This window comes from Martes martes (assembly GCF_963455335.1).
Source record: "Martes martes genome assembly, chromosome: 1".
Taxonomy (NCBI): Eukaryota; Metazoa; Chordata; class Mammalia; order Carnivora; family Mustelidae; genus Martes; species Martes martes.
This window is the reverse complement of record NC_137888.1, coordinates 31,667,711-31,956,068: the sequence shown is the minus strand read 5'-3', so window position 1 is coordinate 31,956,068 and position 288,358 is coordinate 31,667,711. Positions and strand designations below refer to the sequence as shown.

The 288,358-nt window shown below is 37.0% G+C and overlaps 1 protein-coding gene and 1 pseudogene across 2 annotated transcripts; one reads left to right on the top strand and one right to left on the bottom strand.

Moving 5' to 3' along the window:
• Nucleotides 1-76,579: 76,579 nt before the first annotated feature.
• On the bottom strand, nt 76,580-77,641 carry LOC308337646 (B-cell CLL/lymphoma 7 protein family member C-like; annotated as a pseudogene). Its single transcript has 2 exons — nt 77,600-77,641; nt 76,580-77,214 (listed from the first exon to the last, which is right to left on the bottom strand). The product of its transcript is annotated as a B-cell CLL/lymphoma 7 protein family member C-like (transcript).
• A 187,480-nt stretch (nt 77,642-265,121) lies between these two features.
• On the top strand, nt 265,122-266,449 carry LOC308336857 (rhotekin-like; the record flags this gene model as incomplete). The annotated part of the gene is made up of 1 exon (XM_080794698.1): nt 265,122-266,449. The coding sequence occupies one exon, from the start codon at nt 265,122-265,124 to the stop codon at nt 266,094-266,096; it is 975 nt and encodes a 324-aa protein (XP_080650824.1). The 3' UTR covers nt 266,097-266,449.
• Nucleotides 266,450-288,358: the final 21,909 nt, after the last annotated feature.

The following is a 288,358-nucleotide window of genomic DNA, read 5'->3' as shown; positions in this document are numbered from 1 at the left end:
TTTATAGTATCTTAACTTTTAAACTGATTGTATGCCATGTTTTTGAAAGATCAGAACATTCAAGAACAAAATAATAATGATAATAATAACAACAGGGAAAATAAAATTTATTTTTTAAAGATTAATTATTTCTTTGAGAAAGAGAGAGAGAGGGCATGAGCTAGAGGAAGGGCAGAGGCAGAGGGAAAACCAGACTCCCTGCTGAGCAGGGAGCCAGAGTCAAGGCTTGATCCTAGGACCCAGAATCATGACCTGAGCTGAAGGCAGATGCTTAACAGACCAAGTCACCCAGGTGCCCCTGAAAAATAAAATTTAAACATACTTTGTAGATGGTGGCATTTGTTAGTTTAGATCTTTGATAATAGATTTGTATTGTTCATAGGTGTATAGTTTGTTTTGGTGTGCTTGTATTTTTTTTTTTTTTTGTAAGAGTCATTCACTTAAAAGAGAGAGAGAGAACATGTGCACAAGCAAGGGACAGGGAGGACAGAGGGAGAAGAGCAGATTCCCTGCTGAGCGCAGAGCCAGACTTGGGGCTGGATCCCACCCTGAGATCATGACCGGAGCTGAGAGCAAGACTTGGTCGCCCGAACTACTGAGCCACCCAGGTGCCACTTGGTGTGCTTATATTAATATGCATACTAAAAAATTAAGTCCTGGTTATAAAAAAATAAGTTTTATCAGTTTAAAGATTGATCGAATATATATAGATCCTCAATTCTCACAGTCTGCTCACAGCTCATTTTTCTTATAAATGCTTGGAGTTCCTTGTGAATATACTGTTATTAAACTTAACTAATGTTCACAGGACAACAGAATAAAACGTTACCTCCTTCACACATGTGAAAACAATAAAACAAAACAGAGCTTCATTCACAAAGTCTTCCTTAACAATAGTAATTTCTACAGAAAATTGAGCCACATACTGATATACTGACATACATCTATGCAATTTGTCTCTCTCTATACACACACACACACACACAAACACACACATAAATGTATTCTGCAATATACATCTATTATTTTCCTTACTGTGCAAAAGTAAACTGAGGCATAGTGTTTATCCCACTTATCCAAGGCTGCAGTGCTAAAAACTGATGGAGTTGGTCTGAGTGCAATCTGACTCTTTAAACCCAGGTTTTTACCATTAAATCAATTACTCTCCTCTAGTATCTCAAGTGGCAATTTCACTATAGAACACCGAGATGAATTAAAATGCCAACACAAGAAAGACATAGCTGAACCCAAATGGAACGGGTTGTACCACAAGAATGCACTCATTTAGTAGGTATTTATTCAGGTCCGTGAATATAAAAATAGGTAAGCTTTCTGTGAGCTCACACTCTAATGAGAAACACAGAAGTAAACAAAAACTTCTGAAACACATATCATTTTGGCAATAATATGTTGAGCATAACTATAGGATCAGAGAGAATGCTGAGTAGCCTTCAAAGAGTGATGAATGGACCTTCACAGAGGAAGAAACTTGGGGTAGAGCCAAGTAGTAAAAGTCACTGTCAAAATTACTACAGAAACAAGAGGGCAAAGGCATCAAAACTAGAGAGAACAGCAGATTGGGGTGGCACAGAAAATATGGGCAGACATGTAGGGTGAGTAAGAGGAAAGGAAGCACAGAAGATGATGCCAGACTATAGGGACAGCCTAGCATGATGGGCCAAGTCATATCAAAATGTTTGATTTCATTATACTCAACTAATTAAAATATGAACGATATCATCAGTGTGAGCTCACTGACCACAATGGCTAGCACACTGAATCCTGAGTAAACCAGAGTCACAGAGTGGATGCAGAGATGTATGGTCATTAAGAACTTAGATCCTGGATCAAAAAGTCTGGCTCTGGATCTTAGTTCCACAGCTCTGGGGATCTGGGAAAAACCTGTGATCTATCTGAGTCTGTTTCTTTTTCTGTAAAAGACAAATGAAAATTGCCACAGCAATGGTAACAACAATAATGATATATTGCTTCCTAGCATTTTATTAACACTTGCTTGATCCCCCGTAATGTTTTAAGAACTTTCATTGCATTTACTCATTTAATGCTTTAATATTCTCAACCACCTACAAGTAGATAGCACTGTTACTCTCATTTTACAGAAGAGAAAACGAAGGCCAGAAGGAGGTCAAGTGAAAACACAAGAGTTGAGCTTGTATGGGTTTAACTCAAATAGCCCCAATGCAGAACGCATACCGCTGCTAAGAGCTGGGGGGAGGGAGAGGTCCACGGCGCCTTGCTCTTATGTCTGGCAACTGGTGTAAGCCGTTGGCCATGATACCGCACTCATCTTCTCATGGACCCTCAGCCTCCAATAAGAGAGACCAGATGCCTTTCGTGGTAGTCCTCAGGCCGAGTTCCATAACAAAAGCAGAGATTCACCTCAGAAGTCAGACATGTCACTTTCACTGCATTCCATTAGTCAAAAGGAGTCCCAAGGCTAATCCCGCTTCAAGGCGGGTTGAAATAGACTCGACGTCTCCATGGGGGGCATCACCGGGGCGACATGTAGGGTTGGCAGCAGCTGCTGCATTCATCTTTGCAAACGCTACTACAGCTTTTCCAGGGGTGCCGGCAATTTTGACCGGTGGGCACATTCGCGGTTCTATGCGAGACCACTGACCACATCCAGATATCATGAGAGCCTCAGCTATTAATGGAAAAGCAAATTTGGTATGCTAGCTTAAACATTTATTGGTAAGATGTATTACAGAGAGGTTTTACTGACATGAGTTGAAGATTTTCTAGTTTATTCTCATTTAACTGGAAAATGAAATTGAATAAAGTATTCTCTTTTCTCATGAATATTCATGACTCAATATTCCTATGTATATACACCACTCAATTCTTCTGTCCGTGATAAAAATTAGAGCTTTGACTGTTACTATACTAAAAGTGCAGAATACTGTGAATTCTGAAACACCTGTTCAGGTAGGAAAATACTGATACTTTTAGACTGAGTTAAATAAAACCTGATGTCATGCAAAAAGCACATGATTTTTAGTTTGGTATTTGTGAGCATGTATTTTTAAGTTCCAGCAGAAATCTTCATTTTTCTGTCAATGCTGTCATATTTTTCAATGGTTGATTAGAAGGCCAGTAGTACATTTTATGGATGAGAACTGGAAATACTGTGTATTTGATGGATAGTCAAAGCTCTCTTTTATTTCATTCTGGAATGATACTAAGGCCGGACTCAAAAGGTTAGTCTTCCAAAAGTTAGTCTTGCTAAAAATTACTCTACTTAAGAAAAATCCTAATCAGGGATATTCAAACCTAAATGCCAGATATGCTTTGACCATGGCGTGATCAGGCCTCTGGCACAGGGATGACCTAGAATCTCCTTTTCCCAGGCATTTTCCAGAGAAGTGTCAGGACGAACATCAGTTCCCTGTCATCAATTCCCAATTAATGGACCCAGACACTCTCATAGTGTTACATTTTTTTAGTAAATCAAACCACAGACTTGGAATTCAAAATAAGCCCTTTGTACTTTCACTAAAACTCTGTGCAGGAAGGCTCCAGAGTTCTGGGAGTGGAGCTCACAAGACACAAGCAAAGTTAAAGACACTCTTTAGTTTCTTATTAGGTTCAAGTTGTAGTTTTTCATTTATACAGACAACAACCTGAGAATCTACCTGAAAACCTGACTTGTCACCCAACAGAGGGTGGAACTTTGAACACTTAGGGAAGGGAAACCTGTGATACTATGACCACGTGATTAAATACATGACAAAGGAAAAAAATTAAAACTTAAAAAAGGGGCGCCTCAGTGGCTCAGTCGATTAAAGTGTCTGACTCTTGATCTCAGCTCAGGTCTTGATCTCAGGGTTGTGAGTTGGTCGTGACAGCCTCATGTTGGGCTCCATGCTGGGCATGGAGCTTACTTAAAAAAAATTAAAAAAAATACATGACAAAGAGATCATCTTGTTTGTCTAACTAAACATTAAGGATCTATCTGTTTGCTGAGACATTACCTTTCCATTTATGACAGTAGTGGCATTCTATATTGGGACTATTTGAGTTAAATCTATACACCTAGTCTTGCTCAGAATCTGTAACAGTTTCTCCTCATTCTCAGACATAAGTCCATGCTTCTTTTTTTTTATTATGTTATGTTAATCACCATACAGTATGTCATTAGTTTTTGATGTAGTGTTCCAAGATTCATTGTTTACATATAACACCCAGTGTTCCATGCAATACATGCCCTCCTTAATACTCACCACCAGGCTCACCCATCCCTCATCCTCTTCCCCTCTAAAACCCTCAGTTTGTTTCTCGGAGTCCATAGTCTCTCATGGTTCATCTCCCCCTCCGATTTCCCCCCTTCCTTTTTCCCTTCCTTCTCCTAATGTCCTCCATGCTATTCCTTATGTTCCACAAGTAAGTGAAACCATATGATAATGACCTTCTCTGCTTGACTTGAATCAGCATTATATGTTATGTGACCCTAGCCTACCTTTCACTATGGCTTTCCTATAAATGGAATCATCCCCAGCCATAGGAGGCCCTCTTGACATGGCCTTACAAATGCACATCCAAGTCTCTTTATCTCATTTTTTCACTCCTGTACTATATATTCTAACACTGGTTATCATCTGTCCTTGGTGAATCTTTAATTTAGTCCTGCTTATGTCAAACCTTCTTGTACACATTTCCTTGATATCTATTTCCCAGATTCCTTTAGCATTAAATGTTTCTTTAATTCTTTAGAACATGATTCATTTGTGTTTTTATTTCTTTTTTCTAAGCTTTCTTGCTGCCTGATTAAATGAATCATGAGTTAATGGGCATAGGTATGTCTAATACTTGTTTAGGATTCAACACGGTATCTCTATACATCTATCAATGTATATAGACATCATTCTTGCATAGTTGTTAAAAGAATTTCACACTTGCTAGTAGCCTATTTTATGTATCCATGTGTCCAATTAAAATTTGGTGTTAATGTTATTTGCATAAAACAGTTCATTTTGTTTGTTAATTTATTCATCCAATTAAACAATTATTGAGATTATGTATAAATAGCTGGTCTAATTACTGGTAGAAAGAATGAGACACTGTCATGCCTGAGTACTTTTTTATTGATTATGGCATTAAGAACACAATGAAATCATTTTTGCAAAAGTATTTTTAGCTCACATACATCTTTATAGATCTAATTGGTGGAGTCTACTTCAAGTGATAGAAAATTAATTGTGGTTGAATTTTAAGTTCTTGTCCTTCTCTAATGTTCTGTGATACCATTGATTATTGTAATATGATACCAAAAAAAGCAGTGGGTGGAATGCTCTTAAGAAATGGGAAATCCTCTTTCACAAGATATAAAAAGAAATTCACTAGCCTTCTTCTAAAAACCAGGTACCAGGGATGGATGGATATAGGGCTTCCTGGAGAAAGTTAAAAAAAAAAAAAAAAGAACACCACCACTCACAATTTTTATTCCATGCTGATCTTCTTCCCAGGGGAAAGTCATACCACTGGATCATTTGTATGAGATATTGAGGTTCTACAATGTGTCCGATGCTGTCCTCAGGACCTGATACATAGAGATCCCTTACAAATAGGGCATTTTATCAAATTCATAGAAGCAGAGACTAGAATGATGGTTACCAGGGGCAGGAGAGGGAAAGAGAGATGTTGGCCAGAAAATGCAAACTTCTGGTTATGCGGTGCATAAGTTCTAGGGATCTAATGTAGCCCATAGTGATTATAGTTCATAATATTGTATTATAGACTTGAAATTTTCTAAGAGAGTAAATCTTACATGTTCTCAGCACACACCAAAAAATGGTATTATGTGACATTGTGCAGGTGTCGGCTAATTCAAGGGCGGTGATCTTTTTGCAATATATACATGTATCAAATCAACATATTGTCCACCTTAAACTTACACAATGTTATATGCTAGTTATATCTCAACAAATCTGGGAAAGGCAATTTTTAAAAATAGAGGATTTTATGTTAGAGAGTGACAAGTGTTTGTCATAATCCGGTTATAAAATATGTTCTGAAACTAGACCCATAGCCTAACTGTGCATGGCCATCTAGCTGGAGTGAAAAATTAGAAACAATGAGGAACTGTGACTCTATGCAAATGAAAATTTGCAATACTTTGCTAGTCAAACAAAATAAAACACAAACCCAAATCAAGTGGTGCTATTAGCCTCTAGACAAGTGTGTTATCCTGTAAAATATGGTATGGGGAAATCTCAACGTTATTGATAGTGAAAAATTAGAAACAATGAGGAACTGTGACTCTATGCAAATGAAAATTTGCAATACTTTGCTAGTCAAACAAAATAAAACACAAACCCAAATCAAGTGGTGCTATTAGCCTCTAGACAAGTGTGTTATCCTGTAAAATATGGTATGGGGAAATCTCAACGTTATTGATACTACTGTTGATTTATAGTTGAAACAACCACTAGTATTACTCATGGTTGGGCCATATTGTCTATAACTGATGGTTATGGACACAGGTTTCCAAGCCATAAAGCAATTGTATGTCTTATTGATTTTATTGCCTCAACTCTGTGCATCCGTGCGTCTCTACAGCCAGAAACCCGAGGCCATTATCATATCTTGCCTGAACTCCTACAATAGCCTTTAACTGGTTTCCCAGTAATAACGCTCCCCACTTCAGATCCAATTACCACGTTGTAGCCATTGTGATTTATTTAATTCAAATCTGCCTTATATGAGAACTAAGACTTTCATAGGTTGTGGACAAACATGCCATTTCTCACTAGAAGTAAGGTCTTATTTTTTATATTGGTGTGTGTTTTTCTTTTTCTCACACAACTTTCAGTATTCCTTCCCTACTTGGTTTGAAATCAGAGTGACGTGTTGGAAACTTATTTAACAAAAAGAAGTAGAAGGAGGGGGAAGGGATGGAGGGGGGAGAACTTCAAAGACCCTTCTCTTCACCTTTGATCCTCATGTCTGCTTAGATGGCTCCACCCCAAGAAGTCCATGCCAGAAGACAGCAGCAACCTTGGAACCCCTTTTCCCACACTCTCTATGTGCAATTCACCAGCCAAGTGTGTTGATCCTGTCTTCAGAATGTGTTTCTAATCTATTTATTTTCTACTCATTTTTCTTTATTTTTATTACTGCTATCACTCACCAAGGTGATGGTCTCCTAACCAGTCCTCCCTCTTCCATCTTGACACCGTCCAACTCATTCTCTCTATTGAAAGGAGAATAACCTTTTAATGCAAAAATCCATTTCTTCTGAAAACCTTAGAATGTTGTTCAGAATCCTTAATGTGGCTTCCAGGACCCAAACTGAAAATGTCTTCCCCTACCTCCCTAGCTATTCTTTCGTCCTAATGTGTGCCAAGCTCTTTTATGCCCGAGAGATTTTTGCATTAGCTTTCTGTCTGGCTGGACCTCTTTTCTACTTTTTCAACTTTTGCCTTGTATGTACCTATTCCTCCTTTCTCTGCTTATGCATAACTTCTTCAAAGAAGCTTTAATTTAAGTTCCCCTGTTATAATCTCTTCTTGAAATCTTCTCTTTCACTTCATTGCAGAAGCAATTTAAAGGTCTATATCTGAAAAATAAAATACAGTAAAATTACATATGTGCTGGGGGGATTGTATTACATGGTGTCTATTTCCACTTACTAGAATATCAGCTCCATGAGAACAGTGACCACATTCACTGATTTATTGTAAGTCCATAGTAATTAGCCTAGCACCTGACACATGGTGGATGCTCAGAAAACATTTGTTGAATGAATGAATGAATGAATGATAGGAGACTTTTGACTTCTCCCATTAACTTCCTTGAGTCAGGACTGATTTATTTGATTAGGTGACTGATCACTTTCACTTAGGAAGAATGAGACTGCTCAACTCCATTGGCTCAGACCAGAACATGTGTCTACACAGCCAAGTGGAGGCAGTGCTTGAAGAAGGAAGGCAGAGAAGGTGTAGAAATGCACTTTGCCTATTCGATGTCTTATGTTGAAATAGCTGCGGACATGTGGAATTTAGGATGTGACTGCCAAATAACTGGCTTTGTACCAATTTGTAATTTTAGAGCAGACTAGTCCCATCTGCTGATAATCTTTAGTGCCTTTCTGTTCAGAAGTTTGCATATTTGAAAGCTGGTTTTAGAATGCGTCTGCAGATTAGGAAGCTGGTCTTAGAATGTCACCAGGATTTCCTTGTTATCTGTGACTTCTCATAATGCTAATGGCCAAGGAAAGCAAATGATAGCCTAGAAAGCCTATAAATAAATTTGTATCACATACTCATAATTGCTCCCTTGAGATGATCTCCTGATTCTCACCACCTAAAAGTTAATACAGAATGTAAGTTTTAAGCTTTTACTGGTGCCGTGTAGATCATAGGATACTAAGATGTGATTTTATTTTATGATTAGAATTGACTTTTTTTTTACTTATTTTTTTAATTGTCAAGGTTTTTGTTTTGTTTTGTTTTGTTTCTTTTTGAGAGGGGGGCCACAGAGGGAGAGACAGAGAGAGAGAGAAACTCAAGCCAATGTGGGACTCTATCGCACAACCCTGAGATCATGACCTGAGCCAAAATCAAGAGTCAGATGCTTAAATGACTGAACCACCCAGGCACCCCCAGAATTGACTTTAACTGAAAAAGAATAAATATAAGTACACTTTCGTATTTATCTGTAATGTCTTGTAATACTAATGCCCAGGGAAAGCAAATGACAACACAGAAATAAACACATGTTCAGAGCAAGAAAGGAGTTATCCTGGCTGTTTTAAAGAGTTAAGGAGGGCATGTGCTGTGATGAGCCCTGGGTGTTACACGCAACTAATGAATCGTGGAACACTACATCAAAAACTGATGATGCACTATATGTTGGCTAGTTGAACATAATAAAAAATAAATTAAAAAAAAAGTTATGTCTCAATTTTAAAACTTACCAACTCAAATTAAAATCCGTAACATGGAAAAAATGTACCATCAATTCAAACTTTTAGTGAGTTTCTTCTGTGTACGCAATCCTTATTGAATTTAGAGATATAAAAATATAATACAATCAGGCCCACAATGAGATATACACCTAGTATTGAAAACACACACACACACACACACACACATAACCTTTAAAATAATTGTTGAGACCTCTACTTCCAGGTGAGTAAGTCATGAAAGAAATGGATAGTTGTACCTGAGAAAGTCTGAGAAATACACTTGTATTAAGCTATTAAGCATTAATAAGATTATATGAAGTAGTGATGGGAAAAGGGTTTCAAACAGAAAGATAATATGTTAAAAAAACAAAAACAAAAACCTGACAGTCTGAAAGTTCATGTTCTTTTGGAGAAGAAGGCGTTTCCTAGTATGGCTAGACTTTATGGCTCTTAACAGGAATGAGAAAAAATAAAAAGCCTTCCTTAATGCCCCCAGTCAGGAAGACTATTTTCTGTTCTGAAAGTCCACAGAAATCGCGTATGGGTTCTCACTGTATTTACCATACTTATTGCATGAAAATTTTTTCTTTTTACAATGTCTCTCCTGGAGGCCCCTGGGTGGCTCAGGTGGTTAGGCGTCTGCCTTTAGCTCAGGTCATGATCCCAGAGTCCTGGGATCAAGCCCCAGGTAGGTCTCTCTGCTTAGCGGGAAGCCTCCTTCTCCCTCTCACTCTCTCTCTGTGCTCTCTCTCAAACAAATAAATTTTTAAAAATTATTTTAAAAATATGTCCCTCCCTTTAAACTGTGATCTTAATATATGGATATTTTCTATTAATATTAATATGTTACAGAAATTCAAAGAATATTTCTTGAATTGAGGAGTCTGGAAAATATGTTAGATCCAGATTCAGAATGCTCTGTTTCTGTAACTAGTTAAAATGTTTAGAGTCGTGTCATTTTTGCTTTAAAACTGCGGGGATTCCTCATAATAATCTGAATTTCTGTCTTCTCAGTTAAAATTTGAAACACCTGGCACCCCAGGAGGGGGCAATACGCTGCTGAAGTTGAGGGGCGACCGCCATCTTTCATGGGAGTTTCTCTACGCATGCCCCAATCCCCACTTCCCCCTTTTGTCTTCCAGTCAGCCTGTTTCCTCAATTTATGTTATCTGCTTGGCTGCTGTAGACTTTTATTTTCTTCCTTCTCTTTTGCTGCAGTGCAGGGGATAACAATAAACAGCACAGTCTCAGTATGTGTTCTAGAAATATGTTTCAGCAGCTGTTGAAACTACTTCACTGCAGATGTAGGTCAAGTTGTAGAGTATTATTATGTGGTTAGCAGTATCCCAAAATAGCTTTATATGCTTGTTAAAATAAATGTATGTAGATTATTATTCTGTAATGTTTTCAGGGGTATAAAATTATTTTTATTATTTAAAAAATTAAGTTTGGCCCCAAAGTGAAGGCAAGTTTCTTATGTCATTGCAGCGTAGTTGCAAGATAATCCAGACAATATTGCAATTTTTCCAGGGGAAATAGACTTAATTGTAAAATAGAGAAGTATAATTTGTTGAAAAGTAAGTTCAGCTTTTGAGGTGATGAAAACCATTCTGCAGGAAACAGGAGAGAGAGAATTTACCAACATGTATTTACAAAGCAAACAAGTGTGTATGATACAATGCAAATGATCTTTGAATATGCGGTGCGCGTTACATTTTGCCCCGCTTCATGGATTTGGGATATTTTTGGCTGCTTGTCTCTTGACATTATTCTCTGAATTAAAAAAAAAAAAAAAAAAGAAAAGAAAAAACACACATAGTATGAGCTAAGTAGGAAAGATGATTGTTTATCACTCCCTTTTTCCAGAGGTATTTTTATCATGCCTTACCAGCAGATATTTATATATCTAATCCCTTCTCTAAGACGCTAGATAGAGTTTTGAGAACAAACCCCCCCCCTTTCCTTAACAACCACCTCTGTTTGAAATGAGGTGTGTTTGCAGTGCCAAAATTAAATATTCAGGTTCGTCAAGTACTATAATCTGCAATACAGGAATGGGTAGGTGGGAAAATGCTGAAATCTCAGCTTCTTCTTGTTCTCATGTTATGAAGAATGTTGACAAACATTTGGAAGAAGTGAGAGTTGTCAGGAGCAGGTTAGGAACTGGTAGCTGCAGAGAGACCAGAGAAAATTGTCAGCTTATCTCTCCTGACATTTTGCTTATGGATAGAGGAAGGGTTTACATCCCTTCTAATTTTTTTTAACATTCCTGCATAATTCAAATGGATGAGAACGTACCTGCTTTTTTAAAATTTATGGGGAAAACAGCATTATTGCATTTCTGCTGATGAAATGACAGGATTGGCTCCAGGTTTCCAGTCCCAGGAAAAGCCTCAGGTTCGTCTGTGACAGGACTCTCTCCATAGAGGTTATTTTTACCTGGCATGGCTGTGCTGTTACTGGTGCTGCTGCTCTCGATGGCAGAAATAACTTCTCCTGTGGCTGGCTCGGGCAGAATGAAAGCTGGGTCAAGGTGGAGAGGTGAAAAAAATCGTGAGTAACCAGGATTTCTTTTACTCTTGGTGCATTTCTTTTCTTTCTTCTTTAGATTTAAGAATGCATCAGATCTGCCTAGCTCTGCAGTTCACAGCATTTCCAGGAGGTTGTTTTAAGACTTAAAAATAATTTTACACATTAAATATGCATGCAGAATAAATGGGCTCCACCTTCCACAGGCTCCGCACATCTGCAATATTGTTCTGGATTTCATTACAAGACTTTGGCTTGGCTTTCCTCGTTAACTCTTACAGTTCCCGAGACTTGTAAAGACTGAGCAGATAGATCCAAAGGCCACGTATGTAAATGAACATCCCCTCTTCATAAAGTTCCAGTGCGTGGCTGACATTTGTGCATGTTCAGGTGCCAGCTGTTTAATAAAACCCCTGCATATCTGCATTTTGTTTTGAAGGTAACAGGAATGGAAAATGAGAAATAGCAAATGTCATAAGAGCTCGATTTGAATAACTTAGGAGTTGATGCCGCTTTTCTGTTGGGAATTGCAGGTTGATGAATGTATCGCTCTGAAGAGCCCTTTAGTTCTTTCTTCTCTCCCTAGGAAAATGCAAGACCTCCACAGTTTCGCTATTAAATTTGTTTATGTACTTAAGGCATATAGTGTTTAAATTACTGTTGTAGTTTTAGAACTGAATTTGTTTCTGGTATTTTGGGAGGAGAGAGAAATGGATTTGACATTTGTTTCCCTCTGAGCTAATTGGCCAGACCCACCGCCCTTTTTCCCTTTTAGCATCCGACTGGCCACCAGAGGTCCCACATCTATGCGTGTGCATGGGCACGCGTGCATGTGTGTGCCCGCCCGTGTGTGTGTGTGTGTATGCATGCGTGTGTGTGTGTGTGTGTGTGTGTGTGTGTGGAGAAAGCTTACACATAGATACATTCCTCTTCTCCAATTTTAGAAGTAGAAGTTTTCCTCTTCTCTAAGTCTCTTTTCAAAAAAGGAAATATAGGGGCACCTGGGTGGCTCAGTGGGTTAAGCCCCTGCCTTCAGCTCAGGTCCTGATCCCAGGGTCCTGAGATTGAGCCCCGCATCAGGCTCTCTGCTCTGCAGGAAGCCTGCTTCCCCCTCTTTCTCTGCCTGCCCTTCTGCCTACTTGTGATCTCTCTCTCTCTGTCAAATAAGTAAATAAATTCTTTAAAAAAAAAAAAAAAAGGAGATATAGAAACAGACCCAGGAATCTGTTTGGAGAAGAGGAATACTTCTTTTATATGCCACTGAATGCTCAAAGGAGGCATGCCGATGAGCTTATTTCCCTGGAACGTCCTCCAGAAGATTCTAAGTAACCTTAAAGCTAATTGCTAAGTTTATGTCTTCTGCTTCAATCCTGTCTTTGGCCAATTTATGGCTCTGTTTTACTGACTTGAGTAGGTGTTGGAATGCTCTGATGGCTAGATCAACAGGAACTTGTAGCCACACATGTTGGAAAAGTTATCAATACAACTATTCAGCTTCTGGTCAAAATTCCCAGTGATGAGTCATGACTGACATTTTGTCTTTCTTTCTCTTATTCCTTTTTCCCCTTTAATCTGTTTCTTCTTTCTGTTTCTTGTGGTTCAGAAAAGGCTTACCTATAGGTCTGATATTTACAAGTAAGTGATTGGTTTTACTGATCATTTCTCCTCTGGACATGCAGGTTGCTTTAATGTTTTCTCTCAGTGTTCTAAGGTACAACCATGGAGTCTAAATTGTGTATCCCCAGTGGAGAATGCTAAAGGAGGAATTCATTTCTTCCCAGAGTCCAAGATTCACCCATTTTACTCACATCTTAGACTTAATTCCAATCACTCTAGTCCATGATACTTGCTATAACTTTTGCCTGTCTGGCCTTATAAGTTCATAATATTTTCATATCCATTACAAGACAATATATTATAAGACATGATTAGCAAGGATAGATATAAATACTTCTATTTAATGAAGAGGAAATTGATATACCAAAAATTTGAATGACTGGCTCCAGACTATTCACCCAGTTATCTTACAGACACAAGTCTGTAACCAAAGTGTTTAAACCTCAAATTCAGGTTACTCTCCATTGTACAAAGCTCCTTCAAAGAAAAAGCTAACTGTGGAGAACCCATACACCAATTCCTGAGAAAGCTTTGGGTCCACTTTTAAAACGATATCCTCAAAATGAATCAGTTAGAAGATACTCAAGATGATACTCTTATATGTGGATGCTCTCAATGTCTTTTTTCTGGTTGGACATGAATAAATATCTTTATAGGACTACTAGCAAGCTACAAATAGCAATTTTGAGAATTTCTAAAGCTTAAAAAAAAACACTTTTAAGGGGAAAAAATGCTTGGAAAAAATTGGAGATGGAGATGGGTTCAGAAAAAAAAAAGTGGGATGGAATTATAATAAACTATTCTTACCGTAGAGGTAAAGGTTCTGTTTTTAGATTATATGACTTCTCAGGAGGTTACTACGCTGTAATTTCCTGTGTTATAATTACTATTTTTGGTCTTCACTATGGTGGTTTTCGAAAAAGGTAAGAAAGGAAGGAAGGGGGGAGAGAGAGAGAGAGAAGGAAGGGAGAGGAGAGGAGACAGAGAGAGAGAGAGAGAGAAAAGAGAGAGAAAGAACCAAAACCAAACCAAAACAAAATAAAATAAAATAAAATAACAGCAGGCAATACAACGTCCTGAACTCTTATGTTTCAACCTTTTACTTTTTAGATAAACCATTTAGAAATAAGAAATTGAATAATCTAAGCACACCCTTGTTTCACATAGTTTGGATAAGGAGAGCGGAGGCAATTTGTTGAGAATTTCTCAGCTAACAGAATACAGATCAATTAATTCCCAACAATGAGTAAAAAAGGTTATATTCAACTAAATAGATCTCTTCGGAGGGAATCTGTGACATATTACAGATACACACACACACACACACACACACACAGGGATATTACGTTTTCTGATAAACTGAGAGTTACATACTTTATATGGCAGCAATGAAAGTTAAGGTAAGAAATCTCAATCAGAATTTTTGATTTCCAGAGAGTGTCAATTCACAAGTTTGGATACAGATCTGATTGTCTAAGAACATTTATATTCATTGTTGCCTTCGTCAGAAACTATAGTTGTCTTGTCAGACTCTTTTCATGGACTTCTGAAAGCCTGAGACAACTTCAGAGACTGTTAAAACCATTCCTCTACTTTGGTATGGATTTGGTTATGTTCTTTGAGAGACTTTAGTGCCTTAAATGTTTCCTTTGGTTACATTTTTTTTCAGAAAGTAGAATTTGATGATATATTTTAGTATGTATCTAATATTCTGCATCTGTTTATAATTTCACCTATTTTTTGAAATTGTGGGTTCAAGAATGTTATTCCTAGTATCATTTTTAACATTTAGTAGATTTCTGGACACTTTGTAGAAACCCAATGGGCATTTGCTTAAATAAATAGACTCTTCAACAATACCAATCAAATTTGAGTATATAAATTAGTGTGTGTGTATGTATACACACACACACACACACACACACACACACACACATATATATAATTTAATTTAATTCTTTTAGGTACAATTATTGAAGATGGTCTTACTCTTTGACAAAAAGTATTCATGTGCAAAAATATCCATCAAACTATTATTGCAAAAAGTAAATAAATGGAAAACATAGAAAGAAAGGTAAAGAAACGTAGTAGATCCCATAAAAAAATCATTCTCAACCATTAAAAGTGAGTTTTAAGAGGGACGCCTGGCTGGTTCTGTCAATGAAGTATGCAACTCTTGATCTCACGGTTGTGGGTTTGAGCCCTATCTTGGGTGTAGAGATTACGTAAACATAAAATCTTTTTTTTTTTTTAAGTGAGTTTTAAAACATAATGCATAGAAAAAATGCTTGAATGTAACATTTGGTGAAAAAAAGCTGTACAGATTTATATACATTATGATTCAAAACAAAAACTCATGTAGGCCTTCTTAGATTAGTAAGAACTACATGCCATCTAACTCCCAGTCCTCAAGTTCTGTTTTTTATAGCACTTACTGTCTAACTTCATTTAATGTATTTATTTCTGTTTCTTTCTCTGCTAATAGAATATAACCTCCAGGGGCGCCTGGGTGGCTCAGTGGGTTAAGCCTCTGCCTTCAGCTCAGGTCATGATCTCAGGGTCCTGGGATCGAGCCCCGCATCAGGCTCTCTGCTTGGCGGGGAGCCTGCTTCTCCTCCTCTCTCTCTCTCTGCCTGCCTCTCTGCCTACTTGTGATCTCTCTCTCTCTCTCTCTCTGTCAAATAAATAAATAAAATCTTTAAAAAAAAAAAAAGAATATAACCTCCAACAAGCCAGAACTCTCTCTTTCTCTTATTATTGTTTCTTCCCTCAGCCTTAATACAGAATGTAGGAGAGGCAGTTATTCAATGAATATTTTTTGAGTGAACAATCTTTGAAAAGAAATTCAATGAAAAAGAAATTCTCCAAGTTAAGAAGAGTTTTCATTCGGTATTGTTACTATGTAAAATCTTTTCTCACTATTTTTAAAATAAACAGCAGTTTTGTTTTGTTTTGTTTTTAAGGTTTCATTTATTTATTTGAGAGAGAGAGAGAAAATGAGAGAGAGAGCACCACAGCTGGGGGGGGGTAGTAGGGGGAGGGACAGAGGGAGAGACAGACTCTCCTGCTGAGCAGGGAGCCAGGTGTGGGACTTGAACCCAGGACCCTGGAATCATGACCCAAGTGAAAGGCAAAGGCTTAACCACCTGAGCCAGCCAGATGTCTCTTGTTTTTCTTTTTTATTTTTTTTTAAATAAATTTTTTTATTTTAATAAACATATAATGTATTTTTATCCCCAGGGGTACAGGTCTATGAATCGTCAGGTTTACACATTTCACAGCACTCATCATAGCCCATACCCTCCCCAATGTCCATTTCCCCACCACCCTCTCCCATCCCCCCTCCCCCCAGCAACCCTCAGTCTGTTTCTTGAGATTGAGTCTTTTATGGTTTGTCTCCCTCCCAATCCCATCTTTTCATTTTTTCTTTTCCTACCTCCCCCCAACCCCCCCGCCTTGCATCTCCACTTCCTCATATCAAAGAGATCATATGATAGTTGTCTTTCTCCGATTGACTTATTTCGCTAAGCATGATACCCTCTAGTTCCATCCACGTCGTCGCAAATGGCAAGATTTCATGTCTTTTGATGGCTGCATAGTATTCCATTGTGTATATGTACCACCTCTTCTTTATCCATTCATCTGTTTTTCTTTTTTAAAGCAGTCATATTATCCCTGGAAAAGACTGGATCATAGTCATAGGATAGATAGATAGATAGATAGATACACAGACAGATAGACAGACAGATTTGAACCTTTACACTAATTTAACAAATATTTCTAAAAGAAAAAATAAATCTCTATGTCATAGAACTCCAACAACAATATGACAAGGAAAAGAAATAAAATGTTGTAATAGGTGTGCAATAACTTCACTGTACATTGATGGTTAATGACATATCAGTGGTTATTAACCTTATTATTAACCTTAATGGTTATTTTATTTTAGTTTATAAAATGTACTTATCTTTATCTTCCTCAGTCTTTAAAGTAGATAACAATAAGGCAAACATCATAGCAAATACCTACTTATCATTTTCCAAAAAAAAAAAAATGAATGAGTTATTAGTATGTTTATCTTTTCTAAACAAACGATATAGAAACTAAAACCACCAACAACAACCACAACTACAAAAACTTTAGTAGTAGATTCTACTAGGGAAAGAATCTGAATCTCTTAAAATAGCATGTGTTAAATAATAGTCTAAGCAGGGAAGAACCCAGAAAGGAAATCATTGCTAGAATGAAATGAAGCGTGCAACAATGACTTGGAAAGAATTTTATTAAGGAAGTGATATCTATTCTTCAGATTCATACAAGTGGAACTCAACACAATAAGTGCCATATTTGTATCATTTATTCTTTCCCCAAAATTAGAAAGGCAGGCTTTCAATGTATTATAGGGAAATAAAGTTTCTAGTATCTTTTCAACAAGATGAGGTCTGGAACTGTGAATCTATGTGTGCTATCACTTTTTTTGCCACCTCTAAGCATCCGCATAGTCTTTTCTATTCTGTAATTTCTTATTTCAAGAAATGTGCTGGTTAATCTCATGTTTCTATTCAATTTGCAGATAGATTTCTATATAACTGTAATGAAAGAAAAAAGGATTATGGATAAAACAGAGAGCGGGATCATATTATTAAATCTCTAGCTTAATCAGAACAGTTCCCAGAATCTTTATACAAATGCTCTAAGTGCGAACTTTTATTCTTACCCTTAAACTTGTAAACCTAACACATATTTTCAGGAACAACTTGCTATGGCTGAAAATCCTTAAGCTTAATTTGTTCCGTTCACTTATGGAACTCTTTGCTATACGGACACGCACACATGAGCACTGCACCTTCCCTTTAAGATTGCTGAAACTTTTGTCCTCAGGGGAAAAACAAACAAAAAAATCTTCCCCTAAATATACCACAATGCATTTCTCTCTCTCTTTTTTTAAGATTTGTATTTATTTTTTAAAAAAGATTTTTATTTATTTGAGAAAGAGTGAGCCAGCAAGAGAGACAGCATAAGCTGAAGGAGGGGCAGAGGGAGAGAGAGAAGCAGGCTTGCTCGCTGCTGGCAGAGAGCTCAAAGTGGGGCTCGATCCCAGGACCCTAGGATCATGACCTGAGGAGAAGGCAGATGCTTAACTGACTGAGCCACCCAGGCGCCCTTAACAAGGCATTTCTTATTTTGATCTTTATTTTAACCTCCCATCTGAATATTTTCAAATGAACTCTCTAGAGTTATTTTTAACCATCTTCTCCTCATCTTCTACTAGTAGCTACAGGTCCAATGTTTCTTAGAGTAAAATATTGCAATATTAGGATTATTCAGGGCAGGGTCCTTCAGAAGTGCTCTGCAATCATTTAAAATAAATTTTTAAAAACTTAACACAAAACTTCCTACCGTTACTCTTTCTCCAATTTTATGTTCATCTTTGCCACTTTATTGACAATTTCACATAAGACACAATCCCCCAAGAGCTTATTACTGCAAAAATAATTTTTAACTCTTCTTTAAGAGGACTAGTTTTGTAAAACTATGAGCTGTTTAAATAGGTTTACAATTTTTTCTCCTAAAAAACAGTGTTTCACCATTTATTCTTCATCTCACCTCTTCCCCAACTCTCTTCACATTTTAGGATTTTTGAGAAAACCCTCTTGTTAAAGAAATACCATTTCATTAAGTTAAAATAGCCTCTAGCTTTCCTCCACCATACAAAGTTACAAGAGTCTTTACTGTGTCTAGTTCCCTTTTTATACTCAAAGAGAAAATATCCTTGTAATGTTGATCAGATAATGAGGTTGATACGAAAAATCGTAGATTTACGGTGAACTAAAGTATAAGTAGTAAGTTACCTCCCGTCAAAGATTAGTATCCCAGATAAACTGCAACAGACTGGAACGGACAGGAGAATGCAGACGACTGGGAAACCTGAGAAACTGATAGGATTTTCCAGTGAACAGCCACCGGGGTGATTGGTCCCTATCAGAGAAAGCATATGTGCTTCTTTGAAGATAAAAAAAAGCAGAGCTGGATGTCATAACATATGACTGACGCTGTTCCCTCTTCTGCAGCCATGTGAGCTACCCGTTGAAGTCCGAGGGTAGAGATGACCTGCACTAGAGGTGATTTCTCAAGAGAATTGTCTTTGATCATGATGCTTTAAAAATATGCAGTGTATCACAGCGAAACTCTGGAGAGTGTACCACAGTTCATTTTATGGAGAACAATATTATATTCATGCCCATGGTCATTTGTGGTGTGACATTTTTGGGGGGACTAATGTGTTCTCTATCATTAATTCTTTGTAAATTATAGCTGAAATAGATGACCATGATTTCAGTGGGACAATTCAGGCACTTTCCATTCAACTCCAGGTGATATAGAGTAATTTGGATAGATAAGCTATTATTTTTAATAGACGAAAGATACAGCGAGCCTTCTTTAATAGTTGTGGCAAGAACAGAACTGAAATAAAATGAATTTGACGGCACAAATCTATTTTATGGCCTTGTTTGTTTAAGATACATTTGAGCTGAAGCCATTCAAAGATACACTTGAACTGCAGCTCAAATAATATTTTTAAAATAATCAACTATTTTAAAAATATTTAAAATGACAGTATTTTTTAAAACACCAAGAATTTCATTGAACTCTGGTTTACTAAATGACATGGTAAATATAGGTTTCATAGGCAATGAAATTGTTAGTATAGCCCCACAGGCCTGTTCTACCTTTGTCCCTTCCTACTTGGTCCATACTTGATTGTTTAGAAAACCAAGTTGAACTGATAGCAGGATATGAGCTTCCTTCAATGGCTGACACCAAACCATTTTATCCACTCCCAAGGACCTGGAGGACTGTGACAACATAAAAGCAACTTTGTTTCATCCCATTTCTCCAGACTGCTTGCCTGTTATCTGAGGATTGAATGCAGGATGACAGATAAGGATTTTACCCTTAGTTCAGTGTGGAAGACTGCTGTTTCAACTCGGACCTTGCCTATTCTGCATTTTGTATTACACTGAGCCTCTAACACACGGCTATGGAGGAGATAGTTGTTAATATATATGTAGAGAAGGTGGGGAAGACAAGAGTTAGAGAAGATGATTCTGCCCATAGTTGTGCCACAAAGGTCAATAACTCAAAGCGGTAGCAGATGAAGAGAAAGTAAATTCCTTGGTCGTATGCATTCCAGTGCACTTTGTCGCCTCAAGATACTTCAGTCTCAAATCTGGGGACCAGGAGAAAGTGCTCAGCTGTTCCATAGATGCTTAAGAAAACAGCTGAACTCAGCTGTCACACACACGAATAGAAAAGCAGTTTTCCAGGTAATCCATTCTCAAACAGTGCCATGTTGAAAGGTTCAAATTCTACAGAAGCAGGATTTCAAAACAATAAGCAACAACAACTTTGATTTCATTTTGATACAAGTAATAGGAATTAAATATGTACAGATATTATAAAACCGTGAGTAATGCAACAGGATGAACAGGGAGAGTAGACCCCAGTTTTGGTAAATCCAACATTCATCCTGGCCTTTGCCACAGAGAAATCACCCTAAATTGTTCTGCCATGATGATTTTAACGAACTCCTCTGTCATTATTTCAAATGTAATGTTTTGGTTCTGACATATTTATGAAGAAATTTGAAGAAAGGCTAAAAGAAAGGGAGACTAGAAGATTTTTGTTCCTTATCTTATGGTACAAACGTGAGCCAACAAATTTGGCTATGTAGCTTATTTCTGTCAGTCGATTACTATTTTCCAGCTGACTTTGCTTTTAAAATTAGAGATCTGAAGTCATAAAAATTTATCCCAAGGGTATAATAAAGCCACACCTAAGAATATAATGTCTTTGAAAAGTTACTTTCAAAAAGAAACAGGTTAAAAATTTTACTGTTCACTAGTCCTCCTTAGAAACCAACCACCCATTATTTGCCATTTGAAATTGTTCTTAGGTTACAGAAGTGTTAAAATTTTTTATGTGCTAGAGCTCAGTTAGTTTTGGACAGTGTAATGAAGTAGAACAGTGTGCCTAAGGAAATGTGGTGATGAATATATCATTGCTGTAACTTGTCCAAAATCCCTGCCAATGTAGCCACATTTTTTCTTCTATGAATCTGTTTAACACTCTCACCATTAAGCTTTTCACACTATATGTCACTTTGGTGTTGTTTAATTAATGTAAGAAAATGCTGAGCGGGCTCAAAAGTAATATGGTCTTGGTTCATCTCTTATTTTTCCCATGAAGAAAAAAATCCACTAAATGATTAGCACTGGATTCTCTAGCCTTGTTACAATCAGAGAGAAAGAGAGATGGGCAAGGAATGGGGGTTCTTTAATAAAAGACAGTATATTGAGAAGTAGATTGAGAGATGGAGAAAAAATTTGAAGACAATTATGCTGCCCACTAACCTGAACCTTTTTGTTCTTTCTCTCTCTCTTTCTCTCTCTTTTTTGAGATAGGAGAAAGAGAGATTGTTCATGTGAGAGTACAAGCAGGGGAGGGGCAGAGGGAGAAGGAGTTTTAAGCAGTCTCCATGCTTGGTGCAGAGCCCAGGGCAAGGCTCATCTCATGATCCTGAGATCATGACCTGAGCTGAAATCAAGAGTTGGACACTTAACTGACCAAGTCACCAGGCGCTCCGACCCTGAACCATTTAATGGTTAAATCATCCCAGAGTGGCAAAGTAACCTGAACAAAGTTGTTGGGCGAGAAGGCTATAAGCTCCATCTGAAATGTCATCAGTCACTGCCAAGTCACTGACTTCTTCAATAAATGAAGTCATTATGAAAATAACTATCAAAATCATTTCCCATGAGAAGTAATACACAAGTTAGAGGAAAACAAAGGTCTGTCCAAATCCAAATTTAATTTTGGGGAAAGCACTTGAGAAATCTCCAGGATGTTTCAAAATCATTATGTCGTATGGAGTCTGTAAGAGCAGACACCCTGGAGACAGACATACCAAGGTCCAAATCCCATCCTTCCACCTAAACGCTGTGTGAGAACTCACATGATATCTCTGGGTCTATCTGTTAAATGGAGGTAATTTGTTCCCTCCCACAAGCTGTGAAAGTTCACCACGCTGGTCAGAAAGTTTTGGAACATAAATATCCTGACACCAATGATCCTGATTGTGGTGATTATAGTTGTCTATTGGTGTGATCACAAATTTAATGTTTTCTGTGTCTCAAAATACCTCTCTATCTGTTGCACATTCATCTCTGTAATATTTACCAAGAGGAAGATAGCTGTTTCCTGCGAGTGTATTGCTTGGTTGATAAAGAACCCAGGTCACTATATGCAGTGGGAAAATGTAACAGAAAGATGTCAGCGAAAGAAAGGGTGATAGATGTTTATTACAGTCTGTAACGTCAAAAGGTACGTTGGCAAAAGACAAAAATAATTAGAATGTATTTTAATGCAATAAGAAATTTTCTCTAAATTGAAAAAATATAATACAAATCAAACTATAAGTTTAATGTTATTTATGTTTATTTTCTCTAATTCTCACACAAATTCATATGATACTGAAGGATAAGAGCTGAGAAAAACAATTACCTTGTATTTTGAGATGTATACTCTCAAAACTTAATACAGAACACACTGACAAATAGGTGTTATTTCATATCAAATAACTGATATGAAAAAGAAATTGATATGAAAAAGAAAAAAGTCAAGACATGATTAACAAATATAAATTGGTAATCAATTGAACAATATGTTGCATACATTGCATTCCTGCGTACACACACACACAGAAGATTTCTGAGTATTTCTCTCTGAAAAGTTACTTGAAAGATCACATAAGATTCTCATACATGGTGCCAGGATTAGATCTTGAAAAAAATTAGAAAAATTTGAATGCTTAGCCTTTGCCAAGAATTCATTTTGTTTTTATTGCTACATATTTTCATTTTATATGCTAGAAATTATTGAAGATCTCTTGGTTTTATTTGCAGAGTACTCAAATTTATTATCCCCCCTTTTTTCTGATATTCATGATTAAAAAGTATACTTTAGTTCACCGATCACTGATGCATGATAGACCTACACTTAGTTTACAAACACACATTGAAGGGGTATGAGTATGCAAAGTCACTGAAATGCCTTCAGGAACTTAACTGATTAGAATACCTCAATCATAAGGGATCCTATCTCTTCCTCTTCATTATCTAAAATGTTCATCCATGCAACATTAGCTGTTTGCCAAAGACTTTAATTTTCCCTCCTCTATTGTTAAACGTTCCTTATGAGGAACAAAGCACACTCAATTCACATTTATGATATCTACTCTCAGAAAACTCTGAGTGCTTCAATTAGGAACACGTAGAAGGAACATAAATATCAATTCTTAAACTTTTTAGCCTTTGAATTGTCGCTAACTGCATCATCTTCATAGTAAAACCCAATTTAGCAATACATTTCAGAAACTGGTTCTTAATAAGTAGATAAATAATTAATTACGGGTCCCTGGATGGTGCAGCAGTTAAGCGGCTGCTTCGGCTCAGGTCATGATCCCAGCATCCTGGGGATCGAGTCCCACATCAGGCTCCCTGCTCCATGGAAAGCCTGCTTCTCCATCTCCCACTCTCCCTGCTTGTGTTCCCTCTCTTGCTGTGTCTGTCTCTCAAATAAATAAATAAAATCTTTTTACAAAATAAATTAATAATTAGCAGATATTAGGGCACTTGGTTTTTTTTTTTTTAAATCATTGATTCTTAAAAATTAGTCACTGAATTTAAAAAGCATAATTTACAAGTGATTAACTTATAACAACAAAAAAAGAAAACCAAGTGATTAACTTTTGACTAGGAACCCATTTTGAAATTTCTTCATTACCTCAAATTTAAATATGGGTGGATCTATTCCCTCAGCTTTTAATCTGTGCTCTGGTATGGAGTCAACAATATTCAGCAAGCAATAATTGATAACAGTCCTATTTCCCCTCCTTTTGTGAAATTGTATTTATAAAATTAAAATTATTTATTACAAGATGAGTGGATTCAGAAAACTTAAGGAAAACTAAGAGGATATGTTAGAATTATCTTTACCAAATCACTGACTTACTAAATGGAACTCATCCATTTACAGACTTAGACCATAATTAGCCAAAATTTTAATACTGATTTAAAAAAAAAGTTATTGTATGTCTCCATCTAATATAAAATACTTGTTTGAGGAAACATTTACTTATACTATTTAGAATTGACATTTTTTGCCCACATGAGACCCATACTGTATAAACTGACATATAGCATTCCAATATAAATGCTTTGAAATCAAGTTCTCATTCTTAAATACTAACTTATCAAACTGGAGAAAAACTAAAAATTACTGTTCTTATGTAAGTTTGCCTTGCAGTTTGTGAAGTGAAGGCTTAAAAATAGGGGTGCAAAATTTTAGTGTGTTAGAGGGATTTGAGTAACATGTTTTCAAATAATAATTTTTATATAATCTAAAATGTGCGGGTAGTTTGGGGGATTCATATACAAAAATTTATCAGATGTTTGTCAAAAGAAATGCAATTAGAACAGATGTTTCCCTGATATTATCAGTTGTTAAATATGCAGTCTAGTGTGTGTGTGTGTGTGTGTGTGTGTGGGCGCGCACGCGTGTGTGTGCCTGTGTGTATATGTGTGTATGCATGTGTTGTGAGGGTTATTACAGATGTATTTCTTATAGAGTGACTCAGGAAATTGACAGAAAAACTTGGAAAAATATTTTAACACTTCGGTTTTTATGTATAGGAAATAATGCAAACTGTTGAATTTATTTTAACTGATTGCAGTATTTTTCTAATTTAATAGTTTGGCTGAGAACTCACATTTACCGTATTTTGACATAAATTTACATTTGGTGACATAATTTGGAGAACTGATCAGCACACACCAAGCTTTTCTGAATAAGTAATTAAATATGTAACCGGGGTAAATGTGCACCCAATAAACTTAAGTATTATGAGTTCTGCTTGGCAACACAAGGATCCAGTGTGAGTGAATCAGCAACTTGGGTCTTTAGTGTCATTTTTGGATCCTGTTTGGAAAACACCTGTAAAAAGTCTATCACAATCTCAAGAATAAAGGACAATGTCAGTGTTTCACAGTCACATTCATGTAATGTTATATAAATAGAAAATGAAAATATCTACAGGTGGGAAAATATGAAACACCTTTTCATTTATTCTCAATGCAGTGAGCCCATGTTCTTCTGTCAACCTGAAATCATCAGGGTTTTTTCCCTACTAAAAACAATCTTGATGTTTTTAAGGCAAATTTTATGGGGTGCTAGATATGTGGTCATTTTCGGTTTATAAGTATTTTAAGGTATTCTGGCAGTCCTCAGAGTAAATGTACGCATGTTAGAATGTGCATAATCAATCACCTTTGATTTCAAAAATATACATTTAATCAGTATATATTCACTCGTCAAACAAATTAACAGACCTTGAAGAAGTAAGCAAGTAAGCTCTGCTCCTGTCAGAGGGAACGATGTTCCAAAAAGAGGGCACCGTAAATGCAAAACATTGACTATTGAGAGAGTGCATGGTTTGTTCGTGGGAGTGTGCCCAGAGGTGAGAGGGAGGGTGAATGAGGAAGCCATCATGTAGGGCTGAATAGGTCAATGTCAAGGTTTGAGATTTTAACCTAAATAAAATGGAAACCCTCTGGAAGCGTTTGAGCAAAAGAGTGAAATGATCTGACGCCATTATAGAACCACTCTGATTATGTATGTGCACAAAATTATAGCATCTTATGTTTCTGTATTTAATCATGTGTCAGAGGAGCTGCAGACCTGGGAATGTGTTATTGATCAGAAGACCCCGGTGGGCAGCCCAGACTGGCAACATGGCGTACTCTCTTCCTCAGCATGAGCCATCGTTTTCTTTTTTTTCTTTTCTTTTCTTTTTTTTTTTTAAGATTTTATTCATTTATCTGACAGTCAGAAATCACAAGTAGGCAGAGAAGCAGGCAGAGAAAGAGAGAGGAGGAAGCAGGCTCCCTGCTGAGCAGAGAGACTGATGTAGGGCTCGATCCCAGGACACTGGGAACATGACCTGAGCCGAAGGCAGAGGCTTTAACCCGCTGAGCCACCCAGGCGCCCCCGAGCCATGGTTTTCAATGGGGATGTTCTAGTCCTCTTAAGACAGATCTCCTTTATGGGGAAGATTTTGACCCCAAGAGGGAGAAAATTTGGTCATATGATGTAAAAAAAAAAAAATCATACTTTTGTATGTATAAAGTACAGTATATCTATGTTATTAAAATTTCATTGAGGAACCACCAATAGGATAAAAATGTTTAAAAGTCTCTCTGGCGGGTGACAACAGGAAATAAACAAAACCAGTTTGGGAATCTGCATGGACATTTGGTTCTTGTGATTATGAAAGAGACATTGCCATCAGCGTTTAGTTGGTAGAAACCAGAAATGCTACATATCCTGCAATGCTTAGGGTGGTTCTCCCAAATAAAAAACTTTCAAATATCCCACTAAGAATTCCTATAGGCAAAGTTCTGGCTTTAATTACCCAAGTATAGACGTTAATTCTTTTTTTTTTTTTTAAGTAATTCTTACTTCAAAATTACCTTGTGAAAGGAGGTAAGGTTTACTTTATTTTGCATAGATCATCACATCACAGACAAAGTTTTCCCTTTTTGTGTTGGATTCAATAATCATCATATTCACAGTGTTTCTCTATAAATAATCAGTGCAAACATCTGATTATTTCATTATTCCTTCATTATATGACTTTAATGCATATTGAAATCCACATGATTTTACTAGAATTCATTTTTCTTTTAATTACGTGATAGCTTATTACCTACTTAGTTTATTTTAGGACAAAAAACAGTGTAATGGAAAGGGTGTACTGAACTGGAAGGAAGAAACAGAATAGGGGCGACAACTCTTGATTCTTCAAACTGCAGAAATTAAATAATTGAAGAAGAAGGTTTTTTTTAATCTTATTCTTGCACTGTCAGATAGAAATTTGGCAGAGGATAATTAATTATTGAGATCTAAAAATATACAGAAAATAAAAATTATTTCCTAAGTACTAACTGATAATTGCTAACTATGTATGATTTTTCAAAACTTATTGAATGCTCATTCTGGAGAAGTCCTGTTGTAAATACTTAATCTATTGTAATTTATTTAAATTCTTCAGTAAACCCTGGAGGTTTTTCATATTTTACAGATGGAGAATATGAAGCACAGAGAGATTAGGTAACATAGCCCAAAGCACATTGCTAGGAAGTGGTAGAGCTGGATTTAAATACAGGGTCCTTTGTTCAAGTTTTGTCATCATCCTTTGGCTTTTATTAGGCTTCCCTAGTCTCTGAATGTTTGTTGGGTTTTATGGAATAGTCAATAACACAGTATCTCCGTACTGATTGCATGGGTCACAGTTAATTTGTCCAACTCTTTGGGACAATAATTTGTCCAACTCTTTGTCTCTTTGGGTGCTTGTTTTGAATTGAAGGTGATGTTGCTCATTTTTGTTTCATAAACAAGTGAGGATTTTTTGTCAAATTGGATGTGTCTGATCACTTAATAAAGGTGGTTTTAGTGAATCTTTTCTGTCCAATTTGCCGATCCTTCTCTGATGTCTCCCCAGAACTAGAGTATACTGGGAAAGCTTTGTCCAATATCACAGATGGTGACATGTTTACCAACCGAAAAATAGTATTGATCATTGCAGCAAGACGGCTAATGAATGCGTCTAGATCCTGAAATGCAAAACTTAGCAATAGTCTTTGGAGTCTGTTGACTAATAATCATAGAAAACACAACAAATGTGTATATACTTTGAGTCTTCCAAAATGCCTCTGAAGTTTTATAAACCAGAAGTATTTTTATATGTATAATATATTTGAATAAATGGTGATTTCATTAGGTACATTTTTAGTCCATTTTTCACAGAAAATGTTTTCCCTCTTTGGTCATCAGGGAATGTTTTGAATGAATGACAGACAGATGGTCTGGTATCTAATGACAGAGGGTTAGTTAAATAAATTGGAACATAATTCTAGTAGAGCTCTACAGCAAGTAAAGTGATGTTTATGAAGATTTCTCTTAATAGTCTCAGAAAAACTCATACGATGTTATGCAAGAAAAAGGATGTAAATTTTTTTATTTAGTGAACTCCCTACCATATAAATAAAAATATATGCCTGTGCTTAGGATAGAAGAAATATTGGAAGGACCTGTGTATAGAATGTGTAGATGGTAGCAGTGGTTGGAACTGTAAGAATTTTACTTCCTACTTCATATCTTGAGACTTTATACAATGGACATATTAAATGTCATATTTGAAAAAAATTAAATACCTTTAAGGTATTTCTGCATATGTATTTCTTTTCATCTACCCTTTCACCAGATCAGAAAATTCTTATCCAGTGAGGTCCTGAAAAGAATATGAGGATCTATGATGCCAAAAATGGAAACAGTTCTGCTTTAAAACACTAATATAGGACCCTGGAGCATTGTTTCTTATTATGTTAACTATTATAAATAGAAATGATATTCTTCTGATGCAGATCCCATAAATTCTTCTAGGAATAATTAATGTAGGTAAAACCTCATCTTGTGTTACCATAAGATGTGCATTGTGCTAACAGAAGAGAATTTATATACCAGAAAATGCATACTAGAAGATGTGTTAAGATAAGTGATTAGGATTGTGATTCCAATTTTAAAATATTCTATTTTATTTTAATGCTCACTAGTACCTGCCTGTTAATATCCTTAAAGATGATGATAAGTTTAATTTTTGTGGGTGGCATTTCTGTCAAGAATAGGAGGTCCACCAATAATTTCATTTACTTCACTAAGAAAGAAGGATATTGAAGTTATTAAATTGTGTCTCATCAACAAAATTAAAATGAATAATGAATAAAACATAGCACTTTATATCTCTTCTTATATAATGCTTTCTTATTTCCCGAATATTGTAGGTAAAGAATATACTTGTATATACTTATAAGAATATATGTTTCTGTGTGCATATGGCATATATATACTATAGGAAGTATATATAGAAATATATGCATTATTTCATTTAATTCATTTGATTCTTCAAAGAGCCACCACAACTAGATATTTTGAGGGCACTTAGTGATTTGCTGAAGCTTATTTGGTTTATTTGTCGCTTTCTGTCAAAATTAACTCATCTTACTGCCATTTTTTTAATGTGAATGGGAAGATCAAATGGTGAGAGCATTTTAACTGGACATACAACACAGCCTCAGCTCCTCCTTACACACAAACTACTCTTTTCTGATATGAAATTTGCTCTTATGGCCCAGGTGTCTTCCAAAATTTTTAATTAAAACAAACAAACAACAACAACAACAAAATCCTAGGTCTTCTACCAAAACTGAGATCTTATTTGCTTCTAACCTCTTGATATGCTTCATCAAAAATCCCCAACCCCCTCCTGTCTTCCCACTGCACTGAGGGACGTGAGTTCACAGAGTCACATTCACTGCCCTTTCATTCCTTTCCCCTGCAAAGTCCTGAAGCATTCGGTTTTGCATAAGCTGCAAGGTATTGTTTTGGTTTGGGTTTTGTTTTTTCTGTTCACCTAAATCATAACCATGGCAGTGTCTTCACAGAGTTCCTCTGCTTTATCCAGATGTTCAGGTTTTAGTGAACTTCCTACAACAGAAATCAATTACCCACCGCTTCAAGGCTGACATTTGGTATTTCCCTTCCCTTTCGTGCCGATTGTATTATGTTTATCAGATGTATCTATTGCCTGTCAAAAAGATACCCTCTTTATAATAAGACTCCACTTAAGCATAGCCTCCTTGTACAGGTCCATTCCTTTCCCATCAGGTCTCCTGTGCCTACCATTTGTGATGGAAGTCTCGGCAGGTTATAATAATCACTTTCCTTAATATATGCCTACTCCATCATAATTGCCAATAATTCCCAAGATTTTAACTATGTTCTCTCTTATGAAGATTCCAAGATTTGTTTTTTAAGTTCTTACCTGTATTTAATATCAAACTAATACTTTTTTTAAGAACCAAATATGTTTAGGGGTGCCTGGGTGGTTCAGTCCGTTAAGCGTCTGTCTTGGGTTCAGGTCATGATTTCAGAGTCCTGGGATTGAGCCCTGGTCGGGGTTTCCCTTTGCATCCCCCCAACTCGTTCAAATCTCTCTCTCTCAAGAAATAAAATCTATTAAAAAAAAAAGAACCAAAATATGTTTACTTTTTATTTTCCTCCAATTTTGCGCACATATCTCTTCCATGTCAAGAGCCTCTAAGTTCATTGACTAGTGTTTGTATTATATTCTATTATAGGCACTGTTCTTATGTTCTCTTACTTAGGTTTTTGTATTTTAAAATATTCTTCTCTTGACCTACCTAAAAACTCTTTTCACATCCTTTCTTGGCCTTTGTTTCTCTTTTCTTATTAACAGCATTGCTACATGCATCATTTCCTTAGCCACAATATTTTCTGTCCTTTTCACTGTTTTCTAACTATACACAAATCCAGATTTAATCAGTTTCCCAAGTTTGCCAACAGTTCACTCCCACCTTTCCGGTTCCTCTCATCTCTCACTGCTGACATGCCCAATCCTCTGCTGTGTTCACTGCAGTCAGGTAAAATGACCCACTATGATTCTTGGGTGCTTCTGTTTGCTCCTTTTACCATGATCTTCCCTGGAAAACCTTACGTCAATTCAAATAGCATTCCCAAGTGATACTAAGACTTTTCCATCCTTTATTTCTTATTGTAAGAGTGAGAGAAAATACAAATAAGATATATTTTTATTCTATCTTAAGATCATAACTGCTGCTATGGATCATTTTATGTTGCATTTGTGTTACTATAAATTCCAAATGGCTTTCGATAGTGAAATATTAAGGAATTTCTCTGAGAAATTCTTCACAGATTAAAATTTCAAACTGCATTAGGAATTCATTGAATTGTCAACATGATTTTTAACTATTGAAACTAGAATGGCTCAGTTCTTTTGAAGATTTGACATCCTAATAAATTTTGAATGAAGTTTATTAAAATGTAACTCTTTCCTCTGTGATAAATAAATCAATCAATTCCATGATAAAACCTACAGTGGAATTTTCTCTCTTAAGTAAAATGTTAGTACAACAAGTCATTGCATTGGAATGGTGCTGTATATGTTGCACAATGAATCAAAAACCAAAATATCTTATTTTTATTTTTATTAATTACTTAAATTTCATTCAAACTTGCCATGAGTTGTAATAACTGACATCTAAAAAGAACAGATCCTTCCTCATTTTCCTTTCATGGTCTTTTGTTGCTACATAGGACATTAGCTGTGATATGAAAATAATTTTCAAAATAATTTTAATTATCAAACTGTCAATTTGATATAACTGTTTTCTCAAAGCATCAGTAGGGTTTTTTGCAAATTATAGTTCATAAAGGGTATGAGTACAATTCTTATTGGTCATTTCTTTGTCAAAGTAATAACCTTATGGATATGTGTCATTATTATCATTATTATGTCTGTCATTTTCAGATAAGGAGACTAAAGTGTAAAAGTTTAAATAACCTATCCATAATCACATACCATTTTTGCCTACAGTAAATGATTGAACTTGACCTTAAACTCATGTCCTGTAACTTTTAATTTCATGTTCTTTTCTCTAAAACTCATTGCCGAAGACACATGTAGCTACATTGTCTGATAACTGGTACTGCACGGTAGTGAGCTACGGAACCTGTATATCTATCTTAGAGCCTTCAGAGAGATGCAGCTTGATGCCAAATGTGGAATTATCAGAGGACTAAAAAATCACATACAAAGGGCTATTCAAAAAATAAGGTCCCTTCTTTGAAATTAAAAAAAAAAAAAATACTCTGAGAATTAGAACATTACTACAGAAGTCCTAGGATCTTACTCTTTAACCTCGACCCTTTAAAAATCAAACTACCTGGACACCTGGGGGGACCAGTCAATTAAGCTGCTGAATCTTGGTTTTAGGTCAGGTCACGATCTCAGGGTCATGATCTCAGGGTCTTGGGGTCCAGCCCCTCTTTGTGCTTGGCACACAGTCTGCTTGACCGTCTCCCTCTCTTTCTCCCACTCTGCCCCCTCCCTGGCTCATGCTCTCTCTCTCTCTTTCTCTCTCTCTCTCCCTCTCTCTCAAATAAATAAATAAAATCTTAAGAAAAATAAAAATAAAAATCAGACTACCTTCCTAGGCTCTGAAAGGGAAGTGCAGTATTTGCGGCGGACCCTCACAGTGATGGCAAACACTCATTGGTCAGTGCACTCTCTTGCCATGAGAGGTTTCAGTGAAATGATCCTACTCTCTGAAAAATGCAAAAGTTATTGGGTTCAATGTGACCTCAAATTGTGTGTCCGTATGATGTTATCTAAAAAGTTTGCAGTATAAGTATAAATAAAACTTTAAACCCTTTAAGCCAAGCATGGAAGGCCTATGTCCACATAAGGCCAATGGAATCAGTTAAAAAATAAATCTAGTCATTAAGAGAATTTCAGACTGAATCTGAAGAATTATTCTATTACTTTGGCATCTATTTATCTATGTATATATATACCATATTGCTAATATACCATCACTCGACCCATTGTCCTTTCAAGATCATGGTATTGTCATTTATAGTCTATCTACTACTGCATTACAGAGTACGTGCCTTATACGATCAATGATCCTGTCAATCAGTTCTGTTCTAAAAGTACTACTAGATCCAATGCAAATCAATTTTTGGCCATATAAATATGTTAGTTATCTTTTATCTTTTCCTTTTCTTTAGCTTCCTAATGACCAAATTTTTCTTTTAAGTCCTTTGTCCTCAACTTCATATATATATATATATATATATATATACACATACACACACGTATATATATGTGTGTGTGTGTGCTTGAACCACTTGTTGGGCTTGAACCACTTGTTGAGTGTTTATATCTCCTCTAGCCTAACATTTTGGGCTTGAACACTTGTTGAGTGTTTATATCTCCTCTAGCCTAACATTTTCATTCATTTCTTACTTTTTCAACTAGATATTCCACAAAATTGAGTTATACTGAATATGAAAGGAATTCCCAGTTTGTTGTCTGCGAAATGGGTCCACTTTTTTTCTTAAAAGATAACGATGCAATTGAATGTTTCAAATTATTTACTTAAGTTTAAACCTAATTTTAAATTTCAAAATGAATCATTTGAAATGCCCTCATATAACAATCTGTCCCAAGATAAACAAATGCATCAAAGATGAAATGAATATGAATTTAACATTAAGACATAAGGAAATAATACTCTGTTATATTCTCCAATTATGTATTCCCAGTTAGATATTATATTAGCTTCTTTATCCCTAAAATTGAATTCTCCTAGGTTTTTATTTTAAAGTGTACACGGGTTGTTCTAATTTGCAAATAAAAGTAGCTTATTTTTTATTGAAATATACTTGACATAAAACATTATCAGAGTTTCAGGTGTGCAACATAAAGATTTGATATTTATATATATTGCATAATGATCACAGTAAGTCCTGTTAGCATCTATCATCAAACATAGGTACAAAATCGTTTTGTGTGTGATGAGAACATTTAAGATTTACTCAGGAACTTTCAGATATGCCATACAGTATTATTAGCTATAGTCACTATGTTGCACATTATATCCCCATGACTTACTTATTTTATAACTAGAAGTTTGTACCTTTTGAGCCTTTTAACCCATTTTGCCCTACCCTTCTGCCTCTTGCCACCAATTTTCTTCTTAGGTTCCACATGTAAGTGAGGTCATGCGGCATTTCTCTTTCTTCGACTTACTTCACTTAGCATATTGCCCTCAAGATTCGTCCCTGTTGTCAGAAATGCAAGATTTCCTGCTTTTTTATGGTTGAATAATATTATAATGTGTGTATATATATATATACACAACATATACACACATACACAATGGAATTTTAAAAATGTGGGTATTTCCATCTTTTTTATCCACTCATCCATTGATGAATACTTAGGTTGCCTCCATGCCTTGGCTGTCACAAGTGAAGTTGCGGTGAACATGGCAGTGCATATATCTTTTCAAGTTAGTGATCTTGTTTCCTTTGGATAAATGCCCAGAGGTGGAATACTGGATCATATGGTAGTTCTATTTTTAATTTTTTTGAGGAACCTCCAAACTCTTTTCCACAATGGCTTTGCCAATTTACATTCCTACCAACAGTGCACAAGGCTTCCCTTTTCTCCATGTCCTTGCCAACACTTGTTAGTTCTTTTCTTTTGGACAATAGTCACTCTAAGGGGGTGAGATGACGTTTCGCTGTGGTTTTGACTTGCATTTCCCTGATGATTAGTCATGTTGGAAATCTTTTCATGTACTTGTGAACCATCTATGTTCTTTGGAAAAATGTCTATTCAGATTCTTTGCCTATTTATTTAATTGGATTGTTCTGGGGGTTTGGGGGGTTTGTTTGCTTTGTTTTGTTTTTTTGCTCTTGAGTTGTGTGAATTTTTTATGTATTTTGAACATTAATCCCTTATCAGCTTTATGATTTGCAAATATTTCTCCTGTTCTGTAGGTTGTCTTTTCTTTTTTCTTTCTTTTTTTTTTTTTTTGAAGATTTCCTTTGCTATGCAGAAGTTTCTTTGTTTGATCTCACCACACGTTTACTTTTGCTTTGTTGCCTTTCATCCAAATTTATTGCCAATATCGATGTGAAGCTTATTTATTGCTAATTTTTTTCTTCTAAAAATTTTATGGTATCAGGTTTTATGTTCAGTTCTTTAACCCATTTTGAGTTAGCTTTTACGTGTGGTATAAGAGAGCATTGCAGTTCCGTTTTTTGGCATGCGGCTGTCCGGTTTTTTCAACACCTTTTACTGAAGAGACTGCCCTTTCCTGGTTGTGTATTCCTGGCTCCTTTGTCACAAATTAACTCACTATATACGCATGAGCAAAATTATTTAAATGCTCTTAGCCAGTTCTCATTTGTGATTAAATTGAACCATAGAACACCTGATATTCAACTAACCTTTTTTAAAAAGGCAATTTTGTATAGTTAACATAATTCATATGTAAGTGCCCGGTCAGTAACCCCTAAAATCCAACTTACATATCTAAGTTATATATAACTTAGATATAAATACCTAAGAGGTACCTCAAAGGGTAAGAATAAAAGTACAAAAATATTCAGATTTATATTTTAGAGTATGGAATTAATATAATACACATACATACAGTGTACTGATTCTGTATTTTAGTGTTTTTATTGATCTTTGTATTTTCTGTTTACTTTCGTCCTTAGTCCTGTATTGTAAATGTTAGAGGGTAAGGACTGCACTTAATCTACTCCACGTGCATTGCTCTCTAGAGATAATGGTGATTAAATTTGGACATAGGTTTAATGAGATATTGGTCCACACAAATATAGTTTTAGGAACAGACTCTTAACTATGGAGAACAACTGATGGTTACCAGAGGGGAGGTGGGTAGGGGGATGGAAGACATAGGTGATGGGGATTAAGGAGGGCACTCGTTATTATGAGCACCAGGTATTGTATGGAAGTGTTGAATCACTATATTGTATGCCTGAAACTAATACTACACTATATGTTAACTGGAATCTAAATAAAAACTTTAAAAAATCAGGAGAGTAATTATACTGTCCATAAATTTGTAAAATGTAGATAATTAAAAAGGTTATATTAAATTTTACAAGCTACAGCTTTAAGATCTCAGCTGCTATTGAAAATGGAGAAAATGTAAGTCCTAAATATATAGTTTCAGATCAAAGAAAGAGAATTTCAGTAGTGGGGTTTTCACAAAATTTACTTTTGTGGGGGGGATTTTTTTTCTCCTCTGAGTAGCAGAGAAACACATTTGGGTATTTCTAGCCTTGACCAAAACATTTATTAATAGTAAATTAATTGGGTAGGAGAGAGAAAAATAGCAGTAAGAAAAACAATATGTCTATTCTTCTTTTAACTTACATTCTCTAATGTAAAATCATGACCCTGCTTTAACCTAAAAGTAGCAGGGATGGGGGATGAATAAATGGGAAATAGAAGAGTGTTGGACTCTGTATTGTAGAAAACTGGGGAAGAATGAAAATCTTTATGAAGGTGAATAACAATACGAGGCTTGTGGTTAGGAAGATCATTTTAGTAGCCATTTGTAGATCCTTAAAGAGACTGTTGATATTGTCCAGAAAGGGGGGCGGGGGGAATGCATGCACTACAGAGGACAGAATGCAATATCAAGACTGATGACAATTGTGAAGTAGATTGGATGCCTAACATGATCAGGATAATCATATAATTTATCGCCCACATCGTAACACTTTGAGAGTAAAAGAGTCTTCTATTAATAATGGAGATGACATGGCAGGTGTAAATTGGAACTGTCCCAAGCAAACGGGGACGAATTGTCATTCAAGTCATGCTGGAAGGAAGAATCAAAGAAGCCTTTGAGAATTTCAGTGGCATAGATGGAGATAAAATTTCTAAAGATAGGGAATTCAGGGAAGTTAGTTCCAGGAAAATGTAATGAGTTCTGTTTTCTGGTCTCATGCATTAAAATAAAAATATACAGCAGGCAGCTTGAAATTAGGTCTATATCTATCTCTGGAATTAGTTGAATACTAGAAATGTACATCAGAATCCCGGGCACACTGGGATGTTTGCAAGCTTTGAAATAAATTACGTCATCAGGAGAAAGGGTAGAAAGCGTAGAAAATGATGGTCTAATACATAAAGTGCTGTGGAGAGTGGGGGTTCACAGAAGTGGAAAGAGGACAGAATTTGAAGATACTCAGAGAAACAAACAGTCTCGAGTGTTTGGAGTGTTGTTTGTTTTTTTAAAATTTTATTTATTTATTTATTTATGAGAGGGAGCAGAAGCAGGGGGAGTGGCAGGCAGAGGAAGAAGCAGACTTCCCGCTGAGCAGGGAGCCTGATGGGGGACTCGATCCCAGGACCCTGGGATCATGATCTGAGCTGAAGGCAGATACTTAACAGCTGAGCCACCCAGGCACCCATATTCTGAGTGTTTTACATAAATATTTTCACATGATCCACAAATAGTGCTTATGAGGGAATAGTTGCCCAAGATCACTGCCAGTAAAATGTGGAACCTGGATTCAAACCACACAGACTATTTTAGAACCTATGCTTTTAACCACTGAATAGTGGCTATTTTCTTATCCATTAAGAGTAACCAACACACAGCAATTAAGAGACTATGCTCAAGATCCCCACTATTCCCTTGAGTTGTTAGAGAGTAATCGCCTCCTCAGAAAGTGACTGTCAAAATTCATGCATCCCTCAAAATAGGAAAACTATGCTGTTCTACACCAGCATCCCTCAGTTTCCAATTCATTATGTCAGAGAGGGGCAATGGCACTGGAAAGTCATATTAACTCTACCTGAAACATGATTTATGGGACAATGATGGAATTCAGGCTGAACATGGCAGTGACTTCTGGACAGAGAAGAAAGATCTTGAGTAATTTGTCAGAAGTAGACAGTGAAAGGGTAGGAAAGAGAAACAGTCCAGTAGGAAGAGTGGAGCAGATTATGTTTCAAAGGGAAAGGAAGAAACTTCTTCAGAATTGACTAGGTAGGCCTGATCCTGACAGCTGTTCATAATTTGTGACCTTGAGCAAGTCACTTAATATTTCAGTCTTAGGGGTTTTTTTTTGTTTGTTTGTAAAATGAGAAGTTTGATCTATAATGTGTTTTCCAATTGTAAATTTAAAAATAGTTTTAAGTGTTTGTTTAGTCTTTGTATTATTTTGTGTGATGATATACTTTCTCTGTAAAACAAAAACAAAGGTCCTATTATTATTGCCTTGGGGAAAACCACATGAAAATATTGATTGGGAAGTGAACCAGGTCATGGTGTTTGAAGTTTCATGTGAGATCTTTTATTTCCTCATGCCACACAAGCATATTTTTACATTTGATGAGCAGAAATGCCATTAGTACATTGTTCCTTTCAAAACAGTGCCACCCAATTTGGGGATATTTTTCTCCTTGAAGTTGCAACCCATTCAAATAATCTCCTGCATACGGTTCCTATCCTTCCTTCTTTAATGTCTTTCTCTTGAAGCGCTGGCCAGAGAAGTTGAAGGCAGCAACCGATTCATCTGACCTTGCAATTATGTGGCTTTTAGCATTCCCTCCAGAACTGTAATTACTTCTTACGAAGAGTATCTGGTTCTGCAAGCTTTATTCTTCTAGGAAGACACAGAATGGTTTCTTTGACCAAGATCTGCTTGTCCAACCGATGGGGCATTAAAGTTACTCATTTTGATCATTGGTAGGGGCTTATGCCAGATTTTTGGGTGCTCCTTCTGGGATGGTTTCTGTGGTATTTTCACAGAGGATCAATTCCTTGGTTGATAAACAAGAAATAGACCACTTTGGGGGGAGGGCTCTACTTTGTTTTCCCCCTTTCAGGGGAGTTCTGAAGAAAAGAAATCCGGGCTTCTGGTGCGGTGTCTTGACTGCCTTGTAGTGATTCAGCCTTAAGATAGGAGGTAGCACACCTTTGTGTGTGGACTCACCAACTAGGGAGCCGCTTTGGACAAAGATTATGGGAAAAATGATACTTGTTAGTTTGCCTTCTAGAAAACCACAGTTTGATTTTATTGTTGATTTCTCTTTCATCTTGTCATAACTTTGTGTAAACCCAAACTGAAGTATCCATTTGCAAACTTGATCGCTAAGCATACAGAACGATTACAATGATTCTTACTAAGGGATTCTCAGTTACATCTTGTGGCCATAATGACATAGGTCTCTGTCCCTTTTATGTTCCTAGGGATAACATCAGTGTTGAACTCCACTCATCAAAAGGTCATACCTCAAACTAATTTAGAAGAATGCCATATATGGTTTATATAATAAGTATCTCTGCAAATTATAGTGAAAATCTCAGTTCTCTTCAGTTCTCTCTATAGTGCTAGGAGGAGCTATTACAAAGGACTGCCACCCTGGGCTAAGAATGGGGGAGTGGGATGTTCTGGAAATTCATTGACTGAAAACACCAGTGTATGACCAAAAAGACATCATTCCCCACTTTATCACTGAATTAGGGGACAAATGTAAGATCTATGCTATGGTCTCTTGCTACTATTTTTAATAATTCAATAAGAACTATCCTCTATCCTCTATCTGTAAAGAAGTGCTTTGGGATATTCCTTAAAATGTCTTCTTTCTTTTCTATCTTTGCCTGTGTCGTATTTCTTCACAACACAGCTTCTGCGGTGTGCCCATCCCATATTATGATACTATCAACCACTGCCTGCACGTACTAGAACTAAAAGTATTGCTTTGTGAGTAGGCCAAATACGTACTGAAAATTGGCTGTCGGTCCTCCCGCATTTTGTTCTGGTTTCCTTTCCCACATTCCCACTCTTCTGTCTCTCTTCGGGCCTCCAAAACCACCCTTCACAGTTGCCCCTGCCTGAGGCATGTGCGCAATCAGGCATGTGCGCACTGTCCTACTTTGAAAAGTAATCAGTAGGAAGGATTTTCATCTTGCCGTTGCCAAATCTGCCCAAGTACCTTAATATAGATCTCAGCCGTATCCATATTTCATCCATGTTTTCTACCGTCCTTCTTTCCTAGTGCAACAGTACAATGATTTGTATTAAAAGCTGCCTTTGCTTTGGGCTGTTCATCTTTTACTTGAATAACAATATGTCATCTTCAATAATTTTTTTTCCCAACATCATTAATATCTCTCTTTCAGGGCACCTGGGTGGCTCAGTGGGTTAAGACTCTGCCTTCGGCTCGGGTCATGATCCCAGGGTCCTGGGATCAAGCCCCGCATCGGGCTCTCTGCTTGGCGGGGAGCCTGCTTTCCCTTCTCTCTCTGCCTGCCTCTTTGCCTACTTGTGATCTGTCTGTCAAATAAATAAATATATTTTTTTAAATCTCTCTCTTTCAAAAGGATTATTCTTGCCATGCTCTAGGATCCTCCCTTTAAAAAGGGGGGTGGGAGTGGAAAGTCTCTCTTAGAATGAGGTCTCTCTCCGTGGTCCCTTTCCAGCAAAACTTCTTAAGGGCTGTTTACGCATTTCCTGCCCCCTCCTCACTACAGTCTCTCCTAATCATATTTGATAGGTGCCCACACTAAGCACTGCATTGAAACCAATTCTGCTGAAAACATCAGCCACTAACATATTGTCAAATACGATCATCACGTCTCCTCTTACCGACTTCTTAGCATCATTCAGCAGTTGCCCACTTTTTAAAACATTTGCTTTTCTTGGCTGCCACTACACCATACACACTTAGTTGTCCCGCCTTCCTACCTTGTCCCCCTCTCTCTCTCAGTCTCCTTTCCATGTTTCCTCCCTTCCAGGATCTAAATGTTGGAGTGACCACATGTTTGGAGCTTGTTTCTTCTTGTTTATAGTCTTTCTCGAAAAGATCTCTTATAGTTGTCACCTGCTTGTAAGCATCATTGTACAAGTTTGTAATTCCTGGTTTTATAGCTCTGACTCTGGACTGACTTTCTTCCTTTCTTCCTCCCTTTCTGCTGTCCTTCCTTCCTTCCTTTTTATCCCGTCTTCCTTTTTTTGTTTGTTTGTTTGAGCTCCATCGTCTTATACCCAGCTACATTCCAGATATCTCCAAGTGAATGTAAAGTAGGCATCACAAACACTATGAGGCCAACATAGAGTATTTGATTCTTCGTCCAGTCCATCTCATCCCAGCCCTTCCTCTGTCTCTCCCAGCCCAAAGCTCAGCACTTCCATTCATCCAGTAGCTTACGTGAGAAGTACTGAGGTTATCCTCGATGCTTCTTACTCTCCCCCAACCAGTCTGTCAGCCGACCTTGTTTGGCTCTATTTCCTAAAGACACCCTAGTTAATCGCCCTCTCTCCCTCCCCACTGTTACCATCATAATCTGTGCTTCTCCTCTTACCATCCATTTCTCACACAAAATGACTATTTGTAAAATGAAAATAAAATCACATCACTCCCCTACTTAAAGCTGTCCAAGGGAATACTTGTTTCACTCAGAGGAAAATCCAAATTCCTCTTTTGGCCTCGGGATTCTGTATAACCTGGACCACGCCTATTGCTCTAAACCCAGCTCCCACTACCATCCTACCGAGAAACTAGACACACGGCACCCGCACACCTCACAAGGCTGATCTCCTCTCAGGCCTTCATATTTGCTATTCTCTCTGTTCTCTCTGAAACTGGATCGTGGGGGGCTCCATTCGGATGTTTAGAGCGGACCTCCACAGCTGCCTCATTTCAAGGGGACCTTTCCTGGTGGTAATATTGCCTTACTTATTACCATGTGTCTCGGGTTTTTTTCGCATTAGATTTTATTAATATTGGACATTAAATTATGTATTTCTCTTTTCTTATTTATTTCCTATGCCCCCCCAACCCTAATTCCATATTTGTAGCTCCGTCTTCCATAGTGAGAATCCTGGTTCCCGACCACACTGAGATATGCATTTGTTTGTTCTGCCCTACAGTACACACAAAACATCCCCTACTAACAATAACAAACCTACCAAGTACAGTTCTCATTTCTTTGCAGTTCTTTTTGTCCTGAGACTCTGTGCTCTGAAGGTGTCCGGTGAGGACTCTATGTTCAGAAATTCCATAAATTATTTTTCTCTGTGATTATATTACCTGCAATGTCAACTCAAGTTCAAGAGTAGCTTTTCATTCTTTTTTATTGATTACTGTTTTTGCATATGGAAAACACTTATATAGCACATAAGGCAAAAGTTATACTCAAAGACAACTTGCTCACATCCCAAATTTAGTATCTTAGAAATCACGGCAAACATATAACTACTAATCTTTTAGTTAAAACTTATCAATTCTCCTACTGTTGTACTTATAGAAGTTTCTTGCCCTTTTTCTCCTTAAATTATACTGACATTGACAAATAATGTCTTTAAAAAAATTTCTTGATACTTTTCTGATCTTTTGTTCTGTGGTACAGAATATTTGCCATTGTGAATAGTTTTCCCTATTTATTGTTTCTCTGCATCAGATATCTGCAATTATAATTAGTATGAGGATTAGTCCAAATATAGGGAAATATTAGCTATTACAGATGGTAGAGTTTCTCTCCGTATATGCACATAACAAATTCAAAGATGGAACTTAGGTTCCTTCCCTCCCGTCCCCCATTTTACCTGTGCATATGGAGCTCATTTAATTCAGTCTAAAGTGGGCTTAATAGAACCTTCTTTTTGGAGTTCTCTACACAGCCAATCATTCTCCTGACCTGAGTGATTTTTCCAGAAGTAGCTTTTACTCTAATTTGTTAATGGTCTTTTGTTTAGATTTCTTTCAAACTCACAGTCTTAGGAGATAATCTATTTTCTATCACAGAGTTGTCTTGGGAGTGAAGATGTTCTGGTCGACATGTCTTCCTCTCCACCTGCCCCTCCCACACTCCCCCCAGAGAAGCTGATTAGAGGCTGTGGGAGGGAGAGAGAGAGAGATACTAATGCACCAGGGTTCCTGGATCCGTCTGTCTCAACAGATACCTCTATCCCAATTTAACCATATGAACATATAAAGTCTCATTTAGTTAGTTATATCAATATTGTATATTCTTTTCTCAGAGTTTACATTCTAAGCTTATCTAAAACTTACTCATTTGTTACATGGCATTATAGCATAAGGCAGAATAGTACACAGACTGTAGCAGAAATATCAAATGTTCTGGAAAAGAGATCTTAATTTCGGTATAAAGGATCAGTCGGCTATCAGTTAATAGTCAGCTATTAACAGAGGTTTTTATTAAAAGGCTAACCAAGGAGCGCCTGGGTGGCTCAGTGGGTTAAAGCCTCTGCCTTCAGCTCAGGTCATGATCCCAGGGTCCTGGGATCGAGCCCCGCATGGGGCCCTCTGCTCAGCAGGGAGCCTGCTTCCTCCTCTCTCTGCCTGCCTCTCTGCCTACTTGTGATCTCTGTCTGTCAAATAAATAAATAAAATCTTTAACAACAACAACAACAAAAAAGGCTAACCAAGAGATGAGTCTGTGAATATTTCATTCAATTTAACAAACACATATCAGCCACAACAATAAGCCTAAACATAACGCATGTTGTGGCTACACGGTATTATAGGAATCACCGGGCATACAGATATCGGGCAAAAAACAGCATCTGCTTGCAAAGAAATATAAGGCTATCCACATAATAGGTCACACAGACTCTGCTTGGGCATCATCTTGCAAAGTTATTATCCTACTCCTAATTTATCCTGCACAGTGCCACCTGAATAATGTGGCTAACTCAGAGTCTTGAACATTTGGTACTTTTACTTGAAAAGTTTTAGTGGATAATAGTTTTAGTGGATTTTCTAGATAGAGTCAAAAACAAGTGTTTTAATTGCTCACGCTTATAAATACTGTTTTTTAAATTTGAGCACTTCCCATTGTACTTGCGTGTCTTATTTATAAAATACTTATATGTATCCTTGTGCTACTGAGCATAGTAAAATATACTAATATAAACAATGGAGAAAAAGAAAAATGAGATAAAGAGTGAGATCAATATAAAATAAGTCATTTAAAAACTATCTTGCCGACCATGATGACATTCTACTATAATTAGCTAATATTTGAAGGATATATAATATTTGAAGGCAATATACATATATACCTACATACAGGTAAAGTATTTTAAATAGCATTCTGAATACAATCTTCTTTTGATTTTCAGGTAGCAATTGTTTTTACTCAAAATGATCGATGAAGAACTCAGTTGAGTATTAATAACAGTAGTAACTATTAGTTAACTGTTTGTAACTATTAGTAAACTATTAGTATTAATTATCCTAATTAATAATATTACTCCTAATATTAGTATTGAAAAGTTACTACTATTATTAATACTAGAGAAGGGGATATACTATAATACTATAATAATAATAACAGTGGAAACAATACTACCATTGTTTCCTTTGCTGTTTTCTGGTTTACTTATACTAGAAAAGAAATATAAGTCCATTATTATCTTTTTTTTTTTAACCTTATTACCCCAAAACATCACCTCTCCTCCTCTGTAAGATGTGTGTGCTCCATCACACTGGAGATTTAAGCCTGAAGTCCTTTATCCGGCTTCAGAATTCTCTGTTACATGACTCTAATCTGGTCATCTTCGTCCGGGCAGTAGTTCTTTGGAAGGATTGCTCCCCATCTCCCGACCAGGCCAGCTTCTCCTGCATCTGTGCCTTGATATCTTGTTTGGCCTCTACTTGATTGCCCTGTCAGCCATAGTGGGAGCACAGAGAGCAGGTCTCAGTCGTGTTTCACTGCCTCACATCTAGCACAATCACGGACAAAGAACATAGACCTCATTAAGAACTTACTCTTGACCTCACTGTATTGGTTGATAGCAAGACCTCCATAATTTCAAATTAATGAGATTTTTACCCTCCTTATTTGCTCTTTCTTCTTCCATTCACGAATGGACCAATCTCAAGATTACCAGTATATCAGTAAAATTTATTTTTTTCTCTTCCCTTTTTAAAAAAAAATTTCTGAATTATATGGGAAGTTTGTATAAAAATAGAAAATATTTGGATAAATGAATCAGTAGGTGAACACAGTTTCTGGAATTCTGTACACACTGATGTTCATAGCAGGTTTCTTTTTTCTCATATTTTATTTTATTTTTTTAAGATTTTATTTATTTGACAGAGAGAGATCACAAGTAGGCAGAGAGGCAGGTAGAGAGAGAGGGGGAAGCAGGCTCCCTGCTGAGCAGAGAGCCCAATGCGGGGCTCAATCCCAGGACCCTGAGATCATGACCTGAGCCAAAAGCAGAGGCTTAATAACCCACTGAGCCACCCAGGTGCCCCATATTTTTAAGTAAATCACACATTCTGATGTGCTGTGTTTGTTTCCAATTAAAACCTCCTCCAGTAACTCATGTGAAAAACAATCTTAGGTACTAATTATGGGTAAAAATCACTGTAACATTATAGCGCTCAGGCATTTCAATACTGGGAATCTTCAACTATTTTCCGAAAAATGTCAGAAACAAGAAATTCACGTTGGCACATTAGATTCAATAGCATGCCTGTTCAATTATGTTACAAAAGAAAGAAATTAAAAATTTAATTTGTCAAGAGCATTTTAATTGTTGGTAAATCTGTGTCATGGAAACTGACTCCTTATTAGAGCTTGCATTACTTGAAGATCTGTATTTCCGGAAGCTGTCTCCTTGAAGTTTTCTATTTCTTCTCTAGAAAATCTTTATATCTGTTTTTCATTTGCTTATTTGTTTGTTCTTTCATCTGCCAGTTAAGTCATTTTTATTTATTCTGTGTTTTATCAGCTTCCAACTCATTCACAAGGACCAAAGGAGATTCTTTTACAGAAGTTCAACATCCAGCCAGGGAGGTTTCACAAGGAGCTGCAAGTTCATGACTGATTATTGCATGAGTTTCAGGTTTCACATTTTTGTCCAGCAAACTTTATGTCGCCTTTAGGATTAGCTGCTCTTGTGGAAAGATAACCCATGAAGGCACAGAGATATTCTATGCAGCCGGGTAACATTACAGTGATGATACTGACTTATTAAAAAAAAATCCTGTTTAGCGGGACTTTATCTTCAACCAACATACCAGGCCCTACGCTCTTCAGCTCCAGGTGCCGTGGTCATAAACTTCTTGAATTTGCAGTCCTAAAAAAAGGAATTTCCAAACATTTGTGACAACACTTGCGCATAAGGAGACATAGGATTTAGGATTTAGATATATACAGAAAACTTCAAAATAACTGAAACTCCTCTAATATTGATAAATATACATTGGGTTCCCTCTCCCCCCTCCCCTTTCCCTCCTCCTCCTCCTCCTCCTCCTTCTCCTCCATTTGACTTGCTTAAAGGGATCAGGCAAATAAGCCTTAGAAAGAAGTATTCCAAATCAAACTCAGCTTTATTGTTTGGTGATAAACTCTCCTATAGCTCGTAATACAATAATTTAAAAAAATCTTCTGCGTTCAGTGCCTAATTGAATTTTCTCAGATTTATGTGCTCTCTTCCTCATAATTTCTTAGTTTTTTCCAATTCTTATATAATTGGCCTTTACTCTGTGACATAAACATCTAACAGATGAATGGCTATTTATATATTGTTTTTATCTCTGTGCATATTTGCTTTGGTATTTGTCTTATATTTGCTTTTTCTATGTATTTTAAGACCTACAGTTTCAGAAAATAATTTTGAGCGTTGTGTTTTCTATGCATATGTAGAATTCAAAAATAGAACTTTAAACTTAGAAGACACAACGTGATAAAAACTGAAGAATAACACATTCCACTAATCATCAGTTGGAGAAATAGTCTTAGCTTTAGAAAACAAAATAATGAAAGTAGACTTTCTATAGCTCCGGAATATTATTAAATTGTCAGTTAATCCACCAATATTTTCTTTCTGGCAGCCATTGATGGCTCTCAATGGCCTGTTTTTAAGGGGATAAAATGTTTTGATGTACTGCATATGTGATATACCCAGCCCCATCTGTTATGAAAAAAATTGCAATTATCTTTAAGCTAAACCAACAATCCTCCAAATAAACAAATAAGTATATAAGGCATGTGACACAAACTATGACTTTGGGGTATTGTCTAATCTTTAAAAAAGAAAAGAAAAGAAACCTGATAACTAAGCATTTATATTGTAAATCACAAAGAACCAAAGCTACTCACAGATAAGGGCCAGTTAGCTGAGCTGGTAGTCTATACTGGCAATTCATTTTATGAAGTTTAACACATGAAAGAAGGGGGAATTACTAGTATAAGAGCTAGATGAGACATGGGCTATCAGAGTACATGGATTTCGAAAGGGATGTGGAAGCTGCCATGCCTGCTTTCCTTTTCAGCTTTGCTATAGGTTAATAGACTAAAAAATGTTTCTTTCTGGGGAAGAGAAGGGGGGAAATGTGGCTTATTTCCAGCTCGTAAAGAAAAGCAGAGCTGAAAGGAACAAAGAGATGAGACTATCAGGACACGTTTATCATATACCATCTTTAAGAATCACATTAAACGGAGCCACCTCGTCCACTGTTCACTTGGTTTCTAACTGTTTGATGTTACTTATTACATTTCACTTAGGAAAAAAAAAAAAAGTAGAGAAAAGTATTTCTTCTTGCATCATTAAACATGGAAGACCTTCTAGAAATTCTTTTCCCATTTTATTATTAACCTTTCAGGGTTAAAAGTGTGTGTGTGCACGTGTACCAAGATATATAAGTAAGTAAATAAATAAAAAAGCAAATAAATTAAAAAAAGCAAATAAATAAATAAATAAGAATACTTACAGCTCCCAAGTGGGATAAAATCAGTACAAAAGCTCTATGCAGCATTCGAGGTAGTCAAAAATAATGACATTTCATTGTATGGCATTGATCTTGCATACTTTAACTTTGATTTAAAAGGAAATCTTGGCAGGCAATTAACCTACATATAAAGATTTGTATAATAGGGAGCTCTTTTTGAATTGCTAATAGGTAATTCCTTTTCTCTCTAGCAGCCCATTGAGGACTCCTATTTTTTAAATGTGGACTCTGTCTTCCATAGTATATTAGCATCAACTCTTCCAACTGTCCTCGCTGTCTGCTATTGCATGAGTGTGGAGCTGTTTCCTCTATTTCTTAGGAGATAGATGCCGCGTAAGTTGAAAATAGCTGAAGTAGAAAGCCCTACTGGAAAATGCCAGCATCTGAATACGTGTCTCATTGCCTATGCACCTTGTCAACTAAGAATTGATTAAAAGAAATTTGCGTAGAGGGCATACAATAAGATTTTAAAAACCACAGAAATTAGATGGCATTGTTTTAAAGAAACAGACATCAGATACCAAGAAAGACCAGTTGTTAATCGAGAAATGTAAGGATATAAATTGAGACTGTGATGAAACTTGGTTCAGTGGCCACATCGTCTAAGAGGAAATGTTAGGAAAGTATCAGTATCAGCCTTATTAAAATCATATCTTTTTTAAAAAGGATCATATCTTCAAGTTAATCTTTAATAACACCTGGCTTAGAAAACATTAAGTCTTTCCTTATATCCTGGGGTTATATTCAATATTATCAAATTAGTTTATAGGAAAACTGTTCAATTAACAGCACCTATAAGTCTGTAGTATCTTAATGTGTCCAGCATCTTTAGTCCTATATTCAAAACCTTTGAAAATCTGGTCCTATCACATGTTTCAAAATTTATGTTCCAAATCCTTTCCTAGACAAATCTATCTTAGCCAAATGAGTCTACCGATTTTTCTTGAAGCACACCTCTGTCATTACTCCTACCTCTATTTATTTCTTCTTACCGGAAGTCATTAATTCTAAATTACACAGTAGGCACTTTGTTGTTATTAAGTGCACTGCTTTTCAAATATATCCCTGATAAAGTTTATTTTTGCTAGTTTTTTTTCTTAAGATTTTATATATTTATTTGACAGAGAGAGCACAAGCAGGCAGACAGGCAAGCAGAGCGGGGGGTGGGGGGGTGGGAAGCAGGCTTCCCGCTGAGCAAAGAGCCCGATATGGGTCTTGATCCCAGGACCCTGAGATCATGACCTGAGCTGAAGGCAGAGACTTAACCCACTAAGCCACCCAGGTGCCCCTATTTTTGCTAGTATTAATCATTACTCCCACTTTTCCGTGTTTAGGAGAAAGGAGGATGGTATAGCTTCCTGATTGTGTCATTCCAAGTGCTCCCTCTTTCTCCAGCTTAATGTGAGATCTGATTTGATGATCCTGTTCTTTCTGTCTCCATGCCTGATAAAAGATAGAGTGATTCAGGTATGAAGTGATAAGAGTTAGACTGCACTGGTGATTGTAGAAATGGAGATTAAAGATATCTAAGTAAATATAAGCAATGAATTAAGGATTAGGAAATGATTGTGAAACAGGAGAAAATATGGCTGTAGGCAGAGAGCCAGATTATACAGAGAAACAATGAGTTTTTTCTGAACATACTAAATTTAAAGAGATGTACAAAACTACTCTTGGTATGTGTATCCTTGATAATGTATATATCACTATAAAAATGTATTTATGCATACATGTTAACAGATAGGATTTCATATATAAAGCCATGAATTCTTTCATTTATAGGAAAAAGCATAAAGCTTCAAGTATGATTTTGAGACTTTGCAATTGTGCCTTAAGTCCTGTTATTGGCCCCAGGACATGGTCCGAACGCATTGCCATCCTGTGAGGCTAGAGATTAGGTAAGACATGAGAGCTGAAGATGTTACTACAGAGCGTTATTAACATAGAAGTGGCAGTTGAATACATTCGCGATAGATTGGCACAGTTAGCAAGGAGGGAGAAACAGTGATGGTGGACACCTGCAGCCAAGAATTATTCTATTAAACAAACAAACCCTTCTACTTTTGTATCACAAATCATGATAGGGGTGCCTGGGTGGCTCAGTTGGGGAAGCAACCGGCTCCTGATTTCAGCTCAGGCCATGATGTCGGGGTCTGGGATCAAGCCCCGAGTAGGGCTCTTTGCTCAGCGGGGAGTCTGCTGGAGATTCACTCTCTCTCTCTCCTTGTCCCTCTGCCCCTCTCCCCACTCTTGCTCACTCTCTAAATAAATAAATAAATAAATAAAATCTTTAAAGAAACAGATCACACTAAAACTTATGGTTTATAGTAACCCACATGTATTATTTCAGAATGGTCGAGAGTCATTTGGGTGTCTTTGCTGATGGAGGCCACAGTCCCCAGAACTCAGCTGAGTTCACTCACGTGTGCACGACTGACTGCAGAGTCCGCTGAAGACTGGCTAGTGGAGTGAGGCCTTGGCTGGAAAAATCTATCTCGGCTCCCCAGGGCCTCTCATTCTCAGGCAGGCTGTCTGAGCCTTATCATCAGTGTGGGGCCATCATTTCAAGAGAGAAGGAGCAGAAGCACTCAAGGCTTCTTAAGGCCTTGACACACAGCTCTGGCACACGGGCACATTGTTTTGGTCAAAGTAGGAATCAGATGGCCAGTCCAGACTTAAGGTGTTCAAGTTCGCACGGGAAGAGACAAAGCTGGAGCTAGAATTTGGGCCTTTCCTGGCTCCCTCCCTCTTCTCACAGTACCGTGCCCCTAAGTATCACGCCGCTTTGTATGGAGGGTGCAACAGTATTATAAATGGTTGTTTCTGCAAGATATTTACTTTTCTTCAGAGAGTAAAAAGTGTAAAGGCATGAAATTTTCAAACTGAATGCATACAATCAAAAAAATAAGAAAACAGTTTTCCCAAGGCAGCATCTGATTAATTGCAATAAGTAAGAGAACTCCACAGAGAAAGAGATTAAAATAGCTGGATGAAATGCCTTATTAACCAGTGTTCTAGAATAAGATTTGGAGCATTTTGTGAAAAAGAGAATGCGAGAATTTATATGTTCTCCGAATCAGTTGTAGTTTCCTCACCCCATTACATGAGCTTACATGTGAGCTGAACACAGCAACATCTTGAGGAATTCAGGGACAGAAAAGGGAAGTCTGGATGGGATCTGGGGATAACAGTGCTGATTAGAGGGACGCCTGGGTGGCTCACTCAGTTAAGCCTCTGACTTTGGGTCAGGTCACGATCCCAGATGGAGTCCCCCATCAGTCTCCTTGCTCAGCAGGGAGCCTGCCTTCTGCCTGCCTTTCCCTCTACTTGAGCTGGCTCTCTCTCTCTCTCTCTAATAAATAAATAAAATCTTTAAAAAAAATGGTGTCAATTAGAAAGTGTTGCTAGGAAGGCATGCCTGTTGGGGGCACTGCAACGTGGTAGACAGGACAAGAACTGGGACAGGGCTAGGGGCATGGGAAAAGAGATTTCCCAGACCAGTTACTTACTTCTGGATAGTTATAAGGCAGCCCTGCTTAAGGCCTAAAGTGGACAGAACTTCATGGTGTGTGTGTGTGTGTGCGTGTGTGTGTGTGTGTGTGTGTGTGAGAGAGAGAGAGAGAGAGAGAGAGAGAGAAGGACGGAGGGCCAGGTGGGGGTTGATTCTATATGTGCTTTAAACAAATAACTAACTTAAAAACACATTAAGTATTTACTTTCTTTGCACTCAAAAGTGTAAGTGCATGTTGGAGGCAATGTGGTAATGCGGGGCAGGGGGTGCAGGGGTGGGGTGGGTAGCAGGGGGCCGAGGTGGCTGCACGAGAGGACACCAGAACCATCCTTCCAATTAGTCACTGTTTTACCTTGTTATGGAAGCCCTCTAATCTGCTTTGTTAAGACAGTCAAGTCCTTGGTCTATACCGTTCGGATTATCAAATTTTAAACCTTTGAAATGTTGCTCAGGCTTATCTTCTCTGACCCGGTAGAAAGAACACATCGTTCCGTATGGAATTAAGAGAACAGGAGAGGGCGGCTGGAGCACACAGAACTGGGGCGGTTGGGCTCTGATGAGCCGGATCAGCGTGGACATCAAGGGAAAGCACTTAGCTGTTCTTAATGACCACCTTTCTTCATTAGTGCAAACTATGATGAATTACTGAGTGACATGCAGGACAAAATAATATATGACACCGAGATAATGAAGAAGATAAACATGCATGAGGAGCAAAAACTACATCTAATAAATTAATCAGAAATAAGTAGGTAGTGATATTTTAAAATGAAAGAAGTACAGTTCTAATGCAAAGTGGTTTTTCTGCTCCTTGCCCAATTAGGTCCCCAACTACTACTAAAAATCATTTCATATTAGAATAACTGTATAAGTAGAAACATTATCTAAATACCCTTGCTGTTTCCTTAAAGATATTTGGCAGGATTGGATTATTTGTACAATGTTATATTCTGTCAAGAAATTATTGGAGAAAAGCTGTTAAAATTTTAATTTCTGCCAGAACACTTTAGGTGTCAGGAAAATGAACTTTTTTAATACCCTGGCAACAGATTAAATAACATCTTTAAATATGGCTTGACATTTATTTGAAAGAGTTGTGTATTTTTTCCTCTTTTTATTAAATTATGGCTGTCACCACATAAAGATGAAAAGAATATATTTTTCAAAAGACCACAAATTCAGTGATCAGCCATCAGGTTTGCTCAGTCTATTGGAAAAATTTGCTTTTCTCAGCAGGTTGGCTTCTTAATTGTCTTACCGTTTTAGAGCTCTGCTATGTATTTGGCTTAACGATCTAATTGTATATTTTTATTTTCCCCGAATAGCGCAGTTGTTGATTGTGTGTGTTTCTGCCACTTGATAAAGTGGAAGTGGTCAGCAACGATTACCTTTAATCTTGGCTTCCTGTTCTTTTCCTTTGAGATAATCCCTTCACCCATTGTTTTCTACCCAGGCTGCTCCATAAGTTTGAATAATAACTATTAAACTCATAATAATAACTATTAAACTACTTTTAAGTTTAAAGCACTACACATTACATATTGCCATTTTAACATGGAGGAAATGGATGGATTTAAATTCTAGAACTTGAGGCATCAATAAACATATCTTAAGAAGAGCTTCTGACAAAAACTTCTGAAAACAAGCACTATAGGTACCTAAATCATAATGTTGGCTTCTGGTGGACCCTTCATTAGTAACTTGACGTGAACAGTGTCACGTGCACTGCAGCAGTTTGGGGAGAAAGATCTGTGCAGTTTCTACACGATTTCCAATAGACCGAGAGGCACAAAATGAATTAAGCGCAGTTTTAGAATAGTTTAAGAGGTTTTTAAAATACTTTGAAGAGTGCAGAAATATATTAAAATAGCCTCTTTTAATTATTTAAACTTAAAATAATCAAGTTACATGGGTTAGAGATGAAGTACAGGGATGCCTGGATGGCTCAGTCAGTTAAACATCTGCCTTCAGCTCAGGTCATGATCCCAGGGTCCTGGGATCAAGTCCTGCATCGGGCTCCTTGCTCAGCGGGGAGTCTGCTTCTCTCTCTCCCTGCTATTCTCCCTGCTTGTGCTCTCTCTCTCTCTCTGGCAAATAAATACAAACTTTTTTTTAAAAATGATGTACAGGATAGATACTGATTGCCAGAGAAAAAATAACCCTCCAGACCATATATTTTTTTTTAATTTTAGTATAGTTGAAACAATGTTGCATTAGCTTTAGGTGTACAACCTAATGATTCCAGAAGTTTATACACTATTCTATGCTCACTACAAGCATAGCTCCCATCTGTCAGCATACAAGGGTACTACAGTATCATTGACTATATTCTTCATGCTGTGCCTTTTTTTCTGGTGAATTACTCATTTTGGAACTGGAAGCCTGTATCTGCCACTTCCCTTCACTCATTTTGCCCATCCCCCACCCCCTCTCCTCTAGCAACCATCAGTTTGTTCTCTGTATTTGTAAGTATGATTCTTTTCGTTTATTCACTTGTTTTTTTAATGCCATGTAAGAGTGAAATCATATAGTATGTCTATCTCAATCCAACTTATTTCACTTAGCATAATACCCTCTAGGTCCATCCATGGTGTTACAAATGACAGGATCTCATCCTGTTTTATAACTGCATAATATTTCCTGTGTGTATGTGTGTGTGTGTGTGTGCGCGCGCGTGTGTGTATGACATCTTCCTTATGCATTTTCTAGTGATGGGCACAGGCTGCTTCCATATCTTGGCTATTGTAAATAATGCTGCAATAAATACAGGAAAGCTGTACCTTTTTCAAATTCATGTTATCACTTCCTTTGGGTAAATATCCAATAGTGGAATTATTGAATCATAAGGTATTTCTATTTTTGATAATTTGAGGAACCACGTACTGTGTTCCACAGTAGTTGTACCAATTTACATTTCCAGCAATAGTATATGGGGGTTCCTTTTCCTCCACATGCTTGCCAACGATTGTTATTTCTTGTCTTTTTTATTTAAGCCATTGTGACAAGTACACAGTGATATCTCATTGTGGTTTTAATTTGCATTCCTCTGATATTCTCATTAGGGATATTAAATATCATTTTATGTGTCTGTTGGCCATCGAACCCCATACACAAAAATAAACTCAAAATGGATTAAAGACCTCAGTGTGAAACTCATAAAAACCCTAGAGGATTCTGAGCATAGGCAGAATTTCTCTGATATGGGCCATAGCAACAGTTTTCTAGATATGTCTCCTAACGCAAGGGAAACAAAACCAAAAATAAACTATTGGGACTATATGAAAATAAAAAGCCTTTCACAGCAAAAGAAACCATCAACAAAGCAAAAAGCAACCTACTGAATGGGAGAAGATATTTGCAAATGATATGTCTGATCAGGGGTTAATATCTAAAACATATACAGAACTTATACAACATCGACACCAAAAAAAAAAAAAAAAAAAAGAGCCGATGACCCAAATAGACATTTTTCAGAGAAAACAAACGCTTCAGACCTTTTGATGTTGCTGGCCTCTATTTTCTATGAAAATTCATGGCACTCGGGCCCAAACCTGATCTATAATATCATGTACGCTTGCCATGCACTTCTGAGAAAACTCTTTATTCTTTCGTATGTAGTTTAGCCTCAAACACAAACAAACTACACTATCATAGTTTCACATTTTTCAGTGGTCCTTTTTGTACACGTACAAATCCCTGTCTTTCTAAATAAAATTCAGAATACTATTATCATCTAGCGGAACTGGAGAGAAGATCTCAGGTGTTCCTCAGTTTTTAGCTCTAGGCGCTTAATTAAATCTGTGAGTAGCTGTGGGTTAGTCGGTGTCCAGCTGTTGCTTCACGTCTCAGACACTCTCAATGTGGGGGGAAATGCTGATTGAACAGACACGTGCCTGTTAGCTGTCCTCTGCTCAAAGCCCTATCAGATCTTTCAAGCTATTCCGATGGCAGCTTTATATAAATAGATCATTTGATCTAAACTTCTAGTATTCTAACAGATTTGTTTCATATTAGTTGGTTTCCAACATGCCACTGTTTTTGCAATGCGATGGGATTTGGGAACTAGAAGCCTTGGGTTTAAGGTCTGGTTGTATCACTTTCTCGTTATGTGATAGTAACCTCTTGGCTTCTTCCAGCCCTAGCTTCTTAGTCTGCAAAATGTTAACACTGTCAGTGCTATGGGAACTAAAGACCAATGCTATTCTATTTAACCATCTAGAGACATCATCAGCTTTTCCTCTTCTAGTGGTATTATTCCCAGCTCGCTGAAGTTTCCTCTTGGAAACTTCTGTCCTGGTGCCAACGTGAACTGTAGCCTTGGGAGCACCAAAGAAACTTGGAGTTTCTCTGAAGGGAATAGACCATGTCATTTGTCAGGGCCACTGGCTGGTGGCTATTTCAACTCTGAGCCCTAGAAGTGAAGGATAGATGTTTCTATCTTTTTGCCCTTGTCCTGGAACTGGTAGGGAGGAGCACTCTTCTGACTAATGAACAGTCACAATCCCATTGTTAAGAAGTAGGAATTTCAGGGGCCCCTGGGTGGCTCAGTCAGTTGGGCATCTGCCTTCGGTTTAGGTCATGATTCTGGGGTCTTGGAATCCAGCCCCATGTCCCTGGTTGGCAGGGATCCTGCTTCTCCCTCTCCCCTATGCTCATATGCTCTCTTGCTCTCTCTCAAATAAATAAAATCCCAAAAAAAAAAAAAAAGAGAGAGAGAGAGAGAGAGGCATCAATTTCAGGTCACTCCATTGGGCTGCTGATCACTCTGCTGCTTGGAGACAGGCCTCTAGTGCTACCCACCTGCCTTTCCTTACCTCCTCAAACCTGTCTATCTTGCTCTCATCAGACCATCGAGTTGCCAACTTGTATGAGCCTTAACAACCCACACGGTACCATGAAGTTTCCCTGATTCTCCAACTAAGAGGCATCTCTTTCACAAACTCCAGACTCATGTCCAGTTTATACCACCTTGCAATGCATTTGTTGACTATCTGAATTTCCATAATTGATTTGAAGACACACATTTTTGCATCCTGCGATGTTCAGGATTATGTTACAAATATCATTGGCACTGAAGAAATAAATGTTGAGTAAATGAAGCAGAGAATGAACAAATGCATAAATTATATTGGAAATACTCTTTAAGTACGAATCTCTTCAATGAGAATGGAGAACCATAAGGCAAAGGTTTACTGCCTAAAGTTAATTTCTTGGTATATTTTAATTCTCCTGGTTGCATATGACCTTAAGATGTTACTCCAGTAAAAGCTGTTGGAGAGGATGACAGAGTCTCTCCAGGGATTGAATTTAAACCATTTTTGACTATCAAATTAAGCCTGAAAAAAGACATGTTAGGCATTCCTTCTATTAATATGAACAGGAAAAATGGGATACATGCCAAGCCATTGTTCCACCAAAAGGTGGGTTCACATTAACCTTTGAAATGTCAAATTTTCAAGATGAAAAAAATTTAAAAAAAAACCAAAAAACTCCTGAGCCTGAGATCCTGCATTCCTATGTAAGACTAAGTACTGCAATTAAACAGTGATACCAGTAAAGAATTTTACCAATGGTCAATGCTTGTGTATCAAATGCCAGCTTCTGTGACAACTAATTATTTTATGCATGGCCATTTAAAATATGCACATACCTTCAGATTCAAAATAATATCAAATTATGCCAAAATTGTTTTTATTTTAATAACTACCCCTCCCCAATAAGTAAAATACAGATATGATGTTTTCCTTCTTTGTAAAAACTAATTGCTTACTTTCATTGACCAATGTCACTAAGTAGCTTGGGGATAGGTGTCCTCTTTTTAAAGAAGTAAAGAGTCTTACATTTTAAAAATACGTATTCATCATTTTATGTTTAAACATATCCATGTGAAAGAATGTCGGAACTGTAAGATTATTTATTTTAATATTTTTATCCAGGTGTCTGTGAAATTATTTTCAGAATCTTAACATGACAGTCATTTACATATTCCACAAGGGACTAACATCTTTGGAACTGTCACTGGAATAGGGTGATAAATTAAATTCAGCTGAAACATTAGCCTTGTATACCCTGAAGGAACAAGTTCCAAACTTTACCCCTAAGTGGCTCCATGACTGATACTTTTTTTTCTTTTTGAATTCCACTTTTTAAAAAGCCCTTTCTATTTCCATCACTTTTCTAGGTAGTTCTTCAATCGTTACTGAGACTTGCTTTTGTTTTTAATACAAATGTATGGCATGATTACTAAATAAAAAAAATAAGAATGTTGGTCCTATTAAAGAGTCAATATGAGATAAAAAGCCAATTAAAACCCCAGATGGAAGTGATGCGTGAGAGAAAATAGTATAAATGGATAACGGTAATCAGTTGATTGGTTTATAGATCTAAGGTTCCCCAGGGGATGTTTTAAATCCACATAGTGGCCTGGAATGCTGAATTTTGCATTTGGGAGCCTTTATTGAACTAAAAGATCCTTAGAAGGCTATGTTCCCTCTTGGCTTCACATCCAAGGAAGACTTTAAAGTAAGTTAATTCAGTCAGGGTCTGGAATAAATTGCACACAATAAATCCACTTTAGAAGATCTTGTCAAATAAGCTGGAGGCTGCCCCATTATAAAATTCTAAAGATCAGATACAAAGCCATAATTTTAGGGAAATGGCAGAATTTCAGTGGCTCAATATTTGAGAATTTATTTATTGTTCTCTGTAGAATTGTCGTCATTCTGCGTATTTCTGTAGACTCTAGGATGATACAGCTCCCCTGACCAGCTATGCTTGCAAGGTTTGACAATAGAGAAACATTGGTGCTGTGTTCTTCCCCTTCTCTGGAAGCTAGTTAGAATTAATAACACAGTCCCTCAAGTGTTGTAAAAGAGATCACAATCCGTAGATCATTTGCCATCTGTATTCTGGGTCAGAAGTAAGGCAAAATGAAAGAATAAAGTGTAGATAGGGACCCAGCCAAAGGACACACAGCTTACATAGAGGAGAAAAAAATATATATTTTAACAATGAAATACTGTACTTGAAGTATGAAGCAAATTGAAGCAGACATCATTAGCTTTGCTTTTTGCTAGTTACAAATATTTAAGTTTTTTGTTTGTTTTAATAAAGGTAAAGGAGTTGGGATTTCCTTAGGAAGAACTCTAAACCTTAGTATTAAACTTAACCTCAGCCTCTGTTTTAGTCTGTTCATGGTGGTATGACAAAATACCCCATACTGAGCAGTTTGAACAACAGATACTTATGTCCTCACTGTCAGGAGACTGCAAAGTTCATGATCATGGTGCTGGCAAATTCCATTTCTGGGGATAGCTCGCTTCCTGGTTTGCAGATGACCACTTTCTTCTCTGTGAACGATCAGAAGGCAGAGAGAGAGATTCTGCTGTCTGTCTGTCTTTCTTTCTTTCAAGATTGTATTTATGTATTTGAGAGAGAGAGTACACATGGGAGAGAACACGAGCTGTGGGGAGGGGCAGAGGGAGAGGGAGAAGCAGATTCCCCTGGAGCAGGGAGCCCTGGTGCGGGACTCGGATCCCAGGCCCCTGGGATCATGACCCTGGGATCAAGTCCAAGGCAGATGCTTTACCAACTGAGCCATCCAGGCACACCTCTTCTCTCTTTTTCTGTAAGGTTGTCAGTCCTATTGGATCAGGGCCTGACCTGTATGATCTCATTTAAACTTACTTACTTCCTCAGAAGTCCTATCTCCAAATACAGCCCCGGGGGGGTTGTGGTCAGCATACGACTCTGGAGGGGACACAAACCGTCAGTTCCTAACAGCCTCAAGATAGATTATTTTGTTCCCTGTACCTTCTCAATCCTCAGTGTTTATGTATTATTCTTTATACTGCATATTCCTTCAAAAACCAATATATTTTGTTTATATTTGTGCTTTTGTATTTTGGTGTTCAGTGCCTTCATATGAATTTAAACTTCCCTAAATCGGATTTATATATTTTTATGAATTAGCATGGCTTTTTCTTATCTGCTTCATTTTCTCTTGTACATTGTTTTCTATCTTCTATATAAATGTGATATATCTATACAGTACCTCAATTTCTTTTACATAGCTCTAGATTCCCTAAAGGATACACTGGTTTGTAGTCATTTGAAACTTGAAATTCTAATTTCATGGAAATAGATCTTCAAATATGTTTCCAGAAGATGTATCTTGTAGGTTAAATATTTATTGTCACTGAATGTAAATCATGACATTCTGTTTGAAGAAATAGAGGAGTGAGAAGAAATTAATAGAATACATTGGCAAGGCTTGGATATCAATACCAGGCTTGACACTTTATGGATGTGTGGTCATTGTGCAGGTCATTGAGCCCGCCCGCTGAGTTTCTGTGTCCATTTCACGAAAATATGGATGTTTTATATAGTTGTTCTACCCATCCATAGGGATGTTCCAAGGATAAAAGGAAACAATCAATATGAAAAATACCATGCAAAAGTTGGTTATTATTCAAGGAAGCAGTTAAGCATAGGAAGAGTTTTCATATATTTTTCCTTTTGTTCAAAAGAAATTTAAACAAGAAAAGTGTAGAATATGAACTAGTATGCCTTCAAAAAATTAAGTATAGCAGGATTCTCTCCCACTTCTATCAGGTCTTAAAAATTTCCATATATATATGGATATATATAAGATCATACACACACATACACACACACACACACACACACACACACATATTTTTTTTTAAGATTTTATTTATTTATTTGACAGACAGAAATCACAAGTAGGCAGAGAGGCAGGCAGAGAGAGAGGAGGAAGTAGGCTCTCTGCTGAGCAAAGAGCCTGATGTGGGGCTCGATCCCAAGACCCTGAGATCATGACCTGAGCCGAAGGCGGAGGCTTTAACCCACTGAGCCACCCAGGAGCCCCCCCACACACATATTTTTAAAAGATCTTATTTTTTTGACAGAGAGACATAGCAAGACAGGGAACACAAGCAGGGGGAGTAAGAGAGAGATAACAGGCTTCCCATCCAGTAGGGAGCCCAACGTGGACTCCATCTCAGAACCCTGGGATCACGACCTGAGCCAAAGGCAGATGCTTAACGACTGAGCCACCCAGGTACCCCTCCTCTTATTTTTTAATTTATATTTAACCTAACTTTTAAATTTAACAACTATGTGCAAAATGTTTAGAACTGAAAATTGGATTAATTACTTTTGTAAAGAGTTCACTTGAACAAATTTAAGGAATATAAATGACATACTTTTTCATATTACAGTGTCCTTTCTACATGGCATAATATTAGGAATACACCAGAAATCTGCACATTCATTTAAGATCCTCCCTACCCCATTAAAAAACTCTAAAATTTTCAAGAAGAAACCATGCAAATGGCTGCATATTCAACACAATCTAATTGTACAATGAAAGATTTTTCTGAGAAGTTTGCTCACTGACCTACAGATGGCAGAACAATGTAGCAAATGGAAAATAGGTGTGTTCTCCTTGTACTTGCAAAATCAAAGCCAAGGATTGTATCTAAACTACCTTTGTGAGAATTGTATGAGGTCAGAGAAGAGAGGGTCCGGAAAGGGAAAAAGCCACTACCAGTTAGTTACTTTTCTTCTTTTTTGTGGATTTTGGTAGGCAAAACCCAGCGATCTTCTTTGTGTTGAAATATATTGAGAATAACACTTAGACTGGAAGCTTCGTATTCATTAAGTGCTCTGAGCTGACTTTTCCTAAAATGTGTAAGGGAAGTTGCTTGTGTAAGTGGGCCAAAGGGATTTCACACATGGAACTTATTTGGGTTTTCCCATATTGTAGTCTTTCTACATGGGGAATTTAGATTTCTATGTGACTAAGGATTTGCAGATTTTCTACAGCTTGCTGTATTTTCAAGCAGGGAGAAGAAAAAGACAGTATCTTCCTAAATGGAGTTTTGTGGATCTCTTATGTCTTTACGTTAACTAGTGCAATTGGCTTAAGACACATTAATTTTGGTGATGTGTGAGTAAGAAAAGATTTTCTAATTTGCTTCCCACTATTCAGATGGCCTTGTAGATTGTGTAAACTCAATTCCATGTATGTTATGGTATGAATTCACAAGGTATTTGAAGGTATTAGTTCCAAAAAAAGTATGTTCTTGCAAAGTTTTGTGTAAAATTAAACATGGATTAGTTAAATCAGATAAAAAAGCACAGAGGGTCTGGTATTACTTAAGGCATTATTGCTCTGAGTTCTCTGGGAAAAAGAAAAAAAACAACCTCTTTTATGGTATAAAATATTTACCAATATTTTTATCTGTTTGGGGGCTAAGTGACTAAAGTATGACTCGCCCCTATTTAGTAATTTCTTTCTGGGTGAGACAGGAGCAAAAAAAGTGGACGGGGATTCAAATGGCGAAATCAGAACAGGTAGTTTAAACCACAGACTGCAATCCGAGTTGGATGTGGGGGAGGAGTGAGGACAGCAGACTGAGACAAGCTGGAGAGGGTGCCTGGGGGAGAAAGGGAAGTGGATGTTAGCAGCAACAGAACACGTTCCTGTGGTTAGCGAGGGCAAGCCGGGTTCTCAGGCATAACAGCCTCACACCTGGCAAAATTTTAGGAGGTTGGTTTGTGGGAGCTCTGAGCCCTCACAAAGCGCCGTCACCAACCCCTGAGCCCACTGAGTTTGGGTTTCCGCCGATCGCAAATACAGTCTACTCTCTTTCAATGCGCAGATGGTAGTAATAGCATCTATCACTTGCATCATAATGTGCAGGTATTTTTAGAAAGTGATTTTCCACAAAGTCACGCTTGTGATCCTGGCAAAGAGGCTCTGGGACTTCAGTGTTGAATGAGTTTATCAGGTCTCTTTCCAAACCACACTTGACTCTTGGTTGTGGAAAGAGACAAAGGAGGGGCAAAGAGACAAACGCAGCAAAGAAAGCGTGTATCTCTCATTCATCATTTGCTCATCATGTGCCTGGCAGTGTGTCGGCACCAAGCAAACATCATCCCTGTCCACTTGCATGAAATGCATAGCCTCATACACCAGAGCAATATGAAGCTAATAAACCCGTGGTCCTCGATTACGAATTGTAAGAAGAGTGGTTGCGTGTTGATCAGGGAAGGCCTCCGAAGAAGGCATATTTAACCTAAGACTTAAATAGTAATATGTACTGAATCTATCATAGGAGGTGTTGTTATTACCCGCAGTCATTGTCATCATCCGTATATTAGAGAGGAAGACGCAAAATTGCTGAGAGGTGGCACAGATGTCCAGGCTCAGGGTGCAGTTAGCCACGCTCTGAACCAGGTATCCCAGCTTCCCAATGCTCGCTGAACCGCCCACTGCTGCCTGCAGGCTCCAGAGGCACACGCAGCGCTCTGACCAGTCTCCAAAGCAGAGAAATCTGGAGATCAGCTTCCTCCTTTCAGTCTCCCATAGGTCGGGTTGACCTCCAAGCTGTACAAAGTACCAGCGTCAGCATCCCCACGGGTGATACTATTGGTTATAAGGTCAGGGACGGTAAGGGTACACATTGTCTGAAAATACGCTCCCCAGAAGGAAGGACCCACTGTAGGTGGCCCCTGAGCCAGAAGTCACCTGAAAGCTGGAAATTCTCTTATCCCACTTATTCTGGGCCAGCCTTTCTCTTCTTGTGATAGAGACCAAGGACAGTGAGTGGAGAGGGGGTAAAAAAAAAAAAAAAATTACTATAGATGACACTTCCTGCGTCTAAGATTTTTTAATTGTGTTCAGCTATTTAGTATAATTATACCTAATCACATAATTTCTGTAAATTGGTGAAGTGACATAATTTAAGTGTTTAACAAGAAATGTAGATTAAATAATTATAACGTATAGCTGCAATTTATGGATAATGATGGGCAAATTTTAAACTTTGCAAAATAGTATAATTTGAACCTTCACGAAAATATCTCACCATTTTGGTTTCCTATTTCTGACCAAGTGCAACAGCTTTGAAAGCTACATAATATAAACTTAAGGGCTTCGTTCTTTCTAGGACATCCTTAGTATAGAGAATTCTTAAGAGACTAATGTGGTTTTAGCCTATTTCTGGAAATCTAATATGAAATAAAGTGCCTCGGAAGGAATTCAGAACTCCAGCTGTTTCTTGAGTAAAATGACCATTCCAACGTCAGAAAACTCTGCGGAAATAAATGGTGACTTTGACCCTGGAGCTCTCATTCGTGTGTGAATTGTTAAGTCATACAACACACATTTATCGGGGGCTATTATGAGTCATGCGTTGTGCCAGCTGAGTGCAGGACATCCTATAGAGAACGGCGTCTAAGGGAGCCAAGAAAAAAAAGAGGATGAGCAAATAAGACATGCCCCACATTATCTTATCAAGAGGGCAACGAAGATCAGGGTCTTTCAACAGAGAACTGATGTTGGTGACTTTTATGAGGCTTTGCAATAGTGTGGTGAATGTCAAAGCGGGGAGTCACTTGCGAGGCAAGTTAGAGGTGAGATGGAGAGACCCATCATTTTCAGAAGTTTCATAGTGAAGTAGAAGAGTGGCCTCAGATAATAATTGAAAAGAGGTACAGAGCTTAAGGGAGACTACTGTCCTCCCACACCCCCAATGGGACTGGTTTATTCGAATCCAGTTGGGAGGAACAGGGATGGCAAGATTTTATCAAAAGCATTCATGCCAGATTTTTATCTGATCCATTATTTTCATTTTTTCATCACTCCAATCCCGTGAGAGATTTGCTACTATTATTCCCATTGTACAGGTGAAGAAACCGAGGTTGAAGAAGTTAAATATCTTCCCCTGGACTGCTAGCTAGTAAGCAATAAGACTAACTTATTGCACCAGGTCTGTCTGACTCAGAGTCCGCATAAGCAGCTTTTCTATAGGTAGAATTAAACATAAAAGGATGAGAGCTTATTATCAAAAGCTCCAAGTCCCCAGAAGTCTGGAGTAGATGAAATCCAATGGAGAAGTGGAGAGAGAAGACTCAGTCACCCAAAGCAAAGCGGTACCATTTTAATACAAGGGAGAGTTCAAAGTAGAAGTTTAGATACAAGTTGATAGACTCAGTGGAGGAAGTCAGTGGTACTTTTATGTGATGGTTTCTATTTCTTCCTAAGTCAAAGTTCCTCTGATGATAGAGCAGAGAGATGAAGGAGCCAAGATTTCAGACTGAATGGAAAATGATGCATAGGCTCAACCATTGGAGAGAAAAGAGGGAGCTACTACAAAATTGCGTTTGCCTGTTCTCCTTCAAGACCAAGTACGGGTTATTCGCAATGAGTATAGTACAGATGTGCAGATGTGAAAGTCAAGAGTTGGATGGATACACAATTGCGGCTTCGCCAAGCCAGTGACAAAGGAGATTCATGGCACTCAGAGAGCAAGAATACTGGGACAGTGCGGCTATGGTCATAGGTGAACCTTAGACTTTAATCCGGAGAGGAAAGGAAGTGAAGCAAGGAGAGAGCCGATAAATAAGATGGAAGTAGAAGATTCTAAGGACTGGGATTTCTTATTCAGCCCATATTTAGATCTGTTTAGGAAGTGAGTGAGAGAACTGAAACATTGGAGTCTATAGTTACAGTGAAGACTGACTGAACTTACTATTTCAGAACTCAGCCAGGATGGAAATTGCCCCCACCTATTAGAGGAGATATGATAGCCCCTACAGGGTACTATTTCTAAGAATATTTACTCTCATGGCGTCAGAATGACATCAGTCTCACAGTGTATCCATAGCCAATTCCTTAGAAGAGGAATATACATGCAGGAGATATCCATGCTTATTAAATATTAAAAGTTAAGTTTTCTGACAGACGCTTAACATGAGTAGCTGTAAAAAATGTTTTGTTTTGGGGGGCACCTGGGTGACTCAGTTGGTGAAGTGTCTGCGCTCGGCTCAGGTCATGATCCCGGGGTCTTTGGATCCAGTCCCGAGTGGGGCTCCTTGCTCAGTGGGGTGCCCGCTTCTCCCTCTGCCTTTGCCGCTCCCCTGCTTGTGCGCACGCGCTCTCTCTCTCTCCCCTTCTCTCATTCTCTGATAAATAAATAAATAAAATCTTTTTAAAAAAGTTTTACGTGAGTTTTCGGTGTCAATAAGTTCTTGATAATGCAAGTATTTTATGTAAAATGAAAAACAAGTATGGTTAAGAGCCAAAACAATACAAAAACTGAATCAATTAATCCATGCAAATTGTGACCATGTAATTTAAGTTATGACAGAGGACATAATTATCAGTGACTTAAGATTTATGTTTTCGAGAATTTAATAATTCACCATATTTAAAGTGAACATAAACTCTATTTTTTTACTTTCATTATATTCTAATCCTTCAGAATTTGAACCATGGTCCATATGGTGAAAATTGCTTCTTGGCCGATGATCACTCAAATGATGATTTTTATTTTTATTGTGAACTTGGTATTTCGGCTTTCAACTTATAAGTCAGAAGGAAGAAGGGAATATGCAGGGAAATACATCTGTGTGCTTATACATGCATAGATATGCACGCGTGGGCATGAGCAGGAACACGTGTGTATGCCTTGTGTACGTGTGTGCACGTGTCTATTTGTAGGCATGAATTAATTATACACATTTTACTTAGATGATCTTCCAGGTAAAATTTGTTGACTGACCATAGCCATATAACTCTCATTTGTGCCTGAATCATGATGTGTAATCTGAAGACTGTCCACATAGAAGTAGTTTCAAGAAGGTTATAAAATCACTGGTGTCAGCCATGAGGACATGTACAATTATTTTAACTTAAAATGACAACATTACCACAGTTCCCCACATTTCTTTCTTTCTTCACATGTCATGGTCACATTGAATACAAGGCAAGAAAGGAAGAAAAGGTCTAACCGAAGAGAGAGTGTTTTTTGAAAAGGAAAGAAATTGCAGCCCCTTCTGTGTTTCAGAGACAGACAAGGAAAGTCACCACAGTTAAGATTAGGGCAAGAGAAGCGGCCTGAGAGGTCTTATTCATGGCTCTGCGTTCCACATAACCGTATTGTTTCCTCTGAGTGGCTGAGAAAAAGAATGGCTCTCCCCTTTTCTGATAGCTCATTTGGAACATATAAAAGCCTTCCTCATCAGGTTGAGAAAATTACATCACTGATAAGTCAACCTTCTGTACCCTTTTGGATCCTAGTCTCTAGATAGAAAATGTGGCATTTTTAGACGTTAAGACTATTTTGGATTCCTTTGAATTCCTCTAAGAGCAATCGGCTCTGATGCAATGGGTTTTTTCCCCTTATCTCCCGGGCTATGAAGAGCTCTTTCATCATCATGGCATTTGAGTTAGCTGAGTCCCTGGAATAGGTCAGAAAAAGCTCCTATGGAGATTTTTATATTATAGCATTGTTAGCTAAATTAATCCTTTTGCCTAGACTTTCTTCACTGAAGAGAAATTTTGTAAAGTTAATTGGAGTCTCAGGAAGAGAACTAACAAAAGGCAGAACTTCAGTGGGGTCAAACAGGCATATTACCTCAAAACCAAAAAGATGAATTAGAAGGGAGGATACTTGGCTTTTAACACAATTAAAGCCTGAAAGGAAACTTAATTTCATCTAGTCCATTCTTTTTTTTTTCCTCATGGTAAGAGAGTTCATGAACATTTCTAGAGGGATACATTTTTATCGATTACTCAGGATCTACAGTGAGAGAAATTATATAGCTTTTCATGAAGTCTCATGGTTTCAAGTATTTTGCTTGGTGACTTCTCTTCTCCAGCTTAAATATCATATTTAAAATTCTATCAAATTTTTGTCTGGCCTCTCCCACACAAAAAAACAAATTGTCATTTTTATTGTGAATTATTAACCATCCTATTTATGATAACCTTAAGCACACTCTTGACACTGAAAGCATACTTTATTCTACTGTTTTTAAAAACTGATAACCCTTTCTCCATAAAAGGTCTTGTTTATCCATTAAGGCTACCTTCTCATATATTTCATATATTGATTGTCTGTGTCTTAGGTACACATAACTCCTCCTTTCTTTTTTTTTTAAAGGATTTTATTTATTTATTTGACAGAGAGAGAGAGATCACAAGTAGGCAGAGAGGCAGGCAGAGAGAGAGGGGGAAGCAGGCTCCCGCTGAGCAGAGAGCCCGATGCAGGGCTCGATCCCAGGACCCTGGGATCATGACCTGAGCCAAAGGCAGCCAAAGGCAGAGGCTTAACCTTCTGAGCCACCCAGGCACCCATAACCCCTCATTTCTTACTAAATCGTTATATACTAAACTTTGGTGCAATTATTACATGTCTGTCTCATTATCATACATTGAACTAAATCTCTTGAAGTAAATTTACATTTTAAAATTCATACATATATGTGTGTGTATGGTATACAGACATATACACATGATGTGTGTGTGTGCGTGTATGATACAGATTTGTATCATTGGCACCCTCTGCACTCTACTGAACTTGATCAGAAAGGATAATCTGTTAACTGAGGGGGGGGGGGGGAATGTAATCTGTGCACTGGTTTTGCCACTAGATGGCACTGACCTGCCTTTGGAAGGGGCTAAAGACATCTGCCTAATTGAGAACAATTATTTTTTTAATCAAGAGCTGTAACACCCTTCTTAATCGATAAACTTTTAAGTTTGCAATGAGTTTTAGTGTTTGCAAATATCTCATATTTCTTAGAGCAAACATAAACAGTTAAAAGATCAAACAACAAGTGAGTACTGCTCTTTTCTATGTTATTATTTTTAATTCCTCCAACTTTTTCGTATATGCAGAAAAAGCTGAGTTCAACATAGAATTTAAACATTTTCAGCCTTGACAGTCTTCATTAGTATCTTCTAAAAAGTTACCCATTCCTTTCTCCTGGTTTAAAGTAACTATTGATCCAAAGTTAAATTTTTAAGTTATTTAATAGACTGTAGTTATGCAAGTGTAACTATCAACTTCTGTTTAGGGAAGATATTTGCTTGTTTTTTCTCCTTTAACTACCTCTAACAAATCTCATATGATTGTTTGCTTCTGTTCTGTTTGCCTGAATTCTTGGTTCAATTGGGATTATTTTTTAGGAAGATAATTTTTATCTAACACGAGGATGCATAACAAGAGAATGCTGTTATTTTATCCCCTTTGAATTAAGATTCACTGTAAAATATATCAAAAGAAATATTAGAGATATTTGTCTCCATTCAACCTGAATTTGCCCTCATGTGGAGTAATGAAGGGTGGCAAATACGACATAGCAAATTAGCTTAGGGTATGACATGTCCATTAGATACCACAACGTTTCAGACTAAAGAAAGAATCTACATCAAGGTTCTAAACCCTGGAAGGGTGCATTAAAATACCTGTGGAGCTTCTTAAAAGGATAGAAACCACAATCTCCTCCACAGAACTATTTATTGAATCAGAAACTGTTGGTTGTTATAGTGCTAAAAGGCTTTAAAGACTGCTCTGGGATGCAACTAGAGATAAGAACTACTGGTCTTCCAGGGAAGGGGCGTAGAGAGAGGGTGGTGGGATTACGGACATTGGGGAGGGTATGTGATATGGTGAGTGCTGTGAAGTGTGTAAACCTGGTGATTCACAGACCTGTACCCCTGGGGCTAATAATACATTATATGTTTATAAAAAAATTTAAAAATTAAAAAATAAAAAAGAACTAAAAAAAAATAAGAAGAAATAAAAAAAATAAAAAATAAATAAAAAAAGAATAAAAAATAAAAAAGAACTAAAAATTAAAAAATAAAAAAGAATAAAAAAAATAAAAAAAGAGGTTTGATTCAAGAGTATTATCTTATTTAAATATCCTGCACCATGGCTTACTCTCTGGGATCTTGCTTGCTCCCAGCATTTCTGCTCAATATCTCTGTGACCTAAAGCAAGTTACTTACGGTGCTATGCGTCAGGTTTCTTGACGATCGTAATGGTGACAATAAGAGTCTCCATGTTTTATGAGGTCATTCTGAGGAATAATAGACCTAATCCATGTAAAATGATGACAACTTAGTCCTCAATAGGGGAAAGTTATTATTATTATTATTATCATCACTATCATCATCATAATTAGCACTGTTGCAGACATATAGCTGCTCTGTTGATAAGCTATAAGTTTGTATAAATTTACTTTTGCTACATTTAATTTTATTTTATTTATTTCTGCTCTATTTTTATTTGTACTTTAGGTGAGAATCACATGGATTAAAGTTTTTTAAAAAAAAAGTTGGGGAAGATGAGGTAACAACTTTAAAAACACACAAAATCTTTATAAATTATTTCACGTGCTTCTGGAGTCAATAGAAAATTGGCCACAGAAAATTTGTTTATGGATTGTCAAGATTTGATTTCATGTCTTTTTCTTTTTTTTTCCATCGTCCTTTAAGATTTGCTCAGAACTCCCATTTATAAAAGCTTTAAAAAAGTAAATGTATTTCATGTGTAAAGGATTTATATTCTCATATGATCATCAAGACATTAGGCCAATATCATGTAATTAAGATATAACTAAATTCTTCCTAAAAAAAGGATTTAGGAATTGAAACTTACTGAAACCTGATGGTGGGAATGTTTGGATTCCATCCCAAAGTTTTGCAGAGCATGTATATTACAATATCTCATACTATTGCCTTGGGTTTCACTACCATAAATGGAAGCCAAAGAGTATTCCACAATTTACCTGAAATTATCTTTCTTTTTTCAGTCTGGTGATTAAAGTTTCTCTCTTCCTTCAGGCTCAGCTCAAGTATCACCAACTCCAGAAGTCCTCAGTGGGCTCCCAGTTCATTTACTCTGAAGGCCATCACTCCCACCATTTGTAGGTCTCTTAGGGTATCCTACTTTATACTGCTATTTAAGATCATTGTATAAAGCTGTCACATCCCAGTTGGATTGTACACGTATTAAGAACAAAAGCCAGTATAGAGCTTTTCGATAAAAAATTACCGTGTTGATAGGAATTTTTTAGGCTAAGTGGGGATGGGTATTAAGGAGGGCACTTGGTGTGATGAGCACTGGGTGTTGTATATAAGTGATGAATCACTAAAGTCTACTCCTGAAACTAATATTTTACTATATGTTAACTAACTACAATGTAAGTAAAAATTCACACACACACACACACACACACACACACGCATATATGGAAGAATATTTTAGGATCTTCTTATAACCCTAGATGTGTTTATATTAATAAAACTGACAAATTCTAGATTATTAAAATAACTGAGGCAAAGATAATAATTTTCATCGTTTACTTGATACGTTGGGCAAAAAGTGAGCAAATCTGGCATTTAGAATAAAACAAAATTTGAACCATCAGGATCATGAATATTTGATTGAAACCCTTGAAATAAGGTCAACATTAACCACCAATCTAGTAATAACAAAGACTATTTTGGAAAAAATTTACATGCAGACTGAAAATGAACCAACTTCAGTTTATGTATGTATATGTGTTTGTAGGTATATAATTTTAATGGTTGACTGTATGTTTTCTGTGAATGTGGACTGTACGTGTGATATGATGTCATATATCAAATATGGTTCCCTCTTTGTTTGGGAGTTTAACCAATTATTGAATTTTTTAAAAGACTTATTTAATTATTCGAGAGAGAGTGATAGCAAGCTGTGGGGAAGGTGTAGAGGGAGAGGGAGAGAGAGAATCTCATGCAGACTCCCAGCTGAGCAAGAAGCCCGACATGGGGCTTGATCTCATAACCCTAAGATCATGACCGGAGCTGAAATCAGGAGCAGTACGCTTCACCGACTGAGCCCGCCAGGCTCCCCTAACCAATTATTGAAATAAGTAGCTTTTTTAAAACTGTGTACAACCAGATATATTTCTTGATGTTTATTTTCCAGAACTTTGCCATTTTTAAAATGCAGAAAGAAAGTAGAGAGGCTTATTTTGACTTTATAAATTATAGGAGCAAAGTATGCTTTTGATATTTATCAAGGAGTTAATTGAGTGATTCATTTGCTGTTTCATCATTATATTGTTATAGCACGTTGATGTGTGATTTAGTTTCCATTAAGTGTTGCTAGAAGATTAATCTAGTTTAAGATGCTGACTAGGCAAGCAAAATGTTTGCTCACTGCAAGCATTTTTATAATTAACTTAGCAGCACAGATAAATAAAGAGGTAATCTTATAGTAACACAGAGGACATGATATGACTGGTGTCTGAGGAAATACATTTTAAATAGCAATTCGTTGATATATAAAAATGGATATTTGTAGGGGGAAGAAAGGGCTCTAGCTTGATGTTTAACGATGACATGTCAAAACTTGCAGTATTTTTCAATTTACATGGCTGAAAAAGGTTGAAGGCAATAAAATACATGTTAAATAGTGCAATATATTACTGATTTATAATGGCAAAATGTGTGAATGGGTATAAAATTATATAATCATTTGTGCCTTTCCATATGCAGGAAGACCGATTCCATCCTAAAAATTATAGATCAGGTTTGAGAAAAGACGATATTTCATTTAAATTCCTACATTTCTGAAGTTTGCCTCCTTTTTTGATGTGGAAACTAAGTCTCAAATAGGCACTTACTGTTAAATGTAAAGTGAGACCTCTATCATGGGAAATTCTGAGTAAAGCACACCCAGACACACCTTGGATTCCAATTTATGTGTTGAAATCTTGAGACAGATTTACAGAAACAAAAAATATTATCTGGAGAATCAGCAAATTAAGGGGAGCTTCCCCAGTCACAAGACACTCCTGGCATCAAATTCTCCTAGGATGACCAATTATAACCCCATTGTGGTGTCAGTCTTCCGAACCCAGATGCACAGTGGAGAGAGATTGTGGTCGGATAGAATCTTTTCTCTGACCTTTGCTTATTCCTTTGGACCCCTGATGACTAATGCCTACTCCTGAATTATACTTCATTTTCCTGTACCAATAATGATAGTTGGCACTTACACAGATCTTGGTTTGTGCCAAACACTATTCTTAGTGTTTTGCAGCTACTAGAACATTTAACTTTATAATGTCCACATGGATGGCAGTATTTTCACAATCACATTTTGCAGATAGATAAACTGAGGCAAAGAGAATCACCAATGTGACGAAGATCATACAGCTGTATAAGTGGTAAAGCCAGAATTCAAACAAAGGAGGTCTGTTCTAGAGACTGCTCAAAACCAATATTTGAAACCACCAAAACACACCCGCAAGCAGATCCTAATCTTACTTATATTTGTTTTGTGAATGCAAAGAAGAAACCAAAAATGTGTGTGTGCAAAACGCTACCTCTTCCTTTTAATTTCATGTTTTATTCCTTGTTTGCATTGATCTAGAAATGAAATTTGAGCCCATTTATTCAGCTTCAGAAACTCAGGAACCAGAGCTCATATTTTGTATGTACAGAAATGCCTTCTGGCTCCACAGCTAGAGGAGGTCAGTGCTAGATGTTAGCAATTATGCTTAAATGAGACTCGTTTCAAACAAAGTCAAAATTAAGGAATCTGATTTGGCAAAGTGTCGCATTTTTAGAAGTCTTGTGTTCTCTCCAAACCACCTTGTCCTCAGGGAATTCATTACCTGACAAGCAGGCTTGTGGCAGGTCAAGTTCAAATTGGAATTTTGACTGTGTAAACGCAGCCTCTCGGTAGCTGCAGTTTTCAGTTAGGTAAATACTTCAGATAAACAGCTTCATTATTTTTTCTGTATAACTGAGGATAATTATATAAATTATAACTAAATTCTGTATAAACTATAATCTCCTTGTAATTACCTCAATTAATGTTTTTAATTGACATAATGGTTCGCTTTTTAGCTTAATACCTGAGGCATTTCCATTCAGTCTCTGCCATGAATATTACAATTGCTCCTGGGGTGTAAGTCCAACAGACTTGTTTGCCCCTTAAGTAGATACACTTGACTTACAAACTGGTGGGTTCTGAAAGGTTATTGTCATCCCTTTATAAGCCCAAAGTACCATCATTTAAGTGTGTACTTTCGCTATCTGTTAGAGACAAGAAAAGAAGACAGATAGTAGAACACACATTTGAAGGTTATTCTATAGGTTAAAGAATTTTCTTAAGCTTTGAAGGCAAAATTCCTCATTCGTTCCATGTAGGGTGCTGATCCTAGACACACTCCTCCAGAAGCAGGTATAAAAGGGAAAATTAATGAATCTAGACGTTTAACAGATTCCCCCACCAGATCATGGCTTCCTGATTGCCCAGCTCCCGTGAATACATAAGAAAAGAAATCAGTTCCTTTTGGCCAAAATGGAAAGTACCTAGGAACAAAGAACCCTTTGTATTAATCCAGGGGAAAAAAAAAAAAAAAATGGCCTGAAGCCAGAGTGCAAATGGAGGATGGAGTCTTGAAAAATTCTATTACTCAGAGAAATTCTAGTTTTCTGGTTGGTCTGAGGCAAGTGCCCTCAATCCCTGAAACTCTCTTCCGGTCATTGATTTCCTTTACAGATGGAGAGAGAGACCTGCAGACTAGCACATTGACTAGGAAATGTCAGAATTAGAAAAATAAAGACAAATTCAGATATTAGTGTACACAAGGACACCAATGACAGAGTAGAAACAGTGACATGAGAGATTAAAAAGTTGGGTGATACTGAATCACGAGCTTCTCTAGACATCTATAGTGGAAAATACAGTATTTTCCTTGGGTGAATTCTGTCCTGTCAACCTTCTGTTATCTTATGAGTCTTTTACATTCCTAAGAAGGACTGAACCCCAAGGAGAATACATTTATGGTTGAAAAGCCCATGCTAAAATTAAGGTGAGTAGTAAGAGGGGGATGTTTGCACTTTCATAAAAGCATCTAATGCTTTTTGAAAAGATGTTAGGTCTTTGCATGAAGACCTATTCTATTAATGAATCATGCCCAACAATGGTTTAAATCTGAGATCAAAAGATTAAGTTTGTGAGCCTTTCTTCTGAGATGATAAACAACATCTTCTCCCCATTAAGTAAAAATTTAAGTACTGTAGATGTTGTATGAATGGGAAATGGGTTTTCTGAGTTCTTAGACTGGAAGATAGAACTGGAGCTGTGTAATACTCCTCTGATGGGTAGTGTTTGTGGGTAGTGTTTTCAAAAATGAAATACACTCATGAAAATGGTTTCCACAGGGATCTATATGCTTTCCTCAGGGATCACTCACATGCTTTCCAAAGGGATCTATATGCCAGTGACTCCAAAATTCACTGGGGTGTAGTGGTGTCCATTACCTGCTGGAGCAGATGACTCATGAGCTGTGGCAAATGCATCAAACTAGGCCAGGAAGTAGGAGGAGGAGCAGATGACAAAGGTATAAAGGGTGGTCAGTGGTGCTGAAAACCCGGCTTTGACTGGAAACCTTGAATTGTTACTGTGTCAGTCACCATATTTAAGTGGTAGAAGCCAGCAGGCTCAGCTGTAGAATTGCAGAGCAGAGACGGGGGATACAGCCCCGATCTAACGTTGGGATGCTACTAGGCAGCTCCCGTGGAATGACAGAGATGGCGAGTCATCAAGGATACTGATATGAGAGCTGCCCAGATGGTAGATCAGGCCCTTGGAAGGAAGAGGAGCAGCAGTACAGGGTGCAGAAAAGAATAGGGGAAATAAGAAGTTCTAACTGTTCCCTATCACTCTCCTTGCCATATAAACTGTGGGGAGAGTCAAGTCTGACTGTAGCTGTGAAAAGCTTAGACGCATCCCTGGCAAATGGTAAGTACTCAGTCAATTCTACCCCATAGCGGTGGTGGTTGTAGAAGGAGCCAGAGTAGTAAGTGGAGGTAGACGTGGCAACAGTGGAGTTGTGGCGCCTTTCCTAGACCGGCAATAACTTACGTTTTCTTCCTCTGGAACCTAACTTCTGGTACATCCCCACACTGCCACCGTAACCCTCTCCCTAAAACCTTTCTGAGCTACCTATTGACTTCCTGTTGACTGAATAAATCAGAAGTATTGAATCGAGTATAAAAGAACCCTCTGCCTTTACCCTAGCACTTCTATGCCCGCACACTGAATTGAGGGATTAAGCAGGTAAAAGATCATCAGAGAGAACCATATTGTGCTTCCCATCACTTTCATAGAGTACGTAATCGCATGACTGCCCCAAGTGTGGTTTCTCACTTTAGAAATTATTTTGTGTGCCTATGTGTGTTTATGTGTGGTGTGTCTGCTTGCATGTTCTTGTCTGTGAAACTAATTCTCTCTGATTCAACTAGTTAGAATTAATTTTCCTTCCCCTTTATGTCTACTTTCATCACGTATCTACTATAGCATTTCAATCCTTAACAATTTATCTCATGGACTCAAGAACAGTACGTCATATCTAATATCAACTAGCTCAATATTTGGAGAATAGTGAAGGCTAGAGTCTGAACAAAAAGAAAATAACACATTCCATTAATTAGATTGTCTCAATGTACTTTTGCTCTGGTCTCATACTTTTTTTTTCATACTTTTGTTATAGATAGACACTTAGGAAAATAGTTTGTCAGTAAAACAAACTGCCTACTTACGTTATTCAGTGGTACAAGTTGAAAAGTTAATATGGATTCTTAACTCTTCCTACATAGTACAATATATCTGTAGCTTGCCTAATTTAGAAATAGCTTCAGTTCTCTTCAATCTGCGTGATCGTTATGTTCTGTGTGTTCGAATTTAAAACTTGTATAAATGTGAAGTTAATCTGTCAAATTTATAAGCAATGAGCATCCTTAAATCTTTTTAGTTGATGAATTACATGGTAAAGGCAAGAGAACAGAAAAGGGAAATATAATTTGTCTAGACATTGTGCATCTTTTTTTTTCCCCTCTATGACGTTCTGGCGTGATTAGAGTATTAAAGGAAAGTAAACCTAACAGTTTAATGGGATACTTCCACTTTTAGTTAGCAGTCCTGCAATTCAAAAGGCAGAAATGCAGCAAAAGGATGATGTAGCAGGAAGATACTCTCTTCAAAATTACCTTCGTCGGGATTTGGGGAAACGCAGTTAACTCAGCAAGAGCCGAGGAATGCTTAAAATGGGAGCTAGCTTCTTGTTGTTGCAAAGACATATGTCTTGATTTGTAATTACCAGAAGAACGGGTTGCACATACTGTACTTTAAATCATTTTCCCAGCAATGGGAACTAGTACAGACATGTATGCAAAGGGCACACCATACTTTCCTTTTAATTTCCCACAGCTTTTTTTTTTTTAAATCAGATCCCTTTAATTAGAAATAATCACTGGATAGTTAGTGAGCTTTTATATAGCTTTGTCTTTCATTGAAAAAAAAAAAGTCAAGATGTCATAAAAATAGAACTTGTATTCAAACAGCTGAACTGAACAGGAATGAAATGAATGCTTACCAAAAATTGTATATGGAAAGAACATGAGAAATGTTGTCCTAAAATAATTAGGAACTTAAAGGAACCAAAACTTTGATTTTGTAAAAGTAAAATTTCTTTTTTGGCTTTCACTTTACTATTATTCAAAATCAAACAAACAAATTAAAAGCAACAACAACAACAAAAAGATTTTGCTTAATGTCAGGAGCATAGCCAGAAATCTATGGGCCGCTTAATTACTGTCCATTTTATAGGTGATTTAAATCTGAATGAGATTTTGACATTTAAAAGAATATCAATTTACACAGTTGAAGATTTTTTTTAATTTTTTTTTATTTTTTCTTTAACAAAAGGGTCTCTATATGAGAAAAGCCAAAGGGGCCTCTGGGGTGACAGAACAGGCAGACCAGCTTCTCAGGTCTCAGGGACATTTGGGCAGATGCGATGAGTCCTCTGGGTCAGCCTGGGCTGTTTCCGGGACAGGTGGCACCGGATCCAAGATGGAGTAAGCTTCAGGGGCCTCGACCTCCAGGAGTTCTGGGACAGGCTCCTCCTTGGTCAACATGGGGAGTTCATCACTCCTGCCTGCAGTTATGCCCCCAGGATCTCTCTCTTGGCCCAGCCTCAGGGGCTGAGAACCCTGTGGGACCTCTGCCAGTGGTCCCACCATTGACATGGGGTGGCTGAGTAGGGGGGTGCCCCCAGGGCTGGGCTCAGTGCACATCTGCAGGAGCCTTCCAAAAGGAATCTCTGGTTACTATTCTCATCATTGAGATCCAGCAGAATGAGGCCACCCCTTTGGGGCCTGGCACCACTGCCCCGCCTCTCCGGGCCTCAGGGTCTCTCTGCCCTGCCACCTCACCTTCGTCGCTCCTCCTCGTGGAGGGTCCACCACTGGCACCCATTGGAACATATATGAAGGGAGGTGTTGCCCACAGTCTCCCAGCCCTTCTTCCATCCTCCGACCTCCTTGATGGTGGACATCAGCTTCTTGATGTCGTCCTTGGCCAAGCTCTGGTCTTGGTTCGCAAGTCTGGCTGGCCCTAGGAGCTGGGGCTGAGGTCAGGCCAGGGGCTGGTCCCCCTCCAGTCCCTCGGACTCAGGCTCTGCACCAGGCCCAGGTGCCACTGTCTCGGCCTGTTGTCCCCGCAGCAGTTGGCTGAGCCCTCCCTTTACAGTTGATCTTTTAAAGTAAACCACTCCACAGAGTTGAGTGATCATTGGTGACTCTCAAAACTACTTCATCTAGTTTAATTTTATTTCTCATAGTTGTCTCTGAGATCACTTGAGATCATGTGATTTGATGTCATTTGAAATGTGTGAGGCAATATAAAACTGTAAAGCAAAATTATTTTACTTAACCACAATTTCTGTTTGTTTGGGAGAGGCCTCAAATAGCATTTTTTAAGAGGTTTTTTGAGATGTAATTCACATACCTTACATTTCGCCTAAAAGCCACTTCAGTGGTTTTTAGGATACTCATGTACAACTTCTACTTCAGTCAAGTTAGAACATTTTTATCACTTCAAAAAAAATTCCTAGGTCCTTTAGCTATTGCACATCTGTTTTCCAATCTCACCAGCCCTACACAATCACCGATCTACTTTCTGTCTCCATAGAATTTCCTATTCTGGGTTATTTCATATCAATGCAATCTTATAATATAGGGATTTTTTGTGTGTGTGGTGTGTGTCTTTCTCTGAGCGTAATGGTTTCAAAGTTCATCCATATTGTAGTGTGTATCTGTACTTTATTCCTTTTATTTTTTAAGATTTATTTATTTTAGAGAGAGCAAGCGTGGTGGTTTGTGCTGGTAGGGGAGCAGGTAGTTGGAGCAGTTGTATGGTTTAGCTTTTATATTTGGGTCTTTGATTTATTTCTAGTTAATTTATATACATACTGTGAGAGAATTCTCTTGCCTGTTAATACACAAAATTCCCAGCACTATCTGTTCAAAAGACTTCTTTCCCTGTTCAGTGGTCTTGGTACCCTTGTTGAATATCATTTGGCCATAGACACACAGATTTGTTTTTGAACTCTTCTGTTCTATTTATCAGTTTATCTTCTATCTTGCGTCACTACTGTCACAGGGCTTCAGAGTTTTTATCTCACAGCCCAAGAAATGAATCTTCCAGAAAAAAGGGTGAAGTGAAGTGAAAGTTTATTAAGTAAAGATAAGAACAGAAAGGAAAGAGCTGTCTAGGGTAAGAGGGGTTCAGAATGGGTTACCACCAAGGGTTTTTATGGTGCGTCATTTATGGGAAATTGACCAGGGAACTTGGTAGATTTCTTGTCAATATCATAGTGGATTTGTTAATATCATGTCTATATTTAGAAGGAACCTGGTGGACTTGTAACTATCATGAGTACCAACAAGGTGTTCTTATAAATATCATGTCTATTTCTTCACATCTGGGATTTCTGCGAGCTTGGTTACATAGCCTCCTGCATGACCACACTTCACCTCCTACCTGTCTTGCCCTACCTGTCCCTTACTTACTCCTACACAATCTTGATTATTGTTGCATTGGCAAAAGTTTTAAAATTGGGCAGTATGAGGCTTCCAATTTTGTTCTTCTACAAGGTTATTTTGTGTCTTCTTGGTTCCTTATAATCCACATAAATTTTTAAGTTAGCTTGTCTGTTTCTACAAAGCAGCCAGCTGGGATTCTAATAAGGATTGCATTGAATCTGTAGATCAGTTTGGGGAGTAATGTTATCTTTAGATATTAGATCTTTAGACCCATGAATATGAAATGTTTTTTCCACTTATTTAAATATTCTTTCATTTCTTTTTAACAGTGTTTTGTAGTTTTCAGAGTGTAAGTTTTACACTCCTTTTGTTAATGTATTTCTAAATTTATTTTTTAATGTAAGTGGAATATTTTCTTAATTTCATTTTTCCATTGCTTATTGTAATGGTATAGGAACAGAATTGGGTTTTGTGTATTGTTCTTGTACACCACAACCTTACTGAACTCACTTAGTTCTAATCATTTTTTAGTGGATTGCTTAGGATTTTCTATATACAAGATCATATCAACTACAAATAGGATAACTTTGTGTCTTCCTTTTCAATCTGGATGCCTTTGATTTCTTTTTCTCACCTAGATGTCCTGGCTAGAAACTCCAGTGCAGTGTTGAATAGAAGTGAAGAGACCAGACATGTTTTTGTTTTTGTTTTTGTTTTTCTGTAGGAGGAAAGCACTCAGCCCTTCAGTGTTAATCATGGTGTGGATTTTTTATAGATGTCCTTCATCAGTTTGAATAAACTCTTTTCTACTCCTATTGTTTTCATTTTTTTTTTTATCATGAAAAGAGTGTTGAATTTTTTCAAATGCTTTTTATGTGTCTATATAGGTGATCATGGTTGGTTTTTGCTTGTTTTGTCCCATTTATATGTTGTATTACTTTGTTTTTGGTGTTGTGTTTTTTTTTTTTTAATGTTAAACCAACCTTGCATTCCTGAGATAATCCCATTTAGCAACGGTGCTACTTCTGCTGCTGCTCACTCCTTCTCCTCCTTCTTCCCCCTCCACCTCACTCCCTCTCTTCCTCCCCCTCCTCCTTTCTTGGTATATTGCTGGATTCAGTTTGCTAGCATTTTGTTGAAGATTTTCACATCTACTTTTATAAGAGATGTTCATTTGTGATTTTCTTTTCTTATGTCTTAGTCTGATAGTCTGGTTTTAGGTCTCAGAGTTATGCTAACGTCATAGAATGAGTTAGGGAGTTCTCCTCCCTTTCTGTTTTTTTCTGTTTTTGTTTGTTTTTGTTTTTTTTTTAAACAAGTTTTTTTTAAATGTATTAATTTTTCTTTAAATGTTTGGTGGAATTTGCCTATGAAGCTATCTGGGCTTGGACTTTTGGGGGGATATGTTAAAATTCCTAATTCAATCTCTTTGCATGTTATAGGTCTGTAAAATTATCTGTTTCTTCTTGAGTCAGTTGTAATAGTGTGTCTTTTTGGGACTGTGTACATTTCATCTAAGTTATTTAATATACTGGCATATATCCTACAATTTTAATTTTTTTGAAAGATTGGTAGTACTGTTCTCTCTTATACTTCTGGTTCTACTAATTGGAGTCTTCTCTCTCTCTTCTTCCCTCCCTACTCCCATCTCATCTCTCTTTTTGGTCAGTCTAGCTCAAGGTATGTCAATAGTCTTAAATTTTCCAAAGAATCAGCTTTTGGTCTCATTGATTTTCTTTATTTTTTTCTCTCCTCTAGTTCAATAATTTCCACTTTATTATTTATTTCCTTCTTCATTATTTATTTCCTATCTTTATTATTTATTTCCTTCTGTTTGCTTTGGGTTTACTTTGCTCTTCTTTTTCCTCTATCTTAGGTAGAAGATTGGCTTATTAATTTGAAATCTTTCTGCTTCTGTGTGTGTGTGCATAGTATTTATTATACATATATATATATGCATTTGTAACTGAAATTTCCCTCTGAACATTACTTTAGTTGAATTCCATAAGTTTTAGTATAATGTGTATCATGTGTATCTTTATTTTTATTCCTCTCAATGTATTTTCTGTTTTCTATTGTGATTTCTTCTTTGGTCCACTGGTAATTTAGGAATGTGTTGTATAATTTCCACATAATTATGCATCTCCCAGATTTCTTTTTGTTCATGTTTTCTACTTTTATTCCATTGTGATTGGAAAGCATACCTCATGTTATTATTATAATTCTTTTACATTTAATGAGGTTTGTTTTATGCCTAGCATATGGTCTATCCTAAAAAAAAAGTTCCATTCACACTTGAAAAGAATATATATAATTTTGCTGTTGTTGAGTATCTCATAGATGTCTATTAGTTCCAGTTGGTTTGCAGTGCTATTCATGTCTCCTATCTTATTTTTTTCTTTTTTAAAAAAGATTTTCTTTATTTCGTTGAGAGAGAGACAGAGAGGGCATAAGGAGGGGGAGGGGCAGGAGAGGGACAACCAGACCCCCTGCTGATTAAGGAACCCAATGTGGGGCTGGATCCCAGAACCTTGAGATTATGAGCTAAGCTGAAATCAGACACTTAAACAACTGAGCCACCCAGGTGCCCCTAAGTCTCCTATTTTATTGTTAATTTTCTTACTAGTTGACTGCCTATTATTGAAAGTAAGGTATTAAATTTCCAGCTATTATTGAAGTTTTGGATCCTAATGAACATTTGGCTAATGCTTATCTGGTGAAGAAGTTACTGAAATTCTCTCTGGGCTTCAGTATCCTTACAAATATGAACAAGCATTTACTTCCAGTTTTTCTTCATTGGCTTCTTACTACTTTGTGACTCTATCACTTTTATTAGACCTAGGTCATAAATTCATAACTCATGAATTCTTATGCTAAAATATCACAGATGTTTATTTTCTTCCACAAAGCTTTTTCAGTGTTACCTTCTCAAGTAGAGTCAGAATCTGAAACCTTAAGAAATCAAGACAGAGCCTTGGCTAGGTTGTTGGCCAACTCTTGTGCTATATAGTATGTTTTTTGGATGTTACGAAAGCAGTAGAATGTTACTATTTAGACTGAATTGATATTATTTTTCCAATGAGACTTTGGGGTTTTAAACTGAATTATTATTCAGTCATAACCAGGCCTTTTTTTGGAGAAGAAACTTGGAATTTTGATTTTAAGTCTCCTGTGTTGCGTCCCTTTGGAAATGGGAGGAAACATACAAACATTAGCTTTGCCATATGCACATGAAGTTTCTAAGGTAGTTGTCTCTTTTCCCCTTTCGAAAACATGCAATATACAACTCACTGGTAAATTTGCTGACAAACATACCATACAGCATCAGCCAAATGCCTGCTAGAGATGGTTGTCATACAAAACTGTTTTTAATTTAAAATCCAGAACGAACATGACCTCCAGTGGGATGCCTTCTCCAAATCCCAAGAATTACTGTATTAGTCCTCTGCCTCCAAATTCCTTTGTGCACACTTATATAATATGACACTTTTTCCACGGGTGTTTCCTATCTGCCTTCCCCACCTTAAAAAAAAAAAAAGAGGGGGGGGAGCTGAATGTTAGGAAAGAAAACTTTACCTCACAGATAACGAGTGCAAATAAATGCATACATTTTCATTTTAACACAGTTGGTTGTCATTATGGCCATGATAGAAGCTGTTTCTGCTATTTGTGTTATTATCTATGCATATCTCCACATAACAAAAATAATATAGTCTGCACTCTTTCCTGCCTGAGCCCTCCATTCACAATCTACTACATTTGGTTTAAACTCATGGTTTACTCAGTACCTTTGTTGAAAATTCTTATTGGTGTACCCTCATGAGTGAGCCAACTACTTTTCTTCCTTGTCATGGGAATGTTATACGCTACATTTGTTGTTACACTTTAGCAAGACTCTGTAGCCATTGTCTGCTCCTGTTTGTGGTGGCTCCTGGTGGATCACCTGTGGGCAGGGTCTTCCCCTCTTGTCTCCTCCACAAGGTTTCTAAAATGTTTTTGCCAAGAAACATTTTACTATGTTGCCATATTTTTTTTATTTTTTTTAAGATTTTATTTATTTATTTGACAGACAGAGATCAGAAGTGGACAGAGGCAGGCAGAGAGAGAGGAGGAAGCAGGCTCCCTGCTGAGCAGAGAGCCTGATGCGGGGCTTGATCCCAGGACCTTGAGATCATGACCTGAGCCAACACAGAGGCTTAACCCACTGAGTCACCCAGGTGCCCCTATGTTGTCATTTATTGTCTGTAGTTGAATATATTGAAATTATTTGACATGCCAGATGTCACTTAGAAGTTAAATCCTTTATTAATTTAGTGACTAAAATGTATTCCTTACCTATCACGTCATTATTTAGTACAGTTTGTTGAAAGGATAATTTAGGCTGTGCTGCTTATAAGCTATTACTTGACCTTGACTGTCATCAGAAATATTTTAAGGCCAACAAACATGCTGACATATTAAAGAAGTTTCGGTTTTCCATAGAATCCTATTGTCAAACAGTATAAGTGATCAGTGTCTTTTAAGGCACACACGCACATTATTACTTAATGTATGTTCATTGAAATATTTAGAAAATAAAACTAAAAACAAAGGAGGAATTATAACACCCATCTATCCCTTCTGTATTATCAATCCTTGAATAAAAATATTGTTAAAATTTGGGGTATGGTCCTTTCTAGACTGCTATGGGTTTATCTGTCTGTATCTATTTATCTATAAAATTATATGTATCTACACATACTTTTGCTGCAAAAAAAAAGACATAATATTTTGTGGAATTTTTTTTTACTCATCACCATATTATTAGTTCCAAGAAAACATTAAATTAAAGTGAATATTTTGACTGTCTACAATTCAAGTTTCATAATTATTATAGCCATAGCTAAAGTATCTATTAGAAAACTGCTTCAGCTCTAACTGTAAAGTATAGCCCAGTTTTTCTTTCTGAATAATTATAAAAGAATCATCAATACAATAAATACACATATGATTCTAGAATACATTTTACTTTGCAAAATGATAATTTTTAGATGATATGCCTCTGATCTAAGATGGTGAACATATCTGTGCAGCTCTTTTTAGGATATAAGGCTTTACACTGAAACTTTTTAATTTAGGAAATTTTATTTAAAAAGTCAGACCTCATTTGGAAAGTTGATGCTCACATAACTTCTAAGAAATGATTTGATCTCACACACACACAAAATAAAGCCTAAAAATACTCACTTAGATGCTGAGCATTTATGTAGACCACTGTTCAAAGCATATGTGTTCAGACATAAGAGAAAGAAATAGGACTTTTTGAAGAGTTAAAAAAGTGTTTCAGGTTTTGATAAAAAGTCATATAAAATGAAACTGAGAGCCAGCCTGCCTGTTTAGGACGTAAGTTTCTACCTCAGGATGACAGTAGAATTTAAAAGCAATCCCAGCATATTCTGTTCATCCCACTGAGGTTTCAGACCTCTGAGAAATTGAAACTATGAAAAAGGAGCATTTAGAGAGTCCTTCGTTCTGGTCAGAAAGATATATCCATAGTTTTGTCATCATCAGAAGCCACTTTCATTAAGCCATCATCAGCCCTATTTTGTATTATAATTGTAATTCAAAAATCAGATGACTGTATTTCTTTATGAATATAAATAGTAGCCAACATATAGCCATTTACATCAAAGATAAGAAAGTAAACTCAACAAATTTATATCATTGCATCTATTTATCTAGGATTTGGGGAATTTGAAACTGACTTCAGTTAGGCTCTTCTCAAAAGTTATTCTTGACCTAATTCCAAATGAATCCCCACCATCTTAACTTCTCATTAATATTTGAATATTCTGGCCAGTTGTAGAAGCTACCATATTTCAAACTTGTGCTGTATTAAATCATCAAGTATCTACAAAGCGCCCCAGTATGCAAGGCATGATGAAGCACTGAAAAATATTGGTAGAGGTTTAACAACAGTGAAAAAGCAACAGTAACTTTAATAAAAATGGCAACAGCTTATAAACTGGCCAAAAAGGGACGACCTGTTTCAGTGTAATTGCTGATGGCCCTGGAATGTATGGCAGGGCAAGGAGACAGCCAGAGATGTAACTGCCTCGCCACAGTCGGAATGTGGTCACTCGAGTTATCATCTCACGATTAGGAAGTGGCTGTGGTAGGGTGTAGATAATTCCAGTGAAAGCAAAACGGTGTGGGTCTTTATCTCTTTTTCTATTTTGTGTGCTGAAGGGACAGGTTTTGAAAGCCAATGAGTAGCCCCCCCATTTGCAGGTACTACACAGGTAATTGGACCCAACAGCAGAAGTGAACGACTTGGCTCTAGTGAGGCAGTCTGGAATCCTTGCCCCCAGAGAGCAAAAGTCATCTAGATGAAACAAAGAGGGAAGAGAACTGAAATGAGAGAGGACTGGCCCTCTCTGTCAGATTCTTCATTGAGTCACATGTCAGCTGCTTAAACCTCTGTTTCAGTCAGCAAAACGCCTCTCAGGGACTTTAAATGAATAAGAACAGGAAGTAGTGGAAGTGGTTTCATGCAGTAGAAAGATGGCGGTCAAAAATGACTTCGGGACCAAACAAATCATAAGGAACCAATTGGCCCAAATCCCAAATATACATCGTTAAAATACTTAGCATGGCATTTTCCACACTCTTTTAATGAACAAATTTCAAACATAGCAAAAAATTGATAGAATAATAAATGATCATTTATATTCCTCTTCCCATATTAAAATTTGTTAACATTTTACCACAATTATGTCATCTCTCTTTAATGATATATATGCATGTATGTGTACATTCTTTTTTGTTCTATCATTTGAAACTAGGTTCAGACTTCAACATTCATATCTTTTAAAAGGCATTCATTTTTCTAACCATAATAAGATCACACCTTAGAAAAAAATAATGATTCTGTTATATAATGGCTAGCCCATGGACACATTGCCCAAAAGTGTCCTGAGAAGGTCTTTTGTAGCTGCTGCCAATGTTACTTTTAATTTTAAGTTATAATCCCAACTAGATTCACATATTGCATTTAACTATTATTCCTTTTTATTTTATGGATTCTGTCTTATTACTGTCAATATATTGGGCCAGTAATTCTTTGCTGTGGAAAGGTGAGGGCCATCCTTTGCCTTGTGGAATGTTTTATACCACTAGATGCTAGTAGTACTTCCTCCCACCCCAATTTGTAACAATCAAATTGTCTCCTGATGTTACCATCTGTCCTCTGGGGAACAAAATCACCCCAGACTGAGAATCACTGTTCTTTTAGTCCAGAAGAGTACTTCTGTCTGCCTTATGCCATGTCATTTAGCCACGCCTAGAAACAGGTCTGTATATTACACCTGTATTATATAATACACCTGTGTTATATTATACCTATGTTATCTCAACATACATCACACTCATCCCTCTGTGGACTGTTTTAGAATTATGGATCTCAATAGGAGACAATTAGCATCTGAGCAATCATAAAAATCACCTGATGGGGTACCTGGGCGGCTCAGTCATTAAGTGTCTGCCTTCATGATCCTAGGGTCATAGGATCCAGCCCCGCACCGTGTTCCCTGCTCAGCGGGAAGCCTGCCTCTGCCTCTCCCACTCCTAATTGTGTTTCCTTTCTCACTGTGTCTCTCTCTGTCAAATAAATAAAATCTTAAAAAAAAAAAAAAAAACACTACCTGAGAAACTTGCCAAATACCAATTCCTACATTTTTCCCCCAGATATTTTGACTCAGTTCTGGATTGGGACCTGGAAATCTGAGGGTTTTTTTTTTTTAACCCTCCAAGTTTTCTCTGTCACAGTTCAAGTTTGGCGGGGCTGGGGGCAGGGGGCGGGGGAAACAACTGTCTTCTGATACTTCTTTCCACTTAATGTGGGGAAACCTATATCTTAGATCCTATATTTTTGTGTAAAGCAACATCAAGTATTTAATAGTGTCAGACGTCATCAATAGTGCAGTATTTTCAAAATGTTTGTGTTTAATATTGAAATCCCACTAGTTCTCTCATTGTCTCAAGTCTATTTCTGTGAGGATTTTTGTTCATTTTGATTCTAACATGTGGACAACACAAGTTAGCATCCTTTCTACCATGAATGCTTTCCTACCATGATTTCTATTATGATAGAAGGTTATTATTTTTTTTGGATAGAAGTTTATTTTAAATTTCTCTTGTCATTCATTGCTAGTGGGAATGAAAAATGATACATTTGCTGTGGAGGACAGCTTGGTGGTTTCTTAAAAAGCTAAACATTCTTACCATGTAATCAGAAGTCATGCTCCTTAGTAATTACCCAAAGGAGTTGAAATCATATATCCAAACAAAACCTGTACATGGATGTTTATAACAGCTTTATTCAAAACTGCCAACATTTGGAAGCAACCAAGATGTCCCTTCTGTAAGTGAGTAATAAATAAACTATAATCCATCCAGACAATAGAATATTTTCAGCACCTAAAAGAAATGAGATATCCATCCTTTAGTGAATATTACTAAGTGCAACAAGCTAATCTGAAAAGGCTGCATACTGTATGATTCCAACTATATAACATTCTGGAAAGCGCAAAACTTTGGGAACAGTGACATTCTCAGTGGTTGCTAGGAGTTCAGGAGGAGGAAGGAGTGAATAAGCAAAGCACCGGCTCTGTATGTTACTGTAGTGGTGGACATGGGTCAGTATAACTTTTTCCAAACCCTTATTATGTACAACACGAAGAGTGAAGCCCATGTCACCTATGGGGCTTGGGTGATAAGCATGTATCCAGGTAGGCTCACCCATTGGAACAAGTGTACCACTCTGTGGGCATTCATGGGGGGAGGCTGTAGGTGTGTAGGGGCAGGGAGTATGTGTGAACTCTGTGTACCTTCTGCTCACTTTTGTTGTAAACCTAAAACTCCTCTAAAAAATAAGATCTATTAGTTTTCTTTTTCCTCTTAACTGCTCAATCATGTTTTCCTGAGTCCTAGACCAGCTACCATGTAATCAACGGACTCTTTCCCCCTCTACACTCCCAAGTATAGTTACCATGTTCCCTGAATTCTTCCTTTAGTGCAGAACTTCTCAAACTGCCACGTGGGGGGAAAAAAAGAAAGAAAAGAAAAGAAAGAATCACATAGGCAATTGTTAAAATGCTCATTCCCATTCCTCCTCTGGAAAGAATGACCTTAAAGAGTTTGGGCATTGAGGCGCCTGGGTGGCTCAGTGGGTTAAGCCTCTGCCCTCGGCTCAGGTCATGATCTCAGGGTCCTGGGATCGAGCCTTGCATCAGGCTTTCTGCTCAGCAGGGAGCCTGCTTCCCCACCGCCCACCGCCCCCTCTGCCTGCCTCTCTGCCTACTTGTGATCTCTGTCAAATAAATAAAATTAAAAAAAAAAAAAGAGAGTGTGGGCATGTAGTATAGAAATATGAAAACTAGCAAACATTCCAGATGATTCTGGTATAGATGAGCCAAGACCCAAGATTTGAAACCTCTTGCTTTAGAACATCTGACATAGTCATCATTTTGGCCTTTTTTTCTGTGACTTCAGGTCGATTCTGTTCAAACAAGGGTTACAATAACTTCTTTGCTGGTGACCCTAATTCCTGTCTCCTTTTGCTACAATTATGCCTTTGTAAGCTGCTGAAATAATCTTCTGCAAATACCATTTTTATCATGCCACCTTCCTGCTCAAGAATCAGCTACTGCTACTATATCAAGTCCAAACTCTTGGCTTTTAATTCAAGGTCTCCTGTCAACTGGCACTTTTGTACCTCTCTAATTTTATCTTTTCCCACTACAGACTGACTCTCCCCTCTAGCTAAATCTAGCCAACTTTCCATTCTTCCATGCTGCTTATTTGTGTGCCTTTGAGTTTCCCATCAGTTGGAACGCTCTCCTGTTCATTTTCCCCAACATGGAATAAACATTTGCTCCCAACTCACCTACTTCAGGAACATTTCCCTGATTAAATTTTTCCACCTAATTGTTATGCTGACTGAATAAAAGTTAGCAAACTGGACTATCGTTTCAATGAGTAGAAATAAAAGAAGAAGCCTCTAATATTCTAAAGGGGGAATGGTATGTTACCTTTCCAGTTATAAAAACAAAGTATTACTGCAAAAAAGTATCAATCAGAATTTTCATGGAAAACTAGGTGCAACAAAGTATTAAAAATACATGGATTATGGGGTGCCTGGGTGGCTCAGTGGGTTAAAGCCTCTGCCTTTGGCTCAGGTCATGATCCCAGGGTCCTGGAATTGAGCCCCACATCGGGCTCTCTGCTTGGTGGGGAGCCTGCTTCTCCCTCTCTCTCTCTCTGCCTGCCTCTCTGCCTACTTGTGATCTCTGTCTGTCAAATAAATAAATAAAATCTTAAAAAAAAAAATGAATGGATTGCACGTTGAATATGAGTGCAGTAGTTGGAGTAAAGGCTCCAGTGAGACAAGAAGACAGAGAGAGCCAGTAGGAAATGAATGAATGGAGAAAAATAAGGTAGTAACTCCTAAGATATGAAATGAATGTGTGGACAAAGCACAGTAGAAATGCAGCAGGAAAACAAAGCTTCAGTTGCCTCTCCAAATTAATCTAAATCCTTCCCAGAAGCAGTTTTGGTAGCACATGGACATTAGTTTTATTATTTTATAAGAAAAGCTGCTATACCCAACCAACTATTGGCCTCTTCAAAGCAGTCATTTCTTGAGCCTATGGAGCAAAAACACTTTTACCAGAGATTCCATTCCAATGACATGCTGATGCATACCTAATTCATTCAGTACACCCAGATTTATTTCCAGATGGTTCTATGTGTTAGGAATTCATGAGAATTACTGGTTTTCCATGCCCTCACCAATACTTGGGTTTACCTATCTCCAAATTTTTTAATTGAATAGGTACATTATGATATCACATTGTGATTTTACTTGCATTTATATAATTACTAAGGAATCAACGCTTCCTCTAAGATACTTCAGAGCTATTTCGGCTTCTCTATCTTAGAACCTGTCTAATCAAATCTGCCTAACTCTTTCATATTATGTCTAATAACTTCCCTGTATTCCCTCTGTATCAGCCATGTTGAACTCCAGAAGACACCCAGAAATACTAGGATTTTGCTACTACTCTTAGGTTTGCACATTTTTTTAAAAATTTTCCTGCCAAACTCCCATATACTTCCTGTTCACACTTCAATTATAACACTTTGCAGATTTCACGAAAAGCATTTGTATCTATATTTCCCCACAAGAACTGGCCTTTAAAAAAAGAAGAGAAAAAAAGGAAAAACTTTGCTTTCCTAGCTTCTAAGAAGTAGGAAGTACATAGTGAAAGGTGGTGCAAACGTACACATCTGACTGAAATTGTCTTCTTAACATCCTAAGAGGAGAGATTTCCTCTCTCTTAAGGTGAAGAGAGGCAAGACAAAGCACCACAAGGTGCACACTTAAGGGGGTCTGTCAGATTCTTAGAACTACAACCCCCAGCCACATCTACCCTGAACCCAAAGGTCTCACATTTGCCTTTTCCTGGTAACATGAATTTTTGGGCTCCAGAAGTCCTCTCTTCCTTCATTCAGGCCAAGATCCAAGTTCACCTGAACTGGCTTGTACCTGAGGAAGTGAAAGAAAGATCACAAAAACAGGAAACAGGCAAGCTTGGATCTTACAACATAGCTGGGGAAGATTGCAACAGTATGAAGCAGGCTGGAAAGAGCAGAGAAGTGGAATCAGACATGCCTTTGGGGGTGAGGCAGGTACTATCTTTTGGGGTGCATCCAGATGCAAGATAGAGAAGTCCATTAAGGTGATGGTGAAAAGTCCAGCCAGACTCGTGTAAACTGGTGTCAAGAAACTCAAGTAATAGACATTGGGTAGTGGGACAGCACATGACTTCATGCAAGACCAGGAGAGCAGACAATCTGTCCTACCTGACACGTAGGTGGGCCCAAGATCCTGAGACTCAAGAAACTAGAGTGTATAGATTTGGAGTTGGATGGGCCTCTCATTAAATTATAAGATCAAAGTCATTGGAGAGAATTTAGAGTTTGCCAAGAACAAGATAAATTCTAGAACTAGAGAAACTATAGTGGTAAAGACACAAAACAGGGATCAAGATATGTTCCTTAAATAACTATACAAGTTGTAAACTTTATTTATTCACTTATATAACAGATAGTTCTGAGTGCCTTCTAGAGGTTCAACATGGACATTGATCAAGGGTATAGCATTAAACAGACGAGAATTTTGACCCTCAAAAGGCTTAACATTTTATTATTATTTTTTAAGTTGTTATTTATTTATTTGGCACAGAGAAAGAGCAGCAGAGGGGGAGGGAGCAGCAGACTCCACACTGAGCAGGGAGCCCAATGCAGGACTCAATCCCAGAACCCCCGGATCATGACCTGAGCTGAAGGCAGACACTTAACTGACTGAGCCACCCAGGTGCCCCTCAAAAAGCTTAACATTTGAGTGGGCAAATAGGGACAGTACAAAAGTAAAAAAGTGACATGTAGTCAGATGTTGATAAGTGCCAAAGAGAAAAATAAAGCAGAAAAGAGAAATGGGGGTGTCCCCAGGCAGGGTAGGATTAGGTTGTGATTCCGTATTTGTTGACTAAGTGGGCACACACATGCAGCGGGAGAGAGAGTGAGCTGCGTGTTCACCAGCGAGTGGGAAGACTGTGGCACACAGGTGCATTGCTGGCGTTTTTGTGGCAAAGCAAGGAGGCCTGGGTGGCTGGAGAAGAATGAGTCAGGGGAAGAAAAGGCACACGAACTAAAAGATGTAAAGAGGACTGTGGAAGTTCAAGTAGGGCCTTATGGTCTACCCCCAGCATTTTGGTTTCTACTTACCAGTGGAACACACTTGGAGCAGAGTATGAAGAGCTGGCTTGCATTTAAAGATGATCCCTGTTTGTGCCGTGTTCACAACAGAGGGAAGAGGAACAAGGATGGAAGCAGAGAGAACTGTCCAGGAGCTATTGTCCCAAACCAGCTGTGAGAGAGTGGCTCCGATCGTGGGAGTAGTCGTAGATAGAGCTGGGAAGGATCTAGGCACCTTTTGGAGATATCATCAATAATACTCGTTGGAATTGGTGAATTGTATGAATGGTGAGAGAGATGAGGCGAGGCTTCAGAATTTAGGGCTGGATGGAAAGAAGAATCGAGTCACCTATTATCCAAAAGAGAAAGGCTGCAGGATGTAAAATCAGGGCTATTTTTGAATACCATGAAATTGAGATGATTATTAGCTGCGCAGATGGATATGTCATATTGTTAGTTGCACACCACAGTGTGGAGTTCAGGTGAGAAAACTGAATAGAAATATAAATTTGAGGGACACCTGCCTGGCTCAGTCAGTTAAGCATCTGACTCTTGATTCCGGCTTGAGTGGTGAGATCGAGCCCCATGACCAGCTTCTGCACTGGGCAGGGAGTCTGCTGGACATTCTCTCTCTCCCTCTGCCTCTGCCCCTCTCTCTCTCCCCCTTACCCAACTCTGCCACCTGAATGCTCTCCTGCTCTCTAAAAAATATATATGTGTGTGTGTGTGTGCGCGCGTGCGCGTAAATTTGAGAACATTTACTTGGTATTTAAATTCATGAAACCAGAGGAAATCATTAAGGCAATGGGTTTAGAAATGGTAAGAGGAAGTTCAAGGCCTGTTTTTTTTTTTTTCTTTATTTTCTTTTTTTTTTTTAAGATTTTATTTATTTATTTGACAGGGAGATCACAAGAAGGCAGAGAGGCATGCGGGGGGGTGGGGGGGGTGGGGAAGCATGCCCCCCGCTGAGCAAAGAGCCCGATGTGGGGCTCAATCCCAGGACCCTGAGATCATGACCCGAGCCCAAGGCAGAGGCTTAACCCACTGAGCCACCCAGGTGCCCTTAAATGTCTGTTTAGAAGTTGAGAAGGTACCAGCAAATGAAGTGAGACTGAAAAAGAGCAGACAGCAATGGAGGGAGAAAACCAGGAGAAACTAATGTCCCAGTATCCAAGTGAAGAGACGTTACAAGGGGTGGGAAGGATCTGAGGACAAAATTAAACAGTGAATTTACCAACATGGAGATTACTTGTGACCTTAGTTCAGTTTTGTTTTTTTACTGAACATAGGTTTTGCCCAAATGCAGGAAATATTCAGTGATATTAGTGATACACATTGTAAATCAGTTGAACAAACAATATAACACCATGTGTGGGCAAACATAAGGTGTGCTTATAGAGATTATACTGATTTTGTTTTTGTTGTGCTTATCCTAAGGTGATAATCCTCAAAGAGTAACTGTTCAAATTACATTAAAAAATAGTAATGTTATTAAAATTATTTACTACCTCCTAATATAATCAACTTAAGATATAATATTTAAGTTTTATCTCACTATTTTGTAGAACCTTCTGTAATGTTTAATCTTGACTAGTATATTTTTAGTTCCTCCATAAGGTCATTAAAAATGGCTCTTACTTATTGAATCCCACCACGAGCCAAGAATTTTACATGGATTCTGTAATTTATAGCTCATCAGAGGTATTATCATCATCATTTTCAAGGGTAAAACTGATCTAGACTCTTCTGGGTAACAGTGTTCTGTGTGAAGCTGGTATTAAACTAATGCAATAAAGGAGGAGAGTAAGTTCTCTTGGAACAAAGACGGACTTTATAATTTTTATTCACATAACATTTGCCTTAATAGTTCACTCACCAAAGGTCCTCAGCGTGTTTATTGATTACATTAAACTAAAGCTAAAGCCTACTTTGAAACCATGTAGTTAACTCCAGATCTGGTAATTAGGTGACATATATTCTGGCAAGAAAAATTAGAATTAGACAACTATTTTGTGCAAAGTGATCATATGATGTGTGATGGAGTGATATAACAGAAAGCAAGTAAGCAGTTTCAGGAATGAAGTTGGCAGTTTTCTGTGAATTATTCGCAAGAGTAAAATCTGTTTTGAAAACATGACTGGTTCTGTTTGACAGAGGCAAAAGAATATTGAATGCAATCTTTAAAGGTAGTCATCTGTATAATTTATGCCTGAATTTCATAAGTAAATTTCCTGCTATGTTGGTTTAAAATGACGTAATCAAAATTCAAAATCAACAGATAATAAATGCATCAAGAATTACTGGCATTTTTAATTAGATAAAATTACAAATTCAGTGAATTTTATTTTTTATAAACTTTTTAAAAAACTCCAATATAATTAATGTGCAGTGTTATATTAGTTTACAAAATAGTGATTCAGTAATTTCATGCGTTACTCAGGGCTCATCACAATAAGTGTACTCTTAAACCCCTTTGCCTATTTCACCATCCCCCCATAACCACCAGTTTGTCTATTTTTTCTCTTTTTTCTTTGTTTTGTATCTTAAATTCTACATATGTATTAAATCATATGGTACTTGCCTTTCTCTGACTGACTTATTTCACTTACCGTTATATCCTCTTGATCCATCCATGCTCTTGCAAATGGCAAGATTTCATTCTTTTTTATGGCTGAGTCATATTCCTTTGTGTTTATACACCACATCATCTTTATCCATTCATCTATCAATGGACACCTGGGTTGCTTCCATATTTTGGCTATCGTAAATAATGTTACAATAAATATAGGGGTGCCCATATCCTCTCCAATTAGATTTTCCCATTTTGGGGGGTAAATAGTGGAATTGCTAGATCATATGGTAATTCTATTTTTATTTTTTTGAGGAAACTCCATACTGTTTTCTACAGTGGCTGCACCAGTCTGCATTCCTACTAACAGTGTGCATGAGGGTTCCTTTTTCTCCATATCCTTGCCAAGACTTGCTGGGGTTTTTTTGTGTTTTTGATTTTAGTCATTCTGACAGGTATGAGATGATATTTCATTGTTTTTTTTAAAATTTTATTTCCATTTCCTTGATGATTAGTGATATTGAGCATCTTTTCATGTGTCTATTGGCCATACAAATGTCTTCTTTGGAGAAATGTCTGTTTATGTCGTCTGCCCATAATTTAACTGGATTACTTGGTTTTCTGGTGAATTCTATAAGTTCTTTATATATTTTGGATATTAACCTCTGATCAGATATATCATTTGTAAATATCAGTCATTGAGTCAGTTGTCTTTTTGTTTTGTTAATTGTTAGAAATTCAATGAATTTTAAATTGTAAAACACTGAAAATAATCCAAATTAATCATAATTGATTTTGACCATTTTACATGTAGAGCTCAATGAATTTTTTATTATTTTTCTAATATCATAGCCTACTATTTCTTTATATTTTATAAGCTATTTATTCAAACTATTAACTAATAAAAGATCATCTTTACTAGGGTAGAAAGAAACTTGTAATGTTTCTTGATTGTATTAAAATCTTTTTAATATAATAGTATATTGAAATAAGCGTAAAGTTTACATTATTTTCCCTATATAACGTCCCTTTATTGTTTTATGATTTAAAAGTTGCAGCAAATATTTTAACATATCATGTGGCTATAACATCATATTATTTGGCTTATATTTAATTTGGTTAAAAAAATATTCCATATACATTTTGATACAGTATCGTATAAGAAAGCAATTTCTAGATCATCTCTATATCAGTATGATTCCAGCATTTCCTTGTATGAGTTTCTTGAGTAAACATTTTTTTCTGTAGTATGACATAAATATAGAACATGATTATAAAATTACCATACTTGGTGAATTGGTACTGGAGATCTTAAATATCTTTTGAATTCTGGTACTTCTAAAATGGTTTCTTCAACTTTTTTTAAAATATTTAATTTATAAAAGCAGGCCCGTAAACTTTAGTAAGATAGAGGAGAGAACAATTTTGCTTTTTTTTTTCTTTATGTAGCAGAAAATAAGTCAATGAAAGATCTATTTCAAAGTTGAAAGTATTGTTTGGATGGCATAAACCTTTTAACCTACTAGTGTTTTCCAGTATATATTTGGGTATGTGTAAACATTTTCAGGTCCTGTCTGCTAAGGGTGCTCATTCTTATATCCATTTTTTTTCATTATTAAACATAGATTTATTGAGCACCAACTATTGGCCAGGTCACTGGGACATAACAGTCATCCAGGTAGAAGTCCTACTGTCACGGAGCTGATATTTTAGTTATAGAGAGCAGTTACACTAAAGAAGAAAAAAGAACAGGTAATATATTAGATGAGAGCAGGTCTTATAAAACACCATAAATGATATAAATGGGGATAGGAAGTGGTGGGGAAGTTGAAATATTAAATGAGAAGGTCACATTTGGCCTCTCTGTGTAAAAAAGAAGGCAAAAGAAGGAGAGTTATGTGCCAGTCTGGAAACACTTAAATACATGTTATCATTTACCAGGCACTATATAATGCTTTGCATCCATTAACACATTTAATTCTCACAGTCAGCTGTGAGCTAGGTAATAACTCCATTTTACAGATGGGGAAACTAAGGCACAGAGAGGACTGCTGTTTGCTCAAGGTAATAGACTATTAGCAAGATTAAACCCAGGCAGCTATTTCCAGGTTCTGTGTTTAAACAAGACCAGAACATGCCAGGTATGGGAAACCACAAGGGCAACTGTCTGAGATGTGCAGGTGTTTGGTGTGTTGGTAAAGCCGCCCTGTGGACAGCGTGGGTGGGTGGAGTTGGCAGGGTAGAGGAAGGAGGGGTGAGACTGTAGTGGGAGGTGGCTGAGATGCAGGTCATATGGGACCTCCTGGATATGAGGACTATGTGAGAGGCAGTCATTTAAGGCTTGATAATTAATAAGGATTTCTGCTATGAACTTGGCTAATGTGTGTGCTTCCAATCAAAGACATTTCTTAGGGCAGGGAAAAAATGGCAAGAAAACAATAATAATCAGAAAGAAAGGAGAGGAGGAGCCTGGGTGGCCTAGTTGGTTAAGTGGCTGGCTCTTGATTTCGGATCAGGTCAAGATCTCAGGGCCCTGGGATTGAGCCCCGAGTCGGGCTCCGTTCTCGGTGTGGAGTCTGCTTGAGGATTCTCTCTCTCCCTCTGCCCCTCACCTCCCTCCCCACCCCCCCCTCTCTCTCTCAAATAAATAAATAAGCCTTACTAAGAGAGAGAGAAAGAGAGAGAGAGAGAGGGAAAGGAAAATATATTAAAAACTCTCAGGCTAATTTTTGCAATCATAATGTACCTTTTTTTTAAAGATTTTATTTGTTTATTTGACAGAGAGAGAGATCACAAGTAGGCAGAGAGGCAGACAGAGTGGGGGGCGGGTAGCAGGCTCCCTGCTGAGCAAAGAGACTGATGCTGGGCTCAATCCCAGGACCCTGGGATCATGACCTGAGCTGAAGGCAGAGGCTTTAACCCACTGAGCCACCCAGGCACCGCCATACTGTACTTTTTAAATATCACTTCAATACATCCTATTCTCCTTATTCTGTTATTTTTTTCTCCAGTGTACTCATGCTGTCTAATGTAACAATATGTTTTCAATTTTTCGTTAGATTTTATTTTTAAAACAGTTTTAGGCTCACAGCAAAATTGAATGGAAAATACATAGAGTTCCTATGTACCCCCCCCCATAGACATAGCCTGCACCACTGTTAATATCCTCCACACCATCAGATACATTAGTTACAACTGATTAACCTGATGGACACATGGTTGTTAACCTATGTGGACAGTTTATATTAGGGTGCTATTTTATTCTTTATCTCCTGACCAGAGTACATCTGGTTCACTGCCTTATCTGCAGTGCCTGGAAAATCGCTTCTCAAGTAATTGATACTCAAAAATTATTGAGGAATTAATTTCTTAATTCAAACAGGACCTTTGTTACCAGGAAAGATCACTTAAGGCAACCTCGCAAATGTGGCCATTTTCAAAACACTGACATGTAGATTTTTGAGGCTAGTTGAGTCTAATGTTGCAGCGATCCCTACTGCACCCCGTGTTTATTCAGTAACTGTTTACTGATAATGAAGGATAGTTGGAAGAAAGGCAGGTGGGGAAAAGGGGCCCCCATCCTAAGGAAAAAGACCCCATTCTGTTATTCCAGGCTTTACTCAATGCCCCGGCTTTAAGTCTTTCTACTGGAGGGACTCACAACTTGTATGTGACAGAAAGGATGGGAATGACCTTGGGCATCCTAACTCAGGCACTGGGGCCAGCTCCCAGCTCCCAGCCAGTAGGGTATTTAAACAGAACGTGTGATCTGATGGTGGGTGGCAGGTGGCTGGCCAGGTGCCTTCAAATAGTGGTGGCCTCCGCGGTCTCTGATCCCCGAGGCTTGGAAACGCCACCCTGGGAGGAGCTCTCCATCCTTTCCCACGGGAACAACCGCCTGATAGGTAGATAGGCTGATAGGTAGATAAGCACTGCAGACAAAAACTTATTGGGTGACAGGCACATGGAGGGTTAATCAGATTGAAACAGCCCACAACAAAGAGCCCACAAAATCCCCTAGATTTAAACACCAAATCGGCAACCAAATCGACAACCCTCTCTGGTCTCCTCCCTCTTTGGGAGCTTTGTCCTATGGCTGAATAAACTTTGCTTTATAAGCAATGGACTTTGCTTTGCTGCCCACCCCTCTTGGTCCGGTCCACCTCTTCATTCTGGGAAGCGGTGCGACCAAGAACCGTGGGCACTAAAGGAAAAGAAATCCTGCAAGACTGAGTGCCTGCTGCAAGCCAGTCAGGCTTTGAGGACACAGAAGTGGAAAACGGTAAAGATGCACCCGGGGGTTGTGTGTTAGTATGCTAGTAGATTAGCTCTCACTCTAGAAGTTGGAACTTGTGTCAGCTCTCGCAGTCTCCTTATTTTGGTGTTTGATGGCAAGAAATGAATGGTTCAACAGCAAGCCCTAGAATATTCCTTGGTGATATAAGCTCATTACTGCGTTGATAGGCTCATTTTTAAGGTTCATTTTTTTCTACTTCCTATAGATGTTGCCATTGCACATCTTAGATGTTCTGGGACACGCCTGGCACTAAGTAACTGTCTCCTTGTGTTCTTAAATATGTCAGTACTTGTTAGAACCTGCACACTAGTTTTTTTCTTCTGAAATTAGGTCACTACACAAATAGAATCACAATCTCAATGTCTGAGAATGTCATGCTCCTTCATTATCACCAACAAACTTTGGTCGGACAATGACTCTCAGGCAGGAGAGAAACTGCTCACCCATTGTCTTCAAAGAATTTATTTGGATTCCAAATGCTTTTCACACAGAGGGGGGATTTCCTAGGCATCTGGAAAATCTACCTCTGTTATTTGGCATACTTTTCCTGTAATACTTTTACAAGCTGTAACTGCTCCGGGTGAAAAAATTTCTTAATCACCATTACATGCTTTCTACTAGAAGGTCTACAATATTCGTTGCCACTGTTCGTAAAATAATCGAGAGAAATAATTCAGAAAGTTGAAATTAGCATACCTACTTACTAAAAAGACAAGGGAATTATTCCTATTGATTAAAAGAAAAATGCAGCTCTCTTTCTAAGTGGCTTGCTTTTAAAAATGTGTCTCATACTGCACTTGCTTATACAACTGCTTTAGTCTTAATTATTTTTCAGAGTAAAAACTAAACTGAGTAAGTGAAGCAGATAGTAAACTAGAGAGCTTTGGGGGAGAGAACTTGTAAGACTCTCTAAAAGGTGAAATAAACGTTATAATATCAGGATCAAAATGTTGACTTAATGGTAAATCCTAGGGTATTTAATTCCTCATTAAATTTGGATTTACATATTTATGGTCTTGGAGGTCATAATTTATTTATGCTGAAGTGTTCGTTTTCCTAAATTGCACTTCTGTTCTTTCAAGCATAACAATTTAAAAATGCACTTCTTAGCCCTACACTAAATGAGGCCAACTGTTTTATCAGTGCTAAGATTTATTTTTATTATTACTATAGTTAGTTATTCCATCAAGTCTAGAAAGATTCTTTGAGCCATACAGGTCTGGTTCTTATTGTGATGCATGTACTTCAGATGTATTTGTATATTCATGGCACATCACAGGAGTTATAAACCTGAAGAACTTTGGAACATAAAGGGCTCATTCAATGCAATGTCATTATTTTCCAAATGCAGAATCAAAAGACCAGAAACTGGAGATCATTGCCAAGGGGCATGTAGCTAGTGAGACGTAGGTGTATATCCTAAGTCTGGAACTCTAAAGCCTGTGCCCTGAGTACACAAGGTTGTGTATTTCCAGTGTCGCCACCCTTCTGATGCTTATTTCCCTGGTCTATAGCAGGGGCCGCAAGTTAAATGCCAGATACTAAATATTTTAAGCTTGTGGACCATACAGTCTTTGTCACAAGCATTCATTTCTGTAGTTGTAGCACGAAAGCAGCTGTAGACGAGCTACACACAAAGAAATGAGTAGGGCTGTGTTCCAGTACAACTTTATAAAAAATAAACTTCGAGCATGTGCACCTGAATGTTTATAGCAGCAATGTCCACAATAGCCAAACTATAGAAAGAACCTAGATGTCCATCAACAGATGAATGGATAAAGAAGAAGTGGTATATATACACCAGAATACTATGCAGCCATCAAAACCCCCAAAATCTTGCCATTTGCAACGATGTGGATGGAACTAGAGGGTATTATGCTGAGCTAAATAAGTCAATCAGAGAAAGACAATTATCATATGATCTCCCTGATATGAGGAATTTGAGAGGCAGAGTGGGGGGTTTGGGGGGTAAGGAAGGAAAAAATGAAACAAGATGGGATTGGGAGGGAGACAAACCATAAGAGACTCTTAATCTCACAAAACAAACAGGATTGTTGAGGGAGGGCGGGTATGAAGAGGGTGGTTGGGTTATGGACATTGGGGAGGGTATGTGAAATGGTGAGTGCTGTGAAGTGTGTAAGCCTGACGATTCACAGACCTGTACCCCTGGGGCAAAGAAATACATTATATGTTAATAAAAATAATTATTAAAAAAAACTATGAAAAAAAATAAAATTTGAAGGACTCCCCAATGGCTCAGTCCGTGAAGCATCTGACTTTAGCTCAGGTCATAATCCCAGGGTCCTCAGATCAAGTCCTGCATCAGGCTCCTTGCTCAGCGGGGAACTTGCTTCTCCCTCTGCCTGCAGCTCCCCCTGCTTGTCCTCTCTCTGACAAACAAACAAACAAACAAACAAATAAAGAATCTTTACAACAACAAAGGCTGGTTCTATTAAAAAAGTTAAAAAATAAAGTTAGAATTTCATATAATGTTCATGTATTACAAAAGAGTATTCTAAATTTGAGTTATCTCAACTATTTGACAATACAGAAACTATTATGAGTTCGTAGACTATGCAAAGATAAGCCATGGGCCAGATTTGGTCCTTGGACCTTAGTTTACAAACCCCTCATACAGAGCAAAGGTAAGGATGTTTTATTTTATTTATTTTTTTTTGTAGTTTCGAGTGTTTATTTAAATTCCAGTTAGTTAACATACAGTGTAGTATTAGTTTCAGCTGTAGAATTTAGTGATTCATCGCTTTCACAATGCTTTAACCTCCAGTGTTCATCACAAGTGCTCTCCTCAATACCCATCACCCATTTAACTCATCTCTTCACCATCTCCCCATCTTCACCATTAACCCTCTGTTAATTCTCCATAGTAAAGAGTCTGTTTCTTGGTTTGCCTCTCTCTCTCTCTCATACAATCTTTGTTCATTTGTTTTCTTTCTTAAATTCCACATATGAGTGAAAGCATATGGTACTTGTCTTCCCCGGCTGACCTATTTCTCTTAGCACAATGCTCTTTATCTCCATCCATATCATTGCAAATGGCAAGATTTCATTTGATGGATGAGTAGTAGTCCATTGGGGAGGGATGTTTTAAAGCATGTTGCCTATAATCTGTAGACAGACAAGATGTCCACTTAGAAAATTTTTAATTTCCATTTAAATTTAGATCATCCTTTTAAATTGCTAATTTTTCTAATGTACATGTTAATATGTTGGTAACTATAAATTTAATTTATAAACAAAATATACACATTTATTAAAAGTTTGCTCAATTATTTTTAACACATAAGGAGTTGCAATAAAAAACATTTAAAATCCACTGATCCAACACAAAACAAATAAACAAAGGGAAAAAAAGAGAGAGCAAGAAAGGCAAGTCAAGAAACAGACTCCTAACTATAGAGAACAAACTGATGGTTACCAGATGAGAGGTGGGTGGAGGGATGCAGATTAAGGAGGGCACTCGTGAGGAGCACTGGGTGATGTATGAAAGTGTTGAACCACTATATTGTACCCCTGAAACTAATACCAGATTATCTGGTCCAGATAACAGTAATCTGAAACTACCAAGGGAAATTTAATAAGAATATGCACATATAATATTGCATGAGTACAGGATGGGAATTCTCTGATATATAAAATATAGTTAATTGTACTGCTTCCACAAAGTTGTGTCAGTTAAAGTGTTAGAGGTCAAGCGCCAATATGGACTTGGGACTTAACTAGATACTAAACAATAATTAGTGTTCTTTCATGTGACAACAGTTCATGAGTAAAAAGTAGCTACTCAGCCAGACATAAAAAAAAAAAAGACTGAATTAACCTCTAAGAGAACACTGAAAAATAATAACACATTTACTCCACACTTTTACAATGCTTTATAATTTTCAAAGCACTACCAGTTGTATTTATTGGAAATTCGGTCTTCTAACTTCCACTGGCGAAGGGAAATGATAAACCACAGTTATACTTTTGGCTTGTCCACCACTCAGAATGAGAATATTGAGAGCCTGAGCACAGACAGGAGAGTGAGTTCTCTGTTACTTAATAACTTTAGAAAGGGTTAAGGGACCTAAGGAAGTTTGACCTAGAAAAGCAAAGTTTTTGTGTAGAGGGGATGATTCTAAAAATTTTTCAAGATTTGCCACATGGAGGAGAGCATATAGACAGATTATTTTATTACCCTGAAGAGAGAACTGGAACCAAAAGGAAACAGCTTTAGACAAAATGCAAAGAAGGATTTGTAATGTTGGAATCATATAACTGGAATTCTCAATCCTTGATGGAATGAGTTTTTCTAGAACGTGTAAACACCAGTTAAAGAGGCGATTCTCATGAAAGAAGTGAAGTTGTACTGGGGTTTTATAATGGCCCTGTCTATCCCTTAAAGAATAAAAATAAAAACTACTACTAATAATAATCCTGCATATTTTTACAATCATGGATTAGAAAACTCTCTTATTTAGACACTGAATTTATATACATATTATATTATTATGATTTTCAAATGTTTTACTTTAAAATTCTGGCTCAATATAACTCCTCAGTTTTACTCTGACTCAAAAACCCTGCCAGTCTCTTTGAACAAATCATGGTAAACAGATTTAAAACGTCTTTCACTTTAAACTTTTAAATTGTTCCTGTGCTTAAGACTGACAAGTAGGCAAAATAAGATTGTTTTCTTATGAATTTTCTGACTGGAGATGCCAAATGTCCTTTTAAAATAACATTTTTCGAGAGATGGTGATATAAATTGGGGCATATCACAGAAGGAGCCCATGCATATTCATACAGGTGATGCTACTCTTATGAGACATTTGCACTTAAAATAAAGCCTGTGCCAGGTCTAACTGCTTTGATCTCAAATAATTTGTAATGTAGCTTTCGCTTTGTAAAAGGGAGATTGTGATAATTAACCCACCACTTTTTGATACAAAATATGGCAACACATTTAACTAATACACCCTATTTTAAATGTTTGTGCAATTTGGATTAAATGCATTCTGTAAAGGCTCTTAATTGTACAAATGATCTAACAGAACAATAAGCCTTGGCTTTCTCATTAGGTCTACATTTACTTGATGGATTTATTATATTACATCATTCTAGCCTACCGATGCAAATGAAAATGTGAGCAGATCTATGATACTCTGTTTCACGCAGGGTTGTGTTATTTTCATTGGTGCGTTGCTGGCAGGAACTGAAAAGAAGCACATTTTGTCTGTTGGTTTTTGGCTGTCATATGAATCATTCCCAAAGAATGAGCCCTTAGCAAAGGATTGGTGAGGACTAGAGAGTGGATCCTGGGGACTCTGCTTTCTTCTTTACATTTTCACTGTGAAATTTATTGCTTGCCACACAGAAAAGTAGCAAATGGTGATTTATTTCCACAGGATAGAGGATATTACATATTTTCCTGTTCTCCAGCCATATTTTTTAAATTTATTTTGAGAAATCCATCTTTAGTTGTAAAATACTGATTAATGGCAACGGTACATGTTTGTGTTATTTGAGGATGATGACAAAGCTGAGAAACTCAGGAGCTCCCTTTATGTTTAAAATGAAATGAGACAGTCCAAGTACATTAGCTACTTTGTAATGAATGCTTGGTATGTTTTCTTCAAAATGTATGCCATATTAAAAGTATATTTTGAACGAAAGAAATTTATACTTTGCCAAAACTAATGTTCCTGTTTATATATTTACATTTATATATATGTATAAAATATATATTTATATATTTTATATTTAATGATAACCTTGTTGGTCACTTCTATTTTATTTGAGCCTATTTATGATATTTCTCTGAGAATGAAATAAGTGTAATGGATCTTTGAAAACTACATCAAAAACTAATAATGTATTGTATGATGACTAACGTAACAAAATACAAATTTAAAAAAAAAACTAATGATGTCCTCTATGCTGGCTAATTGAACATAATAAAAATTAATTAATAAATTAATTAAAAGCAGAATGAAGTAAATGGCAATTTTTCAAAGAAAGCAAATACGAGTCTTTCTGAAAGAAAGTCCTCAAAGTAGCCCTCAAATCCATTTCATGTATTTGATACATTACGGTGACAAGATTGTCTTTCTTAAAAATTCCTACTTGCTGCATACCTTTGTCTATCCTTTATATGTAATGTAAATAAAGTTTCTATCTTCTTTTTTTAAAAGATTTTATTTATGTATTTACTTATATATTTGGGTGGGGAGGGGCAGCAGGAGAGAGAGAAAAATCTCCAGCAGATTCCAAGCTGAGCACGGAGCCCCACTCGGGTCTAGGTCCCATGACCCTGTGATCATGACCTGAGTGGAAATCAAGAGTCAGATGCTCAACCAACTGAGCCACGCAGGCTTCCCTGTTTCTAGCTTCTTAATGCTAATAATGTATTAAGTATTGTACATAAATGAACTTGTTTGAGCAACACAATGACCCTCTTTACTAAAGCAGAATGGGAGGCTCAGAGAGGTTAAGTGACTTGCTAATAATCACACAGAGAGTAAAGGGCAGAACTGGGACTTGAACCAAAGAAGCTTGGCCCCAAACTCAACACTCTTCACCCCTAAGCCATACTGGAATCGTTTTGTTGAATTGTCTTTGGGAAGCATTGTCTCATATAATTTCCTTTTATCACAAAATCAAGCAATAATGCAAAACAGATAAGTAAAACTTAGCTCTAAAGAACTTAAAATAAATAATCTTTGTTCTCCATGAAGGAGAAAAATGACCCATAGTCACCTATAGGGGAAACACTCAACTTATCTCACACTTCAAAATGATTTTCCTCTTTAGGTTCCTCTCACAGTTATTTCTTAATTTTTTTTCTTAAAATTTCAAACATTTGAAACTCCTTCAAATTGCCTCTCATTATGCCAGTATTTATATAATTTCTTAAACAAGAAGATACTGTTTGACAATGAGAGGGTATTGTTTTACCTGATTAGAAAGAGTTTTATCTATTATCATGATTCATTAATGTGGCTCATTGTATGTTCTCCAAAGCACTATGTGCTACTCATCTTTTCTGGAAGGGTGGAAGATGAAATAAGGTCATGTGTGGGGATACTGCCTGAGATTACTTGAGGCATCCTATTGGATTTATCAAACCTGGCTATTTAGCCGCATTTTAAAAATTTGAATTTAGGGCCCATAGGCCGAGGGAAAGATTAAAATATTGTAATGCCCAACTTTGTACATCCAATTACAAATTACCTTTGAACCAATCAAAGTAATGATAATTATTGAGTGTGTAGAATTTCTGGAATCTACAGACGTTCTCATTGGATTCACACAAGTGTTCTGAGGAGTAATCAGGAACAGTGGTCTCAACGGTTCTGCCTCATAAGTTGGTGCTCTGTCTGTCCACTTTTCCTCTCCCCACTGCCACCACACGTACCCACACCACCAAATCTCATGTCCCTGATAACTTTCCTGTCTGATCTCCCTTTACGTACTTCTCTCTCCCTGAAAGCCACTTCCTGCGTGGAAGCCAGCATTATCTTTTCAAAAGCATAAATCAGAATACCTAACTCATTGCTTCAACCCCTCTGGAATTCCCCATTGAACAAAAATGGAAATTTACAGGTTTTAACTTGGACAAGTTAAGGCACTACCTGCAACATGATCCTGACTTCAGCCTGGTTTTACCTGGTACTGTTCTCTCTCGGGTTCACTGCGCCCTGGCTCTGTGGCCATCTGTCTCTTTCCAACACTCAGAACTTACCCTGAGGCTTCTGCGTTTGTTCCCCCCCATGGGAACTCGTCCCCTGGACCTCTCATCTTTCAGGTTTCGAATTCAGTATCACCACTGAGGGAGGCTCCTTCGCCCTCCAGCATCTAAAATAGCATTCTTGGGACACCTGGGTTGCTCAGTTGGTTAAGGGGCTGCCTTTGGCTCAGGTCCTGATCTCAGGGTCCTGGGATCGATCCCCCATCGCTCGGGCTCCCTGCTCAGCAAGTAGCCTACTTCTAAGCCTCTCCCTCTGCCCTTCCCCCAGCTTGTGTATGCTTTCTCTCTCTCTCTCAAATAAATAAATAAAATCTTAAAAAAAAAAATAGCTGTTCTTTCTCCCACTTGCCCACTCAGACATCCTAGGATTTTGAGATCTTAAGAGTGTTAATTACTTTCTGAAGACCTTTTCTTTACATATTGAGGCTTTGGATGATGTTGGGGGGTGGGGGAATGGTCATTCCATTCTATAAGAGTTTTCTATCTACCTCTATTAGACTGGAAATGTGCTCTCTGGTTGGTTGTTGACGTTTCCAGTGCCCAGCAGAAAGTAGGTGCTGAATAACTATTGAATGAACTGAACCGTTGAATCTTCTCCATTTCAAAAGCCTCCACATAAACTTCTGTAAAGTTGCAGGACAGGCATTATCAGAGTGGGGAAATGTCAAAATTGTTCTTTTACCTAAAGCTTGGTGGCCCGTGTGAGACCAGGCTGAGAAGAGGACAAGACTGGTTGTAGTCAGTTTTGTTTTGTTTTGTTTTGTTTCCATGTACATAGCCTGTGTGTGTGTGTGTGTGTGTGTGTGTGTGTTTATTGGTTTGATTATTTAGGCAGCATCTGTTTGAATTTCATAGTTAAGAAAATAATAATTTATTTTCTAGTGCTGGATGTTTCAAACTTGTGCAGTTTTTATAGGAACTTGTCTTCTCAGAAGAGTTATGGTGGTTGGGCGAATGCCGGGGAATTTACCAAAGCAATAAGCAGATTAACACTGCTGTGGGAACACACATCTGTAGTACCTGCTTCAGAAAAATGCGTACTTTGGAACTTGAACTAACTCTCCCTGGTAGCTGGCTGTTGCACATGTATCTGGGCTTTCTTAATAGAAGAGCTTGAATTTCCTACAAGCTTATCCTAAAAACAGTTATTAAGAAGGGATTGCTCTTTCTATATCAAAATACATGGCCATTTATAAACTCACACAAATGACGGTCCGTTCTATACTGACTGACATAAGAATAATCTAAACCTTACATTTCATGCGGTACCACTCTACAAATGGTATTTAACAGTCTCATTTGTGCTTTGACTTTAGAATTGATGATATAATTAGTAAATATATGCATGGACAGATGCATGCATAGATAGTGTTCTGTGGAAATGAATGCTTAATAAACTAATGATATGTTTAATTCATCATTTTAATTGGAAATTAGTACAGAAATACCACCTCAAAAATGACAAGCTATACCAACTTTAAAATCACTAGAATTTAAAGCATGCAGACATATGGGTAGGACATTAGAAATCGGACAGACACAGACGTCTAAAATTATAATTGAAGGACATCTGAAAGCAGAGTGACCAAATTTTTTCCTCCTTGTCTCGTTTACCCCAGTTTGAATATATTTAAAATAAAAAGAAATTGATGCCAATTTGAAATGCATACATAAGTACCCTTGCTTGTTTTGTTTTTGCTTTGGGAATTGTTATAAAACAAGAATTATCTTAAATAGTGTATTTTTCATGTCCTTACTTCCATTTCTTTATTCATGAGAGATTGCATGAGTACCTATATGTCAACGCCCATCTGCAGGCATGTGATTAAAAAGATACACAGTGCTGGGAAAAATCTGACAGGCAAATGGACCCATATAGGGCTAATGGTCACTATTACTATCCCGCTGTCAGTAAATAGGGAATACGCTTTGAGCTGTATTTTTTAGTGATGGGAATGGCTTTTCTGATGATCCCATTTATAATCTCGGACCTAATTTTCTTTGCCAGCAAATGTGGGCATTTGTCAGCAATGGTGTTTCGGCACACGGCCTTTTTTCTAGTCTATGTGATGCTTTCTTATCCTACAATTCCCCAAGATTCATTTCCAGCATCCTGTCGTTCTTGACATATTCCTGGACCTCCCAGAGTGGGCTCGTTGTCTGCCACGTATGCCTCCAAAGAGCTCAGCATATTCATGGGATTTTAACAAGCCACTTTGCACTTGTTAGTTTCCAGTTTGGGTTATGTTTATTCCCCCATCTAATTCTCAACAAGAGATTTCTGGCCTTCTTTAATCTGAGGGATTTTTTTCAGGAAGAGGACTATGTCCATGTCATTTGCTTTTCCCTAGTCCCTCATAGAATACTTTGTATTCATGGGGCCTAGGCAGAAATGCCCGAGTACCTGGGTTAAGTTAGATTGATAGCATATTTTGTTCAAGTAAACCACAGCCCCAACAGCTATTAATCCAAATTTGATGCACATTTTCTAAATCAGTGGTTCTCAGATTGTGTTTCCTGGACCAGCAGGAGTAGTAGCATCTTGGAACTTTTTAATAATGCAAATACTTGGACCCCAAACCCATCATCCTGAATCTAAAACTCTGGAGATTGGACTCAAAAATCAGATGATTCTGTTGTCTCCTGAAGTTTGAAACCACCAGCCTAAGCTAATCAGAATGACTAACGTTATATATAGTCACTAGACCAGACTATGCCCACCTGTGGGTTTGGTTTGCATTTACTTATGCGTGTGACCCTTACCTATTAAGGAGATCATCCCCGAATACCCAGCCCTTCTTTCTCTGCTTTGATCCACATAAAAAATGGGAAGCTGGGGCATCTGGGTGGCTCAGTGGGCTAAGCCTCTGCCTTCGGCTCAGGGCATGATCTCAGGGTCCTGGGATCAAGCCCCGCATCGGGCTCTCTGCTGAGCAGGGAGCCTGCTCCCCTGCACCTCTGCCTACTCGTGATCTCTCTCTCTGTCATATAAATAAATAAAATCTTTTGGAAAAAAAAACAGGAAGCTGTACTACTTGAGGAAACAAAATTACAGTTCAAGCTGAAATAGAATTTTCCTTGTCTCCAAACTTGCTTACCGTGGGGTTCATACCAGTCTAGGCTCTAATAACAGTGTTTTGCTTTCAAAGGAGGAAACCTCAAACCTCCTCCTCTTGAAGTTCTTGCTGAACTGTAGTCTCCAACTTTGAGGTAAGGAGTGAAGAGAAAAGGAACCCAAGTGTCTGGAGCGCCCATTGCATGATACAATGGTATACAAATTAATGGTGTCTGATTGCACATATAAGCAAAATAATTCTCTAAGCAAAAGACTGGTCTATTACACACACAAATAGAAATTCAATTGGAACACAAAAGATAGTATGTGTAAAATACTTGGAATACTGTCTGGTACAGAGTAAGTGTTCAATACATATTAGCTACAATTATTACAGATCATCTCGCTATTTAGAAGAGAATGTAAACTCATAGGAAGAACTGTGGATAAAATCCAAAATAAATACCCTTCTAGAAAAATATATTAGCAATATTTAACCATTTTTAGTCACTTCAGATCTGAAAAGAGGAAAGCAGGAAAAAAAGAAAGAAAGAAAAGAAAGGCTGTCTTTATTCTGTTCTCACTTCAGGTAACCTTACAAATTGACCTGTAACGGAAGGATGGGAATGGGCATTACTTATTTTGCATTTGCGAGTGGCAAAATGAAAGCTTCTAAACATTCCTGTTTTGGAGGCTAAAATTTAACAAGTAGTCACATATTTGATAGGAGAGCAATCCTTAAGTGTAGCTTAATCAACATTTGATCTACCTTAATTCCTGTAATAGTTTTTACACAGAGAATTTCAGTTCTCAGCTTTGAAATCCCAAATATCTGTGCGGTAGCAGATATAAGCAACTTAAATAATGGAGCTTAAATTTTATAAGGATGGTCATGCGCACAACTTTGCACAAAGCTCACAGTCCTCAAAATCGTATTGCGTCTTGTCTATAGAACATGAGTCCTTTAGGGGTAGTACTTTATTTTGTGATATCCGTCATGTCTCCAGTACCTAGAAAAGTGTCAGACACATAACAGACTTCAAAAATATTTGATAAATAATTCATTCATCGATGAAAGAATTTGTGTGAACCCCTGTTATTGTTATGCCAGAGTAAACATTTAAAGTTCTTTTTTTTTTTCTTAATTTTAAGGATACGTTGTTTATACTTTGTAGTCCAGGGTATTGTAATTTTTAAAACACCTAAAATTAAAAAAAAAAACCATACCACATATCTACTTTTATATTTTTGGAAGCATGCTATTATGATCTCGAAGAAGATTAAAAATATCATTTTATTTTTTTTTTAGAAAACGAAATAATACATTGCCTCACCTTTCCCTCCATTACATACATTTCCTTTTATGTCTTAAATTTAAAACTTTCCTCAACCTAGGGTACTGAGGTCATAAAAAGAACACAGATATGTAACCAAGGAAAAAATGGTAAAATCTTAGTTTCCTGCTATAAGCAGGAGTCGTTGTAAGCCTGTGTCCTCATCTGTAAAGTAGGAATGGTAATGAGAATCTTGCTCTGTTATTTTCAAAAAGGTTAAATAGAAGCAAGTACGAAAGCATCAATATTAAGTGTAGTCTTATTTATATAATATAATAATATAATTTAATACAATGTGTATAAAAATAATATAGGTTCTAAAATAATAATAATAATAGGTTAATAATAATAGGTTCTAAAATAATAGAAGGTTCTACTTTGGTTAAGCCTATATTAGAAGCTTAAGTCATTGTTTCTGTCTTAAACTCACAGAGGATGTAAGGAAAGTTTAAATGAATCTGAGATAAGAAAAGTACCTTTAATATTAAGTGAAGGAAGTCATATGGTACAAATTTATAAGGAAATATTTACAAATAAATAAGTATTTAATTTATTTAAAATAAGTATTTACTTATTTATAAAATAAATTTACTTTTTTGCAAAATGTATTTATAATATATTTATATATAACAACATATTACAGTACAATATATAATGTAAATATATTTACTATATAATAAAAATATAATTACTATAAAATACATTTACTTATTTATGAAATAAATTTACTTGTAAAATAAAGAAGTCATAGAGATGTAATGGGTAGCATGGTGACTATGGTTAATAATTATTATATATTTGAAGTTGCTGAAAGAGGAGATCTTCAAAGATCACATCATCACAAGGAAAAAAAGCTGTCACTATGTATGGTGACAGATGGTAATGAAACAAATTAGAATTTTAAAATAAATATTTATATTCAGTACATATGAATATATCCCTTAGAATAGTACATTTGTCTCTCCATGAAATTGATGAGCTATTCCAAAATCAGAAAATATATTAAGGGTCTACCTTGGTTACATATCTTGACTTTGACTATGTATCTTTGACTTTACCAGCTCTTGACTTTGAACAAGTCATTTAACATCTCTGAGACTCAGTTTGTCCTAGGCACAAAGGATACCAATAGCAACCTTAGGGAGTTGCTGGAAGGATTAAAACTACTGTCTGGAGAGCACTTAGCAAACCTAAGAGTTCAATCAGTGAAAATTCTTATTAACCCTTTATGTAAATACTTACAGACAAAAATTTAGGGTAGGCATCTGGTTTTCTTTTGACTATACTCTGGATTTTATGTCTGCCGTAATTCCGATAACCTAAAAGGGAAATCTCAGCTCTTAATATTAGAACTTCAGCATTTTAAGGCGTTAAGTGGTTTTTAATATTTTCATGTAAAGAAGCAGCTCCATTGCTGTATCTATTTCCCTATCCACTCTTAGGCACAGTTTTCCTTTATTTCTTTTTTTTTTTTTTGTTAAGATTTTATGTATTTATTTGACAGAGAGAGAGAGCACAAGTAGGCAGAGAGGCAGGCAGAGAGAGAGAGGGGAGGAAGCAGGCTCCTAGCTGAGCAGAGAGCCCGATTTGGGGCTCGATCCCAGGACCCTGAGATCATGACCTGAGCCAAAGGCAGAGGCTTTAACCCACTGAGCCACCCAGGCGCCCAGTTTTCCTTTGTTTCTAAATAAAAATGAACATTAGGGGAAGATTTCTTCTGCCCTTAAGCCCTTAAACTTTTAATTCATTAATTATATCCAAGTATTTCTCAGCAGTATCACACATGACTTAGTGAATGTGGACCCTACCGTTCAGCCCAGATATTCTGCTAAGCCAGTATTTTCAGTTGAATAATTGAGATTTTCAGATGTATTCCAAAGCTGTTTTCAGCACAGCTCTTTCCTTTATTTCCATTTGGAAGATAGGTTGATCAATATTGTTGAGCAGAGGAGAAGGAAGCCATGTGTTAGTTCCAACCCGGGCTGTGCCATGTGGTACCACCGGCTCCCCGAGTCTGCTGAGCCATTTCAGAACTGCAGTGCACGTAAAATGCACATTGGTTTTCAAAGACGGAAAATACTCCATTAACAATTTTATATTGTTTTTAGGTTGAAATGATAATATTCTGTGTGTATGTATATCATTAAAATTAAATTCACCACCTTTTTTTCTCTTTAAAACATGGCTGCTAGAAAAATTTAAAATATATATGTGGTTCACATATGTGGCTCCCTGGCTTAGAATTCTACAAAGAAAATCGGTCAAAAAGATTCCCTTAAATTAGGAAGGAGCCTTATGACTGCATGTGTGGGGAGGTGCATGTATAACGACTATAGATAAAACAATAATGCATGCTACTAGCAAGGTAGGAAAAAACACATACATATGCATATATATTCATCTATATGAATGAGAATTCTATTGCAAAACTCATCATGCCAGAAGTTAACTACTTATTATGGGATTTGTAATTTGATTAGATATGTCAACTCATTAGGAATTAACTGGATAAGACATTAGAACAGTGTTTCTTGGAAATGGTGGAACCCCACTCAAACTTAGTTAAATGAGGACAGGAAACACAAGTCCCATCCACCATTAACCATGGACACAAATAACGGGAAAGACCAGGGTATATTTTTTATACAGTTTAATCAAGGAGGTAAAATCTTGTCCTTAGGGCCTGCATACACTCTCAGTTTGAGGAATATAAATGTCAACTTTGGTCTTATTGAATGATTTTTTTCCACCTGTATTATATATGTCTGTGTATATGCATGTATCTTGATATTAATGTGAAATTAAAAGAGGAAGATCACACTCCAAAGATTATAGAATACTTAAGGGTGGCTATTCTGTGTGATTCTTCTTTCTTCCCCTTTTTTTTTTAAAATAGATGCCTGTTAGCACAGTTACAAAAAAGCATGTGAAATAAATGAATGATGAATGAATGGATACATTTTAACAAATATGTCTCTCCCATGACCAAGGATGGATTTTCCATGTTCCTCACTTTCTCACCACATCCCATTTCCTCTCTGGGAGGACTCCGACAATTCTCCCACTCTATCACCTGCATCATCAAAATTTTCTTCTCAAAAATCTTAATATGAAAACATGCTTCCCACATAGTGTTTTTCCCCCTATCTTAAACAAACAAGAAAACCTTGTTTTGTCCCCGCATCTCACTCAAGCCATTGTCATTTTCAGCCAAACTCCTTGAAAGAGTGGTGTACGATTGTTTCCAGATTCTGTATTTTCATTCTTTCTGGAACCCATATTCCAACCAGACTTTTCACCATACCACTCTAACACATTTGCTCCCATCAGGAACACCAAAAATCTCACTATTGCTAAATCAAATCTCATCTTAGATTTAATGTAAAGCTTTTCTCAGTCATCGTCTTATTTGAAATAGTTGATGACTGTTCCTTTTAAACACTTCCTTCACTTGCCTTCTGGTTTTCCTCCACCGTCTTTCACAACTTTTTCTGTCTCTGTTAACTCTTCTTCCCACCCCCACCCCCCGCCCCCAAGCCTTTAAAATTTCGAGTCCTTCAGGCTCATTCTATGGTTCTTTTCTCACTCTATCATCACTCTTTTAAAAAATCTAATCCAGACTCAGAATTATAAATACAATCATTGCATTTGATAAAAGTGTGTCTCCAGCCTGAACATCTCCTCATACCTTCAGACTTCTATGTCTAACCATCCGCTTCACCCCTGCACTCAGAGGCGGATTTTAAGGTCTAATGTATTCCAAATGGAGTTCCTTTTAACCTCTCTATCTCAGAACCTGAAATGCCATTCTCTTTGCCACTGAGGCAAAAAATCAGAGCCAGCCTTGGTTACTCTCCTCTTCTGTCGCTTCCCTCCCTTTTTCTCATGCTACACATCCTATCTGTCAGCAAATTGCATCTGCTCAACTTTCAAAACTTACCCAGATTGGGATCTGCTATTCTGACTGGGGTCACCATAATCTCTTAACCTGGTTTATTCCCACTACCAAACCGGTCTCCTGCTTCCATCCTTTCTTTTAATATATTTTTCAATATAGTCTGGCATCTCTTTCTCAAATGGTGTCATTTCATGTCATTATTCTGTTCAAAACCACCATAGCCTTCCTTTTCCCCAGATTAAATAATAAAATCTGTACGGCGACCCATACGGTCCTCTATGATCTGTCCCTTATTACCTCTCTGTTCTCATCTTTATTCAAAGACCCCTTCTCACTGAGGACATCCTTAGCCATCCTCTCTAAAATTGTATTTGCCAACCTTGTTATTTCCTATTCTTCTGCCTGGTTGGATTTGACTTTTCTCTGTAACATTCATCACTATCTAACCTACAATACATTTTGTTTGTTTGTTTGTTTATCTTGTTGCCTGACTATTGCCTCCACTAAAATGTAAGCTCTGTGAGGTCAGGGATTTTCTCTGTGTTTTCTGCTCTATTATAGCACCTAGAAGAGTGTGTGCAAAGAAGAATGTACGACTGCACTCTTCTTTGTCACAATTAGTGACTCATGTTGCACCATTAGTATTTTTTGGAATAAATAAGCAGAATCTTCAGAAGGCCTGTATCAGTTTTTTTCCTCACTGGAAGCCCATCATCCAAATTCAAAATAAAAATAGAAAATGTACATCTTAAGAGAAACACACACACACACACACACACACACCAATCCAAGTATAGATAATATGGCCTTCACTTTAAGCTTTTATGGGAGAGGATGAGACTTTGTAGGATCAGGAAGTCACAGAAAGGCAACCCACAAATTTAAATGTACACAAAATATCAAAGCTTCTTAGCTATCTATGGCATCAGCCTAAAACCTGAGGTTTGGGCTGTATCTTATTCTAATTTTAGATAGAGACAAAAGGAATTAAGACCTTTACACACAATGTCTGTGAATTTAAGCTGCCAAATGTAACACACTTCTGTAGCCTTACATCTTCTTTCATGGATCTTTATTTCTTGTCTTCAAGGGTCTAGTTTCCTGAATAACTTTAAATAGCAGCTATAGGACTCAAAAATGCATACTGCAGACACTACACAGCAAAACCATTTTTTCTTTCTTATTTATCTAGTTTTCACTAACTAGTTAGTAACCTAGCAACATGTGGAAAGAGTTTTCTCAGGGGCCTATTTCCCACCTATGTATGAATTGTGTTGTCAGAATTTAGTGAAATGGGGCTAAGAGAGGATTGTTTCTTCTACATAATGACCATAGGATTCTTTCTATCTCTCTGCATATAATGTACAATCTTAGAAAGATTAACCATATGCACTCATTCTGTTTATGGGGAGATCAGACATTAAGAAATACTAGAATCTGGCAGTCTTTTCTATTTGAACTACGTAGAAAGGGATTTATAAAGTTTTGGAAGAAAGCTCCCAAAAGCACTAAAAGAAAGAATACAATTTTCTTGGCTTCATACAGTAAATCCCTTTTCAGCAGACAATCCATTGGCCTTAATCGCAAGGAAGGTTGCACACTAAAAGTAGGGATAAAGTTTGTGAAATAGAATGGTGCTTTTAAGTCTGGGCCCTTGTCAGATTGTCTAGTGAAAAGGCATAAACAGTATGTAGAGTTTATTTTCTGCCAGTATTTTTTAATCTCCTTGGAATATTATTAACACTTTAATTACATGACATTTTTTCAACTACTGCATTTGGAATACACAAACATTTTTCATGATCCATTTTATTTTGAAAATTAAACAGTATTCTTGGGGATATAAATGACAACTTTGGTCTTATTGAGTGGCTTTCCTTTTATCTTTATTGTGTATGTATGTATGTCATATGAAATCTGCTAAAATTAAATAAAGATGATCACACTCAAATTATTGTGATACTTAAGGGTGGGTATTCTATGTGATTCTTTTTTCATTTTCTTTTTTTTTTTTTTTTTAGATTCCAGTTAGCACAGTTAAAAATGAATGTTAATGAATGAATGAATTCATGGATACACTTTTACAAATATGTATGTGGTGAAGCTGGGGACAGGTTGTGCTATCAGTGTTTCAACATGAATCTAAATTACTCCTATTCCAATTTCAGAAAGGCCTGAATATGCACAAAGGATGATTGATGGTTTGGTCTGAATGTCATAGTATAGGTCTATTTACATGAAGTAGATTGGACTGGGTATACTATGTGAGCTTTGAAGAAGAGTTACAATATTGAGTATACTGTCTTTCATTTATATATTTATTCAGCAAACAATATTTGAACAATTGTTATTGGTCAGTAGCTGCTCTGGGCACTGGAATTGACCTCAAGGAACTCATATCCCATTGGGAATATATACAATAAACTAATAAACAAAATATATAATTCCTGGTGGAGATTGTTTCATTGAAATAAATAAAGCCGAGAAATGAAATTTTAAATGGGTCTACATCTAAATATAAAGGTCAGGGAAAACCTCATTCTAGAGATCACAATTGATTTGAGAGGAGAATATAGGGAAGATTGTTCTATTAGTCCAAATGGGCAATAATGATTATTCAAACCTTGGTTGTATGAATGGAAATAGTAAGCAGTGGTTGAATTTGACAGATATTTTGGAAATAGAGTTTATAGGACATAGGCTAATCTTTCCTACATTAGGCTTGGCAGTTCTGGGATTATGGAGAAGGATATTGGTAAAGGTCTGGGGGGACAAAATTATGTCTGAAATTTAATTTTTCTTTGTGAAAATGAGTGGGGATTTCATAAGTGGATCTGAAGTTAAGAGGATGAGTTTGGGATGGACATAGGGATTTTTTTAAAAATCATTATTATGTTCAATTAGCCAGTATATAGTAATATAGGGATTTGGAGACATTCATGGATGGTTTCTAAATATGCATGATTGGGAGAAGTTATCTACTGAGATAGTTTATATAAAGGACACTGGATCTGGATCAACCATGGAGTCCTGAAGTCTAGGAATAACTAAATATCAGGTAGGGGAGGAAGAATAAGGAGTATGTGAAATTCGGGCAGTCTGATTACCAGTCATCATCAAAATGAGAAGCAAAAATATCTAGGTCCTAATCTGGTGTTGATGCTTAGGAGTGAACTTAAATATGCCATTAAGGGGGTTGGTGGAGGGTTGGGGGGGGCACTGGGGAGCTGGGGTATAGAAATAAGTTACGTACTTGCCGTAAATAAGTTGGTGTACTAAGAAACTTTTCCAGGCTAGGTCCCAGGCTCAGAGAAATGAGACTAGAAACCATATTCCCAGCTTGGGTTGCTAGCTGGGGACTACACCTCAAAAATAAAGCAGAAAAGTTAGAGACCTGCTCACTACTTTTCCTCATTGTGAGGTTACTGGTGTTCAATGAATAAGCCAGCCTTATGGTATGTATTCTTTGAGTCTGGATAAATGACTTCTTGGTTACAATTCTTCAGATTTCCTCTTGGATAATATTGTCAGCCTTTAATGTTTCATCTGATTCTGCATATACCAAGTATTTATTGAGCCTAAGTTCAGAGGATACAACCATGAGCAAAATCAATAACTCTTTGTTTCCGTGGGCCTTATCAGACTCCATAAAAGGAATAAAGGGGATAATTAGAGATAGTATTAGCTATGGTGAAGAGAAAATGTAGAGAAAAATGTGAGATTAATGGCTGGGGAGATGTTATTTTGGGCAAGGAGGTTAGAGAAAGTCTTTCTGAAGAAGTGAGATATAAACAGATTCTTAATAAGAGGTAACAGAGAAGGGTAGAACCCTATAAATATTTGGGGTTCTAGCTCTGCATGCAGAGGGAACAGCTAGGGCCACAGTTCTTAGGTTGACATGAACTTGGTATGTGTTAGAAATCAAAAGGCTGATAAAAACTTAATGAGCAAGGAGGTGGTGGTTATAAAACAAGGCCAACGATGTACTTACACTCTCTATTTAACAAGTTAATCCCAATACAAGTGAGAAAAAAATCATTTTTCTATCCTTAGAATTCTAAGATCCAAGCTAAACAAATCTTGCATGAATAAGGCCAGCTCATTGTGGTAGAAAGAGTTTCAAATCCTATCTCAGCTATTCCATAACTGGGTGTTTGAGCAATTAATTTAATCATAAATTCTATTTTATTAGGTCATTTTATATTGAAATTATGCTATGTACTCCATAGAGTTAAATAGTCACATATATATACATATGTGTGTGTGTGTGTGTGTGTGTGTGTGTATACACACACATATAACTTTATTAGGTATATATACCTAATAGAGTTGCTATTGGGATTAAACTAAATGGGTAAAAACACTTAATCTGAATCTAGCATAGTTCAAGTCCACATTTTGTGTTAGTATTATTATTATTAAAGACAAGTAAATCTGATATCCCTCAGCTATTACTCACAACTAAATGAGAAATCACATTAACAATAGATAAAGATGTCAATGCCCAGTATTAATTCAATCATTATCAAAATGTTGCCCAGATACAAAGCAGAGTAAATGAGGATGTCCTGATAGCTGTGAGCCATTAGTCATGAAACAAGCTTGGTGTATCCAAAAAGAAAAAAAAAAAAAAATCAATACAGACATTTTCATCTAGTGGCTTCTGGAAACAAATTAAAAATGCCAAAGAGAAAAAAACCCAATGGCTGTCACCACACACTCTGGTCAAGAGTATAAATTCTTCTTTTTTTTTTCATACCAATACCATTGATAACACATGTTAGTTACGTTTGAAAATGGGTTTCAGAACATGGATGACAATGATTATTTCATAAGTCTTACTTGTAATACAAACTTAACAGAATACATGGCATGAATAAATCAATCTCTGAAAAAGTTAAAACTTGAACTAGTTGTATAAAATTACGTTGACTGGGAGAGCAAGACAAGCTTATAGTGTTTCCAGTAGTAGCCCCATGAGCAACTGAGGCTTCCGGTCCCAGCTTTGCCATACCGCCAGTGATAAGTGAGGTGCGTTATTTGGCTGATCCTATGGAACTATGGAACATCAAAAGGCCCAGGATCCCAGGAGAGGAAGGTGAGGGGACACACTCTCTTGCAGCATGATGAATAAGGTTCTTCCATACCAGCAGCTGCCAAACAGATGAGCAGCCTTAACGGAGTTGGGGTACACAATGCAAGCCGGGCCCAGAACTAATCAGATCTAATTAAGACAGACATGTTATGGTCCAGTAGTGTTGACAGGGTTGGGATTCCTGTAGCTTTAAATGAGGCATGTTGTAATTAGGATCTAATTGAAAATCTGGAAGTGATACAAAACCTTTACCCTTCAGGGGCTAAGAGGAGGTCTGTTTGGGTCCTAGTGTGCACCTTATTAGATTGTGAATGCTCAATTAGACAGTTATGTACAAAAATTAAGCAAGTAGGAAAACAGCTAGATGTGGTTCAAAGGAGCAAAATTTAAATTCACATCTGTTTAGATATGATTCAGGGTTGTACCTGAATTTCATATTTACAATTTGTCTCCACTTCATATATACTATTATTTTATGTATGCTCTTGTATATATAAAGTATATATACCTTACTTTATATACACTATTGTGTTGTGTCCATTATGCATGGCCAAAAGAATATATTTGAGCAATTTCCTAGGTACAATAAGTTTCATTAAATGCTCCTGATTATTTGGAGAGAGATGTTCATTCAAAATATCTTCTAACAACTATGTAAAAGAGAGTCCTATTTTACAATCTCATCTAACATTTTAAAATTATTTTTGTCCAATACAGACGGCCACAACTTGAGGCCTTTTCCTTACACAAGTTGCTTAATTAAAGATATATTTCATATGTTTGGAGTGTGACTTAGATTTAAGTTCATTATTGTCACTTTAGCTCCATGTTACCCCCTTTGGCTTGCTGCCCCACAAGCCGATGACCCTTCACAAACCTAAGCGGATCTGGGTGTTCCCTCTCACAAACTTCCAGGTCGTCTTCTAGGCCACTCTTCTAGACCACTTCTAGACCATTATATTAATAATAATAATATTATAATTACCTAATAATATTATGGTTGTTTTGTTTTGTGTTGTTTGTTTGTTTTTAAGCATGAATCTCCAGCTTAGAGTCGGGACAGTGTCCCTCCAACGCCACCCCCCCTCTCCCCGCCATGGACATGTTTTAGCTGCTTACCCATCAGGAAATATTTCCTAAAGATATCTCTTCGGATTTCAAATGTGTTCTCTAAATGCAGTACTAACAGCTAACCTTGAATGTTTTCCAGTTCCTCTTCCATGTTAGGGTTGGTAGAGGATCTGGGTGTTACACAGCAGTCCTAGTGAAAAATTCAAGATCACATCAACTGACTATGAAATGTCATTTTGTTGATTTGCCTTCTTATCAGTTTGCAGTTTAATCTCACAGAGGATCAACCCCAAATGCCAAGTACGAGATTCAGGGGCAAATACAATGCTTGCCTTCTCCCTGCATTCCGGGCTCCGTTCACATCTCATGTCATCAGAGGAAACTTCTCAAACCAGAGTATATAAAATACCGCTTCAGTCCCTTGCCTGATCCTACTTCCTTCCTTTTCATAAAACTTTCACCAGATGACAAGTATGCTAATAGTTTATCGTCCTAGTGTCTGTTTCTCTCCATTAGCAAAGGAACTTCATTTTCCTCACTGTCATTTCCATACTAACTCCCACAGCACTGGGCACAGAATAGACAAACATTTGTTGAATGAATGAATGAATGAAACAAAAGCAGTCAGTGCTTGCCTTTGGTGATTCATCCTGAAAATTAAATTTGAGCTTGCAGGTGGAGAATTTTATGTTTTCAACACAAATAAATGTGCAGGTTTTCCATGCCTAAATAATTTCATTTTTGTCCCAGCTGTAGGTTCTAACCTAAATTCTTCAAAGTGTGGAGTGATTTGATGTGTTGGTTTTATTTATCCTTTGGATTTAATTTTTCCTATAACTGTACTCCTTATACTGCAAACCAAAATTATGCATTTTCTACATTACCAATTAATTAGTGCATGCATTTTTCAGTGAAAAAAAAACCTTGTTACAATTACTTATAATAAAATAATGTAATATGTTTAAGGAGACAGAACATTTGTTGATCTTGTAACCTGATACAGAGATGGTGTCCTCCATGTAGCTGTAAGCTTGTGGGAATTTGTAGGTGTGAAATTAGGCACAGATTCTAGAAATATTTTACCTATAAAAATGACACTCATTGTTATTAGGAGGATTTTAAAAAGTTAATTTAAATCAGGCTTATTGCTTTCAAATATAAGACTATGTTTGTTTCTAGTACATCTGAACATGGGTTACTTAACAAAGTTTCTATTTTTTTTCTGTTTTTTGTTACTGTGATGTTATTCAGATCAACATAGACATTACTTCCAAAGTGGATCAATTCACTAAATGGATTTTTCCTAATGCAATTAACCCAAACCAGCAAACAAATCTATTTTATTTCTACTGTTCACTGGCTTCCCAGCTCTCCACCTGACATATTACCAACAGATTCCCTTCCTTTGTGAATACATCATTGAAGTGATTATCAAAAAATATAAGAACCATAACATTTAATAGATTATTTTACAGTAATTCTGTGATTTTACCTAATAAAAAATAATTCTAACAATTTTGAATGTATCAGAGAAATAAATTAAAAGCAGTGTTAAGAAATTAGATCACCCATTAAAATCCTGAAATGTAGAGTTTGTTTCAGTGTATATTCCAGTGATATTTTAAAAGTTATTGCACTATTTTCTGAGCAGTGTACTTTAAAGTTGTTTTTACAGAATGGCAGCTTAAATTTCACCAGATGTGAAATCATTTGGTTGTGTAAACACATTTTTTCCCCAAAATGCAAAGGGTTTCTATTTCACTTGGAAAAAAAAAAAAAAAAAAGCCTGTAAATGGATAATGTCTATAGGTTGATTTGGACATCTCAGAAGGGTCCAGAGCTCAGATACACTGAGGTGATTTACAATCCGAGGTAAACAGATTGGCTCAGATAACACTGGCTGATCGATGCTTCCCATCTCTCCAGCAGGAAATGTCTTGGGGAGGCAGGGGAATGACTTTTGCAAGCCCTTCTTCAAATTCTGAGCTTCCCTGACCCCACTCTCTCCTTTTCCTGAAGAATTAGGAACTAGGGGAATAACGATTCTCTTTCCTTTGCTTTGCAAAACTCTTCCCAGTTTTTGTTTTCTATACATTTCTCCATCAGAGGAGAAAAAAAAAAAAAACTGACTGAACCCATACGATATATTTACATTGAATAATCTTTCATAATAAATATTGAGCTATCTGTCCCAGCAGTACAGGCAAATGTGCAAATATTCCTTTTACATTTTTATGGGGTGTTGTAAGTAATTGAAAATGATGTTTGCAATAAAGGTTCCATTTTACCATTTAATTGATTCTAGTAAATGAAAATTGCTTCACTATTTAACCAATTTTTCCATCCCTTCTGGGGACCTGTTTCAAGAATTTCAAAACTACCTTATCACATAAACAAAGTATGTCACTGAATGCTGTGATTGTCCTGGGAATGAAAAAATACCGTATATTGATATCTTGAGAAGGAAAGAGCTCAAAAAATGTGGCTTGCCAGATAGAAATCTGAGCTTCTGAATTTTAAGGTCAGTTTTATTTATTTTTCTTATTACTACCTATACTCTTCCCCTCCCAACACCACATTCTGCCAAGAAGGTGTAACAGAATTTTTACAACTGTCATGAAAGAGTCATTTTAAAACCATAAGTTTAAAAAGGCTGGATTGATAAAAGAAACTAAAAAAAAAAAAAAATGAGTAAACGCATTACAAATACATCTTGTATTATGTTTATGTATTTTGCTATTTTAAAAAGTCTATGCAGTATCAACTTGCTTATCCCTCTGAGAAAAACTATCTCAGATTTATATCCTGTTACTAATTTTAAGCATCTGCATATCTGTTTCAGTAGCCTTTTGGAGATTAAATACTCTGCAAAATTGATTCTGATTTTAACACTGGCTTCCAGCTGCTAGCCTAGGGTTTTCCATTTTCTCAAACTTCATCTACATAGATTTAAAATTTAACGTACAAAGTAATTATTTCTATTTCTTATGAAGTAATAGTACATAATCCTTTTTTCCCCTAATATTAGCATGAGCATGCTATTTTCATATCAACATTAACAGGACAGTTTCTTTATACTATTCTTTCATTACTGCTGAAACTTGGGGCAAGTTTAACCCTTCTCAGTTGCAAATTCCATACGGTCTTCCAATAACATCATCTTCATCTCACAAAATTATATATATTGAAAGGAATGAGCGCATTGGAAGCCTCTGAATTTTGAAACAATAAAATGAGATATTCACGACTACATGGGTCCAGTCATTCCACACGTATGTACTTATCCAACAGAAACTAAAACATATGTCCACAAAAAGACATGTCCTTGGGTGTTTGTAACAGCTCTAATTTTAATAATCCCAATCTGGTGGGGCGCCTGGGTGGCTCAGTGGGTTAAAGCCTCTGCCTTCAGCTCAGGTCATGATCCCGGGATCCTGGGATCGAGCCCCGCATTGGGCTCTCTGCTCAGCAGGGAGCCTGCTTTCTCCCCTCTCTCTGCCTGCTTCTCTGCCTGCTTGTGATCTCCGTCTGTCAAATAAATAAACAAAATCTTTAAAAAAAAAAAAATCCCAATCTGGAAACATTTCAGACGTATATCAACATAAGAAGGGATCGAATGCGGTATATTCAAACAATGGAATAGTACTCAGTGACTAAAAGGAATGACATCTTCATACACACCAAATTATAGATGAATTTCGCAAAATTATTATGATGAGTAAAAGAGGCTAGGAAAGAGAGCGCCTGGGTGGCGTAGTCTGTCAAGCATCCAAGTCTTGGTTTCAGCTCTCATGATCTCCGGGACATAAGATAGAGCCGTGTGTGGAGCCGCTTGTCCAGCTCCGTGCTTAGCAGGGTCTGCTTTGGTTTCTCTCTCCCTCTACCTCCGTCTCTGTCTCTCTCTCACCCTCTAAAATAAATAAATAATTTTTTTTAAAAGAAGCTAGGAAAATAATTATATATGTATAATTATATATTCTATAATTTACATAAAATTCTAACAATTGCCATCTAATGTAACACAAAGCAGATGGGTGGTTGCTTGGGAGGGGAAGGGACAAGAGATAGAAAAGGGATACAAAGAATCACAGAGAAATGTTTGGAGGTAATGTAAATGTTAATTATCTTGATGATGGTGAGCACATCACAGGTGGATACATATGTCAAAATTTATCAGATTATACATTTTAAATATATACACTTTATAGTATGTCAACTATACATCAAGAAACCTGGGTATTTGTGTGTGTGTTTAATGAAAGGTAGGATTGCTACATGGTTCTTTTTTTTTTTTTTTAAGATTTTATTTATTTATTTGACAGAGAGAGAGGTCACAAGTAGGCAGAGAGGCAGGCAGAGAGAGAGGAAGAAGCAGGCGCCCTGCTGAGCAGAGAGCCCAATGTGGGGCTCGATCCCATGGCCCTGGGATCATGACCTGAGCCGAAGGCAGAGGCTTTAACCCACTGAGGCACCCCGGTGCCCCAGGATTGCTATATGGTTCTTGCCCGTTTTCTATGATGCACACATATCTTTATCATCCCTTCTAAATTAAATACAGTGTCATCCATAATTAATTCAGTCACTAACCAGTTAGTTTCTTATTGAATATTAATCCACTTTCAGGACAGAATATAGTCATCAAAGAAAAAAGTTATTTGGATTACTGATTCTAGCTTCTTTTGTTTTAATTAACTGATAACCCCTTGAATCCATATCATGCTTTACATTATCAAATGGAATTTACAACTAAAGTTTCACTTTATTATTTAAGACAAATAAGACATTGTAAAAAGTGAAAACTGAGTTCTACCAAGAAGTCTTTGTCCACCATCCTTTTAGAAGCATTGTGTGGTTCTCATCAGATCATAGGAGAGAAGCTTTATTTTTCCTTTCCTGCCCTGCTCCCAACTTGCAGAGTTAAACTGAACTATGAACTTTCCTGGGTAGTTCTTTCACACTTAGTGAAAAGGGATTATAGTCTCCATATTTATGGGTAAAGGAAAGCATCCTCATGATTGGGCTCACAGTTTCTCTTTAGTTACTATAAAAAGAGAATTGCAAATTAAATTCAATGCCACATGTAATTGCCCATACTCATTTCCCAAGTTGCCTGGAATTCCTTCATGTGATGACAACTTAGATGCAACAGGTGATATGGATGAAATATTCTCTCTCTCTTTGTGATAAATTATGGTAACTTCCACTACACAAGATTGCACAATGTTGTAGATAAAAATTACACCTCGAAGAACACAGGGAAACTCTAGTTTCTCTTCTTCCAATATAACTGGTTTTAAAATAATGTTTTCTTCTTAATCTATAGCATTTGGTTTGTTCTATCAATTCAGACAAATGGGTTTAAAGGGAAATTTAATTGAGTCTTTGGCGCCACTGATTACAATTTGGTCACAGGGGCTAGCGCTACCCAGAAAGTATGAAATAATACAGTCCCAAATGAGAGAACTAGGGAGCTATTTTATACTGCAGTGAAACAATTTTTTTAGATTGTACTCATTATATAGCCAGCTCTTAAAAGCAGCATGAACTAAGTAGGAATATGTACTATAGCTCAGTATTCTAAAGCATCTTCACTTATTTCAGGATTGTGCTCAAAAGCAAAGTGTAAATTGGAGCGAATACCATGCTCAACTCCCATCACTTTATTTTGACTTCATGACCCATATCGGGTGGTGAGCAGTGTAAATGTGGAAATACTCCGAAGGAAGCAGAGTTGTGTATGCAAAGGAGAGCAGAGGTTGATTAGATTACACAGACTTGGGTATGGCGTATATAGTTCCTCTACTGACATTCAGTTCCTGGAATTTTGTCTGGCCCCTTCGTTTTACTCTGGACAAAAATAAACCCTGGGTGGTGTATCTGTTCTCATTAACCATTTTACTTATCTCCTGACTGGAGTATTGTGGAATGTAACTTTGTAAGACAATATTGTAGCTGGTGGGTGAGTGGGCAGAACTCATAAAATCAACAGAGATAACATTTTATGTACCTGTTCTAAAATATCACAGTTGTACCCTGGGATTCTGTTATATTAGTTTAATGAAGCTGGAAGTCTTTTCGTCTTATAGATTTGTTTCCAGGGTCAGCTCCAGAGCCGAGTATCGCCCATTTCTTAGTTTCTTTAGTATATGCCTTGATTTAAAATGATTAAAGAACAGCTATCAGCTTTTGAAGATGAAAGGAAAAAAATCCTTCTTTTTTATTGTTGTTTTAGAACATTTATTATATGTTTCCACTCATTGGAATAATCCTTTGGTTTGGAAATTTTATTAGATGTTTCCATTTGTTGGAATGCATACGATTGTTTTAAGCGAACTAATGAAGCATGCCCAGGGTGAATATCAGCTTGCAGCATAAAGTTCCTACAGGGGGTGGAAAACTACAAATAGGTATTTACCTTTAGGCCTAGAATTTTAAGTTATTACAAACAAGGGGTGTTCCCTAGCACAAAGGATTTGCTTGAAGAAAAGTGTAAGCACAAGCCTTCTGGAAGGAAGTAATTAATTTGTAATGCACCTTGCGACTTTTATTTACAATTCTAAACTTTCCTAAAACTGACAGATGGATTCCATTGAATTGGCAAGAATTCATGTAAATATGTAAAAAATAAAATCTCTTGTTTTCTCACTTTAATTTCTTCCAATTAAAAAATATTATTTTACCTCAGGTATAATATTTACCTTCAGATGAGTACATTCATGAGCAAGCACTTTATAGTTTTAATTACTTAATTTTCAAAATCATATCAAGCAAGCAATATGTAACAATACTAATTTTAAATTTTTTTAAACTTAAAAATTTGGAAGCACATATATAATAACATGCATGATTTCTTTTTTTTTTTTTTGAGATTTTATTTATTTATTTGACAGAGAGAGAGACATCACAAGTAGGCAGAGAGGCAGGCAGAGGGAGAGGGGGAAGCAGGCTTCCCGCTGAGCAGAGAGCCCTATGCAGGGATCCATTCCAGGACCCTGAGACCATGACCTGAGCTGAAGGCAGAGGCCTAACCCACTGAGCCACCCAGGCACCCCTGCATGACTTATTTCTATAAGAAATGTTAATGACCTCACCTTCACCATGTGTTAGGAATTCAGGCAAGTGCTTTACATATCTTCACAGTTCCCAATAAGCCACGTATTAATCCCCTTTCTTGCTGAGGAATTTGGGACCCAGAGAATTAAATAATTTAGTGAACATCAGACTAGTCAATTTTATGGTCAGAATTTAAACTGGGTCTCTATAATTCCAAAGCTCAGGCTCTTTTCTCTAAATTCCCTTATATCTAAAGAAATTTATTTAGAGCATGGAGACTGAGCTCTGCTCATGTGACCTAAACTTCATTATACGTATAATATACATTTGGTAATTTAAAAAAAAATACAGCTGTGTAACCTTAGACAACATACTCTGTTGTCCTAATGCACAGGAATGGAAAGTTCGATTGTGCCCAAAGAAGGTATCTAGCTTCTTTGTGTGGGTTTATTAAATCTGTTTGAACACACATGAAGGTGTATTTTTAATACAATGAATTCAAAGGAATTGTTCATATTCGATTTATATCCTTGAAATCTTTGTAGTACTCATACTTGGGTAGTAACATAATGTCCTTATTCAAGAACTAAAAATGAAAATTTTCAAGTACAATTCTTCATAGAGTACTCAATTAGTGGAATTCTTTCAGTAGTATTATTAAAACCCAAGTTATCTTCCTGCTGACTACTTTTTCTGAAAAATTTTTAATGAAGAGCTTTCACTCATTAATCTATGAATTTTAAATAATTTAAGACTTGTTTTACATACTTTTAACCCATTAAAAGAAACAAAAAACAACTTTTTGGCTGGTGATTTTAAAACTATTTTGAAGGAAGCTTAAGGATAAGCTGGCATTCTCTTTCAGAACATCCCGAAATTAAACAAAGAAATTCTGCTCTATGCTGAAGTAATATTTCATTACTATTTGATAAAAAGAACCGTTCAGTCTTTTCAAAGGGACCATAAAATAGAGAAATAGACAGCCTAGACTACTGAAAAATTCTGACTCTTAAACCCTGCTTCCTGAGGGGAGGCATATTATCATTTATAATGTGCTTGATCCTTCACAATCTCACCAGGGTCAGGGACCACTTTAGGCAAAAAAAAAAAAAAAAAAAAAAAAAAAAGTCAAATAAAGAATATAGAATGAACTAGGTGGGGGGAGGAGGGAAATGTACCTTTAAACCCAAAGGCTTTTTGTTCCTGTGTTGCCAATCAATCACGCCAGCTGCTGTGGTTATAGGTTGCTCTGGATGATCTGTTTTCACGAGATCCTAAGAGAATTCTGATCGTAAAAGGACCTCCTCCTCCCCGCAAGACGTATGGAAAGTAAACTGATATATTTTAAAATATATATACATACAACAGAAGTCAATTGTAGTGAACTTAATTTAAACAATTATTAGTATCCGAACAATATTTCTCTATTTCACTAATCCCTATACAAATGATTTCACATATGGTAAAATATGGAAGTCCAAGACGTTAGACTTTCTCTTCTGAGAACTCCTATAGAAAAGAGAAATTTATTCTTTTCAGGCTTTTCTAAGAGTGCATCACTTTAATGATCTGCATTGCTGGTTACCTTCCATTACAACGTCGTACTGACATTATGCAGACTTGGATTTCAGAGGCGGGATGCTAAAGTTGTACCTCGAGAACACTGTTGATTAAAAGAAAATCTTAGCAGTTGGTTTATTAGAATACTGTTAGTCATTCTCTCTTCTAAGAATATAGTAACAAGGTCTCACCATATTTCAGTAAACGAAATATGTCAGTAAACTTAGAACAATTTCTTTTTACAGCTTGAAGAAATGGTATTTTGTTTACATGAAGCATCCATTTTTCATTTCTCTCTTCCCATGGGAGCTAACATAAATCAAAACAACTCAAATGTTTTTAATTTCAGTGTGAGATCAGCAGCTGTTCCCCAGAACTCCAGTTGCCACAAAAGAAGGATTTTTTTGTGTGTGTGAGTCACAAGTTAGATAGACAATGTAGCAAGATCTAGTTACGTACTATGATATGTACTGTGCATATGCCCATTAGAGACCATAATAACAAAGCACCGTGTTTACTTAAACTCACAGTTTTGCAAAAGTCAAACAGTTATGTAATTGTCCCTATAGCACTGTGAATCATGGCGGTAGAGAAATGTAATCAATTAGTGACAAGCCCCTTTGATGTACTCTACAGTGGGTTGACATAACAAATGACCCATTGAAGAGCACTGGGCTCAACTAGACTGCTTAAAAGGAAATTGAGTTCAAGTGAATATTTCCAGCAGTTTATTTTGAATGTTTATACTTTATGCAGCTCCAAAAAAATGTGTAATTAGGCTATCTGCTTAGTTTTCCAGAGGAGAGAGAAGTAAATTCGAGAGTTTCATCTGAACGCCAACCACATCTTTTATTTGAAAATAAAGAAATCAAAAGCAAACTTGTTAAAGCCAAAACAGAACTGAGACTTAGACTTTGGGATTTTGTGAGTCTTAGGAATTAAATTTGCCTTAAAGGACTCTGATGACAACATTTCAATTCTGTTGTAAACACGTGGCATTAAAAGCTAGTTTTCAAAAATTAAATGTACCAGAAGGAATATGTAATGTTTTACACTTTGAACACGTTTTGGAGGAGCTACAAAAGATGGGGAATGATAACTAGCAAAAAGATATGGTTCTGATTCAAAGTCAGTGATTCTGTAACATTGGTATCTGAGCCCCTTTTGGAATTTAAAGCCTCTCTCAAGAGACTGGTCAGACCCCGCATGGCCCACCATCTCTTTTCATATAACGTAAACTCCTCGTGGAAGTTTGGCCTGGACCTATGTTAGTCTCCTTCATTTTGCCTTAAAAGAAGATAGATCCGTTTCATTTGAAAATCCATGCAATTTCTGCTTCCTAAGAATCCCACAGAATATGTTCAGGATTGGGCAATGAGATTCAAACATAAAGTCTCGGTTCAGCAAATGATGGGCATCAAGTGATTCCAATAATTCAGTGTTCCTTTTCTTCTAGAAACTAAATTGCATGTTAAAATGGAAATTCTATTCCTAAGACTACACACAGAATGCTACCTTTAGTCATTTACATCTTGTGTATGTGGTAATTGGCCCAACTCTGCTACTATAAATGTGAAGTTATGTAAAAGATGGTTCATTTCCATATATTCTACTTTCTAATCTAAGGAAAATTGATTATTGATGCATCATTGAGTTACATTTTAACTTTTAAATGAGGTAATAAATAAATGTATTGGTGTCAACACTTATGTTCCTTACGCAATGCTTCTCATAAGAAATTTTGGACATAGTTTGATAGGAGGGACCTCTGCCCCTTCCCCCATGGATAGATTTGAAAATATGATTCCATTCTTCAACTTGATTTCCCAAACTGGGTTTAACGTTCAGTCCTAGCTGCTATATTTGCATGTTTGGATTTCATACTCACTTGTGTCTATTTTGTCAATCTTGTTTCCTTTTTTTTCACTTCTTTACATGCATATGTTAACAGAATCATTTTGATTTTAAAACATGGAACTTAGATTCAGACACACAAAATTTTAGTTTCGCCTTTATCTAAATCCGCCAAACCTATAACCTTCAGATTTCCTATATTTTGTTCTTTTTATTATTGTTTTTAGAGAGTGGGACAGAAAGGATTCCACTTCATTAAAAGAGCTCTTTAAAGACTGCCTACTTTTTTCTTCTGAATTAGGTGGACATATTTGCTACCTTACTGGCTGTAAAGAATAACTATGACAATAAAAATTAAAATATCTGCAGCTATACAAACCTCAAGTGAATCACATTTTTTTAAAGCCCTGGTACTGGCTATTCATTCATTCATCCTCATTTTGTGTGATAAGCACTTTTCAAAGCACAGGGATATACTGAATGTTCAGCCCCAAATTATCTGAACCATTTTCTCACATCATAGTTTGAATTTCAGATTAAGAGATCATAATTTTTTGTATATACTGTTCTGAATCCAAGAAAATAACTCAGAATCAACTATTCTTAATTGCCCCAAATCAGCTTGGCAGATTGGATAAGTATCCTGCCCTTCTTTTAAATGCTTGGTGAAAGTGATCAGATGTCTTGCATCCATGTGGCAAACTCACTGTGATTTGGGGTGAGCCCAAATATATATACATACGTATACATACGTATCAAATCTGGTTGATTTTAACCCCAAAAAAATCCTTCCAGAGGTTTATAGTAGTCTATCTAAAGGTGACCAGAATTCATGAGCATTTATTTAACAATAATATATTTACAGCCTATAGTAAGCCTGGTACTATGTGGGACACTCAAGTATACATGTAGAACAGCTCTTGTCACTGAGGACTTACATCCCACTAAGGGATCCTAAGGGCTGGGGGGTTGGGAAAGTATATAATTAGAGAAATTGCCATATCTGAAAAGTCTTACAGCATTTTGTTGAAGAAATACCAAATTTAGGGGAGAAACACAGAAAACATAATAAGGGGATAGGTTTAAGGTAGATCTTGGAAGATGGGTTTGGGAATTATCAGATGTGGAAAGGGAAGAGTGTTGGGCATAACTAAGGAATAGTATGTGAGCTGGAAAATACCACTGAGGACTGTCAAGAGGGAGCTGAAATTTGGTTTGTGTTATATTGTGAAAGCCCCAGTATCCTATGATTAGGTACCTATGAGGGCCAATAATGGTGAGTTTTTATCATGTGCGTTTTAACTCAAAAGGAACCAACAAGAGAAAAAATTCAAAGGATTGCTAAGCAGTGCTGTGGTTCAGTTAAATTTTGAAACTAAGCAACTGGGAGAATTTTGAACAGTTAGGAGCTCAGTGTTCCTTGTGGACAAAATGGAATAAAATTCCGGAGTAACAAACCAATATATTGAGATCACAGAATTTAGATAAGATGGAATTATGTCTGATGACAAAGTTCAAATTTAGTTTAGGCTCATATTTTTTGGAACTCAGAGTCATAGATAGCTTTTCCACATGGACGTTGAAATCCCCCAGGATAATGGCAGGGAATAAACAGAATAGCTCAAAAATATCTTTTGTTAATGTGGGGGAATGACTTGGAGAGACTCAGATGACAGCACAGAGAGAATATAATTTAATTCGATGGGATGTTCCTCAGAAAAAGAAAAATATCTTTGCATAAAAGAGGAAAGGTACTGTTGTAGAAGAAAAGGCATGGAACATAAAGAATGTGGACCCTACCTCTAAGACCCAAGAACCAAAGAATATAGAAAATTAAGTATTCTTTGAGAAAGTTACAGGATTGAGGGGCCCCTGGGTGGCTCAGTGGGTTAGGCTTCTGCCTTCAGCTCAGGTCATGATCTCAGGGTCCTGGGATCAAGCCCCACATCGAGCTCTCTGCTCAGCAGGAAGCCTGCTTCCCCCTCTCTCTCTCTGCCTACTTGTGATCTCTCTATCAAATAAATAAATAAATAATCTTTAAAAAAAAAAAAAAAAGAAAGTTACAGCATTGAGTGTTCTTTGAATAGAATAGGATTTCAGTTAATGATAAGGCTGAGGTAACGTTCTAAGAAAAGCCTGATGATAGGTGTTAGTAGAGAGTTTACCTAGTAGAGAGAGATGTCTGGAGGACAATACCAAAGGACTATAAGACTGAATAAGGATGCAGGGCCCAGAAATAAACATATTAAAGAGAAAAGTCTGGGTTATATAGAAAGACAGTGCTATCGAGATGAACAGATCCAAGATTAAAGAAATAGGAGAGAGGGGCTTAAGGATTTTAGGGATCAGTTGGCCATTTACCTATTCAAACTGTATCTCTCCCCACTGACTGGCATTGGCGGAAAATGAAGTGTCAGCCTGTAAGTAAATGACAGACTGCTTATTACAATGTTCTTTGGTAATCGGAAGCATTTTTTACCCTAACAAAACATGTTATTGGGTTAACATATCATAAAGGAAAAGTCTGAGCTGATGCTAAATAATTGTAAATTTTACTATAAGCTGTGGATCTGGAAGTTATCTCCCTGCAGTCAGAATAATTATTCCTTATATGTTATTTCTTCCCTTCATAAAATTTATATTATTTTGAGAAAGAGAAGTGAGAGAAAGGTAAATCAGGCAGCTCAACTATTGAGCATTATCTGCCTTACCAACACAGCAACACGCCAAATCAAATCCAAGCTTACATCTTCCTGGGAGGAAGGAGCTCCACTCATGCCTGCAAGTTAAGACTGAAACAGCAGAAGTGGCCAACCGTTTTAACCCAAGGGAAAAATACGAGGTGACCATTGGTTTGAAGTTGTCCTCCTCCACTGAAGAAACCCTCAAAACAGCTCTGATTTTTAACATCTCTCTCAGTCTCTCTGTCTCTGTCTCTCTCTTTCACACACGCACATACATACATACACACGCACCCCACATCATCTGGCTGGCAGTGTGTTATTTTACTGGTTTAATGCTGATCATTATGGTCTTCAGTAACTCCAGGCCAGAACATTAAAAAATGAAGTTGATCTTCTTCAAGACTATATCCTCAAATGTAGTCTTGACATGCAGACAAGTGATCCTATTAGCAAAGGGTTTGGAATTTTCATTTTCTATTACTATTTTAATAAGGAAGGGCATTTTTAATATTCCTTTGTAACTCTAACACAAGAGGCACTTACATTCCAAAGGAGTTTTTGATTATCTAGAAAAATAATTTCATGTGGGCTTAAATTAAATATTCTAGACATTTCTAACTTTTTCTAACAAAGTAAAATCTTTGTGACTCTTACACATGGAGCAAAACCCACTAAGAGTTAGGGAGTCCCAATTTGCATTTCATAGAAAGGCAAATGTTGTCTGTTATTAGATTACAGCAGCATCAGATGTCCTTGTCAAAATTTAATATCATTTCCAAAAGGGTATAAAAAGCCTAATAAACCATTTCCTTTTGGTGTAAAAAAATGGTTCTGCCATACAAATGTGAATAACACAAATTCATTTTACTGGGGTTCTGCACACTTTAAGTACTATCTAAAATGAGTAGAAATTGGAAAAAAATGTGGGGATGTAAAAAGACTATAACAGGTGAGGAGAAAGAAAATACTCGATGTTAATAATAGCAATATATATTGGAACAGAAGGGTGAAGGTCATTTTACTGGGCAGCTGTAGAATACTAGAGGAAGCTGGTCCAATAACAGAGGTTTTGAAAGTAAGGGAAGATTGATTGTTCAACAGTGTTTCTGCATCTGGCCTCCTTGATTTCAAACATTTCCAGATTGTTATTCAAGATTGCAACTGGGCAAACTCTGCACTCAAGTTTGCAATTAGGAAAACACAAACACACAGCAAAAACACACATTAAAAGAAATTATAAGTTTGAAGTATTCTGAAGAAAGTATGCTAAATGTTGAGTTGCACGTGTGTGTATATGTCTGTGTGTGTTTTCTCTAGTCACTGTAACTGTGGCTTATGCTCTAACATTGTAAGTATTGTCTTTAAACTTGCCACTAGGAATTATGACACCCCATCAAAGTGGGTCATTCAGAAGAGAATAAAAAATGAGGTCATTCCAAAGGATTTCCTTAATTTCAGAAGTGGAGTAATAATAATAGTAAATTATAAGTATCAGGGGAATATACTTCTAGGACTTTTAAACTTTTTACTAGGAAAAAGGAAATGGTGCTTTTTTCCTATTATTATCAGGTGCAAAACTTGAAAATTGAGGAAGATAGAGCTTTTTTACTTTCAATGAAAAATACTTAGAAATCTTAAAAACAAATTAATTTAATATGTCATACAGAGTTAGCTGAATGTTTAAAAATAAGTGTTTATGTTATATCATCTTACTTAGACACACACACAAAATAAACGATTGGGTGTTCCTTTGTTTCATGTTGAATGACCGAGATGTTCTCATTTATGTCCATCTGAGTTCAATTTAAATCAACAATATGTATAAAAGGTGACTTACAGAAGAGACAAAATAACTGCAAAGAGGTGTAGAAGCCACTACCCTGGGAGTTGTCCCTGAAGTCAACAAAATAGAAACATTTATATCTTACTATGTATAATTTACTTTCCCTTACTTTTGAAATTAGCACATACGATGAAGTGAGGAGCGCCAGGATAAAAATTAGTGAGGGCTGGTAGGTGAGAGAAGACTGAAATAGGTAAAAAAGAGAAATGAACAGGATTATGGGTCATAAACCCTGGAATATGATATTTTAACATGAAATTTTGGTGGTATCACTTTCATGATATTTAAAGAAGAGGAACCATCTGGAAGATAGGGTTAACTCTTTAGTCTTTGTGTTTCTCATATCTCTAGAGCCTGCAAAACACACTTGTGGATGGAAATGCAAATGACTGCTGTGTTCTTTCAATATATTTGTGATAGTATTTTTCAATATCTTCATCAACATGGGCATACGCCATGACAGAAGTAAAGGAGAATCGCAGAGTATGCATATGTCGGGGAATGACTAGGGACTTTGCTTCATGGGCCGTCTGTGACTCAAACTATTCTTGTTACCCAAGCAATCGCCAAAGCAGAGAGATTGATTGGTTATGCTATCAGATTGAATGTCAGTATGCTAGACACAGGGCAGAGGATACATCTGCAACCAGGAAGAGCAAAACTACATGAGTTCAAAATACTTCCAAACCTAGAATTTTTTATGTAAATAATTTAATTCAGATGTTGAACTAGTCTAATATATATATATATATATATATATATATATATATATATATCCTCTTCAACACTGAAGAATTTAGTGTTACAGTTTACATGATGTCATAATCCTGAATTTTTATGAGATTGAGTGACTCGTGCTCTGGAAATCTTCCTGAAATTGGCATGCAAAGGGACATATATGGATGGTGATGTCACTACTTGCATGCAAAACATGATGGAGAAATGTTTGGAAAAATGACTTATGTCTTATGTTCATTGTGATTGAACTTTATGTAGCAGAGTATAAAGTGGTTTATAACCATCTTTAAAAGCCATGTGGATTTGAAAAATAATACAGCGCATAATGAAGTCCTTTTGTTTATCTGGAATTTATAAAGGGAAGATCAACTCTAATTATTTTCTGTTTACATATGAGTTGTGGTATTATTAGTCTAATTACACTATAAATATATATATTTATTCAAATATATATAATGTATGTGTGTGTGTGCGTGCATTGTGATGGCACACTCCTTCTTCAGGCAGCCTTTGGAAAGCCCCTCACGATTTTAAAATCCATTCCTTTCTCATACCTCTATCCTGTTTCCCCACAGTTCCAGAACAAACACATAGGAGTGTACGTTCAGATGAATAATTGAGATCAGTGTGCAAGGCGTTTTCCTAGGAGTATCAATAAGTTTCCAGTCTTTTGTTGTTGTATCTTATTTTCCTCTGCTTCTGCGTGGCATTTAATAGGGGGAAAAGTTAACATCGTTTAGTGGAATTGAGTTTAACTGTATCTCCATGAACTATTCCTTCAGAGTATGAATAAAGTGAAGAAAATGATTGGACATTTGGAGGAAAGTGTCACTGGGAAGTAAGGAAATTTTATTCTGGGGAGTGTTTATTGATTCAACATTCACATTTGATTCTCTTGCTTATATTTTAGGGACATCACCTTTATAGTAAAGTATCAATGACTTCCAAATTTATAAATAGCTGACATTGAATTCACTTGCCAGAATTATCCCCTGATAATGCAGTGAAATGGGGATATATCCACCCATTTTGTCGTATTTCTTCGTCATGTCTCATCTTTTCTTTCCCCTTTGTGTCCTTAATCACTTTGTTAAATTTCATGAAGCCACATTTCCCAGTATTAATATCTATTATGAATAATAGAATATTCTATTATGTAACTATTATGAATAATGAAGTTTGAACATATTTACCTGTTTCTCTTGAAGATCTGGTATATTAAGTTTAAACTATCTGGCTTCTTAGAATTGTCCACTTTATATGTGTTAGGTTATTGAGGCATACAAGGCTATAATGGTCTTTGCAAAATATTACCCAATTTCCTGTATCCTCTCCCTTAGGATGAATTGCACAAAACGTCTGCAGGGTTAAGGAAAAATCTGGGGCTTTGATATGTTTCCTTGGCCCTGCTTCCTTTTGTACTGGTCAGTTTCCCTGAATGGTCCCATGATCAAGACTTCTTTTATGCCTCTGGGTACCACACAAGACGGGACCATGACAGACCAGATAACATTCCTTGCATTGCTAATTTTAGGCACAGGTTGAGTGTATGATTATAATGAGACACTAGTATTTTTAGTTTAAAGGGCTATTCATTGTGAAGTAACTCTACAACCTTTGGCCTATTTAGTAATACTTTGGGAAATTACAATTATACTCAGGTGCAGACAATTTGTTAAGGAAAACACTGCAGAGGTTGATTTGCTTTCTGCAATTTCACGTTCTTCCATGGGGGCTATAGATCTTAAGTCAAGTGAGTGTGAGATTTAATAACTCTTCTCCCCCTTGCTGTTTTTTTTATAGCTAAAATATTACCTTTAATCAGTTAGCCATACATAGACTTTTGAATAAATGCTTTTGAATAACATGTTGATTTATAAATCATAGGGAATGTGAAAATATAATTTTCAGTATGTTCAGTTATTCAACAGTACCTAATGTAATTATCTAAAAATCAAATGAACTAATGAGACCAGCTTTATAGATATAAGTAAGCATAGAAATTTTTTTTTTAAATTGGGAATAACATAAAACAAACTTACATGGTAAAATATGTGAATAGATTCTTTTTTCGGCCTTGTTTTTTCACCTGTTCTAAATTTTTTGAATAATTAAATTTAGAAGTTGTATTTTATTCCCCTTTTTCATAGTTTCACTTTTTTATCACCTTATTTCTATTGCGTGTTAAGATTCATGAACTTAGATGATTAATCAATAGCTGTAGTTTTGCACTTGTTTTAGACACAGTCTCTCTTCAATCAAATATAGAAATTCTTCTAGGGACAGCTACACTGTTTCCTAGCCTTTGTTAATTTTCACTTGGCTTGGCAATATTTTTATACCAATTTTTAATATTTTCTATGTAAAAATTATACTTTTAAAACTTACCACTATTTTCTCAATTCACCTTTATGGGGTAACTATTTTAGAACACTTAACAAAATTGGGACACAGGTTTATATTGTACACTACAAAGTATTTTTTACTAGAAGGGACGCATGGACACCAATATTTATAGCAGCTTTATCAACAATAGCCAAATTATGGAAAAAGCCCAAATATCCAACAGCTGATGAATGGATAAAGAAGATGTGATATATATATACCATATATATATATAGTATATATAGGAATACACACACACACACACACACACAGAGAAGAATATTACTCAGCCATAAAAAAGGGAATGAAATCTTGCCATTTACAATGACATGGATGGAGCTAGAGTGTATTATGCTAAGCAAAACAGGGCAGTCAGAGAAAGACAAATACTGTGTGATTTCACTCATATGTGGAATTAAAAAAAAACAACAGATAAACATAGGGAAGGGGGGAAAAAAGAGAGAGAGGCAAACCATAAGAGACTCTTTACTGCAGAGAACCAACTGAGGGTTGAGAGAGGGGAGGTAGATGGGGGGATGGGCTATATGAGTGATGGGGATTAAGGAGGACACTTGTGATGTGCACTGGGTGTTGTATATTAGTGATGGATCACTAAATTCTATGCCTGAAACCGATATTATACTGTGTTAACTAACTAGAATTCAAATAAAAACTTGGAACAAAAAAGGATTTTTTTAAAAAAAAGATATAATTATTTTAAATAACATTTATTTATTATTTTAAAAATGATTCTTTTAAATAATAAAGAACAGTTTCTCAGTATTTCACCTGTGGTCTATAAAAGATAAATAAGAAATACTTTATATTATCATATAACCTTAGAGTAATGATTATTTATGCCAAGAAGAAATAGAAACATATGTTGAACATTTATTTATACTCTTATACTTCTTCCACTAATCTCAGGCCTTCAGTTCATCACAAATGGGAAAATAAATTGCCTTCACAGGTTTAGAGCAGCAAGTTGGCTATATTCAAAAAAAATACTTATTCCCAATTTGACGTCGTGTGTGTGTGTGTGTGTGTGTGTGTGTGTTGGTGGATATATCACGTAAAAAAACCATCATCAGAGCAGAATGCCTCTTTGATAACTTCAGAGCATAGCCTCGTTAATAACTCATAATGAATGGATAAATGTGGACCCTCCTAGATGCCCATTCTTTTTCAAAGTGAGAAGAATGTCTCCTCAGAAGTTGCGGATTGAATGGAAATATGGAAGAGACTAAAAGAATAGTTGTAAAAGTTTCTTAAATTATAAAACTAAATCTCCACCTTACCCCTAAAGTAATTGGGTCGGACCTGAAAACATGTAACAAATACGGAACTGTGTTGTTTCATTTCATTTTATTTTATTTTATTTTATTTTATTTTTGTTTTATAAAATTATTTAATGAGTAAGAATTTTGGAGCTGTAAAGGACATTTACCTTGGGATAAGAGAAGAATTATGTTCTTTTTTTTTTTTTTAATTTCTTTTCAGCGTAACAGAATTCATTGTTTATGCACCACAGCCAGTGCTCCATGCAATACATGCCCTCCATAGTACCCACCACCTGGCTCCCCCAAACTCCCACCCCCTGCCCCTTAAAAACCCTCAGATTGTTTTTCAGAGTCCACAGTCTCTCAGGGTTCACCTCCCCTTCCAATTTCCCTCAACTCCCTTCTCCTCTCCATCTCCCTATGTCCTCCATGTTATTTGTTATGCTCCACAAATAAGTGAAACCATATGATAATTGACTCTCTCTGCTTGACTTATTTCACTCAGCATAATCTCTTCCAGTCCCATCCCTGTTGCTACAAAAGTTGGGTATTCATCCTTTCTGATGGAGGCATAATACTCCATAGTGGTTATGGACCACATCTTCCTTATCCATTCATCCGTTGAAGGGCATCTTGGTTCTTTCCACAGTTTGGTGACCGTGGCCATTGCTGCTATAAACATTGGGGTACAGATGGCCCTTCTTTTCACTACATCTGTATCTTTGGGGTAAATACCCAGTAGTGCAATTGCAGGGTCATAGGGAAGCTCTATTTTTAATTTCTTGAGGAATCTCCACGCTGTTCTCCAAAGTGGCTGCACCAACTTGCATTCCCACCAACAGTGTAAGAGGGTTCCCCTTTCTCCACATCCTCTCCAACACACGTTGTTTCCTGTCTTGCTAATTTTGGCCATTCTAACTGGCGTAAGGTGGCATCTCAATGTGGTTTTAATTTGAATCTCCCTGATGGCTAGTGATGATGAACATTTTTTCATGTGTCTGGTAGCCATTTGTATGTCTTCACTGGAGAAGTGTCTGTTCATATCTTCTGCCCATTTTTTGATATGATTATCTGTTTTGTGTGTGTTGAGTTTAAAGAGTTCTTTATAGATCCTGGATATCAACCTTTTGTCTGTACTATCATTTGCAAATATCTTCTCCCATTCCGTGGGTTGCCTCTTTGTTTTGTTGACTGTTTCCTTTGCTGTGCAGAAGCTTTTGATCTTGATGAAGTCCCAAAAGTTCATTTTCGCTTTTGTTTCCTTTGCCTTTGGAGACATATCTTGAAAGAAGTTGCTGTGGCTGTGTTTCATTTAATCAGTATTGTCAGGATTCTGAGCTGGAAGTGGATGAAAAAATATAGTACAGATTTTTGACAGTTTAAGGGATACAGACTTTAAAAAGTCTAAAGGAGAATTATGGATGGGATGATTAAGGGATATACCTGCTAACTGGGTATGATGAATTGTTTAAAATTATCCCAGAACTTACTCAAACATTGCACCAAGTTTATATAGGTATTAATAGACACAGGTTCAAAACTTCCGGTTTTTTTTTAAAAATCCAGTTTTCATAAGATCATTCCCGTTCCTTTCCATATTTGGATTTCCCTTTAGAAATAATGCTAAAATATTACAATTATTCTGGACTATCTCACATGTATATAACTATATTTTTTTGAAATTGTAGGGTCACCTGGGTGGCTCAGTCGATTTAGCATCTGACTTTGGTTCGGGTCATGGTTCCAGGGTCCTTCCACTCAGTGGGGAGTCTTCTCCCTCTGCCCCTCACCCCCAGACCCCCACCGGCACTAGTGTTCACTCTCTCTCTTGCTCTCTCTCTCAAATGAAATCTTTTAAAGTAGAAATTGTAGTTATTAGTTGGCCACTCTTCATTGTTCAGTGCTATCATATTTTCTTTTGCTCGGGGATGTTCTCTATGGTTTTAAATTATGGAAAGACCATTGATCGTAGTGCAAAAGGTCTGCGTTTGAGCCATGGTTCTTGCTCTTGCTAGATGAGTTAATATATCCCCTTGTCTGCTATTCATATCCTCTGGAGGCACAGCCGATACTCAGTGTGTCTAAAACTGGCCTCATCTTTCTTAAGTCCAAATCTCAGTTAATAGTAAAACATCCATCAAATTCTGCCAGACAGAAGCCTATGACTTGTAGACTTTTCAATCTCCCTTGTCCCATATACCCAATCAGTCAAGAGGTCTAAACATGTTTCCTTCTAAATATTTTTCAAATTCATTCCATATCTCCCGCTACTGTCACGTCTCTTATCCAGGCTCTCATCACATCTTTCTGGACATTGTTCTTATTATTTCCCACCATGAAGGTTTTGTGAGAGCAGCATCTTATCTGTCTCATTCACTTAGATCAGTCACTGGTACAAAGAAAAAATCTTGGTTGAATGAATAATTGGATAGATAGAGAAGAGGGTTCTATTTTTGGTGCTCATACACAACTTGTTCATTCTGTATTCTTTATCTTGAATGTCCTTTTCTCTTTTCTTCACCTTTATACTACCTTTAAAACTTAGTTAAGATTTCATCACCCACAGAATATTCTCCCTGAATAAATATGTTGTGCTAAGTGTCTGTGTTCCCCATAGCACCCTGTGATTATCTTATCTTAGCAAGTACCACATTTTGTTGAATTTCTGACTTCATATGTCTGTTCTACTTCTAGACCAATAACTCATGGAAAACACTCCTGTTCACTTTTGAATTCCAGTTCTAGTGCAGGGTCAAACACATATTTAGTGTTCGGTGTTTCTTGAATAAATAATGGACAAATGAATGGTTATAAAAAACACTAATGTTTATTCTGTTGCCTACAATAGTACCATACACATAAAAATATACTTTAAGCTATTTAACTAAATTGGCTTGAGCCATATTCCTATGAGCATCCTCTTGGATATTTCCAAGGCTAAGTTTTCTCATCTACAAAATAAGGTGTTTGCTTCCTCCCATAACTGCACAAAGTCATCTACATAAATGAAGGGTTGTAATAACTTCCTTCTCAATGGTGGAGAGTTGGACAGATCCAGTTATTATCAATTTAAATAGAATGCAAAGCAGTATAAGATATTTGTTAACAATATTCTTGACTAAATAAAAGGAAATTAAGTCCAATTAATTAGAACATCACAATGCAAACTCCCATATGTTCCACAGAATCTTTTTTCTAGCCTTACATTATTTTTCATAATCATCTCATTTATTGAATTTTTAAATTTATCCTAATTTGAGGAAAAAAGATTAGAAAGTATTTCTGTCACCTGATATAACATAAGTGAAATGGAAAAAATATGTCAACAAAATAAATATATTTTATTTACTTATTTATTATTTTTTAAGATTTATATATTTATTTGAGGATGGGAGGATCAGAGAGAGAGAGAGAGGGTAGAGAAACCTGAGCAGGCTCCACTCTGAGCACGGAGCCTGACATGGGGCTCGATCCTGAGATCGTGGACCTGAGCTGAAACCAAGAGTCCCCACTTAACTGACTCCGCCACTTAGGCATCCCAAAAGAAGTACATTTTCATTTTCAAATACATATGCTGCTTTTAAGGAATTTGTTATAACTTCCATATTAGTCCTGAAACAGATGTCACGTATTTTGCCTAATCAAAGCTTTACTACTCCAAAACAACATATCCAGTAGCACAGTTTTAGCTTTTTAAACACAGAAACTTGGTGTTTACCTATTGCCTTAGCATCTATTTTAGGAAAGAGCGCCTAATTAGAGATTTGGTATTTATAAGCTGTTGTCTGATATATCACTTTTGTGAGTTGGAATATTGTCTGAGATAACAATTCAAAATTCAGATCAAAATGAAAGGATAGTGCGTATAATGTTAAAATATAAGGAAATCTTACCTATTCCCACATTAATCCTAGTTTAAATCATGAGTCCTTTCCCCTGAACAGCTGTAGTTCAATAGATGTATTTTATCTGCTTTCTCTGTTTGTCTTGCGGGTCTTGAAAATAAATAACAAGAGCTTTTCTACTAAGTTGTGTATGTGCTACCTTTGATGTATTATAATTTAACGTGTAGGTATAGATTATGCACAATCTAGAAATAAAATAATCACAGAATTACACTCACAGCTCTCAATGTCTTTCTCATTAGCTAATGACTATTGGATACAAGGATTCTCTACACAGTAGTGTCCCCTTGTCTGCAGTTTTGCTTTCTGGTGGTTTCCATTCTGCAGGATCAGCCCTGGTCTGGAAGCAGATCTGTGATCCTTCTGATGAAAGGTCAGAAGATCAGTAGTAGTGTAAGGCAATGTCACAATGCCGGTGTCATTCACCCCACTTCATCTCATCAGGTAGGCATTTTATCATCTCATATCATCACAAGAAGAAGGGTGAATGCAGTCCAAGAAGATATTTGAGAGAGAAATACCACATTCATATAACTTTTACTATGGAAAATACTTATAAGTTTTTTTTTCTATTTCATTAGTTTTGTTTTAAATTTCTTAATGTGCATAACTTATGCACATTACTATCGGTATGTTCCTATAGGATAAAGAGCACATATTCAGTACTACTTGCAGTTTCTTTTTTTTTTTTTATTAACATATAATGCATTATTTGTTTCAGGGGTACAGGTCTGTGAATCATCAGTCTTATGCATTTCACAGCACTCACCATAGTGCATACCTTCCCCAGTGTCCATAACCCAGCCAACCTAGCCACCCTCTCCCTCCTCCCCACCCCCCAGGAATCCTCAGTTTGTTTCCTGAGATTAAGAGTCGCTTATGATTTGTCTCCCTCCCGGTCCCATCTTATTTCATTTCTCCCTCCCTACCCCCCGCAACCTCCCACCCTGCCTCTCAAATTCCTCATCTCAGAGAGATCATATGATAATTGTCTTTTCTCTGATTGACTTATTTCACGTAGCATAATACCCTCTAGTTCCATCCACATCGTTGCAAATGGCAAGATTTGGGGGGTCTTGATGGCTGCAAAGTATTCCATAGTGTGTGTGTGTGTGTGTGTGTGCGCGCGCGCGCGTGCATGTGTGTGTGTGTGTGTGTATATACCATATCATCTTTATCCATTCATCTGTTGATGGACACCTAGGTTCTTGCCATAGTTTAGCTATCAGGCATCCACTGCGATCCTGGAACGTACTTCCTCCAGATACGGGGAACTACCCTATTCTAAGGATTCTATCTTTACTGTTTTGCATTACAAATCTTACTTATTAATGCTCTCAATACTTTTCTCCTCTTTTCCAAGTACATATTAAAGTGCTCAGTTATTTTCTTTTAGACCTAAGTGATAGCTTTTTCTCCAAGCTTTTATTTAAATTCCAGTTAGTTAATATACAGTGTAATATTAATGTCAGGTATAGAATTTAGGGATTCAACACTTACATACAACACCTAGTGCTCACCACAAATGCCCTCCTTAATTCCCTTCACCTATCTAACCCATCCCCCAACCCACCTCCCTTCAGTATTTTTTTAATGCTGAGATACTTGCCCTTTGTTTTTTTTTTTTAAAGATTCTATTTATTTGAGACAGAGAGACAGCATGCTACAGAGAGAACATGAGCCGGGGGAGGGGCATAGGGAGAGGGAGGGAAGCAGGCTCCCCACTGAGCAGGGAGTCCAACGAGGGTCTTGATCCCAGGACTCTGGGACAAGTGTCAAGGCAGACACTTGACCAACTGAGCCACCCAGGTGCCCAGATACTTGCCCTTTAAAAAATATAGCCTTACATTTGCTCGTATACTGCTTGAAATCTTGATTGCAGTTATAGGAGTATACAAAACCTGACACTCATTCCTCTCTATAGAAATAGATAAATTTCCATATCATCATTTTTACTTAATAATTTATTACAAAATCCATATTTCCAAATACACTGTAAAATAGGTTGTTTAATTTTTAAAGTTTGCTTATTAAGGGTGTAAGTTGTACTTGTTATTTATTCATTCATTCAACAAATATTCATTTAATAACTCTAGTGAGCCAGATGTTGTTACAAATGCTGGGAATCTTACATAAAGACCAGCTTTTCCAGGCCCAGATGAAACTAGTGGAAGAAGAATAAAAGACACACATACAAATGTACGTACCTGCATGCACAAAAACATGCATACGTATGTGCACATGTGCGTATGTATGTATGTATGCACATGCACACACAGCATCGTGATCTCACTGAGGAGGAAAGCACTGCTACTCTCAGGGGGTTAAGAAAGACTTTGCACAGGAGGCGATCAGTAACTTGAAGGATCAGCCGGAGCTGGCCTGGCAGGAAAGAGGGAAGCCATCATATGCAGAGCAAAACGGAGCACTATACCTTTAAGAAGTAATGGTTGCCACCAGCAGTTTTCTTTTAAATGTCCTAATATTTTCCATTTGAAAAATGTATATAAGCCCATTTATTATGGCAAAGAGCTTCAATCACCAGTTGAACTAATTTGTTTTGTCAGTTCTGTACCAAAGCCAGTGCAGGGTTAGCAACAAGCAAAAGAGGCTGTTCTCAATGTTGAGTCATTTGCGATGGGACTAGTGATTATGATGAATGGATATGAGGGGACTTGAAACATAAGAATAACCTTGACAGATTTGGTCATATATTTGCTTCCTCGTAATAAATTTTGATAATGATTTGTTTACAAACGCTGAGTTTTCTTGAGAGATGAGGTAAAGAACGCATGGGCACACATTGAGTTACTTGCTTTGAAAAAACATTTACTTTCTTACCTTCTGCTAAATAATAAAATTGATCGGTTCATTGGCTACGGCATGATTATAGTATTTCTTCTGGATCTGAAACTCCGTTATTCCTATAGTCATTTTAAATGTTCATATGGAGTCATAATACAGCAGTAGGGATTTTCTTTTTAGATTAATCATAGTAGCTACTTGCAATTAAATTTTATTGTTTCTTTTGTGTTAAAGAATGAATACTTATGTAAAATAAATAGTATTACAGGATATCAGAGTTCAGAAAACATCTTTTAGCTCTTGTCCAGCCCCAAATCACCCTCTTGCTGCGTTGTAGCAAGAAACAATCAGAGGATTTCGGAGAGGAGGGGGTGAGGGGAGGGAGTAAAAGGGTGGTGGGTATTGGGGAGGGCACGTGCTGGGATGAATGCTGGGTGTTCTACGTAACAATGAGTCATTGAACACTACATCAAAAACCAATGATGTACTATACAGTGGCTAACTGAACATAATAAAAAAAAATTAAAAAAAAAAAAAAGATTGATAGAAACGGATCCAAGTACACCAAATAGAAATGGCTCAAACTGACTGGCTTAACCGGAGGTCAGAAACGGCAGTCCTGTGGCAAAATCCGGCTGGCAGACGCATTTGGTTTTGCCTGAGACATTTATGAATGGCAAGAAAAAAAGGCCGGAATTCAACAGTTAGAAGATTTGAAGTTAAAATTCTGATTTCTGGATTCTCTTGCAACATGGAAAGAGCTAATGGCCGTGGCCTGCATGGCAAAGATTCAGGTGAAGCGGGGTAAAAAAAACCACCCACCCTGCTTTTCAGTGTTGTATACCTCTTAAGTTTTCCTTAGTTTTTATGGGGTCACTCCCCAAATTTACCTCATATATTTATTTATTTGGAATTTTTGACACTTCCTTTCATGTTAAAGTCATAAATATTGGCAAGTATATTCTTTCCCTGTGGGGCGCCTGGGTAGCTCAGCCAGTGAAGCATCTGCCTTCGCCTCAGGTCATGATCCCAGGGTCCTGGGATGAAGCCTCACATGGGGCTCCCTGCTCAGTGGGGAGCCAGCTTCTCCCTCTTTCTCTGCCTGCTGCTCCCCCTGCTTTTGTTCTCTGTCAAAGAAATATAATCTTTTTTTGAAGTATATTCTCTCCCCATGTGTACTAATTGAAGATCCCATTGTTATTAGCACTAAAAGCATATACTCATGTCACAATTTAATATACTAAAATCCTCTTATAAAATAAAACGAAAGCGAAAAACCCATCTCCTAACTTTTCGATTCCACAAAATCACGTCTGTGTAGGTGACACGTGTTTTTAACCTGTCCAATGCCCTGCGAGGACTTGCTAACCTACAGGCAGTGAAAAGGAAACTGAAATTTTCTAGTGTTATCTTTGCAGCCTAGGGCGTTCCCTATCCCGATGTATCAGACACTGTTTCTTCCCAGGCTCTTGAACTCAGGGGATTTTCAAGGAACTACTCTTTTAGAAAACAATTTGAGTAACATTTTACCTGTATCACTTGAAATAGTAAATACTGCAGTAATGCCCTGAGTCTCATTTGTAAAGAAGCCCGAGATACAGAATATAGGATGTTTAGGGTGGAAACGGCTTCTTCCCTTGCTGTTTATGGGAATTGTTTTGATCTTGAGTCTTTTGCCAGAGTAAACACATCTGCAGCTCATATTCCACAGTATCTGGGGGAAGAACAGTCTCAAATTTTGTTAAAATACAGTGCTAATTACATTTTTAGCTTCCATGTGGTCCTTTGAGATTTCACAGACCCATTTTTAGTTTATAGCCAAATCTTGAAGTTCACCTTTAATAAACTGGAGAGGTACAAAGAGTGGACCCAAATACGTATATGGGAAGCCAGTGGTCTCAGAGCCATTACATTATTGATGTTCATCCTCATCAGTGAAATCATTCTAACTCAATTGGGTTGCTAGCTCTGCATGTATTTCTTCCTTTTGTCTCCAAACAGTAAATCTTCTATGTGGCTATATTACACGAAGTCCGTAAGGAGGAAAGTGGCAATGTAGTAATATAGTATAAGTAAAACGAATCTCATTCATGCATTAAGATATTCAGCTGACTCTGAGATAGACGCTATGCTATACACTTGAAGTAGCTAAGACAGATGTGACACTGACATCGTCCTCCTGGAAACACAGTATCTTCTATGTAACTTGGGGTAACTTCTTATATTATTTTCCTTTATATTTTATATCATAGAATATGAATAAATATATAAATAAATAGAATAAAAACAAAGGCCAGAAAAGTTAAATGCCGCAAACACACATATTTGGAAGTTAACTGTAGATGTTAGTCTATTTTGACACACAGTTGCTTTCTTTAGTTGAAAGAAAAATTCATCTCCTACTGACTGTGGGTATTATTGAATAAATGCAATTCTCTTGAAGGTGGTCCGTATTCCAGAGAAAAGGCTAGGAAAAAATAGTTTATATCTATAAAGATAAGGGTTCATGTTATACCCCGATTTTTATTATGAAATATTTGAAATGCATAAAATGTTCAAAAGATAATATACCAGACATTTGTATAAGTGAGCACTTTTAATGCTGGTATTCTGGAATCAGAATATGTTGTTTTGACCTATACTCACAACCTTTGTCAATAAATTGATTCCCCACTGCAAAGGTGGTTGGAACAAGAATGGTGCAGGTGGTGTCAAGCAAGCAGAGTGAAACAAGGTTAGGGACCAAGGAATTGGGGAAATAGTTTGGCTATGTGATTGTCTAATGTCATCAAAAGGAAGTGGAATCAAGTGGCCAATGCAAACCGGGATACACTGCAGTTAATCACAATAAGAAAACACCTTGACCTTGAGTCAGGCATGAGCTTGAGACCGAAAGATTAATTTGAAATCAAAATGATATGTAACATGAGAAGTGAAACTATACAACTCAAAACTATCAAGTAGGCTGATGTGACCATCCATATTATTAATATTTTCATTGAGTGGCACAGACAGGAGTGGAATATTACACAATCAGTTAAATGCTAATGTTTTTCCTTTTGAGATCTAGGAAAGAAAAAAAAAACTTAGAACCTGTGAATATCGTTTTCAGTGCAACTTCAAACGTATGGCATTATTATTTGTTATTGTAGTAGGGGTGGATTTTGTTTGCTTAAATCCGTATTTTTAGTATAAATGAAACCTGAAACATCAAAAGAACAAGAACATGATGACATGATGGCATCTATTTTGTGGTTTATTTCCAATTAAGTGAAGGATGGCATTTCTTTCAGAACTCATAACCACTGGAAAGGAACCTTGCTTCATAGTGTACCTGTGATCATTGTTCTTTGCACACAATTATTTGGAAGAGAACTTGGCAATGACTTTTTCTGGTTGTTTTTCTTTTCAGTTCATGGGTAGTGAATGATTACAAATATACCATTCTCCTATTTTGATCCAAAATCTGATTTTTCCAAGCATCATGAATGACTCATAACTTGTTTAAATCCCTAAACAACAGATTGAAGGTCTTCGGATTTCTGTTTCACTTATTTTAGTGTTCTTGTATCATGCCAAATAAGACCAAAGTAGATAAAACTGAGAATTATATTCAAAATAACAAACGCCAGTGGAAAGGTGATGAAATTACAGTAGTTACTAGACTTTAAGAACAAGACTTAAGATAACCACAAGGAAGACCTGTGACAGAAACCTTCTAAAAGTCATACTACATGTAGTCAGCTGGACATTTTACATTATGACTGTAAAAACTAAGAATAAAAGTTTCAAATAGATTGGTTTCTCTCCAGTCTTCATAAGTAGGTCCTTTCAGGGGAAGTTTTCAACAATCCAACTGTGGACTGGCAAAAACAAAAAGAAAGATTGATTCAAAGCATAAGAGTCCCATCGTCATCCTCTCCCACCGCATCAGCCTAGACCAGTTTACTCAACTCCTGCTTCTTTCTCAACCTTTGTAGCACGCTGGCCACTGAGTAAGACAGTAAAGTGTTACAAGATGTGGGACAATGTTAAAACTTTTGAAAACTTAGATTCATCATGCCTGGATCTAGGTCACTTTATTTTTAGAAGCCACTTCTGGAGTTCTGCTCTAGAACAAGCTCAATTCTGAGTATGGAGTGACAAGATTAGTTTAGAAGACTTTCAAGATTGGACTCCTGCAAGCTGGATGTAGGGTTATAAGTAGCAGAGAATACATTTTTATATATTCCTCTATTTTATATGTAGCCTTTAAGAACAGCAGAGTCCTATAAAACCTTATGTGGTGATGGAAATGTTTTATTGTAGCTTTCTAGCACTTGAAATAGAGCTGGCATGACTGAGAAACTGATTTTTAAATTTTATTTTGTTTTCGTAAATTTAAATTTAAATAGCCACATGTGGATAGTAACTGCCATTTCAGATAGTACTCTTTGGTTATACAGAGTTCACATCTTTCTCCACCAGCACCAAAAGAACCAAATATGCAAACAAAAAGCATAAGGGAAAGGTAGAATGATGGGAGAAATTTGAAAATACATTTAAGCTCTATTTTTTCTATACAGCATGGGAGAGCAAGCTTCTAAATAGTTACTCTTTGTGTCAGTGTTTGGAAAGGATTTTTAAATGCTGAAATGTTGAGCCAAATAAGTGCAAAGTTTATATCCACTTAGATTAGTATAAAATGGATTGGGCACTGATTCAAACAGAAGGCTATGAAGCCAGTTGGTTATGACTTCATGCAGCTGTAACCATCCATTGTCATTGGACACCAACCAAACAAACCTACTCAGAGTTTGGGCATCAATTTATTTTATATCATATAACAATGTGCTTTAAGATCTCTCTTAGTACTCAATATCATTAATAGGAAAACGATCCGCAGGCTAGAATGTGACCATGCTTAAATCATCTATGTTCTCATACACCGTGAAATGTTTGGGATTCTCGAAGCAGCTATAGCAATCACCGCCCACAGAGAAGAAAAATGGATGCACGCGTCAGTGTTCAGTAGCCAAGAAGGATATTTTCCATCTCCTGCAGGTTTTCTCACTTTCTGGAGGCTTAAAACTGAGTATTCATGATTTTCACATTACCAAATGGGTTTTGATCAGTCCTTCCCTTTCATTTTGCTGCTCTTTTAGTCTTTACACAATTATATATCCTTTAACTAAAACATCTTAACCAAAATCATTACAGATAGAAATTACATGTTTGTGAGCTTTCATTGGATTTTATTCTGATTGACACACAACTTAAATCATTCATCATCTTGAAGAATATCTGTAGAAGGAAACAGATGTGTGGGGGAAGCTTCCAAGGAAAGAAACAAAAGATTGATTTATATACACATGCATATAATAGCTCATCAATGAATACATTGATTTATAATGGCATTAACTTTCCCAAATCCATCCCTAATTTTGGAAAAAAAAGAAAAGTACATAAAATTATATGTACTCATTACCTATGTACTTATTACAGTCTGTTACTCACAATTTTGAACCTGATATTTTTGATGCTTTGCCCTTTTGTCATGCATTAGTGCTGTTGGAAATTGTGTTTTCTCATTCATAAAATATGTTCCATTATATTAATATTTGTACCATTGTATCATAAGACTTTTGTAATTGCATTAAAATTATTCAGAACAGGTGATTTAAAATATTTAACTAATATGACAAAATGAAATATATATATTAAATGATTGTTGTAAAAGGTAAGAGTTTTTTATATGTTATATATAAATATATATACTATGTGTAACATATATAAACACATATATAATATATATAATAAAAACATACATTATAGAAACTTTATTATATATTGGTTTCCACATTTTAGTACATTTGAAAGACTAATAAAATTGTGTTATTTTATTTTCATTATTAATATCATAAAAAAATTAACTCTAAAAACTCTTTCCTGGGGCATCTGGGTGGCTCGGTCGGTTAAGTGCCTACTTTTGGCTCAGGTCATGATCCCAGAGTCCTAGGATTGAGCCGTGCATTGGGCTCCCTGGTCAGTGGGGGGCCTGTTTCTCCTTTTCCCTCTGCCTGCTGCTCTCCCTGCTTGTGCTCTCTCGCTCTCTCTCGTCAAATAGATAAAATATTTTTAAAAAATAAATAAATAAAAGTTCTTTCCTTACCCATTGTATTTTTTCCCTATTTAAACTTATTACTTTCCTTCATACAACTTAAAATATTTACAAGTAATTGTTTATATGTGATTTTATGTATGTGCTCTCTCTCTCTCCTCTAGATATTAAACTCCATCAGGGCAAGCACATGCCTGCCCTATTCATATTGTGTAACTGGGCTTCACTCAGTACCTAGCATATGGTAGGTTCCCAGGCATCATTTATTAAATGTATGGATGAGGGTGGAACTTGTAAGTAAATAATAACTATAATTTGCTAAGCTCTGACCTAGATACCTCAATAAAAATCTATTTTTCCAATTTTGAAATTAAACCCTAATAATCTTTCCATAAAAAAATAGAGATACTCATCTCTATCAAGATGAGAAAGATAATGCAAACAATTCTGTGTTACATTTGTTTTACATAGCTTAGGATACAGTATCTTATTTGATGTGATAATTTCAAAAACTCTATGAAGTAATTTTGGTTTGATATGATTTTGAGTGTTATTTCCAATAAGAAATACCTTCCACAGACCTCATAGTTTAAAAAAAGAAAAAAGAAGAACACCAGCATTCAAATCAAGCTATTCTGATTCTAAGATGATTTTCTTCATACTCTTCTGCCAGTATAACCCAGAGACCTTCAATTTTAAATAAAATTGAACTAATGTAAAAATAAAAGTTTCTGGCAGAGATGTAAAATAAATCCTGATTGTATTATCTTATATAATAACTGAGAGTATTGCTAAGTGCTGAATGTCTTTAAAGATTTATTTTTGATGTAGTAACAGATGCCAGTCCCTACTTGTTCCAGTCCTAGCTATCAGCAAGTAGTAATGTTACTCAGTACCTTTGATCTGAAGTCTCAAAATGTTCTTAGAAAATTTTAACCAGTCCTATTTATTTATCAGCAGTCCTATCATCAACAACAAAGAGCTCTATAACTAGGCTTTCTGATTTACTTTGAGTATCCTATTCCAAGCTTGAGGGACATATTTTTTTAGGGGCAGTAATACCTACATACCGGGCATCATAGTAGGTGTGGCTATAGAAAACTAAATTAAAAGACACAGCTCCTCTCTTGTAGGGACCTTGTTATGTAGTAAAGGGAAAAATAATAAATAGTTAACATATCCATAGTTGAATGGATGGATGGGTGGAGAGAAGGAGAGAGAGAGAGATGAGACAGAGATATATTGTGATAAAATTAAGTAATATATGGTAGTGAGGTGATAACCAGAGGAAGAGCTTTTTAAATCATATATTTAAGTTGAGAGAGACTAGCCCCTGAGAGATTGAGGGAGGGGAACCTTAGAAAGAAGCTTATGTACAAAGGAACTGTGGTGGGAAATATTTGGCATGTTAAACTGCCTCCATTAGTTTTGGATGGCCAGACCCTAGTGGGTTGAAAAGCCAGGTGAATAGGTCCTGCATATCCAAATAAGGCCATGGTTTAAAGCTTAGAATAACATATTCTTATGTTTGCCATTGTTAAATTTAAAATCATTATTTCTTTCTTTTTTTTTTTATTTTTTTTTTTAAATTTTTTTTTTAAAGATTTTATTTATTTATTTGACAGAGAGAGAGAGAGATCACAAGTAGGCAGAGAGGCAGGCAGAGAGAGTGAGAGAAGGAAGCAGGCTCCCTGCCGAGCAGAGAGCCCGATGTGGGACTCGATCCCAGGACCCTGAGATCATGACCCGAGCCGAAGGCAGCAGCTTAAACCACTGAGCCACCCAGGCGCCCTAAAATCATTATTTCTAATAGGGCATATATAGAAGCTTAGAGACCCATTTAGTGTTTACAGTTGTTGTCTGGGCTAAAGTCGGTATGAGAATAGGGAGAATTATACAGTTTGGAGGTAGATTTTAGGGGTGGAAATATACTAACTTGAAAACTAACATGATATAAGGAGTTAGAGAAGTGGAAAATTAAAGATGACCAAACAGTTTTTTGGTTTTAATAAGTTACTGGATAGTATATAATTATACCATATGCCAATATTGTACCAATTATATTACTATAATACCAAGATAACAATTATATTTGCCATTAGAGACCTCGAAGATGTTTGTACATTATTTGTAATGTTTTAGGTGAGAGGGAGGAAGAGGAGGGAACAAAATGAAGGGAGGAAGAGAAGAAACAAGACATTCAAGAAGGGAGATGCAAAACAGTATGATCTGATGATGAGGAGACAGAGTGAAATACAAAATGAGCAAAGTCCTTGGGAAAGCAAGAGGAATGGAATCCAGTGCATGCATGGAGAAACTGGTCTTCGTTAGCTGGAGACCCCTTTGTTTTGTTGTAACAGGGAGACAGGATAAGAAATTGGAGTGGATAGATTGCTGGATTTTGTTGCAAGAAAATAGAGATTTTCTCTAATTGATGGCTTCCTTGTCTTTTAAAAAAAGTTGAAACAATATTCTAAACTGAGCGTGCAGATTAAAAGTAGCAGTAGGAAAATTAAAGGAAGAAGATATGAAACAGGTGATATTAAAGTGTATGAAAGCAGTCCTTGTGGAAAAATGAAATAAGATCGCTTGACAATGTTGAGTGCCTATGTGAAAACTTAGATTTTTAATTCACTGCAGCTGATAATCTTACTATCTTTTCTATCATAAGTGAACATTTCTGGTTCAAGTTTGGACATAGGATCGTTAATTCTATCCACTACTAGAGATTGAGAGTCCCATATATCAAACACCTCAGGAAGTCTCAAGGTCTGCCTGGCCACTTTTAAATAAAATTAGTGAAATTTGTAAGAGCTCACCATATATATCCCAATTTAGCAAACAACTTTATACCTTATTGTCTTATGTTCTGCCAATGTTACTTCATTTTATCATTTATGTGAAAAATATATATATACTTCAATACAATATATATTGTGTATTTTTATAGCAAAGACGAACAAGATTCTCATGTAGAATACTTTTAAAAGCTATTGTCTCTGTCCCTTAAATCAACAACTATTAATGCCTAAATTTTGTTTATGTATTTACAGAGTATTTTCTTATCCTGTCTTTTCATTTCCCACTGATCCAATCCAAGTTCTCTCTTCTTTCTTTTCTTATCTAGAGAACATTTTTTTAGCGACGATGCCTTAGTTATGATGTAGTAACAGATAACCTCAAGAGTTTTAGAACAGCAAGGGTTTGAAACAAGAAATCTTATCCTTTTCTTGCACTGCGTGTCAAATACAGGTTTGAGAAGTGTCTGTGAATTTCAACTCCTCAAGTCAATTGAGAGTCTAGCACCAGTGTAAAGAATATGAAAATTATCTACAAAAACTCCTTTTTTTTCTTGCCAACTTTTACTTAGGTAGGCTTAGAGAGAGTGAATGACAATGTGGAGTTAACCGTCAGGAGTGCCTGACTTCCTGATCATTTCCTAGACCAGAAGGATTCGAGTGGTTAAAAGATACCCCTTAGAAGAAATACCTCAAAGGTCGTATTGTTGGATAAAGGTCAAATGAGTTACCTTGGGAATTCTATCCATCAGAGCACTTTTGTGTTTTTGTTTTGTTTTACTTTGTTTTAGTTGTTTTATTCACTCTCAGATCAGAGATGACCTCGTCTTTCAACCAAGAAAACATTCTGTTTAGGTCTGCACAGATCCACTTAGAGAAGATCCTTCACCAACTTTGCCTCCCTTGAGTGCCTCAGACCAAGTACAAACTTCACTTTTGTCCAGGAAGCTCTTTTCTAATCTTGAGTAGACCACACTGGTCAATTAAAATGTGGAACAACTCTAGGAAATAGCAGTTGATTCCTGACTATTTTCAAACTAGGTAGGAGAGCAGTTTTTCTCCATTCAGTGACATAATCATGAAATTATAAGTGTTCCAGTTGACTTATAATGAATTCCCTTTTAGATTTGATACAATATTCTTTGTATATTATACAAAAGAGGTTTATAAATATCTTTTGCAAGTAAATTAATTTTTTTTAATACCAGGGAAGCCTGACAAATTATATAAGCAACTTGGGTCACGCAGCCAGAAAGTACTTTGCGGGGATGAGGGTGGAAATTGTTACAAAAAAGTAGACTTAATATCAGTTCCTGAGAAAATGGCCATAAAAATGCACGATGGAAGAAAACCTTTTTTTTTTTCTCTATTTGCTCACAATATGTTTGAAAATCATTATGCAGAATATATATAACCTATTTTTACAGTGTCTAATACTGTTTAGTTTTTACATCCACTTGATGTTTAGTCTTAAAATAAAAGGAAAATACAATGAATGTTTTTGCAGCTGTGCTACGTGATGTGAAAATGGGAATCGGCAAAGAAATATTCACGTTTTTATTTTCTTTAGTTTGAAATGTATCCAAATTAGCAAGCTAACATGTATAACAAATACTCTGTTCCTTGAAAGACAGATAATCCTTAAAATCAACTATAATGCTAATGAATTGGTTCAGTATTTACCAGGATCTTATCTATAGAGAAAATTCTGCTTCATAATATCACTTATGTGTTATAGTTAAAAAGGAATGAAAAAATAGTTTCTGAGATAGAATTTATAAGTATTATGAATATAGCTTGGTTTCTGTTATTTTTCTTCATTTCTGTGGGAGAAAATTGATATTAAATTAAATATAAATTGATCAGAGTTCATTTTCAATGTAGTAAAATATTACATTATATGCCATATATATAATATATATAATATATAATATATAAATTATATGCCATATAATATATATGGCATATAATATATATAATATATTATATATTATATATAATTATATATTATATATATTATATATATAATATATATGGCATATAATATATATATTATATATATGGCATATATATGGCATATATACATATATGGCATATAATATATATATGGCATATATATATGTATATATATGCCATTTTAAGTGACATTGTGATTGTTGCTATCAGAATTTGAAGTTCTCTGAAACTTTTCACTGATGCTATTTATAATAGAGTGAAAAACAGCATTATCCTCAATCCTACACAGGTAGAAACCTTTCACTGGAATATCTCTGTCCTCTGATTCAACATTATAAGACCTTCTATAAAACTCTTTGTAAAGACAAGAAGAAAAATGACACCAAAATAACTAAATTTCCTTATATTTAAGGAAAGTTTCAAGCTAAACTCAGTGAAAACTTATAATAAGAAGGTTCTTTATAAATCGTAATTTATGCATTTCTTTTTTCTTTTCTTGAGAGAGAGAGAGAGTGCACAAGTGGGGGTAGAGGGGCGACAGGAGAGGGAGAGGGAGAATCTTAAGCAGGCTCCACATCCAGCTTGGAGCCTGACACAGGGCTCCACCTTATGACCCTGAAATCAAGACTTGAGCCGAAATCAAACGAGACTTATCCAACTGAGTCACACGGGTGGCCCACTTTATGTATTTCTAAAACATTTGAAATTATTTAATGAAGTTATTATAAAATTCATTTCCTATAATTGTGTGTGTATAGAATTCTATAAATTCTGGAGGTCCCCGTCAATACACATGCATGCATACATACATATGGCATATAGAGCTCAAATTTATATTTAATATATATTAAAAATTTTTAAAAACTGTCTTCTTGTATCTCTAATACAGTGACTCTGAGCTCTACCACAAAATACCAAGTAGAATATTTCCAAACACATCTGAAATGACATATTTATGATGAGGAAGCTAGAGTAATTTTATACATAATTCCCAAGGATCCTTTGGTTATATAATTAGGATGGCTTTAAATTAATTTTAACTTAAGTCAACCAGCTTTTTCAATAAAATTTCAAGAACCTAGATAGACAAATACAGATATAAATATATACAAGGGAAAGTACAGCACATTCCTTGAAGTTTTTTGTCCATTCCTTCTTACTGTGTATTTTTAAATCCCTCTAAAGCTTGAGAAACTGGTGAAGGGAGAATGAAGTTAGGTTTGTATCTGGCCTCAGAGGCCTAAAAAAATGCCTGCTGATAACCTACAATTTACAAAATGCGTTTCAAGATTGAAGAACTTCTCTTGGACACTTTTACCTATCCGAAACTCGGGTACAAAAGATTATTATGCTTTATGATAGAAGTAAAGGGCAGTACACAAAGTGACTAGGGAATTTTAAAAGAAGTTGTGCTCAAAAATGAAGGTTTAGGGCCAACATCCAAGGTTCACAAATTTTTACCTATACATCTTTTTTTTTCTTTGCTATTCAGTAAAATCATCCCTACGCAAATTTATATCTTTAAAATGGCACATACCGGCATGGACATTGCAACAAACTGTTCATGGTCAATACCATTTTTTAAGTAGATTTTTAAATGAGAGCCTCATGTTCTCAGCAGGCTTTACCTGCGGTTGGTTGGCCGACGTTAGAATATCGCTCTTAGCACACTCAGTCTTTGAAGAAAATTTTGAGTCTGAGGTCTTTGACATTTTGGAATGACCAACTTTGTAGTCATCAGCCTTTGGTGTCTCCCAGTGGAAACAGGATATTTAAGAGATTAACAATAGCCTGGGAGTCGAATAACTGAATCCCAAACTGTACTTCAGGCTGAAGCAGTGATGAATTTCGGGAGGCATTCCCGCTGAAGTTCTGCTTCTCGCTGGGTACTGCTGTGACACAGTGCACAAAATACTAATGTTGGCATGAGCAGCACTACACAGACATGTTAGTGTGATCTGTGGTATTCAAAACCAAACTGAGATGTGGAACAGTATGCCTCATGCAGGTTAAGAGGGGGTGAAGGAGAAAGCAGAACAAAAAATAAATGATATTTTTAGTTTTTTTAAATGGAGAAACTATAATGAAAGCCAATAAATATCCCTATCATTATTTTCATACTTTGTCCTAATTTTATTTATTTTTTTTTTAATTTATCTGACAGACAGAGATCACAAGTAGGCAGAGAGGCAGGCAGAGAGAGAGGAGGAAGCAGGCTCCTGGCTGAGCAGGGAACTTGATGCGGGGCTCGATCCCAGAACCCTGGGATCATGACCTGAGCCGAAGGCAGAGGCTTTAACCCACTGAGCCACCCAGGCGCCCCTGTCCTAATTTTAAAATGTAAATATATACTTAGTGTGTGCTTATGAATTAAGACAGTCTAGGTGTATACACTGTATTCTTTTTTTTTTAAGATTTTATTTATTTGACAGAGATTACAAGTAGGCAGAGAGGCAGGCAGAGAGAGAGGGGAAGCAGGCTCCTCACTGAACAGAGAGCCCGATGTGGGGCTCGATCCCAGGACCCTGGGATCATGACCTGAGCCAAAGGCAGAGGCTTAACCCACTGAGCCACCCAGGCACCCTACTGTATTCTTTCTGAGGAGAAAATACTTTATGACACACAAGTTAAACTTTAAGCGGTTAAAACAACAAAAAAGGTATAATACAAAAGGAAGTCAAATTGTAGGTGTAAAAAGTAAAGTAAGGGCATGAAATTAGAAATGCGGTAAGAGGGGAATACCATATTTCAATTTTTCTTCTTTTACTTAGCATCGGGTTGAATATATGGGAGCTACATGTTTAAAGATGGCTAGTGCATTTGAAGGGAGAACAATGCACAACTTAGAGCAGGAGCCCATAGACAAAAAATCATCTAGTGTCTAGTTGGGGTTTCAGTCATGTCTCTGTTGCTAAACACGATTTTAAGTTATGTGGGAAGTGTTAGACCCAGTTACGCACAAGCCTGCATCTACAGTGGTGGGCTGTTTTCCTGCCTTAAGTTCTCCTTCTAGTCACTATTTGTCATCTAGGAGTATGACCCTGGTTATTATTCCCTAGGTGAAAAGGGACATTCGAGCATGTCATGGTGTTGCAAGATCATAGGAGAATGCAGTTCTGATATCAGTTCAACCACTGCCCTATCAGATGACCTTGGAGACTCAACCTGAGTTTCCCCAGCCTCTCTTTTTTTTTTTTTTAATAAAAAGAAGGCAGTGTTCCCTTTCCAGCTTACTTCAAATAATCATTACAGGATCAAATGAACAAATCGGATATGAACAACTTGTGTGAACCACGAGCTGCAGTAAATGAAAAGGTCACATCCCATGGCGGACCAACTGAAATCAGACCATTAGGAGCTTCCATGGTGGAATGGTACAAGCCAGATACTCACTGCATCCTGATTTATCAGGCTTGCTAATAGAGTGCCAGTTGTATTTTATATGATTATGGCAAGATCTGTTCATTTGCCCAGTCCCTGGCCCAGAGTCAACTTTAATTTGTATTTTGGGGTTCCACCTGATATTTTTAGCGGGTGAGAGGGCCTTCAGGAATTTTTTTTTTTTTTCCTGAATGCATGATAAATTCCTTCTTTCTCTGTCATCTATTAGATTGAATAGGAATCAATCAGGAGTCCAAAAAATGAGTTTATACCCTACTTCACTAAGTTACCAAAATTCTCAGGCTGATAGTAGAAAAATATGCTTAGATAAACTCTACCTATTTCCCCACAGTTTTAGCATTTGCTTCTTAATGGATCATTTTCCCCTCATGTTAAACAATATGGCAAAAGGTTTACAATCTCGGGCTTATTTTCTGGAAATTAACAGTATATGTGATAAGCTTCCAAATATGGCCTTTATGAGGACATCACCTATTTATGAAAAAGACCAACTGTGCCCTAGAAGTAGCACTATGTCTACATCTATTGACTGATTTAATTAAAATGACTGCATACCGAGTACTGAGCTACACGCTATAATCTAGAGATTTAGAAGGGATGAAGAGACATTCTAATTACATGTAGAAGCTCCCTGAGCACTAAAATATACATCAGGAGCTCCTACATCAGAATAATCTGGACTGTTTATTAAAAATGGGACATATTCAGGGTGCCTGGGTGACTCAGTGGGTTAAGCCTCTGCCTTCGGCTCAGGTCATGATCTCAGGGTCCTGGGATCGAACCCCACATTGGGCTCTCTGCAGGCGGGGAGTCTGCTTCCCCTCTCTCTCTGCCTGCCTCTCTGCCTACTTGTAATTTCTCCCTCTGTCAGGCGAATGAATAAAATCTTTAAAAAAAAAAAATGGGACATATTCTGTGTGGATTTCCTGTATGAACACTATTAAATTTGATTTTCTCCTGTTAAAAAAAATGGGACATACTTATTTCCTCTTTTAAAAATTAAGATACCAACATCTGTTTGATCTTGCTCACAGGGTTTTCATAAGAGTAAAAAATCACAGAAATGAGTCGATGTAAGGTAGTTTTTAACTTGTAAGGCATTTTACAAAGTAGTCTTGTTATAAGTTTATCAAATATCTTGGCGACAGAAATATGAGTGAGTTCATAAAGTTAGTGTGAGTCCAAGGTCCTAATACTATTTTCTTAGTTTTTACCAATTTATCGATTTTATTAATGAAAGTTCTGTCCCAAGTACCAAGAGAATGTTGTAGGCATTCTCTTTTTCTTCATTTCTCATTTATTGAGGATCTACTCCTTTCAATCACATAATGCACAAAGTTTGTTAATTCCAACCTGTAACTAGTTCCTGTTGGTTTTAATCAACTGGATTAACATGGGCAGACTGTTCTCATTTGCTATACCCTCAAGCCCTGTCTACTGAAAATGCTTGAAAATGTGAGGTTGGTAATGAGCATATGTGCCATGTGTCTACAGGCTGTGAGGAAAGGGTGACTCTTCCTAATTAGAAAGTATTATTTTGCTTTGAGACAGAGTTCAAAAAAAAAAAAAAAAGAAAAGAAAATCATTATTTAAATGTGTGGATAGAAGAACTCCTGTTCATCAGTGTTGATTTTTGTTTTTTGGGTTTTTTTTTAATCATCATGATTCATGGAGTTAAAAGTGGAGGGGGGGAACCAGAATGCAAATTGTATGTATGAATTTTATACTCAGAAGTCTTTACTCAATGCAGATTACTGGTGTGCCAAACACTGCTTACTTTATTACAGTTTCTACCAAATTATGCATTCCAAATCCTGCAAGAGCCCTCAGGCAAAACTGAATGTCTCTGTTATATTCCACATGAACAGATCTTGCAAGGGACATGGTCCAGACTCTATCCTAACCCAGGTTTGAGGCAGATGTTACCTCACTTATGGGGAAGTAATTCTCTTAATGTACTTCTTCCTGCTGTCAGTGGGGGTGGGGGTAGGAGGGCTGACAAATGATTAATATTTGACATTATGCAGTGTCTGAGCCTAAGTTCTGACTACCGAAATCTTCCTTCATATATTACCACTACAAAAGAGAGAGAGAGAGAGTGTGTGTGTGTGTGTGTGTGTGTGTGTGTGTGTTTGCCTATACTCCAGGGCAATCATTTGGTCTTACTGTTTAAGTGGGAAAACACGGTAATGCTAATGATTACAATGCAGAATTTTTCTATATAAATACTACATTATTGACAATCCGAATAGATTGCCTAATGTAGCCATTGCATGTTGATTCAGAACATTACTTAGCTCAGGAGTAAAATCAATTATAAGAACAATACCATTTTGTCTTAAGGCTAAATTTTATTTTGGGATTTGGGAAAGAAAGTGGCAGAAGAGGAAAAACTTCTTTTCCCATCTTGGCTGTATATGGGTGATGAACACACAAACCCAATTACTCTGGTTTCCTTATTTTGATTATGAGACAAAAATAGCTTTGCTCAACAAACGTGGAGGTTCTTTTTCAATTTCCTATTTCAAAGAATACACTCATGCTTTATTTTTTACATGCCAGTTTTTATTTTAGATGTTTTTCCATATGTCATTTGATTTTTGCAACAACCCCTGTGAGTAAATATTATAATGTCCCTTTATAGATAAAGAAATGAAATTCATTCACTCATTCTATGATTCTACAAATATTTATGAAGTTATAGATTAATCTAGACTCGGCTCTGAGCACTGTAGAACATGTCGGAAAAAATGTGCTATAATCTTGGCTTATATGAACTTACTCCTTAATGATACGGGCTTACCTCCCATGAAAGGATTATGTAGTCAATGCGAGAGCTGGTATTTCAAATTAAGTCTTCTTGTTCCCTGTTCATTGCTGTTTTAATAACATGGTATAGTAGTTTATCTAAGAAAAATGTTTGTCTCTCCTAATTCCCTAGGTTTACTGGACCAAATATCATCTTTGTTGATTCCTCTCTTGTCATCCATTTGTGCTAGAGCACGTGCGCATGCGCCTGCGTGTGCATGTGTGTGTGAGCGCGCGTTTTCTTTCTGTGAGGGAAGAAGATGTCAGTCAAGGAACGGAACAAGCAAACGTAGATTCAGAGGTGCCAAATACATTGAAAATACTACGCAACTGATTGAAATTTAAAAAACAAAAACAAAAACAGAGAGATAGACTTGTAAGTTCCTGTTAGGCAAAACAGTAGTTAGGGCTAACGTGGGCTGATAGTAAGTGTGAATGTTCATACCAGAAGTACTGATATTGATATCAGGCTTTGTGAATAAAGGTATATAGATAGTTAAGTGGTCAGATGTTTCAACAATAAACTATTCCATGTTAATTGCAGATGTAGCTATTCTGAACATATACTGAAATGATTTCCCAGGGCCGGATGCCATTTTAGACTCAAGGAGAGCATTTCAAGAAAATTTAATAAATAGACCAAGAAGTCATTCCAGAGCTTTTGTTTTGTTTTGTTTTGTTTTTTTGCCAGGTGGATAAGTATTCCTTACAAGGCACACTAGAAAATTGAATTGCAGGGAGGTTAAACCACAATGCAACCCATACCACATAATGAGACGAGTGGCAGAGCTGGAATTACTACACAGTCACACACTCCTTTAATCACTTGAAAAAAATCCATATGGCTTCCACATAAGAGTTACCCAGTTTTAGTAAGAATGTTCATAATTATGGAAGAGTGAGGGAAGCGGCTGTATTCGTTGTCTACTCTCTTTCCTTTTCCCCCTATTCAGACTTAGCAAGTGCAGGAAGGAGTTCTGTATCTTATAAAGACCTAGACCCAAGACCAGATTGATTTTGTCTTTTGTTCGCCTCGTGCCCATCACTTTTAATGTTATTTTTGTTTACCTTTGTTCTAATTGGTGCGGAAGAGTTCCTGCAGGCCTTGGCAGCCATCTTAAAGTGAAGGAATGTAAGTAGGCATTCATTATTTTGTCACCAAGCCAAAAGCAGCCCCAAGTCCAGCAAGTCACCATGGTCCAACAGCTCCTTCATGTATCCTCAATGCCATTGTCTTAAAAATGTTTAGATGAACATTCTTAACTGTTGTAGAAACTAAAATATGCCCTCGTGAGTGCAAATGATAGCCTCTCGTTCATCCCAGAGCGTGTTTACCTTAGCTTAGTGTCCCTCTTAATGCCCAAGCTATTGGGAGCTTTCCTTGAGGTCTTCTAATGACACATCTGGAGTCTGTTAGTGACCGTGTTACCATGCAGACATTTTTCTGACTCTGTCTGGCTGTGTACTTTGTCCACTAGTGTGGATTAATAAAATATTTAAGGAATTTACCTCAACAATTTCTTTTTGGTCTACGTATCAATAATCTATTTGTTTAATGGTTATTTGGGTACTTCATAAATAGAAACAAATATTACGCATATTTTTGCACAGTGTATAAACAAGCAGAAATCCATTTTTTAGTTTAGAAAGCATTCAGTGTATGATAATTACTAGTGTATTGACATAAGTCGGCTCACATATGTAAAGTCAGCTTAGTCTTACAGACCAGTTTCATGGTCCTGTAGATTTAATAGAACAGGAATACAATTTCAGTGTAAGACATCTACTTGGGGAGCAAGTAGGAAAAGTTGTGCATTAATGGAATGCTTGAGTATGTGTGACTATGTACTTCTTTGCAGGGTATATTTTATGCTTTATAAATGGATGATAAAAATTCTAAACAAGACAGCCATTTGGGGCTATATTTATGATACGAATAGAATCGTAAGTGATCTTGATAAGAAATTTTCCTCACAAAACTTTCCTTTAACACAATACCTGGTGCATAATGATTATTGAATACATACAGCCTGCCATTTAAATTATTGCTATATGCATATCTGTTTTCTAAAGCTGCCATAACAAATTACCAGAAACTGTGTGGCTTAAAACAGCAGAATTTTTTTTTTCTCTCGCAATTCTGGAGGCAAGACGTTCGAAATCAAAGTAACGATAGGCCAGCTCGAGGCTCTAGGGAAGAGTACTTTCTTGACTTGCTAGCTTCTCGGGATTGCTAGTAATCCTTGACATTCCTTGGTTTGTGGCGACGACATAAATCCAATCTCTCCCTTCATCTTCGCATGGACTCTTCCCTTATATGTCTTGTGTATGTGCCCAAATTTCTCCTTTCTAAAAGGACACCAGTCATAAGGGCTTGCCCTAATGCAGTGTGACTTCATTTTAACTTGCTTCCATATATAAGACCCTGATCCAAATAGGGTCATATTCATAGGTTCCAAGTGGACATGAATTCTGGGGGATCCTGTTCAACCCAGTAACCATAAAAACTGTATAAGTACTTAATGTTTAATGATATGAGAGATGTGACCATAAATTAATGAAATACTTGTTTGTTAACATATAATGTATTATTTGCCCCAGGGGTACAGGTCTGTGAATCATCAGTCTTACACAATTCACAGCACTCACCATACCATATACCCTCCCCAAGATCCATCACCCAGCCACCCTATCCCTCCCCACTCTCCAGCAACCCTCAGTTTGTCTCCTGAGATTAAGAGTCTCGTATGGTTTGTCTCCCCCCGAGTCCCATCTTGTTTCATTTTTCCCTCCCTTCCCCCACCTGTCTCTCAAATATTTAAATACCTGTTAACCGATACACTATAAAATCCTAATGCTCATTGTTCATCCAGGTATTTTGTGAGATACAATACATAATATAGTCACCATCCCACAAAATATTTCTTCTTTTTTTTTTTCCTTATAATTGCTCTGAGTTATTTCTCCATAAAATGAATTTGGGGTCACATGATTTTTGGGGAGGGTGGTAGAAATAAGATTTCTTTTTTTCTTTTTCAAGTTTTTATTTAAATTCCAGTTAGTTAATGTATAGTGTATATTAGTTTCAGGTGTAGAATTCAGTGATTCAACACTTAACTGTGACACCCAGTGCTTAATCCCCATCACCTATTTAGCCCATCCCCCACCCAGCAACCCTTTGTTCTCTAAAGTTAAGGGTCTGTTTTCTGGGTTTGGGTCACATGACTTTTCAACGCAAAATGTCATTACCCAACCTGCTGACTGACATAACTCAACAGACATGTTTCTCAATTTCTGCATTAAAAAACAAATATGTAAATACCTAAATAAATACACTTTACTGTCAGTGACAGTGGTTTGTTTCAAGTTGAATACTTTGCAACCACAACAAAATAAGTAAGAAAAGCGATCTAAGTAATGGATAACTTCCTAATACTAGTCGATATGCATATAAATGTACTTACTTCCCCACTCTTCATAAGAGTCTGAAATAAAACCCTTTCTCTTCCCCTTCCTCCCAAACTTGACCTCCCCCCACACACACACACCCCCTTAAAATCTTATATCCTTCAATACACAGAACAGACACTGTCTTTCAGTTATATTATGAATAAAGTCTGAGGCTGAACTATAAAAACAAAACCAAATATTATAGACCCAGTTATGCAAGCTGGATACCTACGGGTCCTCGAAGGTTCTTGCCTCCATTTCCTCAGCAGCAAGGCCTATCGACTCCCCAAAATATTGCTTGAATTTGAAGTTTTATCTCACCCATCTCGTCTTTTTGCCTAGATCATGGCAACAAAACCCTCGCCAGTTTCCGTTTCCCCTTCTCCTCCCCATGCCTTATTACACATCTTCACTTGCTAACAGAAGTGACGTTAATATATTGGGTCAAAATATTTCTCTTTTTAAAACCTTTCAATGACTTCCTATCAGACCTAGAATAAAATCCAAACTTCCTGCCACGTGTCTACTCAACGTAAAGCGTAATTCTGTTATCCTTTCTGTCAGCCTGTTGTTTGATGTGTCCGTGTTCCTTGCTGAAAATTGCAATTATCTTTCTGCTTTACTCCCTTTTGTCTGTCTTCTTGTCTAGGATCTTTATCTCTCTTAGGCATGAACTCTGTCATCTTTGCCCTGGCGCCCCAACTTGTCCATGATGTCTGGCACACAGCGGGCATCCAGTAAATATTTGTTAAATGAATGAATCAATCTGCTAGCCATCATGAAAGTAAACAAGAGATCACTTATCTCAAAGTGGCACTAAGAGTGCCTAAAGATGTTTTCGTTCTTACTAGAAAAAATAAAGCTGGAAGCTGATGGCAGTATCATTTATTTTTTTTTTCCAAGTTCTATTCAAAGTTTCCTCCCAACTGCTTCTTTAACAACGAACGTAGACCACAGCTTTCCCTCTCTTCTTTAAACATCAGGAGAACATCATTAGTGTTTAATATTTGAGCACGGGCCAAGGTTTCTGTTTGTAAGTCTCAGGGGGAAAGAATTTTGATAATTGAATGATTTCCGGCAGGGAAGCACATTCCCAAATCCACATACACTCATGTCTGTCCCAGTCTCCTCTGCCAAAATGCTTATTTATTCTGTGTCTGGGGCTTTCTAGTTTAAATAAGTCCCTCTGCCTCATTACTGTGTCCACTTGTATTTGCTGTACAAATTATTTCCTCGTTGATTCTGTGCCATCATCTATTACTCGAGGAGTATGTCTTGCAGCTCACAGAAGTTCCAAGGTGACTATGAGCATTGTCACAGAGAATACTGAATAATTTTTCTTGTTGTGGACTGAAGCTTAAAGTAAGCTTTCTTGGCTATTCCTGATCAGCAGCTGAAAAGTTTCTGTTGTCAGCAAAGCTCAAAATAGTAAAGAAAGTTGGGGGAACTCTGTTATTGCTTTTCTTCTCTCCCTGCCTTAAAAAAATGTTTGTATTTTGTTGCTTAAACAGATGACCATTAGGAAATGTACCTCTCTAGATACCTCTATAAGGCCCATGGCTGTCAAGCCTTAAATTTCATTGTCCCAAACAAACGGACTTTGTCTTCTGTTGTTTCAACTTTTCGAGTCATCTGAAAGGGATGAAATTAATAAGCTACTATCGATGATTCTGGTATGGGATTTGGCTGTCAGGACAGTAGGAAGTTCATTCTTTCTGGAAATTATGTCAAGGTTGAAAATTTTGTAGCACGTGTACCTTGGCACTCTTTAACTGTTCGGAGAGAGAACAAAGATGCCACCGTTACGTGAGGGTGTTTTTTAAAGTTCTCTCTATGTTTATAGTTTTTCCCAATGGTGTCTGTCCTGGTCCTTATGAAAGGTAAACAGAGCTTTATTGTTTTTCTCCAAAGTGTTCTGCAGTAGTAGGAAATGTAAGGTCCAAAGAGTGTTCGAGGCATGAGTGAGACAACAGTGCTAACTGACAACCATGATATTTATAAGAACTAGCACTTGTAGAGTGCTTACTGCAAGCCAAACACTGTCCTGAGGGCTTTATATGAATTAACTGGTTGGCGTGCTCTAGAGTTTCTTGGTTCTAGGTTACATATGGGATACCGCTCTGATACCTGTTTTACAAGTGAAACAATGAGACCCAAGCAAGAGCTGGAGGCACCCAGATATTAAAGGACAAGGCCAGGATTTGAACGCTGACACAGTAACTCCAGACCTGTGTAGCACAGTCCACAGTGAGGAAAGGAAATGTGTGTGAAGCTGGTGTATGATGAAGGCAGCAGAGACGTCATTAGTAGAAACACTGTTCAGTAGGCTTTTCAATCAAACACTACATGAGGAGTGTTAAGATTCTCTTTATTTTATTTTTTATGTATTTATTTGACAGACAGAGATCACAAGTAGGCAGAGAGGCACATGGAGAGAGAGGAAGCGAAGCAGGCTCCCTGCCGAGCAGAGAGCCCGATGCCCGGCTCGATCCCAGGATCCTGGGATCATGACCCAAGCCGAAGGCAGAGGCTTTAACCCACTGAGCCACCCAGGCGCCCCACGCCCCAAGATTCTCTTCAATATTCATCATCGTGAAGACAAACGTTTACAATAGCAAAAATTATTTATCTTGTTTTTCCGGAACAGAAGCTAAGACGGAGTTCCGTTACCATTGTCTCGGTTTCCTCATCTGCAGACTGGGGATTTTATTAGCGCTGACCTCACAGGGTTGTTGATAAAATTGAATGACATATACCTAGAATTATAGAAGATGGCGTGGCACCTCGTGAGTTATGTGTTGGTTATGTTGTAAGTCCTACGGGTTTTCTTTGCAAGTTTAAAACTGTAAGCTATCCAGAATAGAATGCTACATCTCTACCCACAAATTAGCGTCAGCAACTCTAATCATCAGTTTTAAAAGACCATAGTGTATACACTTTAAAGATCTCATACCAGAGAGACAATTGAATTACATATTTAATTTCCAGCCTGTCATTGGGCTGTCCTTAACTGCAGGGACAGATTGAGTCGGAGACACAGCCAGACCCCACTCAAGGGAAAACCATATTTGATGTGTGGTCCCTAATGGAATTAAAGTTCTGAGAGTCTGTCTGTGTTCCTTAGGGAACATACTGTTCAGTGATAAGATGTAAGATTCTTTCATTATTGTTTCAGTCAATTTGGTTAAGCCTTTCTTGTTTAGTTTTGACTCTGTATAGGTTACTTGTCATGATACTAGGCATGATAAAGCATTTTTCCCAAGGTCTCCAGTGAAAAGAACTGGCAGATTTCCTAATTACTATTCCGTTGTTTCCTTTTACCTCCACATCGTACCTTTGCCTTTTTCCCTTTGCACTTTTTTCTTTGGTGCACTCACCGCCTAATTTTCTTTACTTCATTTTTCTGTGTAATAACTTTCTCCGGGCTCGTACTCCCCTACCTCCCCCACTCCCAAATCTGGAAAGACCTCAGAGCTAGCCAGCTGGTTGCCTAATCAAATCAGATTCCAGGTTAGTTGAAAGTCTGCAATACCCAGGTGGCTGAATGTATAAATGAAAACTAGGGAAGACGCGAATGTCTGACTTTGCAGTTTCTAGCCACATTCACATACGTGTAATTGTCCCGGATACATTGCAAATCCTACATGAAGTATAAATTCAGAGGAATATGTAAATGCCTCCCAGTAGTTTTCCATGTGAAAATATTTTGATTGAAATTCAGTACTCCAGAGTATCTGGAGTTAATAAAAAGAAATTTTTTATTCTGTCCAGATGAATGAATTTAAAACCAAATTTTCTTACTGAAGAATAACAGACTATGTGATCTTTTGGAAGCAATGTTAAATAGATCCAGTGGTTTTAAAAATGTGTATGTTATGACTGGATTAATTTTCTTGTATTTCTAACTTTAAAGCAGGGAACCAAAATTCAGACATTTTAATCATGTGTGGTAGTTAATTTGAAATTCAACTTGGTGGGCAAATCTCTTGATATTCTTTCATGCCACTTATGACTTCTTGTAACCAGACTGTTTCAGCTGTTAACATTCTATTTTCAGAATGCTCTTATGTCTTGACAGCAGAACAAGAGGGAAAAAAAGAAACAAGGCATAACCAAAGAAAAAAACAGAAAACAACCCATTATGCTGAACATTTTCTATAGTATACATTATAATATCATATATAATGTTTTATTCAAATACAAAAATACAGTAAGAGAATCATTTTTAAGTCCTGGATTGATACTGATAAGTTTCATATAAAGAGTTAGGGCATAGATACTAAATTCTTTCCATTGTCTGATCTAAATGCGCCTCTCCAATCGGCTTTGACCACAAGTGTACAGCCGTGGATTTAGCTACATGATGCCATCACAGTAGACATTTTATTAAAACATATTTGACACCTTTTTTTTTTCACAAAAGCAAAAGCATGTCAAATTTAGGGACACATGGAGAATTTTGTGTGCTGAAAGTGTCTTCTGAAGACAATATTTAAAAGACTATCGTGAGGGTATTTATGTACATGGTTTAAAGATGGATTATATTTGCAAAGGCATCCTTTCCTTTCAAAGACTATCTGAGTGAAAAGTTCTTTGGTACATGTCATTTTATTCACTTGTTTATTACATAAAGAGGAGCGCCTACTTGAGTACTACATGGCTCCAAGCTTTGAGAAGCTAACAGTCGAAGGGAGAGGAGAGATCAGTTAAGGATACTTTTACTGTTACCTCCCCTAAGTGGGAAACTCTTTAGACTTTGTAAGGGGACGTGTTCTTACAATGCAGTATGACCAGTGGTATAATAAGAAAACAAACCAAAGAGGAAGACTACCTCATGGCAAGATCATGGACAATGGAGCTGCTAAACATAGATTCAAATCCTTACTGGGATACTTCTCATCCATCATATGTCAATATGGGGGAGGGCAGAGGGGCTGGGTGATGGACACTGGGGAGGGTATGTGCTATGGTGAGTGCTGCGAGTTGTGTAAGTCTGACGATTTACAGATCTGTACCCCTGAAACAAATAATATATTATATGTTAATAAAAAAAATAGTAACACTTGCCTCATGGGGTTTATAGCTAAAAGCAAAAGAAATAGTACGTTAAGTGCCTGGGACACTGTAGATAATTCATGCATAGTAGCTATTAGTAGCAATATTATGAGAACATTGGACTGAGGAAACATGTTCATCCTTCTGATAGGAAAGAAGTCTGTCAACCAGCTCTAGATACTCAGTAAAAATTAAAGTGTAGGTCAAAGGAAAAATTACATATGGTGATTGTGGCAAGCAATGAAGTTTGTGGTTTTTGTTTTGGTTTAAAGAATCCACTGCTACCTTTATGATGCCACTAAGGCACTTTGTGATGCCTTTATTAGCACCTGCCTTCCTGCATGTGTACATTTCTGCATATGGTGGTAACTTTCTAGAGCTCTTGTTTCTTCAAAGGAAGGAACACATACTATCTATTCATCTTGTGTTCTTGCTGTTTATCCCTTAGCAAGTGTCTAATAACCTCTGTATTTGTTGAATTCAAAAACGAAATGTTGTAAATTTCTAAATCATCAAATTTGCAATCTACCCCTCATGAAATTTCAGACCCTTTTGGAATTGTCATTTTGGTACACCAAGTGCTTCCCACTTAGGGAGGGTAACAAAAGTATACTTAACCTTGAAAATACCTGCATTCCTAAAAGTGATTTATCAGTGGTCGTTGGCCATTCTTACCACAGAACTTTCACATTGTGTTCCAAAATGGCTGCTCAAACTCCTAACACCGTGTTCACTTTTCCAGTCACATCAAGGGGAAAAAGAAGGGAAAGAAGAGGTCCTCCCTTCAAGACTACCATACAGAGTTTGCACACCATTTTATTTCATATCACAATGCCCAAATGTATTTACATTTCACACCTAGCTGCAAAGGAGTCTAGGAAATGTATTTTTCATATTAAAAGAAGAAGAAAGAAAAGAGAGAAAAAGAAAAGGAAAAAAGGAAAAGGGGGGAAAAAAAAGCTAAAACTCATAGGATTTATTACCCCCAAAATGAAGGAGAAACTGGGTAATAGAGGATATCGAAGTATCTCTGATACAAGAGTTTAAGTCAAAAGGGATTTTGCCCGGAATTTACATCATCATTATTCTCATTCTTGCCTTTCAAAATTACCCCACAGCACATCATGCTGAATTTTCAGGGAAAATAGATGTGAATCATATCATCCTGAGTTATTGTTAGTTATAAGTATCTATCTAAGGTGAATTCAACAATCCAATATTACAGGCTAAACATATATCAAAATTTCATTGTTGGTTATAAAATAAAAGCTTATAATAGCTAACAGTCATGAAAATTGATTATATTCCAGACACTGCTTTTTTTTTAAGATTTTTTTTTTAAGATTTTTATTTATTTATTTGACAGAGAGATCACAAGTAGGCAGAGAGGCAGGCAGAGAGAGAGGGGGAAGCAGGCTCCCTGCTGAGCAGAGACCCCGATGCAGGGCTCGATCCCAGAACCCTGAGACCATGACCTGAGCCGAAGACAGAGGCTTAAGCCACTGAACCACCAGGTGCCCCTCCAGGCACTGCTCTTAAATATATTAATGTATTCACTTATTTAATTTTACCACATCTCTTTGAGGTAAGTTACTATTATTACCCCAGCTTTGAAAAGGAAAAATGCATTTTTCACTTTTCAAAGGACCCTTAATACTTGCATTTTCTTGGCATATGAGATACTGAATGTGTGAATGAATAACTGAATGAATGGCCATCCAAAACTTCTATACAGGAACACAGAGATTCAAATGATTGTACCCCTTTGGAAGGAATCATCTTCTAGTGGCATTTCTAGTGGTCAAAACATTCTTGACATCCTACTTGTGGAGCTCCCTAGAAAGTTTGTTGCATAGTCTTTTGAAAATGTGGAACATAAGGAATAGTGTGGAGTATCACAGGCGAAGGGAGGAAAAACTAAATGGGAAGAAAAGAGAGAGGGAAACAAACAAACAAACAAACCATGAGGGACTCTGGACTCCAGGAAACAAACTGAGGGTTACAGAAGGGAGGGAGGTAGGGGATGGGATAACCAGCTGATGGGTTTCAAAGAGGGCATGTGCAGTGATGAGCACTGGGTGTTATACACAACTAATGAATTGTTGAATACTACATTAAAAACTAATGATGTAAAAAAAAAAACTAATGATGTACTATATGTTGTCAACTGAACATAATTAAAAAATAGAATAAAAAATTTAAAAAAAATAAAAATAAAATGCAAAGTGATGATAGATAAGGTCTTCAGAAGACTATTCTGGTTTCATTTTATGTTTGAAAACGATGAGGTCATTTAAGAAAAGTCTTCTAGCTTAATAAGCTAGAAGAAACCAATTTTAGTCAAAAATGAAATGTCCTTCTAAATTAATAAGAATGCTTCTTTCACTTGGCAGATGAACTGATTGTTTCTCTATGACTCTCATATATTTGGGTTAAAATTGAAAAATTAAACTTAAATATCTTTAGAGTTAAAAGAAAGAGTTATGTCCATATAAATGATAGCAGTACAAATATTTTCAGAGGCAAAGACATTCTTTGACATGTATGTATACAATGAAAAGCTTGACTTCCTATTTCTCTTCCCCAGTTTAAAACAAAATTGCAAGGTTAAAAAAACACTAAAAACTTAACAGTCAAAGAGGTTTAATTATTTAACATATTCTTTGTTAATTGAGATTTGCTTAGAAGTCTTGGTTTGTAGAGTGCTGAAAAGAGAGTGGCAAGAAGGAGGTTGGAAACCACGCAGTAGCTTGATCCCAAAGGGCCTTTGCACCGTGTTAGTGTTTTTGCAGCTTAAGAGAGGTGATATGAGCTGATTTCTGTACGACTAAATCATTCTATAGGACCAAACTGCAATATGGAAATTAGATTTGGAGCAGAGACCTTGAAACTAGAGACAGGGAGACAGTCGAGACAGTTGCATGGGACAGACAACAAAATCTAAAGCGAAGCACAGATGTTGGGCAGCAAAAGAGGAAATGGCTTTGAAAGATATTGAGGAGTTAAAATCCATGAGACGTGGAGACCCATTACGTCTTAGTTAATATCAAGAGCTATCCCTCCATCTTTGCCTTGGCCTTGACTACAGCATCGTGATACCTCCTATAGTGAGCACTTAGTATAGGTCAGGCAGTTGGCTGAACTCTTCATATTTGTGACCTTTTTTAGTGCTGCAACAAAAAATTATACCTTCTTTATAAATTAAGAAAGTAGGAACTTAAAGACATTTTCCTAGATCATAAATCCAGAGAGTCAGAGAACATCGAACCCTTAGGAAAGAGTTACTCACTTTGCCTTAGGAACGATCAGGGAGCCGGACCAGAAGGGGCTCAGGAAAACAGGAGTTCTTGCAGAAAATCATTATAGGAGTATTACTTTGATAGTCATATGAAAGGGTTCCATTTCCAGAAATTTTGAAGATATGGATTTTTTTGGTTTAAAAATTGGAGATGTTGGGGCACCTGGGTGGGGCAGTCTGTTAAGCCTCTGTCTGTTGGCTTTGGCTCAGGTTGTGATCTCAGAGTCGTGAGGTCAAGCCCTGCGTCGGGCTCTACACTGAGTGTGGAGTTTGCTTCAGTTTCTCTCTCTCTCCGCCCCTCCTCCTCACTCTCTTTCTCTCTTTCTAAAACAAACAAATAAATAAACAAATCTTTTTTAAAAATTGGGGATGTTGGAGGCAAGGTATACATCCACAGTCTCATCTTATTTGTAACAGCTAATGTTGGAACCATGGGATACGTGAATTGCTCAGTTCAGAAATTGTTATCTCTCATTGTAAAATTATATAAAACTCAAAGATAAAGATTTACTAATTAAATGTATTTTGACACAGCTTCTTGGTTTATTTCTTCTTATGATATGACTGTCTTTAGACATAGACCAAATTTTGTGTTCTTAAGTAACAGAGAAGCCTAAACAAGGTAAGAAGCAAAGGAAACCAAAGAGCGTATTGTGCCAAGATTTAATGGGATGATTCTTGCAGGTCATGCTTGGCCAAAGGCCACTCTACATTCTTGGGACAAAGTCTTGATAATATTCTCTGTTTTACAACATGTGGTGGTGTCTTTACAATATCAATATCAGCTCCCGAGTGGGATGCTTTTGTCATAATCAAGTAAATTTGACCGTGGTGCTGCTATTACTGGAATTTTTGGATCCAAGTGCTGCAGTTGATAAAATTTTTCTTAGTAAGATTTTTCAATTTAATTTCTTCTGTACTTAAAAGCAGCAACAGACTGCTCAAGAACAGATGATTTTTCTGCACCATTTGGCAGAGTATTTGACAAACTGAAGTGTGTGATTCAGATAGAAGGAATACTGAAGAAACTGACTCTAGAATTTTTAGCAATTTCTGCCGTTAAAAGCAAGGGTCATTCTCATCAAGCATCCTTCTCTCTTTACCTCTGGGTACTTTGATTTGCAATGGCTTCTATTTCCTCAAGATGTCTCAGAATTTCTAGTACATTTTCAAGAATATTATTACCAATAAATAACATTATTTTATGAAATACCCATATTTCACTTTCCTATTTGCTTGTTTCTGTTCTCCATCCTGTGGAAAACAATTATTAATAATCTGGAATAACTTATAACCTCTTTCTTCTTTTCTACCATTCTTTGAGAGTGCTTAAACTCATAACATTTTTAATAATCAAGTTAAAGCAATAGAACATCACTCCTACTGTAGTTAAAGTTTAATATCTAGCCAATATTCTTTCCTCATCTGTTTTCATTTAATGTGCAATGTCAGCCAGCAAATTGAATCTGTAATGTTCACTATCTTTATCTAATTTCAAATAATTTTTAAATGTACACTGTTCTATCTATTCTGTCCTTGTTAGTATTTAAAAAAAAAATACCACAGAACCAATGGTTTCTTTTTCTTTTAGATATATCACTGCAAATACCACATATCTGGTGATTCCTTGTTCAGAGGGTATAGTATGCATTCAAATTCTGATTAGAAGGAGTAATTTCACTAAATATATCTAATAGACTAATAACAAAATTGCATATTCATTCAAACATTCCCTATCCAAATGGAATTTAACTTTCTGGCAATCCAAAAAATGATGTTCTTGGAACATCCAAATTTGCATATGTCCCTTGGAGCTAGTGAGAGTTAGGGGTATATCTAGAAGAAAAATAAAAACTGGAAAGGATCTCTGTCCATTTCGTACTTAGCAGTAAGAAGCCAGTGGTGACTGACCAACACTGTGTCAAGAAAATACTGGGACCAAAGCTGGATTGCCATAACTTGTAAGGGAGATAAGGAAGTGGAGAGGGTAGGTAGTGCAGGGGGCAAGTAGACATAATATGTGTGGTTCATTTTACTTGTTTGTTTTCTTTTTAAGGATGGAAAATGTCTTGGGTGTGTTCAAATGCTACTAGAAGGGATCTAGTATTGATGAAATGGAACGTGTTAGAGTGAATAATTAGATGACCAAATAGGTGGGGAAACAGAGGTCCAGAGCTCAGCCTTATAGAAGGAAGGAAAGGAGAGAAAGATGGGTTGGTGAAAGCCAGGTCATACCTGTAGGTTTAAAGTCAGGCGTTGACAGCATGCCATCTGCTTTCTCTGTGACTGGGTGGCTCTGCCCTCAGCGGTCTGATAAAGAGAAGTAGCTGTTGTGGTATATTAGAGGTTAGAGGTGCATGGGCAATATTGGAAATAGCCTTTTATGAGTAAAATTGAAGTTGAGCTGGGTAGTATAGTCAATAGTCTAAAGAGATCATTATTTTTTTAAATATTTTATTTATTTATTTGACAGAGATCACAAACAGGCAGAGAGGCAGGCAGAGAGAGAGAGGGGTAAGCAGTCTCCCCACTGAGCAGAGAGCCCGATGCAAGGCTCGATCCCAGGACCCCAGGACCATGACCTGAGCCGAAGGCAGAGAGGCTTAACCCACTGAACCACCCAGGTACCCCAAGAGATCATTATTTTTTAAAGAGATTACCCCCCTACACTTACACTAAATATCTGTAAGAAAGTATATGTTGGAGAGAAAAGCTAAGAAACTATCAAGAAGTCCAGGCTTGAACAGATACAGTTTTGGACGAGGATAGTAGCAAAGAGGATGAGTCAAAAGAGCTGATTTGTCAAAAAGTTGGACTTTTGGAAGGTTTTACTACTTTAGGAGACTCAGGGAAGGAAAGAAAGTGAAGATCTCCATGAATATTGCTGCATCTGTTACCATATTGTTCTGAGAAAGGTGACGACCTCCTTAAATGAATGGGATTAACTTGGCCATTATAAAATTACTTAAATAGTATTTGTCAGTTTTAATTCTTTTGCTCTTATTTCTCATTTTTTATAGGAACTACTTATATTTTCTTTTATGCTTAATATGATACCTCAGTTGAACAGACCTACCTGTAATTTCTGTGGTAAATCAATGTCCAAAATAGTATATCTTGGGGTAATTATTATCACTACTTTTAATAACTAAACCTTTCTTTTATACACTGTACTATACGTATAATTTAGTTTGGTCTTACAATAATTTTAAGAGGTAACCTCAGCACATTTTTTAATATTTTTTAATATACTAATATGTAAAATTAGTTTCAAAACTTAAATATTGGTTCCTGAGAAGCAGACTCTGAATCGGAGATTTCTGTGTAAAAGATAAATTGGGAAGTACCCTCAGATCAAAATTGGTGTGGGGATTGGTGAAAAAAGGAAAATAGGGCTGGGCACAGGGCAAGCTGAACTGTGATGTAGTTGAAACAGAAGCCATGGTTGAGCCCACAGGGAACTATAAATATGGACAGCCCTTGAGATTTTTCCCATCTGGGTGAAGGAACGTACCTTGACTATTCATTTGAGACAGGCTATCCCCAGAGAAGGGGGGGTGACCTTGGATATGGCGGTTCTTTTTAGTCAAGGTCATGGCCTTCCAGTGGAACTCAGCTGACAACTGTTTCTGCCAACACTCCCTGTAGCTAAGGTATGTATTTTGGAGAGATAATGTGCACAGCACACTACAGCACCCTGTACAATAACAAAGGAATGTATTATATAAATACTCTGCCTTATTTCTCTCCAGCCCCAATATAATTCCCCAAATGCAACCACTACTATTTTTTCAATGTTTCCTGATGATTAATATCTCAATGCTAACTAATGTGCTTAGTGGGTTTAATTTTAACATTCTAAAATATTATTCAAAAACATAAGGTATTTTTTCTCATGTATTTTAATTTCATTTATCTTTCCCTTTATTCTCAATACAATTACAGCTCTGTTTGTATTTCCCGGAGGTAGGTCTAATGCTAAAGTTTAATCCAGGTTCAAAGATGGGTGAGAATAAGGTTTTGCACTCTGTTCAAATTTGCTTGTATTTGGGTTTACTTTTAAAGTTGCAAATAGAGCAAGGGCTAAGAATGCAATAAAGATGTAGATAGGTGAATGTGATTTCCCATTGCCTTGCTGGTTGCTAAGAGTGCTGCACCTGAATTCAGCTCCATGGCTATGGCCCTCCTGAGAGGAGAGGGTTTTTCAATGGTGAAATAGCCAAGAACTTCAGGTTCTCTGCATTCGATCCCCTGTCACTCCTAGGCCCTTCCTCAGGTCCACCTCTCAACTTCCAGGTCACTGTACTTCTACCATAGTTATTTTCTATGCTTCATAGTTTGTAATCTAGAAGTCACAAACCATTACGTAGCATTTATATCATTAGTTTTGGTAAATACTCGTTAAACCAGTGTCAGCTGTTGGTGTGCTGTGATTACACTTCCTTGTCTGTGTTTCCTGTGTTATCCTTGTGCCATTTCTACACTTCACCAACAGACAGAAATCAAATCCCCTTTGGGGGACTTTATATGCTTTATTATGTCAACCATGACTTTATTATAAATTTTAAATTTCAGACTTCTCCCTTCCCTTCTCTCTCTTTTTTTTTTAATTGCGCTCAATTTTGCCTTAATTCTTCCCCCTTTTTTAATTATAAGAAGGCATTTACTTCTTCAGAAAAAATAATTCTTAGGATATTGCCACTTTCTCATTCTATTACTTCCTTCTCTTTCTTCCTTTTTTTTTTTATGGAATACTCTACTGAAATTCACTGTGTGATGGAGACTTCCCATCTGAAGCCTTTCTTCGTGTTGCAAAGAGTTGATTGTTCCCTGTGTCAGCTAAGCCATCTTCGGAGCTATCATTCCAAAATATATCCTCCTTTTGTTGTGCTATGGCTTTCTGTTTCTTAATTTCCTCTTTTATTTTTCTGTATTATACTCTCAAGTAACTTTTTGCAAAAGGGTGAGTGGCAAGCAAGCTCTGAGTTCTCCTATATCTTAAAATTCCCATCACATTTGGTTGGCGGCTCTGACTGTATCTTGTTCCAGGCTCAAAATTATTTCCCTCAGAATTTAGAAGATATTGCTCCATTGTCTTCTGGCATTAAGTTTGCTGATGGGAAGCTGAATTATCTTTTATTTGTAGATGGCATTTTTTTTTTTCTTCTTCTTCCTCTGTGGAAGTTTCTTCTTCTTCCTCTGTGGTTCTCTAGAATGTGTTTGGAATTCAGTCTTTTTCCTTTAATCTTGCCGTGCATTTGATTGGCGCTTCCAATCTCTTTAAAGATATGTCTTCATCCCCTGGAGAAAACTCATCTACAGTGTTTCTTTGTTGACTTCCTCTTTTAAGCTTGCTCTCTTCTCTGTAAGAAAATCTTGTTAATCAGATATTAAATCTCCTGGATTGACTTACTATGTCTTTTATGCTTTCTCTCATATTTCCACTTTATATTTGTACTGTGTACTTGGAAATTGCCTTACTTTATCTTCATTTCTACCTCTTCATATATATTTGTTTTGTTCTGTTTTAAAATCTAGGAGGTTACTTTAACTTTCTTTTTTATCAACTTTCTGTTCTGTGGGAGGAAGGGCAAATCACATCACTGCTGACTCAGTCTCTTTTGCTCTCTGGTTGTCCTTCTTTCATTGAAAAGAGTGAAAAAAAGATATAATTTCTGCCCCATTGGAGCTTAATATTTAGTTGGAACAATATATCAGTTATTATTGCTATAAAGCTAACTGCACAAAACTTAGTGACTTGAGACAATAACCTTTTATTTGGTTACTGACTCTGCAGGTTATAAACTTGGCTGAGTGGTGTTAATGGTCTGGTTGAGGTCCAGTTGACCTCTACTAAGGTCACTCAAATGTCTTCAGTTAGTCTGGGGGTCAACAGATGCTACCCAGTTTACCCTTGGCTGGTAGGTCTGGAAAGCCAGAAGCTTGTCTCCATTTGTTACCTCATCCTTCAGCACCTTTACTTGACTTACTCACAAAATTAAAGTAAGGGTTCCAAGAGTGGATTGAAGGGCAAGACCCAGAGCGTAAGCATTTTTCCAATCTCTACTTACTTCACATTTGTTGTTGTCGCATTGGCCAAAGCAATTAACATGGCCAACCCAAGAGTGAACATGGGAGGGGTCCAAAAGTGTGGATGAAAGGAGGCATGCGGAACCTGGAGCTCCCACAAGAAGTGAAATGTAAGACTGGAAATTAAAGATGGGACAATTTTGAAACACTCTAAGAAATGTAAAATTAAAACTATAATTTTTATGTTACAATATGGTATATGCTGTAAGAGTTCAGCGAAACAAAGAAAGAGATTGAACTCCCTAGAAAAGCTTCATGAAAGGGTTGGGTTTTACCAGGTTATTAAAAATTGTAGGTGAATTCAGATTGGCCAAAGGGACATGCAAACCCATGGGTAGATTGAAGGTGTGGGAGTTGGAGGGGAGTGGAGAAATGGGCATGTTATTTCACTGAATTTGAAGAGTTCCTCTGCTAGAGATAATGCTACATATTCAAATTAAAGTTAGCACCCAAAAGGCCATGATTAGCTGATTGGAAGAGTCTAGTTTTTGATGACATCTTAATATTAAGTAAAATGAAAGAAAGAATCCTCTCTGTCAAAATATATTTTTTGGAAAAAAAACCTCAATTATTTTCCAGAACAATCTGTGATAAGGAAAATTATGACACAAATTAAGAACATCAGATATTTTGAGTAAATATAATCTAAGATTTATACAGGAATTCTTGAAAGAGACTAAAATTTACTTCCATGTTGGAAGGTATCTTTCAAAGATAAGCATTAAGCTATTTAGCATATTATAAACATACACTAGCATCCTAATTGTCTTTTTTTTTTACTAAACTTTTTTAAATTTTAATTCCAGTATAGGTAACATACAGTGTTAGACTAGTTCCAGGTGTACAGTATAGTGATTCAACACTCCCGTACAACACCTGGTGCCCATTCCAAGTGCACTCCTTCATCCCCATCAACTCCTTCACCCATTCCCCCACCCACTCCCTCTGGTAACCATAAGTTTGTTCTCTATAAGAGTTAGAGTCTGTTAAGAGTCTGTTTTTCTTTTTTAATATTTATTTATTTACTTATTTATTTATTTATTGGAGAGAGAGAGAGAGAATGCGTGAGCGCACACAAGCAGTGGGAGGGACAGAGAGAGAGGGATAGAGAATCCTCAATTAGACTTCCTGCTAAGCACAGAGCTGGACATGGGCTAGATTCCTGGACCCAGTGATCATGATCTGAGCCAAAATCAAGAGTCAGCCACCTAACTGACTGAGCCACCTAGGGCCCCAAGTGTCTTTCTTGATTTGTCCCTCTCTTTCTCTTTTTCCTTTGCTCATATGGTCTGTTTCTTAAATTCCACATATGAGTGAAATCATATGTTATTTGTCTTTTTTGACTGACTGACTTCATTTAGCATTATACTCTCTAGCTCCATCCATGTTGTTGCAAATGGCAAGATTTCATTCTGTTTTATAGCTGAATAATATTCCATTGTGTGTGTATACATATATGTATACACACACATACACACACACACACACACATATCTTCTTTATCCATTTGTCTATCAATGGACAGGCTGCTTTCATAATTTGGCTATTGTAAATAATGCTGCAATAAACATAAGGGTATATCATCCCTTTGAATTAGTATTTTTGTATTTTGGGGGTAAATTCCCAGTAGTGTGATTAATGGATCATAGTGTAGTTCTATTTTTAACTTTTTGAAGAAACTCCATGCTGTTTTCCACAGTGGCTGCACCACTTTGCATTCCCACCAACAGTGCATGAGGGTTCCTTCTTCTGCATATCTTTGCCAACACTTCTTGTTTCCTCTGTTTTTGATTTTTGCCATTCTGACAGGTGTGAGATGATATCTCATTGTAGTTTTGATTTACATTTCCTTGATGAGTTATGTTGGGCATCTTTTCATGTGTCTGTTGGCCATCTGTATGTCTTTGGAAAAATGTCTGTTCATGTTTTCTGCCCATTTTTAAATTAGATTGTTTTTTGGATGTTGAGTAATATCAGGTTTTTTAAAAATATATTTTGGATACTAGCCCTTTATCAGATATGTCCTCTGCAAACACCTTCTCCATTCCATAGGTTGCCTTTTAGTTTTGTTGATGGTTTCATTCACCGTGCAGAAGCTTTTTATTTTGATGTAGTCCCAATAGTTTATTTTTGCTTTTGTTGCCCTTGCCTCAGGAGACATATCTAGAAAAATATTGCTGTGGCCTATGTCAGAAAAATCACTGACTATGCTCTCTCCTAACATTTTTATGGTTTTAGGTCTCACATTTTGGTCCTCTACCCATTTCGAGTTTATTTTGTATATGGTGTAAGAAAGTGGTCCAGTTTCATTCTTTTGTATCTAGATGTCCAGTTTTGCCAGCAGCATTTATTGAAGAGACTGTCTTTTCCCCATTGTATATTCTTTCAGCATCCTAATTTTTGAAAGTACTTGTGAAACCCAAGTAACATTTTCTGCAATGTGTCTAATTTTAGTCTTTGTTGATGCCAGTCATATGACTAATGCTTTTCATTGTAGTTAGTCCAATTTATTTATTATTGTTAGCCAAATAATTATTGTTCAAAAAAGACCAAAAAATAGTTGGAATTTTCCACCAGAAATTGCTAACATAAAATAATGCACCGGGAATTATTTAAACCAATACTTAATTCCCTATACTATAATAAAAGACTCATTTTTAGGAAGAAAATTAAATACTTTTTTCAGAGGGACTGTATAGTTTATTATAATGAATTATAAACATTTTTCTTATAGCTATTTGGGTATCTTCAGTTTAACATTATTAAAAACATATATACGTATACATATACATATATATATATATATATACACATACACAGATATATATATATAGAATGCTAACAAGACTATCTCTACTGACATTAAAATACTTTAAGAAACTTAAGTGCCTACTGGATATTTACCCTAAAGATACAAATGTAATGATCTGAAGGGGCACGTGAACCCGAATGTTTATAGCAGCAATGTCCACAATAGCCAAACTATGGAAAGAACCTAGATGTCCATCAATAGATGAATGGGTAAAGAAGGTATGGTACACACACACACACACACACACACACACACACACACACACAATGGAATACTATGCAACCATCAAAAGAAATGAAATCTTGCCATTTGCGACAACGTGGATAGAACTAGAGGATATTATGCTTAGCGAAATAAGTCAATCAGAGAAAGACAATTATCATATGATCTCCCTGATATGAGGAATTTGAGAGGCAATGTGGGGGATTTGGGGGGTAGGAAAGGAATAAATGAAACAAGATGGGATCAGGAGGGAGACAAACCACAAGAGACTCTTAATCTCACAAAACAAACTGATGGTTGCCGGGGGAAGGGGGGTAGAGAGAAGGTGGTTGGGTTATGGACATTAGGGAAGGTATGTGCTATGGTGAGTGCTGTGAAGTGTGTAAACCTGGCGATTCACAGACATGTAGCCCTGGGGCTAATAACATATTGTATGTTAATAAAAAATAAAAAATTATTAAAAAAAGAAACTAAAGTGCCTTGCAAATTTTATCACCTGCTGTACATCCTAAACTCATCTTTAAAACGATGTGTGGTCTAAGAAATTCAAGATTAAAGAATGTCTCCATCTTTAGCCTGAGCTGTGTGTATTAGTAAATCATATAAATTACATGGCCATTTAATATAGTCTGTCATCTCTTTTCTAATTTGGGGAATATTTGGAGCCCTTCATGCCAATGGAATCATTGATCTTTCCACATATGAAAGAAAGAAACATGAAACAAACATATGAAAGAAAGAAAGAAGTCATTCTGACAACTGCAAATAATACTGATCTCTTGTACTAAATTTTAAGTATATCGAAGTCAAATCTCATAGTCTGATTGTTCCAAATATACCCCCAAATGGCTTCTCGTCTTGTTTATTGTCCATATCACAAGGTGCAGCAGACCTCACATTTACGTTAATCACAAAACTGTCAGAGGCTATTGATGTTTCACCTAATTCTGAATGGCCCTTACTCTTTTTTTGCATTTGGAGAAACTTGACTGACCCACAAGATAGAATAACCATAACTATATACTAAAATTATCTGTTTATAGCCAAGTTGAGCTATTTCTCTCCTCTACACTCCCATGATCTCTTCTCTTCTTTTTCTTATTTTTCTAATTCTTTTTCTTTCCCTCCTCCTTTTTCTCCTCCTCCTTCTTTTCCTGACCCTGTTGTGCTTTTCCTGATCCCTCTATAAGCACTTAGAGATGTAGAGAGTTTCTGTGAATGAACATTAATTTCTCCACCTAGCACTTTCAGTAAAAGTGAAATTTAATAAAAAATTCAACAGCAACCTATTCAATTTTCTTCAAATCAGTAAACCAACCCCATACCATCCGTCATGATGATTTTTTAGTTTTAACGACAGTGAAGGACCATTATTTAAAGCATTATCAGTAGCGGGGCGCCTGGGTGGCTCAGTGGGTTAAAGCCTCTGCTTTCGGCTCAGGTCATGATCCCAGGGTCCTGGGATCGAGCCCCGCATCAGGCTCTCTGCTCAGCGGGGAACCTGCTTCCTCCTCTCTCTCTGCCTGCCTCTCTGCCTGCTTGTGATCTCTGTCTGTCAAATAAATAAATAAATAAAAATCTTAAAAAAAAAAAAAGCATTATCAGTAGCAAACATACTTTGAATTAAATCAGCAATGTTAAATTTAAAGGAATCCCATGTAGATTAATTTCAAGAGTGAATTTTGATACATATTGTTATTCTTATTTCCTTTAAGGTATGAAAACAAATAATAATAATAATAACATTACTAACAACTAACATTTAGTATGTGTGTGTATTTATGTCAAGAATTCTAAACACACTACCTCCATCAATGCATTTAATCTGCAAAACAACTCTACGAACAAGTGTTCATTTTATAGTTGAGAAAAACAAAGCACCATGAAAAGACACAGGAAGTGGTAGAGCCAGGGCTTTGTTTTGTTTGGGTCTGGGTTCGGGTTTGGTTTTTAACCTGATGTGCGGTTAATATAGTCACTTATGGGACTAAGGAAATTTTGAACTTTTTTAAAAGTATAGTATAGTCAGGGTGTCTGGGTGGCTCAGTCTGTTGGGTGGCCAGCTCTTGATTTCAGCTTGGGTGGTGTCTAAGGTCTGGGATCCATCCCCCTTCTCGGGCTCTGTGCTCAGTGGGGTAAAGGGGTTTGCTTGGGATTCTCTTCCTCTCCCTCTGCACCTCCCCCTGCTTGTGTGCTCTCTCTCTTTCTCTCCCAAATAAGTAAATCTTTTTAAAAATGTATAGTATAATCAGGAATAGTACAGAGTATATTACAAGACCAACCATAATGTTATTCATCTGTTAACATCTTACCCTATTTTCCTTTTTTCTTATAATATCCTGATTTGCATTTACAAGAATAATAATATTCTCTTACATAACTACAAGATAGCTCTTAACTTTGGTGAACTTAACATGAATACAACAACTTTTATCTAATGCATATTTTAGTTCTTTTCAACTGACCCAACAATGTCCTCTATGGTATTTTTTGACCAGCAGGACAGGATTCAGTCCAGGAGCAGGTATTACATTTAGTTTTCATGTCTCTTTAGTCTCCTTCAATCTGAACATTTCTTTTTTTTTTTTTTTAAGATTTTATTTATTTGACAGGGAGATCACAAGTAGGCAGAGAGGCAGGCAGAGAGAGAGGAGGAAGCAGGCTGCCCGCTGAGCAGAGAGCCTGATGCAGGGCTCGATCCCAGGACCCTGGGATCATGACCTGAGCCGAAGGCAGAGGCTTTAACCCACTGAGCCACCCAGGCACCCCAATCTGAACATTTCTATAGCTTGTTTTCTCTTTTATATTTTTGAAGAGTATAGTGAGACTGAGATCTTTCATACCAACAACTGATTATTTGAAAGGCTGGTAGCGAAAAAAACAAATCTGAAAGAAAACTTAAACATAAGGGAAATGTCTGTGAAAATTTTGCCAGATATTTTAGAGAGGTATTCAAAATAGTTGAAGCTATATTTATTCTGACCTTTCAAGGAAATCAAAACACAATTTAAGAAAATAGAACTATTACTGCACACATTCCCAGTTTCCCTCTAAACGGAAGTGTCAAACTCAGCAGAAGTTAAGTCCTTATATCTCTGAATCTCTCTGGCAGAAACGACACAGTATGCAAAATGAATGGATTAATTAATTACTAATTGATTCATTAAAATGATCCACTTACAAGTTTATATTGATTTGTTTGTTTCTTTGAGATCCCCCAGATTTACCTTATGGAACTCACCCGGTAAGGTCAAAGAGTTAAGTAAGATAATGATAGCTTAAACTGAACTGCTGACAGTGGAGATAGAGAGAAGTGGATGAATTTAAGTACAATACAGAGAGTTGAATTGACAAGATTCTGTGGTGAACTGAACGTAGGGGGTGAGCTGGTGGGCAGGGCCAAATGTGATTCTTAAGCTCCAGGTCTGCATATCTGACTCCGTGTTTTCATTCACTGAGCCAAACAGAGAAGGGACAGGGCCAGGTTATGGGTGAGAAGCTCAAAAGTTCAGTTTGGGACCTACCGTCTTCTTGGATATTTGGATAGTGATACAGAAATACGTATACAGATCTGAAGCTTAGCTAGAAGGGTTAAAGTGGAAAAAAAAAAGATCCTGGGCATCACCTGTATACAGGTGATTGTGGAAATGTTGAATGTGGGAGATGCCTAGGATGACTCCTGAGAGACTGAAGAAAGGAAGGCCGATGGCATAGCCTTAAATAATGCCCACTTGAAAGGGCATGGTGAGGATGGTTAAATTGTCAAGGAGACTAGCGGAAAATATTAGCCAGGCAGGTAGAAGTAAAACCAGAAAGGCTATGTTACAAAAGACTAGAAATGAGTATTTGAAAGAATTAAGAAATATTCACCACTGCCAAAGGTTGGCAAGAGGGAAAAGAAGTTAAGTGTTGAAAAATAATCTTCGACTTTGGAAGCGTCATGGGACTGGCAAATTTATCCAGAACTTCTTCTGTGGAAGGATGAGTGTAGACTCCAGACTAGATTCAGTGGTCAGGGGAAGAGTGACAGGAAGGAAAAGGAATCCACAGACAAGGGTTTTAATTAGTGACTGAAGAAATAGTGGTGGTAGCTGGAGGAGTTTGTGAAGTCAAGAGAGGTTTGAGTCCTGCTTTCTTTAAAGGAAAAAAAAAAAAAGCCATTGGAAGACATTTAACTGTCATAGGAAAGAATCAAGCTGAGAAGGTATGTTGAATGTATAGACTCATGAAAAGATAAGAGAAAGTATAACTTCCTTGAGAAGGTGGGAAATGTTCTTGATTCAAAGTGAAAGGTATGGATTTGGCTTTAGACGTAGAACCGACCCCTTTGCTCCCATACAGAGAGAAAGGTAAAGAGAAACACAAATGTAGGAATTGTAGGTTTGGAAGCAGAAAGTCGAAAGAGTCCCTGTGGGGGAAAAAATGAATTTTTATTATGAAATAGGAACTGGAGTCATTTATAGAGGGAGGGCATAAATGTAAATAGATGTTTTCAGAAGTTCAAAGACTTGTATGGCATTCAGGAAAGTGGGAGAGGATGTCTCTGTCCCATGGACAGCATGTTGGGCTTCTTAAGGTTGGAGATCATACATTTTTTTAATTTTTACTTTAATTCCAGTTAGTTAACCTACAGTGTTAGTTTCAGGTGTAGAATATTGGGATTCAGCACTTCCATACATCCCCGGTGCTCATCATGACAAGTGGCCTCCTTAATCCCCATCACCTTACTTAGCTCATCCCCTCTCCCTCTTCCCCTCTGGTAACCATCAGTTTGTTATTTATAATTATACTATTTTTAGTATTTACTACTTAAGTATTTATTTAAATGGTACTTACTGATACTATTTAGTATTTATTATTTAAAAATTTACTATTTTTTATGCCTGAATATTATTCAGGCATAAAAAGGAATGAAATCCTGCCATTTGCAATAACATGGGTGGAGGTATGGAATATAATGCTAAGCAAAATAAGTCATTCAGAGAAAGACAAATATCATATGACTTCACTCATGTGGAATTTAAGAAACAAAACACATGAGCAAAGGGAAAAAGAGAGAATTTAAGAAACAGACTCATCCATTTATTTTGAGTATCTGCCATGTTGTGTGACATTTCTTAGCATTAAATGCCTGTTCCTAAGGAAGCTGAAGAAAGTAGTTTTTGTAGGACTGGGTTTTTTTAGCTCAGGTTATGATCTCAGGGTTGTGGGATCAAGCCTCTCACCGGGCTCCACGTTGAGCATGGAACCTGCATAAGATTGTCTCTCTGCCCCTCCCCCACCCCTGCTCAATCTCTAGAAAGAAAGAGAGAAAGAGAGGAAGGAAGGAAGGAAAGAAGGAGAAAGGAAAGGAAAGAGAAAAGAAAATCTATGTTAAATATAAAGAGAAGTGAATGAAGGGTAGGAAAGGTGGTCTGAATGAGGGGCAGCAGGCTGTGTTCTAGAGATTTTGATGAGGTTAAAACATCACTCCTCTTACAAGCAAACTGTAGGAAGAGGAGGTTGGGCTTGGACTTGTGATTTTAGATGTGGAACAATGTCAGGTGATGCTGAGTGTCTTCATGTAACACTGAGAGAGTATGACTGAGGGATGGGACAGGAGAAGTTCTCCCCCAATGGGGAGATCAAGGATCTGAGAGATCAGGAACCATGACACTGAAAACAGCCTAGATGGTGAACACCACTGGTGATTCAAGGAAGTCTGGGAGCCATTGCCAGAGATGTTAATTAACAAAGGACAACAACAGAGAGGCTGGATGTCAGCCAGTAAGGGGAGAGCGTGACCTATTAGAAGCAGAAAAAAAGAGTTTAGTTTTATTTTTGCCTCGTTTGCTTTTAATGAAAGGGCAGAGAAGTAGTGGTTTGGAAATGGTAAAGGTGGAGGAATCCGCCCATAATCAACCCAGCCCATGAAATATCGAAAGTAAGAGAAAATGAATAGAAAGTACTTGAGAAAGATACAGTGGTGTCTCCAGAGATGAGACACGTTTCAGCTAAAGCAAGGGAGATGGGGAAGAAGCATCAAGGCGTTGACAGCAAATTGGAATTTTCTAACTCAGACGTTTTGCTTCTACACACAGAGCAAAAGGGTGTGACAGCAAAGAGAATCATAGGACTGGTGGGAGAGAGAACTTCTAGGCAGTGAAGAAAAACTAAAGCCCAGAAGTGGGCAACTGCCTTGGAACAAAATTCTGGGGCACCTGGGTGGCTCAGTGGGTTAAAGCCTCTGCCTTCAGCTCAGGTCATGATCTCAGGGTCCTGGGATCGAGCCCTGCATCGGGCTCTCTGCTCGGCAGGGAGCCTGCTTCCTCCTTTCTCTCTCTCTCTGCCTGCCTCTCTGCCTGCTTGTGGTCTCTGTCTGTCAAACAAATAAATAAAATCTTTAAAAAAAAAAAAACTCTCTTAAAAAAAAAAAAAAGAACAAAATTCTGAACCCATAGTGTTTGATTGGTATACATTTTTTGTGACCCTCCAAAATAATGATTAGATTTCGTTTATATTTCCATATTCAATTTCCCTCCAAAAAGTCCCACAAAGGACACTTTTGCATAAGCTATTCCTTCTGTCTGGAATGTTCTTTCCCAAAATACCTACATGGCTCTCTTCCTCACCATCTTTAGATCTTTGCTCAAATGACATCCTTGCCATGGAATCTCTACAGAAAGGTCTTCCTTCATCTAAGTCGTCCATCTCCTCCGCCCCAGCTTCATTTTCTCTGTGTCACTTTCCAAGCCCTGACCGCCCCTATGATTTTCTTATTTATTTTTGCATCTCCCTTCTCACACTAAGATCCGAAGTCCTGGAGAGCAGGCTGTTTTGTCCATCTCGATCACTCAAAGCTCTCTCACCAGCAGCTAGAACCATACCTGAAACGTAGCCGGATTCAATAAATACTTGCTAAATAAATAATTGCTGAATGAATTCATACATGAATTAACAGGCATAGAAAGGCAATGGGTTCTGAGGACCATTCCGAAAGCACAGTTACAAAAATATTTGCATCAATGAATACATTGTTGGAACAAATGTGGGGCCCTTCGGGGTTGGGGGCCCAGCACACATGTGGATGAATAAATTGTGCTGTGAGTGTTTGAAAGTGGGCTCTTTATTTCAGAATCACCTCCGGATTACAGGATGATTTTAATGTCATTTGAGAACTTAATTCCCGATCAAATAGCCCCCTGAATAGTCTCCTTTTGGTTTAATTTTCAAACCAAATAAAGCATAGGGCTCTTACCCTGCGTGAGGCTAACTCTGCAGCTGAGCGCCTACGGGCATGTCAAGGACCAGACTTAGATTAACTGCCGGTTTCTGCAACTGCAAAAATCAAACTACAGGAACTTTGAAAGCATGAGGACAGTTGAAGAAAGCAGGGCTCTATTCCACTGTTATAAACTCCCCAACATCCCTCTCTCATAAAGTCGTTAAGATTCTGCTTGATTAAATAGAGGATATATATTTAGAGGTTTTTAAAACTTTTTTTTTTTGGTTGGAAAAATAGTCAAGACCTTTTTTTTCCTATGTCTACTGAGTGCGATCTTCAAACCTGCTAATCACAGTGACTAATCATCATTTTTTTAATTGATTTATCATGAGATTTTTGTTTTTATCTGTCATTTTGCCTGTTTTCTTTTTAAAATGACCCTTAGTAAAACTCTTTCTTATACATATAAATACATACATGGAATAATTGGGTAAGACACACTTACACACATATTTTTCCAAAAACAAAACAAGGTTATTTTTAAACATCTTTTATATGTAGTAAATATATTAACATTATTTCAGGTGTGTGTGTTTTTGTGTATGTGTGTTTTGTACACACATCATGATGAAGGCATATGTATATATGTGTATATATATATTATGTGTATATATATAAATGTATATTTATATATAGAATATATATGAATGAAATATATAAATATAATATTTTATATAGTTATATATAAGTATATATTTATATAAATATAAAATGAAATACATATAATTTTTTTCAGTTTTCCCAGAAATGATTTTCTATCAAGAAAACATTGACCATATGAACAGCTTACAGTCTTTAAAATGTTCCTTTAACTAAACAAGCTCTGTGTTTCCCACCTTTTAGCATCTTCTGTGGAAAGCTGACTGACATTAAATGAGGGAAGAGTGTAGTGATGTCAAATAGAGTAATGCTTGACTACCCATCTTGTGCCCTAGGCACAGACCTGCAAGAAGATCCATCACTAATTTCAAATTTCCTTTTGAACTGGATGGTAGTGGATTGTTAACATGTTGTGTAATGACCTGTATGAATCAATAGGATGTCTGTCCAATCCTGGGAAGATAAATATGGATGAGTCCCATGCCATCAGTCATTTGACCTGCTGATGGTAATGCATATTCGTACTCATTGAAGTCATTCAGGGGAGGGAATTGGTCCCAGAATAATCCTATTGCTGCCTTTGGGTCTCAAGTATCAGGAGAGAGATCAGATTTTTTTTTATATTTGCATATGAGGAGACTGAGAATGCAGCTGGACAATTTCCTTCTGGCTTTTACTGGAATAAGATAGATATTGTTGTTCATCAACAGTGACTGCAAGGTTAAATGAAAAGTTAAAAAAAGAGAGAGAGAGAGAGGAGGGAAACCTACATTTTTCAGATACAATTCAGATGTTTCAGAAATATATTTTTCCACTGTTCTGTTAACTGTCCTATAATCCTCTGGTATTCATTGTTCCTTTTGTGTCCCTGGCTTCCTGGTTTCTAAGTGTGTGCTATCCAAGGGAATTGGATTTAAAGTTTAAAGAAACTTGGCTTTTGAGCAAAATTGAGCAAGAATGTCAAAAGGCAGGTATGAAACAGATAATTCACTTCGAAATTTCTTTGTCCCTCTTCCATTCAGTACCCATAGGAGAACTTAGGCTCAATTTATACCATTTGTATAAAATGTCTCTGAGTGGTTTGGTCACTAATTCCTGTAACAGTCTGTTGACAGATAATAGCTGTGACATACTGAATACCAGAAGGAAAATCTAGCTAACAGCAACAGCTTCCAAGGCTTAGAAAAATCCTATCTGATCTGAACACATTTCTCATTTTTTAACAAAATAAGGAATTTAGCTAGGATATTTTAAATTATTCACCAGACATATATGGTATTTTTGTGATATGTATTATGGTAACTTCATACAAATGCAGAATATAATCATATTGTGTTTCTAAACAACAAGTTTTGGTGCTCAACAATTTTTTAGAAAATCTAAGGATTATTCTGACAATAAACAAATGGGAACAGGTCCTTATGGTCCTTTTTTATTCTTTCTTTTTAGGTCTTTTACAATCCACAGGTACAATCATTTTAAGAGACAGAAAAATGATAGAAAGGAGAGAATTAGATCTATAGTAAGTGGCATTTGTCCCTAGATTTATAGTGAGAGGCATTTTATGTTATATTAGATTTCCTCAATATTTTACTTTCTATACTGTGTAAAAGTAGTATACTATAATACCCTTTTCCCAAAGAGGTGAAATAGTTCTTGAATTTTCAGTAGAAGAATATTTACACTTTATGAGTCTACTGGTTGACCAAAAATACCCAAATCATATGAGGTAGCTGCACTTACACATTAAAAAAAAAAAAAAAAAAAAAAAAACCTGAGATTCCAGGAAATTAATTAACTGGCCAAGGTCACATATCTGATTTTAGAAACTGTGTTCTTTCCCTTGACATCACACATGCAGTATTTCTTTGGTTTTGCCTGGGAAAGCAGAGGCAAAAAGCAGTAACAACTGGAAGAGAAGATGATATCTATGATAGGAAAAAAAGATAAAAAGAGAGGTTGATGTCATAGAAACAGAATGAGTATAGTGGAGAAAAGAAAGAATTTGTGAGGAAGGCAAGGGGTCACAGTACATTCATTGTAGACTCAAACTCCACTTAAGAACTACTTCTCACATTATTGAATGCCCCTGAATTGTTGTAAGCCTCCATTTTATAAACAAAATGTTTTGAACATAACAAAACTGAGCTTAATGTACAAAATTCTATACATTTGACCATTGGTAGTATACATCCATAAGGACATTTTCTACCTGTGCCCTAAACTCAGAGAGATACCATTTTATTTCCACAAAAGTATAATTAAATTAACATAATTAGAATAATGGTAAGATCTATTAATGTTTGTTTGAATTTTTAATGAGTCCTAATAGTTTTTCCTTCTAGCTTGGAAAGGTGGCAAGTAGCAATTTGTTTTTGTTTTTGTTTTTTTTCCCTTCATTCAAATTTTTATCTTTTGCTTTAGATGTAAACCGGTATGATGACAAATTCTTTGTTATTTGGAACTAAAAAAGCCATTCTTCAGTTTAATTATACTTTTTCAAAATTAAGTAAATTCACCCAGCTACTAGGCTTTGAACTAGACTCCATAAAACTATGATAACTTAAGAAAAATAATTGACTAATTTAGAATAGTTAAGCAAGCTATTCGAGTATGTTAAACAGATGCATTAAATGTGACAGTATGTCCCTTTTGGATGGGCTCATTCTGAGTTAAAACTTGAAAAAAGAACTGGGTCTGTTTTTCATCAGTGTCCAAAATATCATATAATTTTCTATAAAAGTGTGTTTTCTTCAATTACTGACCCAGGTTCTCCCTCTCTCCCCATCCCAGGGGTACCCACATTCTGGGAATGATTTAAAATTATGTATATTATGTATTGGAACTGGATATTTTTTTTCTCTTTTTACTAATTATCTCCTCCTTGTCTGGAGGGCATTACTATTTGCTCTCCCTGGAAGAGAAAACCTTCCTTCCCTTCCATAACTGTGTGTGTTTGGTTATGTGTTAGGAATAAGGGAGGTTGGCCCAACTTGCTCACTTCAGAATGTTAATCCAAAGTTATGGTTCTCAACTCAATGTTATTTTGCCCCCATCTCTCCAGGGGACATTTCGTAATGTCTGGAGGCATTTTTTGGTTGTCACAACTCACAGTTACTACTAACATTTCATGGGTAGAAGTCAGGAATTTTGCTACACACCCTACAATTGGCAGACCTTGCCCCTACAAAGAATTACCCAGCACATAATGTCAGCAGTGCTGAGATGAAGAAATCTTGATCTCCAATGAAGGAAACCATTTGAAAATATTAGTCAATTACTTAGTGCTACCTAAAAATTTTTCACATAAGGAGCTAAAGGAAACTCTATTTTTATCCTGATTTATTTATCAACTAATTCACAGTTATTCAATGGTAGCATCAAGAATAGATCATAGCCAATCTTACTCTACAACATAAAGCTGGGCCCTTATCAACTAATTTCTTGGGGAGAACACACACACACACACACACACACACACACACAATTGCAATTAGAAATACATCTTGTGGCCATTGGCTTAAAGAGTGCTCCCACACACTGTGTCATTGACTTCCTCCCTTTGTGGTGTGACAGGAAATTCAGGTGATAAATAATTGACTATCGCAATGAATTAGAAGTAGAAATGAATATTTCAACTATTTAACTCATTGGGTTTTTTTGTTTATTTACTATACTTTAGAATCTGATCTCATTCAGATTCTGTTGCAAAAGCAGCAGAAACTTGAGCTGGCAAATAGACACTAACACTAAGAAAATGAGTGAGTGTGTGAGTGACTCAAAGAGACAGAGAGACAGGGAAAGAGGAAGGAGAGGGAGGGGGAGAGAGAGGAGAAAGGAGAATCCAGTAGACAAAGTCAGGGGCCAAATATTTTGGGGATTTTTTTCTTCTTGCTCTACCTAGCTATAGTTCCTTTGCTTGTTCAGAAAATAAATTCCTAATTGAGCATACAGAATAAATGTATATAATAATAGATGAGAATTTTTCCATCAGAATAATTTCATTGCAAGATTTATGTTCTATTTTCTCTGATAACAGAAGGGCATTCACTCCTTTCCCTTCTCACCGTGCAGCCACATGAAATTGAAATCTTTCTCTGTATTCGAGATGAATAAATGAATATATTTGTTTCATCATTTCTATTCTTTCTAGATTAGTCTTCATTATACCATAGATATGACTAGCTTTTAAATTGCCAAGTGCTTATACAATTTTAAAGATATGGCTTACATTTGTACCACATAAATAAGTGGAGAAAGAAATGTTTTTGTATTAGGACATTAGGTGGTCAAAAATTATTTATTGCTGCTCTAAAGAAATAGCTGCTGTTAACACTGTCTTTTGGATGCTTTTATGGGACTCCTATAAAAGAATCATTCATGTCAAGATTGAAAGTAGTGCTTGATGGGAAAGTGGAAAGTGGCCATCAGACCAGTTAATGTGCAATTCTGGTCATTCCCATAAGAATCAGCAAAGGCATATCATCATGCGATTACTAGAAAAATGAACAGCACTGTTCACAAGAGCTTGGGAATTAATTAAATGATATGCTTGTTCATCTTGCAGGTCAAGCAGATAATTGTGCTGAGAATTGCTTTGAAATCATGCATGGTTCAACTTAGCCCTTTTGAATCCCAGGAGAGATTTACAGGTCACACTGCATATCACACTTCTTGTGCATGGAGGACTAATACTAGCTAATCCTGTTAGCATCCACAATGGAATAAGAGGTAGCCAAAGATTCACATTTACGTGATACAAGTTAACATGCCACTAAGAGCCTTTGCATGCTCTCATTTACTTTTTCGGTATGCAACTGTAGTATAATAATTATGTCCGATTTCACTTGGCATATTTTTCTATGAATGTCTATGATAGCATCAACTTCATTTGATCTTTATATAACTTTGTATACCCATCACACAGGCAAAATTTAGCACCTCTTTCTCCTCCAAAAAAACCTAACAATTGAAAAATAACAGCAGATACAGATTCGTTCCTTTCTTAGGCATCTTTAAATATAGTACCTAAGTCAACATGGAAATCCTTTTTCAACTACCTTTAGGGAAATGTCCTATCTGGACTAGTCAGAAGCTATTTAATACTTTAACTGTGTACTTTTTGTCAGTAATATATATTGTAGCTTTTTCATTACCTTGGGGCAGAATTTTTATTTATTAAAAGCTTTTAAAGCCACTATAAACAAAAACCCAAATCTTCCGGTCTTATTATTTTCGATATAATGTAGAAAATTCTTAACCTTAGCTAAATTCAATTTTAGAACTGAATGATCAGAAAGTCGAAGATAAAAGAAACCTATAGAAGATTATCTAATCCGGCCATCTTTGTTTTCAAGTTAGGAAACAGAGGTCCAGTGGGGTTAAGTAACTTGCATGAGATTACACAGTTTTTCAGCGGTAGCATGAAGACTAAACTTCAGGTCTTTTGATCCCCACGGCATCTTCTATGGAGCTACAATTAGGTGCTGCCACAAGTTACTTAATAACCATTTCTGAACTGAATCCAAGCCTACCTATTTGGCTACAAGGAAATTAATGCTTAACACCACCAGCTGAAAACATGCAGAGAGACTAGTGGATGAGGGAGAAATAAATGGTCAGAGTGGCAGCAACCAACCTTCTGGGGAAAAAAAAAAAAAGTATTCTTCGAAAACCTGTGAAATAAGTATAGATTATGGATTATAGGCTGGGTTCATTTGTATTTGGGAAGCTTAGACATTACTCTGTATAAATGTCCTGTACAACTGGACAATTCTTGTTCTATAATGACAAACAATCCTTTACTTATCCTGTCCTTGATAACTATAGCATCAAATGAAATGGATTTGGGGCACTCTCACTGACAAATAAACAGGAATATCTGGGTGAAACTGTCCTGGTCAAAAATATTCATTTATCCATTCATTTTTAATTTTTTTTAATTTTAATTTAATTTTAGGCTCCACGCCAACAGGGGGCTTGAACTCACAACCCTGAGATTAAGAGTCACATGCTTTACTGACTGAGCCAGCCAGGTGCCCCACAGTCATATCCTTTTAAAAATCAAGGCAATACCACTTCAAGATGAAGGGAGTCCCCTTGTCTGTTACATTCTGAAAATAAAAAGATTATTACTCAGAAAACCCATTCATTATAACACTTAACAACTAACATAATATAGTTAGTTTTATCCTGATTTTCTGAAATACTCCTGTAAACAATTTATTTGGAATCATGTTAGAACATAGATATTTAATCATATACTATAAATTCACCATGTCTCTCTTTGTAATAAAATAGGATTCGGTATAAGAAAGATACATTTTGGACTCAGTCCTAGAGAATTTCTTTATTATGGTTGGCACAAAGAGCAAAGACTTTCAAACACAAATACCTATGGGATTCGGGCAGGTACTGTGCATGCGTGCAGTGTTCTGGATGTAAGAACAGAAGTGGTGGGATGTTTTAGGGAGCATATGCTTCCTAAAGCCAATTCTTTCCAGATGGGAATTCTGGCCCATTGTTGACAGAACTTCGGATTTCTCAAAGGACAATAGTAAATAAGATTTATATTTAAAGTTTCCCAATTTGTAAATACTGGATTGTATCACTCATCATGCAGAAAAATAAACATATTTGGGAACCATATGCAAGATGCTGAATGCCAGTTTATAGCCATTTGGGCAAAATTCACAGAATGAAACATATTGTAGAAGATTTCAGTATCTAATGAGCATTTTTTTTTCTGCTTGTACTACTTTCTTTTGTTTATATAATCTTATTAAAAAGGAGGTTTCCTGCTATTTTCCCATCTCCAGTGTTTGTAACTTTATCTTCTGTATAATAAGAATTTTTCTAGTTCAGAATTTAAATGAGTTTTTATTAATGCCAAGGCATACCTTGCTACCAGTAGAACCATAAATTGTTTACCATTAAGTAGAGCTGATTTTATTTGACATCCCATCAAATATGATTACTTGATTAAATATTTATGCAAATAGCTTTTCTTTAAATACATAACTACACAAAACCTAAAATAGTAGATTGATAGATAAATTTCTCAGTGCAAATGAAAATATGATCTCCTGCCCTTCCCCCTCCAGACCCTCTCTTTTTAAATAGACTTTATATACAGATGTTTTATCCATGTGGCTACTTCTATAATGATGATCCGTGGCTCAAGCAAGAATGTACAAATGCAGAAGCATTCTAAGGGTAAAGCAATGTAATGTACCACCCAAGACGGCAGTCCAGAGGAAGCTGATGAAAATAGTGCCTGTGCTGGGCTAAACAAAGAATAATGAAGAACCCTTTAAGAACCATGAGTGAGGCAAAGCTAATCTAAGAATGTGTCAGAGGATAAGTTCCTTAGAAGGAATTTGTTAAAATGTCATTTGAGGTGTGACGGTCAAAGACTTTGCTGAATTTTTTTCTGAAACCGTAGGTCTCCTTACAACAAAGGCATGTCTGAAACCAAAGTCTAATCCTGTAGTTAATTTTAGTTAAATAGAAAGTTTAAAAAAATCGGGTGGAATCTTTAAAAACATATATTTTATCTTATTATCAGCTGAGGGGATCTTGCAGCTGTTCATAGTTTTACTTCATAGCACGTGTCACTGTGACAAATGAAAAATATTTTCATCCACTAGGATTACTGGGTTGCTAAAAAGCAATAAACAAACTGTAACAAGAATTATGTATGTAACTGACAGTTAATCAGACTATTCAGAGTGGTAATGAAGAGAATGAGAAGATTGGATAAAGTGTTTTCTGCTGACAAATGGTCTACATTACATTAATAATTTATTAGCTAAAATTTGTGATTATTACTGGTTAATGTAGTTAGCATTGACTTATTTTAATGATTTCTCAAAAAAAAAAAAATACATGGTGAGACTACTACATACAGCTCCCTTGAAATGTTCTTTCCACTACCTTTTTCATCTCTAAGGTAGGTTTCTAACAGTGGTCCTCTTTCAGAAAGGGAAATATGGTTGCTTAAAACCCTAAAATGTCCCCATATTTTTCACCTTATTCTAGCTGAATATAATAGAGAGTTGTTTTTAAGTCTTTTTTTTTCTTTCTAACTCTTAATATTAAAGTAGTGAATAATTATTTTGAATGCAGTTACGTCTTAAAAAGAGAGCCTTAGTGATATTTAAAAAAAAAAAAAAGTGGTATCACTTGGTAAAATGAATGTAAAATTCCATTTATAATGTGTGTATATTAATGAAGTTTATAAAATATGACTCTTTGAAGATAATTGATTGGGGTGATTCCTTGGTCAAATAAGTTTAGAAAATTCTGTGTAACTTTCCTCATCATTAGAACCAATAGTTTTCAGTAAGACAGTGTGTTTAATTTCACTACACTTCCAGCATCACTTCTTTAAACAAAACACATAAAAAGTCACCTAGAATTTTCATGGAAATGAAGAATAAATCATGTATACGTATTCATGTTACTATAAGTAAATATGAAGCATAGAATCAGAAATGTTTAGAAACTTGAAAGATGTCCCCCCTTTCTGGCCTTGAAGCATATCTGACCTGAGAGGCCCCCAGACAGATATGAATCATTTCCATCCTGGTAATTAGCTTTCTAATTAGCTTTCTAGAATAAGTTGTCTAAGGCTTTAAAATACAAGTTGCCTTAAAAATCTATTTGATGAAAATCTTTAAAAAGAGTTTATATTATGGTCTTTCATTATCAATGCTTATTTCATGAATTTAAAAAAACATAGAATTAACAAACACCTAACAGAAGATTTGTGATGCTCTCTGCTTGATAAAGTACAGGGAAAGAGAAAATCAGCAAAAAGTTAAATTATTAATTATATTCTAAGGATATTTGCTGGCGTCAAATACTTTTCTCTGGATTTCTAGTGATAAATAGTAAGGGTTTTACTTTTCCTTTCACGTCCAAAATAGTAGTTTTTCTCTTAGAAAGCATGAAGATTTCATTTCTTCAATGTAATGTTCTTATTTGTAGCTATATGGCATAAATAAAGATATAATAATTATTAATGTCTTCCATATATTACAGTTAAGTTATGGAATTAATGCAAATTGAGCTGTCCAAGGGGGGAGATATTTTAATAAGTGGTGCCAAAACAGGAAGAAAGAATGAAAAGTCTTCTGTATATATAATGATCATGTACACATGCTCTCCAATCAGACTTTAATTTCTCTGTATGTAAATGGCTGGACTGAGACTTTATGTCTATTATGCAAACAGTCCTTTGTCCTGTCAGGCAGTTGAGGGAAAAGACCATCATCTTTGGTGTCCTGGAGAATGTTCACTGGTCCTTGGGGACTGCCTGTCATTTAATTTAGGCAAGTTAGTGTCCGCCTTAGTTCTGTATTTACATATAAATTGTTTGTTGGGGGTGGGGCAGAGAGGAAAGATGTATTGCAAAGTGCTTTCCCCAATTATTTTATGATGTCTGCTTTCATATGGGGTGTGTCCTTAGCAAAGGAGCATATAGGGGGAGAAAAAGATGTTAGAGATCTATATTCTCCTACATGTAGTAAATGAGAATCAGCGAAAAGGAAATGTGTGCACGGGATCTGTTTCTACACATAATGAAAGAGAATTGATTTAATATGGAGACTTATTGCTGTTTTAGGCATGAGAGCCCATGACCTGCAGAGCTCATATATCCTTTTGCCAACCAGGACTCATGGATGGCTCATGGATCCTGTGGTTTTTGTCCTGATCCATTAGCATCCTGTGATGCACCTAGAGGTTGTCACCGACATGGGCCTGCAGGAGGGAAGATACACATGCATTTTAAGAAAGAGACAGTGTATTTATTTGACAAGGTTTTTTGCAGATACTATCATTACTTTCTAAGATACGGGATTTGAGGCAGAGCCGTTCAAAGACTGCTGTTTTGGAGGAACAGGAAATGTATACAGCATGTATAAACCACATGCCTTTCATTGTAGAGACAGGGGTTCAGGGCAAAGACTATTAATCTCAAAAGTAAATGCTATTCTACAAAACTGCAAAAATATTTTTATAGCCACTACTAACAGAAACTGCTGTCAAAATAAAAGCACTAGGATTGGACCTTAGTGCACCCTAGCATATCTAAACCACCTCCTTCATTTTTTTCTTTTCCCAAAGTTAACATTTACTGAGCACTTACTGCATGTCAGCCAATGTACCAAATATATAGCATTAGCACATTGGATTCTCCCTCCAATTTTATGGGATCAGTCATTTCATTTTTCCCATTGTCCAGATTAACATAAGGAGGTTAACATAAAGTCACACAGTGAAAGAGGAGAGTCCAACCCAAATGAATCCACATTCCATATTTTTACCATTATATTATAAGGCCTAACATTTGGCTATTGAGAAGTGGAAAGGAGGAGTTTTCCCAAATCGGGAATCCTTAACGCCTATACTTGCCTTCTATTTATTTATTTTCCTTATTATTGTTACTGTACACATGTGGGTGAATTTAAAATACCTGAACCTAGAACTTCCAGCCACAGCAATGACCATTGCCATGGTGTTACCTGGAACACATGCAACAACTCAACTGATCCCTGTCACCATATAATAAATGAAGGTTTGCTATTTTTAGTCTCTTACCAAGCTTTACTGGACAAAAAATGTTTAGAAATATTTCAACCTCAGGGGTGCCTGGGTAGTTCAGTTGGTTAAGCATCCAACTCTTGATTTCCGCTCAGGTCATGATTCATGATCTCAGGATGGTGTTTAACATTCTCTCTTTCCCTCACCCTCTTTTCCTCCTCCCACCTCTAAAAGAAAGAGGGGTGGGGAGGAAAGAAGGAAGGAAGGAAGGAAGGAAGGAAGGAAGGAAGGAAGGAAGGAAGGAAAGAAAGAAAGAAAAAGAAGGAAAGGAAAGAAAGAAAAGAAAAGAAAAATATTAATTTCATACTCAGGAAAGGAGAGGAGACGCAATGGAGGACATCTAAGATGCTACAGAAACTGCCATCTAGAAAGATCAAGAGAGAGAGACTGATTCTCACAGAAAAATGAATTCCCTCAGTTTCAAGACATCAGAAAAATGTAAAGCTTTCTTTGATGCCATGTCAAATGTTTGCAGCTGATTTACCGACCTATTTTGGTATCATTTGTCTTATTTAGGACATATCATTTCTACCTTCAAAGTAGTTGGAGACAGATACAAAATTAAACATAAACAACGAAAAATTGTCATTAGGAACAAGACAATAGAAGAGGAAATTACTTAATTTTGACAATTGAATCGTGAATTTGAAAGTTTAGCCCAAAAATAGAAGATGTGCTAAATATTTATACTTTACAACTCAGATTCAATTTTAAGTTCAAATAAAATAATTCATGAGTTCGTACACTGATCTGTCATGATATAATCTGGTTTGGTGCTGAATTTAGCTTTAGCACATGTCTTTAAGGAATTGTTATTTTTTTAGAATTTAACAAGATGAGAAATATTGGTAGCCAGGCCTCAAGTAAGAAAAGTGCTCCCTGCAAAAAAAGGAAAAAGGGAAGTGCCCCTAGCTCTGTACTCAAAGGTAGACCCAGAATGAGTTTATCATCAAGAGCTGGATCCATGTTCTTCCACATCGTAGTTGTGTGATCCTGGGGAAGTTGTGAAAGCCTTCCAAACTTCAGGCTAGTCATCCAAGTGAATTTAATGTCAACCTCACCATTTTTTCATGTTATTGAAAATATGATATGTGAAAAAACTGTTTAACACGGTTCCTAATACATCATAAGCCCTGAATAAGTGGTAGCTCTTGCTGTTATTAGTTGGAAAAGTTGAGGGGAAAAACATCCCTCAAAACTACAGAAAAGGGACATCTAGGTGGCTCAGTCAGTTAAATGTCTGCCTTCGGCTCAGGTCATGATCTTTCAGGGTCCTGGGATCCAGTCCTACATCGGGCTCCTTGCTCGGTGGGGAGCCTTCTTCTCCCTCTGCCTGACACTCCCCCTGCTTGTGCTCTCTCTCTCTCTCTCTGTGACAAATAAATAAATAAAATCTTTAAAAAAAAAGAAAGGAACCACAGGGGAAAAAAAATGTGGAACTGATAAAGACACACTATGGTATAATATAATATAATATAATATAATATAATATATCCATATATACACATATACATTTCTATATGTATATATATTTCTTTCCTATGTATGTGTAAGATAAAATAAAATATAAAAGCAAAAATAATACTCTGCAAGGCAGGTATAAGGTGAGCTAATTAGTTTGGTTCAGTTACACGAGAGCACAGGTAGGAAACCCGCCAAACTTTACACTTGGATTTTTATGTGTTGCAAGTTTAAAACTTTATTTTCTAACAAGTGAGCTCATATTTGTTATGTCTTAACTTGGCACACATATGATTAGCTAGTTGTGAATTTCGAGATAGGCTTAGATTTACTAGGGAAAATTGAATTTAATAAACTTGTTTAAAATAGGCCTATTTAGGGGCACCTGGGTGGCTCAGTGGGTTAAAGCCTCTGCCTTCGGCTCAGGTCATGGTCTCAGCGTCCTGGGATCGAGCCCTGCATCAAGCTCTCTGCTCAGTGGAGAGCCTGCTTCCCCCTCTCTCTGCCTGCCTCTCTGCCTACTTGTGATCTCTCTCTGTGACAAATAAATAAATAAAATCTGCCTATTTAGTTTCACTTGAATAAATCATGCTGGTAGTATACTTCTCCAGCCTGCTTTTTTCCAGCACTGAGTTTTGTGACACACATGAACAAAGTTTGATATTCTAAAGACTTGTTACAGAAGCACAGAATTACATTTGAACCTGGTCTCTGAAATGCTGCAAAAAGGTATTGTGAGACTTCTATGTGTTTAGACTGGTTTATTTATTTTTATACCCCACTTTCTTCCCAAGTGAATTTTAAGTGAATCACAGTAAAAAGGCTTAGATGTAACAGAGATGTTAAGGCGCGCGCGTGCGCATGCACACAACGCACGCAGGCACGCACACAGACACACACATTGGAGCTCTGTGGTAGGTTTAAGTTACTTAAAGAAAGGAGGTTGTGGGATGTGAAGAAACCCAAAATGAAGGCTGAGGTCCTTGTGCCTACTGAGCATGAAGTGTGGAGCGGTCCAATTCTAAATGTAAACATGGTGAGTTTCAGGATCATCCTTACCAGGTGAGGACAAATGTCTCCCTAAACTCCACGAGGAATCAACCCATCACCATGATTCCTCTTTAAATGACTTTGAACACCTATGGACAATGTCTTCCTCAATCATGACTTTCTAAAGATGTGGGATGTTTTAACTATTAATTTTTACCTATAATTCAAATTTAATTAGAAACCATTTGAATCCCCTGGGTAATATTTACTAACACTTGTAACATTCAGCTTTTATCAGTTTTGCTAGTACTGTCTGACAGGTAATATTACTAGGTTTTTATTTTTCTGCATATTCTGAGACAAACATGGTATTTCCAAAAACCTCCTATAGCTGCAATCATTGGCATTCTCTCCACCACATTTTAAGATATTTTTCATATTTGGGGTGCCTGGTTGGCTCAGTGGGTTGAAGCATCTGCCTTTGGCTCTGGTCATGATACCAGGGTCCTGGGATGGAGCCCTTCATCAGGTTCTCCACTCACTGGGGAGTCCGCTTCTCCCTCCGCACTCCGCGTCCTCATGCTTGCTCGCTCTCTCACTTCGCTCTCGCTCTCTCACTCTCTCTCAAATAAATAAAATCTTAAAAAGATATTTTTGTATTCAACAGTTTAAATATCCATAATAATTCTCAAAAAGAATAAATCAATTTATTTCAGTTTTCCAGAATAGCATTCTCCAAATGGCTCCTTAGCTCTAGCCTGGATTGTCAGATATCTGCTTAAAATATACATAGAATGAAACTTTTGCAGGAGTGAAAACAGGAGTGAGACATAGAGGAAGGAGGTGGGAAGTATTCTGGGCTTTTGATCAGTCAAGCAAGAAAAGGAAGCCCCTGATACCAATCCAGAACCGAACTGAATAGCTCTGGAGCCTTCTGAAGCAATTCAAAATGCCTTTGGGAAAGTTATTTTTCAAAAGTGTCTTCCCATCTCATTTCCTCAGTTGGCACCTCTGCCCCACAGGCATTCCTCCTTCAGAGGCCGATACCCAGATTGTGTCTACAAAGGAAGCAATGTTTTCCTTCTTATCCCAGAGAAAATGTCTCAAGTTACCCACTCTGCTGTCCAAGCTCATAGCTACCTTTCTGTACACTGATGAGGGCTGCGTCATCTCACAACTCTGAGCAGAAAAAAAACAACATTTGGATTGGTTGCTCCCTTCATAGAACACAGGTTTTAAATGTTATTTCATTTAAATATAAAATAATTTTCATTATATTATAAAGAATATAATTATATTCTACCCAGTAAACCACATATGCTGCAAATGTATTATTTAGGTCTGAAAATTGAGTCTAGAACCTTGAAAAATAACAGCCACACAAAATACTGATATGGCCCTCCAGTACCACTTGGCTGTTACCCCTTGATTGATTTTCTCATATTTTTCAGAAATAACAACAAAACCACATTCCTTTTACACAACACATAGGAAGAAAAATAGGCTTTAATTATTAATGTTAGAATGAAGTGGCACCTCCTTTAACAAAATGTCTTTTTCCTATGTTTTCTATTATTAATCATGATGGTCAGTGTTTCTTTCTTATAAAAATTCTGCAGTAAAACAGAGCTTGATACATCGTTTTCTGTGTTGATATTATATGCCTACTTTTTTCCTCCAAGTTTTTATTAAAATTCCAGTTAGTTAACATACAGTGTAATTAGTTTCAGGTGTAGAATTTAGTGATTCATCGCTACGTACAACACCTGGTTATATGCTTACTAGCAAGCATATAAGAAAGCATGATTTAATTCCAGAGATAGTGTGTTTAAAATCTTTCACATGAGTGAAGCCTGGGTGGCTCAGTCATTAAGTGTCTGCCTTCAGCTCAGGTCATGATCCTGGGGTCCTGGGACCAACCCCCGTGTGGGGCTCCCTGCTGAGCAGGGAGCCTCTTTCTCCCTCTCTCACTCCCCTTGCTTGTGTTCCCTCTCTCGCTGTGTCTCTCTCTGTCAAATAAATAACTAAAATCTTTTAAAATTATTTTAAAAAAAATAAAATCTTTTATGTGAAATCACAGTAACCAAAAATAAAAATAAAATCAAGTCACCTGATTTAGACCCACTGCCTGTATCTTTTTCTATCTTTACAAACCAATAGTTACATATTTAACTATAATTCCTTTCTGGTTATATTGCACAGAGCACCTAATACAGTATTTTTAGCTAATAAAAATCATTGATGGGTCATTTTTGTTTTTCAAATACCAAGCTTTGAAAAAACATCTTAATTTATTAACTCTCATCTAGGACTAGAAGGTTGCCCTTTCGCTCCTATCCTTCAAGATTTGGTGGGTTATATGCCATATGTTATATTATAACCCCTGAGTCTTCCTTTACTCATGTAAGGATGATTGCTCCAAAGGGGTTATGTCTGTGAAAATTATACTTCTTCAACTACATTATTCAGGAAGGCTTGAAGACCTATAGATAGAGGGTACCTTAAAAGAGCAGTTTGTAAGAGATTGTGACAATTTGAAATCATCCCTCCCTACATAATCAGAGTGAGTAGACTTTGTTGTGACCCCTTTGCTCGAAGCCCTTTGGTGGTGTCTCCTTGAACGTAAGCATGGCAGAAGCTTCTTTGCGAGGTTCACCAAATCCTTCAAGAGCTGCCTCTGGCTTGGCTCTCACAAGTCATCTCTCACATCCCTGACCTTATCCCTAACCAACAACAGCACCTCTAGGACTGCATCCACACCTAACACCCACCATACCTACCACCATGACCACCATGTTCACTTTCTTGCAAAGCCTTGCTTGCTTTATGTGTTTGCTTTTGTTCCTGGGCCCTTGCACAGAGGCATCCCTCTGCTATCCCACTTTCTTCCTCTTTTTGGCCCAGCTGAGCATTCACCTCCTTCTACAAAAAAAAGTCTTCTCATACTCCCTTCTGAGTCACATGTTCTTCCGGTAAGCCGCAGATGGTTTTGTTGTGTTTTTTTTTAATATTGTATTTATTTATTTGACAGAGATCACAAGTAGGCAGAGAGGCAGGCGTGGCAGGGGGGAGAGGGAAGCAGGCTCCCTGCTGAGCAGAGAGCCCGATGCAGGGCTTGATCCTAGGACCCTGGGATCATGACCTGAGCCAAAGGCAGAGGCTTAACCCACTGAGCCACCCAGGCGCCCCAAGCCACAGATGTTTTTATGTTCAAGTTTATCCAACCATATGGAATATACCTTTTTGTTTATCTGGCTGCAAAACAGGCTCTCCATAGCCGTTCCCACAACTGGTTCACCATTGTGTCTGTATATACATTGCGGCACGTTAAGCATTAAATCAATAATTTTTGCAAAAATGAAAGAGATGGAGAAGCATTGGAGGAGGGCAAAATGGAATCTGTCTGTCGGTGCCAAGCAAGGCAAGAACTCAAAGCAAAACTTAAGAGTGGGGAGGACAGGTAACTAAGTCTTAAGTTATGTCCACAATTTGAAGTTACAGACAGTAGAAAGAAGAAGGCTGAAGGATAGTACGGGCAGTTCTTAGAGGCTTGAAAAACTCTTCCAGGTACTGTGGAGAAGCACATTTCAGTTTTTAAAAGATTGCTTGATTTGAACATGGAGATCTTAAATGAGGTATCTGTTGTCTGACATTAAGATACTTTAATAAGTGTGTGTGTGTGTGTGTGCATGCACATGCATGACGGAATTTTTTTTCTCTTGAATCATTTCGGGAATAGTGGGTGACTCATCTAATTAGTTCATGTCTCAAGGTCTATTCAAACCTCTAAATTTCATATGTACATCTGATTACATCTGATTTCAAATGATTTATAGACTAAAATTAAGTATGAAAGTAAGCCAATATATTTACGGTTATTATATTATTATTACGGTATTACGGTTATATGAATCTTCATATAAGAGAAGTTATGTGGATTGTTTAGAAGGGCTAAGTCACAGATTATCTGATTGCAAGGAACACAGAACAAACAATTCAACCATCTCAAGTAAATACAGTTTATCAAAAAAACAGAGAAGTGGCATTGGCATTTTCCATGTCCAAAACCAGACCGGACTCGATTTAACCTGAAAACTAAGCATTCTATATCATCTGACTGACTTGGCTTCTCCTTATCAAAACTCCAGATTTTTTGAGGACAGGATCTGAATCACCCAAATTAGGCAGAGTACCTCATTCCAGTCCAATCAGTCCACATTCTCAGAAGAACTGACGGATCGTCTGGCCATGACTGGCTTCCTTCAAAAGAGACAGACAAATAATAAGAAGCACTGTTTTATGAGACTGCAAAATCTCTTTTACTAACGATTTTTGAAAATGAGATTTTTTTTTCCTTTTCCACTGTAGACGGAAGACAGTTTATTTCTTCTAATTAAATTAGCTATTTACTCAACATTTTCCCCACCTCCCATCCTTTGGCTCAGGATTCTCTACTTACAGCAAATTTGATTTTTTTTTTCTTGTGGTTCATTTGCTTTAAATGAGATTTAAATGTAATTCAATAGTGTAAAGTTTAAGTGACTCCAATTCAATATTACTGAATACCACCATGCAAATGCAGTTTGCATTAATGTACTTGAAACCTTCATATGTTTTTGTAAATTGAGCTCTTGTATGGGGTGTCATTTTGAGGAATATAACTGCTTGATTTCTTATGACTTTAGATCGTAACCTATTTTATGAATCAAGGATTCTTTAATATACAGCTAATGGAATTATCCCTAAAATAGTTTTATCACAGTTAAAATTAAATTATTTTCTCAAAACTAATTTATTTATTCAACCCTCCAAGAAAGACTCACAGAGATCCTGATAATTTATCTCTATTGTCGTTTTTTTCCTTCAGAGAATCAAAGTTATTTTCACTATTTCTTACGGGAAGTTAAATGTTACCATTTTTTTAAACTTTTGGTATTGTTTTACTTAAGCCTCTTTCAGCGTCAAGTAACAGAGAACAGAAGTGGAATTAGCGTCATCCAAAAGTGAATTTACTAGTTCACATACCTGGGAAATCATTCTTATGTCTGGCTTCAGGTTGAGGTCTAGCTTGACCTCAACATTGTTACAAGGGCCCAATTTCCTTCTTTCTACTTTCTCAAAAAAGCTCTCATTTCATCTCAGTAAAATGGCAGCTATACCCCGTTCTTCTGGGTTTCCCTGAGAGCACCAACCAATGTCCCAGAATTAAGTCTTGTAGACTTCCCTTGGTCTAAAATGGATCTTGTATTCAACTCTGAATCACTCACTATACCAGGGGATAGCTGATTTCTCCTGGGTATAATTCACATAAATTCCACTCAAGCAGGTAGTGCCCTACCAAATACATGCCCAGAGAGTCAAAGAGTAGTTGTTTAAGCAAATTTAGGGGTGTAAAGGGGGCAGGAGTGGGGATGGGAGGAATATGGTCTACATAACTATTGACTAATAATGACTAATGTTGACTAATAATTGACTAATAATGTAATTATTCAACAATGAAAGTTAGTATTTACTTAGTCCCCTCTTATTCAGGTCCAATATTAGGCATTTCCCATATATTGACAAAACATTGCTATTATTATCTACCTGTTATGTAGGTGCTGAAATGGGCACAAGGAAAAGTTAATTAGCATATCCAAGATTTTACATTTTACAAGTGAAATTACTAGGCTTTGGGTCCTACCTCCATAGTCTCCCAATCAAATCATGTATCCTCTAAGGACTATGGTATTCTCAATTCCAAAAAGAGGAGCTTGGGCCTGATGATCTCTAACTGTCTTTTCATCTCTAAAATTCGATGATTCTATTACTCTAAATTGTTAACAATTGTTTCTAACAAAGAAATGGCTTTGTGCGCTGACCATGCTTTTCAACCTTATGCCAAACTTAGATCTAGGCACTCAACATCTTTGACCCTAGTCTCTGAGCATCTTCATGTTTGACTGTGCTGCCCCCCAGCTTTTTTCCCCCCAGGTTTCTGAGATATTGTGCAATAATAGTGAATTTGCTGATATTCTTCTCTGTCTTCTGTTTCTTCCTATTGATTATTGGATTAAGTTTAGACTCCTTAAGTTGATATACAAATCCATTAAGCTGACTACAACGTACAGTTCAGAATCATATTGGCCCCCTTCTTTTGAAATCCTTACATACATTTAACTTTCCACTGATTCCCAGCAATCCATGTCCTTTAAAATTTTCATTCTCCCTAAGTTCTCCTTTCTGGCTAACTCCCTCTGGTATTTCAAAGGGCAGATGAAGCATAATGTGTTTCTGTGTAGTTTTTCCTGACTCCCCCAGGGAAAGCTAGTCAACTGTTCCTGTGTGCATGATCAGAATTTACATGGAGAAGCATAAAGAGCTTTGGCAAAGGATTCTGTGTTAGAAAACTTCCTGCCAGGGCCACTGAGTGTGCAGGATGTTGAGCATTGACTCTTAGTTTGGGCTCAAGTTGTGATCTCAAGGTTGCGATCTCAGGATTTGAGATGGAGCCCCACGCTGGGCTCTGCACACAGTGGAGAGATTCTCTCTCCCTCTTCCTTTTTCCCCTCCACCTTGTGTGCATAAGCTCATTCTCTCTCTCTCTCTCTCTCTCTCTCAAATAAATAAATAAATAAATATTTTAAAATATAAGGAAAGAAACGAAAGAAAACTTCCTGCTAAAAAAAAAGTCGGGTAAAATAAGCATGTTCTGTTACTTTGCTCTCCTCTAAACTCAGCATAATCCGGAGTCTCTGGTATTTATATCCTAAGATGATAAAAGTGTCATCTGTGGAAGCCAGTCACCGACTGATGGGAGCAGATAATTGTTAGTAAATTGATGTCTTCCTATTTCAAGATGGAGTCTTCAACTTTTTCCGTGGACCCAAATGTAATTTTTAAGAACTAACTAAAAACATTCACGCATGTACAGACTATGTTTCAAATTTTACCAAGAAATCAACTGCCAGGCCATATTGAGGAGATACCATAATTGAGTCTTACATATCTTCTTTTCTTATGACATTTCTAGAAAGATAACTGACAACATGAAAGCTACTGGTTGAAGGTAGAATCAGAATAAGACCAGTGAGATGTGAGATCTAACTAGTTAGAATAATAGGACTAGTTAGTCTAATGTTTCATGTCGCCTGATCTGAGTGGGGCCAGGATGAGATTTACCCATAATACATAGACTGGAGGGGCAGAGCAAGTGAATGACTGGCCTAAGGTGATTCTTTTAGTGGGTGAAATAACTAGACAATGGTGGAAGGACGTTAACAGCAGCCTAGAGAATTTTTTAAAATAGAGGAAGTAGGTAAGAGTCTGACTCAGTCTACTAATAAGGACATGGTTTTCTTTATTCTAAAATACTTGCTCCTCACCGTTATATGGTACACAGATTAGAATCAATGGCCATGGGAATATGGCAACTAGAAAATAAGAGAAAGCCATTTTATATTATGTTGGACTTGGGGAAGCAGAAAACAGAGAACTTTAAGAAAGTGAAAGTATGTAGTTGTATGTATACAATGATGTATAAATCAAGAAGCGGGCACGACTCTGAAGGAGAGTATGAAGAAGATATGAGTTGAAGGCAATTTTGGGGGGAGCCATGTTGGCTCCTGATAAGATTGGACATGGTCTGGAGAGATGGACCATCAGGGCCATGTTGGCTCCTGATAAGATTGGTCATGGTCTGGAGCTTCTGGAGAGCCAGAAGCTATTGGTGAAGGAAGTGCCTACTTGCCTATGATTTATATTCATTTATAGTCATATAACTTGAAGAGACAGATTAAACCACTCCCTAAGTTAATGAAAATTTTAATTGAGAGTTCTTTCAGCAAGTAGACTCAAAAGCCCACCCTCCTTTCAGGCAATGGATTAACAGCCCATTCACTTGCTGAATCTGGGAGTTCGTTTAATGGAAATCTTGACTCTTAGATCATATGAAAGCTTACTGAGTGTTAAAACAGAATTTTGTCTTTCCTCATGAATGTATTACTCTTTATTCTTATCAGAATTTTTTTCTCTGGTGTTTTGTTCTCCAAATACTGTTTTAATGAGTAAAAGCAGGTAGCACAAGAATAATGTTTTCTGATTTTTGTTTTGATTTGTTTTTTGTCTGTACATCTTTTTATTTTATTAACATATAATATATTATTTGCTTCACGGGTACAGGTCTATGAATCATCAGTCTTACACAATTCACAGCACTCACCATAGCGCATACCCTCCCCAATGTCCATAACCCAACCACCCTATCTCTCTCCCCACCTCCAGCAACCCTCAGTTTGTTTCCTGAGATTAAGGGTCTCTTATGGTTTGTCTCCCTCCCTGATCCCATCTTGTTTCATTTTTTTCTTTCCTTACCCCCATGACCTCCTGCCCTGCCTCTCAAATTCCTCATATCAGAGAGATTATATGATAATTGCCTTTCTCTGATTGACTTATTCTGCTTAGCATAATACCCAAGAATAATGTATTTATGCTGAAACTTTGTGGGATAAAATATTAATTTTCATAAGTTTGATAACTTTAAAATTTCAAATGGCAGGTTTTATTGAAATCAGTGATTGTGAATATATGTGTGTGTGTGTGTTTAATATCTTACTTCATTTTGAATATGTAAAGAAGGGAATTCATACTTCATATATTTCTGAAAATATTTCAAGTTTTTATTAATTATTAAAAATAATTTGTAAAGAAAGTATTTCATATTCTCTAATTTTAGATGTGCATTATAAAAAGAAATATATGTCTATATAACTAAGTTATTTTGTATTGTAGTTAGTGTTGTAACCAGTAAGCAGCATAATTTGGCAGTAACTTTGTTTCTTCTTACCAAAAAAGTCAAGTATCATCATCTCAGCCATCTTTAGGCTAATTGTCAATCTGTCAACCTTCCTTTTATCTCTTTAAATAATATATTCCCTCTTACATGTATGTCCCAGAGAAGAATCATCTGCAAATATCAATATTTCTTGTATTCTTTCAGCTAATGATTCTATTTGCTGCTTGAGAGCAATTACTATGGCCTAAAGATTCTGTTCAAGGAAGGAGCCCATAAGAAAAAGTTAAGAGAGTTGAAAGATTGTGAGAAGACTCACTAAGAAGGTCAAAAACCCACAGGGGATTTAGATCTAGAATATAAAAGTAATCTTTCCAAACTGGAAAATAGAAAAGAGGAAGAACAAGAAGAAGAAGAAGAACAAGAAAAAAGGGAAGGAACCACAAGAAACATATGGGCAAAGTTATAAAAAAAGAATTTTGCAGTGCTGTAAACCCAAAAGGCTAACAAATATGAAATATGCTCAAACCCATTAGGAATTAGAGGCATGCTAATTAAAACAACAATAGCATATCACTTGGCACTCACGAGATTAGCACAGTTTAGAAAGCCGGATAATGCCAAGTGTTGGAAGGAGTAGCAGGAAGTAGAAAATCTCCCGCCCAGAGTGCACGACCGTGCAATCATCCCGAAAAGCCATCTGGGGGAGTTTTAATCCAGTGCAGTCCACGTACCTATGATAAGCCGACAACCCACCACAGAACACATCCTGGAGCAACGCTCATACAGGCTATGATAGAACAGGTATAAGAATGTTCTTCATGGGGGAGCCTGGGTGGCTCAGTGGGTTAAGCCGCTGCCTTCGGCTCGGGTCATGATCTCAGGGTCCTGGGATCGAGTCCCGCATCGGGCTCTCTGCTCAGCCTGCCTCTCTCTTTCTTTCCTGCCTTTCTTTCCTGCCTCCCTCTCTCTTTCTCTGCCTGCCTCTCTGCCTACTTGTGATCTCTCTCTGTCAAATAAATAAATAAAATCTTTAAAAAAAAAAAAAAAAGAATGTTCTTCATGGTGCTCTTTGTGCTAGCAAGGAATTGGACACCATCTAGGTGCCTATCACCGGAGGACAGGCAAGGAAAGAGCAGAGGCCGCCCACGATACAATGCTACGTGAGAGTTAGAGACAACATAGTAAACATTCCTACAGCAGTAGGGACAGATCTTTCAACCATAATGCTGGTGAAAGGGAATAAGAAAAACATCCAAAGCAACTGTAATTTCTGGGTATTGAAGTATATAAACACAATATCCCTACGATTTATGAGAACACATTAAAATAAAAGGACAGCCATCAAACACATTAGGATGACTGCTTAAGTGAGGGGAGTAACATGACCACGGGGAATGGGGATAGAAACAAACAAACACACAAACGAGCCAAATGCAAGGTACGTTTCACATACCAGTAATCTACTATGCCAGGGGCCATGAAGTATGATTGCCCCACCTCTCTGCACCCGTGGTCACAAAACAAAAAAACACCCAAACAACAACAATTTGTACTGATACACACAGGAAAGCGCAAATGTAAGGGGACAACAGAGTGTTGGGATCCACTGGTTCCACTGATATTAAAATCACTTACCATACACATTTCTGTATCTGAGTTAAAATGAATTTATTGCAACAATAAGTCTGTACACATCTAAAATCGAGACTTTTTTCCAGACAAAAATCCTGCTAAGATTCACTTGTGGGCACTAACCCAACTTCAATATCCCTTTCACTGAGACTTCTCAAGTTTCAAGGCGTTTGTGACCCACTTGACGACATAAAGAGGCCATCGATTGAAGCTGGCCATTTATAATTTTGAGTTATCTGTTTAAAGAGAAAAGGAAGTTCTCTTTGATTTCTAATAGAGATAAACTCTTTCCTGGGAATCGTGTGGCTTGTGGTTATAAAGTCTTAATGATTCAGGGCTGGTGCCTTTTGTTGGGCCAACTCGAGCACTTTTTGTGTCCAGACAAAATCTCTCTCAGCAAGATGGCTTTGATATAAAACCACTGATATTTAAATATCAAAATGTAACTCTTTGGCCTGGCAATAACCCTCCATGTGGGAGGCTCGGATGAGATTTCCAGACCTGCTCTCTTTGTCCTTGAAGCTGCGGCATCTGGAAATGATACTTGTGGTCATGGTAATACTTCAGTGTGTCAGAGTATATTTTCTCCAAATTTTTCAGTGTGCTTTGCAATTTATTAATCCTTGCAACACCTCTAGGAGGTAGGCAGATTTTTTTTTTTTTCCCTTGAGGAACTGAGGCAACGGAGAGTGGAAATGAGAAGTGAACGAGGCCAGGCAGCTGGATGAGTCGATGGAAGGAAGTCCTTTGTACTTAGGAGGACAGCCAATCCTATTAAATGGTGAACTTATTCGACACCACCATTAAACAAGACTTACAAGAAATTTTATAGCTTGTGAATGAAGAATGAGGTTTGGGAAGCCAAAATTAAGGCTTAAGGAACTGAAAAACAAATTGTGACATTTAAAATATGCTTCTTAAATATTCTACTGCACATTCCAATTTATTGAGTTTAATCAGTGGAAGTACAAGAAAACACCAAACATTGAATTAAAAGTTTGCAAATGTGTGGGCTGTGGTAGTATCTGTGTTTTGGGAATATAACAGCTTCTTTGAAAGCATTTATCTTTGTTTGTATGGTGTGTGAATAGAGTCACTTTTTGATGTGTTATCTCTTTCCTCTTTCTGATTTCTTAGTTGACCATTTTTTATATCTCATGTGAATTAATAGAATTTTCCTGGTAGTTCATGGACCCCTCGTCTATCCTCTTGGATGACTTGCGGAAGTGATAGTATAAAGGTCAAAGAGTGGATTATTGATTAATTGATTGATTGCTAGCCGTCCCTGTGAATTTGTGTTTTTTCCGGATCTGTTTTGATTCTATTAGATTCTGTTAGATGAATTTTAGGTCTCATGCGCAAATGCAGGAATTTATAAAGATAGTCTCTAAAGTGGATGATTCCAGGTCATCCATTTATTCCACATTCCACATTTATATCACAGGTAAATACCAGATCTACTTATATTTCAAGTAGTGTTCAAAAACTGAAGCTACCAACAGTGACCAAGAAGCAATTCTATTTTTGGAAAAAAAAAAAAAAGTTTAGTTACTCGGGACTTGAGAAAAACGAACAGTAAAGAAGAGTAAATGTCAATAACACAGGATTCTATTAACTTAAAAGGGCTATTGCTCCAGACTTAAGGAATCATCAATGGTTTCACGGAAGAAGGGTATCTAAATTGAGACCTGGAGGGCTAAGAGTTCACCAGACAAAAGGAGGGAAGCTGAAAGATAAAACATTACTGGCAGGGGGAACAGCTTTTGCAAAGTTGCATAGATATTATACAGCATACTCAAACCAGAGCATGGAAAGGAATAATGATAGTTACTGTAATAATAAGAGTGCCTAGTATTTATGAAAGTTTATTAGGTACTGAGAATGGTGATTTATACTTAAATCAGTTGAGGAAAATGGACACTAGAGTCACTAATAATTTTTCCAGTATCACCATTCAGTTAAGAGAATTTGGCATTTAAGACTTGATCTGGTGCAGCACCTGGGTGGCTCACTTGGGGAAGCATCTGCCTCTTGCTTTTGGCTTAGGTCATGATCTCAAGGTCTTAAGATGGGCATTCCGCTCAGTGGGGAAGCCTGCTTCTCTCCTTCTGCCTCTGCCTCTCCCCCAGCTCATGCTTGCGCTCTCTCTCTCTCTCTCAAATAAATTAATTAGTAAAAAAAAAAAAATGTAGTATGCATAGCCCTATAAAAGTGTTTGCTGTTGTGGGCAACCGTATTGTCTCTACTAGCAGAAATATAAAATGTGAAGGTGACAGTGGCAAGTGGAAAGGCCAGGGTCACTTCAAAGATTTGCAGTTTTCTCACAAGAATGACGGGAACCCATTAAGATTTTGAATATTGGAGTTAGAAACCAGCTAAATACTTTTAAATATCATTTTGTCTTTACAAGACAGTAGTTAGAGGGTTTTTCCAAGAATCCAGGATGTCTTAGTCTGCAAGGGCTACTGTAACAAAATACCATAGGCTGCGTGGCTTCAACTCGAGACATTTACTTCTCACAGTCCAAAGGCTGCCATCCTGATTGGGCTTTGGTGAGAACCAGCTTTCTGGCTTGCGAAGGACAGCTGCCTTCTTGCTGTGTCCTCTCATGCCAGAGAGAGGAAGCTCCGACATCTGTTGCTCATTTTACAAGGAACTAATCCCACCATGGCGGCGCCACCCTCATGACATCTAAACCTAGTTAGATCCCAAGTACCCTATCTCCTAATATCATCACACTGGGGCTTCAACATGGGAATTAGCAGGGGACACAGGCATTCAATCCATAACACAGGACAATGATGACAGTGTACTGAGATAGGATCTTAAGAATGGGATAGGGGGTACCTGGGTGGCTCAGTGGGTTAAAGCCTCTGCCTCTGGCTCAGGTCATGATCCCAGGGTCCTGGGATCAAGCCCCACATCGAGCTCTCTGCGCAGCAGGGAGCCTGCTTCCCTTCCTCTCTCTCTGCCTGCTTTTCTCCCTACTTGTGATCTCTGTCTGAATAAATAAAATCTTTAAAAAAAAAAAAAAAGAAAAAGAATGGGATAGGAGAATAAATAAAGGATAGACTTGGTAGGTAGAGAACAGAAATGCATAACTGACTGGATCTGGGGAATGCGCAAAGAAAGGGATCCATAATGGTGTCCGAAAGGCATGAAAAAAACTAGCTGATTGAGAAGATAGATATGCGTTCAGTTTTGGATAGGTTTAGCTTGAAATATCTGCTTCATTATTCACGTAGAACTGTCCATTAGATAATGAGGTAAGTCCATTTAGATGTCAAGAAATTGGTCTGTGTTGAATCCAGAGGGCAACATATGGCAGATAACTAAAGCCATGGGATTATAAGAGATTGTTCCAACATTATGTAGAGTGAGAGAGGAAAGTAAGGTGAGAACATTGAAGAGACATTTACCACATGAGCCAAGAAAGAGAAACCTCAAAGCTGTCGCTAGAGAAGGGAGAAATCCGTGGCACCATTCATTAACAGAATCATGGAAACAGGGGGTTCGGCAGGGTCAAATACTTCCATGAACACAGGTTCAAATGAAAATATCTACTAGGTTGATCATTGGTAGTATGGAAAATGTAAGTAAGGGGCAGAAGTGACAGCAAAGTTTGCAGATTACTCAGATTACTCAAATACTGTATAATTCTTATGTTCAATTTGAAACAAATTTTGTTTTTTTTTCACTTTTACTTGGGTTTCCAAAACATACACCATTCCTGGAGATGCACATGACAGAGAGAACACTTGAGGTTGTTTTAGCGAGTAAAAATTATTAATAATGATGGGTTATATAGGATCTCTGTTTAGTTGTGAATATAATGCAAAAGAAGAAATACAAAAGAATTCCCTGAAAAATACGTGTGACTAGACCTTATAGGAGTTACAACAGAGCACGTGTTTACTAATAACATTACTGTCTGTCTTTCTTTTTTATTTTTTTAAATTTCTTTTCAGTGTTCCAGAATTCATTGTTTATGCACCACACCCAGTGCTCCATGCAATACGTGCCCTCCACAATACCCACCACCAGACTCACCTAATCCCCACTCCCCTCCCCTCCAAAACCCTCAGTTAGTTCCTCGGAGTCCACAGTCTCTCATGGTTTGTCTCCCCTTCCAATTTCCCGCAACTCCCTTCTCTCCATCTCCCCTTGTCCTCCGTGTTATTCCTTATGCTCCATAGTAATGCAGGCCATCATATTAAAATAGTAGGTATCATGTTCTTTGTGGAACATAGTCTTCTTCTGATTAATATTTTAAAATTTAGGAGAAAAACATACATTTTATTAATGCATTGCTCTTATATTTAATGTTCTTCCATTCAAGAGCCATATTATAAATAGACTTTTCTCAGTGATTATCATATTTGCAAGGAAGGTAAAACCTTTTACATAATGTAGTAGACTCACCTTCTTTAATATTAGATTGTTTTATTATTAATGTTAGTATAATAGTATTAAAATATTAACATTAATATTAATGCTACAGTAATATATGACTGTTGTGCATATTACTAATACTATTTTTTCAATGTTAAGGATTTTCTAGAAATAGACAATCTTTTCTTATAATAAATAAGTCTTTAAAGTTTGTATCATGTTCCTTATGTACACTTGCAAGTTACCCTTCTAGACAAAATGATGACATTCGGTTTCACCTATTTAGCTATTACACACTGAATATAGCACAGACATGGTGACATAACACAGTTCTGTCAAATGTCTTTCCTGATGTTAAACGGGCATATCATATGTATATCCTCTGTGGCCATGCAAATAATGTAGGAATCAGCCAAATAGTCAATGCAAAGTATTTCCTACGGGACCCAGTATTTTACACATATAAGAATAGGGTGCGCATAGTTACTTAGTGACATTATGATTAATGGACTTTGCATGCTACATTAAATTACTTGCCATTCCTTGGCCAAGCCTGCACATTCAAATTCTGTGTTTTTGGTCATGTTGTTCTTTCAGGAAAACTCTTTGCTCCCTCTGACCCATTCTCAAAATTTCAACTGGTCCATATTTTGTGACACTGTCCATCCCTTTTCTCCAACTGAATAAAATCCTCCTCATCCTTCTAGTACTAGCTAGATGCTACCTTTTCTGAAAAAACTTCAGTTCTGTGGGAAACATTTAATCACCTTTTACAAAATGTATTTTTAGCCTATTGTTTGTGCTTATTACATTCTGGCTTATACTGTTGCTTATACTTATACTGCATATGTATATTGATAGTACAAATATACTACATTAATGCATACTGTATACACACATGCACATTGTATGTTTGTATATATATGTAGAAACTCTTAAAGGTAGAGACTATGACTTTTGTCTTTCAGTCTTTAAGTCTTATGGTTTATGCAATGTCTGACATAAAGTAGGTGCTCAATAACTTTTAATTACTGAACAGCGAAGTGAATGTGGCAATGAGTTAATTAATTAACCTGCTTAACATCCTAGAGATGAAAAATGCTTAATAATGTTTCTGTCTCTGATATTTGGAGTTCATAATAAATAGGAAGGACATAAATCAATAAATAAATTATAATGGAAGATAACCTGAGTTACTGTAAAAGGAACATTAGCATCTAATTCACTATATAACTTTTCTGAGTAAGCCTTTGGGTTTTCTGAAAAACAGAAGAGCAAATTCTAAATGTCATTGAATCAGTCAATCACTTGAGTGTTTATTACTGTAGGAACTATAAGTGATTATGAACTGAATTTCTATTTACATTTCATTGCCAGTGTATGATGGAAACTGCAAAATTGTCCTTAATTTCAGGATATCACTTACTGAAAACAGTTTTTATTTTACAAGTCTTTATTTTTAATAATATAGAAACAAATCTACCAGATATATTTTACATAACTTTCAAAAAGAAAAAAAAAACTATAAAAATGAAAGAACATTTAAAAAGAGAGAGAGAGAGAGAAAGAATGAATAGTGTGGCAAAGATGTCAATCAGTGTTTCCCAGCTTTGACATCAGTCCATATCAAGTTCTGATCTCTAACATGTAATATATTTTATTAGTGTCACTTATGTAGTCTAGTCCCTCGCTCTTCACAGCAGCATTCTGCAGTTTTGGGACAACTCTAACAATAACAGTAGTAAAATGGTGATGAAAACAGCTACCAAGAACTGAGAATTTCCTATATACCCAGAACTCTACTTAGAATTTTATGTATAATGTTTTGTTTCATTCTCTCAGAAAGCTTATGAGTTAGGTATTATTTTTTTTTCATTCTAATGATGACCATACCAATACTTAGAGAAGCCAGATAACCTGCCAAAACCCACACAACTGGTATATGGTAGATTCAGGAAGTTAAACCCAAATCCATCCAACCCATAATCACTATACTGAGTCTTCTATATTTGCAGGAGAATTAACAGACACCCAATGGCTACTTATCTTTGTATTCAGCCAGTCCTCTAGCAGAACACTGCCTTGTCCTCTAACTCACAATCTTTATAACTATGGACATCAAACTCATCTAATACCCATAACTCAAGATATCGAACTCACTTATTAAGGCAGAATAATTGTCCACATTGTCCACAAAGATTCCAATTTCACTGGGTCACATAAGTTGTCTTCATTTGCTTGGATGGCAACCAATCCCTCATATACCTGTAAAGAATAAAATGATTTTTTGTTTTCATCATACCAGTATATTGATAAAAGAGTAAGTACAGATGCATGAAGACAGAAGGATATAATTAAATGCAAATGCCATTTGGAATTGTAGATAAGTACACATTGTCCAGGAAATACACGTTTACATGTTTACACACATGCCAATGTCAAACCCACAAACACATGAGGAACTTGACAAATGGAACAGCTTTTGAAGGGTGAGAGCCAGACACTTGAAAACCTTCTAAGCTCCCCTATATAAATATTTTGTGTGTTAATACTGAAGATGATACATTAGAGTAGGAAGAAAGTAATGTTCCATGCAGAAATTTGAAGTTATTCTCTCATGATCTAATCTTCATGTGACTTCCACCACCAATATGAAAGACTTTTTTGCATGACATCTGTGTGTAAGCTGATTTCCCATATTGGGAGTGTGCTGTCCATTGCAAGTCATTTGTGAATGTGACCAAAATAAATGCTTGCTCAGAAAGAGATCTTTTAACGCAATGACAAAAAATCATTATTGTAAAATATTGATAAACTAAATAATAAAAAGCATTTGGAGAAAGGAAGTACCCATAAAGATTCTTTTGTCCATATTTATTTTATAGGATAGGATTCTGAAAACTAGAGAGATTAGGGGACCTGTCCCATATTATTCATTGAGGAAATGTCAGAACTGGAATTAGAATAGAATCTCAACTGTCCACAGCTATTCCAATGTTCTTTCCCTCAAATTAGTACATATTTATGAAGAATAATAAATTTTGTTTTATAATAAATTTAACTAGATCTTTTAGCAGAAGTGGACACAATTGACTCCTTCCCCCTCTTTTGAAGCTCTTTCTCCTTTGCTCCTTGCTTGTATGATTGACATTCCCCTGGTTTTCTTCTTGTATGTCTGACTAACCTTTCAATCTCATTGCTAACTTCTCCTTTCAAGCAAACTGTATTTTGGAATTGCCCCAAGGATCAGTTCTAGGGTGTCTTTTCTCACTGTATACTTTATTGGAATCAATTCCCCATTGATTATTTTCACATGTGAACATGAGGACTGAGATGAATTTCATATTCTAAAATCAGAAGAGGGTAGGGGACAACTTCTACTTTTTATAATTTTCTTCACACCTGACCTTTCTGTGATGAAAAATTTGAATTATGCCTTTGGTGTAAAGGACAGGGTGAATGTATCTATGCTTTTTTGTGTTGTGTGGTAGGTTGGAGTATGGAAATCTGGATCCAGACGGCCATAGTTCTAACCCTTGCTCTGCACCTACTAGCTGGTGATTGTCAAGCCTCAGTTTTTCCACCTTTAAAATGAAGATAATAGTAACTACTTCATAAAGTCATTTCAAGTATTAAATGAGGTAATATAAAATGCTTCAAATAGTGATTGGAAAAAAAAATCTATGTTCTATGTCTCCTATCCTCCTTTTTGTCCTCATGATCACCATCCATATTTGAAGACTCACAGTTTCTTTTCATTCAACCCAGACTCTCATCTGATCTTCACACTTCCCGTATGCAGCTATCTACCTGAGGGAACTACTTTTTTGTTTCACTGATATCTCAAGCTTAACATGTCCCAAATTTTCACTATATCTATTCAGTTCTAAACAATTTCCACGAACCTGCAACTTGCTAGTTTTTTCTGTTTTATACGTGTCCCTTCCAACCACCATCATGTCCAAGCCAGAACCCTGGTAATCATTCTTAAAACTTCCTTCCCCTTACCCCTCACATACCACAGCATGGGTATCTTGAATCCATCTATTGTTTTTTCCATGTCCACTGCCACCACTCTAGTTCGTGACAATAGTGCTATGGTCATATTCTGAACTCTAGGTGCACTCTTGCCTACACATATTCCATCTTCCACTAAATAGGCAGAATGCTCATTTTCACAACTATGGACGACTTGGTCTAAAACTCTTAGGTGGCATTCTGTCACTTTTAAGTCAAAGATCAAATTCTTTCGCATAGCCTACATGATCTTGGATATTCTAGTAGATCCCCTCTTCTGGCTCATCCATCATTCATTATATTGCAGCTACTGGCCTCTGCAAGTTCCTCCAACTTAAGGTTTGTCATGCCTATGATGCTTGTAGACTCGCCCTTTCTTCTGCTCTTCTTTCATACCCGCCACCTAACACACATCACTGTTGTCTTCCACAGGTACTTCCAATGAACCGCTCCTACCAATTCTTTGTATCTCAGCTCGTACATCATTTCCTTAGAGCTGCCTTCCCTGATAAACTCTTCATCAATCTAAATTACTCCTATCTTTATTTTCCTCCTATCACGTATTATATTATTAATTACACATTACCTGAATGTTGATTTAATATCAGTTACTTCCCTTAGAATATAATATCAATGAGAGGAAGAACCACTCTATACCCACACAAAGTATTGCTTCTGGCACATAGTATTGACTCAATTATTATCTGTTAAATAATGAGCATAATTAGTGAGCAGTAGAATATTTTTAATTGGCTTATCAGAATAAGAAATGCAATCCAAAGTCATTCAGCAAAAGTTTCTGATAGAATTGAGAAAATTGATTTTGGCAAACCATGAGGACTTGCTCCTAAGTTTAACTTTTGGACAAATAATTTTTCAAGAGTCAAATCAACTCCAGAAAGAGTATAATATCAACCTATTAATGTAAAAATAGGGAAGATGGCAAATACTAAATATTATCTGTTTTCCTGCTGTAGGTATTGAGACTGTTCTTTGATTTTCTTTATTAAAGGAGTCTTTCTGAAGAATAAGATATTATATTATCAAAGTCTTTTTAAAAATAAAGTAATTATCAACAAGTGAAGTTTTACTCAAGTGTAAATTCATCTCCTGGGTCATATTTACAGAAATTTTTGCACCAAGAAATGTCAAAACTAAAAGAATGTGACATTTCAGTGAGTATAATCATTTTATTGTTGAGTGTGCAAAAAAAGATCCCTTTTTTTTTTTAGAAAAATTAAAGTACATTAATCAAAGCATAATACCTTTCATAACTGTTCCCATTAATCAAATTCCTCCCAGGAGGTGGGTCTGTGTGAAGCAAGGTTAGAGCAGGTTGTTCTTTTGCACATTAATTTCCAAGGGAAATTAATAAATACATATCCTTGTGCTCAGAATTCACTCACACAATATGTGTTGCATATTAATAATTTATATTTTATGTTAATATTTTATTATTGGAATCTTTAATGTGGGCTTCACATAGTTAATTACCTACTGCAAACCTGTTCTTGTAAGTGAAATATAATCTAAATAACACAAAGAGTTTTAGAAGCTTGTAAACCATCTTGTAAAGGGTGATCACATTCCCCCTTAGGAACCCACTCTTATGCATACACTAACCTTGATGTCTTAGCCCATCTGATACTGAAATAGTAAGTATTCATGTCTTCCTTACTCCCCAGGTAATTAATATCTACTTGGTCTGATGCTATGTCCCATACAAGGATCAATTCAATAAATCATATTAAATTTCAAAACAATTAATAATATAAAACTAGAAAAGAATGAAAGTATGCCAAGGCAAATAATTTTTTTTCAGGATAATAGCAGTAAATCTTCAGTCCAGCTAAGTAAAATAAGATTGTTTACTCAGAAGCCACTTGTACTTAAGAAGAATTAGCCAACATTTTGTTAATATTTGCTATGTATCTCAAATCATTCATAGCAGATAGAATTTCTAATTCCTTCCTACACGGTTGTGTACTGTAGCTCACCTTATGACCTTAATAATATATCCTAAAAATGTCTGTGGGTAGATCACAGAGAAAACAGAGAAACACATTTATGTCTAGGTCTGCTTCTATTATCAACTCCTTGAGGGAAGATTCTAAGTATGATACTTTTATTCACTCATTCATTCACTCATCCATCCACCCATCCATCCATTCATTCAGATAGTCATTAATCACTAGTTATACTAGGAATGATGTAATGTTTAAGAATAAGATATGCCTGAGATAAAATTGGTTTGACAGACATCTTTTCAAAAAGGCTGCAGGTATGAGTCATTCTATGACATAGGGTTTAACTTCTATATATGAAAAGGACATAGTAATTGAGTACTGGAACATGAGAAAGGAAACTCTTGAGTTGGGTCTTAAAAATAGAGTAGACTTTCTCCAGATCTGGAAAAAAGAAAAAGCAAAGCAAAAAAAGAAACTGGTTTGACAGTGCCAATTTGTTTGTAGACAGTGAGTTTGTAAGATGCCTAAAGCCATCATATACTATACTATCCTGTTATCATGGTGAGCAAAGTTCCCCAGCCTACTCTCCAATATTAGTTTGTAACAAAATGCCTTAGAAACATAAGTTAGGGGTGCTGTCCAGTAAGCTAACTACTAGCCACATGTGGCTACTATATTAAATGAATAACTCCATTTTACTAGCAACAGCCAGACATGTGTGGGTCTTATAGAATATCAACACACGGGGCACCTAGGTGACTCAGTGGGTGAAGCCTCTGCCTTTAGCTCAGGTCATGATCTCAGGGTACTGTGATTGAGCCCCGTGTCAGGTTCTCTGCTCAGCAGGGAGACTGCTTCAGCCTCTCTCTCTGCTTGCCTCTCTGTCTACTTGTGATCTCTCTCTCTGTCAAATAAACAAATAAAATATTTTTTAAAAAATATCAATACAGTAAGTTCTACTAGATGCTATGACATTAGCACACCCTCACTTATGTCGCCTAAGGAGAGAGAGGCATTTCTATTATTTTATGTGGAAATCAAAGTGCATTCTTCAACAATGTATAAATGGGGAGTTATTTTAGTTAAAATAGATTATATTATTGGTAATATTATTTTACATTAGAAGTCTTTCTGACTCTTTTAGGAAGAGAGCCATTATTTAAAACATTCCCATATGCAAAAGCATTCCCGATAAAACAATCGATGAATATATAAAATTCTATAACATAATGTATTTCTATATAGGAGATATCTAGTAGAAAAACATGTTCTAATTTTTGCTTCACTCTTACTAAGTTGTAACAGACCATAAATTCCTTTAGTGTATTTTCTGAACATAATTTTCCTTAACATTCTCAGGTTCCTATTTATTTCACCATTTTCTCCATCATTTATTTGCACGTCTGAAAAAAATTGTTGGTTTCTTTAAAATTATTCATCTTAAGCTAAGATCTCAAGTTGAGCTTGAGACTCAGATTTCAAGTTTGAATAGGTAACAAATGCACTATATTACTTTTCTTACAATTCTCCTGAAGCAATATGGTCAACTGCTTGGTACATGAAACTGCCATTTTATTTTGAGAGCATTTCATGTTATCACATTTTTACCGAAAGTGTGGATTTATTGGTATAACAGACTTGCTTATCTTTTGAAAACATGGATAAATATCCCTTAATTTGAAGACACAGGTTTTTGCTTTTAATGTTGGGTTTTATAGCTTTGCCAAAACATACCCATGTAAACACACACACACACACACACACATTACTACCTTTTCTTAGGTGCAAGCATGAACTAATAGCATAACAAGGCTTCAGTGCTGATTTTCTCATTCTTTTTAACCTACTTACTCCCATTTCTTTTTCACATTTACATATTTTGTTGGTGTTGCTCAAAGAAAGTTGTCGTTCTGACTTGGCATGTGAGTAGGTGTCTATTCTTCAATACTTAATGTATTTAACACATTTATAGGAGATTACCAATCAAAAATCAGTTGAGATATTCATTAAGTAGCTTTAAAGACTTTTTGCGCAACTGTATTCCTAATTTTAAGAAATGTCTGAGTTTATAAGCACATTTTCCAAATTCTTCCTTTCATGTACTTATTCAGTACGTATTTAGTAAGTAAATGACTATAGACTAATGAGTTTAAGGAGTACAGTGGAGAACAGGATGGATAAGATCTCATAGAGCATGTGACTTGAAAACATTAGCAAAAAAACAAAACTGTACTCAGCTTCTATGAAATTTGTTGTCTCATTAAAAGCATATTAAAAGAAAAGGCATGTTGGGGCGCCTGGGTGGCTCAGTGGCTTAAAGCGTCTGCCTTCGGCTCAGGTCATGATCTCAGGGTCCTGGGATCAAGCCCCACATCGGGCTCTCTGCTCGGCGGGGAGCCTGCTTCCCTCTCTGTCTCTGCCTGCCTCTCTGCCTGCTTGTGATCGCTCTCTCTGTCAAATAAATAAATAAAATCTTTTAAAAAAAGAGAAAAAAAGGCATGTTTAAGATGAATAAAAGAAAATTCCATTTTTACCAACAGGAAGATGTTATGTAAGTGTGTATGTGTCTACAAACTACATTCCCAACACAGTAGAAGCACACATATATGCATAGTATACATATATCTCTTCAAGAGTCCTGGGAAGTATATACAAAGATGTCAACAAAATACTTTTATTTTCTGTACTTTATTGCTTTTCTGTGATGTTTATTTCTTACTACTGAAGTAATCAAAAAAATCCTGTGTTCACCAAAGTCTTTAACCTGATGATAATTTTTTTGTGTTTATGCAGTAAATTGAAAAAGCAACAATCTTTCTTGTTTACGTTAAGATGTCAAACATACACCTAAAGATACTTACATGCAAAAATATTGCAAATATAGCTATAAAAACAGTAAAAATGTCTGTAAGAAGCTAAACACAATTTCTTTTTCTTATTGGGGTTTTTTTAATTTAAATTCCAATGTAGTTAAAATACTGTATTTTATTAGTTTCAGGTGTGCAATGTAGTGATTCAACAATTCTGTATATTTCCCTGTGGTCATTACAGTAAATGTACTCTTTCCTCGCCATCACCTATTTCACCCATCCTCCAACCCACCGCCTGTCTGCTAACTTCAGTTTGTTCTCTACAGTTAACAGTCTGGGGGGTTTTTTGGTTTGTCTCCTTTTTTTTTTTCTTTTTAGCTTATTTTGTTTCTTATATTCCACATATGAGTGAAATCACATGGTATTTGTGTTTCTCTGACTGACTTATTTCACTTAGCATTATACCTTCTAGATCCATCTCATGTTGTTACAAATGGCAAGATTTTATTCTTTTTTTTTAGAACTACCAGGTACTTACCCCTAAAATACAAAAACACCAATTCAACAGGATACAGCACCCCTAAGTCTATCGCAACATTATTTAAAATAGCTAAGTTATGGAAGTTGGGCTCAATGTCCATCAATAAATGAATGGATAAAGAAGATGTGAAATATTATATGTATATATAGATATGTATATCTATATATACAATGCAATACGAAACACGGTTTCTTAACACTTGTTTGTATTCACATTTAATTACTATTTATCCATCAGACTTGTTACAGAGCAGCAACAGTCTAGGACTGACTGTTTTCCATTGCAATCTGTGAACATTTATCACTCAGTATTAAAATAGAAAGAAGATAAATTTTCCTTTTATCAAAGAAATAGTACATGCACATAATGTTAACATTTGGTGGACCTTTTAGCTCAGAGAGCATCAGTGGCTTGCCTGAGATCACAAAGGAACTAGTGGCAGAACTAAAGGTATAAACTGGGTTCCCTGAATTCTTAGTTTTCTTTTTACTATATCACATTTCTAAATAGCATAAACTAAATTGAGTTGAATACTGTGCATGAGAAGTGCTTGAAATAAATGCAGGTTTGTTTCTGCATATACTAGAATGACTCTTAATTGTTTTCGTAGAATCTACCTATTGCCAGGCTTGAATCCCAACTTTATTTTTACAGATCAGATTATATACTATCCAGATTAAAAATGTGTCCTGAAAATCTTGGCAGAGCAAGCTAATCCCAGGGCCATCTGTTTTCTGGATCACTTTTGGAACTTTTGTTGAAATCAGTTCTGCTAACACTATGAATTTCAGTGTCTCTTCTTCAAGGGACTGAATTATTCAGTGTTGTCCAAAAATTATTCTAAGCACCAGGCTTAAAATTTTACAGTAGTTGATTGAGAAAAAAAATATTCCTTTAGAGATGGTCATGCCTTAGAAAGTGAATCTCAATATCAGATCATATTTATGAAATGCTCAGAGGAGTGTGATCCATACAGCTCCAGAGAAAACCTAGACTAATGTAGAGTAGAGAAGATGACAGGATCTTGACATTTGAAGAAAGTTTAGAGATTGTCTAGGAAGTCAGAGAGTCTCCTGGCCTTTTACAAAAGAGCCAATTCCATCTGGGGATACCCCTACTCAGCAGAAATCTCTTCTTCATCTCATGTCTTCTTCTGACCTCTCTGGAGTACAGCATTACATCCTTTCCTGGTGTTTGATAGAGATACAAGAAAAAAGAGGCATATTTATAGAATGACTCCACAACTTTGGAGCTCTCCTATGCTGAAGGGAAGTCATTGTTTTCAAGGTTGAGGGGCACTGAAGAGACTCTTCATTGTTCCACTCATATCACAAGACCTTATAGTTTATACTTTTCCTTTTTATACGGATGGCAGAGCCCAGGTTATAACCCACTTCACAATGAAACCTTCCTAGAGGAATCATGATGCTCCCTTACTCTCTCTGTCATTTATTTAGCAGAGAACAATCTCTCCATTTATTATCTTTAATTATCATTTTTACTACTATGCAATAATATGTCCTAATTCAAGGGAACAGAAGGTATTATTTCACACTTGTTCTATTTGAGAGTTAGAAAGGAGTTCAGCTCATTGTTGCCACTCAGAAACCCAGAATGAGGGAGACCTCATCTCACATAAGTCCATGACTATTGCAAGTAGTGAGAACGAGCGGTGATGAACCACATACTAGCTCTTAATGTCTACTCACATTTCATTGAATACAAGTCAGTTGTCTACACCTGACTTAAAAGAAGGGTGGGAGAGTCCAATCCTGTCATGTGTCCATAATGCAGCCATTAGGATATGTGAATAGTACCAGTGATAAGCAAAGTGGGCATAAGGATGTTGGGGGGGGACACTAAGATGAGAGTCTTAAGACCTAAATAGCAGGTTTCTATACAGAAAAGATGAACATATTGCTAAGAATGTGGTAAAGAGGCTTGACTACATATAGCCAAGTACCAAGTGTGTGTGTGTGTGTGTGTGTGTGTCCAAACCTCTCCCCACCCCCACTCTCTCTTTCTCTCTCTCTCTCTCTATGTATATATAAAATGACCAATATATAGCCAATATAACCTGTGTGTGTGTGTGTGTGTAGCCAAGCCATATATATATATATATATATATATATATATATATATATATATATAAAATAGCCAAGCCTCTCTCTCTCTCTGTGTTATAAAGAAGCTTGGCTGAAAGCACAGTTTATATCAGAGAGAGAAGAATCAGGTTCATTCAGAGGAGAAAAATAGTTGAGAATCAAACAAGTGTAGTGAAAAGCACATATGTCCACATATGTGAATGAACAAATATTCTCCAACCCAAGATTTGTATTAGGACAGAATATAGAGCTTAGGCTACAGGATAATGGTACAAAAACTCACTATCTTGGTCACCCTGAATATAGGTCAATCTCTTTGTTCCTTGTCTTCCTCATTTTTAAAATAAAGAGCTTGGGGCAGCTAATTCTAATATTTCTTCCTAGTGCTAATCTTTTGGGATTCTCTATCTTAGGTCTGTTCCTTATTCTAAGAAACATTTGTGGAAATTTGAGACTCAAGTGAAAAGAATTTGGAATTTCTGGTGACATAGAATTCAAATATTTTATATATATTATATATAAATATGAAATATATGATAAACATAAAAATTTTTATATAATGTTTGGATTCTATTCATAGTAAGACCTGTCATATAAGACATATAGATGTAATGATATACATCATATATATGTAATATATATATAAAATTAGGAATTCTATAATCTAAAATCCATTTTGGGAAGATTCATTTGAGAGAAGTCAGCTGTCCTCATCATAGGATGAAATATTTAGTGCATGGCTTCCCCAAGATGGCCAACCAAAATTACAAGATGGTTTTAAATGGAACTAGATACTGAGCTATAGAAAAAAAAATGAATTTCCAGTTTGCCAATCACCCTTCATGGGTCTATACTGACTTCCTGTCATCACTGATTTAACAGGATTTAAATGGTACTCTAAGTTCAGAAATCTCCATTGACTCTTTCTAATCTCAATTGTTTTACCCAGTTATCTAGGACATAGACATAACAGCATTTTCAGAATGATGAGTAAAGTTTCTGACTAGGGAGTGTTACTAAAGATTAAGTGTTGTGAGAGTCATCTGACAATTTAAATGTCATCTCAATGTATTAACGTAATAAGGAGACACTTATGAGTGAAAGAGTAGAAATAAAACTTTTGTCCTAAGTCTCTCGACTGACTACTGCCTGAAATTTCATCATGAGAATAATCTCTTTGGCTAAATACATAGCTTCTACAACTACCTCCTTATAAAAATAAGTGGTCCTAAAATAAAATTAATTACTGTAATCAGCGTAAAGCCCCAAGACACTGGAGAGATAGAGACAAGAGAGAGAGAGTAGAACCCCAAGAGGTCTTTCCTTCTCAGACTGTTGTCTGAATTATTTTTAAGGTTAGGAATTCAGGTGAGTGGCTATTTTTACAACTTCAGTTGTCTAATTAGCACTGTTTCTGAGTGCCTCTTTTGGTGGGTACTGTGGTTCTGGCAGCAACACTGTGAAATAGAAGACATCATTAACCAATTCCACAAAGAAAGAGTTTTGTTGAAGTTGAGTAGCTTACCCAAATGTACCCAGAAGGAATGCTGGGAAACGGAAGTCTGGCTGACTCAAATCTGTGCTCTGTCCAGTAAGAAAGAGGGAGAGGGGGAGGCTGCCTTTTGCTCTGAGTAAAATGGGAGATGTTGTGGATTGTACTGATTATTAGTCTGGCTTCTGGATCTTGGAAGCCATTCATGGAAGGAGATTGTAGAAGGAAATTCTTAGAAGGAAAAGTTAGAAGCTGAGGGCTCCTGAAATTCCCTCCACCTTTCAGGGTTCCTTTCCAGTGCTCTGAGTCTGTCTGGGAGCTTTGACAAGACACAAAAGAGGCTTTCCTTTAAAGCACCAGCTTGGCACAAAACCCTTTTCCCAGTAATTCGGCCTTACTCTAGCCTGGGTCATTTTGGAGCCCAGACCCAAGCCAACTCACCTAACCTAAGTCTTGGCCCTGACCCTCCTCCACTCTCTCCACTGGTCAAGAGAAGTAGGTACCACTTCACCCAGAGGGAATCTCTCTCTCTGAGCAACACCTTCTCCTCTAAAGCACGAGCACCTATAGATCGTGCGACAACTCTATAAAATTCTCAGAATGTTCTGAACAGTTCACATGGCAGTGTGTCGGTGTCTGCTGCACTGGAAATCCATATATCATCTTAAGTGAGAGCAGAGCTCTTTCCCAAGCCCAGAAAGACCTACATTTCACGTTTCTGTTGATAGGATTATTGTCTTTAGAAAGGAGGACCGATTAAGGGAACTAATGTGAGCACACAGCACAGCATTAACGATCTGTAGAATATCCCTTCAATAATGTGTGGCCTAATCCTTTCTCATTTGGGGCGTGTAAAAGTCATACGTTCATTCTGCTGCCTGCATCCTGCCAATACACTAATTTTTTTTCTTTTTCCCTTGACATGACAAACCATTGGGTAAAACCTGCAAATGTTAAAGAGCCAAACTCTGGGGGTGGGGTGGGGGGATAGTTACAGAATTTAAACAATTCATTTTATTAAACTTGAAGCACAGTAAAGCACTAAATGTCATATTAGTAATAATTGAATAACAAGTTTGTATTGGCTGAAGCACCAAAAATGTTTGTATTTATTGATAGCAGATGTTTTAGTATCCTATCAAGTCGACCTCTTTAGAAACTGCCTTAGGTTCTAATGTGGTTTTTTCCTACAAATCTGATTATATCCTAGCCAGGAACAAAGCAGGATAACAATTAACTAACAATCTTTTAGGAGTATTTTGTCATACAATGCATTAAAAGCCAAAGTGACAGCAATGGCAACAAAAGGGATTCTGCTAATGTGTACTATAAGAACAAAAACATATTTATGACTATTAAATGATCATATGACCTGTTTTCTAGGATTGTGCTAATAAGTTTCAGATTCATTTGGTGAAAATAATCACTTTTTTATTTTTTAAGATTTTTAGAGGGCTTTATTTTCTGGAGTTTGAGCATAGTTTTTTTAATTTTGTAATCATTTCTCTAATAATAGCCCTAAATAAGTCTCCTTCCATTTCCACATGCCTAATTGAAAATTATCCAACAAATTTAAATACAAACTCCTCCCTACTTTTCAAGGTGCCCATCCTCTGCCCATGTCCTAAGCAATCTGTATCAACTCCCATAATTCTTACTAAAAAAAAAAAAAAAAAAGAGGTGGGGATTATCTATCATATGTTGTAGATCTTCAAATTGAAAATATTCACATTTTTAAATGCTTTTAAAACATTGTCCAAATGATGTGCTTGTATCATCGACAGATTAGAGGGCATATCCCACTTCTAGTGACATCAACCAGAGCTATTCTTTGCTATATAATCTAGGCTGAACAACTTGGTATCCTGTGCAAGTATGTTTTTAACATTTACAATTTTTCTCTTTCAATCCCACTTTACCATTTTAGTAAAGATGGGATGTTACATTGTATTTCAAAGTAGAATCCCATTGAAAAAGATGTACATAAACTCACCACAAAATGTGAGTGCTCCTGCTACCAATGCTACAAAAAGTTTCACTGTATTGGAGTTTCTCCTTTGATGGAGCTCTCTGTTCTCTCTGTTTCAATAGTATCACCTACAAGTATTTTCAGTCCTATTCATGGAGTAGATTTCCTGATATAAAAATACCAAAAGGTGGTTGCTGGCTTTTCTCCCTAGTGTTGTTATTAAGTGACTGAAGGCATGGCCCTTGTTCTCTTTAAACTAGCAGGATTTCCTTGTTCATTTGTAAAGGAAATGCTAGTTTTCCAACGCAATCTTAAAGGGGAAATTAAATGGCACTTGATTCTCTAGTTCTTTCTGCAAAAGAAATAAATACAAATACAAATACAAATACAAATACAAATACAAATAAATACATAATTCTCAATATGTTCCTCTCTTGTATATACAGAAACAATGATTAGATATGTGTGTGTGTGTGTGTGTGTGTGTTAAATTCCTGGTAGAATAAACTTCCATTTCCTTAGGTCTTTGCCAACTGAAGATGAAAGATCAGTCCTATTTTTTGAAGCTACGACACCACTTGTAATGTTTAAGGGATGTGGTTGAACATTAAAGTTATCAGCACCTAAAAGTTAATGGGATTTTTCAAAATCCTTCACTAAATATCTAAACATCACTGATGATCTAAAGACCCTTTACCAATGGGAATAAACATGAGTTTTACCAAGCTGAACTAATGTAAGTGCAATATCCAACCTCCTTCCAGATTAATAACAATAAAATACATTGTAATTTGCAAGACATGGGTTTAGTTTACTATAAATCGGTCTTCCTAGTTATTGACAAAATTATATACCCAGTATTTATTCAACATAGGTTCTTAGAGATTGTATGGATTCTAGTAAGGAAAGAAGGCATTCTTACTAACTCACTCTAAGTTAAAAGAAAGAATAAATCACCACCTCCCTGTATAGAAATGGTGAAATTTGAAAGCAGAAGGGAAATACAGAGAGGGAAATTAAGCCAAACTCACCCTTCTTTGTTTTTAAATCATGACTTAATCCCTCAGGGGGCTTCTAGTTGGTTTTGCTTCATAGATAACAGAAATTCAGGACATTCTCTCATGTTGTATGTCCTAGAACTGGGATATTCTCATATCCCCAGAGAATCCTCACCATCAGTTAAGCAGAGTATCTCCTTTCAGTGGCTGGATTGCTTCAGGAGTTATTTGGGACCCAACCCCGGCTTTGCCAGGAACCAACTGCACTATCTGAAATAGGGTCCCTTCTCACTCTACCCATCTTGACCCAGCAGTCCCCCAAATCACACAAGTCCACTCTGCTCGTATTCTCTTCCGCTTCTGCCGTGATACCTGGAGGATGTTTCTTAACCATCAGGCTCATCCATTTCTGATTGCCCTTCCCATTGGTGCTTCTTCCTGAATTTATTAATCCAACTAGATGCTCCTAGCCAGTTACATTTGCCATTCCTAAGAGGCTCTTCCAAACAGGGACAGTTTCTTGAATCCACAGAGCCCCTACTGACGGTCTTGCTCTCTGCACATAAACTTGCCCTCAATCTACAGCTTCTTTATGTCCATATCTATATACCTACTGTGAGAGTTCTCGTCTTCATCTTCATGTATTTCATTTTTAATTTTTTTATTATTTTTTAAATTTTATTTTATTTTTTCAGTGATTCATGTATTTCAGAGGAAGCACTGGAGCCCTCCAAGTCAAACATGTTCTACTTCACCCCACTTTCATGGTGGATCTTGTTTTTGTCAGACACGAAGCTTTAAAATTTGCAGGACTTTATTTCGATAAGGAAATAAAAATTACGAAATAAAATGTGCCTTAATGGATTGAGGTTTTAAAAATCACACTTTAGCATATGTACAAAACATACGACCATGTGATGTTATTGCTAGTGCCCCTTTCCCGACCTTGGCAGGGGTCTGAGCAGGTGAAGACCCTGAGATTAGTTACCTTCCTCGTCTTCACAGCCTTGCCCTTGTCAACTACAGTTCACTAAGCCCTATGGTTCCAAGGCAGCCATTGTAAGTAATGAATTAACTTCTCTCCTTTGTTTCTGTAACGAATTAACCTCTCTCCCGTGTATCTAAATATATCTTTGGGAGAATGGAAATAGCAGGAGCTTCAGACTTTGTCTCTTTTAGGACTTACATTTCCTGTGTAACCCCTATTGAGAATGGCTGCGTCTGCTTTCATCTTCTTTAGGATTTAGCTCTTGTTAGATTGTTGAACCTGTGTGTTTTCAGCCTTACCTACTACCTACTCCCTCACCAATGTATGTATGCACACACACACACACACACACACACACACGCACACTGGTGCTCCAGCCCTGGTGGAGGGAGATGGCAGTTTTTTTTACTTACGTGTCATAGGCCAACATTTTTTCACCACTTACGGGAGTTGAAATATTTGGTTCGTATTTGTAGGTTAGGATAACCACCAAGATTTTTTTTGCACAGTCCTCCGCACTGAAGCTCACAAGACAGATGCAACGAGGAGAAAGGGCATTTCCTGCCTCGGGAGGTTAGCAGTTGATGGCAATCTCTGTACACTCTCTGGCCATGCAAACAACATTTGGCTCTAGACAGAAAATAGGATGAGAAGAAAGTAGAGGGAAGAAGATGCTAGAGCAATTTATCACCACAGTTCTAGGTTATTAAATTCATACTGCATCAGCTTTTAGCATTCTTTGGTATTGATAATGAATACCAACTGTGACTTAGTAATTTTAGGGCTAGAAGGAAGGAGAAAGTAAAGGTAAATAAAAACAAAAAGGGGCACCTGGGTGGCTCAGTTGGTTGAGGGTCTGCCTGCAGCTCAGGTCGTGATCCTGGGGTCCTGAGATCGAGTCCCACAGTGGTGGGCTCCCTGCTCAGCGGGGGGTCTGCTTATCCCTCTGCCCCTCCTCCCACTCATGGGCACGCACCTCTCTCACGCGCGCTCATTCTCTCTCTCAAATAAATAAATAAAATCTTTTAAAAAATTCACATAACTCAGCATATAGGAAGGAAATATGCATGTAACTTTTATTTTCAATAAAGGTGTCTTTAAAAAATACATCGTCGGTTCTCCTACATTTTTATTTAAATCTGTATCAGTTTTCTGAATTGGTTGAGTGATTGTAGAGATAACATTGAAATGTGATAAAGATTTCTTTTTTTTTTTTTAAGATTTTATTTATTTATTTCACAGAGATAGGCAGAGAGGTAGGCAGAGAGAGAGGGAAACAGGCTGCCTGCTAAGCAGAGAGCCCGATGTGGGGCTCAATCCCAGGACCCTGGGATCATGACCCGGGCCGAAGGTGGAGGCTTTAACCCACTGAGCCACCCAGGTGCCCCTTGATAAAGATTTCTTATATTTATCTTAAATTTAAGGTAAAAAGAGTCAGTGTAAGAGTTGATAATGAGGGGTAACACAATACACACCAGGAAAATCCTTGATTTCAGAGGACAAGTAACTTCCAACACTTCCCTCCCTGAATTGTTGGTCATCTAATGCTGTTGGTCTGCTCTTTAGGCTGTACCGTTTCAACATTTAGGGTATCCTCTAAGGACCCATATTTTAATTCTGTTACTCACTTGACAAGCTTGCATACTTTGACACGTGTTCTGTGCAAGAGACCCTTGTCTGTGCCAGGACAGCATCAATCCAAAGAGAAATATGGCCAAAACCCTGCGATCAGACCGCTCCCTGTCTAGTAGCACATGAGCAGAATACAGAATAGTGCGTGCTCTGCTGTGGGTTTACACGAAGGAGAAGCTCATGATCCAGCAAGGGAAAGAGAAGGGATGCTGGGAGAGTGGGATCCAGGGGAGGCTTCCTGGAGAAAATGGTAGGTATGACTCTGCAAGAACGAGTAGGCATGGGAAAAGACTGTGACAGACAGAGGGCCTGGGGATACTGAAGTCAAGAGAATTTAGAAGTAAGAGAAAATACAGCACTCCCACAAATTTAAGTTAGAGCAGCAGACATCTATCACATGTTCCTCTGTGGACAGCCTCACTAGCTTCCTCTCAGGCTAGAAGGCGCTCCAGGCTGCTGGACCCCTCAGGATCTCCACAAGAAAGTTCTTTGTGAATGAAAAATACTTCGCCTCACCCGCGCCCCTTTCAACGGCACATCCTCAGAAATCAGCTTAATACTCACTTTCTCACAGAAGGCTCTGTTCACTCCCCAGACTCGGTTAGACCCCCTACTCAGGCGCAGGCTGGCCTAACTCCGACTCCCCCCTTTCTGTAGTACTAAGAGCTAGTTATTATGTGCTAGGCTGTATTTATCTCTTGAATCCCCACCATAGCCCTTTGAGATATGGTTAGCTAGGTGTGGTGGGTAACTTACCTAAATTCGCGCTGTCACTAAGTGCTGGGGCAAGGATTGGAGCGAAGATCCAGAAACTATGCTCTTAGTCACTGTGGGATAACACCTGTCTGCTTGCAGTTGGATGGTGGAAAGCTACATATACACGTGTGGATGCACATGCTGGGGTATGGGGGCGAGAAAGAAATTTAAAGTTTACTATGCACGAGAAACTCCATTTTTTAAAAAATACGGCATTCCTTAGTTTTAAAAAATCTGAATTATAAAATACTTATGTAGGGAGTTGATATTTTTAATTTTAATTTTTTATTGAGGTAGAACTGGGATATAACATGTCAGTTTCAGATGCACAACATAATAATTCAGAATTTTACATATGGTGACATGATCATCCCAGTAAGTCTGGTTAACATCCATCATCACACATAGTTACAATTCTCTTCTTGTAAGAAGAGCTTTTAAGATCTACTCTCTTTGCAGTGTTCAAATATACAATAGAAATTCATTAAGTACAGTCACTACCGTGTACATTACAAGTCCAGGACTTAGTTGTTTTATAACTCAAAGTTTGTACCTTTTGTCCACCTCTGCCCATTGAACTGACAAAGATCCAAATGCATTTTTACTGTATTGGCTTAATGAACAGTTCTATATAATTTAGAATTCAGTTAGCTTAGCTTCATGATAAGGATAAAGATATAAGAATTTGCTAAATACGTAATCTCTCCACTCCTATGGAGAATATATTTCTCGTGCATAGTCAACTTTGAATTTACCTAGAGTAGCTTTTATAATCTGGAACAATTCTTTCCTTCAATTTCATTTTACACGGAGTGGTTACTATTCTCGCCTCTAAAAGGTTGGGGCCTCTTTTGTTTGTTTGTTTATTTTTAGTGGGCTTTGAAATATCATTTGAGGGAAAAGCCCATCTGATGTCAGTGCTTTCTTTGTTGAACTTCCACTGAGTCAGCCTGAGATAAATGGAATTTTCGTCTTCAATCCAAGGCTTAATTATGGTAATTAGTCTGTGCAATTTGTAAAGTTTGGCAGCCAATTCAGGTCCTAATATGCATAAGCTTCTTTCTGCTACAAATTGAGTAGGTTTTAATCAGTTTTTAAAAGACAGTGTCTTACCCTGCCTGCGTGCCATACTCTTAGATTTTGAGATTGAATGTTATTTCAAACTCTGCTACATCATTAGCAGTTTTGATATTTTTAATATTCATGAAGCTTTCATCTTAGCATTAATCCCCCAGCATCTGTGATTATGACGGGCACTCAGGGATCTGTCTATTGTGTGTCTGTAGAGAATGAAAAGCCCAGCAGCTCCTGGCAGTAAATTAACCCTCACAATGCCACTTGGTGCCAAATGCCTTTTGAAATGTTGCCTTCTGCTCCGAGCCTTTCTGTTCAGATTTCACACTCATGTTTGATTCCCTCAACAGACTCATGCTTCATTTTGTTCTGACAGCCATCTGTGACACTATGGATTTTTCCCCCCTCTTTTTCATTCAAAAGCCCTATCTTTCACCAGTGTTCCCCCCCCCCCAAAAAATGGGCACGGTAATCAAATGAGGAAAAAGAACCCAGGGTACTAATTCTTACTTCATCATGTGAATGTTTATGCACATTGGGGGAATTTATAGAAACATACACAATTTTTTGACAATGCTTCTTCAGAATGAATTCTTAAATCACTGAGAATTTCTTCACTTACTGCTATTTTTAAACATGCACCAGATTCTCTAAAATACACTACTCTTTTAAGAATTAGTTTCATTCATTAGATTTTCCTATTCTAAAGAGATAAATTGGAATTCTTGAAAAAGGAATGGCTAGAATGTGTGCAGTTATAGTAAGTACACAGCTTTTACTGGCCAATATTTGTCTTTAAATATATGGGAGTACAGATGGATAGGTAACCAAATTCAAATTGCCAGAAACTGAGGTGAAAATCGATACTTCCTTTCCAGTTTCTAGCGATATTTTATCATTCTACTCTGAAATATTTCTCGTTCTTGCAGGTAAAAGAGGGCTTCTAATTAGCCACATGTCATGTATACAGTAGGACAAATATATTTTACTTCATAATTTTTCAAAAAAACCACCTTACTTCCAGAAAAAAAAAAAAATCAGAGATGCTGTTTCTTAAGTTACAAGTGAGATCAGAACTAGAATAAAAAAGAGTCACCATGTTTAAATATAATTTTAAAGAATAAGCTTCATATTGTGAAGACTGAGAAGAGAGTAATATAGAGAGAACCTCAGGCGGCTGAAGCCAGTAATCCTTTATAGGAAACCAAGAAGGACAAGGGTGGAGAACAAGTCCCTTGGCAAACTGGGACGTGTTCTCAGGAAGACATGTTCAATGCCTGTGAAAGAAATAGCCTCAGTAATCAAAGCCATTCTTACTTTCTGAAATCTCTGAGATTTCTTTTAAATGTAAGAAAAGATAGCTCATTCGTAATGTTGTCCTTTCGTCTATGTGAGGAAATCATTCTCTGTAGCCTTCTAAATGGGGGTGGGGAGGTGTGGAATGGGACCCCTTGAGTGACAGGAGTGAAGGGTGGCGGGGGAAAGGTTGGAGTAGGAGGGTCCGCCCATCCTATATACCCTACCTAGCCCCTTGACCTTGTAGGGAGGAGAAGGTTATTAAAAAGGAGAGTGGTCTGGGCTGGAAGAATGTTCCATTTGAGACAATACACTTGTCAGCAAAGCACTAAGAATTCTGGCTCCACGATCCAAGCGCTAATGAAGATCAATAATGGCAGTCCTAAAAATTTCAGGAACTGTTACATGCATATCTAACTTGGAAAAATATAAAATGTAGTGGATGCAACCCTGTATTGTTACTGTCATTGAGACCTAAGCTTATTATTCTTGTGGATTGAAAAAAGAATCTCAGCTTCCCTTTGGGGCCAATGCCCTACCTAGAGATGCTAGGAGTCGCTAGGGTAGTAGCAATAGGGACAGGGAAAATTCTAGAGAAAAACAAATTTTTGTAGAAGTAATTATTTTTGAAAAAAATTTGAAACTCTATAAAACATCTACTTCAAACTTTAGCAAAGTCTCTCCTTTAATAATATAAAAATCAATACTATCATATTTATAGTATTCTTTATAATAATAAAGATTATTGATAAATCATCTTTATTTACTGATAAATGATAAAACCTGTATTTTCCCCCAAAATATAGGTTATTTGCCCTAATTCTGTGAAGCCCAGAGATAACTTAAGTTTGTATTACCTCACTAGGTAAGGAATCAGTGCATTATAAACCAACATATTTTACAGAATTTGAGGTTTACATTTACTAACACGAAGATTTTAAATTATATTCAGGGAAAATAAAATATCATATTTAGGTGAATCCCAAAATAGAGACTGTAACATTCTGAATGAGGAGGAAGAAAATGCTGGGTAAAATAAAAGGCTTCAAATATGCTTAAGTCTAAGTGTTTTAAACAGATAATTGGAGGAAACCACTAGAGTGGATGATTTTGTTGCCAGAGCATTACACACTAGCTATTTCTTAATATTATTTAGGGAGTTTCATGAAATGGATAACTTTCCTTTGAGGTCATGATCTTAGTCAGAGATCAAACATCTTTGTTGCTCTATCTCTAAATATAAGGGATGATGTAAACATGGATTGGAGAATATTCAGGTAAAAGATACATGTGCTTTGCAAAAGTATGTTATTTGAACATTTCCTCAAACTTCAGGAACTTTCTTGACAACCCATAGCCTGGGAGACTTTGGGCAGCTGGAAGTCCTATGGGCTTAGAGATCTGTCTCAGTTCTATTTTTTTCACTCTTCTTTTAGATATAAACCAGAATGACCCCAACCCCATGGTAGCCAGTGGATTAGCCTCGCCTTCAAGGGGTTGAGTATGGAGGTATAGGAAAGGAAGAGAAAATAACCAGAACACTGCCAGACATCCTTTGTTTATTATTTTATAAAATCATAATTTTCATCTTGTAAATGGAATGATATAATCCATAGAACATGTATATGGCTTTGTAACATTTCATTTGAGGTTTTGAGGGGCAAAAGGGATGGGAATGAGTTAGTGATTATCTTCCTTAATCATTGTGGCTGAAAACGACAAACATTACAAGAGTAAATGAAAAGAAACACAAATGGTACTTTTTCTTTTTCTTTTTTTCAAAAATGCATTAAAAATAGACCTTTTCTCCCTGGTTTTAATCATCTGAACATTAATATCCAGCCTTATCTGACACGAGAGCCTTTAAAAGTGAGCAGTAAGACGCCTTATGGTAAAATCAGTTTTGTCCTAAGTTGGGAAATAAGCTTTCTCAAAAATCTGATTACGTCAAGTGCATTCACTCACTGTTATCATTCTGAGGAAGATGAATTTCCAGGTATTGCTATTTGTCTATGCCATTAGAGATGACTCTTAATTAGAGGCTGTGAAAAACAATTCTAGTAGTGATTATGAAGGTACTGTCTTCCCCAGTCATTGTGCATGGGTGTGTAAATTGGTACTCATTTGTAAGTACTTGACCCACGAGAAACACCTCCCCTGCTTTTAGTGTTCATCATCAAGACACAGACCACACCTCCAAGAATCTTCCGCTGTACCAAGGCAGATATGAAAACAGCTGAACTACTGAGTTTCACAAAATTCTTAAGAACAGATACATAAGCAGTATCTCTTAGGAACAGAGAAGAAAAAGCTATCAACACCTCTTGGGAAGATCAAGAGTTAGCATGAGTCTTGTAGGATAAACAGAAATTCTCTGATCCTAAATAAGAAAAGTATTTCCAACTAAAAGAGTAGATTTCATAAGCAACATAAAGTATATGGCATAGCCTAGGAATGGTGAGCATTGCAGTATAATTGTAACAATTCACAGGGTAGATACCGTGGGAAGGATAGCTGGAAAGATAGAGTTTGGGATTAAAACAATGAAAACAATGAGATACACATAATTAGGAGCAGTGCGTTTCTGTACTTTTTAATACAACCGTGTGGCAAGTCTGGGATCGCTCAGAATTAACAAAAATGAGGACAGTCTGTGATGACCCCACTGTGAGAGCACTGTGTAATCAACACTGTCCAGTTGAACATGGCAGATACTTAGAGGGTTGGTCTGGGAAAAGCACATTTTCAAGGGTGCCGTCTCCTGAGGGAACCATTAAATATAGAATATTGGACATTGTAGTTTAAAAGAATAAGGATATTTCAGTTAATAGAATGAAGAGATTTAGTTAAAGGATAAGGACGTTTTCCTTTTAAAGATAGATGGTGATGATTTTTTTGTTGTTGCTTATTTATTTGTTTGGACACTTTTGTAGTCATTCACAATAACCTGCAATGATCACAATGTGAGCCAAGCTCCTGCAAACACATGAAAGATCAAAAATAGTTAATCCGAAGTGTCCTATATGCTCTCACTTCATAAGCATTAGGAATTAGTAATCCACTGGGTCTTTGTTTTTCGCATGGACTACTAAGAAAATTTGGAGCAATTTAGGAGACCCTCAGAAACTTAGTAGGCTTGGGTAGCTTTTCTTACTGTCCTTGTTACTGGTTAAAGTCTTACTTCTGGCTCCATTTCTACGTCTATTCATTGGTTTTACTCTAGCACATACTGTTAATTTACATATTGCCTTGTTATACTTTACATATTCATACAAACACTGATATGGTTATAAATGTTTTAACAATGGCTTCTCCAGAGGGAAGGGATGTGACTGTGTGTGCGTGTGTTAGTATAATGCTGATATCATAATGTATAGTACATAATTTATAAGTAATAATACTATAGAGATCATGTTTTTGTTGTAGATTTCATATAGAATCCATTGATTCTCAGGGAATATTTTAATTGATTTCTCCCTAATTTTTAGCCAGCTTATGGTTACCTCTTTTGTTCTGACATGAATGTTGGTCAATATTTTCATTTACACTAATGAGTAAGACAAAGTGTAATGATAAAGATGTGAAAGACGTTTTGTTAGAAAGAACTTCACTTGTTCATCAGTAAGTGATGACCTCTTTGCCGAAACAATTAGTAGTTTTTAAATAATGGAAGAATATTTTCTCTTTTTTTATGCATGCTATTTACAATATAATAGCTACTGATAGGGCATAAGTTAAAGCTGCATTATTAATATTTTCTTCATCGCTTTCTTTGGATAGTCAACAAAACAATAAGTCAATCTCTGGTGAGTGGGGTTTCTTTCCAATTTCTGTGGCATAAATACTGAAACCATGTCCAGGATCAAACTACTAACGTGATTTCCCTGAAAGTAAAATTGAAAAGAAATGCTCAGTTAACAAACTATTATGTACTATTTCTATCATACAGATAAATACATGCAAAAAATACCAAGGTCATGATCATAGTAAAAATTAGAAAATTAGGAAACAATGAGTTTTTAGTATCTACCAGCTTCGTTTTAATACATTTAAATGTAAAATTGTATATTTACTTCTTAATAATAAATTTATTAAATAATGGATTTTGTTAACTGGCTTATAAAATCCCTGAAAATGTATCAGTTGGCTCTTGGGAATTAGTACGTCTGGACCTAGCACAGAACTGAAAAATATAAGCCGCATAAAACTTTCCAAATGATGGGGAGTTATATATAAAGCAAATCCTTTGTTAAAAGGAAATGAACACAAGTGTAAAAAATAACTTATTTCAGATGGATGCAAGCGCCCAGCATGAAAACCAAACTGATGAAAAATCAACTCTATTTACTTGCTAACTTATTTATCCTTTAGCCTTCTTTGACTTTTTACTGGCAGGCTTGTTTAATATGTATTTAAATTCCTGAGAGAGAAAAGATAACTTGCTAAACTCACTGGTATTAATAAAGTTTGTGTCCAAAAGTACATGGAAGGCAACATTTTTTCCCCCTCTAAAATAGATTTGCAGCAAATCAACAAAAAATTGCATTGCCTTAGTTAAGTTCAGACATGGAAAGGAGATTGGATTTAGGCTACTGTATGAAAAAGATACTAATTTTCAGTTTAGGCACAAAACCATCTGAACATTTCAGATTTTTTCCTGGTTAAAGTGGCAAAATATTTACAAATACAATTCTTAGATACCTAAGGAGTGGGTTTACTGGTGATCACATGGATTGATGTTGGTGTGTTTACTTGACTTGGATTATTTTAAGAAGAGAATTGTGACCGTTAATTGTTAACTAAACTGGGAACACGTTTAAATTTTCAGACAAATCACAACCTAAATAACACACCCCAGCCTCTGACAGTGTTCATGTCTTAACAGAAATGAGTGGGGGGGGGGGGGGTGCACCTGGGTGGCTCAGTGGGTTAGGCCTCTGCCTTCAGCTCCGGTCATGATCTCAGGGTCCTGGAATCCAGCCGCGCATCGGGCTCTTTGCTCAGCGGGGAGCCTGCTTCCCTTCCTCTCTCTGCCTGCCTCTCTGCCTACTTGTGATCTCTCTCTCCATCAAATAAATTAATAATCTTAAAAAAAGAAGAAGAAGAAGAAGAAAGAAATGAGTGGTGTGGGGCACCTAAGTGGCTCAGTCGGTTAAGCATCTGCCTTCAGCGCAGGTCATGATCCCAGAGTCCTGGGATCAAACCCCACATGGGGCTCCCTGCTCAATGGGGAGTCTGCTTCTCCCTCTGCCTGCAGCTCCCCCTGTTTGAGCTCTCTCACTCTCACTCTATATCAAATAAATAAAATCTTTTTAAAAAAGAAAAGAAAAGAAATGAGTAGTGGGTTAACTGATGGAGGCCTGTAATGATTTCATTAATAATTAGCAGGTAAATGAGGCCCTAGGATGAAAGCATGAAGGCTCCCTTTGCCCCTTCACTCTTGATTGGCACAATGGCCTTGAAATCTAATCTGGCGAGAACAGTTTATGAAAGAGCTGGACTCTAGGATGTGCTAATAGCAAAGGCCCTTGCACTTAACGGTTTTCTTTGTTATTAAAGATCACTCCCTTCTCTCTCTCTCTCTCTCTCTCTCTGAATACTTACGTTTAACCCTTTTTAACCCTTTTAATGATGTTTTTAAAAGCTAAAACTAGGGGGGCACCTGGGTGGCTCAGTGGATTAAGCCGCTGCCTTCGGCTCAGGTCATGATCTCAGGGTCTTGGGATCGAGTCCCGCATCGGGCTCTCTGCTCAGCGGGGAGCCTGCTTCCCTCTCTCTCTCTGCCTGCCTCTCTGTCTACTTGTGAACTCTCTCTGTCAAATAAATAAATAAAAATCTTTTAAAAAAAAAAAAAAAGCTAAAACTAGGGGTGCCTGAGTAGCTCAGTGTGTTAAGCCTCTGCCTTCGGCTCAGGTCATGATCCCAGAGTCCTGGGATCGAGCCCAACATCGGGCTCTCTGCTTGGCAGGGAGCCTGCTTCCCCCTCTCTCTCTGCCTGCCTCTCTGCCTACTTGTAATCTCTGTCAAATAAATAAATAAAATCTTTAAAAAAAGTTAAAACTATGACAATTATTGTCAAACCTTCATGTAATTTTTCCCTAAACTTTAAGATAAGAGATTTGTAGGCCCTATCCTGATTTTTGTATACTCAGGAAACCTAGAATACTCTCCTTGCTTATTATGCTAAGACATTAAGACTTCTATAACTTGTGAGATCTGAATTGAGGCAACCCCATACACGTAGGTTGTTTAATTTTCCTAACATTGACTCTGGTCCCAAAATGGTAATTCCAGAGCTGGATCATTTTTAGGTGGTTTTGTCGCATGGTTAAGTATTACAAAATGGACCAACTCTAAAAAGTCTGATTACAATACCTATGTCAGAGGATTTTTTTTTCCTCCAGGTTTTAAACACTTAGAATCTTTAGTCATGGAAGAGGGTTATCTTCTACATTGATTAAAATCAAGTGGCCCAAGTAATTATTCCGGTATTTGGATTTTATTTAAAAATTTTCTATATGTATAATATTAAAAACGTGTGTGGTTGTGTGTCTTTTTTTTTTTTAACAAACAAAAAAAGTAAAGATGAGCAGGATGAAAATGGAGTCCAATAATCTCGACGAGTACTTACTGTCTACAATGTACCTGCGGGGCAAAACCAGAAATAAATGACAAGATCCCTACACTTCTACCTTAGAGTCTTGTATGGGATCTCTGTATGGTATGGGAGATGGTGTGGAGAAATATAAAACCAAGGCCATATAATAAAATAATACAATGAATATTTACCTGTTGCATGGCCCAGTGCTGAATCCAGGTGCTTGGCACTAATAACTACTCTCCAGGTGACCCAGGTCCTTACCAGCCCTATAGCCATCCCATCTGTGTCCCTTGGGCTCTGTAGGCTGAAGCTGGACTGACCTGCCTTCAGGTGTTCAGTAGCCACATTCTCCTCATTCTGCCCCCACCCAAATCATTCTTTCCCTTGTGACCAATGTCCTCTTCTGCATCCACCAGGCTTTGCTTAACTAACTCATCTTTATTTTTCAAGCCTCAGCTTCCTCATTGAGGCTTCCCTCAAAAAACACTCTTAAATGTGCTTCTAGCATACTTTCATAACACCTATAATTATTTGAATAAATAATGGCAATACAGTTTTTGTTTTTTCCTTAGTATCAGCTCCTTTGAGGACACGAACCCTTGGTATCCACTCCTATAGCCTCAGCTCCTAGCACAGTGCCTGAAACATAGGGGGCAGTGAGTCAATATTGCCTAAGTAAAGGAATGAATGCTTATAAATGGAGAGTTGGCTTGTGTCTAGAGATACTGAAGAATTTTTGCCACACAGAACTTGAACTTGACCTCCAGACATTGGAGAGAGAAAGATTTCTACAAAGGAGGAGGACCATGAGTGAAATAGTAGTGGCAGAAATTAACCTAGGGGTTTTGGAGGTAGTAAAATGAAATGGCCAGAGCAGTAGTCTTGAGGATTAATAGAAGAGAGATAAAATATAAATGCAATTTGCTCTTTTGAAATAAAGGCCATTTTCAGAAAACAAAGGAGTTCCTGCCCAAGTTTACTTTTAGCTTCACAGTATTTCTCTCTCTCTCTCCATCTCTCTCTCCTTTCCTGTGAACCCCCCTAAGGATTTCTGAGAACAGAAATAATCTCTCTAGAAGAAATAACATTTATCATATTGCATAATACAAAAGGTCATGACTCAACATCAAAATATTTCTTTTAGTAAGGTGATAATTATAGCTGAATGTTTCCTCTGATGAGATGAACTGTCTCCGTGGGCTTTTCTCTGGGTTTTCTGTTAATCAAATCACAAACAGGCTGGTATGGTTGTGCCTTCAAATCTAGGCAGGGATGCTTCTAAATCCAGTTTCTCTAAGTTCCTAGCTGTGCAAATTGCCTCTTTTTATATTTTTATACAAATATATTCTATTTATACTTTATATTAAAATACATTTCCCCCAAATAGTAGGTTCTGCTTGACCAACATGTGGTACCAGTTACAAATAATTATGATAACACTGATGATGACGATAGCTTAGATGAACTCAGTGGTTACCATTTGGCAGGAACATTCCAAATTCTTTCCGTGTATTAATTCATTGAACCCTCTTAACTACCTCATAAAGTGGATTCTATTACTTACCTTCAATTTTACAGATGAGGAAGATGAAGTACAATGCATTTAAGTGATTTAACTGAGTCACACAGCTAATAAACAGCAAGACCAAAATTCAAACACAGACATTCTGACATCAGAGCTCACGTTTTTAAAAGGTTTTTAGTGTCAGATCAGAATTTTAAGACTGCATTAGTAGAGAGGGAGGGGTCATTGTGAGATCCGGAACGAAGGTGTGAGATGATGAAAGTGGTTTTTGGGTTTGCTTTTTATGAAAAATTTTGAAAAAAACAGGGATGTGAAGGGCAGTTACTAGGCAGGGCAGATGAGAGGCAAAATACCCTAAGAGAAGGCTACGGCATTGTTTCATGGTTGATAGAAAGAGGGTTTCCCCAAAATGGTAACAGTCACTTATCAACCGTCAACTTGATGTTGTGAAGATACAAGTCACTAGGAACTGAGAAGAACAGAATTGTATAATTGACTTCTTGATGAAGATACAGTTTGTGAATTATACAAAGCAATTTAATGGAGTTCAGAGTGGGCCAAATCCTATATGCTGCTCTTGCTAAGGAATAAATTGCTGTCTTGTACTTCCTGGAATTGTACTGAATCAAGCAACCAGAAGTGGGTATTAAGGAGGGCGCGTATTGCGTGGAGCACTGGGGTTATATGCAAACAATGAATCATGGGACACTACATCAAGAAAAAAAAGAGAATGAAAACAAAAATTTTATCTCCCAAGAAATTACCAGCATGAGTTTAGCTGCTCTGGATGGATTAGGAAATGCCTTTGTGCTGTCGATTTTATTCCTAAAAAACCTTTATTCCATGTGATCATCAGTAAAGTCAGCACTCACCTTGACCAGCAGAAAACCATGTGTTCAGCACTGGTTGCCTCTGTTAGGGAGCACAATTGGAAAATGATTAGAAATTGAGTATCCTAAATTTGACAGCATTTACACTTAACATGGGAGACTCATGGATATGTTACTATCATCTCAGGCAGAGTGAATACCAGTAGCATTAACTTATCTTTTAAAAGATTTTATTTATTTATTTGTCAGAGAGGGAGAGGAAGAATGAGCAGGGGGAGCAGCAGGGAGAGGGAGAAGCAGGCTTTCTGCTGAGCAAGGAGCCCGATGTAGGGCTCGATTGCAGGACCCAGAGATCATGACCTGAGCCAAAGGCAGGCACATAACTGACTGAGCCACTCAGGCATCCCAGTAGCATTAATTCAGAAGCCTAAGATACCCCTGGAAGAAATTTTATTTCGTAGAGTACAAATGACTCATTCACACAACAAATACTATTTACTGAATTGGACGCAGGATATATTAGTGAACAGACTCTTTTTTTTTTCTCTTCATATTCTTTTATTTTTTCAAGTAATTTTTTCCTTACAGCATGTTATCACATACACACACACACGCGCAAACCACACACACACACACACACACACACACACACACACAAACACAGGACCTGAGATGAATAGAGAAGCAAGGATAGGCTCCAAACACCAGCCTGTTTATTTGTTTGTTGCTAGAAACTAATGTAATTATTACATCATATAATACAAAGGACTGAATATTCAAGGGAACTTAGTAAGTTACTACTTTGACTCAAAGGGAAGGGAAAAGATGAAAAGGAAAACAAGTGCTTAGAAAATAGGAGAAAGAGGCTGAGGAGTGAAAACAGTTGTGCACAGACATGCATTAAGACTCTGCCTTGTAGGGTGCCAGGGTGGCTCAGTTGTTAAGCATCTCCCTTCGGCTCAGATCATGATCCCAGGGTCCTAGGATTGAGTGCCACCTGGGGCTCCCCACTCAGCGGGGAGCCTGCTGCTTCCTCTCCCACTCCCCCTGCTTGTGTTCTCTCTCCCTCTCTCTCTGTCAAATAAATAAATAAATAAACCTTAAAAAAAAAAAATCTCTGCCTCGCATCATGCAACTTACGTTCTAGTGGGAGATATGAAAACTCTTTATATCATAATTGAGATAGGATAATATCATTTCATAAGCCTAAAATCATAAAAAGAGGGTTTTCCAAATACAAATAAAATCGAATAAAATAAAATGGGGAATGAAAATTCCAAACGAAGGTGCTGGATGAATAAGGAAGACCCAGCCTCTGCAGTGCCATCATTAACAATCACCTGGATTAAATTTACTCAAGGGCAAGTGTGTAAAGATTTTCCAATTTCTACTTATTTCTAACAGCAGTGGATTAGCCACAGCCCCTGGATGAAATGTAGAGTGGCTATGCCCTGTGATCTCCATCACGTCCTTTGTCACCTTAAGGTGTTAGTAGCTCTGTCAGTCATGGTTCAATCAAGGAAGCAGATATACAGTGGATGATATGCATTAAGAGATTTAGTGCAAGGATCTGATTTGCAGAATTTCAGGGTCTGGCTAGGTAAGCCTCCATTCTGCGGAGCAGGCCTTCAGGAGAGCAGGCTGGGACGCACCCGTGGCCGAAGCTGCTGTCCACAGTGGAATTTCTTGTACCCTCAGGGAAGCCCCAGCTCTGTTTTTAAGGCCTTTCACTGTATTGAATCAGGTCCATCCAGATTATTTATTCAGTATAATCTCCTCTGATTAATATCAAGTGACTATAGACTTTAATCACTTCCACAAAATATCTTCATAGTGACATGGTAGCTTTGCCAAGATGATACATCAAAAGGACTAACCCAGTGGATTAGATATGTAACTGGTTTAATGCACATTGTTCAGTTACAAATCCCACAGGCTTCTTTGGGGGGTGGGGGCTAATACTGGAATGTTTGCAATTGATGGATCCAGGAGGAATGATAGTCTTTCAAACCTTGGAATGTGGGACTCCCGAGGTAATTTAGAGCTTCCTATTGTTTGAAAATAACAAGAATGTTCTGACACTTACTCCTAGTCATTTGAATTGGCTCCTTCCCCAAAGGCTTTATGGACCATCTCCTTATGATGGGGAATTGGAAACTCTCTGGGAAGGCATTCAGAGTTCATGCATAACATCCCAGCAATCTCAAATAGATGATTTGTCCTATCTGAAAGACGTCAGTCACTTAGCAAAGTGCTTCGTAAGAACAGATTCATATTTTTGAGGTGCCTGAACTAATTATTGACAATGCCGTTATTACAGCTAACAGCTACATATGCACAAAGATTCACTGCAGCAAATGCTACAGCAGAATAAGATCTCCAGCCAAAACATAGATGATAAGATTACTGAGCTTTGATGCTATGTGAATTATGATGTTCTATGCATGATAAACACAGCAGCGTCCTATGTACCCAGCATTCTTCTGGGCTCTGGGGAAGCATTAAACGGTAGTGCAGAAGCCCTGTCCTTCTGAAGCTGACATTCTAGGAATGTGGAGGGAGAGTGGCATCAAATAAGCAGTTCCATACAGAAATTAACTGTAAAGCCAATTAGGATGTGACAAGTGTCATGGACATGTGATTGGGTGTGTTGCAATTCTAAACGAGGTGTCAGATTTGTGAAGGTCATAGCCAAGCGAAAGCTTGATGGAGTTAAGAAGGTAAGCCACATGTCTCTCCAGGGAAAGTGTTCTAGCAGAGGGAACTCTCGGGGTACCTGAGAACAGTAAGACCACTAGGGGTTCCCGGAAAGAGGGGTAGGGAGTGACATCGAGCACTAATAGAAGGCCAGATTGTGAATGTCCTTGTAGGGCACCGTAAGAACCATGTCTTTCATTCTGAATTAGAAGGGGAGCCACTAGGTACCTCTGAGCAGAACAGAGGCATGATTGGACTTATATTTTAGTGGGATCATTGAAGATGATGTTCTGAAAGACGACTCTAAGGAGGCAAGAGTGTAACTGGGAAGAGCAGTCGAAGCTATTGTAATAATGCAGGCAAGTGATGATGGTGGGCGGGCCCAGCATGGAGGCAGAGGCTGCGGGGGAGGGGAGGTGCTCGTATTCTGCTTACACTATAGAAACAGTGGCGACTTGATCTGGTATTGTCTCGGTGTACCAGATGTTAGGTAACATGAACCTCTGAGTTAAATGTCTTTCAAATATGCATTCTTCTGATGTATTTCCTGCTAAAGAGATTGTGCTGAGTCCCTCTGAAACCACAAATTAGTACTGTAATTCTTTTTTTTTTTTTAAGATTTTATTTATTTATTTGTCAGAGAGAGGGAGAGCGTGCGCAAGCAGGCAGAGTGGCAGGCAAAGACAGAGGCAGAGAAAGAAGCAGGCTCTCCGCTGAGCAAGGAGCCCGATGTGGGACTCAATTCCAGGACCCTAGGATCATGACCTGAGCCAGAGGCAGCGGCTTAACCGACTGAGCCACCCAGGGGTCCCTTTTTTTTTTTCTTTTTAATATTGTCTGCAGATACTAGAGACCATGCAAAGACTCTTGCTGAATTTGTTAAAGGATTTGGACCACATTTATATTAACAGGTGCTTCTTCAGTAATCTATATTTATGTAATGTTGATGACTCATTGGTTCTTTGTTTTATTTTTTCCACCCTTGGGAACTTCATTTGATCTCCCTTTCTTTTCTTTCCCTTCCTTCCTTCCTTCCTCTTTCATTCTTTCTTTCTTTTCTTTTCTCTCTCTCTTTTTTTTTTAGATTTTATTTATTTATTTGACAGACACAGAGAGAGAGAGAACACAGGAGGGGGAGTGGGGGAGGGAGAGGCAGGCTTCCCATTGAGTGGGGAGCCTGATGCGGGGCTCGATCTCAGGACCCTGGGACCATGACCTGAGCCAAAGGCAAATGCTTAATGACCGAGCCACCCAGGCGCCCCTTGATCTCCCTTTCTAAAACAAAACCATTCTAAGGAATTTTTTGAATTGCGGAGGTTTGTCTTACTGGTATACTTCTATGGTGTAATCAGCACACTGTCATTACCACGCCAGTGTCATTTGCAAAATGTGAATACCTGGAAATTATGTATTCTATATTCCTTTAAGATTTAGTCAGGGGATGCAGGAAAACTAAACCTTATAATGGCATTTGTTAATGTGTTTGAACTATATAAACAAGTAACTACACTACTTTTCTATGTAGGATCCTTTTCGCTGTTTAAAGATAGTGAAAGCCTCAAAAGATGAGGCCCAGGAAGGAAAATGACTGAAAATGCTTTAAAAGCACTCGGGATCATCCATTTGAATGTACTCTTTCTGTGTTTGTTCTGGAAGTTTAATTTTTTATGTGACTCATGATGTTCATGGTCTGCAGTGACCCGCTTTATTATTTTATTTTATTATTTAATTTTATGTTTGAAATCTCCTGTTTTCCCCTAAGAATATATGTCTGATCACTTCAAAATAAGTGAAATATGAATAGATTGAAAACTAACACAATGTTTCACTGATACTGAAACCACTCTGGGCTAATCCCATTTTGAATGAATGAAGTATAGATCTTAACTCAACTTACACTGGGGTTACATCCCCCCTAAGCCCATCATAAATGGAAAAATATTGTAAGTCAAACCTGCATTTAATTACACCTAACCTACCAAACACCAGCTTGGTAGATTAGCCTAACCTACCTTAAATGTGCTCAGAACACTTACGTTAACCCACACGTGAGCAAAATCATCTCACACAAAGCCTGTTGAATGAGCTCACACAACTTAATTGAAAATGAAGAACAGAATGGTCGTATGTGTATTGGTTATTTATGCTCATGATCATAGGATGTTTGGGAGCTGCGGCTTGCTGCCCATGCTCTGTGTCATGAGAGGGGACTGTAGCACACATCGCTAGCCTGGGGAAAGTTCCAGATTCAGATTTCAAACACAGTGTTTGCTGAATGCGTATCACTTTTGCAACATCATAAAGTTGAAAATTCGTGAGTCAAACCATCATGAATCAGGGGCTCTCTGTATTTCACTACAGAAATTTGTAAAACCCTAACACGTCACTAATGTGAACTCTGGGATTTCGGGTTTACAGATAGGATGGATGATTGGCTGGTGTTTGATACATAATAACAGTCCTCCAAAAATAAAGACACTTTTCTTTTCCACCTCACCTGTGATAGTGCTACTTTAAGTGGAGAATATTTTATGAACATACAAAAATTAAGGCAAAAATATCAGTGAAGGCTCTCCCTCAACCCACATTTTCTACCAGTGATGCCACTTCAATTTATAGTCTGATTCTAAATCACTGCTACTACGTATTCCCGTCCCTTGTTCTTCTCTTCCCGTTTTCTTCAGTTCTTGGCAACTATGCTGTATCTTCCAACCTGTTCAGGAATTTTTCCCTGACCTATTACATTTTTACCAGGACCCTACATGGAGTCTCAAACTCCTTTTAAATTTTGCTCTCTCAGAACTAGGGAATGACTTTAGTGCCTATTACAGACTAGAATATATCGAGAGGTAAATTTCACTGGCAAGATGCTAAAACATGCCACTACTCTACCTCCTTCAAACCAGTAGTTAAGTAAATACATCTTGAGAGAAGGAAAGAAATTATTCAGATAAATTCATGTTGCCTCCCTTAAAGTCTTATCCATAATGAATATACTGGAAAATATGTCTAAAATATGTCCATTGCTTCACCAGAGGCCAAATCTAGCATTTTGAAGTTATGAGATTGCTGGATTCTGCACAGAGACATTCCATTGTCTCAGGAGAGTAGCAAGTGCCTGTGTGTGCTGGGTTAGGGACAGAAGGTGTGGGAGCAATGGGGAACTTCAAGCCATAGCCTATCAGAGCCCAAGAAGAGAGCAGTGTTTCTAGAGGCACACTCTGGCTTACAGAGGTCTCAATGCAACCACATGAATAGATGAATTTTAAAGTGGTTGTTTATGAAGAACATTTAAAGATATTCTAAGATGCATACAAAATCATGTAAAAAAATGAAACAAAATTAATTCCTATATAGTTTACTTCTTTATCTGATGTAATAAAAGACAACTTGTATTTATTTTTTAATGAGTTGTTTCTTGCAAAAACCTTCATCTAATGTATAAAGATTGTTTTTCAGGAAGAGCTATGCGGCAAACTTATGCTCCATACAAATGTATAAACTAATTATTATTTGAGTTTCTTCTGGTGTCTTTAAACCTATGATTAAAAAACTTAATAATGTGCATGTAAAAAACTTTATTAATGATGCTATTGGAGATGCTCACTCTCACCAAAAACATAAATTTAACTTGTTTTAGTAAATCAACAGATTTCTTTCTTCCACAAAAATATTTTGGCAACGTGGAAGGAGATGCAGCAGTCGGGATCACAGAGTGAGCTCCTTCCTCCATTGATGCCAGCTTGTTGACTTGGCAGGCAGCCTTGGTCAAGAAATACAACCATCCTTCTGCCATTTGTTAAATTTGCATAATTAAGAACCAATTATACATGGTATTGTTTTGTAGCAGGCTTCTCAGCTGGCTTTCCCTTATTATAGCTTCATGCTACTCTCCCATTTTGATTACCAGAAATTACTTTGACTTTTTGTTATTCTAATGAGGAGGTTAAAAAAGAAAGCACACCTATCAGAATGATACATAATTATTGAACTTGAAGAATGATCTCATGAGTGAAATATATTTAATGGATGTTTTCATTTAATTCCATTGACGTGCACAGTAAAAATGGCTTAGCATAACATCCGATGTGTGTGTGTGTATGTGTGTGTGTGAGAGAGAGAGAGAGAGAGAGAGACATACTTATGTGTAGTGGGCTGCTTTTAATTAAAAGTATGAAACTTCTCAGAAAGTTTGGTATTGGGTGCCTGGATGGCTCAGATGGTTGAGCGTCTGCCTTTGACTCGGGTCACAATCCCAGAGTCCTGGGATCAAGTCCCGCTTCGGGCCCCCTGCTCAGTGGGAAGCCTGCTTCTCCCTCTGCCTCTCTCTCTCTCTCTCTCTCTCTCTCTCTCTCTGTGTCTCTCATGGAATAAACAAATAAAATCTATTAAATTTAAAAAAGAAAGTTTGGTATTATCAAGTACTCTTATTTTTTCGTTTGTTTGAAGTATTTTGTGATTGTTCTTTTAATATTTCCCACTGATCATTTGGTCAGTCCACACTGTGATTATAATGTGGTCACATGAGATTTCTGAAAGTAGTTTACCTGGACAACTAGTTGCATGACATAATAGACTAGTCAATCGTGTAAAAATCAGCAAGATACGAGGGTGTCAACTTTAAATTTTGCAAGTTTATATCTCAGTACAGTGAGAGTCAGTCAATAATTCCCTTCACAAGCTGTTCCTGACAATGTTTTTGAAATGTTTATAGACTCTACAATATGCCTTTAGTTAATACTGAGCTTCTGAACTGTTTTATGTGAAGACGCTAGCATATACTAGTGAGACATTTATGAGCTAATAATATTGGCTTCCAAGGAAAATCTTTTAAAGAAAAATAGAAATATCTTACTTCAAGAGAGGATTTTTAAAGCCTCACGTAACAAAATTGGCATTGACGGATTTTACCTGAGTTAAGAGATCTCATTGAAAAAAAAGTTTCATGCCTGGTTGATACTCACGTAGCAACTTATGTAGACATTTTTTTAATTTGTGAAGGAAAAATGAATAGAATAATTTTGTGAATGTGAATACTTGAGCAACCGATTATCATGGTATAATGGGCAGTATTGCTAAGGAACCCTAAATTCTTCATAGAATTTTGTGAGTAAAATGGCCTTCACTGATCTAAGCTCAAAAGGAAATACTGTGCATCACATGTGGCTAGATTCCAGGATTTAAAAAAAAAAAAAAAAAAGTCTTCAAAAAGGTGCTCCTATTTCTTGACATTTCTGTGTGTTTTTTCCTTAGCTATTATAGAGTTGTCAAGTAGATCTGCCATTTATATCCACTCATATTCAAGTACAACAATAAATAGTTTCTTCTCCAGAAAAGTCAATAAAAGCCTCATCATGCTTAATTGGCTTTGATTGGTGACATAGCTCTCTGAGAACTACTCACTCTGGTCAAGAAACACAGAGCTGATGACAGACCTGAATCAAGGGTCCACCCCTGGACTCAAACACATGAGAGTCATTATAATATAGAGGAGGCATGAAAAGTACAAATGATTGAGTTAGGAAGAATTTTCTCAAGTTGAATGAAGGGCTTGACCCAGATTGAATATAAAGGATATTGATTTGCAGGCTGGTAATTGTATGATAGAAAATCTTATAAAATTAGTAGACCCAGTCACTTAGACAACTGTTCCAGTCACTAAATGATAGCATAGCTTCCTTCAAATATTGGATTTAAATTTAGCCACGTATTATTGGACCATCATATCTAGCAGATATCTATCCTATTTTAGATAACTGGCGAAGGTAAAAGTGGCCCTTGAGGCCTAAATTCCTTTAGAGCACAATTAAACCTGGATAATAATGGCTAAATGAAGATTCTTATAGAAGACCCCTATCGATGCCACAAACTTCTTTGGATGGGCTGCACAATTTAGAATGATTCTAAGAACAACTGAAATGATTCCAATGGTAATTGACCCTTTGAAAATTAAATCTGCGTTATTACATATGGTCCTGATGATACGAGAAGAGAGACTGAGAGTATTTTTTTCCATTCAGTAGTAAACTAAGGTTTGTGGTAGGCCAAATGGCATACTAGAATTGTATAGTTGTGTTGAATTAGATCTTGGACAATAAACTACATCTTATGATATTGAATTAAGTACATTGCTACTCTATTTTGTCTTTCACAAGAATACTATGTGAATGATATTTATTCCAAAAATATTTCTTACTTTCAATGCCAATTTAATCGTCCATTGATATCTTATCATCATACTTGAGAAGTGAGTGGCACATGATCTAGATTTAATACCTGTTTTTGAATAATTACATGGATGCAGAATTCTTGAATATAGAGACTTTCTGTACAATCTTCACAACCAAAAATGGCAACCTCACACGGTGGAATACCAGATAGCATTGTAAATAAGTATTAGCAGCAAAAAATACATACTAAACATAGTGTAAGCATAGCGTAGAGTTGGTTCATTAATCAACAGAATAATGCAATAGAATAGAGAGATGGCCCTTGAAACATGGGGAAAGAAAGATTATACATGAAATAATGTTGGTACAGGTGTTTAGTATCTTGAAAAAAAGAAAGCTGACCCTCACTTTTTAGTCCTTACAAAACACATTTCAAGTGGACCAAAACTTTTAAATAATAGCAATGAGGAGAGTAATGTCTAGAAGACATAAAACAGCATGGTTAATAACTTGGAGTAGGGATTGCCCTTCTGAGAAACATAGAAAACCCAGAAGTATTAAAGGAAATTGCTAAGATATGTTACAATATAAGAAATAAAAATATTTACATAAAATTAAGAAAATGCAATAGAAATTAGAAAAATATTTATAGCACATGTCACATAAAATAGTATTATACAGGTCACACATTATATGTAAATATTATGACACTATATGATATATTTTGTCATTAACTTACAAATGAATAACTTAAACAGAAACTCAGTGTACCGTTTTGCCAACTACATGAACAGGCAAATCATGGGAAAACATGAAACGATGCTTAATTTTACTCAGAATTAACAAAACTACAGCATCGATGTAATTCTATTTTTCAGCTATAATGTGACTAAAATTTTAGTATTATTGGCAAGAGTATTTATGTTTTCATAAAGTCTTGGTAGAAATGTAAAAGACATATAGTATTTGACTTAAACTTGCTTTTTTTGGAATTAAACTAAAAATATCCTTACGTATTTGCCAAATCACTTACATGCAAATATATTCATTCTAGCATTGTCTATTAACTGGAAACAAGAATCAGTTAAGTAAACTGTGATACACCCATATAAGGAGCCGCTGTGAAAATAAATGAAGTAAATTTATGTGAGCTGGTACAGAACCATCACTCACAATGTGGAGTTAAAGAAAAAACAAGTGAGATTTAGAAATGCGCTTATATGCCCTTGTGCTTTAAAAAGCAAATAAACATGGAGTATTTCTGAAAGGATCTGCAAGTAACAGTTAGAATATTTGTGTTTACCCAGATTATTCATTCATCATGTTATCATTAAATTATTTTTACCACACGTATGTATTACTTTATCAAATAAGTAAAACTACTTTTTAAAACAAATTATTCCGGCAAATGTAGATTCATATTGCTTTGACTTTACACTTAACAATTCTTAATCAAGAACCTGACTGATTCTTAGTTTCCTCTTAAACTCACTCTTGAAAAACTCTAAAAACATGATAAGGAAATGATACCTCAGGGAAGCTGCTGATGGCATAAGCTACTTGAACTATATGGTTGTTTGATTTTTTTTTTTCCTTCCAATTCATCCTTAGACAGATCTTTGGCCTGAGCTGAGTTCTGCAAACAAGACCACATGGTCTCATTACTGAATGCCCAGTTGGTTTCTAAACAAGGATCTGTAACTGGTGTGCCCTCCTCCACAACTCTGCTTCAGTTCCCACTGCTCATCAATAAACCATGATGTGCTACACAGAACCCAGTGCCTTGGGGCCAGCCTGTCAATGATGGTGGACCATAAAAAAATTGTATGTGCTCACCAAATCACCGCAGAGAAAATCCAGGGACAAAGCTCAAAAAAAAAAAAAAAAAAAAAAATCCCCAGAGGACTAGTCCCAACTTAAAAGCAGCAACAAAAATAAACAAAGAGAGAAAACAAAACAAAACAGACCAACATGTAAACATAAAAATATAGACAGTTTTAAAAGGTGATAATGGAAAGGGGCATTTTGGGTTCTGCCTGCCGTTTGCTGCATTCCCCCATTGAAGTTAGCAGCGTAAACAAAAGTCTAAAGCATGCTCTCTGAATGAATCCATAACTAGATAATGTTTTCTGTCTCTAAGTAGATGGTTGTGGTACTATTGGAACTTAGTCATTGTAAGGAGCTTAGAAACTGAAGGACTCTGTAGATACACTAATCAGAATACTACTGTTCAGCAGCCCCAGAATTTAGTTTCTTTATTTAAACAAGAAAGTCACATGTACCTATGAACCGGACTATATTCCACTACTTAAATGTAGAAACTGGTTCTGTAATTTTTAACTTGCAATTTTTATTCTCTATTCAGATGCTTTCCCTATGTTTTTCAATCGTTGTATCTTTTGTTCAGACCATTCCAACTGGAAGTATTCTCAAGAGGCAATTAGAGAATTTTTTCCAATTTGATCGACGAATTCTCTGCCCCTTAACAAAAGTGAACGACTGTCAGATAAGGAAATGATGTTAAACTGTACAAGTGAAGTAAAAGGATACCAAAAAGAATGATTTTTGTGTATTTAAACAGAATGTTATTTAGGTCATGCAATCGATTTGCATTTTTGGTCACTTAGTAGGTAACAATATGAAAAATGAAAGGGGCACTAGAACAAAAAGGTTTCTCTACTTGAAGAATTTACGCTATAGCCATGGATAGATATTCCAGTTACCAAAAGCTTACCAGCCAATGCATTCTTCTTCTTCTTTTTTTTTTTTTTTAATTTATTTGAGAGAGAGAGAAAGCATGAGAAGGGGGAGGGTCAGAGGGAGAAGCAGACTCCCTGCCAAGCAGGGAGCCCGATGTGGGACTTGATCCCAGGACTCCAGGATCATGACCTGAGCTGAAGGCAGCTGCTCAACCAACTGAGCCACCCAGGTGCCCCACATTATTATTCTTACAATAGCTGTTGGCGCAGCCTTCTTCTTGCCTAGGAAGAGAGTGATTGATTTCGTGTGGGGGTTAGGAAGGAAGTAGTAAGGCAGAGCAGGGCAGAATGAATGGAATTCCATCAGGCACACAAGTTGAAAGGGATGTTAAGTGGAATATGAATAGTATAGGCAAGGGAATGAAGGGGTCTGTGGTTTGCTAAACAGTGGTAGGTAATTAGAGCTCTACTAAGAATGTTCAGGAATCAGTGACCATCTAGAAAGGTGGGAAGTTGTCAGATGAGCCAGAGCCTTTCATCCATAGCTGAGAAACTGAAAATTAATTTCGGAGACGTGTAAGTTGGAAAGTGAATTATTAGGTGTGCATGTCTTCATTCTAGGAGCGCAGTGAACAGTGGATTGTAGTAGACACACTCGGAATCCAGTTCGGAAATGAGGAAAGCCTGACTCACACAGTCATTTCTGTAAGGCAAATTTGGTGATAAGACTCTCTCGTTCAAGTTCTGACTCTGCCAATTTCTAGTTGTGCAAACTTGTCAGTCTTTTAATCTCCCAAAACCTCTTTTTCCTCACTTAAAATAGGAATAACATCTGAACCTGCCTATAAGGGTTATTAGGAGGAGGGAATGAGATAATGCGTGGAAAATGCAAAGCAGTTCCTGGAACCGGATACTAGGTATTCAACTGTAATGGAGAAGAGAGATTGGTCTTCGCCAGCATTGCCATCAGTTGGGAAGGCTATACTGTCAGTTCCAGATAGGAACAGATATATTCTTGCCATATTGGAAGAAAATGTTTGATTCCCTAAGGAATTTTTGGCAAAGGGATAAACTCTTCTTATCTTTGGGGGAAAAAAAGTTTTCCTTTGTAGATATTAATGCACTTGACTTTGAGTGTTTTAGTATTTGTTTATCGATGATTTTAATTTAAAGAGGTAAATGCAACTTAACGTGGGAAGACTTACATTGCCTCCCAAACACCTGTATCCACTTCTACACCCTGCTTGGCCCTCCCTCTGCGAAAGGTATCCTATTTTCTTTTCCTCGTAGAATGCGACTTAGCAAACAATAAAGCAAGTCCAAAAAGGGGGAGGGGGGAGGATCTTTTAAAATCTGCCTGGTGCATTGTGCGGCGCGACCTGGTGCCACACGGTATTTGAGATGTGGATGTAGGCTCCTATCTTTGTTTGTGAACCACATGCATCATTGGCAATGGGAGGCAATGTGCCCTTTGAGAGGCACTCATGTGTACACCCGAGCCGCGCTGTACTTAAGTCTAGTTCCATCCTCGCCTTTGGAGCAGCTGTCACAGAATTCAACCACAGAAAAGGGAGACCAAATAAAAAAGAGAGGTGGTTACTATTTTATTCATTTTACACTGTTTTGTGCTAAAGACACTGATGGCAGATATCGGTTGTAGGTAAAAACAACTTTTAGCCTTAACGTGAATGTTCAAGGAACTTATTTCTAAAACCAAGTTTGGAAAAATTAAAACAGTTTATTTTCTAAATGTTTTTAGCCTAGTTACAGGATTAATGATGAGTATATTTTTTTAGACCTTTTTTTTCCCCTACTACAAAGTTCAATGGCAGTACAAATTACTCAGGCAAAACAAAACTGCCCATGTGAATTAATGCTGAAATCAGGAAGAGGATGATATCTGCATCAAGGACAATATTTTAAGAATTCATGAATTTCCCTTTACTTATTCATTTGCAAAGGTTAAATGTGAGTTGCTTTATGCAATACTTTATGCTTTGATCAGTCTCAAGTGGCTGTGTTGACTGATCTCATCTCCCTCATGTGAAATGCAACTGAGAAAAACAAAGGAAGAAAAAAAAAATTCTGTTGCCAAGATGTGTAATTGGTCCATTTGAAATAAAAATTTACCTATCAGAAATTGCTATTGAAATGCAAAATACCATTTCATTTGTTGGTGACTTTACACAATGTCAAATGACCGTGATCTGAAATGATGGCACAGTGTCACAGGATAACCGCTAAAGATTCTAAAGATTTTCGTTCTAATCCAGGTTTGCCATTTTTTTTAATCAGTGTTTCGTGTTTTAAAGCCCTAGTCATTCAACAAATGTTTATTCCCCACCCACTGTGTGTCAAGCAATCTGAAGCACTAGGGAGTAGGACAATTAGAGTCCCTCATCTCATTGGCCTTACATTTTAATGAGGGAAACGGAAAAATAAATTTGCTCAAGTCAAGATAATTTGGGGTGATGATAAATGTGCAGGCAGAAAAATAAGAAATGACTAGTGGTGTGACCTAGAGCAGGTTTTTAGATCCAACCTATCAGAGGAGTGCGCATTTGATAATGTCCTTGGATCCATCCCCCAGCAAAATGGGACTACTTCTTAAGAAGTAAGGGACAAAACAGTGTTTGTCATGCACACTATTCTGCTCCCTACCCCGGCTGTGGGTGGTCCTCGTTACCACCTCTTGGCTCACACCACGCTCACCTTGTCGGCAGTGCAGGATGGGTTCCGCACACACGACCTCACCCTCGCTAGCCATGAGGAGAACCCCGCCTGGCTTCCCCTCTATGGTAGCGTGTGTTGCCGCCTGGTGGCTCAGCCTCTCTGCATGACTCAGCCTACCGCCAGTGGTACCCTCAGGGTGCAGCAAGCTGGGGAGCTGCAGGACTGGGCGCGAGTGCATGGAGTCCTGAAAGGCACAAGCCTCTTCTGTTACTGGCAACCCGAAGACGCAGACACTGGGGAAGAGCCGTTGTTTACTATTGCCATCAACAAGGAGACTCGAGTCCGGGCAGGGGAGCCGGACCAGGCTGCAGGCCGGCCCTTGACCCTGAGCATCAGTAACCGGTATGGGGAGGACGAGGTGACACACACCCTTCAGACAGAGAGCCGAGGAGCCCTACATAGCTGGATGGAGGCTTTGTGGCAGCTTTTCTTTGACATGAGCCAGTGGAAGCAGTGCTGTGATGAAATCATGAAGATTGAAACCCCTGCTCCCCGGAAACCACCCCAAGTACTGGCCAAGCAGGGGTCCTTGTACCATGAGATGGCTATTGAGCCGCTGGATGACATCGCAGCGGTGACAGACATCCTGGCCCAGCGGGAGGGCACAAGGCTGGAGACACCCCCACCCTGGCTAGCAATGTTTACAGAACAGCCTGCCCTGCCTAACCCCTGCTCACCTGCCTCAGTGGCCCCAGCCCCAGCTCGGACCCACCCCATGCCCTGGGGGCGACCCCGAACATTCTCCCTGGATGCTGTCCCCCCAGACCACTCCCCTGGGGCTTCCCGCTCCGTTGCCCCTCTCCCCCAGCAGCGATCCCCACGGTCCAGAGGCCTCTTCAGCAAAGGCCCACCCCGCACTTGGCTCCAGTCGCCAGTCTGAGAGAGAAAGGTGCTGGCCGCAGGATCTGGCCAGAGGAAGAGACAACCTACGAGCAGCTGGGCTCCGGGTGCGGTGCTGTCGGCAGCAGGTTGGCCAGCTTGGCCTCCCCTTCCTCTGCTGGACTGGGGGTAGGCTGGGGAGCGGGAGCAGAAGCCCCTCCTCAGCTATGCTTGCCAAGGTGTTGAGGGGCTCCTTCCTGGGACTGCCTCGGACCCCCCAAACCCTTCCTGGGAGAAAACTGGAACCAATCCTGCCCTACCTCCCTGCACTAACCAGCTTTGAGGATGGCACTGAAGAGCCTTGGGGGGGAGTGCACCTCCCTGTGACTCTCACATCAACCATTAAAGTTATTTAACGGCAAAAAAAAAAAAAAAAAACCATTTTTAAGGACTGAATGTGATGATACGTAAGTTAAAACTTAGTTCAGTATATTCATATATGATTTATAGCCAATATAAATAATATATTATGTAATGTGTATTTATTCAAATCAATGAATCTGTAAAGAGCTATAGAAGTAAAACAGCACTATTCGGCTGACAAGCAGATTTCTAGAAGAGGAATTTAATTTTTTTTTGTCAAGTTGTTATGCCTTTTGACTTTTTTTTGGTATAAGTCTTTAGACCAGCACATAAATATCACATAGTGTTCTCTATTCTCTAATCTCGGTTAAGAATGTGAGCACTGTGGGGATGCCTGGGTGGCTCAGTTGGCTAAGCGACTGCCTTTGGCTCAGGTCATGATCCCAGGGTCCTAGGATTGAGCCCCACATCGGGCTCCTTGCTCGGCTGGGAGCCGGCTTCCCCCATCTCCCTCTGCTGCTACTCTGCCTACTTGTGTTCTCTCTTTCTGTGTCAAAAAAATAAGTAAAATTTATTTTAAAAAAAATTTTTAAACGAGTGCCAGCTCTGAATTTAAAGAACAGAGATAAAATCCAAGCTTCACCAGTTAGTATCTGTGCATCCTTAGGAAAGTTAACTTTCCATGCAGCAACTCTTAGATGACTCCTTGAATTATAGTTTTTTAAGAGCTTGAAACATAGTTAGAACTTGCATTTGGCTAGCTCTGTCTCACATTCAGAGTTAACACAAAATAAAATTACATGTTATTGTTGCTATTATTGAAGTTTTATTGTTGGAGACCCAACCATTTGCTACCTGGTAAAGAGAGTGCCAAGTGAAGATGGAAGACCATTCCATGCTTTTGGATTAGAAGAATAAAGATTGTCAAAATGTCTATACTGCCTAGAGCAATCTATACTTTTAATGCCATTCCGATCAAAATTCCACCAGTATTTTTCAAAGAGCTCGAGCAAATAATCCTAAAATTTGTATGGAATCAGAAGAGACCCCGAATTGCTAAGGAAATGTTGAAAAACAAAAATAAAACTGGTGGCATCACGTTACCTGATTTCAAGCTTTACTACAAAGCTGTGATCACTGAGACAGCATGGTACTGACATAAAGACAGATACATAGACCAGTGGAACAGAGTATAGAGCCTAGATATGGACCCTCAACTCTACGGTCAAATAATCTTTGACAAAACAGGAAAAAATATCCAGTGGAAAAAAGACAGTCTCTTCAATAAATGGTGCTGGGAAAACTGGACAGCTATATGTAGAAGAATGAAACTTGACCATTCTCTTACACCGTACACAAAGATAAACTCGAAATGGATAAAAGACCTCAACATGAAACAGGAATCCATCAGAATCCTAGAGGAGAACATAGGCAGTAACCTCTTCAATATCACCACAGCAACTTCTTTCAAGATATGTCTCCAAAGGCAAAGAAAACAAAAGCGAAAATGAACTTTTGGGACTTCATCAAGATCAAAAGCTTCTGCACAGCAAAGGAAACAGTCAACAAAACAAAGAGGCAACCCACGGAATGGGAGAAGATATTTGCAAATGACAGTACAGACAAAAGTTTGACATCCAGGATCTATAAAGAACTCCTCAAACTCAACACACACAAAACAGATAATCATATCAAAAAATGGGCAGAAGATATGAACAGACACTTCTCCAATGAAGACATACAAATGGCTACCAGACACATGAAAAAATGTTCATCATCACTAGCCATCAGGGAGATTCAAATTAAAACCACATTGAGATGCCACCTTACGCCAGTTAGAATGGCCAAAATTAGCAAGACAGGAAACAACGTGTGTTGGAGAGGATGTGGAGAAAGGGGAACCCTCTTACACTGTTGGTGGGAATGCAAGTTGGTGCAGCCACTTTGGAGAACAGCGTGGAGATTCCTCAAGAAATTAAAAATAGAGCTTCCCTATGACCCTGCAATTGCACTACTGGGTATTTACCCCAAAGATACAGATGTAGTGAAAAGAAGGACCCTCTGTACCCCAATGTTTATAGCAGCAATGGCCACGGTCGCCAAACTGTGGAAAGAACCAAGATGCCCTTCAACAGACGAATGGATAAGGAAGATGTGGTCCATAACCACTATGGAGTATTATGCCTCCATCAGAAAGGATGAATACCCAACTTTTGTAGCAACATGGACGGGACTGGAAGAGATTATGCTGAGTGAAATAAGTCAAGCAGAGAGAGTCAATTATCGTACGGTTTCACTTATTTGTGAAGCATAACAAATAACATGGAGGACATGGGGCAATGGAGAGGAGAAGGGAGTTGAGGGAAATTGGAAGGGGAGGTGAACCCTGAGAGACTGTGGACTCTGAAAAACAACCTGAGGGTTTTGAAGGGTCGGGGGATGGGAGGTTGGGGGAACCAGGTGGTGGGTATTATGGAGGGCAGTTATTGCATGGAGCACTGGGTGTGGTGAAAAAACAATGAATACTGTTACGCTGAAAGTTAAAAAAAAAATTATAAATAAATAAAATATTTTTTAAAAAAGAGAGAGAGAGAGGGCCAAGTGATGGAGAATTAGCTCCTCGATGCCATGTGCTTCTACTATGAAGAAGTCTTGAGTTTGAATTATCATTTCTTCTAAACTTTGCTTTCCAAATCTGTAAGATGTGGATCACAAAGTCTCACGACTACTGTGGCCTACCCACTCTCAGAGAACACACCTGGATCCTCCTGATGACGACAAGGCTAGCATTTTAAAACTATCAATTAGATTACCTGCCAGTGCAGTTGAAGTCAGTCTCAACCTTTAGAGAGTTCTACATGGAGCTACACCATTAGGCTCTTGTCAGACTTTACCCTTACCCATTGTTCAAAATGTGCTACTGGTTTTGTTTGTATCTGTGAAAACACCTAAGGCTTTTCTAACTCAGAGCCTTTGCACACAGTGTCTTTTTTTTTTTTTTAAGATTTTATTTATTTATTTGACAGAGAGAAATCACAAGTAGGCAGAGAGACAGGCAGAGAGAGGGGGGAAGCAGGCTCCCTGCCGAGCAGAGAGCCCGATCTGGGGCTCAATCCCAGGACCCTGAGATCATGACCTGAGCTGAAGGCGGAGGATTAACCCACTGAGCCACCCAGGCGCCCCAGCACACACTGTCTTCTGCTGAAACATTTAGGCAGTTGTATCTCATTCTTCTGATACCGCTTAAATAGTACTCAGAAAAGCCTTTAATTGCAGACTATCCCCCCAAAATACGCATCCCTTGTTACACCATTGCCTAAATGCCATGAATGAATGAATGAATGAATGATATGTCACACAATGTAGATATGATAGACACGCCTTTCCTTGCATTTGGCAAATTGATACAATAATGTTATTTTTCTTCTCTCAAGAGTTCAATTAAAAATGATGGCGCTCTTTTTTTGTTTCTTTTAAAGTAGAAATATAGCGGAGAGTAACACCACCCTGCACCACGCTAGCACTTTTCGCTGTCCCCATGCTCTACTCTACGCTTCCACATTCTTTTCCTTCCTTTTTATCTATCAGTTTTCTTTCTCATTCACCCTATTTCCAGTAATGGAAACAAAGCTATGCATGTGTTCTTCCTTTTACTGCAACTCAAAGCTCTGACTTTATTTCCATTTACATTGTGTTTCGGCACTATGATAGATCCTCTGAGACCTTCAAGCATATCAAGAGATTGTGAGTTCCGGAATGTTTGGGACTCTTGTTTTTTTTAAGTTTGCATTTACTCTATTGCTTAACACAAAGATTAAAATATCTTAGAAATTCTTTGTTTTTATTTGAATGAGAAGGCATCAAGGATATTCATGAAAATAAACCCACCTATTTACATCAAGAAAAACATACACTAGACTACATAGCAAAAGACTGAGATTTCAGATTAAGATATTTTCTCCAGGAATGATATTCTAAGTTGGATTAAGTTGTATCATTTCCATATTTTAATGGTAGACAGGAAGGGAGATGTAAAAAATTAGAAGTGGTGGGGCGCCTGGGTGGCTCAGTGGGTTAAAGCCTCTGCCTTCGGCTCGGGTCATGATCCCAGGGTCCTGGGATCGAGCCCCGCATCGGGCTCTCTGCTCGGCAGGAAGCCTGCTTCCTCCTCTCTCTCTCTCTCTGCCTGCCTCTCTGCCTACTTGTGATCTCTGTCTGTCAAGTGAATAAATAAAATCTTAAAAAAAAAAATTAGAAGTGGAAAGTAGAAGATAATAGAGAATGAAGTTGAAATTAAAAAAAAATCCATATGATTTGGCCCACCAATCTACACTTCAAATTCTTAAAGAGAGTACAGATTTTACTCAGTTCCTCTTTTGGATAATTACGTGAGAATTGAAGGGCTACTTCATCTTTCTGTACAGTATTTGAGGGAAGGACTGGCAGTGTTTTCAGTTTGAACTACTTTCTTCCTCTTCAAAATATATTTGTCAGATAAACAGCCACATCCGCATGCCAGCCCCAGAGCAAAGGGTCCTCTTCAGAGGCTGGGGGGCACCTGTCAACCTCCAGCAGTTAGTCTCTGCTGCCTCTGGTTCAAGGTCAGTTGCAGGGACTGGGGGTTCTGAGGGCTGGTGGACGGTCAGTGTATGCCACTGCCTTATTAGTAAAAGCAACCTCCTGGAGGCTTCCTGAACGTGTTCAGGATCCTGACGTTTTCAGAGAGCAATGCTCCCAGAAGATTATGTTTAAAAAAAAGATGACCTTTTCATTCCCTTTCGTTCATTAAGAGAGGCCTTTGGCTAGAAGGCCCACAATTACCACTTCGAGGAGGATGCGGAAATCAGAGTTTATCTGTCCATCTGCAGCTTGCCTTCGCAAATTGACCTCTGGACTCCGGAGAAAGTGATTTGGAACACAGCCTCCTTTACTGAATCCCCGGAATTGTTCTTTCTGCTTGTTTTCCTCCATGCCCCCTAAATCTAATTGAGATTCTTTATGAATAAGTGCCAGTAAGTGTCATGGAATATCAGGAACTTTACTACTCAAACAGAGATGTAAGCAACCAGCTAATTGTTGTGATGAGCCCCGGGTGTTGTATGGAAGTGTGGCACCACTAGAAAGTACACCTAAAACTAATATTAGACTGTATGTTAACTAACTGGAATTTAAATAAAAACTTAAAACAAAGAAAAAACTCCCAAAACAAATAAGTATATGGTCCTTACTATTTTCTAAGCTCTGTTTCTCTACACAGGCTATCTGTGAATTACATGTTAATATCATCCCTATTTTATGTGAGGAAACTGAGGCTCAGGTTAAGTTATTTGCCCAAAATAGCACAACTCTTAAGTGACAAAATTAGGATTTGAAGGAAACAGAGTGACTCAGAGTTCCCTAACTACTTCACTACACCAAACTTAGGAACAGAGAGTCTAGAGGGAAACAAAAACTTACTTGTAAATTTAAGAGTTCATACTCAAAAAAGATAAACATTTTTGTACTTGCCTAATTGTTGGCTTGGACCCCGAAGATAATTATATTGAGGAAAATGGACTTCTGGGTTTTTTTGTTTGTTTGTTTGTTTTCCTGTCTCTCTCAAATAAGCTTAAGTTTTGTCCCTGAAATGAGATTTATTTTGTTAGAGGTCGATAGTCCTGGGAGTTATGCATGTATATACTACTAGACTTATTAAAATTTTTCTTCATATCTTCTCTTTGGTGTTATTTCCATTAATATGTCCCCAGGTCCCCAAGGTGAAAGCTTTATTGTATGGAAATTCACCTTGAACATAGACATCTACCCTACTGCATTTAAAAATGTGTGTGCTCTATTTGTTTAGCCATTTCACAAATAATAAAATTGTGTATCACTAAACACATTTATTGACCATCTGTTCTAGATGGTAGAAATTAAAGAAGAAAAAAAAAAGAAAACCTGAGATATGCAAACAATTCTCATGAAGCTTATGTTCCAATGGAATGAGACAACACTTAACATACATTCAAATAAATATGCAAAAGCAAGTTCAGATTATGAAAAATGCTAAAAAATAAATAAATAAATAAATAAATAATTAAATAAAGATATGCGTAAAGGAGCCTATGATTCTTAGATAGGGCTAGGGAAAGGTGTTAGGGAAGAACTTTGTGGTATAGCAACATGTGAGGTAAGACCTAAGATGCGTTGGAACCTGCTCAGTGGAGAAAGGAATAGGTAATTTAAGGCATAGAAGGTGCTATGTGCAGAGGCAAGAATGAACTTGGTCTCTTGTTTGAAGAGAAGGTCCAGTGTGAATGAAGGGAAGATAGGCGCAAATTGTGGTTTAAGATAAAGATATGAGGGATGATGTAGGCTGTGTAAAAGGATGCTTACTGTGTTCTAAATATAATGGAAAGTCATTTACAGTTCTAAGTAGGAAACTTAAATCTGATTTATACCGTTAACCAATCACCCTGGTTGCTTTCTGGGGAACAGATTCCAGAGAAAGACCAGCAAAGAATCAGGGAGAGTGCTTCAAGGACTACTGTAGTAGCCAGATCCAAGATACAGGGTACTTGGAGAAAGTTGGTAGAGATAGACATGAAGAGAAGTAGAGGTGTATTTTGTTCATTAAGCCAACAATGTTTGGTGACTGAATGGATGTGGGAAGCGTGGAAGCCGGGGGTGGGGTGGGGAATAAGGAATGACTTCAAGCTTTTGGCTATCACGATTAGGTAGAGAATGATAACCATCAGCGTGCATATATATTGGTGATGGGACTGGAAATAAAGATTTTCCTTTTTAGACAGGGTAACCTTAAGAGACCAATTAGACATCAAAGTGCATACTTCAAATATGTATATGTGAATCTGAAGTTCTTTTAAAAAAATATAATGCAAGTGTTTATAGTTTACTTTTTACTTTGATTTTTTTCCTTAGAAGCTTTTTAAGGTTAAGTATTAATTTAAGAGCTTATGCCTTTGAATTATCTAAATGCTCTAAAAATATCCTTTGTAACTGAAGATAAATATTTAATTTATAACTTACAATCATGATTATGGGTATTAAATATCAGAATACTCCTATATGTAATTCCAAGCTACCATAATATTATCTTTGAAATATTATTATTGACATTTATTATAGGTAGTTGAAAACAACTCAATATATAAGCTTTCATGCAAAATCTACAAAATTCAAAACACATGAAGAGATGAAGTTTTCCTTCATATTCTGTGTGTAGCACTTTGTGGTGGGGGCGGGCGGAAGTAGATGGAAACGTGGCTTGACTTCCAGTTTTTTGACTTCCAGCATATAAGGAGCTTAGAGATTATCACTCCATCTTGACAAGTAAAACGCCAAACAAAAAATCAGCAATTCTTCTAAAATCCTTTGGAGAAATGAAGTCACAGTCTGAGAGTTAAAAACTCCATGGAGACTCAATCATAGGGGAACTCCTATGACATAAGATTTACCTCCAGGAGCTTGGCCAGGTTCCCACAGTAAAGATGAGAGAAAAATCCCCTCAGTCTTCCAAGGGGTGAGGAGAAAGGAACCATTTTGAAATAAGTGGGAACACTCTGTTCTTCTTAAAGAGGACTGCCTTCAGAGGAGGCTCTTTTACCAGAGCCTAACCTTCTGGAGTTATGTAAGAGCCTAACTGGTGTGGTTGAAGGGAAATACACAACTCCAACTCCAGCCCCTTCCAGCACTCCTGTTCCACCCAAGGGGGAGAAAAACCCTGAGAAGTATTGCTGAAGTTCAGTCCTGGAGCACAGGCTCACCAAAAGACTGAAACCTAATCACTGGACTAGAAAATGCTTCCCCTCCCCCCACAGCTACCACCACATTACTAAAGGCCTATTTACCTGAGTTACTTTCACTCCTTACATCATATCTGATTATGACAAAAAATTATAAGACATACTAAAAGGCCATACACACACACACACACACACACACAATTTGAAGAGATTGGATAAGCATCAAAACCAGAATCAGAATTAACAGGAATGCTGGAATTATCGGACTGGAAATTTAAAACAACTGTGATTAATAAGCTAAGAGCTCTAACAGAGAACTTGCAAGAACAGATGGGTAATGTAAACAGAGAGATGGAAAATCTAAGAAATAATTAAAAGAAATGCTAGAGATAAAATGCATTATAACAGAATGAAGAATGATTTTGATGGGCTCATGGATAGACTGCCCATGATGGCTGAGGAAAGACTCTCTAGGCTTGAACACATGACAATATTAACATCCCAAACTGAAAAGCAAAGAGAAAAATGACTGGTCGGGGGGGGGGGAGGTGCGGACAGAATGTGCAAGAATTGTGGGACAGGGGTGCCTGGGTGTCTCAGTGGGTTAAAGCCTCTGCCTTCGGCTCAGGTCATGATCCCAGGGTCCTGGGATGGAGCCCCCCCTCCGGCTCTCTGCTCGGCAGGGAGCCTGCTTCCCCCTCTCTCTCGCCCTGCCTCTCTGCCTACTTGTGATCTCTCTGTCAAATAAATAAATAAAATCTTTAAAAAAAAAAAGAATTGTGGGACAGTTACAAAAGGTACAACATGCGTAATGGGAATATCAGAGAAAGAAAGAAAGAAACAATATTTGAAGCAATAATGACTAAGAACTTCCCAAATTCACGGCATATATTAACTCACAGATCAAGGAAGCTCAGAAAACACCAAGTAGAATAAATGCAAAACCAAAACCAAATAAACATAAAACTACAACTAGCCATATTATATTCAAACTACAGAAAATCAAAGATAAAGAAAATCTTGAAAGAAGTCAAAGGTGGGGGAACTTTCCTATAAAGAAGTAAAGATAAAGATTATATCTGATTTCTCTCAGAAATCATGCAGGCAAGAAGATGTTGGAATGAAATACTTAACATGTTGAGAGAAAAAAACACACACACACACACAAAAACCTGGAATTCTGGACCTTAAAAATTATCCTTCCAAAGAGAAGGAGAAATAAAGATTTTTTTAAGAGAAACAAAAATTGAGGAAATCTGTTGCCAGTAGATCGGCCTTGCAAGAAATGTTAAAGGAAGTTCTTCAGAGAGAAGGAAAATTATGTAAGTCAGAATCTCTGATCTATGTAAAGAAAGAGGACTGGAGAAGGACTAAGTAAAAGTAAAATAAAAACTTTATCTTTCTTAATCTTAATTGATCTAACAGGTAACAATTTTTTTGAAGATTTTATTTATTTATTTGACAGACAGAGATCACAAGTAGGCAGAGAGGCAAGCAGAGAGAGAGGAGGAAGCAGGCTCCCTGCTGAGCAGAGAGCCCTATGTGGGGCTCGATCCCGGGACCCTGGGATCACGACCTGAGCCGAAGGCAGAGGCTTTAACCCCCTGAGCCACCCAGGCACCCCTAACAGATAACAATTTATTTAAAAAATAATAATAATCTCAGTAAGGGGCACCAGTCTGGCTTGGTGGGTAGGGCATGTGACTCTTGATCTTGGGATTGTGAGTTCAGCCCCCATGTTGGGTATAGAGATCACTTAAAAATAAAACCTTCAGGTATTTGAGAGACAGGGCGGGGGGTTGTGGGGGTTAGGGAAGGAAAAAATGAAACAAGATGGGATTGGGAGGGAGAAAAACCATAAGAGACTCTTAATCTCACAAAACAAACTGAAGGTTGCTGGGGGTGGGGGGGAGTAGGGAGAGGGTGATTGGGTTATGGACATTGGGGATGGTATGTGCTATGGTGAGTGCTGTGAATTGTGTAAAACTGATGATTCACAGACCTGTACCCCTGGGGCAAATAATACAGTATATGTTAATAAAAATAATTAAAAATAAAAATAATTTAAAAAATAAAAACTTGGGGCGCCTGGGTGGCTCAGTGGGTTAAAGCCTCTGCCTTCGGCTCAAGTCATGATCCCAGGGTCCTGGGATCGAGCCCCGCATCGGGCTCTCTGCTCAGCGGGGAGCCTGCTTCCTCCCCTCTCTCTCTCTGCCTGCCTCTCTGCCTACTTGTGATCTATGTCTGTCAAATAAAGAAATAAAATCTTAAAAAAAAATAAAAATAAAAAAATAAAAATAAAATAAAAACTTAAAAAAACATTTAAATAATATCAGATTATGTACTCTCGTATATAAGTGTATATATATATATATATATTTGTTTATGTATTATTATGTATACGTGAAATGAATGCCATCAATGATATAAGTGATAGGAAGGAGGAATTAGAAATATATTGCTATTAGGGATGCCTGGGTGGCTCAATTAGTTAAGGAGCTGCCTTTGGCTCAGGTTATGATCCCAGGGTCCTGGGATCAAGCCCTGACTCCCTGCTCAGTGGGGAGTCTGCTTTCCCCCCCTCTCTGCCCCTGCCCCTGCTTGTGCACATACACACACACACACTCTCTCTCTCTCTCTCTGTGTCTGAAATAAATAAATAAAATAAATTTGAAAAGAAATATGCTGCTATTATAATGTACTTGTACTATCTGTGAGGCAGTATAGTGTTATTTGAAAAACAGATTTGGATTAGTTGTAAATGTAATTGCAAGCTCTAGAGCAACCACTAAGAAAAAGTAAAAATAAACAATAAAAGAAGTGTAACTGATTTAGAATGAAAGGAGAAAACATGAAATCATATAAATGCTCAATTAAAACCACAAAATAACAGCAAAGAAGGCTATCATGAATGTAATGGATGATAAAATGTATTTTGTACATATTTCCTAGTGGGATATTGGGAAATTAGGGAAGCTGGCAACTAGTTGGTTTGGATTCTCACTGATTAAGTTTAGAGTTTGTAGAAAATATGACGTAATTATCCAAAGGCAATGGTATGCTGGTAGATGGTTAGCAAGTGGCTCCTGGGTGGAAAGACATTGACTTAGAGGGTGTGCTGGTTTCCACGGTGTAAATATCCCCACCGAGGATGATTCCAAGGTACCAGCATGAATACAGAGCTGGGAATAGATGTGAACGATTGACCCTAGGGGAGCCAAATGATGAGACTCCAACACACAACTGTTGAAGCACATCTTGGATTTTGCTCTTCTGAGCACTTTCTTTCTAAAGTTATGCTCACAGCGTGTCTAAACTTTAGCTATTGATGATACCAACATTATCCAGATCTTTTAATCAAACATTGTCTCTAGGCAATGTATTTTAAGAATTCGTATTTCAGTGAGTACCTTTGAGGAATAGGTATCAGTGTTAAAAAACTGATTTTTCTGGTATCATTTGGGTTCTTATTTCATTTGGTGGTGATTTCCGAGAGCTTCAGGGTTTAACTAACTTACTTTATGTTTGCTAACCCATTAGACTTACGCACGAATACTTGCACATAGAGAACCTATATGTTGGCTAAACTGACTCGGGGAGCTCAGTTCAGAAACCAGCCTTGTCTATTTCTCAGATAACACCGGAGTCATTTGGGTCTGTTTGGTTGGCATGCTGTTTTAGACCTCACCTTGCACCCAGACTTGCTGGTATTTTTGTTTTCTTTTCATTTCTAAGTATCCATTTGTTGTAACTGTGGCTGCCCTTCCCCTTTGCGATGCCGTCTGAACATGTCTGCAGCTTCTGCGTGTCTTTTGTGCTGCTGCTGCTGCTGCTTCCTCTTTGCCTTATTGTTTTTGTCTTTCTCTCTTTTTTGTAAAGACGGATAGCTTTCCAGAAATGGCTCATATATGACCCTCAAAGAAGAGGTAGGAATCAGAGGATAATTACAATGACCGACATCAATGAATAGTGAGGATACAAAAGAGGCAGGTGAAGAAAAAGAAAGAGAAATAAGAAAAAAGCTATTTCTCAAATTCTATAATCAATATCGTTGACAAATTTTCAGTGTTTTTTTTCTTCTTAATAAAAGTAAAGAGAGGGGCGCCTGGGTGGCTCAGTGGGTTAAAGCCTCTGCCTTCGGCTCAGTTCATGATCCCAGGGTCCTAGGATCGAGCCCCCATCAGGGTCTCCACACTGCGGGGAGCCTGCTTCCCCCCTCCTCTTTGTCTGCCTCTCTGCCTACTTGTGATCTCTCTCTCTCTGTCGAATAAATAAAATCTTTAAAAAAAATTAAAAATTAAAAAAATTAACGTAAAGGGACCTCTGAAGGTAACCATCTACATAGGAAAAAAAGCTAAAATTTTTTTAAAAATCTAAAAATGAAAGTAGAGTTTAAGAAAATGGTATTACCTGAAACCCTTTTGAAACTCCCTTTTAAATTCAGTGCCTACAGAGATAAATAAATATAATTGAAAGGCATCAATAACAAGTGGAAAACAAATCTCATATTAAGTTTCACATGGCTTAAATGTTGTATATAAAACTAAGCACCAAGAAGAATCAATAGAGTCATTAACTATCTCACCCACTGGGTATGATAAATGATAGATTAGCTTCAATGTGATCAAACTCTTTTTTCACTCCATTTAAAGGAAAAACACTTTTCTGTTCAAGGACCACTTAATTGAATGGTGCTGGCTGGTCTCCCTAACACCCAATTTCCTAAAGTCATTTGAAGTATGGGATTACTTAACGCAAATTCTAAGCAACTAATTTCAGCCCGAGACAACAGCTGTGTATGGAATATGGCTGCCTCCTGTAGATCACCTAAATGTACTGTTGGATATCTTCAGCTCTTTGATCTCTTAAAAATGATTCATTAATGAAAAGGAAACATACCCGCTCAGTGAATGTTTCTTTTTTCATAAACAAATAGCCAGTTTTGTGGGCAACACATCTTGGGGTTTTTGCCTAATTTTTGGCCTATTTTTTTGCCTATTCTGAATTTTGTGATTGGCAAAGTGTACCTCTCAGGCAGGCATAACTGGGAGTTTAAGATGGAGAAAAATCAGCTTTTTAGTCATAGCTGAACCAGTTATTATCTATCGACTGCATTCCATTTCAGTTGCTATGTGACAGGTGGTATAGAGATGCCCCCTCTTAAGATGAAAAATAGAATCTAAACCCTAATTATTAGTGTTATCTTTACTTGCTATTTGAAAAGTAAATCAGAACCAATCTACTATGCATCTCTTAGTTTGAATCACGGATACTTTTATGCTGTTTTGGGGGATATATAAACATTTATATTTGCCTTTCTTTTCAAAATCAATTCCTACATTCCTTCCTACATTTTAGAAATATCCATTACACTATGGTAATGTACAACTAAAGCAATTATTGAAAAATTATTTTCACCATTTCCTTTTGCCTAGAGCAATCTGTCTTCTTCCTGAATTTAAGGGCTCCTCATTCCTTTTCGCCCTTGAATAATCAGAATGTACTAAGATCTATGTTAACTTTTTCAGATACTTGATACTGGGCATTTTTATCTATCCCTTTTAATATTCTTCTTTATTTCTTCCATTCATCTTCGTATTTTTCTCTGTGTTTCTAATTTCGGTTGTAATTCTCTAAAGCGTACATTTATTTCTGTAAAGCCCCAAATAGCAATGCAAAAAATAATAATCATAATCGTATCATAATTTCTGATAATATATCTGAATACTTCATACAGGTCCAGGACATCTATACATACACGTGTGTATGTGTATACACACACATATACGTATACTGTGTTCCTATTTCTGGCATTCTATATTTAGCTCTACAAATGTATAATAATAAATGTATTTTATTCTGCAATTATGTTCACAAAAAAGACAAGAAATCAATATAGTTCATGTATTAATGGGCTCTATCTTTATGGACCATTTCCTTTTCTTAAAGTTTTCAATGGTTTATTCTGCTCCATCTTTATTCCTCTGGGATCTACCCTGATGCCTTAAACATCCGTTCACAGGCCACTCCTTAAAGGTGACTGATGACAGGTGGGCCTTAAGTGGGGGTGGGAACAATTCTAAGCTATGGGACATTATTGCTTTTGTACATTTAAGATTACTTTTTATTGGTATAAATGTTTACTACTTTTAAGTAAATAACAAAAGTGTTCTTACTATAATAAATATTTATTGTTTTATAAATAGAAATAGCCCATGAAAATTTCTGAGGCAATTTATTTAACTAGCCTCTTCTTTTTTTAATGTTTAAAAAGAACTTGTCCATTTGAAGTATTCCTGAAGGTTTAAGAAGTTGAACACAACACACCAAATATGATTTCTTACCAATGAAATGATCTCTAATTGCATCATCTATAATAGAATTATCCACATCTCATTATCTCAGTCATTGTCCATTTCATTCAAGGAACACCGCGAGGGTGATCATTTTATTTTATTTCCTTTTATTTTACTGTGCTTTATTTCATTTTATCCAACTTAGGGAAATAATGCCAGTGTGACCTGAACTTTATGTCTCCTAAGCTGTCAGAGTTTATCAAATAAAAGGTTGCGGTTTAAATTCAGGACAATGCACTGCTTGACCCCCATCAATATACTTTCAATCTGTATCACAGAAATTGATCAGATCAGTTGGAAAATATGTTTTTTTTTTTGTTCTTACATCATCCTTTATGGTGGTAACTTGACAAACCATTTATTAATCAACATAAGGTTTGTTATAAAATCTTATAACATGATTTTTCAGGTATGGTAGATATACTCATTTCAAATGACCAGCTTTAGTATAAGTAATTTTACTTTCCTTATCTTTTCCTATAAAAGCATTAAAACAATACACTTTTTTAACGTGATGAACATTTATATCTATATATTTCTGCAATCAGAAAACTTCATTCAACTTTTATTGGTTCCATAATGTAAAAGTTTGAGACTACAAATGATTTTTATTTATTTATGAAGACTACCTATTGCTCTTGTATTTGCTTTTATGGTGAATTTCCTGAGATCGCTGCTGTCGTCCTCATCAATGTGACTTTACCTGTAACTTTTAACAATTGACTTTTTTCTAAAATACCAGTAACTGGCCATTATAGTTTCATAATAACAAACCAAACCAACTTGGTCTTTTTTTTTTAGTCAGTTGATATAATAACACCAGTTTTTTGACAGGAAGTGAAAATATCTATGATGTATGAAAGCAACAAGCTTTTTTGAGAACATCATTTTATATCAGCAGGTTTGTTCAGGTCTGTATCTACAGTTACACATTAGCCTAGGATGTAAATCTTTTGGTTGGAGTACATAGTCCCAAATATGCTTTATTCAGAACTGCATAATAAACTGTAAGGTATTATTTTTTTACCCTTTGAAGATAGACTGTTCTTCACAGTGACAACATAACAAATTTCTGTCTGGTGATTTTTTTATATGTTTAATTGACTTTTATTTGGCTATTGATTGATAACTTGTCACTATCAATAGAAAAAAAGGGACCAAAAAGGTTATTCTGCATTTTTTTTGTTTTTACTGTCAGATAAAAATCTTTCCTTTTAATATAAGATGAAGATGCTATTATTAAATGTTAAAAATGTACAAAACTAATAAAACTAAGTTTTAATGCTTTTAAAGGACTTACAAGGCTGTAACATTACTCATATCTCTTGATATCAGATTAAGTTCAAATAGTCATTCCTTTTATCACAATTCCATATGTACATGGGAAAGAAGGAAGGAAAAGAGGGAGGGAGGGGAAGAAGGAGGAAAGAAGGAAGGAAGGAAGGAAGGAAGGAAGGAAGGAAGGAAAGAAAGAAAAAAAGAAACTAGACAGGAAAGAGGAGAAGAAGAGTTGGAAGTAAAAGGTAATGGAGGGACAGAGAGGGGAAAGGAGAGAGTCAGGATGGGAGAAGGAGGAAAGAAACGAACTCTCCGAGTTTAACTTTAACTTAACCCTGATGCCACAGAGACATGTATTCCTTGTGAATACATGTGTGCCTTTTAAAACCAGTTGGTTGAAACGTGCAGCTCCAATGAAAAACAGTTTGGCAGTTTCTTAAAAAACTAAACGTTAATTACCATACTCCCCAGCAGTTGATCTCCCAGGCTTCCGTTTCAGAGAAATGAGAACTTATGTTTACACTAAAACCTGTACACAAATGTGTAAGGCAGCTCCATTCATAGTAGGCAAAAACTGGAAATAACCAAAATATACCTCACCTGATCAGTGGAGAAACAAACCCATATAGCCATAAACGGAATACTACCCAGCACTTAAAAGAGACGAACTCTCGATACACGTGACAACTTGGATGAATTTTAAGAGAATTATGCTGCCTGGAAAAAGTCATTCCAAGAAGCTTATATATTGTGTGATTTCACTATAGAACATTCTTACAATGATAAAATTGTACATATGGAGAACAGAACAGTGGTTACCAAAGGCTTAGGAAGGAGTGGGGGAGAAGAAAGTGGACGTGGTTAGAAAAGGTCTGCGTGAAGGACCCTTACAGTGATAGGGATGCTTTTTTATCTTGGCCTGTGTCAATGTCAATATCCTGTTTGTGACATTGCGCTATAGTTTAGCAAACTGTTATCACTGGGAGAAACTAGGTAAAAGATAGATCTTCCTACATTACTTCTTTTTTTTTTAATTTTATTTATTTATTTGAGAGAGAGACAGTGAGAGAGAGCATGAGAGGTGAGAAGGTCAGAGAGAGAAGCAGACTCCCCTTAGAGCTGGGAGCCCGATGCGGGACTCGATCCTGAGACTCCAGAACTGTGACCTGAGCTGAAGGCAGTTGCTTAACCAACTGAGCCCCCGGGGCGCCCCCCCTACATTACTTCTTAAAACTGCATGTAAACACACAAAATAAAAAGGTTAACTTAAAAATATTTACTGAAGGTAAAATTAGAGCCTCCAAGCTTCTCAAACTCCACCAATGAAAGCAGTAGGGCTTTGAGCTTTTACAATGGGATTCAGGATGGCACTTGTTAAAATTTAATAGCCTCCTGAATACAGTATTTTTATGACATATCTCTTAATGGCATAATAAATTAACTATACATGAGATTAATGGAAAGTTTGACAGTATCTTTATTCTCAAATTGTGAAATACAATACACTACTATCATTTTTAGAATGATCAGTGAATCGTCTATATTGTATAATTACTCTGGCATATTTTCTATTTTGTGTGTTTGTCATTCACCATGACATCTTATACCTACTTGTTTTTGCCAGAATTAGTACAATTAAAGAGACTTTCCCCCCCGCCCCAGGAAAAAATGTCTGTACCTTAGGAGGTACAGAATTATAAGGAAGCAATTTTATAACCAATAGAAGAATTATATTTACTAGCAATGATGGTTACCAGGTAGTAGGCTGTCAGGTAATTTTTATAATCATATTTAGGTGCTGAAATACACAGAGCAAAAATAAAATTTTGACATTAATAAATAGTTGAGTCTTATTCTTCAAAAAATCTAAGAATGAAGGTACATATTTTCATTTACATGTTTGATTTCTTTACATTAATTTGCTACTAATGCAAGACTGGCCATCCATTTGTTAAATATGAATTGTGGATCTTACGGGCTGTTTGTGACTCTCCTATTATGGTTTTAAGGTTTATGCTGAAGCCTTAGGACACATTTTCAAATGCCAGACTATAGAGATTTTCCTCTAGTTATTTTTCCTTTTCCCCATCAGCAAGAGTTAAAATATTTACTTACAATTTCTATAATATTTCCCTAAGGTTATTTATGCATAGTTACCATAATTCTGGCAATATGTAAAACTCGGCAGATTTTTACTCCCTATCTATGCACTTCAGGTCTCTTTCCCATTTTGCAGGGAAATGTGTTTCTCTAAAAACTCTGGCCTCTATTAAAAAATGGTCACAAAAGCTCAATGGGAAGAGCATTGGTTACTATATTAAGCTTTCCATCCATTTCTCACACATGTGTTGACCAAAAGTATCCACACAGAAGCTGCCTATTGGACACAAAAATCAAAATTCGCTCGTCAACTAGGTTGTCTCTCCTTTTTCTTAATGGAAGGTTTTAAGAATTAAGCTTGAAAAGGTTAAATGAGGCAACATTGTGGAGACCACTGAATCTACACATGGGCATACTTCCACATGTACAGACCGAGGCACTATGAACTGGATGATAAAACAGGGACCACAGGAGGAGGAAGTTCATTAATGCGGTATCTTCAAATCTGGAATGTGAATGTGCGGTATAATTTCTGGAAAGCATCTCTACTTATGAGGTCATATTACTTAATAAACAAGATCATAATTCATTTTATCTTTCTTCTGAGCCAAGCAGATAATCTCACCAACTAGAAAATGACTAGTTGTTTGACTTCTATCGAGATGGAAAGAAAGACCTGAGGACTGCCTCCTACTGTGTTTTAAACTGTTGATCATAGTAATGAATGGACTTCATCATGAGCCAAGAGCATTCATGTCCAGAAAATATTTTTACATATCACTTGAATATGAATAATGATATAAATAACCTAATGTCTTTTAAAGTATTTGGGGTTCATTGGAGTTTACTCTTGAGGATCCTCCCTCCCCCCACATGGGTATACAGTCACACATTCCTTTAAAGAGCTACTTTTATCATCTTAGGTTTCAAGAATTTACATTAATTTACAATAAGAAGGTCTCTTTCTTCACTAGCAAGTGAAACAAACCATCTCACAATAAAAGTGGTAGCAAGAATAAAAGCTGGCAGGTTTCCCATAAGAAAACACAAATGCAAATCAAAACACCTTAATGTTTTAACGATGGTGCATTAAAAAATTAAAAAATAAAAAAGAAGTTAAGTCAGAATCGGCAAAGTAAAACAGGAAAAAAACGCACAGTATATATGTTATAGTATATATAATTATCAATAGAATGTATGCAATGTGTGTGTGTGTGTGTGTGTGTGATTGATTGCATTCAGTGACAAATCGCAAGGAAAGGGAATGCTGTTTGGAAGTGCAGTGGGACTTTCTGACATGGAAACGTCGAATGGCCCTGAGCTAAATACACGGAAACAATAGGGGAAGAAGCAAGTGCGAGCTGATTTGTTCCGCAGCGCCTTATACTTGCACCGCCCCTGCTTTCTGCGTGGATTTGCTTCAGTGAAAGCTCGTGTGGCACCAGGATAGCTGCAAACAGCCTTCCTCTAAGAAGTAGGGGAGGAGTACAAGGAAAATACCAAATAAGAGTTTAAAGAAAAAAAAAAAAAAAGTGCCCACCATTGCCACTCTCACACGGAGGGGAAATCAATGGGGGTGGATGAATGGGGGGTGAGCCTGCACACTCGCTCCGCTCCGCGATTGGACACAGCTAATCCCTGTGACCTTTGAGAAAGCTGAAGGCATAAAATGACCCTAATCATCAAAAGCACAATTAGAATGAAGAGCGCAAAACCGTGACTGTGGTTAGAGAAAGCAGACAATGAAGAGACTATGGAGGAAATTTGTCTCTTTAGCAGTCGAGTGAATGCTGCCTTGGAGATGGCCGTAATGGCTGCAGATGGATGGCAGCCACGACTGGCGGGACACTTAGGGGAAGGCTGGGTGGGAGGAACTGGCGGGACCACGTGACTCGGACCCAATTTGCAGATGCTTCAGACTTTCCCCAAAGCACCCAGGGGTTTCTGCCCCTCTACGGGAAATGGCGAAAGAAAGGCAGAAAGGCAGAAGTTGAAACAACATTGGACGTGAAGGGGAAGGGGAGGGCGGGGCTTTACCCCAAGAGTGAAGAAATCTGTAATTTCAACATGAAGTGGTGTTTTTTTTTCTTTCCTCAAGAAATAAAATTGAGTGAATCCATCCTTGTCAGCACACACCAGACAATTCGGAAAACTGAAGTGTGCAGTTCAAGGAGTTTGCCATGAGGATAAAATTGTCTGCATGGGAATACTTCTGGAATGATTTAGTGGGGAATTCTGCTCAAATGAGTTCTGAAGAAATACAGTGGAAAGACATACTGCAACATGGCTGGACAGAAATGAAGCTTTCAAAATCAGTTTTTCTCTTGAATTTAACTGATACTTTCTTCACCTTTTCTCCTATAGAAACTCCAAATTGGCATATAAAACAGAAACAGAATGTGTCTTATTTCAAGAAGCAAATTCATAGGACTTAATTTTCATTAAGAATTGCTAAATGATCATTTTAAAGTGGACTTCTAATTTGAATTAATTATAATAATAGCCAATATTTACTGACTTCTTAGGTGTCTGGGACCATAGAAAGTTCTTTACAAATATTTGCTTATTTAACCCTCATTACACTCCCATGAAATACATACATGACTCCACATTTTTTAGATGAAGAAAGGGAGACCCCCCCCCCCAAAAAAAGATAAAATAACTTGTCCAAGGTCACAGAGTTAGCTAGTGGCTCTTAAACATTACCCTATATTGAACACCTAAGTAAGTAAGTAATAATATACACTTAGTTGCAGTAATTCCAAAATGCTAAGTAGATTATTTGATAATTTGAATTTTAGGGAATCATGTGGGTCTTACTTGAATATCATTTAACATGTGAACTAACAGCAGTGATCAGAAACGTGCTTTGTTAACATACCTGAAGGAAGTGGTAACAAATTTATATATGATGGGGAAAATAACACTGGTTAAAGGATAAGGAGGCCTGAGGTTTGATTCAGAATCTCAAATGAGATCTTAAACCCCCAAACCAGATTTCTCCATCTACAAAAGAATGATCCTGTTTCTTTTTGATCCCCCAACATCAGTTTAGTGGTATGGAAGGAGTGCTCTATTAATTCAGGTGCCACTATTGTGTCATTTCTTTTCTTTAAAGTGTGAGCTGTAGCTGTTCCTACAAGGAGGGTAGCTGGGGGCACCACCTGTTAACTAACTTCAAGCACCATTTAATTAGCCTGTGTTGAAGTTACCTTATGCTTTGACTGGAAGGGAGTGGAACAGTAGCAGATGCTAAGCACAATAAAAGAAAAGCAGTTGAATACCAGGGCAAAATGGGTGGAGAGAATAACAAAAAAAGTCAACAGACGGAGAGAGCCAGAAATACTAGTAAAATGGACCAGAAATTATCTCTCGCAGATAAAGTTCAAGGGAGCAAATCTCTGCAGATTAAATTCCATCCCACCACGGTATCTGCCACATCCAATGTTATTGAAGATTCGATCTGAGCATTTTGAACAAATGCAAACTTCAGCTGGACAATAGGCTTAGTTTCTGACTATATAAAGAAATGGTCATCACTTACTATTCCCATGAAAACTTTCACGACTTTCTTAGACCAAACGTTCAGGCGGCAAATTAAAACACATGTTGTCATGATGAAGCATAATTTTCCCAATTATTTTTAAGAGCTCTACTTTGTCAGTGTTTCCACCGGAAGAGATCTGGAAACAAATGGTTTTAAAATTATGAGCGTTTCTCCATCAATAGAATGATTTCCTTCTGAAGGCATTTTGTCTTGTTTTGTCAAATTAAGTTGAATTTAAATGAGTTAAAAGCTTCTTCTCTGACATTTGTATTCTTCTGAGTTACTGGCTTATCCACTAATGCATTTACCTTCCTAACATTCAGCACTATATTTTATGTTAATAGAATTTGTCATATATAAATAAATATGTATATTTCTTTGTTTTTTAATGTAATTGTTTAGGTCTCTATTACTTAATCAGATTTTATCAATTTGTATAACTGGATGTGACCCAAATTAGCTCAAACAAAATTGAACTTGAGAATTTTCACGTAGCTATTCTCCTTTTTTTTTCAGAATTACATTTTTTGCAAATTCAACCATAGAATGTGGTATTGCCACATATTAATTCCCAATCTGTGTTACATTACTTCAGTATCAAGCCTCTCAGAAAAAAATGTATTTCATTCATTCATCAAGATATACCCAAATTTATATCTGTATCTGAAATACTCAAATCAGAGATCCCATAGAACCAAAATACAGTTCACCTACCTGGCAATATTTAAATACCTTTCATGTTTATTTATATTATTTATTTTGGTTTTAAAAATTGTCACTATTTATTACACCTTCCTTTATAACCAGTTTACTATGGGGGAATATTTGTAAATCATCTGTTTTTAATAAGAAAGAAAACTTTCACTACTAAATCCTTCACTTGATTTAAGTTAAACAAGATTTTATTTCCTAGAGTATATATTTATATAGGGAG